Source organism: Podarcis muralis, chromosome Z (assembly GCF_964188315.1).
Source record: "Podarcis muralis chromosome Z, rPodMur119.hap1.1, whole genome shotgun sequence".
NCBI classification, from domain to species: Eukaryota; Metazoa; Chordata; class Lepidosauria; order Squamata; family Lacertidae; genus Podarcis; species Podarcis muralis.
The window spans coordinates 20,626,973-20,915,330 of NC_135673.1; the positions used below are offsets into that span (position 1 = coordinate 20,626,973).

A 288,358-nucleotide genomic window follows, 5' to 3' on the forward strand; every position below is an offset into this window, starting at 1 on the left:
GGGCTGGTCCACTGTCCCTCAGACCTTGTGGTGGGCAGGACTATATTTTGAAAAAAATATATGAACTAATTCCTATGCCCCACAAATAACCCAGAGATGCATTTTAAATAAAAAGAAACATTCTACTCATGTAAAAACACACTGATTCCTGGACTGGTCGTGGGCCGGATTTAGAAGGCGATTGGGCTGGATCCTGCCCCTGGGCCTTAGTTTGCCTACCCATGGTATATACCATCTTTTTCTCCAGGGAGCTCAAGGTGTCACACTTGGTTCTCCCATTTTATCCTCACCACAACCCTGAGAGGTAGGTTAGGCTGATAGAGGCAGTGACTGGCCCAGGGCTACAACCAGTGAGTTTCATGGCTGAGTGGGGATTTGAACCCTGGTCTCTCCCAGGTCCTAGTTCCAGCATGCTCAGCACTGCACACTGCACACGAGCTCTACATACAAACATTGTTAACAATCCAGCTCTGCACCTACTATAAACCAGATAGTCTGTACATGAATGTGGTGGCAAAAAACATAGACAGGGCTGCGGGGGGTGAAGGGAAGGGGGGGTCCCCCCACCTTTGGCATGAGCCAGGTCCATCTCTACAAGGATTTGTCTTCATCTGTTTTAAGTGCAAGGAATGACAGTCAAAGCCTGTTATCCCAGCTCTCAAGAGGCAGGTTTATGGCTGTGGAAGGAAGAAACACTTGGAGCTCTCTTTTTTAAAAAAATAAAAAAAAAATATTGACAGGTGCCATGTGTTAAACAGCCCAAGAGGGGAAGGCTTGTTTCAAAACGCTGCAAATCATGACCCAAGTTAGCTCCAACTCTCCTGAAGTACATAAGAAGAGCTCTGCTGGATCAGAGGCCAATGGCCCATCAAGTCCAGCATCCTGTTCTCCCAGTGGCTGACCTGATGCCCCAAAGGAAAGCCCAAACGCAGGATTCAAACACAAGAACAACTCTCTCCTTCTGTGATTTCCAGCAGCTAGTATTCAGAAGCATTCCTGTCTCAGCAATGAGGCAGAACAGAGCAGCCATCAGTAAGCTTACTCTCCTCCATGAATTTGTTGCACAGACTACATCACATTATTCCACATCTATCCAGTCACAGTGCCCATACTGAATTAGAATTTCAACTACCTCCTTAGAATATGATAGAAAGGAAGGATGAAGTTGTGTATCAGTTTTGTATTGATAACTTTGCTCTCCAAAGCATTGGATGACCAGGAGGAGGCAGAGTTGTAACTGACTGAGTTTGATGAGCCAGCATCACTGAATAACGTTCATCCCTTTTATTTTATCCAATTTGACAAACTCCCCCAGGATATTCTTGCAGAGAAACTGGTAAAATGAGGGCTGGATGAAGTACAGTTATTGTTAGGCAAACTGTTTGTCTAGGAAATATATTATTGCTCTCCTGTTAACAGCTGCTGAATTTATTATAGCCAGCTACTGGAGAACACATAATACAAACCTTTTTGAAGCATGGATGCAATAGATATGGGACATAATTCTTATGGATAAGTTAACAAGTGTCCTAAAGAGAACACTGTACTGGAAAAAGAAACACAGCACTGCACAAAGGTGTGGGTGGGTTGGAAATAATGTTATTGAACATGGGTAGGCAAACTAAGGCCCAGGGGCTGGATCCAGCCCAATCGCCTACTCAATCCAGCCCACAGATGGTCCGGGAATCAGCGTGTTTTTACATGAGTAGAATGTGTCCTTTTATTTAAAATGAATCTCTGGGTTATTTGTGGGGCATAGGAATTAATTCATTTCCAGCCCACAAAATATAGTCCGGAGCTCCACAAGGTCTGAGGGACAGTGGACTAGCCCCCCGCTGAAAGTTTGCTGACCCGTTATTGAACATCATCACTATCACCATCATCGTTGTATTAAGAAAGTCTTTCCTTGAAGCGTGACCCAGTCATTTCATTTGGAATTTTACTGCATAATGGTGGGAAAGCTTTTGTTGTTTTTTGTTTATTGGGAATATATCTTTGTATTTTATCTTACTGCGTACACTGCTTTGCCTCTGGTTGTGAAACAGTTTATAGATCTGAAAAATAATTAGACATGTACCAGCTGTGAATTGTAATCTCCCATGTCAAAGCCATGGTTTTATTCAACTGTATACCAATTTAATTAACTCTTGATTCTTCAGCTGTGATTCCTGCATTGTGGGGATTTGGACTGGATGACCCCCAACTCCACAATTCTGAGATAGATAAATTAAAACTCATGTGATCAACCAACTAAAGTGCTGCTGCTGTTGTTTTGACCATGTGATAGCCAAAGACAAAATATTTGCGCCCCCCCCCCCATATCTCAAGAGACATTTAAGGGGAGAAAGAACACATGAACAGGTTTAAGCAAATAGGAACAGCAATTATTTGCTTGAGAATGTGCACCACAACTTCGAGCTGGATCTCAAGGCTCTGGAATCATCACTGCTGATGGCCAGGAAACATGTGGATGGTACTGATCAGAGACAGTCATGCCAGGTAGAGATTTGAGGAGGCAATGCAAAACATACTCTCAGGGGTGAAGGAAAAGTTACTGGCATAAAGGTTGTTTTTCAGTAGAGAATGGATGAGGAATCGGTGGCTCGCCAGATGTGGTTAGTATCCATCAGCCCCAGCTAGCATGGCCAGCAGTCAAGGGTCATGGGAGTCAAGGTTGAGGAAGGCCATTTCGCTCAATGAACATATAAAATTCTGACAACAAAAAATGATTGCAACTTAACAGAACACACAGACAAGGATTTTCCTTCTTTATTAACTTTATTAACATCACTAAAATCATTGCAACTAATCACTTTACAAGACCAAAACAAAAACAAAAAAACAACCCCACACAACAGGTGGAAGATACCTTAAGTGCCTTAAATTTCACAAAAATAGTGTGTGGAATTGCTGGACATCTTTTAGCTTATGATGAACGGAGGCCTGGTGAAAAATGTACCAATTTCACATCACATGATGGTGCTCAACCCCCACCCCACCCCGCGGACCTTTTGCGGAGAAAATGACCACAAGAGCTAGAATACAATAAAGCACATGTTGCATGTCAACTGCTGCTATCTGGTGCATCTTCCACATTTCCCCCTAGCTGCCACGGGATCAGGACATGGGACACCTGCACAATCCATTGATTGTTTGGAATCATGGACTCAGAATACTGAAATTGGCTTGATAACGCCATGCTTTCTTCTTTGGTCACTACAACCTCGAGGACTTAACACTTCTCCAGGAGAAGGGGGGCATGCAGATTGCGTGCCCAGGCGCAGTCCCCCTGCTCTTCGGGAGCCAGGTCTCAGATAAAGGAAAACGCATGACAACGTACTTGGGATTAAAATGGCCACAACTTTCCGGGAACCTAGAAAGCTCTGTGGTGACCAAGGGGGTGGGCAGAACAATGGCCAGCGGAGCGGCATGCCGGGCCACAAACCTCACCCACCACTGGACCCGGTGAGTGGATATTTTCTACCTTCACTAGATCTGTCTACAATTATATTAACAGACTTGCTGTTACTTGGACAGAAACTTCTGAGCGTCTTGAGTAGGAGGATGGCATGAACATCAGAATGACCATGCATCACCATGTTTAGATTTGACCACTGACTAAACATGTGTGTGTATGGACAAGGAACAAACTCAAAAATTCTTTATGCCTCTGAGCTTAGCATTCTGCTTACAAAGCAGGATTGTAGACGTCAGTGCTGCTTGGAGCCTGGAGGGCCATACCCTGTATTAAGTGTTGGCCCTGCAGGGCAGATATAGGCTCCCTCCCACCCTAAACCTCCGGACATCCTTGGATCCTGTTTCCACTTCTACAGCAGCTCTGCTTACATTCTCTTGAAAAACGAAAAACCCAGTTTCATGCATACCGTAAGCATATTCTCTCATGTTCCCGGTGTTCCTTGACTAGCTGGCAGCATGGGCTACTGGTGGGTTTGTCAGGGTTCCTTGAGAATTCAAAACGGGGTTCCTGCTGTGGTGTTGGCCCTTCCCATTTAGGACGGCGCGTTTGTAAAAGGTTCTGCCTATCTATCTTGAATACAAAGTGTTCCTGCTGCTTAGAAGGCCCCTCCCTGCTTCCTACTAGTTTAAGGCTTTGGTAAAGCTGATGAAGGAGAAGTAGCTGAATTGTACCCATGCAGAGATTGTGTGCAGCAACCGGATTGGGATGGAAACCTTTCTACTTTGCATGTTAATTTCTTCTGCCCGCAGTTAGTTATTTACAGCAGTTAGCTAGTTAATATACTGCCCTAAGTCTCAGGGCAATTCACAGAACAAAATCAAAATATAAAACCACAATATATATAATCAAAGTAAAAACAACCCAATAACAGCCCCCCCCAAAAAAGAACCACATTTTAAAAGGGCATAGGATGTCAATCAAATCAACCAAAAGCCTGGTTAAAAAGGAACGTTTTTGCCTGGCGCCGAAAGCTGTATAATGAAGGCGCCAGGCAAACTTCCCTGGGGAGAGCATTCCACAAATGGGGAGCCACTGCAGAGAAGGCCCGTTCTTATGTTGCCACCCTCCGGACAGCTTTCTTGCTGTTGTGACCTTCAACCACATTTTGAAGATCCTTCCAGCCCTACAAAAGTCTGTGTTTGGGAAAAAAGGCAGAATTGTCGGCAATATTTGAATGCCCAGGGTGTTTTTATTTTGTTTTCAGGAAGAAAGCGAAGCCAAAGAGTGGTTTTTATATATTTTTTACAGGAGACATGTGAATCGGTAAAGATTCTAACATTCAATATAAACTGAGTTTGGATTATTATTTAAACAAACAAACAAAAAAGGTGTTGCTTGGGTCTGCCTTGATGCTTTGTGCTTTGGTCCTCAGAAACCTGTGTGTGTTGTGATGGGAAGCCAGTTCTTCAAAGCCACAGAATCCGAAGGAGTGCTTTTGACCACACTCCTGAGAAACACAAGACATGGGATGGAGAACCATCGTGCATTCCAAGAACTAGGAAAATGAACATCTCTGCTGAAATGTTGAAAGTACCTCTACCTCCTCCCCAGTTGACCAGAGTTAGAGAGGCACGTTGATGATGAAGTCACCATGTGTATAAGTGCCTCAGGCAGGAGGTGAAGGGGTCCCCCCCCCAAAAAAAACATAGGCTCTTTCGTCTGCTCCAGGATGGAATGAAAACCATACAGGATGGTCCTGTCTCCTTCCAGTGCACAATGGCAGAGGGCTGCTTTCCACCTGGAGAGGCCAAGCAGAGGATGCAGAGGCAGCATATCCGCCAAAATTGCTCTCTGATCCACTGCAGAAAATCAAAAGGTTCATTCTTCAGTGCTTTGCTGTGGGGGAGAACCCCCACTTGGAAATGTCTTCGCATTCTTCAAAAGGATTTAGAAAGGAGTGTCCATCTCCCCACACCCCGTCCCCCATAATGCACAGAGTGATTTGTCTTAAGACAGCCAGTGCGCTAAAAGCTGGTGCTCCCCCAAAGCCCTGCACATAAATCTTGGTGTGGGTCCACCATGCCACATTAAAGGGATGTGGAACAGGGTAGATAAAACTGTTTGCGTGCACCCCCCCACCAACTCTCTTCCTTGGCCAGCCATGGCATTCCAACTTCTCCCAAACATCCCAAAGGGAAACAAACAAGTGTTCTTGGATATAGGCAACAGTAGAAACATGGAGGAAGCAGGAAAGAAGGAGCTACTTTCGGAAACCGATGGCAAGATGGATTTGTTCTCTTAGGAAACTATTCAGAACGGTATGCTTCAACGATGAGATCTTGGAATAAGAGCTGACTCACGAACCAGGAGAGGGAGAACTGGAGGAGGGGCTGTGGCAAATCTCTCTGGAACCAGCCAGGATCAGACATACGAGTCTAGAGGGGGGCAGGGAGAGAACACAAACTGCATCAATCAAAGCATAACAATATAACTGATTTCTGCACTGCAGGGGATTGGAATCCCTTCCACCTCTACAATTTGAGGAATCTATGAACACCACCAAGAATGTCATGCAATGCAGCAAGGGGCTTGCCAGTGTGCTGGCTGTGGGAGTACCTGCCTCAAAGAGGTCTTCCATGGTCGTCGTCCCCCCCCCCCCCCCGCAAAAAAACCCACACACTGCCCCTCTCTCCACTGAAATTAGGCCAGAAGAAAGCATTTTTCATATTATTAAATTTATTCACCACTCTTTTTTTTTAAGCCACTGTCAACTCAAAGCAGCTGATAAAAAAGGTCAAATATAAACATATATTAAAACCAGGAGAGAAATATTTCTCTCCCATTTGGATGAAGGCATTATTGCAAGATTCTGTCACTTGGATCAGAACCTAACCAGGAAAGGATGGGAAATAGCGTTTAAGTTTATAATCGATGGTAAGATCATAATAGATAAAAAATTGGGGCGGGGGGAGCATATCTCCTACTATGTCTGAATGGACTGAGAAAAATCGAAAAATCAAACCCACTCTTAAAAGGCCCTAGACCAATAAAAGCCAGAGACCTGGTTAAAAAGGAATGTTTTCACCTGGCATCTGAAGGTGGCACTGCAGTAATGGTGCCGGGAGAGTCTCCCTGGATGCCTGTGGTGCACATGGACTCAAAAGGATTGCTGCACCCCACCCCCCGATGTGGGCATGCTGGGACTGTACCACTTCAGGGCGCAGCTGAGAGGGAATCACCATACCTACAAACACCCCTAGAACTCAGGATTCCACAGAACAATTGCTGGCTTTTTCTAACACCCCCCCCCCCCAGCTTACCATTAATCCTTCAGGTCTCATCACTGGGGAGTCTGCCTTGTGGTGATGAAGAGCTGCAAAGGGAAGCATGGAAGTGAGTGAGTGAGTAAGCAAGCAAGCAAGCAATCATTATTTGCCTTTGTATCCCACCTTTTCTACACGAGGTGCTCCAGATGGCATGCATAGTTCTCCTTTTCCCCAATTTATCCACAGAACAACCCTGTGAGGTAGGTTAGGCTAAGAGATATATAGTGACCAGCCCCCAAGGTCACCCAGTGAGCTTCACGACTGAGCAGGAATTCGAACCCTTGTCTCCCAGGTCCCAGTCCGACACTCTAACCCCTACACAACCGCTGACTCTCAAGCAAATAAATAAACTAAAACTTGTTCACTCACAATGTAACCCTAAACCTTGGGTAAGGCCAGCTAGGAGGCAGGGCAAGTGAAGGAGACAGAACTAAATCCCATCAGCTGGTGCAAAAGAAAGTTAGAACAGCACAGTGAAGATAGGATAGCAGAGTGGCACCGTTGCACCATTGGTGACTTTAAGGCTGCATCCACACAGTGGTTTATTTTGTAGTTTTCATTACTACATCGCTAAGTGTTAATTTCTGCATTATACTGGAGCTTTCGCAGGACATAAAATATAGCAGAATATAGCAAAAGTTTAATGCTCATTTCCACATTATTTGCTTCCAGGAAAAATAAGTGTGCAAATAACATGGGAATGATCACTAACACTTGCTAATTCTGCTATATTTTCAGAAGTCCAGGGTATGCCCTCACAGAGTGCCTGAACCGTTATAATATCCCAGCTCAGTCACTGAGACTGTCTGCAGCAGCATGACTGCTTATTTCCTGAATTGGTGAGGCCCATTTCACGACTATGAGAAACCGAGCCTTTAGTATCATCGGCCAAGTCCTCTGGAACTCTCTGCTACTGGAAATTCAGTGGGCACCTTCTGTGCCAACGTTTAAACAGCTGCCAAAAACGTTTATGTTCTGTGGGCCAGCAAGAATGTATCCTTCCACTGTGATTAACTGTTCTCTGTTTCTAACTTAAAAAAAAAAAAACTTATGTTTTTATTGCTGTATACTGCTTATTTATGACAAAGCAGCATTCCAATGTTTGTTATAAATAAGTGGCCTTTGTGCTGTGCAAAAGCTCAAGCACAGCACAGTAATGTGGAAATTAACAGTTAGCGAAGAGTCGTGAAAATGGAATAAACTGCTGTGTGGATGCCGCCTAAATCAGAGTATGTGCTACCTCATCGTGGCAGCTGCTCCGTCTGGCAAGGCAGAACATGGAACCCTGAAGCAACCCCAACATCTGCTGTGCTTGGCACCAACAGACTCTCGGGCTCTTGAGGTGTCTATTACTAGGACCCACTTTAATTCTGTGATTCTAACTTGCCTTAAGCTGTTTCTTGCATAATTTATTCTTATTTATTACAATTATATCCCATCTTTCCTGAAGGAGTGCAAGGTGATGTACATAGGGTCTCACTTACCCATTTGTTCTTCACAGCAACCCTGAAAGTGAATGATTGGCTCAGAGTCACCCAAATGAGTTTCATGGCCAAGTGGGGGATTCAAACTCTGGTGTCTCCCAAGCCCTATTCTGACACACTAATCTTTACGCTTCTTCTTTAGCAATCACTCGTAGCTGAGTAAGATTGTCTTCCATGAACACAGTCTTAGCAGTGAGTCTGTAAGTGACTGTGGAGGCAAATACTGGATCCACACGTCCTTTCACAGTGGGGACATAGGCTTCAGGGCAGGAGTTGATCACGGTGAGAGGATTTGCCAAACAGGTCTTCCTCTTAGCTTGTTTCTCCCTTTCAATCACTTTCCCTACCTGGGCAGTTGTCTTTCCACAAGGGCCGACATCAATGCCAAAATCTTGATCAAAGTGCAGAGTGTTAGAGGACCGGGACATTTGCAGGGAAACCAAAATGCTTGTTTACAAAGCTATTGTACTACCAACTTTACTATATGCTTGTGAAACATGGAGCACTTACAAACGCCATCTCCAACTCCTCAAAAGATTCTGTCAACTGTGACTGCGGAAATTTTTATGTATCACTTGGGAAGACAGGCAGACTAATGCCAGTGTACTGGAAGAAGCAAAGACCACCAGTGTTGAAGCAATGATTCTTCAACACCAACTTCATTGGACTGGTCATGTTGTGCGGATGCCTGATTACCCTCTTCTAAAGCAACTACTCTATTCCCAACTTTAAGAATAGAAAACTTTACACCACACTTGCTCTCAAAATACTATACAAGTTCCATTTATTTATTTATTTATTTATTTATTTCACTTAGATCCCACCTGTACTCCAAGGAACTCAAGGTGGCATACGTGGTTCTCCCCCTCCCCATTTAAAGGTAGGTTAGTCTGAGAGAGGCAACAGCTGGTCCAAGGTCATCCAAGTGAGATTCATGACGCAGTAGGGATTCTGAGCTCTGGTCTCCCAGGTCCCTAGTCCGACACTATAACCACTCTGCCACACTGCCTCTGCACCACTCTGTGATGGGATGTTACCTATTGCAAGTCTGAATGAACTGCCTTACCTCCCTCTCCTGAAGGAAGCTGTCTCAAAAAACTTTGTCCTGGAGGCCACCCTGCAAAAGGAACCAGCACAGAACATTCATTTTCATTTCATTTCATTTTGCATGATGAAGCAACAGATCTTTAGGCAAACAAACCCAAGTTAAGTTGTTAGGTAAATGGGAAAGGTCAGGGAAGAACCATGGTTGGACAATACAGTCTTCACTAATACTACTGAGCTTGAGTGGCCTCTCCACATGGAAGACAATGGGGCCACTAATAGAATCATAGAATTGTAGAATTGGAATGGAACACAAGTGCCATCTAGTCCAACCCCCTGCAATGCAGGAATCTCAACTAAGGCATCCATGACTGATGGCCATCCAAATTCTGCTTTAAAACTTCCAAAAGCTACCATTTCCTGAAGGAGTTCCTTCTACTATCAAATAGCTTTCAATATCCCTCCCATATCCTTAAAGAAAAAATGCTTCTTTCATCTAATCCTGGGAGAGGAAGGCTATTATTTCAAGGACTCACCTGAAAACTAGCAAAAAATTACCTTTGAGTGAAGAGAGGCGGATTTAGATGCACTCTCATAGTCCATAGGAGCACACAAAGTGGAGAGGAGTGTGCAGGTCAGCTTGTTGTAAGCCTGTTTTTCTGATATTATTTTTGAATAAGGGCAGGCTTCTAGCCTGATGACTGCAAAGATCTACTTGAAAAGTGGGTGGGTGATACTTGCCGAAGTGTGGGAAGCTTGTTGGGTAGTCAAATAAGATTAAAGGCCCTTGGGGATGACGTTAGTAGAAGCCCCTGCAAAGTCACACTCCACAGAACTAGCAAAAAAATTATGCTCTATTGATACACATGTTTATGGTGAATTGTTTTCCTTGGTGCAGAATCTGGAATGCCAAGGCACAGATCTAGGGTTGCCATATTTTGAAGAGCAAAAAAGAGGACATGTTTGCAGACTTCAACTTTTAACTATGGATTGCTAAGGCAACCCATGAAAAAGAGGAAATGTCCTGGAAAAAGAGGACATATGGCAACCCTAATAGATGTGTGTGCATGCTCCCTGAGTGTAGGGCAGGAAGAATGTGCTGCCTAGCTTTATAGCTATGTGACATATGTGCAAAGGACACATGCAGAATGCACACACCAAGGACCCTCAGGGCATTCGCAAGTCTACCACTGACACGCAGAGAGACTGAAACGGAACAACAGGTATCAGTTTGCAAACCATCTTTGCCTTGATTTGCAGTTTGCAAAGCATGTCACTTGTGTTACAGTCAGAGAGGCAGCGTAAATGCAGAAGCAGAAGGCGATGTGCTAGTCAGACAGCTGTCAACATCATTCCTCAACCTCCCACAAGGAATGGCAGATTATTCACTCTTTGGAACATCTCCCCCCGGGACACGTTACAGCAAGGTTAACTGCCAAACCCACTGCACCTTTCTTGAGTGGCAACTGTATACGTATGTACTTATAATGTCTATATATAATTTTCTTTCAGAGCTATTTCTGAGAAAGGTTTTAGTTTGCTTTTCTTACTAAACTAAGAATAGGGTGATCCAAGAACCAAGAGCCCAGTATAATTTATGTTGCATTTACGGGTAACTTAGGAAATGCTCAGGGGAATGTAAGTTCAGTGGTTAATATACATAACTAACCACCATGCACATTCACTAGGCCTCATGAAGAACATGGAAATAATTCTTCCAGGAAGAGGGAATTTTGCACATTTCCTGCTCTGTAGACCCACTCTCCAAAAGGCCTTAGGGAATGTATCAACTGAATTTTGTATGTTCTCCAACCACTACGCATAATCCCCAACATCTAAATCAGTGTGTGCATTTCTACACTCTCTGATCAACATGCCTGTTGGGAGTTTATGCATAGCAACTGGAGGATGTACAAAATCCAGTCAATATATGTACATTTTTCTCCAAATGCAAAGATTATGCATATTGACTGGAAAATGTGCATAACTCCCTCTTCCATGAGGTCAGGTGAATTTGCACAGTGGCCAGTTGCTATGCACATTAACTGCTCGACTTGCAGTACAATTTATGTGGGGGTTCAGTTCCAAGGGTTCCATGTGCACAGGAAAATCGTGTATACCCAAACCCTTGGAGCTACCCCACATCTAGCAAAGTGAGGGGGGAGAGATTTAAAGCCCTTTATGCTCCAGGTAACCCCAAGAAGACCCAACTTGCACAATTTCAAAAAGCCGGCCCTCAACCATATGTGGTTGAAATTGCAAATATGATGCAACTGTACCAGTAAGGAGGAAAGGAAGCCTGAGGTTTATACCAGGAAGGTTTCTGAGGATATCTTGATACTTTTGCTTTGTTATTCCTAAAAATTAATAAAAAATAAATCCCTGTTCACCCTCCACAGATCAGCCCATCTTTCGGGCCAAACTCTTTGGGTCTCCCCCTATGCCTTCTGGAGCATCCTGCCAGGCCATTTATCTCCTTCAATGTGTCTTGCTTTGATACTCACACAGAGGCAGCCTCTGCCTTATGAGCTGCCGGGGCTTTGCATGGAGGGTCCGGGGGTCTCACTGGAGGACGTGTTATCACCGGCTTCTCTCCAGGTGATCGTGCTTTAGCAAAGCCTTCGTATTCACCTGAGTGAGAAAGTAACAAAGCACTGTTAATAATGAAAGGGAATAATGATGCTCAATCCACATTTGTAAGAAATCAATCTTTTAGTGTGGAGGCACCCACACTTCAGAACTCCCTGCCTACTGATATCAGACAAGAGCCTTCAATGTACTCTTTTTTGGCATCTGCTAAAAGCATTCTTGTTCAGACAAGCCTATCCACTTATTTAGAAGATGGATGTGTTTTTAGTTTATTACTGGTTTAATTTTTTAAAATGTTTTGCTTTTACTAATAACCTCACTGCTTCTTTCTTTCTTTCTTTCTTTCTTTCTTTCTTTCTTTCTGGTTTTCTACAATCAAGCGGTATATAAATTTCATGAAGTCAATCAATCAATTAATTAATTAACAAATGAAGTTACTGTAGAGTTTAGCTGAATCATCCAAGTTTCCAAGCTGGGATGTGGCAATAGTCCTAGGAATGGAAATGCAAAACACAGTACAGATTCAAAGTATGGACTGGTTCATTTAAGCCTCTACACCAGAGCTTTCCAAACTGTGTGTCACAACACTGTAGTGTGGCGGCTGCAGTGTGTAGGTGTGTCATGCAAACGCTCCCCACGCTTTTCCCAGGGCTGGAAAGGGGCTAGCTTAACCTCCGGTTTGCTAGGAAAACTGAATGATTGTGTCACAAATGATGCAAAACTGAACTACAGTGTTGCAAAATGATGCATGCCTAAAAAGTGTGTCACCAACATGAAAAAATTGGAAAGCTCTGCTCTACATAATGGACAAGTTTGCATTCATTTCAATAACCTGAGCAAGTTTCTAATTAGGAAACAAAATAGCATAACACCATTACAGAATCCTGTTATAAACTATTGTGTTGTTTTGTACAAATTGTCCCACTCATAGATGGCCAAGACCCATAATGAAGTCTGCAACATTTGGCATGCAATATCTTTCTTTGTAATTACTGGCTACATGCCATCACAATCCTGTTGAAAATGCTTCCCCTTCTCCATCCTCCTTATGAGAAAAACTCTGGCACAAAGTACAGTCGTACCTTGGAAGTCGGAAACCATTCCGGAAGTCCATTCGACTTCCAAAACATTCAGAAACCAAAGTGTGGCTTCTGATTGGCTGTCAAAAGCTCCTGCAGCCAATCAGAAGCCGTGGAAGCCCCGTTGGACGTTCGGCTTCCAAAAATAGTTCACAAACTGGAACAGTCACTTCTGGGTTTGTGGCGCTCAAGAGCCAAAACGTTCAAGAACTAAGCTGTTCGAAAACCAAGGTAAAACTGTACATCTTGATTAAAAAGCCAAGATCAATGGAAGTGTTGCATTGCTCTATTCTGCCTTGGTCAGACTCCACGTGGGGTCTGTTCTGGGCATCACAATTTAAGAAAGATTTTGACAAGCTGGAAGGTGTACAGAGGAGGATGACCAAGATGATCAAGGGTCTGGAATCCAAGCCTGATGAGGGACAGTTGAAGGATTTGGGTATGTTTAGCCTGGAGAAGAGGAGACTTGAGAGGAGATACGAGAACCACTTTCAAATATCTGAAGGGTTGTCCCATGGAGCCAGCTTGTTTTCTGCTGCTCCAGAGGGGAGGATCAGTACCAATGAATTCATACTACAATAATGAATGTCATCAGAAAGTATTTTGTTATGGTAAGAGCTGTTCAGCTGTGGAACAAACTCCCTCAGAAGGTGGTAGACTCCCCACTGGGGGTTTTTAAGCAGAGGTTGGATGCTCTTCTGTTGAAGATTCTTTAGCTGTGATTCCTGCATTGTTTGGACTAAATGACTCTTAGCATCCCTCCCAACTCTACAATTCTATGAAAAACTAGTTTGTTTCATTATCAACGTCTACTGACCATCCCTTGTTCCAACTGGCAGATCTAAAGTTAAAGTAGGTTAATAAATCATTGTCTTCACTAAGCACAGCAGCATTTTGAAAAACAACAACTGGGCTTTTCTAATATCTATGAAGCTGTTGCACATTTAATGGAAGTTCAATTGGATTAATCGGATGTCAAACTTCACAAGGCAGTTCATCAGCTGACAAGGGAACTCAACTCAACAAACAAGGGAAGACTTCAAAAGGGGACATCTTAAACGGACACTTGAAGTGGTTTATCCTCAAGCTTTAAAAGAGACGAGATCCCATGTCTAGTTTATGATGCAGTGTGAACTGGTATTCGTTTACGAACAAAACATCATTTCTTACACAAAAGGATGACATAAAACGGTCCCAAAGCACACAGAGAATCACAGAACTGTAGCGCTGGAAGGGACTCAAAGGCTTGTCTAGTTCAAACTCTTGCAATGCAGGAATCTCATGAACGTTTACAGAAATGGAAATTAAACATTTATTTGGCTTGAGTTACAGCTCACCCCATCATGAGGGCCCGATGTTATTAGCTGGCGCATTATCCTAATGCCATTATACAACATCTATGGTGTGGCCGCATTTGGAGTACTCTACATTGTTCGGGTCACCTCACCTCAAAAAGGAAATTGTAGAGTTGGAAAAGCTTCGGAAAAGGTGCAACCAGAACGATCAAGGGGGTGGAGAGACTCCCCTAGGAAGAAAGGATGCATCATTTGGGGCTTTTTAGTTTGGAGAAAAGGCAAGGGAGAGGTGAGATGATATAGAAGTTTATGAAGTTATGCATGGGCTGGAGAAAGTGGAGAGAGGAAAGTTTATTTCCCTCCCTCATAAGACTAGAACTCATAGACACCCAATGAAGCTGAAGTTTGGAGGATGCAGGACACATAAAAGAAATGACATGCAGTGCATGCAGGGCAAGTTAAACTATGGAACTCGCTTCCACGGGAGGCCGTGATGGGCAACAACTTAGATGGCTTTAAAAGAGGATTAGGCAAATTCATGGAGGAGGAGAGGGCTAGCAATGGCCAGGATGGCTATCCTCTGCCTCCACAACTGGAGGGGACAGTGTTGCTCTTGCTTTTGGGTCCTGCTTGCTGGTTTCCCCACAGGCAACTAACTGTTTAGCCACTGTGAAAATGGGATCCTGGGCTAAATGGGCTGCTGGCCTGATCCAGCAGACTCTTCTGATGTGCTTTTGTAAGCAAAACAAATGAAAGATGGAAAAAAACTGATTATGATTTCATCTAAATCCATGTGTGACCTGGAGAGAGCAATACAGCAAGATAATGCTAAATACGATTGGTTTGACTAGCAAGAGGAATGGCCCCAAACTTTTAAGTCATCCTTCAGTCTGTCTGGATTGAGAATAGGTACAACCTCAATCTTCAAGGTTTAAAGATGACATCAGTTTATAACAGTGACCTTCGCCAGGCTGCTACGTCTCAAAGGAGATTGCACAGAAGCAATCTTTGCATCTGTCTTCTGTGTGGAAGATGTAGGGGCCATTCCTGCACCTGAACAAAATTTCACAGGAAGGGAGTCTGAGGAACTGATGCCAACAGTGATGACAAGAGACGGAATTTTTAAACCTTGTTGACAGATTAAAAACTGACAAATCTCTGGGGACAAATGGCATCAACCTGAGAGTTCTGTGAAACTGGTGATCTTCTAACAAAAACATATGACTTGTTCATAAGATCATACCTGAGGACTGGAAAGTGGCAAGTGTATTTTTTAATTATTATTTTTTTAATGTAGGGCTACAGGTTCTTTACCTTTTCACTAAACACTGGATTAGCACTGTGCGCAAATGCAGCCCAAAAGTGGTGGTTTTTGTTTGTGTGTTGTTTAAAAACACGTAGTTCTACACCTTAAGCATATTAGAAAAATCAGTACATGCAGATTGCCTAAAATATCTTCCCCACTCTCCCTTCTGCCACCAACAGCTCAGAGGCAGTGTGTGCTGAGGATTTTAAATATCTCACTGCCTCTTTTATGCCCCAGCAGAGTCAGGGGAGCTGGCGTTATCCAAGAACTTCCACATTGCCAAAACAAATTTAAAAACCCCTAGCTGCTCCTGACCATCATTCTGAAGGGTGAGGGCATGAGACCTGCACTAGAAGAGAAATTAAAAATTTATCCAATGCAAGAAGAACATTTTGAAATTTTAAACAGGTATATAATCTAAGGTGTTGTCCCTAGCACAAGAACTGAAAAGGCAGATGTTGAATAATTCACTTCCGGATTTGGAAGTTGCAAGACTTTTTGAAGCTGAGATTTGTAAACAAACAAACAAACAAACAAAAAAAGATTTCAGTTAAATGAACCCCAGATTTTCCAGCACCATATTCATCACATCCTGCTTTGCAAGTTCAGGAGGTCTGGATGCTGTAAATTGGTAGAAAAATCATTAAGCAGATGAATAAGCAAAACTAACTGAAACTTTATTTGCTTGGTCAATTTTTAAGTGAGGGCAAAGATCAGGAAAGCTTAACTATGATCACACTTGTTTACTTTTGAGACTGCTTTACTTCTATGCTATAATAATACTTTGAAGCAAAGAATGGCAGCTGCTTCTTATTCATTGATGCATTTACATCCTGTATATCTAAAACAACCTTCTCAGTTACTTGGTCTCCATTTGTTAAATATGTTTTGGACAACAGGGATCAGCCCCACTTACTTTCTAGAATTATACCTAATCGATTTTTGAACCCTAACTTAAAATGGACGTACTATCTTTGTTGGCTTTCCATATTGCTGTTAATATACTTCCTTCATGATTGTTTGGATTTCCTCTTTTTTTCCCTATGAACTAAATTCATAGTTAAGTCCTGTCCTATGCATCTTGCTTGTTACCGTGTAATTTTTGTTTACTTGGAAAAAAACAACTCATTTTAGAAATAAAAGGATGAAATGCAAACCAGTGTGCTGAATTTCCAGCACAGGTTTGAGAAATACTGAGTAAACTTAAGAAGACTGTGTGTGAGGCTTCGTATGTCAAAGGGAGTCCCAGCTCAAAATGTCACCTGGGAACTTTTGAGAGAGAAAGTTCATAGTGGAACAGTGGTTTGGCTCCTCTTCAGTTCTTAACAAGCAAGAACAACATGTAATATACAGGCCACAATCCTGCTTCTTAACCTTCCATCAAAAGAAAAATCACACTGTATCATAGAATAATAGGAATGTAGAGTTGAAATGGACCTCCCAGGGTCATCCACTGCAACCCCCTGCAATGCAGAAATCACAGCTGAAGAACCCCTGGCAGGTGTCTTTTAAACCCTGCAAGGAAGGAGCTATCAGGATTCAGTATACCACCCAGGAAGACATACCAATAAAATATATGGTGCAAGTTATTAAGCACTGTTCCACTTGAAAGCAAAAATGCTAATAATCATGTCTCCATTGAGAACTCTTTCTTTTACCAGAAAAAAACACACTTGCACAAAAAGTCAACAATCCCCCACCATGTAAGGCAACACAAAAGTGATGTGGGCTCTAACCAGTTTTTTTTTTAAAAAAACCATACTGTGTCATTAACATAACATAATTATAACAGTGCAATTATGTTGAGTCGTGAATTACCTGTAACACCAAATCTCACAGACCTTGCAGCTAAGGAGATCATTTCATTTCGCCTGTATTTTTAATCTAATTTGCACCTCTTGGACTAATATGCAGAACAGAACACAATTGCACTTCTCCTATTTTCAAATAAATATTAGCTTAATGCGGAAACTGGATGGAAGGGACTTCGATTCCATGTGAATTCAGTAAGAGATGATAAACAGCATGACCTGTCAAGCCCTGATTGCAACTGCAGAACATGCTCCTCTAGTAACTTGCTACAACAGTTTAATTCCATTTGATGTTGGGGGTGTGACAGCTGGCATTATGCCCTGAGTTCCTTATAATCCTTGGGTTCCTGTATCTGTGAAGGGTATGAGAGCAAGCTCACCAAACCAGCACCTTTGTCTGGTCAACAGTTGTAGCCAGCTAGTTAAGCACTATGTTCAGCATCCCAAAAGGATGAGCTGGGCTGCAAGAGCTATGGCTAATGGATGGTGCCCTTTAGGCTAATGGGCGAGCCTTTCCTACACACACACACACACACACACACACACACACACACACACACACACCAGCTGTCAGGTAGGAGAGAACAAAAGCCAGCATAGTTTATGTGAGCTAAGCTGGAGAAACATAGACCTGCTTGTTCCGTGCTGGATCCAAAGCTGCCACTAATGGAGAGGAAAGATCTGTTGGGGTGCTAATGCTGAGAGCCGTTCCATCTTAGGCTCAGGTGGCAGATATGTGTAAATAAAACTGCATATCCATCACTGTTTCCGCTAACTCACATTCCAAGGAAACTCTGAGAAAGCGCCTGGGACTCCTGGAATCTCTCATCACTCAGAGAGTAGGGTGGCATGTAACCCATTTTTATTAATTTTAAGACAATAAAATATGCAAAAGCCAGCAACAAGAGGTAAAGAGGAAACACAGCAAAAGTTCCTTTGCTGTGTACAGATTGCAGTAGTCAGAAAAAGCAGGAATAAATAATAAAAGTTACTTAGAAAGAGGAACATATTTCAGTGCCACTCATCTCTCACTCTGGTAGCCTGGTGTGCAAGCCAAGCAACAAACTGGGGGCTTTTTTTTTTCTTTTTAAAAATGCCACTGGCATTGTGCCCTCAACACTTTCTGCAATTCTGCTCCAGGGAGGAAAAAGGTCCTGTAAAGCTCCATAACAGGAGATTGCCATTAAGTCTAGCCACCTCCGGGTTGCTTACAAACATCTGCAGCTGCAACTTGGGTCACAGTAACCCCAAAAGCCTGGTTAGCAAGTTCTGCACAATGTTATTATTATTATTTATTGAATTTATATACCACCCTATACCCAGAGGTCTCAGGACGGTTCACAGAATAAAACAAAAATATAAAGCCACAAAACACATAATCAAAATAAAACAACCCAATAACCCCCCTCCCCAAAACCCCCCACATTTTAAAAGGGCATAGGATGTCAATCAAAGCAACCAAAGGCCTGGTTAAAAAGGAGTGTTTTTGCCTGGCGCCTAAAGGTGTATAATGAAGGCAGAAGGCAGCTCTCCTGGGGGGGGGGAGCATTCCACAGACGGGGAGCCACTGCAGAGAAGCCCTGTTCTTGTGTTGTTACCCTCCGGACCTCTCAAGGAGGAGGCACATGAAGAAGGGCCTCAGAAGATGATCTCAGGGTCCAGGTAGGTTCATATGGAAAGAGGCGGTCCTTGAGGTATTGCAGTCCTGAGAATAAGTTTCTTCCAAAAGTGCCTGGATCTGGTCTGCGACCACTCGCTCCAGAAACGTGCTCAGGAAAGGGAAATTAGCAACTGGCCGGTAGTTAGGTTTTCCAAATCCAAGGAAGGTTTTCTTAAGGAGTGGTTTTGCCTCCTTCAAACAGGCAGGGACCACTCCTTCTCGTAAAGAGCCACTGATCACCTCCCTGGCCCAAACAGCTGTCCCCTCCCTGCTGGTTTTTATCAGCCAAGAGGGTCAAGGGTCTAGAGCGCAAGTGGTCGCCCTGACTGATCCAAGCACCTTTTCCACATCCTCGAGCCTTACTAACTGAGATTCATCCAACACAACAGGACTAGACTGTGCTCTAGACACCCCATGAGAGTCATCTGCTATAACAGCAGAGTCAAGGTCTTGGTGGATACAAGCAATTCGCAAACAAATCACAGCAAGCTACCATTGGTTCTATCACCTCCTTTGGGGCTGCCTGTAAAGGGCCCCGTACAACCCAGAAAAGCTCTGCCAGATGACATGATGAGGATGCAATGGAGGCAGCAAAGGATGCCTTCTTCGCTATCTTCACTGCCACTAGGTAGGCTTGATAATGAGCCCTTACCAGTGTTCGGTTGCATTCATTCAGATCTTTCCTCCACTTGCGTTCAAGCCATCCCCCAGCTTGTTTCATAGCCCTAAGCTCTGGAGTATACCACTGGAACAAAAGCGCTTTGCCCTTACGCCTGATCCAGAAGCTGCAGTTAGTGCAAAATGCTGCAGCACAATTGTTGGCCTGAGTGAGACCCTATCAGCCTATAGCACCTCTGCTCAGAGACCTACACTGGTTGCCCATTTGCAACCATGCCAAGTTTAAGGTGTTACTATTAGGATACAAAGCAACGTGGGACCAGTCTACCTGCCAGGTTGCCTTACCTCATGCATGCCCACTTGAGCACTTCAACTGGAGGCATTGACACTGCTATAGGTGCCGCATAATACCTGTTCCAAATTTGTAAGAAATAATTGTGTGTGTGTGTGTGTGTGTGTGTGTGTGTGTGTGTGTGTGTGTGTAAGCATCTACACTCTGGAACTGCCTTCCTATTGACATCAGGCAGGTACATTCACTTCTGCAGTGGAAGAAGACGACAGGTGACAAAGAACACGTGGACTCACCTTCCTTGCAGCCTGGCCCTAGTCTGGGAGCAGGCCTCTTAGCATGCAGTGTGGAGGCCTTCAGGGACTCTGTCACAGGCATGACGCCATTCGCCGCTTTGCTGGGGAGCTTCTGCCCGCTGTCCTGGAGCCTGGAGACCAGTCTCCCCACATCCACATCTGCACACTGCTCCGACCTGCTTTCTGCGCTGGGCCTCCTGGTATCAGTCTCCCCTGGCCTCTGCAACGGCAGTCTGCTGCGCTGGAGTGGCCTGGGGGCCTCTGTGCAGCCAGGAAGCATTGTGCCGTTGGGGGTGTGGAAGCAGCCATCCTCTGCTAAAGGGGACCCAGACAATAACCACATTTATTCAACTTGTTTAAAGGATTTGTTTCGACAGATGAAAGCAATGTATCGGCATGTGATCTCTTGAGGAAACGGTCATAGCTGAGTGGAAGAGCATCCGTCTTGCAAGCAGAAGCTCCCAGGTTTCAACCCCAATGGCACTGCCAGGTAGGGCATAAATCCTGGATAGCTGCTGCTAGTCAGTGTAGACAATGCTAAGCTGGATGGGCCCATTGGTCTGACTATGCAAATCAGCCCTTGACTCAGAACCATGAAGACTGGACTATTACTTTATTTTTAGTGGATGAGCTGTAGTCCAGTGGCAGAGCACCTACTTCAAATGCAAAAGGCCACAGGTTGCGTCCCAAGTGGCATCTCCAAGGTAGGCTGGGAGAGACACATCCCACCACCAACTGAAACCCAAAGGTGGTGCTGCCAGTCAGTGTAGACAACACTGACTGAGGTGCACCCAATGACCTGACTCAGTATAGGGTAGCTTCCTATGTTGAGTGTCACTGTGCTCTATTCACATTGTGTGTCTGTTGTTTTTCAGGATTACAATACAAGAGCAATAAATTCCACAACAGGCGAAAGACAAATATATATTATGTATCTTAATTAGAATGCTAAACTCATTTAATTGATTCCACCAGAAATTCATACGGGCAAGAACAAAGTGTAACAGAGAACATTGTCTTGGAACTTTGTGTTCCCATGATGTGTAAACAAGCTTCGGCCTTCAAGAAATCCATTTGGGTCCCTTTACTGCATTATTTATTTTATCACACGTTATGTTTTGCTAGGAATGCTGTGACCCAGAAGAAGTATGCATGCAATCTGAAGAAGTGTGCATGCACATGAAAGCTTATACCCACAACAAACTTAGTTGGTCTCTAAGGTGCTACTGAGCAATTTTTTAATTTTTTTCAATAGGCACTGAAAGCTTAGAATTGGAAGTGTCTGTTTTTATTGCCTATATTGCTAGTTCTGTTGTGAGATGGGCTTGGGATAGTGAAAGGGTATTATTTCTTGGCTTTCCCCTTTCAAAAAATCTTTAAAATCTTTTTTTTTTTAAATCACCAAGGAGACAGAGCTCTAGAATACTGCTGACAGAATCCTTAAAAAATGATTTTAAAAAAAAGAAGATTTCCTTTAATTTTACATAGATGAACATAGCACAATGTATTTCACACACTTCCAATATCTGATGGGCTGAAATTCTCGGAGGAATAGCTGTACCATTTACATAGTGCTAGAAGTGTGAAGGAACACTGTCTATGTCTGAGTAAGACTAGGGCTGATGTATGGAATACCCAATGTTTATGTGACCTGGCATCTGTAAGATGGAAAAAGTGGTTGAGACTACTGTCGAGGTAATGGAAAAGTGTCTCCTTAAGTGGTAAGTTAAGAAGGTAATCTCTGATAAATGTATAGGTAAAGGTACCCCTGCCCGTACGGGCCAGTCGTGTCCGACTCTAGGGTTGTGCGCCCATCTCACTCAAGAGGCCGTGGGCCAGCGCTGTCTGGAGACACTTCCGGGTCACGTGGCCAGCGTGACATTGCTGCTCTGGCGAGCCAGAGTCACACACGGAAACGCCGTTTACCTTCCCGCTAGTAAGCGGTCCCTATTTATCTACTTGCACCCGGGGGTGCTTTCGAACTGCTAGGTGGGCAGGAGCTGGGACCGAAAGATAGGAGCTCACCCCACCGCGGGGATTCGAACCGCCGACCATGTGATCGGCAAGCCCTAGGCACTGAGGTTTTACCCACAGCGCTACCCGCGTCCCCGATAAATGTATAGGCATAATGTAATAATAATAATTTTATTATTTATACCCCACACATCTGGCTAAGTTTCCCCAGCCACTCTGGGCGGTTTATGATGTATAATAACTGTGCAGGCTCTTAATAAAGCAAAATACAAAGTTATTTGTCTTAAGAGTGTTCAGGAAAATTATATATGATCTTGATACAGTCCATGTACATCTCTTGTCCCGTCCCCCCGCACAAATACCTTGGGAGGATTAGGAGGAAATAAAATATCATTCTCCTGGGACATTTTGCTTTATAGATTTTGGTCTCTGTTTATTTGCAAAGTCCTACCTGGAGAAATGACTTGGTGGCATGGGAGATTTCCCACAGCAAAAGGAAGCCACACAATTTATCAAATCTGTCTCTCTTTCATTTTGCCTTCTACAGTGTGCTTGTGCCGCATCCAACGGATAGACAACGCTACGTCCCACATTTTTCTATGTCACCCATCTTTTGTAGGAGGAGAGACCCCTTTTCAGTGATCCTCAAGTTCTGCAGCCAAAATCAAGGGTGGCAGCTGTTTACACTGGATACTTATTATCCCTTCTGATGAAGAGCACAGCTAAGGCAGGGTTCATATGAGTTGGTGACTGGTAATGACCCCTACCTCGAGGAAGACCACTTCCCCAAATGGTTGCATGACAGGGCAGCTCCAACACTGTTATCCTAAAGCATCACAGCCCCTCCACCACAAGAGTGAGCTTTCTTTTGTTACATAGGATAGTCTAAGTGTCCTGAAGGCCTCTCTATTGACCACATGGCACAGACAGTGAGGTATCATCAACTGAGCACTGGGACCAAAGGCAGACACCAAGGGGGAAGGGGGTCTCTGACATAATGTAGTCCCTGAGTGGTTTAGGGCTTTATAAACCAAAATAAAGGCCCAGCAGCACATGGGTCTCGAGTGCATCACATGATGAAGAAAAGTTGCCCTACCTACCAACAAGCTTAAGAGATAGACACAAGCCATTTCAGAAAACATCTGGCGGGAATCAGGGCCGTGCGTTCTCAACTGAGTCCAGAAAGTCAAGCTCACAGTGACAAGGGGGGGAGTGAACAAGGGGATGGAGCAACCCTCTAAGAGGAAATGTTACAGCACCGAGGAATTTTTCTTTTAGAGAAAAGATGACTAAGAAGAGACATGACAAAAGTTTATACAATAATGCATGGGGTGGGGAAAGTGGTTAAGGAAAAGCCCCTCTCCCCACCATAACACAAGATCTCGTGGAGATCTCATAAAGCTGAATGTTGGAAGGCTCAGGAAGAATAATGCATGGTGATACTATGGAACTGGCTCCCACAGAGAAGCAGTGATGGCCACCAACCTAGATGGCTTTAAAAAGTGGACTGGGCAAATTGTGGAGAAGGAGAAAGTTATTAATTGCTATTAGCCGTAATGACTATGCTCTGCCTCTGTAGTCAGAGGCAGTAATTCTTCTGAATCCCAGTTGCTGGAAATTGCAGGAGGGGAGTTTGTCATGTGCTTGAATGATATTTGCAGGTTTCCCACAGGCACTTGGTTGGCCCCTGTGAGAACAGGATGTTGGACTAGATGGGACACTGGACTGACTCAGCAGGCTGTTCTTATAACATTCCACGTAGAAGCTCCTAGCACTATTGCTAGCCTTCAATGTGATTCTTCTCCTTAATTCACAGGTGGCGTTAAGTTTCAGCCTGGTCGGGCCTGATTTTCTCCAATGTGGAGATCATGTCTCAGTTACGCAGCTGACAATCTTCAGTTATTTATGAAGTGTGCTCCATGGGAATAAAACTTGGTGCCTTCACCATGGCTCAGAGATTGCATTTCAGGAGGAATTAATGGCTGTCACCAAGTTCTGTCCTGCTACATACAGTGTGTCCCTGGTAATGCTTAGCAAAAATGCAACCAGCAGTCTATGAAATGGGAGCAGCGAGTTTGGGAACTGGAGTGCCAAGACATCATATAACACATAATCTTTAGCTAAATGTTACTAGGGAAACACTGGAGGAGATGCAAGTTAAGTGACAGCTGCACAATTCTATGTAGTTTGGGCCATGGTTATATCACACTGGAACTCGTGGGCATCCAACAAAGCAGAGAAGGGGCAGAGAAGAAAGAAGTACGTCTGCATGCAGAGCATAGTTATAGTATGGAACTCACTCCCACAGAAGTATGGAAAACTCACTCCGACAAGAGGCAGCAATGGCAACCAAGCTAAATGGCTTTAAAAGGGGACTGGATAAATTCACAGAGGAAAGGGCTATCGATGGCTACTAGCCATGATGGGGGCTATGCTCTGCCTCCATGGTTGGAGGTAGCAATGCTTCTGAACAGCAGTTGCTGGAAGCAGCAGCAGCAGCAGCAGCAGGAGGAGGAGGAGGAGAGAGGGCTCTTGTGCTCACGTCTTGCTTGTGGGTTTCTCTTGGTTGGCCACCGGGTTATTGGTCTGATCCAGCAGGCCTTTCTTATGTGCTTATCACAGCTTTGGCTTTTCTTAGGAAAAGAAAACATATAAATATACATATGCTCGGTCATTACTACATGGAGATAGGATAGGAAGCTGGACAATGAAGGAATAGATGTACTCCTTCAGCAAAACTGCACGGGACAGTCCATCCTGGACTAAATAACTTCAAACTGCTTGCAAAAATTCCTACGTGCGGAAAGCCAGTGTTATTGTAAAAGAGTGTTCAACCAGAAAGCTTCTCCATGAAGCTAGGTTTCTATGTGCAAGATTTTATTCCTCCACCTGAAGTCCATGAGAATTTTGTTGACTGTGTGGCTAATAAGAGCCTTTTGTTAATACACATTCAAATAGCGAGTAACTGCAATAATGAATTCTCCAAGTGCTTCATCAACCTTTCCAATAACGTAATTTTTGCCTACTCGTTTTAGTTCTTGGCCTTCAGCTATGTGGTGCAACACTGCCATTGTACCATCAAATTTTTATTTTATTTTTTGAGATAGATGATGTTTCCACAAACATCCACATTGGTCCTTCTGCTGGGCCCCTCTTAACATATGGCAAAACTCAAATGGAGTTTTGTTGCCACATTCACAGGACTCTGTGATTGAAGGCTAAGATGTCATGCTTGAGTAGCCATCACCACCCAAGGCCTGCCACCACTCAATGGAAGAGCATCTGATTTGCAAGTGGAATGTTCTAGGGTTCAATCCCCACTGGCATTCCCAGGTAGGGCTGGGGAAGTCTCCTGCCTGAAGTCATGGAGAGCCATTGCTGCAGATCATCGTAAAAAAATACTGAACAACATGAGCCAATGTCCTGACCCAGTATAATGCAGTTTTGGGACCAAGTATAACAACCAACATTTCATGTTCACTGGTGTTTCAGTTAACCAAATTTATGAGTGTTAACCCACACTTTGTAACCATGGTTTGGTTTGCAAACCATGGTTGGGTTCGGGGCTGACTTCTGATTAGTGAAAACGACAGTGCACATGAATCACACTTGGCTATGAAATGATAAGAGAAAGCAGAAAGGTCCATGCAAAAACTGTGGAGGGTGGAGGATAGTTAATGTGGCTAGTAGCCATCAATAGCCCTCTCCTCCTCTATGAATTTGCCCAATCCTCTTTTAAAGCCATCCAAGTTGGTGGCCATCACTACCTCCTGTGGCAGCGAGTTCCATAGTTCCAACTCCATGCTGCTTGAGGGAGGACTTTCTTTTACCTCTCCTGGATCCTACACAAAGCAGTCCATAATATATCAGAGGGCAAGGTCCCTGTCCTGAGAGAATTCCAGCCTGGGGAAAAAAAGATAGGAAAAAGGGAACAGAGGAGGCGGGGACCATAAAAGGGAGGTAGGGCCAAAGAAGGGTAAGAATATGCAGTCATTTCATGTGCATGTACTTGGGCTTGGTGACAGCAGGTTATGGGGACTCCTTGTTCTAAAAGGGATCAGCCGATGACATTTTGTGGGACAGAGGTCAGCAGGCTGCACCAGTGTCCTGGCAAACCCTGGAGCTGCTTGCTGGCTTGATGGAACGTGATTGTTTTTTGGAATGCCTGCAACTGTTTTTAAAATGCACTTATTGCTGCTGTTGATGTTTTGCTGGACTGTGCTCCCCTTCTGGGAGGAAGGGTGGGGTGATCAACTGAATACATAACAAGGAGAAGAATTAACCAGTGCTCCCTTAACAGGCACGATGGTGCACCAAATTTAAAAAGAAAATTCAGAAAAGGGAGAAGAAAAGATGAGCTCGCCTTATCCGTCCCCACCAATACACTTTGCAAAATTGGCAGATAATAGGAGTACTCTGGTGGGGAGATAAGGCCTTGCCAAGATCCTCCAAAACCTTTCATATGATGTAAAAAAGTGGGAGGGGGACCCAAAGTGCACATCCATCTGTGACAAGAGGGCGGCCACTGGTGCTTTTTCAGGATATGACTCATTCTATTGCTCTGAATCTCCCTGGGTTGCCGACCAATTAGGCTCTCACAGTGGTTTGCCCTCCGGGTGGCAAACTGATCAGTGATTTAGCAGAAGCACCAGCCATCGTTTCTGCATGACGCACTCTGTGGCACGAAGTCGCAGTGCTTTTTAACAAGCCATCATGGCACTTTGGACCCATTTACTGAATGGAATCACTTTGCACCTCTGGATCTGCTAAGCCACTGATTCTTAGACAAAGCACACTTAACTGAGAGCTCGGAATCAGCAAGATGCAAGGGAGAGGCACCTCCCAGTGTTTTCCCAGCCAGGATCCAAAGCGTTGCTGGGATTGACTTAAGGGGATCAAGGCTGATGTTGATTTAGAAAAGGGCAGCTGAAATGATCAATGGGATGAAGCGACTCCCCTATGAATAAAAAGTTTGCAGCACTTGGGGCTTTTCATTTTAGAGAAAAGGCACATAAGAGGTGGCATGATGGAAGTTTGTAGAGAGAAGTTCCCCTCTTCTCATAACGCAAACTCATGGACATCCGGAGAAACTGAATGCTGGAAGATTCAGGACAGCTAAAATAAAGCCCTTCTTCATGGAGCACAGTTAAACTATGTTACTGTCAGGAGCAAGCCAGCAGTAAATCACACCAACCAAGTTGGAGCTAACTCTTTATGAGCAAAAACAGGATCAGCACAGCAATTATTCTTCAGTAGGTCTTGCTCCCATGAAGCAGAGACTGTGCCTCTGCTATCTTCATGCCTCTCTTGGTTCTGGGAGACCAGTGGGGAGGGGAGCTTGTTGCAGTAAGAAGAGGAGACGCCCATGCTTCTTCAGCAGCCAGACTCATCTCTGACTCTTGACTTCCCTCCTCTCCTACTTCTGCCACAGACTCTCCCGGCTCACTAAGCCCCGCTACCTCTTCAGCTAAGGACTCCTCCCAGTCTTCTCGCTCTTCTCCACCTGACCACTCATCATCGTCCCACCACCAATCCCCCAACTCTGAGCCTTCTTCCCTTGGAGGTTCCCCAGCTGCTTCTCTCCCCAATCCTCTCTGCGTTCAACCAGTCTGTAACAGTTATTCACTCCCAAAGGAGCCAGTGATGGCCACCAACTTGGATGGCTATAAAAGAGGATTATAGAAATCCAGGGAGGAAAAGAAAGATCTATCAATGGCTACTAACCATGATGTCTATGATCTGCCTCCACAGCCGGAAGCAGCAACACATCTGAATCCCAGCTGCTGGAAATGTCAGGAGGGGAGTGTGCTTTTGTGCCAAAATCCTTTTCCCAGTGGGCATCTGATTGGCCACTGCGAGAACAGGATGCTAGACTACACGGGCCAATGGTCTGATGCAGCAGCCTTCTTTTTAGGTTCTTATGTTTCAGAGCAGGAATTTCTTACAGTTAATAGACTAATAGGCTAAACCCATTGGAGATTGTTTGGGTTTTTTTTTTTTTAAAAAAAAGAAAACCACTAGCAAGTTAAAACAAAACCACAAAAGATATTTGCAGGTATTTGAGGCCTTGGTGGGTCCCCAAAGAGATTTTTAAGGGCACTCCATCAAAGGTATATATGGGGGGGGCAGCTATAGTTTGTGTGGGGATAATGCTTCCTGATTCAGAGCATTATGGGATGTGTACTCGTCATGCATGCAATTTTTTTTACAGCAAATAGTTTGGGGGTTTTTTTTACCCTTGTGAAGCAGCAGCTGCTGTTGCTCCCTGAACAAAATGAACAAGTGAGCTGGGTGCACACACAGAGCTCCAGTGCGGCTGGATGAAAGGATGGAGACTGAGGAAGCAGTTACCAGGATCAGCCCCACTCACCTTCACTGTCTTCCACGGAGCCTCCAAAGAAGACAGGCCTCTCCCGCAGAGGGCGCTTGGAGATGGTGATGGGTTTGTGCCGTCGAGTGGCTACCCGGGGAGGAGGCACTGGGGGTGCAGCATTGTCCTCAGGTGGGCCGGAATATATCTGAGGGGGGAGGCAGGAATATAGCAGATATTAATATTATGCAGCTTTAAGCAACTGGATGCATAAGCAACTGACTCCTTTTGGAATAAAACATTGCCAGGGCCCATGAGCATTGTTCAGAACTTTACTTGAGGAACGTTCTTCAAAACAGAACAGAAAATATATAGTGATACATCCAAATATTTCTATACAGTATCATGAGCATGACCAGCACAGGCTCAGCATCTTATAAGAGATTCCTTCTTCCAGAAATTGAAACTGTCTCTCTCTCCTATTCCAGCCTGCATTACTCCGTGTCCTGCATCTACCACCACCACTTTTGGACATGAACCTGCTGTAGGACACAGCTGTACTCTATTTAGGAAGCCAGAAGCTCAATGAAGTCCTGCAGCAAAGGTCTCCCTATATCCTTTCCTCTTGTGGGCAGTGGGTTCAAGCCACCCAGTGACTATAGCTGGACCCCTGAGCACAGTCATGGGATACTGAGGAAGAAACACAGTGTGGTGTCAGGCTTAGACTAGGACCTGGGAGACCGGAGTTTGAATCTCCACTCAGCCAGGAAGCCCACTGGGCCAGTCACTGCCACTGAGGACAGGGAGAAAGATGCAAGACACCTTGAGCTCCTTGGAGAAACAAGGTAAGATATAAATGTGATGCGATAAAAAAAAAAAAAGCAAAACAAAACACAAAACAGAAGGACCAATAATCTGCATTCTGCTAAAGCTAGCAATAACTAATTCTTAACATCTGCCAGTTAATGGGGAGCCTCTTGAAAACATGTTGGCCAGTCACAGACATGAATCTTCCTTGTCTCCACACACAGTAATTTACAGTCTATCTGATTGTGCCAACAGGAGGCAAAGGATCAACAAAAGTGACCACAGATGCAGCAGGAGGCTGGTGAAAAAATTGCTCAATTCTGCAGTAGTTTAGTTGTAGTTCATCTTAATTTGGCCTACTCCAATTTTCGCATGTAGTAGCTAATTTGCATTTTCCTCCTCCAAGATTCATTCAGCGTGTGTAACGCGCCGTTGATTTCCCGTTCTGAGATTATTCAGCTCGTACCTTCCATAACCCAAAATACATTCCCTATTGCATTTCTCGAAATGCATTCCTTTTCAGTTCCATAAACTCAACCGCAGGGCCCCCTACCCTATGACAAGCAATATTCTGAATAGGAGTTTGCCCAACCCAATAAGTAAGATAGCAGGCCATTTACACCCCCAGAGTGAGTCTGCCTCCGCCACCTCCTTGCCTCTTAGCATCCCACTAGGCAATCCCACCTTGATAGCCACTGGTTAGGACCCTCTCAGGCCTCGTTTGGTCACTACCCTCTCATTCATTTGGGGGCGAATTAAAAAGCTCACTTTCAATTGCCACCTGTCCTGTTTCCAGAGATGCTTTAGATATACCAAATCATGGGGGGGGGGGGGGGGAATTACAGTGAAGCAATTACTCCCAACCCAACCTTGGTTTGCCTTATTTGTTTTAATGTGATTGCCACACTACCACAGGAAGAGGTGCCAAAGTAATATAACACCATCCCTTGATACCCCTCCTGCCTCAACCCCATGGAGCACAAAGGTCTGCCAAAGTATTTAGTAGTGACAACAGACCATAAGCATTGGGGCTTTGTTGTAAAGACCAGCATCTGAGCCATAAAGAAATTGGGGGCCCCCATTCTATAGCACTAAGGGGACCTCGTTTTTTATAGTTTTCCAGGCTGCAATGGGTACACACAAGCTGCTGACATAGAACTAGCTGCTCTGCAGCTTCCATCCAATTTGTCTCTTCCAGCTAACATAAAATATGTTCTATGGCTGGTGGCAGCTGGGCATCATCCCCAGGCATCTGCTTTCAGAATACCTGGGGAAAGGCAGCATTCTGAGAATGTGGTCCAAGTTTCTTGAGATCAGTCTTGCTCAACCTGGTGCCCCCAGGAGATTTGGGGCCACAACTTCCAACATCAGGATGGGAGTTGTAGTCCAAAACATCCAAAGGGTATCAGGTTAAGATCTTCTGTCCTTTCCCCCACAGAATAAAGCAGCTGTTAATCTCTAGTGAAGCCCGTTGGCTGCATGGCAACAGCATTTTCTACAGCTTAGTAAACAGGAATAGCCAAATGTTCTCCCGGCCTGGATGCCAAACAAATTTGGGGATTTGTGGCAAACCCCTCCTGCCGCTCAAGAGAAAATGGCTGAAAAGCAGTTGCAATTAACAGAAATTAAGATAGCAGAGCAGGGCTTTCACTATGTCTTATCCTTGGTTCTTACACACCAAGAGGTCTGCCAGCAAGGCTGTGCATGTTGACTGCAAAATGACCTGCAACATTACAAACACTGTTGTATGAAGTGCCCCCCCAGCATATTTATTTCTCATTTGCACCCCATTCTTCAGCCAAAAAGTCTCCCAGGGTGTTTTAAGTGCAATTGGTTAAAACAAGACTAAACTCTCCCCACAGGCTTAGAATATAAAACAAAAACCACAACTTACAAGGGAAAAGGGAGGGAAGAGGAAAATAATCCAGTCCTTGAACAGTTGTTTCTAGAATGCCCAGCTAGCACAGCTGAGGGCCAGGGGATGCCAGGCAGAGCTGGTCTCTCAGTAAACCTGACAAGAGTGAGCCTCCTGTTTCCCGTTTCTGCCACTGAGGCAGCCTGAGGGAATGGCTGCCCCCCCCCCCCAGGTGCCAGTTGAGGCGAGAGGAGGCCCGATGAGGCTGGCCTCATGAAGTCAATGGAGGGGAGTATTGCTTAATAGCTCTCTCTCACTGCTTTGCCTTTCTGATGAGAAATGCCTCCTACAATGCAATTAGTTACTTCTTTATTATGCCGCATTACCAGAAGATTGGCAGCAACGGACAAAAGGTTGGTTCAAATGCAACGACTTAATAAATCATGGCTAGTTCTTTGGGTGTTCATTCTGCACGCCTCTCCTTCCTTTCCCTCAACAGCACTTTCATCTTGCTCTCTTTCAACCACACTTTCCCGTTATGGCTGAAACAAGGTACCCTGGTTTACTGCACAGTGTCAAAGCCTCTGTTACAAGCAGAGAGCGTGCAGGCCCTGCACTTCTGTCCTGATCCTCTGGCTTGACAAGTAATAATAGGCTTGGTGCTTCAGCCCCGGCCTTTTTTAAGGTACATCTTAAGCAGGGGACTGTGGCTTTAACACAAGCACAGTTCGAAAACTACTGGCTTAGTGTTTTCAAACTCTTCTGCGAAAAAGAGCACCTCTCTTTACATTGCATGATCAAGAAAAAGAAACTTTTTGTCGGACTGGAACACTTCCTCAACTCGCTGGAGGATTAGGGGAGCTCATTTGGGATCACCATTCCGCCTGCCTCCTTCTCCCCACCCCCCACCCCCATGAAAAAAAGGCTGCAGCTTTGTGACTATTTAGTTGAGAGAAAAGACAAGTTTGAGGAGACATGGCCGAAGTTTATAGAATTATGCAGTTCTCAATTCTTGCTTGTACCCGGGACTGTATATTCTCTGCAGTGAGCACACCATATTTCGGAGCACTATAGCTCTCGATTTAAAAGCCACAATCACAAACCTCTCCAAGAAGCTGTTCCTACCCCCAGCTAGGTTCACACTATGTAATGAGGCAGTAAAAAGCACATTAATTTTTTTCATATGCGCAGGTGGTATTGACCTAATCTTTCAAGTTTGCAGAGCAGGGTTTGTATAATGCCAAGACTTGTTTCCAGGGGGATCAAGTTTTTAATTTAGCTGTAGCACTCAAGTTTAAAGCTGTCAAAGCAGTAATTACAACACACCAACCCAGTGAACAATTCCGCTGTCCTTTGAGACTTCACAATTCACCACATAAATAATATATCATGCCTGCTGGAAAACTCATTTGAAGTGTTTGCCTATGTGCGTACGGAAACATTTCCACTCCACACCCACCCAACCAACCCATTTTAAGACTCAAACCTAATAAAACATTACTAGCTTAACCTTATCGCTGCAGAAATTAAAGGCCAGGAAAGAAGACATCTTACTTTTAATTAAAAGACACCATTCCAGAGATTAGAAAAAGGGCTCGTTTTATATGGTTCCACTCACCCCCCACTGCTGGCCAGAATCTCTTAAGAGAAGGTTTGGGGAGGAGGCTTGAAATAGTGGTTAAAACTTTGAGGGCTGAGAAATTTATTCATTTATGATATTTATATCTCACCTTTTAGTCTAAGGAGTTCAAGGTGGCATGCATGGTTCACCCCCTCCTCAGTTAATCCCTACAATGACCCTGTGAGGTAGGTTAAACTAAGAGGTTGTGCCTGGCCCAAGGTCACACCCTGTGAGCTTCATGTCCGAGTGGGTATTTGAACCCTGGTCTCTCCCAGGTCCTGGTCTGACACTCTAACCACTACACAGCACAGGGTCAGGTAGACTTTGCATATACTGAATCCAGACTGGGGAAGAAGACTTGGAGTGGCTTCAAGATGCTTTCTAGTTTATGATTCAACACCCAGCATTTTGAAATCAAGGATTTGGAACTCTCTAAATTTTTAAATAAAATTCAAAATGCACCAGAAGTCTCTCCAAACCACAGTTTTGTTTCCAATCTCCCCTATTTGCCTCCAGTCTCCTTTGCTCCAGTTTCTTTCAAGGAGGACTCCCAGCACCAGAAAGGGAAATGGAGCAGCGACCAGCTGTTGGCCTCCTGGCTTGTGATATGTTTCCGGAGAGCTTAAGTGCAGGTCTAAGATGTCTGCGTGAAGGTTCAATTTTAAACAGGGCTTTTAAAAAATGTTTATCCTTTTTTGGCGGGTGGAGGGAGGGAGTTGGATTGTTTAAACTGGATTTTTAATTAAAGGCCACTTTTCCAGGTCAATAAAAAAAGCTGTGGTGCTGGTAGTAATCTCCTGAAGCATTATAGAGAAGGCTCCATCGGTCAGATATTACACTGCTTTATTGCTTTGCTAATGTGGGGTCAGGTAATGGAATCCCATGAGAACATAAGAAGAGCCAGCTGGATCAGGCGCAATGGCCCATCTAGTCCAACGTCCTGTGCTCAGTGCCCCAGTGGGAAACCAGTAAGCAGGATTCGAGCACAAAATCGCTCTCCTCCGCCTGTGGTTTACAGCAACTGGAACCCTCTTTATCTCCGATAATCCCCATCCTTAGAATTGCCAGGCAGAACATCCAAGTGTGGCCCACCTGGGAAATCTTCCACTGCAGTATTTCACCACCAGATCTCTGCTGTTTACTCAGTTCTCAAATGATGAATATGCATCTTCCACAAACGAGAAATGATGCTTTCTTTAGGAAGCATGAAAATTAAAATTTCTCTACCCAATCGACCACAAACCCTTCCTTCTGGAAAGTTCAGGACTTTGTGTTTGGCTTTTATTTACTTTCTCACACACAAATACACCCACACGCCTTCCACGAATAAACATTCATTGTGTAACGTGAAGCACATTAAAAGCTCTATTTTGCTGGTTTCTTCCTATGCATAATTGTTTAGAAAATATATGGCAGCAGAACAGACTTAAATTGCCACTCTTCCCCTCCCACCACCACCATGGGTATGTAGCGCAATCTCCATGCCTGTCTACTCAGAAGCAAGTCCGGTGAAATCCACAGGGCAGGGCTGCAGCCTTAATCATCCTTGATGAAAAGCAACCTAGCCCTTGTAAAATCCCTTTGCAAGGGATAAGCACCTCAATCCTAACTCAAGTGAGGCTCTTTGCTGGGGGTGGGGCAGGGGAGAGTAAGAAGTTGGTGTACTTTTGGCTCTGCCATACCTTGTGGAAATGCTCAATGAGGATCTCCACCACAATGTTCTGAAACTTGATGTTCATCATCGCAGCGACGGTGTCCTCCTGGGCTCGCATGAGTGTGGGGCCAAATATGACCCCCATGTTAGATGGAGACATCAGGTTCTCACGGCTGTGTTCGCACACGCTGTCAGGAGAGGAAAAAGAAAGCAAGAAAATTAGGGTGGAAATCAGAGCAGCATCTGATTGGGGATTCTGGAGCTGAAATTCCATGAACCGCAAGGCTTGGTTCCCCAACTACAGTCATACCTCAAGTTGAATGTGCTTCTGGTTGAGCACGTTCGAGTTGCGCTCTGCAGCAACCCAGAAGTAACAGAGCGCATTACTTCCGGGTTTTGCCACTCGCACATGCGCAGACACTCAAAATGATGTCACGCGTATGCATGGAAGCGGCGAAACGCGACCCGTGCACGCGCAGATGCGCCATCGCGTCTTACATTCCGTTCGGGATGCAAACGGGGCTCTGGAACAGATCCCGTTCGCATCCCAAAGTACCACAGTACAGCTGTTCGTGGACAGGGAGAGCCTGACCACTATATGTCGTGCATTAGTAACCTCAAAGCTGGACTGCTGCGATGTGCTCTATGTGGGGCTGCCCTTGGGCCTGGTTCAGAAGATGCAACTGGGGCAGGGTACTGCAGCCAGATCAGTGGCATGGCTAGGGCTTTTGCCACCTGGGGCGGATACCGAGTTTGCCATCCCTCTTGCTGTTCCTCATCTGGGAACCCTGCTGGCTTGCCACAGCCCTCCCCTCTGCTACAAGTGTATTTCCCTTCTGTCCCCGTCCCCCGCTAACGAAGGGGCAGGAAGGAACTTGATTCCCAGACTCCACCTCTTTGCTTTACTTGTATTGCCATACCAGGCTGGAATAGGAGAGCTCAAATACTTTTAAAACATTATGAATGGCAGCAGCATCTGACATGCTGACTTGTAGTGCAGGGGGCAGGATCTCATACAACTCACTGAATACAAGAATATATGTGCTATCATACTGTATATTTTAGAAAACTATGACAAACCCATAAAAACACACTAATAGTTCCCCTTCTTAGTTTATGACAATATGCAGCACCCCCAGGTTTTGTAGAATTTCAGCCAGGGCTGAGACTCCTTGAGGGGATTGCTGGAGATGGAAGGATAAACACTCATAGCCTCAAGTTCCAGAACACTTGCTGTGCACACGAAGGCAGACTCCCTTCGAGCAAACTCAGACTTCTACAAATCCACCAGAATAATCATGGCAACAGGTACCCCCTACCCATGCTATGGTTGTGATTATTATTACTTATATATTACTTTTCCATCTGCCTTCTCTCTGGGGCGAAGGTTGCTACCGTAATCTACCAAACCCTTGGCACGTGTTTAGAGAGGAGTGGCAGAACCAGGGTCTGGGAGAAAGACTGTGACCTCCTCCTCCCCCCACCCCCAAATGTGATGGGCTGTTCCACTGCCTCCTCAGATCCCCAGAACAGCATTAAGGCCGTAATGAACTAAATAGCAGACAACAAAGCACAAAAGGTCATGGGCTGCTCAGGCACGACTTCCTCAGGGAGAGTCTTTCTGCCTCCTCACTCTCCCTTCCCGCCAGCCTACATGGCACCCCCCCTCCTGGCCCTTTAACCAAGCAATAAAACAACCACGGAGCCCTCCTCATGCTTGAAATCTTAGCTGCTCCCTGCTTTCCTCCTCCATTCAGCCAGTGATGACCCCATCGCCCCCTGCTTCCCCCGCCACCCAGTTTGTTATGCCCTCTGCACCCCACTTCCCCTGCCAGTGAGCCAGACTGTTTATGGGAGCTTCTGGCCAAGGATGTGCTGGCTGCCCAACTACTACCGAGCCAGGCTCAAAATCCTTGCATTAATTCACAAGCTCTGAACGGCCTTAGGGACCTTGCCTGAGTACTTACAACCAAAAGCTGAGATAACCTGCAAGAATGTTGCTGGTCATTCCCTGAGTTGGCAAGGTTCATTTGACCACAAAAGGAAACCAAGCCTTTATTGTCAGCTGCCCAGTCCTGTCAACTCTCTGCCGCTGGAGATTTAGCAGGCCCCTTTGCGCTAACTTTTAAAACATCCGCTGAAACCTTTTCTGTTCTGCACGCAATTAAAAGGACAATAGCCCACAATGGGCTATTGATGCCTGTTTTTAATTTATTTTTGTTTTAAACTTGTTTTTATTCTTTCGTGACATTTTTGTTTGGTCTTTATCTTTTTAATGCTCTAAACTATATGGTGATTTAGCAGTATATAGATATTCAAGCACGCAAGCAAACAACCCCACCCCTATGGTGAAGCATCATGGGACTCTTCTGCATTAATATTCATTAATAGAAATATATTAAAGCAGTTTACAGTAATAAAAACATAAAAGCATACAGTAAAAGCAAAAAGTTAAAAACAAACACCAGTAAACCATTGCGGAAGGATGTCTTCTTAATTGCCTGTAAACACCTGGCAGAATATAACTTTTCAGCAGGCTTTTAAAAGTTGGCACAGAAGGTGCCCACTGAATCTCTAGTCACAGTGTTCCACTGCACTGGCCCAATGATGCCCAGTGTTATCAAATGAGCCTCTCCAGCTTATTTTGTGTGATGGGGTATCAACGGAGGGAGGTTAAATTACTGCATTAAAACGTAAGAAGAGCCTGCTGGATTAGGCCAATGGCCCACTCAGTCTAGCATCCTGTTCCCACATTGGGAACATCCAACCTGATGTCCCAATGGGAAGCCTGCAAGCTGGATATGAGCACAGCAGCACTCTGCCCACCAGCAATTCCCAGTTACTGGTATTCAGAGGCATACTGGCTCTGACAGTGGAGGCAGAACATACTCTTGCAAACTCTAAAAATGAAACTTACAGACATTTCAGGTGCACCTTCAGAAAGGTGGCAAAAAAAGTAGATTTGACATCCTTCAGATGTATACGTGGGTGTCTACTGCTGTGCTCCCGCCTGTTATTAATTCTCTTTTCTTTACACAAGCACTTTTGCTTGAGCAGTTTTGATACTTTTGTGTAATGTTGGAAATTTTGATTGCTTCTTTAAAGTTCAAGCCAATGCTTTAAGCAAATGTTAATGGGTTTGGTCATAAACCAGCTTGAGGCTGTGGTTTAATAAATTTGCAAAAAGCAAAGGGAGAGGCAAAAAAATAATGCCAGCAATGTCAAACCCATGCGGGGAACATGTCCCAGGTAAATCACAATTCAGTGGCTCCCAAACTCATTTGAGGGCCCTGGGACCCTGTGTTCCAGAAACTCATCCCCAGTGCACCCTACTCAATGAAAAACATCATAGCAGAATTGCCTGCCCAATAAAATTCAAAACATTAGCGATTAATTGCAAAACCCAATTAAGATGATTTAGCTTAATTAATTCAACAAAACTGATAGACTTGATCCACTGATGCCAGGTTTTCGAAGTACACCTGCAGTGCCCACCCCTGCCACTTCCTTGTGTCTTAGAGCTCCCCTAGGTAATCCCCCCAACCCACAAGGCAGATCCCTCCGCTATGAGATCCACCCCCCTAGTTGAACATGCCTCTTTTGCACCACAAAGGGGGACAAGGAGACACACTGAGAGAACCCAATGTGCGAAGGGGAGCACGTGCTCCCCATGAGGCAGGTGGTGAGCGGGAGACCCGGAGGGGCAGTTACTGAGCTGCGAGGGACCCCGGCGGTGGTGCTGCCTGATGCCTGTGCGCAACGCCTCCTGGCCGCGTCACTTCTCGCTCCACCTCGGACCCCCGCAGCGCTTCGCTCGCTGCCTGCCTTGTGGGGAGCGCTCTCTCCCCTGCGCGTAGCGGGTTCTCTTAGCGTGTCTCCTTGCCCCCCTTTTCAGCGCCATGAGCTGGCTGTGTCTTTAGTGCTCACCACGTGCACTAGCTTGTTGCTGGTAGTGGCGGCAGTGGAGGAGGTAGTGGCGGTGAGCCAGAAGCCAGAGAGCCAGCAGCAGGAGGGCAGGCTGGATTTAGGACCCTGGCGGGCCAGATCCAGTCAAGGGGCCGTGGTTTGCCGACCCCTGAGCTAAGTGCATCATCTTTCCACCTGGCGCTCTTGAACCTGTTTGCAGAAACAGAATGGGACTTGAAAATAGCAGCCCAGGGCTCTATTCCCCAATGCTGAAAGACCTTCTGTCTTAGTCATTTGGATTGCTGGTACTCTGGGGTTTGGCAAATTGCCCTCCTTGAAACGTATCTTGTAAACTTAAAATAACTAAAGGGCAGAGCTTGAAAGATAGGCTTTTTTGGCTCTATGGAAGTATATGCAAATGCCTGGTTGTTCTAAGGCTTTGTAGAACCATAATAATAATAATAATAATAATAATAATAATAATAATAATAATAATAATAATTAATACCCCACCCATCTGGCTGGGTTTCCCCAGCCACTCTGGATGTCTTCCAACACAATATTAAAATACAATAGTCTATTAAACATTAAAAGCTTCCCTAAACAGGGCTGCCCAGATGTCTTTTAAAAGTCTGGTAGTTTTTCTCTTTGACCTCTAATGGGAGGGTGTTCCACACGGCGGGTGCCACTACTGAGAAGGCCCTCTGCCTGGTTCCCTATAACTTGGCTTCTCACAGCAAGGAAACCACCAGAAGGCTCTCAGCGTGGACCTCAGTGTCCTGGCAGAACGATGGGGGTAGAGACGCTCCTTCAGGTATATATACAGGACCGAGGCTGTTTAGGGCTTTAAAGGTCAGCACCAACACTTTGAATTGTGCTCAGAAACGTACTGGGGGCCAATGTAGGTCTTTCAAGACCGGTGTTATGTGGTCTCGGTGGCCGCTACCAGTCACCAGTCTAGCTGCCGCAGTCTGGATTAGTTGTGGTTTCTAGTCACCTGTCAGGTCACATAGAGCGCACTGCAGTAGTCCAAGCGAGAGATAACTAGAGCATGCGCCACTCTGGCAAGACAGTCTGCGGGCAGGTAGGGTCTCAGCCTGTGTACCAGATGGAGCAGGTAGACAGCTGTCTTGGAAACAGAATTGACCAGCACCTCCATGGACAGCTGTGAGTCCAAAATGACTCCCAAGCTGCGCACCTGGTCCTTCAGGAGCACAATTACCCCATTCAGGACCAGGGAGTCCTCCACACCTGCCCGCCCCCTATCCCCCAAAAACAGTACTTCTGTCTTGTCAGGATTCAACCTCAATCCATTAGCTGCCATCCATCCTCCAACCGCCTCCAGGCACTCGCACAGGACCTTCACCACCTTCACTGGTTCTGATTTGAAAGAGAGGTAGAGCTGGGCATCATCTGTATATTGATGGACACCCAGTCCAAACCCCCTGCAGCTTCATGTAGACATTAAAAAGCATGGGGGAGAGGATGGAACCCTGAGGCACCCCAAAAGTGAGGGTCCAGGGGTCTGAACACTAATCCCACCACCACCACTTTCTGGACACAGCCCAGGACGGAGGAGCGGAACCTCTGTATAACAGTGTCACCAGCTCCCAGCTCCTCTAGACGGTCCAGAAGGATGTTATGGTTGATGGTGTCAAACGCCGCTGAGAGATCCAGTAGTGGGAAACAGCTCTCACCTTTGTCCCTAGCCTGCTGGAGATAGTCAACCAGCACAACCAAGGCAGTTTCAGCCCCATGATGAGGCCTGAATCCCGATTGGAAGGGATCCAAATGGTACGCATCCTCCAGGGGTGCCTGGAGTTGTTCAGCAACCACCCGCTCAATCACCTTGCACAAGAATGGAAGAATGGAATGGCAATATTTGGCCATACTGGCCGGGTCTAAAGATGTTTTTTTAAGAAGCGGTTTAATGACCGCCTCTTTCATCATTCACCACCCCGCAGAGCCCATTGCCCAGCCCAGAGTGAAGCATTCACCACCCTGCAGAGCCCATCGCCCAGCCCTTCCCAGCCTGCTTTTATTAGCCTGGATGGGCAAGGATCAAGAAGACAGGTGGTTGGTTTCACGCGTCCAAGCAGCCTGTCCACATCCTAGGGGTAATGGATTGAAATTGATTCCATGCAACTTGACCTGACAGGGCTCTAGCACTCTCCCGCCCCAGCCCTGCTCCCACGGTGGTGTCTAGCTCCTTCCAAACATGAGCAACTTTATCTGTCAAAAACTTTGCAAAATCCTAACAAAACCAATAAAATATGGGAGGAGGAGGAGGATTTCAACAAATCTTTGGAGCCAATGAAGCAACGAAATCTATGCCAGAAGACTGAAACCAGAAAGAGGAAAAGGCTGGAAATTATAATCTACATCACACCCAGCAATTGCACAATGAAATTTCAAATTGTCAAAACCAGGCATATTTTCCTCTGACAAGCACTTAAGAGTGGTGCTTTGTTGGAGGAGAAGAAGAAAAAAAATCACATTTCTAAAACTGATTTTCCTGAGGTCTGGAAACCATCAAACCCTCCTGCTCTGAAAGCCAAGGCTTGTTGTCACACATCCTCCTTGCCGCATCAGAATTGCAACAGCCTCCCTTTTCTAGATTATTATAATTTATTAAATTTATTGTTTTTTTATTTTATATAAGTAACTCAAAATGGCTTACAACAATAAATAAATACTGCACTCATGAAAAACAAAATCTAAAACATCTTCACATTTTTAAAAACTGGATTGAAATGCAAACACACCTGCACAAAAAGCCAGAGGCCTGACAAAAGTCTGCTGCCACCGGCAGTCTTCCTGGGGAGAGAATACCACAAGTGGGGTGCCACCACTGAAAAGGCCTCGTTCTCATGTTACCACCCTCCAGAACCCTTGCAGAGGAGGAACATGAAGGAGGGCCTCAGATGATGACTGCAGGGTTTGGGTCAGTTCATATGGAGAGAGGCAGTCCTTGGGGTATTTGGGTCCTGAGCTGTTTAAGGCTTTATAAGTCACACCCAGCACTCTGAACTGGAAACTAATTGGTAACCAGGGCAGTCGGGGCAAGCTGGCGTTATGTAACCATCATGGGCAACCCCGAAGCAGAGAGAGGATGTGTTAGGCCATCACCAACAGCCAAGACTCTGAAGGGTCTATAGTTCAATCCACACTGCACCACACATACACAACATGAAGGCAAAATCCTGGCAAGCAACCCTTCTGTGGAAGGCGACTCTGACGGAAGTCACATGTCAACTGTGGATGGAGCCTAACGCTGGCAGTGGGTGTGCCCAGAGACAAAAAAAAAAAAAGCACTGTGTCCAACCCCTTCCTTCTCTCTCCCCACCCCCTTGTATAGATCACTCTTGCTGGAGTCCTGATCACTTGCAGGGAGCTTCTGGAATCAGGCCCAGGGCACAGTTGAGCAGAGGTCCGCCAGCTGCCAACCCCCCTGCTTTACAGTAGGAATCTTGCATAGAAACGCCAACTTACTGGACCAGGTGCCTGATGATCATTTCTAGCATCTCTCGGTTTTTGTCAGGGAGTTTATAGACAAGGGAATGGATCGCCCCCAGCCTATAATCCAGGTTGTCAGACTCTAGGAAGGAAAAAATAATCAGATTTTCAGTTTGAGGTAAATACACAGAGGCTTCGCTTCTGGTGCAAACAGCAGCTGCTGTGTGTGTGTTTAAGCAGGACACGTCAATTGGTGGAGTTACATTGTCTCTCCTCACTTCGAGATTGTGATTCAGGATCCCCCAGGGTTGCTGCTTTCAAAACAAAAAGCGTGAGAACTAACTCAATCTTTTAGCGTAGCAGCATCTACTGACATCAGGCAGGCGCCACCTGTTAAAACATTTTTATTTTGGCAACTCTACCTAGATGTTTACAAAGCTGGGGTGAGTTCTAATCTGTTTTTCGTCTTTTCACATTTTGGGAAGTCTTAAAATTATTGTTGTTGAATTTATTATTTTTTTACTTCTACCCGTTGAAATTTTCTTATTGGTAATTTTACTATTTTATCTTTTTTGTAAACTGTTTTGAGGTGTGTTTAGGGGGGAGGAACCCAAGTAGTGTATAAATTGTATTAAATAATAATAAATATTAACTGTAACAAGCAACAGCTGCCCTTGGCTGCGATGAAAATCAGTGGCACAATACGATTTTGCTAAAATGTTGCTGAGGGCAGGGAGGATTTCGTGCAGAAATAAGTGGAACTCAAAATACAAGCAGTTTCTTATTTAGACACAGCTCATAGCATTTGAAAAAGAACTGGGAAGAACAGAGAAGTCAGAGACAGCTAAAAGAGGGAATTGTTGATGGTCCGGGTTAAGTTTTCAATATAGTTTCCCCCTCCTTGTCTGTTTAGCCTGGAAGAGACTGAGGGGTGAGAAGAGAACCATCTTCAAATATCTGAAGGGCTGTCCCATGGAAGATGGAACAAGCTTGGATTGATGGAGCTAGCTTGAATCCAAGGCTGGATTCAAACCAATGGATTCAAATGGAAATTTTGACTAAACATCAGGAAGAACTTTCTGACTGCAAGAGTCATTTCAACGGTGGAACGGTCTCCCTTGGAAGGTGGTGGACTCTCTTTCCTTGGATGTTTTTAAGCAGAGGTTAAGTGGCCACCTGTCAGAGTTTCTTTAGCTATGATTCCAGCAACTCCAGGGGCTGGACTGGATGAGCGTTGTGATACCTTTCCAAAGCCCCATTTCTACCACCTCACCATTTAAACTAGAAGAATCCTTCACTCTTATGCATGCATTTTCCCATGCAGCTCTGAGTCTCCACATAAACACCATGCTCTCCAGCTGTTTTGGACTACAACTCCTATCAGGCACAGCCACATAACGCTAGGTTGATGGGCGTTGTAGTCTAAAACTGGTGGTTAGAAGGATTGATTGATTGACTGAAACTGTCCTCTCCCAGGGTCCTGGCTCTGTCCCAAAGCACCTTCGCAGCCAAGGTGCAGAGGTCGGAGCCTCCTTGCTGAGTGATGAAAGGCCTCCAAGATGCCTCTGCGATTGGCCACTGTTGAGCCAAGGAGAATTTTCTGACAGTAAGAGCTGTTTTGCAATGGAACAGACTCCCGTGAGAGGTAGTGGAGGTTTTTAAGCTGTATGATCTAGCCGAGATTCTTGCATTGCAGGGGGTTGGACTAGATGACTCTTTGGGTCCCTTCCAACTCTACAATTCTATGATTCCATGCTATTTTGTCTGTATGGCAGCATGGGGCTCACGTTACATGTCAACTGGGGGGGGGGGGGAGTGCAGATTCTCCTTGGCTAGACATCTCTCTGTCCTTCAATCAAGCCCAGAGCTCCAAGCCATTGATCTCCACTTGCCCCAGCTCAGCACAGAATGCAACCTTTCACCACCTGTGGCAAGTCTGTGCTGCATCACACCTCTGCTCCAGATCAGCTGGGCTCTTGTGAGCCCAATGATAGAGATTGACCCTAAGATAGTACAGTGCGAAGCTTAATTTTTGCAAATTTCTTCAGTGAGGGGTTTTTTAAAATATGTTCTTGGGTGTGAGGGATTACAACCTGCTATTAATTGGATAACATTTAGCTTGTTAAGTTTACGTTTAATGAAGAAGCACATAAACCGCTTTCAGAAAACCAAGGAATTTGAATTTTACCTTCTGCAAATGTCAGGCGATGATAATTAATTAATTAATTAACAAATATTAATATTACTTTGCAAGTACTTGGCAATCATTTTTAATGATCGCTATGTGATTTTACACACATTTTACTGGCCAAGCAAAGATAAATTGTATTAATTCAACCCGTGGGACAGGATGCGAGAGGATAAGTTGTGGATGCTCTCTTGCACTTTCTTTAAGGAAGCCTGTGCTTCAAGCTAGCTTGCAAACCCGCGAAAGCACTCACAGAGAAACAGGGAGAGGAGGTTGGATGTTGAAAACGGGAAGCACCAGGGAGCTCATTACAGCCAGCAGGAGTTCAATCAAGATGACCAGATTCTTGATTTATCCACTCATTTAATTAAATTGTTGTCCGGGCCTAGTAATACAATACTGTGCAAATTTGGACTGTCGACCTAATTGAAAGGTTTCAGAGTTAATTAACCATGCTGCTTTGATTGTCCATGGAACAATCAATTAAAAGGGGGGGGGGGGACATTGGCCATGACGTCCTCAAGTGAGATTTGCTGTTCTTGCCCTAGATCAGTGGTTCTCAAAGTGGGTAGTACTGCAAGGGGCAAGGGGGCAGCAGGGGAAGCACCGGAGGTCTATTGACTATTAGACGTTGAAAAGCAGGTAACACGGGATCAAGTCCATCAATTTTGATGAATTAAACTCAATAGTTTTAATTCGATTTTGGATACACGTGCAATGAACTGTTACTGTTTCAAATTTTATTGCATTATTATCTTCCTTAGTAGGCATACACAATACTAAAAAGAAATTGGGGGGGCAGTTGGGAGGAGGAGGAAATAATCCATTTTTGGAGGTAAGTAGTAGGACCTGCCTTGGTTTGTATGAGAGGAGAGAAGGCACATGTCCCTGTTTTCTATGTGCTATCACCTCCTTTACAGAACATGAGAAAGTGGTTCTTCCTAGGCGCTTAGCACAGATCTAACATTCCAGAGAATAGAACCTTGTCCTCATCAGGCAAAGAAGCTCACACCCTCCAGAAAACTACTCTTAATAGCAGCTCACCACCACCCTGCTCCCAGGCACTTACTGGCAGCTAAGATCAATTCTTTGTGAAGCTTATACGTCATGACAGGTTCAGAGAGATTCCTGTGGTGGGGGGAAGAAAGAGAGAGTGCAATGCATAAGTTCCATAGGAAACAGGGAGGCACAGCTGTGCTCTGCTCAATCTGGAACAATTTGTATGTTGCTGTTGTTTTAAAAAAACTCAATAAATTCCATCAAGACCACTCTATGTCCAAGGTCCTGGTGATATGAGTTGAAGTTTCCTTGTTTCATGGACAGGGACACAGCTCAGTGGAAGAGCTCCTGTTCTGAATGCAGAAGGACCTTGGTCACTTCCTCAGCTTCAGGTGAGCATAGCTGCAGTGGTGTAGCATGGGGGGTGCAGGGGGGGCCCGGCCGCACCGGGCGCAACATCTGGGGGGGGGCGCTCGCCGCCTCCGGAGTCGCCGAAGAGCCTCGGGCGCAGGCTGTAGCAGAGCCCCATGTCTCGCGGAACCGACGAGCTGGCAGCGGCTCTCAGCGCTCGCCGCGGTCCCCGCGCATCAGGGCCGCGGAGGGCGCGCCAGGCAGCCCCTCCTCACAGCCCCGCCGCCGCCACCGCTGCTGCAGCTGCTGGGCCATGTTGCATTTTCCTCACCTCTCTGCCCTCCTCCTCCTCCGGGCAAGCGGCGTCGTTTGGGCGGCAGCGCCAGCGGCAACTCGCCTCAGATCACCTGACACGGACCCGCCGCCGCCGCCGTGGCTACCTTACCGTAAATACCCCAGCCCAGGCAGCAGCAAGAAGAAGCTGGCAGCGGCGGCAGGTTAGGGGTTAGGGGGCGCAAATTACTTGCCTTGCCCCGGGTTAGGGGGCGCATATTACTTGCCTTGCCCCGGGTGCTGACAACCCACGCTACGCTGCTGCATAGCTGGGAAAGATTTCCACAGACACCTTGAGTGGAGAGAATTGGGCAAATGGAGCAGCCATCTAAGGCAGTACTCACAGGATAAGACAAGTGCAGTGAAACACAGGAAAGCTGTTTTTAACCAGCTCCATGCCCTCTGTCCACCCACTCTGTGCAGATCAGCTAGATAAAGGTCAGATATTTAGAAAGCAGAAACTGAGAAAGAAGAACCTACCTGAGGTAGAACTTCAATGAGCTTGTAATTGTCTTGATGTCCCAGTCACTATTTTGGAAGTCCACATCCCCTGGGCACTTTGGGTCTGGAGAGAGGAAAAGAGAAGAGGCAAAAAAAATATAAAAGGTTTAGAAAACAGACCAGGAAACCACCGATTGTAACTTCTTGTTCTGTGAAGGGAAGCAATTAAAACATTTCAGCCTCAACAGTCTGAGAAAACCACAGTGTTACACCACCTTCCCCTGGCGTTCCACTTGAAATTTGCTCTCCTTGTTATTTTCATTTTATTGTTCCCAATGACAACCCCAAATGGAATCCTTTTTGGTATTGAAAGAAGGCCAAGGGGGAAGCACAGAGAATATCCAGCGCATGGTCCCCGTGATGAGATTCATCCAAGCGACCACAACATTTTTGTGGAAGGGCAAAATACTATATTTAATGGAGAAAGTGGCACCCCCAAATTTCCACTGGGGATGGGGGGAAGAATGGCTCAAAAGTGTGAGCAGCGGAGCTACCTGGGGCTCTCCAAAGGACAGGTGCATCTCTCCACTTCCACCACCCTGGGTTATTTAGTTACTTACTTATTTATAAATATTTAGATCCCACCATATCACAATAATATATCAGGGCAGTTTACAAGAGTAAAAATAAGATAGAAACATACAACGGAAGCATCAGAAGTTAAAAGGAAAGAAGTTAAAAACAAATGCTGGTAACCCAATGTGAAAGGATGTATACTTCATTGCCTTCATTGTTGTTGGCTTCAGTCTCTCCTCCAAGACGAGGGAAGAGTTTTCTTGATTGTTGGTCCAAAGGCTTTGTTCAAGCCTTCATATATTTGGTGAGTACTGCCGCTGTCAGCAGTGAGTTGAACGCTCCAAGGCAGCTTTAGTAAGTAGTCGTTGGCACATTGTCTGGCAACCCACTGGGTATCACTTTCTCAGTGTAGAAAGCGTCTTTCAACAGGGTAGTCCACTGTGTTTTGCAGCAATAATAAGGCTCCGTGTCTTTTATGCCGGCCTCAAACCAGTCGTGGATCTGTTGTTCTCTTTGATTGCCTATGTCGTAGGTTGCCTCTTTGATGCAGCTCCACCTAGCTTTGATGCTGTCAGCTCAGTAGAGCTTGTTCAATGGAATCAGAGAAACATTCACAAAGTTCAGGTATGACTGTTCTGACAGTGTTGATTTGAGGCCACACTTTCTGCTTGTATCTTATGCCAATCAGGTTGAGCTTATAACTCGTAACTGCTGCCTCCTGTATTGCTTTTGCTGCATTTGCAGCACCAAAGTCACCTCTCTGGGGTGCAAGCCTGTGCAGTGTGTATGGAGGTCCTGGGCTGCCCAGACAACAAGACCCCCTGATGTGGTCCAAAGGAAAGGAAAGCAATACATTTGGCACCAGGAGTTCAGTCACCTAAGAGACTCCACTCTGGATACTGCACACAGCTGGTGGAATAGAAGTTTTCAGCAGGTGGTTAAAAAGTTGAAGCAGAAGGTACCTGCTGAATCTCCAGTGGCAGAGAGTTCCACAGGACTGGGCCCATGACGCTAAAAGCTTGGCTTCTCACTGTCATCAAATGAGCCTCGCCAACTTGGTGACCAACCAACGATGTTCCTCCAGATGATCTCAGTGATCAAACTGGGATACTATAAGGTTCAGGTGAAGTTTACCCTGGACCTAGGTTGTTCAGGGCTTTGTAAATCAATGCAACCTGGTTCGGTAGTAGATGGGCAGTGCAGTGCAGTGCAGCTGTTTTAACAATGGTGTCGCATGCCCTCAGCCAGAAGCTCCCATCAGCAATCTGGTTGCAGTGCTCTGCACCAGCTGGAGCTTCTGAAGCAGGCCCAAGAGAAGCAGGCCCAAGAGCAGTCCTACACAAAGTGCATTGCAGTAATCCAGTCTGGGGGTTCCCAGTGGCCACACTAGAATTTGCACCTAGAATTTCTAATCCATTGCAGCTCTATGTTTTGTTAGTGTCAAGTGGGATTGATGGTGCCAGAAGCAGCAGCAGTAGCAAACTGGACAACCAAACCAAAGCACATTTAACAAACCCCAGCAGGGTCTCTTGATAGAAAGCACACGGAGCTATTTGCCCAGAGGAAAGGCAGGAGGACTATTAACAGCCATCAAACACACTTTGTCCCATGTAATTAATCATCGGAGAGTGTGACCCTGCCTTGTACAACTCAAGACTCTACAGGAATCCAATATAACAACGGCAAGGGAGAGCACAGCCAAGTGTTTTGAAACACACACAAAAAGGGCAGCCAAGGAAGTAGGGCTCTTACAGGAATCAGCAGGCACTTTGCTGATTGGCAATAAAAAGGACCTGCTCAGAAAGTGACGGGGAGCCAGGAGATTTATTTCTTAGAAAGTGTCGATATTAACACCATCATAGCAGCCAGCTGGCCCTGACTCCAAACAACCACCTGGCTTCCACAATGATGTAGTGGGAAAGAGTTGGCAGACCAAGTCCCCTCCAGCCTTCATGCAAAGCCACCCACTAAGATCTTGAAAGAGTGGTGCCATGATTTACTTTTTCTAAGCCCAAGCCCTCCTCACAGTGTAAGAGCCTGCTGGATCAGGCCAACAACCCATCCGGGCTAGGTTCCTGTGCTCACTGTGGCCAAATGGTCCCTATTGACCCAAGAATCCAGATAGACTGCCTCTGGGCCTGGAGGTTCCATAAGAGCATCAGAAGAGCCCAGCTACTGGACCAGGCCAATGGCCTATCTAGTCTAGCCTCCTGTTCTCACAGTGACCAATCGGGGACCCCAATCGGAGACCCACAACCAGGGTATGAGCACAAGAGCACTCTGCCATCCTATGGTTTCCACCAATTAATATTCAGACACTTTACTCAGTCTGGCTTTGGAGAAAGAGCATTGCCTCCTTTTCCTCTACAAATTGGTCAAATCCTCTTTTAAAGCCGTCCAAGTTGGTAGCCATCACTGCTTCACGTGGGAGCAAGTTCCACTGTTTACCTATGTGCTACATCAAGAAGTACATAATTGTATCTGACCTGAATCCTACAATGTTCAGGTTCATTGGATGTCAAATTGGGCAATGATATCCAGGAAAGGTGTCTGAACACAACAAAGACCTGGCAGACAGACGAGACACTTTCCAAAATCTCCAGCAGATTATTTGCTGGGCGTGTAAATCAAAATAACCTGCATCAATCTCTGTAAATGTATCCACCTCTGCTTCTTAACCTCTGTTGTTTTCCTGCTGTTGATTCTACCATTATTACAGTTGTGATATGTGCATCTTCATTATATCAATTCCCACTCTAACGTACATTTATCTATTGTTATGTATGCTTTCATTCTTACTGACATTTTTCAAAACATTTTATCCTCTTAGAAATATTCACATTTCCACAAACTCCCTCCTCCTGCTGTCCTGCCCCTAGTTGCTGGCATCTGTCTGTCTTGGGAGACCATGCAGGAATGTGCCTTTGGGGATGAAGTTAAACTGTTGGAAGGTTGCAGCGTCTGCTGTGGCTCTAGAGACTGATACAGGAGAGACATGTTTTGTTGCAGCTGAGGCAGATGAAGGTGTCCAGTTGTGCTGCTGCAGAGGCAACATGGCATTTTTCTCTCTGTGCTCCTCCCAGTGGTCATTCCTCCTCTGGTCACTGCTGTAGTTATACCACCTGACAGTCTGTCTCCAGGCACTGCGGTTGTCTGCAAGGGACTCCCACACAGCAGGGTTGATGTTGCCCGCCTTCATTTGCAAACATCTTTGTAACGCAGAGTTGGTCTGCTTAAGGGCCTGGTGCCTGAAGCCAGCTCCCCATGGAGCACGTCCTTGGGGGTCCTGCCATCTTCCATTCTGTGGACATGACCAAGCCAGCACAGATATTGCTGAGACAAGAGTGCGAACCTGCTGGGAATGTGGGTTTGGGAGAACGCATCTTTGTTTGAGACTCTATCCTGCCATGTGATGCCCAAAATCTTCCTGACGTAGCACATGTGGAAGGTGTTGAGGCATCGCGCTTGGCGGTTGTAAGTTGCCCATGATTCACTTCCATAAAGCAGCGTGCTCAACGCGCAAGCCTGGTAGACCTTCATCTAGGTATTGGTCATTAGCATCACATTCTCCAATACCCTTTTGGAGAGATGAGCCATTGTCAGAGCTGCCTTGCCAATACGCTTGTCCAGCTCAGCATCGATGGAGAGGCTGCTGGTTATGGTAGAACCCAGGTAGACAATGAGGGAGGAGTTGAGGTGAAATTTCAGCACTCTTGTTGGAATTCTGTCCCATCCTGAGAATTTACCACATGCCTGATAGTTCACAGAATCATAGAGTTGGAAGGGACTCAGAGGGTCATCTAATCCAACCCCCTGCAATGCAGGAATCTCAACTCAAGCATCCATGACAGATGGCCATCCAACCTCTGCTTAAAAACCTCCAATAAGAGAGAGTCCATGGCGTTCCTCAGCTTGTCAAGGGAGGGAGGGACATCTAGGTCTTCCAAGGCAGGCAGAGTCTGGATGCTGTCAACTGCTGTGTCAGCGACCATGTTTTCCTGTGAGCTGAGGTCTGTGACAATTTCTCTTGACAAGGTGACGGTTTCCTGACAGCTAGCCTAAAGGCTTTCTTCATGCCCCACTTAAGATTAATTTACCGTATTTTTCGCTCCATGAGACACACTTTTTTCCTCCTAAAAAGTAAGGGGAAATGTATGTACGTTTTATGGAGCAATTGCAGGCTGCGCAGCTATCGCTGAAGGGGCTCCGTTTCTCCTCCCGCTTTGCTGGAGAGGCGCTGTGCAGAGAGGGAGAGCTGCGCAGCGCCCCTTGTCTAATCCCCTTTTGAAGTCACCCAAGCTAATAGCTGTCGCTCAGTCTTGTAGCAAGTTCTGTCTTTTAACCATACATTGTCTGTCCTGATCTCCTACCTAGCAACTTCCTTGGATGTGTGTGGGGTGGGGTGGGGGTGATATAAATATCTTCAAGGTTCAGGATACCCTGATGAAACCCTTTGGTTGTTTATTAAATAGTTTAGTACAACATTTGATTCAGAATATTTTTTTTCTTGTTTTCCTCCTCTAAAAACTAGGTGTGTCTTATGGTCGGGTACGTCTTGTAGAGCGAAAAATACAGTAAGTTGAGCAGCAATTGAAACTTTAATAACCTGACTCTTAACTCATTCCACATAGCTCTAATTCTGATAACTGGTTGTCCCTTTTTTCCTGGGGTGAAGGGAGTGTGCAAACTGCAAATAGTTTTTGTGTTTTTGCTTTTTTACATGCTACTGGTTTTCTACCATTAAAAAAAAAGAATACCTTGAAACATTAGCCTATTATCTGCAAGCCATACCTGCTCTGAAATATAGTAATGTAAGAGCATAAGAAGAGCCAGCTGGATCAGGCCAATGGCCTATCTAACCCAGCATCCTGTTCTTACAGTGGCCGAATGGGAAACCACCAAGCAAGCTTCGAGCACAAGAGCAGTCTCCTCTCCTGATGTTTCCAACAGCTGGGATTCAGAAGCATTGCTGCCCCCAAATGCAGAGTAAACATCAACAGCCACTCTCCTCCATGGGTTAGTCTAATCCTCCTTTAAAGCCATCCAAATTGGTAGACATCATTGTTTCCTTGCAGAACTCTCAGGTTTGAGCTTGCATCCAGAACCTTCAGATTTCCTTATTTAAAGCCCCTCTGTCTTATTTTCTGACTTCTGAAAGCTTGCTGCTCTCTGAATTCCAACAGTTTCAACTACAGTTTCTCTAAAAGCCCCACCAGCCATTTATTTTTTCACCCTCTTCCAAAATGTCAGTATCTTGCTCTCTGTGTGCACATGCCTTTATCAGGTTTGATGGCCTGCTTTCTTCCTAACAGCCTTGTGGGAAGCCTTGTGTCGTTCTGCAAGCTTTATTTCTCCCCTTGGTCTCAAGAAAATCAACTCTCTTGCTCAATCTACAGCTGCCCTTTCTCCCAAAACCTACAGCAGTTGTAAACCATTAGCTGCATCCCCACCCCAACTCCCCATTTGTACTTTTCAAGTATTCTGAACTTGACCAAACTCCCCCTTTTGCATTTCTCCATTTTTTTTGGTGCTCCACGAAGCACCTCCTACCCCTGAACTGTGCCAGATGGGCTATAGGAACAACTGTTCAAAATGGATGCCTGAGTTTGGATTTGTGTGTGTGTGTGTGTGTGTGTGTGTGTGTGTGTGTGTGTGTGTGTTTAATATAGAGATCATAAGCTTTGGGCAGTCTTGCTTTGAGTGTTTCTAAGCCACTCTGGAAGCCTTTTTGACTGAAGTGGAGGGTACCAAATGCATCCTTTCTCTCTTTCAGTCTCTCTCTGTTCCAAAGATTGTAGGCTGAACATTTATCCCTCTGCACATTCAGACCAAACATGAATACAGGCATAATTCAAAGCAATCTCTCTTCTTCCCTTTCCAAATTTGGTCAGGTTATGATTGAGCCACCTTACAGCTGAAGAGGTCTGTAGTGTCTTGGGGAATGCCAATGAAACACAAGATCCGAAAGAGTCCTCTGACTAGCAGATCAACAGGGAGAAGAGATAAGACTGCATGGGAAAGACTCTGGAGAGGAGAAGTCCTAGTGGGCACTGGGCAGGCAGGGACCTTCAGCCCTTGCAAATGCTTCATCGGGGCAAGACCTCCTAGAAAGAGTTGCTGAGACCACCGGGCTGGAGCTGTGGATTGTTTCATTGAATAAAGAGTTAACTTCACTGGCCTCGGATGATTTATTGTTCCATTGCTGAACTACTCTTGGGAGCAGCCACTGAGAAGGCCCTCTCCTGTTCCCCCACAAAGCAGGCCTGTGAGGGTGGCCAGACTGACAGAAGGGCCTTCCTTGAAGATCTCAAAACCCAGGCAGGTTCATATGGGATGCTACAAGATTCAAGACGACTGTAACAGATTGGAGAACTGGGCCCAGAATAACACAGTGAATTTCCAAAAGAACAAAGGTAAGCTTCTGCACTTAGGTAGAAATAACCTGCTGCACAAATGTAAGATGTGAATACCTGTCTTGGCAGTAGGGCATGTGAAAGAATCTAGGGGTTTTAGTAGACCACAAGCTTAATGTGAGTCAACAGTGTGATGCAGCAACAAAAAAGAGCTAATGCTATTCTAGGCTGCATCAACAGAAGTCTGGTTGACATCTGAAGACATCTGAAGGCAGCCCTGTTTGGGGAAGTTTTTAATGACTGATGTGTTAATGTATTTTTAATCTTTTGTTGGAAGCCGCCCAGAGTGGCTGGGGAAACCCAACCAGATGGGCGGGTATAAATAATAAATTTATTTTATTGTTGTTGTTATTTAATTATTATTAATAATAATGATGATGTCCAGATCAAGGGAAGTCATAGTATTGCTCTATTCTACCTTGGTCAGACCACACCTGGAGTATGATATTGACAAGTTGGATCGGAACTTGGCATGACTGCAATGAGGGCTAGAGCTGATTACCCCTGCCTAAACTATTTGAAAAGACTGAGCTCCTACCAGATGAGAGACTGTGTTAAAAGAACTGGAAGATACTAACTGCTTGGAAGGTGGTATCCAGCACTGCCTAGCCCACTGCCACTTACAGGAGCTGCAAGCGTCTTTGAGCAGGGACAAGAGACATATATGGAACTGGCTCTATAGGAACGAAGTGGGGAGAGACTCGCAGTCAATTATTTCCTCCAAATGTTTGCCACAGTATCCACTTATTAAAACGGCACAATTCTGTCCGCCTCGCTAAGAGTGGCCTTCACAGAGCTGCGCTTCCAGGCAATGCTTAGAGTGGCCCTGGATGGACAATATAATAAGGTCCCTTATGAAGCAAGACTCTGATTTTGCAGGCAACTGTATGTGGAATATATATCTCATTATCTACAACACAATGCTGGCTTTGTGCAGAACCAACAAATCGATTTATGAAACCCTTGTTTGCGCAGGAAATCAACCTAACTATGGCAGAGAGAAAGAAGTGGCTACAGAATGTTGCTGATGATTTGCTCTCTATACTCTGGCAGCTAGGGAGATTAGGGTGATGAATTTGGATGTATTAGCCATTAATTGTAAAGGGGACTCAGGGATCTAACTTATACAATACACAGGCAACTCCGCTCTCTTTTAACTGTCCCTGTAACAAGGTTTTTGCCAGTTTCGGTTGTGGTTTTACAGTATATTTAGTGTCTGCTGATGTTAAGGATGGTGTCATGGCCTTTAGCTAGCACAATAAAAGTATGATAAAAAAATAATGACACTTGACAGGCTGGAACATGTGCAGAGGATGGTGACCAAGATGATTAGGGGGCCTGGAAACCAAGCTTTACGAAGAACAATTGAGGGAGTTGTGTATGTTTAGCCGGGAAGAAAAGAGACTGAGAGGAGATATGATAGCCATCTTCAAATATCCAAAGGGCTGTCCCCTGGAAGATGGACCAAGCTTGCTTTCTCCTGCTCCGGAAGGCTAGGATCCGAACCAATGGCTTCAAGTTACAAGAAAGGAGATTCCAACTAAACATCAGGAAGAACTTTCTAAGGGTAAGAGCTGTTTGACAGTGGAATAGACTTCCTTGGAAGGTGGTGGACTCTTCTTCACTGGAGATTTTTAAGCAGAGGTTGGATGGCAACCTGCCATGGATGCTTTAGTTTAGATTCCCGCATTGGACTAGATGTGCCTCAAGGTCTGTTCTAACTCTACAATTCTATGATTCTGTGGCACAGCCTGTCCAATACAGGAGATGTAGACTCAATTAAAGTTAGATATTATAAATTTTAATATACAGGTTAGGGAGATGTGGATCAAATAAAGCAGGTTACATATACATCTTTTGGAACTGTACTCAAATAGAAATATTCTGGAAATCCGTTCAAGCTGATATCTCTGATATGTCAGGATATCGTATTCCCTTGAAAGCTAAAATAATTCTGCTCGGTTATCTAAAAGATGATATTCCAGAATATGATTGGCAAATAGTGTTTAACCATATAGCTTCTGCTAGGATCATAAGAGCCAAGAATTGGGGAAGGAGAACATATCTCCTACCATACCTGAACAGATTGAGAAAATTAGGTCCATTGCAAAAGAACACATATAAACCAACCTAATGGTTTTATGGGGAAACTTGGTTTGATTTAGTAAATTGCAAATCAGAATCCCCATGATTCCACAGAAATAAAACCCAGTTGGCAACGAACCGTTGTTTCTTACCAAAGAAGGCATTCAGGAGCTTCTGCACCTGGATGTTGCTCCCAACGGTTCGATAGACGCCTTCGACTGTAATACCTGAACAGCGGGGGGGGGGGGGGGGAGAAAACACCATTACTCCTGAAGCCCTGGCAGATCAGACTTAGGAAGCACTCAATGGCACTCAAAGCTCAATGGCGCCATCTCGTGCACTCACTGAAAATTCAGCAATTGTTTTTCAGGTGGTCGAGGCAGCTGTAACAGAGGGAATCCTTGCCCTGAGCCTGGAAAAGCAGGAACCAGGACGGAACCAAGGCCAGAGTCTTCTTTAAAGATTATTTCAGTCCACCACACTTTCCCCAAGGAGGCTCCATAAATAATATTGCTCTGCAGGCATTTCCTGCGAGCTTTGAGTGTAGTCCAGGAACCAGTATGTGGTATAATTCGTATATGGTGAATGAACTGTTTAAAAATAAAATTTTAAATCCTCTGTGTCAGTTGTTCAGAATCAGCTAAGTACTGTGGACTCCGTTTTTCAAAAGGCAAGCTATGGACTCCCTACTTTTGAAAATTTTGATATTTCTGTTGTAGTTTTTGCTATGCAAGTCGTGCCACGGACCCTCTTCAGGCATAGGCAAACTCGGCCCTCCAGATGTTTTGGGACTACAATTCCTCATCCCTGACCACTGGTCCTGTTAGCTAGGGATCATGGGAGTTGTAGTCCCAAAACATCTGGAGGGCCGAGTTTGCCTATGCCTGCTCTAGGTAGGTTATGTGGACTCCCTGGAGTCTGCAGACCACCAGCTGAGAGCCACTGCTCTATGCAGTTGGTTTGGGAACAATGTGGAAAATTTGTTTCCTGGCTACCCAGTAAACAAACTGAAAACTGTCACAAATTAATTTAAGAGCCTGGTATGGTATAGAAGCTCATTGGGTGACCTTTACCAGTCACCTATTCTCAGCCTAACCTACCCTCACAGGGTTGTTGTGGGGATTAAATGAGGACTAGGAACTTGAAGAGACCAGTGTTTGAATCCTCACTTGGCCATATTCTTGGGATAGGCAGGAAGACAAATCACATCCTTCAGGGTTGCCTCTCAAGGAAGAGGAGGCAGGGCCAACTTTCTAACTCCTCCTCCAACAAGGGGGTCTTTCACTCTTCACCCAGACCAAGCTGTGAGAGTAGAAGACAAGTACCAGCGACATCAGCCAAGTCCACCCCTGCTGCAGGTTACTAAGTGTCTCCCCAAGGACCTCACACATTTGCATTTGGTTATACATTCTACTTATTTATTACATTTATATTCCACTTTTCCTCCAAGTAGCTCAAGGTGGCATGTTCTCCTTCTCTTCTTATCCTCACAACAACCCTATGAGGTAGGTTAGGCTGAGAGGCAGTGACTGGCCCCCAAGGTCATATGCAGTGAACTTCATGGCCAAGTGGGGATTCAACCCCTCATATCTTCTAAGTCCAAGTCTGACACTCTAAACCAGCGACCACTCTGGCTCTCTTAGTCTACAAAGCTAGTCCGATACTCATGAGCACCGAGAACACTTCTTCATTTCCTAAGAACAAGAATTTGTGCTAAGAAATCCACTTTTCTTCTTCAGATGCAGAAAAGCAGAAATCTGTAGGGTGGTTTCCTTGGTGTAGGGGGAGCATGATGCCCCTTAAGGGGAGATTCCTGGAAACAACAGAGCCCACCTTCGCCAGGTACGCTTGGAAACTTGCTTTCTCCAGGATGCAGCATGAAAGGAAATATTCCAGACAGAACCCACTAAGATGTTTAAAGAAAGAATGGCAACATTTGAAGCAGGCCAGTATTTCAGGAAAGCTCCCATTAAATTTGCTCAGCTGTTGCCTGCCAGCCCTTCAAAAGAGTCTGATTGTCTAAGATTTCATCTCGAGCACTGAGCGAAACAGACACCATTTATTTTAATGGCACTTTTATGATAAAGATCTCTAAAACTAAAATAATACCGGGCCCAACTTTTTATTGTGTCACTTTGGGTCATTAAGCTGCCTTGAATTTTCTCCAAGCGATTAAGAAGCGTGTCTATTTCCCACCCCTCCAAAAACAAATTCTAAGATTGCATATTAGGTCACTTTTGCTAGTTAAAAAAACACACACACCAGCCTCTGCTATTCACATTGCAAGCATGTCTGCAAGTTGGACTTCACCACTCTCTTTCTTCAAGTGCTTTTAGACCGCCAGCTGTGCAATCCTGTACATATCTACTTAGAAATAAGTGTCATTGAGTTCAATGGCGCCTACTTCCAAATAAGTGGATTTAGGATTGCAGCCTGCATAAATTACAGAAACTGGAGTTACTGTCTGCAGAAATTGCAGTAGAGTGTGATCGCATCTTGTGTGCATTTATCTTGCACGGGTTTCTTGCAGACTGGTTGTGCATGATAAATCCAGGCAAGGCAGAGAACTTAAAAGCTTGTTTTGTACCAGGTCTACTTTGGGTTTCCAGGCATGAAAATAGCTTTTAAGTTCTGCAGCTAGCAGGGCGCAGAGAGGCAAGGCCCACTCACTGCACCAGCACTGGGATGCTCTCATGAGATCTCACAGGGCCATCAGAGTTCCCACGAGATCTTGCATAAACATCTCTAGTTTTTTTATTTATTTATAGAAATATTTATATGCCACTGTATTATATCACACTATGAAAACATACAGTAAAATCATAATACTTTTAAGAAGCAAGTTAAAAGCAAAATAATTAAAAACACAAACATTGTGGGGGGTGTACTCTTAATTGCCTGCATAGGCCTGGTGGAATAGAGAAGTTTTCAGTCAGTGTTTAAAAGTTGGCACAGAATGCGCCTGCTGAATCTCGAGTGGCAGAGAGTTCCACAGGACTTCCAGAGTTGGCACACTGTGGGCCTTGCCCTCACAAGCAAGGCAGAGAACTTAAAGTCATTTTGTGCCCAATCGACTGACCTGGCGAGAGAAGAGCTTCTTCTTTTCATAATGTTTTTATTTATTTTTCGTGGAACAGAAGATACCTTTTCGGAAAACAACTGTTGCAACAGTAAACAACGAACAACTTGTCCTGATATAATTACAGACTTTTTTCATGCTTTGCAACAAGATTTTGTTTGGTTACTCTAAAAGCTTGCAACACGTTTTCCCATGAGTGTTGGGTGGATTCCTGCCACAGTCTGAACAATTTATGCATTCAGAAACATTTGCCTGATGTTACAAAAGGAGTAGGGGCTGTGTTTGCCCTTTGCCACTCTGACCTGACATGTTAATATCTCAGCCAATGCTACTGACCAGACTCTGGTATACCAAGAATTGATGTCAAACCCAACACCAGTTTTGCAATGTCTGGCTATTTTCATATGGGCAGCTGTATGGAGAAAAGCCACCATGGGGTCATCATAACCTTGTATGGGTTGGATCACAAGCTCAAGTAGTAGGGGAGAGATTTCAATTGTTCTGTTGTTTATCAAACAAAAGAGCTTTCAAACTCTCTGCCTTGCTTGCTGGGCTATGCCTGCTGGGCATGTGGGCTACGGAAATATGGGAGATTCTCTCTTTCCCACCCCCTCACTTGCTAGCCATGGGGTTGCCTCCAAGGATATGGCTATGCATGATTTTCATGTGTATGCAGAACCCCTGAATCCACACACACACCCCTTGAAAAATGCAATCATACTATATAAGAGGGAAGCATCCAGATGCAATGTCTGCAGCACTCACCTTTTGTCTCTACGGCGTTGATGCATCTCCTGACAAATCTGAAGCCAACCTCGTTCAGCTCCACTGTAAAATACAAAAGGCAACAGGAGATTATCTGTCTGTAGCAGGCAGGGACAAGTCAAAGTTCATTCTGTTACAGGAACAAGCGTAGTCTTTCTTTTATTTATTTATTTGTTTATTCCATAAAATTTATACTATACCGCATGGTTGTAAAGGAAAGCCTCAAAGCATTTTCCACATAAAAAAGAAAACAATAGAATTATCAGGGGATGAATTATCTTGATTTTAATATATGTATGTGTTTCCTCTTTTTCTGTAAGTCGTTTTGAGGTGCCTGTGGCAAAAAAAGTGACTAATAACTTTAATTATAATAATCCCCAAGTAATCTCCAAATCTTGGAGAGCTGCTGCCAGTGATAAGAGTGGCAAATTCATCCATTCAAAAATATCAGCAGTGGCAAACCAAGAAGGAGAGGGGGGGAATGGCCTGGGGAGAGGAGAGGTAGCGATCTGAGGACAGTCCCTAGGGGCAGAGACATCTGGAGGGCCACATTTGGCCCCCAAGTCTGAGGTTCTACATCCCCAAGAGTCAATAGAGGCCCCAAATTTAAGAAACTGGTTAGAAAGTCTGGAATATATTGACTCATTTGATTATATTTCGGCTGCAATCCTGTGCACATTTTCCTGGCAGCGAGTCCTACTGGGCTCAGCAGGGCTTACTTCTGAGAATTGCCAGTGACTGGACTTCAGCTCCCTTCCAGCTCTACAATTCTATGATTCTATTTATGGGATTCCAATGTTAGGGAAGGACATGAGCAGATGTTTAGTATTAGTAATTATGATATATTGTTATATAAAATGGAATGGCCATTTTAATCAGAGTATTCCTATGGAGTTATTACTAGCACTAAGTGGGTTTCCTCCCACTACCACCCCATCCCCACCCTGCAAATTATGGCTATAAACTATTTAGTCAGGCTTTTGATGCTGGGGTCTTTTTACGGAAGCTAAAAATAAGATTATTTAATTATGTTGCTATGGTAGCAGATCCATCTAATGTATTATTCCTGCTCGGTTTCTTCTTGTAATCGGGTGTATAATGAATAGGCCCAAACGCATTTAAAAATATCCTATGGGAGCTCTTTAGGGCCTTAATGAGGGCGCATTCAGACACGGGGAATGTTGTATTACCTCCTTTCCTGGTTATAGTATTAGTGCGTCTGTCCCTCTGATGTTCCTCTCACACTGCAATGCCTGTTGCATTGTGGAACTGCAACTTTTTGTGGTTTTTTGACTCATATACTAGCACCTTGCAAAAAATTTCATGTTCGCACCAGTGGGTGTTGTGGGAGACAACAAGGGACATCACTGGACAACGCTACTATTCCCCCACACCCTTTCTACACTTGCCTACAGTTGTCCCCTCATGATTCACCCATAAAAAAACCAGAAAGTACTGTGTGCTGGTGTGTGTTTTTGCACACACCCACCCCCCAAAAATAATCAGTTTACTCCCGTGATTTTCTAGGTTGACTGCAAATGGATTTTTTTCTCCTTGAATCAAACAGCATGGAAATGAGCAGTATATCTCATTTCTTTCCCAGCAGTGGCTTTTACATGTGAAAGCTCAGATATAATGTAGAAATTAACAGCTAGGGAAACATGGAGGGAAACAGGACTCTTCTTCATGAACTTTGGCTTCCAGATGTTACAATGAAGGATTCAATTCATTTCTCTTTCCTCAGATGTCCTGCACAAGGAAATCTTGCCTTTACTACCTTTGAAGCTAAAATAATATATACTTCATTATGTTACTATTGTAGCAGATCCCTAACATACTTAACTCTTCTCCTATTTCTTTTTTGTAATCTGCTGTGTGATGATATTACCGAGTGTCTTATGTCACACCACACCCATTGGAGTGAACATGAGGTTTTGTTCAAGGTGCTAGTATATCCGTCAGAAAGACACAGTGAGAGGGACGGAAGGAGTAGAATTATAAGCAGGGGAACAAACACTACGTTCCCCATGTCTGAATGTACCCTAATCAAGGTATGCCTGGTAATATTAAAGAATTCCTACAGCATCTTTTTAAATGCATTCGATTCTACAAAGTCAGTAGCTGCAATATGCAGCACGCCCAGTAGAGAGCAGCAATGGGCATCTATTTGAAACTGCACACAGTGCAGGTTCATTAGGTGATACAAGTCTTATCTGGTGAGACGCGCTTGTTAGAGCTCCCTTAAATTATGTGTTAGGGGGGCTCCTATTTCTTTTAGTTTCTTTCTAATTCTTCCTTTTATCAAAGGTAGTGCATGTTTCTGTGTGTGGCAGCCAGAGATTCTTACATTAGAGAAATTGAAGCCAGAGTCGTAGAGTGGCAAAACCAATGCCTCTGGGAAACTCTCAAGCATGATTCGAGAGCACAATAACACTCTCCCTCCCTGTGGTTTCTGGCAACTGGTATTCAGAAGTAGAGCCATCATGGATAGCACCCATGAATTTGTCCAATCCTCTTTGCTGTGCTGTGTGCTGTGTGAAGAAGGGTTTTCTTTTATGTGGCCCTAATATGGATGGAAAACTTTTCTATGTCCGCTTTCTCCAGGCCATGCATAATTTCATAACCTTCCATCATGGCGCCTCTTGGTCGCCTTTCCTGGAAACTTAAAGTTTCCAAACGATGCAACCTTTCTTCATAAGGGAGTCGCTCCATCCCCTTGAACATGTGGGTTGCCCTTTTCTGAACCTTCTCCCCAACTCTGAAATATCCTATCTGAGGTGGGTGGGTGGCCACTTACAGCCCATACTCTCCTCAGCCTCCCTCTGCCTGGCTGCAGTATAAACATCACATAGTGCTGTTTCATGGGCCCTCTAGGAATCATAACTGAAGGGAGGTGGACACTGTTACGAGTTGTGATTCCTTCACTGTTGGGGGTTAGACTGGATGGCCCTTTGGGTTCCTTCCAACTCTACCATTCCATGATTCTACACCAAGGATTTTTAAGACTATGAGGAAGATACATCAGCCACCATGGAAAGGGTCAAGCAAGCTAAGTGCCAAGATACCTGCATCCAGAACATTTTGCCTGCTCTTCCAAAGCAGCTCGCGCGCGCGCACACACACACACCCCTTATGCATGCTTTTGAAAAGCACAAATGGCTGGCAAAAGTGTGTGCACTTATATAGGGGTTATCTGGGATCTACCTGAGTCATAGACCAAAATGGGAGCTACTTACTTTCTTCCTGCTTTGTGATGGGACTGTGGTAGATCTAAATAAAAGCAAAAGTACATTAAAAAGATGGCAAACACGTTGACCCTTGAAGAATCAAATTGACTGAAAGACAGGATATAAGACAGTATAATCACCTCTTGCACAGGGGACATGTTCCAGAGATGGTGCACATAAGCAAAAAAACATATGCTTGAACTGCCCCCTTGGAACAGCCCCTGCATGAGCATCCTTACCTTTCCGGAGTCAGGCATTAGGCAAGTCTTGGCCCCACTAAGCAAACAAGGCAAGAGCTCAAAAGCTCTCTGTCTTTCTTACTAGCTTCTGGGAGGCTCCCGTAAGATTTCACAGTGCCATCCGAGTTCTTGCAACAACATCCCAGAGCCCAGAAAGAAAGGCACAGAACTTAAAAGGGGAAACCTGGTGCAAAAGGAGCTTTAAAGCTCTCTATCTTATGCACAATTTATTTGTGAGGTTTCAAATGGCTGGCTTTCAACTGTGTAAGGTTGAAATTGCACAAGTCAATCATGTGCAACGTACTGCAATATAAAAAAATCACACACTGTTTGCAAAGTTCTCCCAAGAGTTGCTGATGTGGACATTGCATGAAAGCCATGGGGAATCACCTCTACCTTCCAGCTGGTGTCGTTTCCTACAGCCGCCTTCCCATATCCATGACGGCAGAGGTTTTAATAGCTTAGGGTTCAGGGTTTGGTATCTGGTCACATGCAGGCTATTCCAGGGAAGCTAAACAAACCCAGGAACAATCCCCACAGGGAGTGGACTTTTTCCAGATTGCAGGGAAAGAAAATGCTCACATGGTTAGGGCAGGGGTGGCTATCCTGTGGCGTGGCCCTCCCAATACTGCTGGACTGCAGCTCCCATAATCTCTTGCCAGTGGTGACCATGCTATGTGCAGCTGATGGGGGGGGGGGTCAAAGGTTATCCACCCCTGGAGGTGAAATTGCAAGGAACTGAGACTATCAAAAAGTCACAACACTTTTACTTTTAAAAAATCCTCTAACATTATAAAATAAAATCCTTTTTTAAAAAATAAACATACTGCAAATCATTCAGACTGCAGCTTTATTAATGCCAAGTTTATGGAAGTGCACATTTATCATAAGAATATAAGGAGAGTCCTGCTGCCCACTGGCCCATCTAGTCCAGCATCCTGTTCTCACAGGAGCCAACAAAATGCTCCAATAGGAAACCCACAAGCAGGACCTGGGTGCAAGAGCACACTCCTCCCCCCCTCCTTTGGCTTCCAAAAACTGGTATTCAGAAATGGAGGGAGAGAATAGCCACCACAGTTAGTAGCCATCAATATCCATCTCCTACATGCATTTGTCTAATGCCGACACTTTTAAAGCCATCCAGATTGGTGGCCATCACTATCTCCCACAGGAAGGAGTTCCAGTTTAACTATGTGCTGCACGGCTAAGGACCCTTTTCTATACCGTGGATCTTTCAACATTCACCTTCACTGGATGTCCATGAGTTCTATAAGAGATGGAGAAATATTTTTTTTTATTCCCTTTCTCCATCCCAGGCCTATCTTTATTAACTCCAATCATGTCGCCACACTCAGCCTCTTCCTCCTGCAATGTCAAATGTAATGGAGAAATGAACAATTCAAGAGGCTATCCCTAAAAACTTTGCCAAATTCGAGTTTGAACGTTTTCAAAGGCTGCCCCTGGGAACGGTCAAGCAAATGTTTGAAAGTTTTGAAAAAGGAGAGTCATTATTTCACTTTTCGAAACCAGCTAAAACGCTTCTCACTGAAACATCATTACTTAAAAAACACCATGCAAGTTAACTTAAAAAGGGGAGGTGGGGAATAGCTAAGCTGTGGCCCTCCAGAGTTTGTTGCAGTCCGCCTCCCAGCAGTCAGCACAACCAGTTGTCAGAGGTGGTCCAACATCTGGATTACATCCCCACCCCTGTGGCAGTGGAAACTCCATCAAAACACACAACTGGGGGCAGCATTTTTAATACTTACTGGCTCTTTCCCATCCATGGCCTCCATCCAGAGCCGACGATTTGCTTCTGAAGGGGCTTGCAAGGTGATGGGCCCAGGTCTGCAAGAGATTGAACAAGGGTAAAAACAAAGAAAGTTTTTCTCTCCATGAAGCAACAAGACTGAATCAAAAATTACAGTGCTTAATCTTTCTCCAGGCAACTCGCACCAAGGACTTTGCACATGCTTTTAATACAAGTGTTTGCTCTGCACTTCAATGAAAAATTTGGAGATGGAACATAAATGCATACAAAAAACTGGTTGTGCAGGATGCAAAGAGCAGGAAGCAGCTTCTTTTTTCTAGTAGCTGGAAAAGCTTGAGTGGCAGCATAATTAACTTATGCAATCACAGAACTGTGGAGTTGGAAGGTACCTCCAAGGGTCATCTAGGCCCGCCCCTTGCAATGAAGAACCACAGCTAAATACAATATTGTCAGAACTGGAATTTGTCAGCAAGTTTGACCCTATTCGTCTAGCTTTTCTAACTTGCAGCTGGTGTCAAGTGAGTGTAGCTGGTGGTCTTCTTGGCACTGTTGGCAACCACCTGGAGTTTTATTAGTTATTGTTTTGAATTCTTGCAATAAGCCTGGCTGAGTTTGTTTACTTGTTTTGAATAGATTTGCAGTATTATTTTTTCCATTTGTATTTTTTCAGGTGCCTTGGGTTGTTGTTTTGGCAAGATTAAGCAGGATATTCATTTAAATACACAAGCACCACCAACTCTGTGCTGTTACTAGTGATTGCTGACATAGTCACTATGCTTATTCAGCTTTGCACAGATTGAACCAATCACATTTCGTGGACTTTTGGGGCAATACATATTTATACTGCAAATATTTCACCAACTTCATGCAACTGAGGAAGTGGGTTACTGTTCCTTAATAAACTGGACAGCTTTGAATACTAGCAAAATGCTTTTCTTCTTTCCCTGGTGGGATATGGAATGGGGGGAAATACTCTCTGCACTAAGGGAAATCCAACATTCTGGGAATCTGTAGAAATGTTTGCCAATAGAAGTAAAGTTACAGGGAACCAGGCAGAGGGCCTTCTTGTTGGCCGTACCCTGTGGAACGCCCTCCCATCAGATGTCAAATAAATAAACATCTATCTGACTTTTATAAGACATCTGAAAGCAGCCCTGTATAGGGAAGTTTTTAATGTTTGATGTCTTATTGTGTTTTAATTTGTTGGAAGCTGCCCAGAGTGGCTGGAGCAACTCAAGTCAGATTTCAATTTCAATTTCAGCCTGTTCTGTTCATGTCTGTTCTGTTCTGTTCTTGTAATGAGGGAACCGCCAGAAGGCCCTCAGCCCTGGATCTCAGTGTCTGGGCTGAACGATGGGGGTGGAGAAGCTCTTTCAGGTATACAGGACCAAGGCCGTTTAGGGCTTTAAAGGTCAGCACCAACACTTTGAATTGTGCTCGGAAACGTACTGGGAGCCAATGCAGATCTCTCAGGACCGGTGTTATGTGGTCCCGGTGGCCACTCCCAGTCACCAGTCTAGCTGCCACATTCTGGATTAATTGCAGTTTCCGGGTCACCTTCATAGGTAGCCCCACGTAGAGCGCATTGCAGTAGTCCAAGTGGGAGATAACTAGAGCATGCACCACTCTGGCAAGACAGTCCGTGGGCAAGTAGGGTCACAGCCTGCGTACCAGGTGGCCCAGGAGGAAGAAGCAGAAACACTGTATAACAATGCCCCCAGCTCCCAGCCCCTCTAGACGTTCCAGAAGGATCCCTTCCAATCGGGATTCAGGCCTCATCATGGGACTGAAATTGCCTTGGTCGCACTGGTTGATGATCTCTGGCAAGCTAGGGACAAAGGTGAGAGTTGTTTCCTAGTTCTGCTGGATCTCTCAGCGGCCTTTGATACAATCGACCATAACATCCTTCTGGACCGTCTAGAGGAGCTGGGGGCACTGTTATACAGTGGTTTCGCTCCTTCCTCCTGGGCCATGTTCAGAAAGTGGGGGGGGGGGGGAATGAGTGTTCAGACCCTTGGGCCCTCACTTGTGGGGTGCCTCAGGGTTCCGTCCTCTCCCCCATGCTTTTTAACATCTATATGAAGCCGCTGGGAGAGATCATCAGGGGGTTTGGACTGGGTGTCCATCAATATGCAGATGATATCCAGCTCTACCTCTCTTTCAAATCAGAGCCAGTGAAGGCGGTGAAAGTCCTGTGTGAGTGCCTGGAGGAAGTTGGAGGATGGATGGCGGCTAATGGATTGAAGCTGAATCCTGACAAGACAGAAGTACTGTTTTTGGGGGACAGGGGGCGGGCTGGTGTGGAGGACTCCCTGGTCCTGAATAGGGTAACTGTGCCCCTGAAGGACCAGGTGCGCAGCCTGGGAGTCATTTTGGACTCACAGCTGTCCATGGAAGTGCAGGTCAATTCTGCATCCAGGGCAGCTGTCTACCAACTCCACCTGGTACGCAGGCTGAGACCCTACCTGCCCACCGACTGTCTTGCCAGAGTGGTGCATGCTCTAGTTATCTCCCACTTGGACTACTGCAATGCGCTCTACGTGGGGCTACCTTTGAAGGTGACTCGGAAACTACAACTAATCCAGAATGCGGCAGCTAGACTGGTGACTGGGGGCGGCCGCCAAGACCACATAACACCGGTCTTAAAAGACCTACATTGGCTCCCAGTATGTTTCCGAGCACAATTCAAAGTGCTGGTGCTGATCTTTAAAGCCCTAAATGGCCTTGGCCCAGTATACCTGAAGGAGCGTCTCCGCCCCCATCGTTCTGCCCGGACGCTGAGGTCCAGCACCGAGGGCCTTCTGGCGGTTCCCTCATTGCGAGAAGCAAAGCTACAGGGAACCAGGCAGAGGGCCTTCTCGGTAGTGGCGCCCGCCCTGTGGAACGCCCTCCCATCAGATGTCAAAGCGATAAACAACTACCTGACATTCAGAAGACATCTTAAGGTAGCCGCCCAGAGTGGCTGGGGAAACCGAGCCAGATGGGCGGGGTACAAATAATAAATTGTTGTTGTTGTTGTTGTCGTCGTCATTGGTGTCAAAAGCCGCTGAGAGATCCAGCAGAACTAGGAAACAGCTCTCACCTTTGTCCCTTGCCTGCCGGATATCATCGACCAGTGCGACCAAGGCAGTTTCAGTCCCATGGTGAGGCCTGAATCCCGATTGGAAGGGATCCAGATGGTCCGCATCCTCCAGGCATGCTTGGAGTTGTTCAGCAACCACCCGCTTAATCACCTTGCCCAAGAATGGTAGATTTGAGACTGGGCGATAGTTGGCCATATTGGCAGGGTCCAAAGATGTTTTTTAAGAAGCGGTTTAATGACCGCCTCTTTCAGCGGGTCTGGGAAGGCTCCCTCACAGAGGGAAGCATTCACCACCCCGCAGAGCCCATCGCCCAACCCTTCCCAGCTTGCTTTTATTAGCCAGGATGGGCAAGGATCAAGGAGACAGGTGGTCGGTTTCACTCGTCCAAGCAGCCTGTCCACATTCTCGGAGGTAACAGATTAGAACTGATCACACGCAACTTGACTAGACAGAACACTAGCACTCTCCTGCCCTGGCTCTGCTCCCACGGTGGAGTCTATCTCTTCTGAGTGACTTTTATCTGCAAAAAACTTTGCAAAAGCATTGCAGGAGATCTTGGGGTCCCTACCAGGCCTCGGTAATGAAGCTGGTTCCGATAGATTGCGAACCACCTGAAAGAGTCTCCTGCTGCTGTTTTCTGCAGATGCAATAGAGGCGGTGAAGAAGGTCCTCTTCGCCGTCGCCATTGCCACTTGGTAAGCTCAACATTGAGCTCTAGCCCGTGTCTGATCTGATTCAGAATGAGTTTTCCACCACCGGCACTCTAGCCATCTCAATGATTGTTTCATCACCCTCAGCTCCGGGGAAAACCACAGGGCTGTCCGGGCTCCATGCAATCTGAGAGGGCGCTTCAGAGCCAGACAGTCAATAGCCACCAGGGAATCAGCTGAAAGACCATCAACTTGGGATAAAGCATCCCCTACCACTCTCTGGAAGCCAATTGGATCCATTAAGTGGCAGGTGCGGACCATCCAAATCGGTCCCACCTCCCTGCAGAGGGGAAGGGTAATAGAGAAGTCCAGTTGCACCAGGAAGTGATCTGACTATGGCACTTCTTTTGTTTTGCTTTTACTTAGTGTCAGATCACCAACATCCGTAGAGGTAAACACCAGGTCTAAGGCATGTCCGCGGCTATGAGTTGCGCCAAACTTATTCAGGGACAACCCCATGGAGGCCATGCTTTCCATCAAGTCCCGAGCGGCCCCTTGTAAGGTCGTGTCAGCATGGCTGTTAAAATCCCCCAGGACAACCAAACTAGGTTTCTCCAGGAGCACATCTGCCACGACCTGAAGGAGCTTGGGCAGGGAATCCTTGGTCAGCAGGGAGGTCGGTACACCAAAAGGAATCCTGTACTGCCCCTATTGCCCAACTTCCAGAACATGCACTCAGAAAACTGGGTCTTCCCAATAGGATGCCTGGTGCAAACTTATGCCTTCCTAAAAATCTCTGCAGACCCCCCTTCCCACCCACATGGCCTGGGTTGCTGTGCGTAAGAGAAACCTGGTGAACAAGCAGCGGCAAGGACAGGCCCATCTGCTTCATCCAAGCAAGTCTCTGTCACACATGCCAGGTCAAATCCTCCATCCACAATCAGGTCGTGGATGGCAGTGGTTTTATTCATCATTGACCTGGCATTGCACAGCAACACTTTCAGGTCATGTGGGTTTCCCTTGCTGATTCCAGTATCCTTCCGGTCAGGACCAGACCCGGAGGTAGGCAGGGATAGTCTTCCAACAACGACTAAGCCTGCCTTCTCGGTAATGACATGGTCTGGTCTTAGTGCACGTCCTCCTCCTGCCCATGATCACTGAGATCGGGTGTCACAATACACCCCCCCTGCGTCTCAATGTCAATTCTGTTGGCTGAGGCCCACTCCCAGGCAGCCCTGACCATTTCCCCTTAAAAAGCAAAATACAAACTATACAATAACTTAACAAAATAATGAAACTATTATGCAATAACGAAACAAAGCAAGAAACAATTATGCTAAAATTAAACTACTCCCCACCCCAACTAAACATTTATCCCACCCAAAACAGAAATAAAATAACAAAATAGTATTATATTATAAAAAACCACCATTTGAGGTGCAGCAGATTAAGAACACTTAAAACATTTAAATCCATTTTTGCCACTTGCTGCTCAGAGTATGTGTGGGTGCAGGCCCCGCCCCCTAGGCTCGATGAAATTGGCTGGGAGCGGTCTTCCCAAACACTCAACAGAAGCAACAACAGCAGCAACAACTCAATCCCACTGGCAGGAACCATTGGAGGTCTGGCTCTCCGCTCACACTACCACTGTCTTTGCTCAGGCTCGTAAAACTTCACCCAAGAGCTGCCCATGCATTTCTAACTTATCTTAACTATCTGGAATACACATTTAATAAATAAGAACATAAGAAGCCGCCTTATACCGAATCAGGTCACTGATCTTTCTAGTCAGCATTGGATGTGGAACTTTCTGCATGTAAAGCAGAAAGATGCTCCACCACTGAGCAACAGCCTTTCGCTAAATGGTAAGTTTCTAGTCCCCATGGACCTGTGATTTATTGTTGTCTTACTTTTTTGTTTTGTTTTTAAATTCTTCCGGTACTTTACTATGTATTAATTTTAAAGCTGTAATTTCTATGTCCTGTAAACTCACTTTATAACAGGTGGTAAAGAAAGATTTTTAATAAGTCCCCCCCCCCCCGCCTGTGCAATTTTTGAAGGAAATGCAAACTTAAAGAGTTGAAAACCTGCCAGGAGTTTGGATTACCTTTCCAGCGTCTCAATGTCAAAACAAAATCTTTTGTCTATGGAGTCTGTCTTCCTCCTCACACAGGACTTCAGCATCAGGTGTAAGGTGCCCTGAGAAGAGAATTTACAGAAAGCAAAAGAGGGAGAGGGAGAATAGTTGATCTCACTTTTAAGATCCCAGGCTTAGAGGGAAAAGCAAATCAATCCATGCAAATGGGAAGAACTCTAGCAAGGCTGGCATTGAAATGAAGCTGGGTCAGAAGGCAAGGAGAACAGGTGGTCATCTGTAAGTGTTTATAGGGAAGCAACAAAAAGCAGCACCCCAAATCACCACCACTTTGCATGCTGAGCTTCTAAATGTCTACATTGGTCGCCAGTTTGCTTCTGGGCCCAAATCCAGGTGCTCTTGTTGGTGTTTAAGGTCTTAAATGACTCAGTCGTGAAAAACCTGAAAGGCAACCTCCTTCCCTACAGACCTTTTTGTGTGCCGAGATTGACAGAGGGAACCCTTTTGGTAGTTCCCCCACCCTCAGAGGGGGTGATAGCTCAGGGGAAGAGGGCCTTCTCTGTGGCAGCCCCTAAGAGAGCTGCACCAGGCTCCTTCACTAAACAGCTCTTGGAGAATGCTGGAGATGCGCCACTTCGCCCTGAGCTATTGGCACTTGAGAAGTGTATTTTTAGTACTCACTCGTTTTTATAAATTGTTTTAAACTGTTTTAATACAGTCGTGTTTAATACACCCTGTGTCCCAAATGCATCATTGCGCCTAGAGGCTAATCTTCCTTCGGTAGAATTATGGATCTGGCGCAGGACACTTAACTATTGGCTTCGCCTAAACTCAAATCCCCCTGGTCTAATATTCTTAGTGCTGTAAGATTGTCACAAGAGCACCTGGACTAAAATTGTCTATCAAAAGCTTCATTCTTGTGGTCTATCACCACAACAGCTAGTCACTTTGGGTTTTAGTAAAGCAAACAGTCTAATTTGTCAGCACCTAAATGATATTGAGCGTCAGAACAACTTGGCCACAATAAGGAAATTTCACCCATGGTATGACAATTTTCCACTTTCCCATTTCGACTCTCTGGCACCCTTTCTGCATAACCTAGCAATTCTAAAATATAGACGCACTTTTACTCTTACAAGATTGATTGTATTGCCCTCGGCTGTACTTGAGAGACAATTCCAACAGGTTCCACACAAAAATGCTTATGTCCCTGTGGAGATGGCAGTTCCGAATCGGTGGCGCATGTCCTTCTGGCTTGCACTCTTTATAAAGACTTGAGGAATGAGATTATCACCCTCTTTTATTGTCCATTCCAGGTCGCCCAGCCACTGCCACAGTGTCCTTTCTCTTGGCAGATCAAGATGAGCAGGTGACAGCAAACGTTATAATTGCCGCAGCTAAGGTTTTTAGCTGGGGCAATTAGAATAATATCCATTATTTGACTATTGATTCAAAACCCTTAACTGTATTTTATATAATTGACTTTTTATTTCTATTCTTTCTATCTCGTATTGTTGTTTTATTGCTATGACCAATGGCTGATGCAAATAAAGATTCATTCATTCATTCAATACAGTCGTGCCTTAGTTTTCAAACAGCTTAGTTCTCAAACATTTTGGCTCCCAAACACCACAAACTCAGAAGTGAGTATTCCGGTTTGCGAACTATTTTTGGAAGCCAAACGTCCAACAGGGCCTCCATAGCTTCCAAATGGCTGCAGGAGCTTCCTGCAGCCAATTAGAAGCTGTGCTTTGGTTTCTGAATATTTTGGAAGTCGAACGGACTTCTGGAATGGATTCCATTCGACTTCCAAGGTATGACTGTACTGTGTTTTAATGTTGTAATCCACCCGGGACCTTAAGGTGAAAGTTGGCTAATAACAATACATACAACATGTCAAAAGGTCAGATGCAGAAATTTGCAGTGTTGTCCAAAAACCACAAGCTGCAATTGCCACCAGAGAGTTAGTTTTAAATGCTTCCCAAAGCATTAAGTAGGATTTCACTTACTTGCTTTGACCCTGGCTTCTGCTCCATGTGTGTCATCCTGAACACCTTTGCCTCTTTCTCATACTGGCAGTAGTATTTGACCCATGAGATGCCCAGGGCCCCTGCATCAAAGTCCAGAATTGAACAAATTTAACAGAAGCTGCCCAAGGTACATCTCTTACTTGCATGCAATATCTGGTGTAAAAAAAAGAGAGAGCTTTTAAATAGGGCTTGTTCCAGCAGGACAACCTGGGAATGGACACAAGGAAATAGTGCATGGGATAGGAGACCCTGCACTTAAGAGCGTAAGAAGAGCCTACCAATGACCCACCTACTCCAAAATCTTGTCGTCACAGGTAGACTGCCCCTGGGCTTGGAGGTTCCAGAACAGCACCAGAAGAGCCCTGCTGGAGCAGGCCAACAGCCCCATCTAGTCTAGCATCCATCATTTTGTTTGTCCTTTTCTGAACCTAGCACCATTCAAAGGGACATGCTATCCAAGAGCACACAGAGCAGCCATCCCACTGTTCAACCTCAATGAGGTTAATCCTTGGCCATCCCCTTGACAGTAAGCAAACCACCTGGCATTCTTCTTCCCTGCTTTTGTTAGCAGGCAAAGACACCTGTAAAGAATTGAGGGAAGGGAACTAATATTCCAAGCTGTTAAAACAGATGCATTCCCTCCACACAGCAAAGTCGTAGCAGATTCTGCCAGTTCCGTCCCATAATTGTTCTGAGCCCTTTAGCTCCATTCTGAGAAGAAAGTCTGATTAGAGATCTGGAAGTCCAAATCTTGGTGGAAGAACAAGGTTCTGTGCAGAAAACTTTTTTAAAAGCTTCCAGTATGACTGCATCTCATGCAGTATTTGGCTCCAGAGGTTCTGTTTATACATAAAAGTTATGTATTGCCAAACCTCTGGAGAAACAAAGAGAATCCCCTATACTTCCAGCAGACCTTGCCACCCAAGCAAAGTAGAGAGCTTGAAAGCTCTTTTCACACTATGTAACCCAAAGGGACCCAGCACAAAAGGGCTTCTAAGCTAGCTCTCTCTCTTGCTTGAGGGGCAAGGCCTGTTCAGTGCATTGGCTCTGGAAGGCCAAGGATGCTCACGTGAGATCTCAAGGGAACTCAAGCAGCCCTACAAGATCTCATGAGAGTATCCAAGATCTCATGAGAGTATCCCACCACCTGCAGAAAGGCAGAGAACTTAAAAGCTCTTTCCAGACCAGGTAACCCCAAGCAAGCTTGGCATATAAAGAACTTTTATGCTCTCTACCTTGCTTAGGATTTAACTTGAACAATTTCAACTAGCCTACCTTCAATTTTATTTTTAAAAAAAACATACGAGTTTTTTCTCCACTGTAAGAACTAGTTGAAATCCATGTTAAGAGGTCTAGTAGAGTCCCTCCTGACTTCTGACTCTCCCCTCTTTTCCTTCAAGCCTGTGATGTGCTACCAATCCATCACTGGCTGGAAGGGAGATGAGTGATGAGCAGAAGCTATTTCTGAAATTTTGCGGGCTGGCAGTGAAGAGGAAATATGGCCTGGAAAAATGTGGAGAACATTTCTGGCATAGTGGAATCTCAAATGTCCAGAGCTAAGTCCGGCAGAAGTTGATTCTGGACGCCTCCCTTATAGAATGAAAGAGTTGGAAGGGCCCAAAGGGTATCTTCTAGTCCAACCCCCTGAAATGAATCATTGCTAAAAAGATACCTGGACAGATGGTCAGCCAACCTCTGCTTAAAAACCTCCAATGAAGCAGTCTGCCCACCTTCCAATGTCACCAAATCATAGAATTGGAAGGTGCTCCCAAGGGTTAACTAGTCCAGTCCCCTGAAATGCAGGAACCACAGCAAATCCCTCAAGGGATCCCCTTGGCAGACACTTACATTTTTCTTGCGAATACAGGTAGCCTTCTATGGTCGGTTTCCCAGGGAGCTTGCAAGTGAGAGGAGCTTCCTTCATCCTCTTCTTGAGGTCTTCCAACTCTTCCCGTGTGCTGCTGAAGTGATTTCTGGTCTGTAAAAGCAATGGGGGAAGAAGAAGACTACTTAGTTTGGACATAACAGCATGAAAGCAAAAGCTTAAGAATCTGACATTCAGCTAAAGTGCCTGTGCCAGTCGTTGGCAACTTGCTGTCTTCTGGATGGATTGGATTACAATGCATGCTGCCTGGGGCTGAAGGGAGTTGTAGCTCAAACCATCTCTTCAAAAATAATAGACTGAGGGCTGCCTTGCAAGATGAGAACAAAAAGTCCCTCAAGTGCAGCCCTCTGCATCAAAAAAACAGCTGACAGAAAGTGGACGGCAGCAGTACGTAGGGGCAAACAGCACAGTTGCAACTTATGAGCATTTAACTTTCACAATTTCAACCTTGCGCTACTAGGTTGAAATTGCGCAAATTAAATGCCCACAAACTGTACGCTCTCTGCCTTGCTTACCAGATGAGGCCTGGTCGGGGCACCAGCACCAGAAAGGTAAAGATGTTTGTGCCTGGGCAGTTCTAAAGGGATGGTTTTTCCATATATGCAAAACCCTTGGAACGGAACACCTGAGCACAATGCAGTCAATGCAGTCACTGAATGGGGGAAAGGCTGTGAACATTCTCCCTGCTTTCATCTACCAAAGCATAGCCACAGGTTTTCCCTGGAGTTCCTGGACTGCAAGCACTGGGCCAGATGATCCTTGAGGGCCTCTTCCACCTCTATTCAGTTTCTCAAAGGCACCAGATTGCTGGTGCCCAAGTCATTCCAGCAGTCACTAAACAGCAAGAACACACAGGTCTCTTGGTTGCCAGAAATAAGTGTGGACAAACAACTCTCTGCTGAAAAGAGATAGGTGGGAAGGCAACTACTCAGATGATGGCCTCTGTTAGCAACAAAGCAGCCACATGGGGAATCAAGTCGCCTTGCAAAAAGAATGGAAGAACAAACACAATTTGCAATGCAGCAGATTCCTGGTCAAAGTGGAGCCTGGGAAAGACTGCAAGTCCGTAGTCCAGAAACTGGTGGGAAGTTCATAAAATTATGCATGGCCTTGAAGAGGTGGATAGAGAACCCCCCTTCTCTGCCCCAATAACATTAGAACCTGTGGACATCCAATGAAACTGAATGTAGGAAGATTCAAGAAATACTTATGCATGTAGTTAAACTATGGAACTATCTCCCACAGGAGACAGTGATGGCCACCAAACTACATGACTTTAGAGGACTAGAGAAATTCATGGAAGAGGAGGAAGCTATCAAAGGCTACTAGCCACAATGGCTATGCTCTGCCTTTGCAGTTGGATGCAGCAATGCTTCTGAATGCTGGTTTCCAGAAACCTAGGGAGGGGAGAAGGCTCTTGTGCTCGGGTCCTGTTTCCAGATTTTGCACAAGCAACAGTTCAGCCACTATGTGAAGAGGATGCTGGACTAGACAGGCCATTGGCCTGATCCAGCAGGCTCTTCATATGTTCTTACAAGACATATGGTACTGCACACCGAATAAGCATTTCCGCAGTAGGAGCAAAGGAGGAAGAAAGACAGGATGGCGGGAAGCAAACTCACATTCTGCAGACTGAGCTGAAGTTGTTGCTTATATGGCAGGAAATCCTGCGTCAATTCCACAGTCAGGTTGTTGTAGGTGAAGAGGCTATGGAGGAAAGCCAAGACCTGTGAACAAAAGAGGCAACATTTTCTAAGTTAAAGAGCAGATCTGTGCATCTAGAATCACAGTGCGTAAAAATCCTCCCGGCCTGCTGAATCTATTCTGACAGTTGGACAAGAAAGGCTTAAACAATGGACACATCTCCTTTTCTGGAGAAGCATCTGCTACATATTCTGGAAAAGAGGTTGTCTGTCCTCTATCGGTCTGGACACCTCTCAAGGTAAGTTATGGGGCAGATGGCAGACACCTTTGGAATCAAGATAGCAGACTGATACATGACCTTGGCAAGACTTTGCCTGTTTTCTGGCACAGGTTCAGCCTATCGTAACCAAACTCAGCAAGAGGATTCTCAATGTAGGGACAGCCATTTTTGTCAACATTTGGACAACAGGTGCCATTTTGAAACAATATGGTGGACCAAAAGGTAACTTTAGAATGACTTCACCCCGTTTTCAGCACGATGGGGCCAAACTCACAAATTACACTATCCATTTGAAAGTCAAATATTTTTCGTTTCTATTCTGCTTTTGGAATTCCCCCCTAGTGCCTGCTATAAAAGATTCCAGAATGGCTTTGGGCATGATGCAGAATCAGGAACAACAAATGCTTCTCCTAGCTATGCTCCCATACCTGCATTTGAGAGTCTCTTGCCCTGGCCTCTGGTAAACACGGAATTTCTCCAGGTGTTGGGTGAAATGAGGGAGTTAATGAAGGGAAGGGTGACCAAGAGGTGAGGGTCACGCAACATCTATTCTCAATGTACCTGTGGTTACTCTGCGCTAAAACGGAGCCACGGAGCACTGGGTTCTGCAGCCTTTATATATAAAAGCTGAGCATGTGCAAGTCTTATTTTATTTACTTATTTATTCATTTATTTATATGTCCATTCATTCATTTCATGAAATTTATACACAGCACGACTAAAAAGAAACCTCAAAGCTCTTTGCAAGGAAAATAAAATTCAGTAACTCAAACACTCAGAAAATAAACTCAGCAACACAGTAAAAACAGATTAAAACAGACATCCACATTCTACATCTCTGGACAGGCTTGCCTAAAGAAAACAAAATTTTCTAGCAGGCACCGGAAAAAATGCAGTGAAGGCACCTGCCTGGTGTCAATAGGCAGGGAGTTCCAGAGTGTAGGGGCTGTCCCATTAAAATATTTGAGTTCTTACAAATGCATAATGGGGATTATCTGTCACCTGAAACAGTGCAAGTTCTGCAGATCAAGGAGGTGCATATGGAGAAAGGCAATATTGCAGGTAAGCTGGTCCCAAGTTGTTACGGGTGTTTTATACTAATACTAACACATTGAGCCTGATCCAGTAGCAAACTGGCAACCAGTGCATCATTTTTTATTGTTTATTATGGTTTTGCAAGCCACAGGCAACATCAAGAGAGGCAGTAAGACATTATATGCCACCCCTGTTCAATGGAGATTAAGTTTCTGTAACAAGTGACACAGGCTTCAGTGCCAAATGCAATCTGGAGGGAAACAAAGGTTGCAAGGGTGTTCACTTACAGGCTCCACAATACTAAACTTCTTGCTCTCCTGCACTTCTTGGATCTGATAGACGTATTCCAGGGAAGATTCAAAGAAAACGTGCCGCTCTTTATCCACCTGCATGTCAGCCTATGTGAGAAACAGAATGGGGACGTTAATACAACAGCAGCACGGCTACCTTTACATGTCCTTACAAAGTGTGGTTCTCAAGTGCTGAAAACCTCTTCACCTACCTCTTGCAAATGGGATTCTTTTTTCTTTGAAGATAAATTCAAATGGCGATCCAACATGGAGTAAAACCGCTCCCCATCCTTCTCAAATTTCTTTTTCCGTTCCTAGAAATGGAGGAGATGCAAAATCATTGTGTTGTGAACAACTGTTAAGTACTATTTTTAAGGAACAGATGTCAGGGGTTTCCAGCCTGACCCTAAAAGGCACTCTCCACTGGCTCTGCAAAATTTTAGTAGTGAAGGAAAGGTGCTCTGCATTTGCACAGAGGAATCATTCTTATTAAGGACATGATTACAAGCTTGATTTTTTTAAAAAAGTCTCAGAAGCAAGCACTGGTTACTATATTCCTAACATCTGTACACTTAACGTTCATCCAGACAGCTCAGAATGGCCATGTTTTAACTTCACAACCACCCTGTAGGGAAGTAAGAAAGACTGGAAGATTGTGACTTGGCTCACCCCAAAGAATTCTGGGAGTTGTGGTTTGTTATGGGTGCTGAAAGTTGTCAGGAGACCTCCTTTTCCTTCCCCACAGAACTACAGTTCCCAGAGTTCCTGTGAAGAGGGATTGACTGCTAAACCACTCTGGGAATTGTAGTCCTGTGGGGAAGGAATAGAGGGCCTCCTCAGAACTCTTAGCACCACCATTGCCCCCTGACCATGTACAGAGATATACTGATACTGAGAATGCATGAGCTGAGAATCACCCCTGCAACTATTATGCGGGGAATGCCCTGGGAGCAATTTTGGGGTCCATAAAAGGGACAATTATGTGGTGGTGCCCAGTATGTGGTGAAATACACTAAGTGGTTTGTATGCAGGGAGCTGGACTGTAGAATTCCAATTCTACATTTCTATGATTCCATGAGACTTCTATTCTCCTCCCAGTGCTACAAACTCTAATTTCCTCTGAAGAGGAACCAATCATTAAACTACTCAATAATTGTTGTAGACACCTATTTTTCCTCCAACGCTACAATTCCCAGTACTTCCTGTGACTGTTAAACCACTCTGGGAATTGTAGCTCTGTGAGAGGATTGGCTGGGGCTCCCAACAATTTCCAGCCCCCTTAACAAGGCTGTAGCTCCCAGAATTCGTTGGTGGGAGCCACAACTGTTCGAAGTGGTGTCCTAGCATTTTAAATGTATGGTGTGGCCTTGGTGTTCATAAGGAAGAACTTTCTGGATAGGGGAAGGTGAGATGGAGGACTACAAGACTGAAAGCTACCTGCCTCTATAAGCAGCTACATAGCATCACGATGAGGCGTTCTCCGCCACACCGTTCACCCAGAGATGCTAGCTTTCTACATGGAGAGGTTTCCCTTCTTCCCTGAGGAAGCATTCAGCTATCTTATCATCTCCCAACTGCACTCTTGAAGGGGTATCATCCTGGAGAAGTTACTCCTCTTTGTGCAAATGGAGCCTTATCTAGGCACACACAAGAGCCAGCTGCGCTAGCGACAAACGGCTTTTAGTAAACTTCAGTGCAAAAAAAAATTAAAAAATGGGGAGATATAAAGGAGTCTAGGAGGCCATCTGCTCCATTGCATTTTCAGGCAGCCGGCCTCTTTCTAAGAAATAGAAAACAGCTTTTCTATTAAAGAGAAAGTTCATCGCCCATTCTAGATCCAATATGGCTTTTGGAACAGCTGCAATATGCTGGCAGCTTGGGACGTGCTGCCAGATGGATTTCATCTTATACACAAACTAGCCCTTGGACTTACGCCACCCGAGACCCACTGAAAATCACTGGGACTAGGCTGCCTTAAGGATACTTTAAGCGGTTGGTGGATATTCCTGCACTGCTGGAGGTTGGAGCAGATGATCCTTTCCAACTCTGCAGTTCTATGATTCTAGGGTTGTGTGTAGGGTTGTATGTGCAGAACTGATACCTTCCTCCAACCATTTTTAGAGAGTGTATTTTCTCCCATTGGGAAACTTGCCAGTGGTTATATAAGCATTACTGAATGCCCGGAGTTGGTGTTAACACACCCAGAGACACCTGGAATTTGTTATATATTTTTTGTATGGTTGGGATAAGACCATGCGGGCTTGAGCTGCTGGGAGCTGGGGGTCCAACAATATCTGGAGAGCATCATGTTGGCCAATGGTGCTCCACCTCAACCAATGCACACACAAAGGGTTTATTGAAGGGTTTATCTGCAACAGTGCTTCCCCAAGTGGGAGGTAGCACACCCTGGGAGACAATGGGATTACATATGAGGTGCTGAGGCAAGGGGGTTGCAGGGGACAATGGAGATGTAAATGACTATCAGACTTTGAAAAGTCGGCATCAGTTTTGTTGAATCAATTAAGCTAAGCAATTGATTGGATTTTGAATAAATATGCAGCTAATTGTTACAGTTCCGAATTTTATTGTGTTACTGTCTTCCTTGGAGGGTCGTGCAAACCGCTATTCCGAACAATGGTTGTATAAGGGTAGGGTAGAGGGGGTATCATGGAACCACGGCAGGGGGGGGCATGAAAAAGTTTGGGAACCACCACTGCAATTTTTAGAAGCTCTTTCTGATCTGTAGCCCAGCCACAAGGAGGAGCACTTTACAAGTAGTTCGAGACAGAAAGGGCCAATGGAGAAACATCTGCGCACAGCAGGAGGCAGTTTGTGTCTGTGAAGGGGTCAGGGAACAGCCTCAGAACCTCCTATGAGAAACAGATGCTCAAAAACATGCAGCAATTCACCTATAGTGGGAGCACCCATGGGTCTCATAATTTTGGAATGCAGTGTATCAAGAAATCTCTAAAATAATTAAATGCACTATTGTGGCTTCCCCACAACTCTCTTTATTGAACATTGGAGAAGTGGGAAATGTGTGCTCTAAGGAACCTCTGATTTGGATGTTGACTGGGGCCAGAATTTCAATAGCCCAGCTATGGAAAAACTCTAGGAGACTTTAACTTTTATTTGTGGTACGAAAGAACATGGACCTCAGTTCCAGCAGAGAAGATAATGCCCGAGGTGCAGATTCCCTGGTGGAAAACTAAGAACGTTTATTTGCAGTCTGTTGGGACTTCATTAAGCAGTGCCACGTTGGGCAAAATGATTCCTGCATTGCAGGGGGTTGACTAGACTCAAGGAGGATAACTGAGCCTTCCCGTGAGTGGGGCTGGGCATTCTGTTCTCTGTATGGAGGCGTGGGCTTGAATCCCACTGCTGACACATCTGTTTTAGCACAGTGGTAGAGCACCTGCCTTGCATGCAGAAGGTCCCAGGTTCAATCCCCACCATCTCCTGCGAGATACACCCTGTCTGAAATCCTGGAGAGCAGTTGCTGCCCTCAGCATAGATGAACCAGTGGTCTGACTCAGTATAGCTTCCTATGTTCCAATTAAGATAAACTAAATTTGTTCCCGCCCATGTGCTATGGAATTTGGTTATGCTTTTTTAAAAACGATGCAATGAATGCTCTGCAAGAAGTTGGTGCTGTTAATTTGCACCACTGCTGCAATATTCACTACATTCTTTTTTAACATGACTCCCACATGAGGAACAGTTGCTGCGTTTGAGAGGTTTCAGCTCAGAGAAAAAGTGAAGAAGAGGCGACATGATAGAAGTTTATAAAATTATGCATGGCACACAGAAAGTGAGTAGAGGAAAGTTTTCTCCCTCTCCCAAAACACTATAATTCACGGACATCCAGGGAAGATTCAGGACACAGAAAAGGAAGTCCTTCTTCATGCAGCACATAGATTTAACTATGGAACTCTCTGCCACAGGAGGCAGTGATGGCCACCAAACTAGATGGCTTTAAAGGAGGAATAGGCAAATTAATGGAGGAGGAGAGGGCTATGAACGGCTACTAGCCAGGATGGATATGCTCTGCCTCCACAGTTGGAGGCAGTAATGTTTCTTGATATCAGCTGCTGGAAACCACAGATGGGGAGGGGGATTGTGCTTGGATCCTGCTTGCATTGGGGCATCTGACTGGCAACTGTGACAGTAGGATGCTGCACTAGATGGGCCACTGGCCTGATCCGGCGGGGCTCTCCTTACGTTTTTAGAGGCAAATGAGTGTGGTCACACTCACTTCCCTGTTTATGAACACCCAAAGAGAAACTACAACAGCCTTAGCATTATTTCCACTATGGCAGTTTGTTTTAAACTTTTGAAGTCTGGAAACAGAGACAAGGAAGGAGGCGAAGTGTCAAGCGTTATTGTCTGCAACTTAAAATGTCAATGACTCCAGATGGACTGGGCTGAATCCAAGCTTGTGTGCTCGCCAAGAAGTCTCCATTTCAAGCACTGGTCCACAGCCAATTACTTTAGCCTGCTGACTAATGGGGAACTTTGACTTTTTGGTACTGGACAAAGCGAACTTTTACACTCTATGAGAGACTTCTTTACGGAGGGGACAGGGAAGAGAGTGTTTTGACCCTGCTTGCATTTTCTGTAATAAAGTTTTAATGATGAATTTAGAATGGTTTTCCATCTTCGTTACACCAGCAGACGACTGCATTTGAACAATGGCTCTTGGCCCATGGTTTGCAAAACAGGTGGTAATGCCCCTTCAGGAGGGTCAGGGGAGGTCACTTAGCCGGGTGCTAAGAGGCAAAAGGGTGGGGGAAGGGATGCTGGATATGTAAAAAACTAGATTTTGAAGCAAGGTACAATTAATTTCCATTGTTTTATTATCTTCCTTAGTGGGTTATGCAAATGTTTTTATAAGGTAGGGTAGCACTGGGGGCATGTTTATGGAACTGGGGGGGCAGGGGGGCTTGAATTTTTTTTGGGAACCACTGCCTAGTCTTTGGCACCTGGAACATAGGAATCTGCCTTATGCTGAGTCAGACCATGAGTCCATTTGGCCCAGCACTGTCTGCACTGACTGGCAGAAGCTCTCCAGGGTTCCAGACAGGAAGTGCCTCTCAGCACTTCCTGGAGATGCCTTTTGGGTCACTTCCAGGTTTGGCGCCATGCACGCATGATCACCTGTCAATTAGACATGTGTAAATCAGGAGTTGGCTGTATACCTGTTGTTGTTTTTTTAATTCTGCTGGTTTTATCTGTATTCAGCAGATAAACATATTACACTATTCTATGTAAATATCCCACGTAATATTTTTATGTAAATGTTTTTACATAAATACTTTATGCTACAAGTTTCTATTTTATTTTCCCTTTTTTCTTTAGTGCTATATAAACTGCTAAATATATAAATATACAAATAAGTTCCTAAGTACAAAGTGAAGGGGGCAGGGGGAATTAACTTACTTTGGTGAATCCAATTTGCTCCTTGCGGAAGTTTTCCAGCGGTTTGATCAGTAAATCACTAGCATTTTGAACCTGTAGATAAAAGTAAGAAAGTAAGGTAACATATAATTAATGAACTTTTATTTATTGCATTTCAATCCCCATTTTTTCTCTCTCCAAAGAGCTCAAGGTGGTGTACATGGTTCTCCCCCTCCTCATTCACAACAACCCAGTGGGGTAGATTAGGTGAGAGGTGGTGACTGGCCCCCAGTCACACCCAGTGAGCTTCAAGGCCGAGTGAGAATTTGGATTCAATCTGAATGCACTCACTTTGACTACAGCCCTTAAGTGTAATTATGCCAATGGAGGAACAAAGGGTGGCCTATACTCACCATCATTGATCTTTCAAGTTCCACCTCTTGAAGCAGCTCTGAAAACTCCTTAAAGGATTCGGCTACGAGGGAGCGGAAAGAAGGAAAATGAGTTACTTGGGACTGACTCTCAGGGGTTGCAAATTATGTACTGCAACGGCACACAGATCATTTTTATTTATTTTAGTTGTATACGCCACACACCCACACACCCCAAATAACACTAGAACTCACAGACATCCAATGAAGCTGAATGATGGGAGATTCAGGACGGATGAAAGAAAATGACTCCTTCATGCGGGGCATAGTTAGACAGGAGGCAGTGATGGCCACAATCAGGATGGCTTTAAGAGGGTTGAACAAATTTAGGGAGGGGGATGCTGTGGATGGCTGGGCTTTGCCTCTGCGGTTGGTGGCAACAATACTTCTGAATACCAGTTGCTAGAAGCCACAGGAGGGGAGAGGGCTCTTGTGCTCAGGTTCTGCTCCTGTAATTCCCAGTGGAGCATTTATTCATCCACTGTGGGAACAGGATGCTGAACTAAATGGCCTATTGGCCTGATCCAGCAGGCTCTTGCTATGTTCTTATGCCAAGGATTTCTTAACTGAACTATGATAGTGGCCTGACCAGAAATGACAGACCCTTCAATCTCTCTTGCATGCTGCAACAATAAGCCAAAAGGTTTGATCAGTTGGAACAAACATCCTGCAGCAACAAGAATGCCTTGAAGGAGATGGGGAAGGAAGTCTACCACCTCAAGTACAGAGGCAAGTAAGTGGCCTTTGCCATTATTTATGTCCCCATGCCTGTCATACATCACAAGGCTGAAACAAAGATAAGACAGTGGAATCTTCATGGCTTTTCAGGATCGTCCCTGTGTTCCTGCTCTTCCTCTGACTCATCTTAGCATGACACTATCTGCCTGTTTCCTATCATTTCCAGAGTTTTCCAAGAGTGCTAAGACTTTCCAGCTCGTTTGATCAGAGCCCTCAGCTTCTCATATCACCATAGCAGCAGTTTCAAGTCTCCAAAACCGCTGGTGGAACAGCAGCCGTTAGAGGCAGATAATTCCCCCAATGCCTTTTAAAGGACGCAGTGCAGGGGTGCCCTCCCCCACAAGAAAAATCAGCTTGGTTTTCATTAACCCAGCTTTTTTGCCAATTGCACGAATTCTTGGTTGTCTTTAAAAGAGGACTGGATAAATTCATGGAGAAGGAGTGGGCTATTGAGAGCTACTAGCCATGAAGGCTATGCTCTGCCTCTGCAGTTGGAGGCAGCGATGCTTCTAAATACCACTTGCTGGAAACCACCCAAGGATGTGATGAAGTGTCCTAAATCCAGGAATGTTATCAGTAAGGGACTTCCCAGGAACTTCATGATTAGTGTGTCAGCATTTTCAAGCAGCAACACACACACACACACACACACACACACACACACACACGAGGAAGCACTTACCAATGTTAATCTCATCATCTGTCAGGGTGTCCCCAATAAAGTCAAACTGAAAGGACTGGAGAGTCTGGGAGAATTTCTGTACAGCCAAGGAGTAATCTAGGAAAGATGGAAAGGTTGCACAGATAAGTATGCAAAACTGGCAATTAAAATTTGTAGAAGCTTCATTCCTGCAGACCGGGCACAGCACCTTTTGGATTCCACACTTTCCTCCGAAATAATAAGTGCAGCACACAAAGGAGAAATGCTTATTAAGATTTAACATTAAGGTTAGGGGGGAAAGAGGTCCCTAGTCCACTGCTTCATGGTTGCTCACACTGCTGCTTTTCTAGTGAGAGGAAAAGACCTTTGTGTGAAAGTTATTGTTATTTATAGGATTTCTATCCTACCTTTTTCTTAAAGGAGCTGGAGGCAGCAGACATGGCTTTCCCCTTCCTCATTTAGTCTCCACAACAACCTTGCAAGGTAGGTTAGGCTGAGAGGCAGTGATCGGTCCAAGGTGACTTCATGAGTTTCATGGCTGAATGGGGGGAACCGAACCCAGGTCTCCCAGGTCCTAGTCCAACACACCAGCTACTACACCACATAGGCTCTCAAAAATCAGGCAGAGGGTGGGGGAAGCAGTCAAAAGAGGCATGCTTACATGAAACATGTTGGGAGGTCATCATTGTTCTAGCCTCAATAATATCCCCCCCCCAATTCAATTACTTGACCAACCCCTGAAACCCCTTCCACAAAGCTGTGCCAGCAGTAAAATAAAACTGCATTCAGCTTTGTGACCATCTTGTGCTACAGACTGCCAGTGAGGTGTAGTGGTTAGAGTGACTTAGACTGTGACTTGGGAGTGCCAGTTTCAAATCCCTACTTGGCCATGATGTCCACTGGGTGAGACCTTGGGTGGCAGTCACTGCCTCTCAGTCTAACCAGGGTTAGAAACTCAAGATATATAAGCTAGGCGCCAAGTGGCGACTTAAAGCTAGGTTACGGTTGCCACAACGGAATACCTATTCACCGATGGGTTGGACTAGATGACCCCGGGGTCCCTTTGCAACACTACAATCCTTTGATTCTATGATCTCAACTACATTGCTTGACGGTAGCTTGCTCTTACAAAAAAATCACTTGTCCCGGTATGCAAGAAGGAGAAACACACACAGAAGAAATGGTATTGGCTATGGACTAAGGCGGAGGTTTTTAATCTTTAGTCGCCAGCCTGGTGCCCAGAAATCTCCACATAGACAAAAATGGACCCATGCTAGTGGCAAAATGTGCCTGGCACCTTGGAAGTTTTGAACTCTGAGTCGAACAGACCTCACAGAGTTGTTGTGGGAATCAAAACATTTCCAGAAGGAAAGTCACATAATGCTCATAAGCATAAGGACATAAGACCCCTGCTGGATTAGGCCAATGGGCCATCTCATCCAGCATCCTGTCCCCACAGTGGCCAACCAGATGCCTCTGTGGGAAGGAAGAAAGCAGGAGTCAAGTACCAGAACAGCTTCCCAGCCCTCCATTCTGTGGTTTCCAACGACTGGTGTTGAGGCGTATGGTTGCCTCAGCTCGCAGCCCTGAGAAGCAAAACCTCCATGATTTATTTGCTTGCCGAGTCGATTTTTACAAAGTGTAGGCCTGGGAAGAGCAGCTTGTGTCCTTTGGTCTCTCATTAAAACAACAGAAAGATGAAAAGAGAAAGGGTTGTAATGAGCCAGTCCAGCTAAACTGGGCCCTTCATCACAGAATACGCCCATTTTCATTTGGTTCCCCCTCCTTGTGAGCTTGGAGGAAGATCAAAGTATTATTCTTCACCCTGGCTCCAGAGCAAAGAGAGATGCACAAATAAAACAAACAGATTTTGGATCCCAGAAACTGAGACAGAGTAAAAGCTTGGACTGAAAGATATAATTCCAGACAACTTGGGGATTATTCCTGAAATAAAGAAAAAAATGGGTACATGGAACCAATAATGATAAAGATAAGCCTGGTGCAGACTTTGGAACAGTGGATTCCAAAGTAGGGGGGCGGGTTGCACCCCCTGGGAGCAATGGGATTACCTCAAATCATGAGAGGCAAGGGGGCGGCAAGGAGGACTATCAGACTGAAAACCTGGTATCGCTGCATCAGTTTTGTTAAATGAAATCACTTTGATCGGATTTTGAATAGATGTTCGTGTTTTGAATTTTATTGTGTTGATATCTTCTGAATAATTTTTTTTAAGACGTTTTATTTAGGCGTACTTACAAACAAACCAATGAATCAATAAGATTCCACAAAATAAACCGAAAAAGGACAAAAGGAACATAAAATACCACACCTATGTGACTTCCCTCCACTTCTGAATAATGTTTTTTATAGGGTGTGGTAAAGTAGTGTGGTGGCATTGGGGATGAGTTTATAGAACCAGGGGGGAAAGACCCCCCCACACACAAAAGTTTGGCAGCTGCAGCTTTAAGCCCAGGTCCTTTGGACAAGACCAAAGGCCTGAAAACCAGGATGTGAGGGCAGCAGAATTCTCTCTACAGTTGCTCTCTCATGACAGTGAGAAGCGAGACATGGCCATGGCTGTTGTCTTCAGGGCCTGAGCTGCTAACTCAGCCTCCGCCTCATAACATCTGCTGCTGCCTAACCCATGCTGTGATGTCACAGCATGCATCACAACACGGCCTGAAGGTGACACAAATGAGAGTCAGTGTGGTGTTGTGGTTAGAGTGTCAGAATAAGTTCTGGGAGACCAGGGTTCAAATCCCACACTTGGCAATGAAGCTCACTTGAGTTGCAGGGGGCCAGTCACTGTCTCTTAGCCTATCCTTGGAGCAAAAAATGGTATATAAATGCATCAATCAAGCAAAGAAAACACAGGGTACCTTGGCGTCGCAACACAGGTTACGTTTACTGGGAAAGAAACACACCGTGCTATCTCCCAACGATATGTTAAAGCTTGAAATCTTTCCCTCATTAAATTTGGTAAGGAGAATGAGGCATGGAAGGCTTTTCTGAGAGGAAGTTGGAGGACATATTTATGTCACAGCACTAACCTTGTACACAACTATTACCTTCCTAGATTAGCTGTGCTGCAATGTTTTTATTGTTGCTATTACCTATATCTTTAACAGGACTTATTTAGCTTTAATTCTCTTAAATAATAGATGATAGATAGATAGATAAAAATGAAATAATAATACTACATAACAAAGCTTCTTGTCTGGCCAAAAGACTGCCACAGAATTCCCATCATCTGTTTTTGTGTTCAACTTCACACACACATCTGCTCATGCTAACTTTTCCCTTCTGACCCTCCTCTCTTTATATTTTACTTTCCCTTCTGCTTTCCTAAAGCATCTTGCCTTTTTATTCTTAAGGCTCCAATTTCGTTTTTGCACAGTGTTCTGAAATTCCAGACACTTTGGTTAATCCTGAGTTGTGTAATCCTTTTCTAAAGTCATCTGACAGGCTGCACATCCCCCACACCTTGTGCTTCCATAAAATTATACAGGGCATGGAAGAATCAATTCTTCCCCCATTGACTGCTGATCCGTGTCAACTGGCTGTGCTCTGCCTCCACAGTTGGAGGCAGCAATGCTTCCGAATACCAGTTGTTGGAAACCACAGGAGGGCAGAGGGCACTGGTGCCTGAATCCTGCATACAGGTTTCCCATAATCGGCATCTGATTAGTCACTGTGGGAAGAGGATGATGGACTAGATTAGCCATTGGTTCGATCCAAAGTATAACCTTACAATAATGGGCTCAGGTGAACCGTGGGATCACATCTTCCCCCTTCTTTCATTTTAGGATTGGCCTCAGCGCGTCACATCAAACTATGGTTTACTGGAACACATAAATAGGAAGCTGCAGGTAACCTAACACAGATGCTTCTGATCTCCTTCCTGCTGCTGTGGCACTGGAAGCATGCATGAGCCCAAGGCTCATTCATTTACTACCATGGATTCGTGTCCAAGAAGAGCCACAGCCTGGCTTGAATGACAGAGGAAGCTCAAACCTCAGTTTTTGTAGTTCAACTGCTACATCACACTGCACCAAGGTTTGGCTTTATGCATAATCTAACCTAGGCTTGTGGTTAAGCAGTCCTCCTTCACCTCAAGCTTTAAAGTCGCATTTGAGGAACAAAGCACTTGAGCTCCAGATTCAGACCACACACTATTAGCCCAGTCATGTGTGGCAGCTGATCTCTGCTAGATTGGGCCAATGGCCCATCCAGTTCAGCATCCTCTTCTTCTCACAGTGGTCAACAAGATGTCTGTGGGAAACCCACAAGCAGGATTCAAGCACGAAAGCATACTCACCTATGGTTTCCAGCAACTAGTATTCAAAAGCACATCAACTCCATTGTGGCTAGTAGCCTTCCACAGCCCTATCCATGAATTTGTCTAATCCTTTTTGAAAGTTATCTAGTTTGATAGCAATCACTACCTCCTGGGGGAGCAAGTTCCACAGCTGAACTCTGTGCTGTGTGAAGAATTACTTCCTTTTATCTGTTCTGAATCTTCCAACATTCAGCATCACTGGGCACCAGCAATCTCTAGTTTTATGAGAGGGCGGGGGACGACGACACTTTTCTCTATCCACTTCCTCTATGCCATGCATGATTTTATAAACTTCTATAAGGTTACCTAGTGGCTGTCATCTTTTCCCTGAGCATCCACACACTGACACTACAAACTATGCTTTGGCTTAACACCCAGCCACTCCCTGAGAGCAAAGTGGGGAATTCTCTCCAACCACCCACAATTTAAAGTTCAGCCTTATCACCATCGTTGTGTTTTGGGTTTTCGTTCTGGCAAACTAAGAAGCATAGAACTGCACAGTTGGAAGGGATCCCCAAGGGTCATCCAATCAAACCCCTTGCAATGCAGGAATCACAGCTAACGAACCCCTGACAGATGGCCATCCAACACCTGCTTACAAACCACCATGGAAAGAGAGTCCACCAGCTTACAATGGAGTCCATCCCACAGTCGAACAGTTTTTATTGTCAGAAAGTTCTTGCTAATGTTTAGTTGGGACATTGAAAGAGTAAAAGCCCCGGTCCACTGTCGTTCTTTCCTCTGGTGGCTTTTATCATTCCAGTTGTCCTTTAGTGCCTTTTGCAGCTCTTTGGGGAATCTCCCCAGGGTTTGTGAAAACAAACATAGGAGCACTCAGAACTGCAACAAATTTAAAATACTAATACTGTGCCACAGATGTATATTCCACGTTCTACTTTTTGCCACTGAGAGAAAGAGATATGAAGGAAGAAAGGCATGCTGAAACTGATCTAGAGCTGCACTTCCTGTTCCTATATTATGCAAGTTAAGCAAAAAGACTATATTGGGACTGAAATTCTCTTTCTCTTCCCACTGCTGGAAAGGGGGGGGGGGGGGGGGAGAATGACCAAACAGTGGAAGATGTGGTATATTAGTGCATTTGAAAAAGCACTCTTAAATCTCTAACTTTTTCTCGTTAAAATATTTACAATGGTTTCCTATTTATTGAACTTGTGCTGCAATTGTAAAAATGCACCCTAAGTCCACTTAAATTTGCCGAACCTGGACGTGAGCTAAGCAACTGTTTCTGATCCTTCTTCAGCTCCTTTGGTTCTCCAGTCTTAGATTTGTTCAGTCACTTCTGTGCAGATTTTTTGAAAGAATGCACAAAAGGTGGACAAAAAAACCAAAACATGAATTTTGTATGCGCATTTTTAACAGAGTACACGGTCCTGAACATATCCATCTATTAAAAGGTTATTTTTGTGCATCTTTTAGGTATGTTTTTAAAAAAGATGCTCCCTCCATGAATTTGTCTAATCCTCTTTTCATGCCCATCCAAATTGGTGGCTATCACTGCCTCCTCTGGGAGCAAGTTCCAAAGTCTGACTCTGGATCGTGTGGAAAAAGTCCAGCAGGGACTCAAGTATAAAGGCTGCAAAAAATCAGTGAACCAGTATGGCAGAGGTTACATTTGCACTGGGATTATACTCTTAATAGACACATACTTAGCCAAGTCAGATTTGTCTTGGCATGAGCTGGGACTTTAAAATGAGGGGGGAGAGGTCCTTGAAAAACACACAGGAAAGGGGGATGTAGAACAACAAGGTAATTCAGCCCCCCTTTATCAGAGAGAGATCTTACAAACTTGTGCTTTAATGCGACATGACATAATGGATATGGAAAAGCTTTTCACACACCAGGTTGCAAAGGGGGCGGGGGGGGGGGAGACACAATCCCACCACATGTTGTTCCCACTTTGTTTCCACGCGGTTGGACTGTTCCAGCCACATATGTATAAATATGGTGTTTTTGGCAATTTCTACTTGCACAAGCCCTGCCTGCTCTTCATCTGCACTCAAACAGCTATGGGGGTTTGAAGAGGAGGAGGAGGCAAGGAGAGGAGGAGTGAGTGGGATTCCTGGCAACAACCTGTGGAAAAAATATACAGTATATGAAAAGCTGTCTAGCATCCCAGTTGCCTAGGCCTTTTGGAGTTTATGAGCAGGCTGTTAATCTGATTAAGACAATGGCAGTGGGGAAACAGTCCAGACTTCAGCAGATGCCCTCCCATTGCACCCCGGAACATTTTTTAAACCAAACACACTCATTCTACAAGGAACAGGGGAAGATGCAGTAATTAAAGCACATTTTTTCTCCTTTCTCCCCTACTGAGCCTTTTTCCAGTTAGCTCCCTTATCATGTAGACTTTATTTTATTTATTTAGTTATAATAAATATTCACAGTACTATTTTTCTGGAAAAAGAGGTGTCGGAACTCACCATGAACGCCTCCCTTGTTCTCTTATAATGGTAAGAGCGCCCACCTGAAAGGGGCTAGAACTGAGTTCCAGTGAGTTCCAGCTGAAAAAAGGCCCAGAATATTTATATGCTACAGTGGTACCTCGGGTTACATACGCCTCAGGTTACACACTCCGCTAACCCAGAAACAGTGCTTCAGGTTAAGAACTTTGCTTCAGGATAAGAACAGAAATCATGCTCTGGCGGCGCAGCAGCAGGAGGAGGCCCCATTAGCTAAAGTGGTGCTTCAGATTAAGAACAATTTCAGGTTAAGAACGGATCTCCGGAACAAATTAAGTACCATATTTTTCGCTCTATAGGACGCACCGGACCACAAGACGCACCTAGTTTTTAGAGGGGGAAATCAAGGGGGGGAAATTACTGACTGGCCGTGTCAGTCCCTTCTCCCTCCTGGGGAAAAGCCTGCAAGAGCCGCGCAAAGCTTGTGTGCGGCTCTTGGGGGCTTTTCCTGCCTGCCTCCCCCCTGCATTCGCTCCATAGGACACACAGACTTTCCCCCTTAGTTTTTAAGAGGGGAAAAGTGCGTCCTATGGAGCGAAAAATACGGTACTTAATCTGAGGTACCACTGTACTATATCACGAAAACACATCAGTCACTGCCTCTCAGCCTAACCCAACCTTACAGGGTTGTTGTGGGGATTAAATGAGGAGGGGGAGAATCAAGTAGGTCACCTTGATCTCCTTGGAGAAAAAGGTGGGATATAAATGCAAAAAATAAATCTGTAGCCACAAACCTCTTGGGTAATTGTGTGTGTGTTTCAAAAACACACACACTTGCAGTCATGCTTATAAATGAGGCCCTTAAGCCTACAGAAAGCCTGAGCAGATGAACATTCTTTTTTTTTTTTAAAGCGTTTAGTATTTAGAGATAAATTGCAGTTGCCTAGTGAGCAGGGAGAGAAGACATTTTTGTTTTAAAACAACCAGCCAGCTAAAGTTGGCCAGCTGCAGGAACTGAGAGAACGAAAACCGATAAAATTTGTAGACCTGTTGCCAGAACCTCAAGCAAAGGCATAATTTACTGAATATGTCTGGAGCATGACTTTTTGTGCTTGGAACTGTGTACTTCATATACACAAATGCACATTCAGGCTCCAGGATGCCGAGCTCAACCCCAGGACATCCTTTCATGTGCTGTTGTATGCATGCAAGAGAAAACTGCATAGCTATTTTTTCCTGCAGAGTATTTATTCATGCAGCAGAGTTTCCAGAGTAGCAAACAAGATAAAATACTAGGGGGGGGGGGGAAATCAAGATTTAATATGCTACAGCTTGTTAAAAATAATAAGCCTAGGAGAATAAACACAGCTTTGACTGGCATTGAAAACGGCTCTCTTTGGTGTACCTGGGTCCTAAACTGTAAAATCTTTTAAACATTTTGAACCATGCTCAGGAATGGACTAGACAGCAAGGAGGTTTTTTCCAATAATTGAAGAGATAGTGGAACAATCTTCAAAGGAAGCCCCACAGACAACCTATTAAAGTCATGAATTCTTGATGTTGGTGGCACATGAATAACTGGGGAGCTGAAGAGCAGCAGCCAAAAACCAGAAGGTGGCAGCTGTAGAGACCACTCCAGCATGGTGTTGTGATTAAGAATGCTGGACTGGGAGAGACCATGGTTTGAATCCCCACTCGGGCCAATCATTAACTCAGAGCTTAACCTACCCCACAGGGTTGTTGTGGGTATAAAATGGGGACCACCTTGAGCTCCTTGGAGGAAAAGGGTGGTACATATAAAGGCTCTTATGTTCTTATACTTAATCCTCTTTCAAAGCCTTCCAAGTCAGTGACCGTCACTGCCTCCTGTGGGAGGGAGTTCCATAGTTTAATGCCAGTTGCAAAGCCCAACACCCACATTTTCTCTGCAATATCTCTTTTCTGCTTGGTGAAGCAGACAATTTGCTTTTAAAGCATGTAAGCAGCCTGTGGATATTTTTTTTTAGCAGTCAGTCCACTGCCACCAGCAAAACATATCCTAACTCAGACAGCACATGTAACAGACTGTGTTTGGGGTAGAACTCCTCTGTAACAAATACAGTAAGATATTTTGTGAGATTAAACAGCCTATTAAACCTTCCGAAAAGCCCGTCATGGCCAGAAGCCACTGCAGGACAGACAATTATAGATTAATCAAGCAAAGGAACGAGGAAATGGCCCTGTGGGATTAGATTGCTTCCTTGATGAAAGAAACAAAACTGATTATATCTGCATTCCAGAGAGCAAATGCACTATTTGTGTTCAACGTACACAGCAGACAGGTGCAGGGTGCTTAGTTTTATATATTTATTTTCTTGAATCTATACTCTGCCTTTTTTCCAATCACTGAACCCAAGGTGTGCACACCAGAACTTCTTAGCTCTCAGCAAGAGGGTATTCTCCTATGCTTTAGATTTCACAAGACTCAGTCTCTGTCAATTGTAAGAAGAATAAGACCTAAGATGATCAGGCAAATGGCCCATCTAGTCTAACTTGTGTTTACAATGGGAAACCCTTGATATGACGGCCCATCCTCAGACGCCTTCTCTATAAAGAGCAGTGTGAAACAGGGCTGTGTTCTCGCCCCAACCCTCTCTGGCATATTCTTCTCCCTGTTGTTCTCATTCTGAAAATGATGTGTGAGAGGCAGGCATGGAAGCCGGTCAACGGTGCCTCCACCAGGCAAGGTCAAAGTCCTCCTGGAAGGGAACAGCTGCTGCCCCTTCTGCAGCCCATGTGGCCCATCTCCTCAGAGGCCAACAAGCGCTGGGCGAAAAGTAGGGCAGTCTCCCATCCTCAGCACCATCTGTGACTCAATCCTACTCACAATGAAGCTCCTTGTGACACTTCCAGAGTGCAGCCCACCAATAAAAGGCCCATTGTCCTTTCCTTCAATGCTCATATGGGATAGAATCTGTACTTCCCATGCTCTGTCATATGATATTTTTCCCTCCAGAAGAGACTATAGCACAGTGATTTGAAAGCCGAAGTATTTAGTATGTGCCTGTTACCTGTGATGGCATTATGGAGCGGAGAACTGGACCACGACAGAGCAACAGGAACAGGACATACCATGGAAAGTACAATGTTAATGAATATCATTAAAAGATAATAACTGGATATGACAAAGATCAAAAGTTACGGATGCAGTGGGAAAGGATGCGAAGTTAAAGTGGGCATGTGGCCTGAGACGACGCAGGCCGATGGAGTAAAGCAGTGCTAGTGTGGAGACCCTACAATTTCAAAAGGCCAAGGGGATGACCACGTATGTGATGGGTGGACCATATAAACTATAGATTCTAAAGCATGGGTAGGCAAACTAAGGCCCTATCGCCTTCTAAATCCGCCCCATGGATTTAGAATCAGTGTGTTTTTACATGAGTAGAATGTGTCCTTTTATTTAAAATGCACCTCTGGGTTATTTGTGGGGCCTGCCTGGTGTTTTTTACATGAGTAGAATGTATGCTTTTATTTAAAATGGATCTCTGGGTTATTTGTGGGGCATAAGAATTCATTCATTATTACTATTTTTCAAAATATAATCCGCCCCGCCCCCACAAGGTCTGAGGGACAGTGGACTGGCCCCCTGCTGAAAAAGTTTGCTGACTCCTGATCTAAAGCTAGCAGAGGGACTTGTGCGGATTCAGGAAGCAACAGAAAGCAATGGAGAGAAATTGAAGAGACGTTTATCCAAACATGGATGCAAGGTGCTACAGAAGCAGAATAAGGAAGTCAAGCCACATTCAGCACCAACTCTGTCACTCTGCTGCAAGTTTCAAAAATATGAGATGGCCTATCCCTGGCCAAATCCAACAACGTGCCTGACAATGCTTATGTCCCAATTTCATTTGTTATTTCTACTTTTTATTGCATTTATATCCCACTTTTGCTCCATGAAGCTCAAAGGTGGCATTTCATAGTTCTCATCATTTTATCCACACAGCAACCCTGTGAAGTATGTTAGGCTGAGCGGCAGTGACAAGCACAAAGGTCACATCCAGTGAGATTTATGGCTAAGTGGGGATTTGAACCCTGGTCTGTCAGATCCGTATTCCAACATGCTAAAAAGTGCCACAGGGTTCACTTTTAAAATCATAATTGCATCAAAGAACTGTACAGACAAGGTTATTTTTGGAAAAAGTTTTGGCCTCAGGTATATTTAGCCTTAATATTCTGGCCACCAAACCACCAAGAGTTTCTGAGAAGATTTGAGGCAAGAAAGTAACATCACACCGGCATGTTTAGCCCTTTCCCCTAAAAAAATAAAATAAAATGATATTGACCAAAATACAGCTTTAGCTGTCTCATCCTTAGAAGGATATGTAAGCCACTGATCTGAAGAAAAAAAATCCCCAACGTTCAAATACAGTACGATCTCTTCTTAATCGGGGACATTGGTTCCAAGGGCTTCACATATGCAACAAAATTGCTATAATCAAACCATTGGAACCGCCCCACAGCTAGGTATGAAGGGGGAGAGAGCACCCCCAGGAATTCCAGAACCGGCCCAGCAAGCAAGGTGGAAAGCTTGAAAACTCTTTTTTGCACCAGGTAACCCTGGTCAGACCCAGAGTGAAAAGAGCTTTGATGCTTTCCACCTTGCTTAGGACTTGACTAAATGAAATTTACCTCCCACAGGAGGCAGAAATGACCACTAACTTGGATAGCTTTAAAAGAGGATTGGACAAATTCATGGAGACGGCTATCGATAACGATCAGCCATGGTTGCTATGCTCTGTTGCCACAGTTGTGGGGAGCAGTGCTTCTGAATGCCAGTTGTTGGGAACCACAGAAGGTGAGAGTTGCTCTTGTGACCGGGTCCTGCTTGCAGATTTCCCACTGAGGCATCAGGTTGGCCACTGTGAGGACAAGATGCTGCTCTTGGATGGGCTACTGACTTGATTTAGGAGGGCTCTTCTAACATGGGCCAAAGAAACAAACTTGAACCCCAGGGGCAAAACTGGACACCTTTATCTACCCTACTTGCAATAAAACATGTCTCTCCCGTATTGGTCTCTTCAGCCACAGCAAGAATTGTAACTCCAACGGTTTGACTTCACCCCCAAAAGAACACTCTTCCATTGCCTCCCAAGACAGACGGATGCCAACAATGTTACTTGTACAAAAATCCTTTTTTTTAAAAAAAAGAGTAAAGTGTGCATGGGGGGGAAACAGCAACCCTTAATGATTTAGAAAGGCTCTAGCAGCAAAGAAAGGGCTTTGCACTGTCAGAAGACTGATGAGCTGTCACACAAATTCTCTGTACTCATGAATCAATCGTATATATATATATAAACACACATACAAGAGAGGGGGGGTGGAGAATTGTAACGCTACATTTGACATGCAGATTGAAATGTTAATGCTAAACAAAATACAAGCTACAGAACCTGAGAAAGGGCACTGCACACACACAACTTTTCATGCCAAGGAAGAACAGCAACCGTACCAAAGCAATGGATTGTAAATTCCAGACATATTTCCTGGGGACTTCCTAAGATGGCCCTGTGCCTATTAACACAATAGGCGTCCTTTCTTTCTTTCTTTCTTTCTTTCTTTCTTTCTTTTTGCTGCTGCTGTTGTTGTTAGTTAACCCTTTGGTTAAGATGAACAGCCTTGACTTGGCAGGCTCCCATGAGGCGGGGTGGGGGGGTGGGGGGATCAGCCACACAATAAAGGCCAGGGGTTAGCAACCTTTTAGCTATGGGCCAGTCCACCGTCCCTCAGACCATGTGGTGGGCCTGACCATACCGTATTTTTCGCTCCATAAGGCACACCAGACCATAAGGCGCACCTAGTTTTTAGAGGGGGAAATCAAGCAGCTATGGCAATTCCCCCACCTCCCGCAAAAGCCCACAGGAGCCGCACACCCTTTAAGGAGCGTGCGGCTCCTGCGGGCTTTTCTACGAGGAGGGAGAACGGACTGGCCGCATCAGTCCCTTCTCCCTCCTGGGGAAAAGCCCGCAAGAGCCGCGCGGAGCTTGTGTGCAACTCTTGGGGGCTTTTCCTGCCTGCCTCCCCCCTACATTCGCTCCATAAGACGCACACACATTTCCCCTTACTTTTTAGGAGGGAACAAGTGCATCTTATGGAGCGAAAAATACTGCATTTTGAGGGGGGAAATGAACAAATTCCTATGCCCCACAAATAACCCGGAGATGCATTTTAAATAAAAGCACAAATTCTACTCATGTAAAAACACCAGGGAGGTCCCACAAATAACCCAGAGATGCATTTAAAATAAAATGACACATTCTACTTATGTAAAAACACGCTGATTCCTGGACCGTCCACAGGCCAGATTTAGAAGGCGACTAGGCCGGATCCAGCCCCCGGGCCTTAGGTTGCCTACCCCTGGTTAAGGCCATGCCTGCTCCTAGAAGGCAAGGGTTTCCTGACCTACCAGACCAGATTATTTTAGGAACATTCCTGATTCCTCTTCTTTGCTAAGAAGCATATGCGGACCACAGGTGCAACATTCTTGTGTAAAGAAACATGCTGGGCTTAATTAGAGCCAAAATTAAACACACACACAGAGAGAGGGGGGGGGGAGGGAGGGAGGGAGGGAGGGAAGGGGAGTGGAGAGAGACAGAGAGAGAGAGAGAGAGAGAGAGAGAGAGAGAGAGAGAGAGAGAGAGAGAGAAGATGCAAACGTTGGCCTGGACGCTGTTTTCAGCCACAGCAACCTTTAGTAACACAATTACATGATGCAAAAGTACCTTATGTTGTTACAGTCCAACCCAAAGATCTTCTAGAAGCTGGAACAGGCAAACAAAAGAAAATCAATCACCAGCAGGCTGCCCTTCAGACTGCCCAAAAGCAAAGGGTGTCTGCTAGGGGCTTCTGCATTGTTGGCATCTTTCTTCAAAGGAGCACAGGTGGAAGGGCTGCAGCTGAGTGACAGAACATCTGCTTAGCACGCAGAAGCACCCCTAATGACTTTTCCACGTAGAACTAGGAAAGACTCCTTCCTGAAACCCTGGAGAGTTGGTTAGAACTAAATACCACAGGATCGCAACGTATGTGGGAATTTGGTTCCAAGGCTTCTGCATCTACACAAAAATTGCATATACCCAGTCTATCCTGCCCTTCCCCCCCAAAGGGGTCCAGGGCTGCAACATTCTATTGCCATGTCTCATGTCTTTAAAAACATGATAAACATTACAAACAAACAGAATGTCAAAACAGGTGAGCTGAACCAAAAAAGTTTCACCTTGCTTAGCCAGCAAAGTGGATATTGCTTTGACCTATAAAGTCTTATGTGGCTTGGAACCCCAATACCTCAAAAGCATTGCATTTCCTCACATGAAACTACAATAACCCTGTGAGCATCATCTGAGGCCCTTCTTTGTATGCCCCCTCCTCAGAAGTTTGGAAGGCGGCAGCACGAGAACGGGGCCTTTTCAGTGGTGGCTCCCTACTTACAGAATGCTCTCTCTCCAGTGAGGTTTGCTAAGCTTCACCTTTACATATTGGGGGCGGAGTTATCTCTTTGTGTTTTTCTTTTGTTCTTGTTTTTATTATGTACCGTATTTTTCGCCCTATAGGACGCACCGTCCCATAAGGCGCACCTAGTTTTTTTGGGGGGGGGGAATAAAGGGGGGGAAATTATTTTTTTCGCCCCAGGTGCGGGGCTGGGGAGAGGGAAGCCCGAGCTTCCCCCGACCCCAGCCCCCAGAACAGGCAACTCTCCACAAGCCGTGGGAGCCCGGCGCTGGTCTCCCGCGCCTTGCGGAGAGCCGTGCGAAGTCTGGGCGCGCTGAGCTCAGCACGCCCAGCCTTCGGCATGCCGGCAACTCTCTGCAAGCCGCGGGAGCCCGGCACGGGCTCCCACGGCTTGCGGAGATCTGCGCGAAGCCTGGAGAACGAGAGGGGTCGGTGCGCACCGACCCCTCTCGCTCTCCAGGCCTCAGTGAATGCCTGCATTCGCCCCATAGGACGCACACACATTTCCCCTTCATTTTTGGAGGGGAAAAGGTGTGTCCTATGGGGCGAAAAATACGGTATTTTGTGTTTTTATATTGTATTTGTTGTGAATTCCCTGATACCTATGGATGAAGGGAAGTATACAAAATTAATAATTTTAATAGTGATATTAATAATATCTTCAGGAGAAAGGCAAAAACATTCCCTTTCAACCAGGTCTTTGGCTTTATATATGGCCTTTTAGTGTGGGAGGGACGTTTTAATGTATTCCCCACCACACCCCTAGTTTTAATGTAGGTAGGTAAGTTGCTTTGAGTTACCATGGCAAAAAGGTGACCAATAAAATAAATAATAATAATCTTCCAATGAATGCCTAGAGCAACATGCAAAACTGTAGAGGGGTCCTACAAGACTTATGCTTATTATAGCAAGCAACCACTTCTCCTCAAGACTGCAGAAGGCGGACGATTTCAGAATTTCCTCCTTGAGAGTTCTCCGCAGGACAAACCAAGGCAGGAAGCCAAATGAGTCACCCTGGCCAAGTGGGAAATCTCACAAGCAGTTCAATGAGCTATCCAAGTAAACTCAGCTATGTTCTTCCCAGAGCAAAGTCTCATTATTTTATGGCAAGGAAGGAAAACACATGCACCCTGGACAGAAGCTTGTGTTTTCATTGTTTGCGCAATGCAAAGCCCCACCAGCCTCTTTGCAAAGCTGCCTTGAGAAAGTGTTAGAAGGCACACCCAAGCTGTGTCTTTGAGGTGGGGGGGCCCACTAAAACTTCAGCTCTCTCCTTCCCATGCTCAACGCATTGCTGTTGGAGTGGAAAGCAAAACATACAGAGAAGGAGCAAGTCAGCGAGCATATCAAAAAGTTCCACTGTTAACTCTTAGAACCTAAGAAGAGCCTGCTGAAACAGGCCAATGGTCCATCTCCCTGTTCCAGCACCCTGCTCTTACAATTAGGCAACAAGATGCCCCATTGGGAAACCAAGGAGAAGAACATGGGCACAAAAGCAAATCTCTACTCCTGTGGTTTCCAGCAACTGGTATTCGGAATCATTGCTGCCTCCAGCTGTGGCTAGTAACCATCAACAGCCCTCTCCTCCATGAATTTGTCTCATTCTCTTTTAAAACCATCCAAGTCGGTGGCCATTACTGCCTCCTGAGGGAGGGAGTTCCACAGTTTAACTCTGTGCTGCATGAAAAAGTACCATATTTTTCGCTCTATAATACGCACCAGACCAAAAGACGCACCTAGTTTTTGGAGGAGGAAAACAAGAAAAAAAATATTCTGAATCTCAGAAGCCAGAACAGCAAGATGGATCGCTGCGCAGTGAAAGCAGCAATCCCTCTTGCTGTTCTGGCTTCTGGGATAGCTGCGCAGCCTGCATTCACTCCATAAGACGCGCACACATTTCCCCTTACTTTTTAGGAGGGAAAAAGTGAGTCTTATAGAGCAAAAAATACAGTACTTCCTTTCATGTGTCCTGAATCTTCTAACATTCAATTTCATCAGATGTTCTAGAATTATGAGGGAGAATCCCCCCCCCCATCCACATTCTCCATGGCATGCATACTTTTATAAACTTCTATTGTGTTGTCTCTTGGTTGCTTTTTCTCTAGAATGAGAAGTCCCAAACTCTGCAACCTTTCCTTCGGGGGGGAGGTGTCACTCCACCACATTGATTGATCTGATTGCCCTTTTCTGAACCTTTTCCAAATCTGCAATATCCTTTTTTAACGTGAGGTGACCAGGACTGTGCACAGTGCTTCAAATGTGGTTGCACTGTAGATTTGTATAATGGTATTATGGCTCTGTCTTATCAACAGTTCACACATGACAAAAGTGACTGCTCTGCTCCAAAGCCACAAACAGCTGGAACTCATCAGGCTGGGCTGAAAATCTGCTGGCAGAAATCTTGGTTCTGGAATGCCAAGATGCAGCTCACGAAGGACATGAGGTCACCAAACTGCTCACAAGCACCAGAGAACACGTTGTCCAGTACATCCCACATTAAAAGTAAGATACAAGGCTTAGCAACATCTTCAGAGAACTCCACCATGCATTAGCCCATGGAAGGTCTTCAAATAATAGCAAAGAGACAGAACACTGTGACCTGCTACTAGTCTGTTTATGCGTTTATAAGCAGAAAAGTTGGAATATTGGGAGCTGCCTTATACTGACTCAGGCTTTTGGTCCATCAAGCTCAGTACTGTCAACACTGACTGGCAGCAGCTCTACAGGATATCAGGCCAGATTCTCAAGAATCATTATACCTAGGCCACTGTTTCTATCCTTGGAAAATCTCACATGTGTTGTTCATCAAAAGAGCTGGGGACTTTGCTTTCAAATAAAGAACAATAACATGTGTCTGTCCAGCAATACAGTTCAATCACTCCTTACGCACGTTTAACTTGTGTGATTTCAGCCTTACATGGTTGACGGCTCCCCAGTTGAAATCACACAAGTTAAACACACAGAGGGTGAAGAGCTTGAAAGCTCTTTCTGCACAGGGTTTTCCCAGCAGAGAAAGAGCTTTTAACCTCTCAGGCTTGCTTACTGGGTTCTGAGATGCTCTCAAAGTCCTCTCAGCACACAGCTCTGGAAATGTAAGAATGTTCGCGTGGGGGCGATTCCAAGCAGGCAGTTTGATAATACACTTTTTTTGTGTATACATGCCATTCCCGGATCATAACCCCCACGCAAGACGTGATCATACCGTGCTGGTAAAAGCTGGTTCCTGGTAGATGCAGCAAGCAAATTCTTGCAGGAAATTCTGCAGAAATAGAGACACATCTATGGCTTTTACCAAAACAGTGAATGTAACAGTCCATGGCAGCCCCTAGCCTCTTCCTCCTCCTCCTCCTTTCCCCCTACATGTCTTGGGGGGGGGGCGAGACTCTGGTCATGATGTAACTTCCAGGCCACCACACTTCATCGTCTGCCAATTCTGGAGAGTGGGGGAGTGTCAAGCCTCAAAGCACACTTTTTTTGTTCTACTTGATATGACCAAGGAAGACAGGAGACAGGCAGAAGGAGGAGAGGGAGGATGCTAATTTTGGAAGCAGCCCACCAGCTCCAATAATGATCACCTTCAACCCAAAAGACAACACTTAAGTCAGAAGGGATGTTTTGAAAAGGAGACTAGCAATCTCTCCTCTTCCGGGAAGGCAGTATAAACATTATGTCCTCCCTATGGCAGGCTGATCCACTTGGAAGAGCTAACAGTGACTCATTTTGACTCACGGCAGGCACTGCCATGGCCTATGGGGTAGAGACCTTTAGCGTGGCAAAAGGCCACAAGTAGCTTCTCAAAGCAATGCCTGCCACATGGATCATTACCCCAGGGAAGGGCTTTGGGAACACCATGTGGATAAGAGCTTCAGAAGAGCGCTGCTGGATCAGGCCAATGGCCCATCTAGTCCAGCATCCTCTTCTAACAGTGGCCACCCAGAGACATTTTTAGGAAACCAGGAAGTAGAATACGCACACTAGGGCAACACTTTTCCTATCTTCCAGCAACTGGTATTCAGAAGCATTGCTGCCTCTGACCACGGAAGCAGAGCACAGTCATCCTGACCAGTAGCCATCAACGGAGCTCTCCTCCATGCAGTGTTCAGAACTACCATATTTTTCGCTCTATAAGACACACTTTCCCCCTCCTAAAAAGTAAGGGGAAATGTGTGTGTGTCTTATGGAGCAAATGCAGACGGGAGGCTCTGCTCAGCGCTCCCTTTAAAGAACTGCCCTCCTCCCTCCTCGGGGAAAAGCCCCAAAGAGCCGCACACATACTCCGCACGCTCTTTAAAGGGAGCACGGCTCTTGGGGGAGCCTTAGCCGCGCGCAGCCTCTCCCGGGCAGTGGGAGCCTTCATCCCGCTGCCCAGGAGAGGCTGCATGCGGCTATCCCATAAGCCAGGACAGCAAGCGGATCACTGCGCAGCGATCCCGCTTGCTGTCCTGGCTTCTGGGATTCAGAATATTTTTTTTCTTGGTAGTCAGGCACCAGGTGCATTTTGCACCAAAAAGGGTACAGTGAAGCTGCCTGCCTGATGTCGATAGGCAGGGAGTTCCAGAGTGCAGGGTTCTGCCACACTGAAAGATCAAGCTCCTATAAATGTGACTAGGTAGTATATGTGGCACGTGAGATGGAGTAAATCTCCCCTTTTGTAATTGTGGCATGATGCAACCAGTTTTCCCACATCTATATCTGCATGTGAAAGAAGCAAAACGAAAAAAGGATAATTTTAAAACTCCCACAATGCAAAAAAATAAGTTCAAGCACCTAACTCTTTTCACCCCTAGAGCCTCTAGACTTCAGCTCCCAGGAGCCAAGGTGGTCAGGGATAAGGGGAGATGGAGTCCAGCAACACCTGGGGGGCCACAAGCTTCCCACTCTATAGAATGAGTTAAAAGGCCTTTCCAGCAAGAAAAGAAAACAAAATTGTCTTGGGAGGACCTAGGCTGTTTTGAGCCAGAAGCAATGCAGCAAAGGGATCAGGCTTCAACACAGGAGATTTCCTGGACTTAAGACTCATTTCCTAAAGTTCTGCACCAACAGCCACTGGCTCTGAGAATCCCCTGTTAAAAAAAGAGATGAGCTGCTCCCAACTGGGGCTGTGCCTAACCCAGTCCTTCCCTTTCTCATAAAGATTTCTTCCCGTGCAAAAGTGGCTTCCTGTGGCGTTTCTGAACCATTTTTAAACTTCTTCTGAATTTTGGTGTTTTGTGGGGAGAAGGGCGACTTTACTTCATCATTTCAAAGAGACCATTAGAGGGTCTTTCCAGTAGCATTTTTTTCCAGCCTCCCTGGATGTCCAGACTGGATAGCATTCTGCTCAGACAAGGCCTGGCCCCCTTGGTTGAGTCAACGAACATAGGTAACTGTGTATCTGTGTATCTGAAGAAGTGTGCATGCACACGAAAGCTCATACCAAGAACTAACTTAGTTGGTCTTTAAGGTGCTACTGGAAGGAATTTTTTTTGTTTTGACTATGGCAGACCAACACGGCTACCTATCTGTAACTTGTTTACATCTAGTTCAGCCCCAAATCCTCAGATGAAAGAAGTAAGCTTTTGGCAGCTGAATCCCCTTCTTGAAGAGAATAAACCCTTGTTCCTTTTGAAAAACACTTTGTTCTGGAAGACACACACCTCAACAGGTTAGCTCAACAGCCTCATGGATAAGCTGAAAGGAAACCTCAGCGGCAGCTCAAGCAAATGAGAGGGGCGTTGCTAAAGACAGCCCACCCACCACATGTGGCTGCTTTCAGAGGTGAGCACTGCAATGCCTGTTCTGCAAGCTTTATCCCCTACACACAAACACCCAATAAACCCTTTCTTTGACTTGTTCTTTCAGTAGAGTGGTTTATGGGGCTTTGTGATAAGAGCAGATTTAGACCTAAAAGACAACGCAGTCCCTTTTCTGTCACTAGCATCTACTGTACCCATCACAAACTTCATGGTCCATTTTTGGGTTTATTACTTTTATATCCCACCATACGAAAGTTCTCCTCCTCCTCATTAAATTCCCACAACAACCCTGTAAGGTAGGTTAGGCTAAGAGGCAGTGACTAACCTGAGTGAGGATTTGAACTCTGGTCTCTCCCAGGTCCTACTGCGCCCCTCTGATCACTATGCCACACCGGCTCCACAAGTCAGAAGAAGATCTTCAGTCTAGCAGACGGATAGCCAAAATGGTGCCCTCCAAATGTTGTCCCCATCAGCCCCCAGCCAACAAAGCCAATAGGTCAGGGGTGTGGGAAGTGTAGTCCACACACACCAGGAGGGCGCCATGTTTTTGCTACCCCTGTGCTAGCACATTAAGGGTGCATTTGACTGCTGCAACTAAACATTTCAAAACTGCCTCCCTGAAAGAACTCTAGGAATTATGGCTCTGCCAGATTGCTGGAAATTCTTTTGCTGGAGATTCCCAGGGTTTCTTGGTTGGCAGCTGCTGCGGTAAATCAGGCTTGAAATTGGTCTAGAATTTGAAATGCAGGCGGATCTTTGAGATGTTAAGTCTCTGATGGGTGAGGTGGGGTCAGGTCTCCTGGTAAGGGCAACAAACATGACTATAAAGTGGGAAAGCACTTTGTGAATGTTTGTGTATATGCACCCACACAACCAAACAAGAAATTGGCACATGGAGATCTCTTATATCTTACTTTGACATTTTTGCTCAGGCACTTCTTATATGGGAGAAAAGAGGTCACAAAGACACCAGCCCCCTCACCTCAATGGTGTCCTTCCTGGGATAAGCCAATTGCATGCAACAGCTGACTAATGCTGTCAAGGAAGCATCTCCTGGTCAGCAGGAATATTTTTTAAAAATGTTTACATTCAGCATTAAGAAGAGTTGCAGCTGCACACAAAACCTCTCATTGCTTTACCACAGTATCAAACAATCGTTGAGTTGGAAGCAACCCCAAGGGCAATCTAGTCCAACCCCCGCAATGCAGGAATTACATCCTAAGAAGCACAGAATCAACTATTCCAACCTCCTCCAAGCCCACGGCACCATTTTGGTTGGGTTCTGCATGACAGCTACAAGATCCAGAATGATTCCAAATTCACATCAATGCACTGACACTCTAGCATTTTGTTCTTAAAAGCTGAAGACACTGTGCTTGGACATAAGCAGCTATGCCATTAAAGCCAGCCATGCAAGTAGGGATATTTACTCTAGGCAGCCAGGCACCCTTTTACTGGAAAGTGTAGCTTGTTATTTAAAAATGCAGCCTGGAAGGCCTTTTGTCAGCACAACCGATAGTCACGTTTCTCCAAAGCCACAAAAGTCAGTTCTCTGCAGACGAACACAGCCTGGCAGATTTGTGCAAACTGCAGCCAAGCAACAGGGAGCCCGTGAACAGATGCCACTTCTGCAAAACCTGCAAGCAGGACCAGAACACAAGGCCTCTCTGCCCTCTGCGGTTTCCAGCAACTGGTATTCAGAAGCATTACTGTCTCCAGCTGTGGAGGGTAGAGCACAGCGACCATGGCTTGTAGCCATCAGTAGCCCTCTCTCCCTCCATGAATTTGTTGAATCCTCTATTAAAGCCAGTCAGGTTTCACTGCCTCCTTTGGGAGCAAGTTCCATAGTTTCACTATGCACTGCATGAAGTACTTCCTTTTCTCTGTATTGCATCTTCCTATTAAAAACAGTTAAGGATAAAGAAAGTTTACATTCCCCTTTGGCCAACAACCATCTAAGTTGGCCTGCCTTGAAGTGCTTTGCTGTCAAAAGATGTAGAAGCAAAAGGGAAGAATGGCTCTCTTCACACCCGCCGCTCGACCAAACCAGAGCTGCCCATTTACATCTGCTCCTACTGCCAGCCCAAATGTTTTGGAAAATGCAAAGTTGTTTTAGCAGCTTTCCACAAGACAGAAGGCTTCTTCTGAGCATCCAGCAGGAGGATCCCTCAAACATCATCATCAACGCACCACAGGCTGGCTCTGAACTAATGGTGCTTTTGTAGCACAGGACATTTTTCATGCAGGAAGCCAGGAGAGATCTCTGGTGCAGCCTAGGCTAATATTTGCTGCGGGGGGATCTGTACTCTTTACACAGTGGATGTGTGGAAGTACAGAAGATGACCACCTTATATGCAATATCCTCTGTACTCAAGTTCCAAAAACTTTAATGACCAGTCCTGTGAGGAACCCTACCTAGGCATGGACTATACACTATGATCACATCTTACATGGGGGTTCAGTTCCAAGAGTTCCACGTATACCCAGCCTCTTGGAGCCACCCCTGTAGCTAGCAGGGGAGGGGAGAGAGAAACCCCTGTACTTCCAGAAACCACACAGCTAAGGGGCCTTGCCCAGCAAGTAAGGCAAAGAGCTCCAAGGTTCTTTTTATGCTGGGCAACCCAAGCAGACCTGGCACTAAAAGAGGCTTTAAGCCCTCTGCCTTGCTTGGGTGTGCCAGTTCTGAGAAGCCAAGGATGTTCAAACAAGATCTTGCGCCCGGTGAGATCTTACAACAGCATCCCAGAGCTGGGGCACTGAGGTGCCTTGCCCCTCAAGCAAGGTAGAGAGCTGAAAAGCTCTTTTCATGCCAAACAGACTCAGTGAGAAAAGAGCTTTGCTCGGGATTTGGTCTGCACAATTTCAAGCAGCTCACCTTCAACCACGGATGGTTGAAATCGCGCAACTCAACTGCATGTAAGATGCAATTCTGGTGTATCCTAATCACATAGCAGGAAAGGGAGAGTCCTGGAACTAAATGGAAAGGCAGCTTGGTTGGAAGCAAATTCCGACACCGTGTCCAAGAGGGCAGGAAGGGCCACACTCTGCTGTCAACAAAACAAATGGGGTGAAGTAATGAGAAGCAAATTGGCAAGCTGAATAGGAAGAAGGCACTGAAGGAGCAGAGTCGCTGAGGAAGAAGGGAAGTGGAAACTGCCTCAGAGAAGCAGGGAGAGAGGCTGAAGAGAACAGGAAAGTCACAGGAATGTGAGGTTCAAGAAGAGAGTAAATCCTCATGCATGGCCTAATTTATTTATCCACATTCCCTATTTTTGACAGAAATTTTTTTCAAGGTGGCTTCCACAAATTAAAACAACATAGATCAAATACAAAAAGCTAAAAACATTCATAAAATATCATAGATAAAAAATAATTAAGCCCTAATCAAATTAAAACATTATTTAAAAAACAAGCCTATTAAAATACGAATAAGAGATGCTGTGTTCCTTAGGCCTGACACTCCTGTGTCAATCATGTTTTTGCTAAAACAGTGGTACCTCAGGTTAAGAACTTAATTCATTCTGGAGGTCCGTTCTTAACCTGAAACTGTTCTTAACCTGAGGTACCACTTTAGCTAATGGGGCCTCCCGCTGCCGTCGTGCCGCCGTCATGCGATTTCTGTTCTCATCCTGAAGCAAAGTTCTTAACCTGACGTACTATTTCTGGGTTAGCGGAGTCTGTAACCTGAAGCATATGTAACCCGAGGTACTACTGTAAAGAGTTAACTCCAACCTGCACAGCATGATTTATTGCTGGCTCGCCTCTGACACACTGGCAGTCAGTGCAGACGATACTAAGCTAGATGGACTAATGGTGTTACTCAGTGGGAGACAGCTTCCTATGTTTGCTCTTCCTTTTCTCCCCTGTACTATTTTTGGGGGGAGCTGGGCAGTGCTCTCTACACAAATGTTCCTTTGTTTTAACTGATACCTTCTGCTATCCATAGGAAGTTCTCTGAGACCATTGGTCCATCTAGCTCAGTACTGTCTGCACTGGCCAGCAGTGGCTCTTCAGGGTTTCAGGCAGGGGACACTTCCAGCCCAAGCTGGAGATGCTGCTGGGCTGGGACCTTCTGCATGTGAAGCAGGTGCCCTACCACCAAGCCATGGTGCCTCCCCTTACAACACACATGTACACAGAAAGCTGCCTTCTGTTGATTCACGTAATTGCTGGAAATCACAGGGAAGTGGAGAGGGCTCTCCAACTGAACCCTACTTGTGGGTTTCCCACAGACCCTGCTTATGTTTTTATTGATCCATCAAACTCACAACTGCCTACACTGACCTGCAGGGGCTTTCCAGGGTTCCAGGCGGGGGACTCCAGATAGGGGACATTCCCAGCCCTACCTGGGAGATGCAATTGGGGATTGAACCTGGAATCTTCTGCATGCAAAGCAGTTTTAGCAATACCCAGCGAGAAGAGCTTGCATCAGGGTGACATCACAACCAACACAGATCATTCCTACAGTGCTTGGGCTGGGTTCCAAAACAAACACAAGCTATTATGTATTGCTGGGGGGAGATGGGGGAAAACCTAAACAGCTGCTTTAAAAATTCCCCTAATCTTAGAGTGACTGTATGTGTGTGTGGTTCTTCTCTCTCATAAGCCTTCCTTCATGGCTTTGAACCACACACCACTCATTTCATATCTCCTAGAAGCACACTGCCATTCTACCTCCAGGGGAGACCATTTTCATCTAGACTTGGTGGCAGACTGCTGGCCTGGATAGATAGAGCCTGACCACCGGGGAGGCTTCCTCAATGATTCCCCCACCGCCACAGCAATGCTCAAAGTTGCTGGAAAGATGAAGTTGCTGTCATCCCACAAACCACACATAATATCATAATATCCTATGAAGATCCTGCTGGGTCAGGCCAAAGTCCTAGCCCAACATCATGTTCTTGCAGCATCCAAAAAGATGCCCCAATGGGAAACTGATGAACAGGATTCAAGTACAACAGTACTCTCCCCTACTGTGGTTTCCAGCAATTGCTATTCAGCTGTGGAGTCAGACTTAACATGAGTTTACAGTGTGATGCAGAAGCAGAAGCAGGGGGAAAAAAAACTAATGCTATTCTAGGCTGCATCAACAGAAGCAGTGTCCAGATCAAGTGAACTAATAGTATCCCTCTATTTTGCCTTGGTGAGAATCCTTCTGGAGTACTGTGTCCGGTTCTGGGTGCCACAATTTCAGAAGGATATAGACAAGTTGGATGATTAAGGGTCTGGAAATTAAGCCTTATGAAGAATGAGGGAGTTGGGTATGTTCGGCTTGGATAAGAGGAGACTGAGAAGAGATATGAAAGCCATCTTCAAATATCTAAAGGGCTGTCACATGGAAGAGCAATCTTGTTTTCTCTTGATCCAGAGAGTAGGACCTAAACCAATAGATTCAAGTTACAGTTCTATGGTTCTATGACTCATGTCATATCTACATGAGCCACATCATTAAAGCAGAGGCGCTCCTTTTATCTGTAATTGATTCCCCACCCCCACGAAAGAATCCTCAGAACTCTAGTTTGCAAAGGAGGAGGGGGAGAGTTAGGAGAACCTTAATGAACTAGTTCCCAGGATTCTTTGGAGGAAGCCATGACTGTTAAAGTGGTCTACGAGTGCTTTGAATATATTGTGTTGATGTGAGCTTACACTCCTCCAGGAGTTCACCTCCAGGTCATCTCTGATAACAGATTAAATGTTGCGACTTTCTTTCGCCTACAACAGCCCTTAATTGGAATTTCCCGAAAAGCCTTCTGAGAACGGGCTTTTGCACGGCATGGAAAAATATTATGCTTCCATTTGGCGGAAAACCAGGAGGTGGGTAATTATATATCCAATTAGTAAGTGGGCACTGGAAGTTCAGGAGGACGTTTTTATTTCTTCTCCCAAATTGCACAAAAGGATTTTTGAGCCAGGTGGGGCACTCTCAACAATCTGAGGATGCAGAAGGAAACACCCATGTATTTTATTATTATTTTTGCACATGCTTCTGAGAGAAGCAGAAAGGAATTTATGGGCAGAATCTTCTCGCATGGTATTATGAGCCAAGAAACAGATGTACTGGAAGACGTTTCACACTTGTTTTCTTTAATTACAACTGAAGGCCTCGAAGAATTACAGTGTGGCCGTTCATCAAGGCGTCTAGGATCCTACACACATTAGAAAACTCTCATTATATGAGCTGGGGGGGGGGGAGGTCCACCCCCTTACAAAATGCAGGTAAACAAATGTACGTTTCACTTGTTTTCACACAGGTGTGCTGAGGTTGCACATTGTTACGCTATACTGTACATGTGCATTTTAAACACACAAAATTTATTTCACCCCAAGCTAAAAGAAAGGTCATGCTACATGCCATGAACTTGTCTGCCATCATTCCTCCCAGTTTTTTGGATGAACAACAGTTGTGGGGGGGGGGGTGCTGAAGTAACAAGTGGAGGTGGCACAAGCAGGTGGAGCAGCCACTTAACCCCTTCCCTTCCTGTTTGTTTGCTCAGTCGACTTCCTTAGGGGGGTGGTTGTGGTTCAGTGGCAGAACATCTGCTTTGCATGGTTCCATACCCAGGTAGGGATGGGAATGTTCCCTGCCTGAACCCCTGGAGAGCTGGAGTGAGTCAGAACATGAGCGGAGGTGCTGGATCAGGCTAGTCCAGCATCCTGTTCTCACAGTGGGGAACCAGATCCTTGTGGGGGGTTGTTATTCTTATTTACTAAATTTGCTGGTCACTTCATCTTCCCCAAGATAACCCAAAGCGACTTACAAACAAACGAACAATCCCTTATAGAAACATTAAAACCAAGGAGGGACATACAGTTGTACCGCGGAAGTCGAACGGAATCCGTTCTGGAAGACCATTCAACTTCCAAAAAGTTTGGAAACCAAGGTGTGGCTTCCGATTGGCTGCAGGAAGCTCCTGCAGCCAATCGGAAGCCACATCAGACGTTCGGGTTCTAAAGAACGTTCGCAAACTGAAACACTTACTTCCGGGTTTGTGGCATTTGGGAGCCAAAACCTTCGACTCGCAAGGTGTTCGGGATCCAAGGTATGACTGTACATTAAAAACATGCAGGAATCTTTTTGCCCAATGTGGGACTCAAACCCACAACCTTGAGATTAAGAGTCCCATACTGAACAATCCTTCCCTTCTTGTCTGAAGCCCTAGAGTCACTGCCAGCCAGTGCAGGCAATACAGAGCAAGATGGACCAATGGTCTGACTTGATATAACACAGCTTCTGATATTCCTGTGATGGTGCTATATAAATGAACAACGACTATGGTCAGACCCAAGATAAACAGGCTTCCTAAAATATTCCTGCATTCTGTATGACTGAAATTTGGCCCCAAGCCTGACTGTCATTAATTCAACTGTTTAGCATCCCAGAAAGCTGGGAACACATTTTAAGATGTTTTGGTTTACAGCCCAGATTACACAGGTATTACTTACCGTATTTTTCACTCTATAGGACGCACTTTTCCCCCTTCAAAAATGAAGCGGGAAGAAGCTATGGAGTGAAGAAGCCATAGCCCCGCGACCCTCTCCCGGCTGGAGAGGTGACACGCGGCTATTGCAGCAGCCTCTTTAGCCGCGCGCCACCTCTCCAGCCGGGAGAGCGCGCATGGGGCTAAAGAAGCCCCCCGCGACCCTCTCCCGGCTGGAGAGGTGACGCACGGCTATGGCAGGAGCCTCTCCAGCTGGGAGAGTGCGCGCGGGGCTAAAGAAGCCATAGCCCCGCGACCCTCTCCCAGCTGGAGAGGTAACGTGCGACTATGGCAGCAGCCTCTCCGCTGCGCGCCTTTCCGCTGCTCCCTGACCTGCTCTTTGGGGCTGGTGGTGGGCTTCCCCCCGCCAGCCCCAAAGAGCAGGTCGAAAGGAACCTGAAGCCTGGAGAGTGAGAGGGGTCGGTGCGCACGGATCCCTCTTGCTCTCCAGGCTTCCAAGGTAGCTGCCTGAAGGCGACTGAACGCACCTTAAACGGCACCTTGTTTTAGAGAGGGAAAATTCTCCCCCTCTCTGCGCAGCGCCTCCTGCCGCTTCGCTGAAGGGGCGCTGGGCAGAGAGGGAGAGAATTTTTTTTTTCTTGTTCTCCCCCCTCTAAAACAAGGTGCGTCCTATTGTCCGGTGCGTCCTATAGAGCGAAAAATACGGTATCCTCATTTTTAAGGTTTGCATCTCACCATTCAGAGTTTAAAAACCAGTTGTACTTTTTACATCAAAAAATCTAGCCAAACTATTCATGCATTTTGCTTACTTTTAAAAAATTTGTATTCCACCAATCTCTCCATAGTGATTTGGAGGGGGAAACCCTTTAAGAACTTGGTATATAGTCAAATCAGTAAGTTAACCATATCCATTTAACAAAGTCCAGCAACACAACAAAACAGCACAGAACTGAGCCAGCAAAAAATACACAATTTAAATTATTGCTTGCTGGTTTTCTTGTATAGAACATGCAAGAACTTGCCAATATTTTAAAAATGCAAGCAAATGAGAAAAATGTGCATGTCTGCTAGCTCAGTTCCAACCAATTCTGCAGCCCCTTTGGAAAGAGGAGGCTACTATTCTTAGGAGATATCTTTGTCTCCCAAAGTTATATTTCCCAAAATCATTTGAAGGAAACAGTAGCAGTTGAACTAGTTCAAAATCAGTTTTTACTTGGTAGCTTAAGTGCCATAATGCTTCTCTCTGGCCTCACTGGCTAGTCAAGCATCTATGGCCAAACTTATTCAGATCACTGGGAAAGAATATTACTATCACCAATTGCAATCAAAGGACAAGGGCCACATGCATCTCTATTCAGTGGCTGTTCTGCAAACAGATTTCCCCAACCGAACCCACAAACAGCTTTCAACATTACCCAAATGTAAGGGGAGGCCGCAGAGTGTTTATACCCCACTGGTGCGTGCATGCTAATTTGGTCTAAATTTCCATTTAGGTGCACAAATGGTACATAGACTGCTTATAATTAAACCTACGAGTTTAAGGCTGCAAAACAGATGGAACAGCTCCAACAGCAATACCCTATATCTTGCTCCAAAACATGCACAAAAGAAGATGAGCTCATTGCCAAGCATATCTTTCCAAAAATTCTGCAGCAAGACTATAGGTCAGCTTCGAATTCAACTGTACAGCATGAGAGATGCCTGCTTTAACTCTATATTGGTTGCATGATACATCAATACCAGCTACCTGGAAAATAACCTCAGCAGAAGACTTTCTCCTTCAGGTACTTGGACCCAAACCATACAGGGCTTTAAAAGTAACAGCAGCTTGAATTGGGCCCATGAAATTCTCTGTGAATTGGCATATGTACAAACCTAGTGGCGCTACCGATGCTTGCTAATCAAAGGTCCAGCAGCCTAGTTGACAAGTTGGAAAATACTAACAAACTGCCACCCCTCAGAATTTGCATCGCAAGCCTTGGATTTAATCTGCAGTGACTTTCCAGGATCTCAGTCTATCCTGGAAATGCTGAGGAATGAACCTGGGAATTTCAGCATGCACAGCAAAGCCCCAAAGCCTGAACCAGTCGGCTGCAGCATTGGCATACTTGAAAAGGAACAAGCACACCTACGTATCACGTTGTGAAAGGCCACATGGGAGTCAGCATAATTAATTTCCAACTGAGTGGAGGGACACTGTGTGCAAAGCTAAGAAGCCTGACACCCTTGTCCTCTGCAGAGTTGCTCAAAAACATAAAAAAGCATGCTCAGTGCGCAGTACAGCAGTCTATGCTTCTGAATAACAAGGCTCAATGAATCATCTGCATACAGCTTGATGCTGAATGTCTATCTTACCATAAATATCCCCACATGAAAACTGCTGGAGGTTTTGGAGGACCACTTACATCATTTTTCTGCCTGTTGTATCAACTGTATGATTTTTAATTATACTTTTATTTTTGGTGTTATTGTTTTTCACTTATTCCATAGAAAGAATTCAAACTGCAATACAATAAAAAAATAAAAGACCCAATAAAAATATTATTAAAAATCAATACAGTGGTACCTCGGATTAAGAACTTAATTCGTTCTGGAGGTCCGTCCTTAACCTGAGGTACCACTTTAGCTAATAGGGCCTCCCGCTGCCACACGATTTCTGTTCTCATCCTGAAGCAAAGTTCTTAACCCGAGGTACTATTTCTGGGTTAGCGGAGTCTGTAACCTGAAGCATCTGTAACTTGAGGTACCACTGTATATTTAAAGTGCCATCTTCTGTCTTCAGCCACAAATCCAGGCATGCCACGGACCACCTGGAAAAGGCTTGCATTCTGGAAACCCCGGTCATCAAGTCCCCCAAAAGGTACCTCTTTATAAAGAATTTCAGAAGCCCCATCTGTGCCCAGCTTGCTCCATTATGGAGCCAATGGGGTTCTGCTAAACTGCATATAAATATGTAACATTATTTTGTCTCCAAGGGCAAGGATGGACTATGGAGATGGCGGAGCAGACTGCGGCTGAGGGATGCTATATTCCAAAACATCTGGAGGGCACTGGGTTGAGGAAAGGTGCAGCAATTTTATGTTATCCAAGCTTGGAAAGTTCAACTGGTGAGAGAACCTCTGCAAGTCATAGAATAAATGCTTATTTTCAGGGGGTATGCAAGGGTACATAGTACCAGCATCTCTTTTTTGTTGTTAAAAAGTGTGGCACTTACTGTAACAGCTTCATTGTGAGTATCAGCACCTATTTTTCTAGGGGGGAAAGCACTGCACAGAATCATAGAATCAAAGAATTGTAGAGCTGGAAAGGACTCTGAAGGGCATCCAGTCCAACCCCCTTCAGTGCAGGAACCTCAACTAGCTCATCCATGACAAATGGCCATCCAAGCTTGGCTTAAAAACCTCCAAGGAAGAAGAGTCCATTGCCTCCCACTGTCCACTGTACCACTATTCTGACTGTCAGAAAGTTCTTCCTAAGGTTTAGTTGGAATCTCCATTCTTGTACCTTGAAGCCATTGGTTCGGGTCCTACACTCCAGAGCAGGAGAAAACAAGCTTGCTCCATCTTTCATGTAATATGCCTTCAGATATTTGAGGGTGGCCATCATTTCTCCTCTCTATATTCTCTTTTCTAGGCTAAACATACCCAGCTCCATCCACAATTCCTCATCAGGCTTGGTTTCCAGACCCTCTGTTATCTTGGTCACCTTTCAGCTTGTCAATATCCTCCTGGACATAGTACTCCAGGTGTGGTCTGACCAAGGCAGAATAGAGCACTACGATTACTTCCCTTGTTTGGGACACTATAGACTTCTGCTGATGCAGCCCAGAATAGCAATAGCTTTTCTGGTGCGGCATCACACTGTTGACTCATGTTCAGTTTGTGGTCTACCAGGACCCCTAGATCCTTTTCACATGTACTACTGGCATTCCCCATCTTATCTTTGTGTAGCTGGGGAGTGATGCTTGGGGGTTGCTCCTTGGCCCTGTGGCCAAAGTGTGGGATTCCTCAGAGTTCGAGTTTTTCCACCCATGCTTTTTAACATCTATAGGAAACCACTGAGTAGGAGCATGTTGTCAAATCATTGATATGACAGCCACCTTCAAATATCTGAAGGACCATCCCTCGGAAGATGGAGGAAGCTAGTTTCCTGTTGCTCAGAGGGGAGGATCCAAACCAATGGATTCAAATGGCAACAAAAGGAGATCCTGACTAAGACTGGGGTAAAAAGGAGCATTCCTGACCTGCCCATTGCTTTAAATTGACCACACCTGCTTTATAGGAATTTGGGACCACCTGTGTCCTTACATAAGCTAACATAAGAAGAGCCTCAGGGAGAAGGGGACCAGTATCCTGTTCTCACAGTGGCCAGCCAGCTGCCCCAATGGGAAACCCACAAGTAGGATTTGAGCCCAACAGCCCTTTCCCATCCTGTGGTTTCCAGCTACAGGGATTCAGAAGCATGGCTGCAACCATGGAAGCAGGGCATATCCATCATGGCTAGTAGCCTTCAATAGCCCTCTCCTCCATAAAGATGTCATCAGCAGCACAGGAAACGTTCACCACAGCTCATCTTTCCTGCTGCTTCGAAGGAGTGGATAAGTTTCTTGCTTATTCAACACAACGCACGATGAGCAATTTCTAGATAACATTTTGCACATTTCCCTTTCCATGCATTGAAATATACATGCATCTTCCTACACAATGGGGGGGGGGAGTGCTGGGGGGGGGGTTCTGTGGAATGCGAACTCTAAGGAACTGCACCTTACAAATCACCAGAAGCAGCCCCACTTAAACCTGGAGCCAGTAGCAATAAGGTCTCCCTTTGGAGCCTGCTTCCTAGGCAGAGACCTCCTGTAACTCGAGAAAAAGCAGAGATGGTGGGTGGCAGCAGGATTTTAAAAGGCAACTTTTACTGTTCAGTGCGTGGAGATGTTCTGCCTAGGACTGAGTCAGCATGCAATGATTTTACTGGGTGTGTTTGGAAAGTGTTTATTCCTGGGTTCATTTAAATCATGTTTTGTGTCATAAACTGCTCTGAGAGCCTCAGTAACCGGATGTCTTTATAGGGAGCATCCACAAGGCCTCTTTCTGCAAGTTTAATATTGCTTGCAAGAGAACATGCAGAGCTCCTCTGGCAATCCAAAGTCTTCTGATTCACAATTCAATATCCTCAGCACTATGCTAGCGACACCTAAACAAACACAAGGAAGTCAACACCAGCCTTAATCTACCTCCTAGTATATTTAAAGACCAATCTGTACTATACATTCAAATCAGTATTATCCCACATTAAACAGTCATGGCATCCCCAAAGAATCCTAGCTCGTGTAGTTTAAGGGTAACGAAGAGTTGTTAGGAGTAACCTCCATATTCCCCTCCCAGAGCTACAATTCTTTGAGTTCCCTGGGAAGAGGGATTGATCATTACACCACACTGGAAACTGTAGCTCTGAGGAGGGGAATAGGGGTCTCGTAACACCTCTCAGCAATGTTCTCTGAAAGAAGCAATGCCTGTTTTAAAGTGGGATGAAAGTGCTCTAAATGTACAGTGCAGACAGGGTCAATGACACACACGCACTCAAGGCACTGATGCATTTAATCCTGATGAAAACAAAAGCAGCTGAAAGCTGGGGAGTACAGTCAATACAAATTACTGGGCTGCCTGGGGCCTAACTATCATGCATACCTTATTTTTTTATCTATAAGACGCACCAGACCATAAGACGCACCTAGTTTTAGAGGAGGAGAACAAGAAAAAAAATATTCTCCCTCTCTGTTCAGTGCTTCTCCAGCAAAGCGGGAGGAGAAACTAAGCCCCTTCCATTTCTCCTCCTGCTTCGCTGAAGGGGTGCTGCGCAGAGAGGGAAAGTTGCGCAGTGCCTCTCCAGCGAAGCGAAGCCAGGCGAGCAAGAGGAATCGGTGTGCACCAATCCCTCTTGCTCTCCTGGCTTCAGCGAAAGCAACGCGAAGTCTCCTGAGCACAGCGAGGCTCCCGCTGCGCTCAGGAGGCTTCGAGCGAAAAATGTGGTATGTTTTATGTAATTCTTAGCAAAATATATTTTTCGTGCTCAATGCATGCACAATTCTGAATAATGAACTATGCATTTCTGACCTTATGTGAAGATTTGCTCCTGTGCTTTGACAATCTGACAGTGCAGTCTCATCTTATGATATGCAGGGCATTTGTTGATTTTCTAAAGAAAACCCTGTGTGAACGCAACAAAATGGTTGTGTGATCCTCAACAAATACTGCTATTACAGTGGTACCTCTGGTTACATACGCTTCAGGTTACATACGCTTCAGGTTACAGACTCCGCTAACCCAGAAATAGTACCTCGGGTTAAGAACTTTGCTCCAGCGGCACAGCGGTAGCGGGAGGCCCCATTAGCGAAAGTGGTGCTTCAGGTTAAGAACAGTTTCAGGTTAAGAACGGACCTTCGGAACGGATTAAGTACACAACCAGAGGTACCACTGCATTATACTTATCATAGGCATAAAAATGAGGTGGTGCGTTATTTTATACCCAGTGCAAATGTTTTTATCTGGGCTGCCCCTGCTGGGAAGCGGGGATCAACTGTGCCTGAATCTGCTCTTGTGGCCTTTTTTCCACACACATACAGGTGAGTTTTCTGGCTCTCCTTACTTTTGATGGCACCGATGAGAGCATTCCCATCTTTGATGACGTCCTTGATGAACTTGTTGGTCCTCTCCAGCTCCTGCTCGTAACATTTGAGCCTTTCTCTGAAGTCAGGGCTGTCCAGGTAACAATCGCTGAACTCCAGCGGAGGGTGCCCCATGGCTCCTTTTTTGACGGAGGGGGGGAGGAGAAGATGATGGAAAGAAGGGCAATAAAGATGAGAGTCATGCTTCTATTTTGCAAAGAGAGAAGAAAGCCCAACCTCCCCCCACCCCACCCCGCAATTCTCCCTTTATAATCACAGCCTTGTTGAGGGAAGACGTCGAAGGGGTGGAAGGGGGGCAGCCCAGCTAGGGCGCTCCTTAAACCACCGTGGGGGAGGAGAGGAGAATACAGGGGCTGAACGGCGGCTGCTCACCACCAACGGCAATAGCGGAGAAAGGGAAGAGAGGGGCGGTACAGCAGGGCGCCCTCCAGCGGGCGGGCCGCGGGGTGCGCCGCGGGTGGTGCGCGGCCTGCAGGTCTCCCCAGCCGCTGCATCCCTCCCGGCCGCGAGCGGGCCCAGCACCGTTGGAAAAACACTGCGGGATGCGCCGCCGGGAGGGCACCTAGAAGGGACACCAGGGAGAAGTGCAGCTGCCGTGCGCCGGCCTGCAGGCTTCCCTCCCGAGTCCCGCGCGCCCCGCATTGTTTTTTCCAGCAGCTCTGGGCTGGCCGGGAGGGATGCATTTGCTCGGGAGTCGCGCCCCGCCCATTTGGATACCCGGTCCCCATGGTTGTGGGGGGGAGTTGCGTGAACACTCACGCACCCCAGGCGCCGGCAGGGGTTGTTACGCCGGTGCCAACGGCCCTCCGCAGGGACGCAAGAAAAAAGATTTGGGAGCAAATGGAAGAAACTACCTGGAGAAATCTGGCGAGACGGCGACTTGACGCCGCATCAGCTGGGAGCCGGCTGGCTCTTCTCTTCCCTTCTCCCACGGCCGCTTGGGCTTCCGCGCCGGCTCTGAATGGACCCAGTTGGAGGTGGAGCAGGCGACCGCAGAAGCACTATCCAGCCCGGCGCGCAGCTGCAAGTCCCCTCCCACTAGCGCCAGAGACGGGCTGGGCTTTGTTCGCCTGCCTCCTTCCGTACCCGCCCAGCGCCTCGCCCTCTTACCGCTCCGCCTGCCCTTCCCTTAAAGGCGCAGCCCGGGGGCTTCGCGGGACTTCTCCACCGTCGCTTCCTGCAATGCAGGGGGGTGGGCTAGATGTCACTTGGGACCCCTTCTGACTTTGCAACTATGCAGTTCATTGGAGGCGGTAGTGGGGGCTGGGTAGTGGTTAGAGAGCCAGACTAGGAACCCAGAAAAGCCGGGGTTCAAGGGGGCTGAGCCAAAGACTTTGCAGGAAAGGCGACATCCCGACACCATTGTAGGCGCACTTGCTCCCCAGAGATCGGCCAGCTTAGGTACCCCGCACCTGCTTGCTTGCCTTTTTCCTGTCCAAATGAATGTGAGCAGGTATTTCTTGCCTATGAAATTGGGAGCAGAAAAGCGAGCCTGCCACCTGAAGGTGAAGACCTGCAGAGATTAATAACCCATTTTTAGAAATTGTTTTAGAAGAATGGTGCCTGAGTTTGGATTTGGGTTTTCCTCTTCCCTCCCCGTCCCTTTTCCTTGCGTGCCCCGCTTTGTTTGGGTTTTAGGTTGTAAGCCTGTGGGCAGGGACTGTCTTGTCCTGATCAGCCGAAGATGCTCCAAATAAACGAACGAATGAATCCCTCTTAAGCCTTTAAACTCACTGGGTCACTGCAGCTCTCAGCCTACCTCACAGGGTTATTGTGAGTATTAAATGAGGAATAGCCCATTGGAGGAAAAAGTTGGATATAAATGCAATAAATAAGTGAATAGGGTGAGATAAGTCTTTTTTTTATGGAGTACATACAGTAACAAGCTTGATGGGTCAGGAGAATGCTGTGGGCATAGTGCAGTGGGTTTGAAGCAGTGTGCCATGGCACCCTGGGGTGCCTTGAATGATGGTCAGGGGTGTCGTGGGCAACGTTAGCCTCTGTTCCTCTTCCCTTGCTTCCCTCCCTCCTCTGATGCTATCTTGCATCTCTGCCTCCCAAAGGCTTGCACAGCTGTTTATTGTAGCAGCCCTGGCTATAAGCTCTGCATGTGAATGGTGCCAGCGGGGGAGGTTGGTGGTTCAGAGACCAGGGGCAGCAGCAGTGGTTGCCCTGGGGACTCCCAAGAAGAGGGGAGAGGAGAGGAAGTTGAGGAAAGACTCCTCAAGGAAGGGTGTTCAAAAAAGGGTAAGAGGCTGCCAACTCTGCAGGCAAGGGGTGACATAATTGGGCTCCTGAGCCCCACGGGGAGCCGCAGAAAGAACGTAGCTGGTCAAGGGAGCTGTGGACTCAAAAAGGTTCAAAATCTCTGACACAGTGTATCTTGATTTCAGTAATGCTTTTGACATGATATTCTTGCAAGGAAGGTGGTAAGAGGTGGGTTGAACGTGGATTTGTAGCTGGTTGGCGGACTGAACCTAGAGTACTCATTAATAGTTCCTTGTTATCCTGGAAAAAGTGACAAGTGGGGTGCCGCAGGGTTCTGTCCTAGGCCCGTTGTTGCTCAATGTCTTTATAAATGACTTGGATGAAGGAATTGAGGGGATGCTCGTCAGATTTACAGATGACACCAAACTCGGAGGGGTAACTAGACTGACAGAATCAGAATTCAAAGATGACCTTAACTGTTTGGAGAACTGGGCTCAAGCTAACAAAATTATTTTCAATAGGGACAAATGTAAGAAAACCTCCTTTTGAGTCTTTAGCAGCAGCATCCTGCAGGGGTTAAGGCAGGGTCTGTTTCCCAATAAGATGCTCCTGCAACAGGAAAGAATCTGGTCCCAATGCTTCCTGACTGCCTTCTTAGGAGCAAAAAGGGTTAAAACTAAGCTCTAGCTGCGAAAGAGGAGGAGTCCCTTTCTAATCCCACCCCCACCACTTTTAAGGCTGCAAAAAAGCTTCGCTGGGCGGGGGAGGGGGGGGCGGGGAGAAGGGGGAACCCCCTGGAGGTGAAAATGCAAACAGCTGGTCGGGACACGGCACGCCCACTCAACCTCTGCATGCAGTACTGCGCGCAAGGGCGAGTGGGAGTTGTAGTTTTTCTCTCCAGTCCTTTGCATTAGTTCAAGTGATGCATTTTGGTAATTTTCAAGCTCCTTGACTTCATGATCTTACTGGGGGGAGGCCTTTAGACGGCCGCGTGCCTCTCCACAAGAACATCTTGGGGTCGTCCCCCCACTTCTTTAGAAAACAGGAAAATAACAAAGCTGCTGAACACACATTCCTCCCGCTTCACGTTCATCTGTTTTGACAATTGCCTCATCGGGAATGAAATTCTCGCCGGTCTCTCCCCAGCCCCGCCTCTCCTACCAGCTGGCGAGCAAAAACGGAGTTCTGCTTGCTCCAGAGTGTGGGCGGAGAGGGTATGGAAGGGTTCGGCTCTGCATCTTTCCTCTCTCGAGTTCACTACTGAATCAGGTTCCACATAGTTTTAGGTAGCCTAAATGATAATCCCGTGGATGCTTCCTCCAGATTAATACCTGCTGTGTTCAGGAGGGGTTATCCCCAGGGGAGGCTGTATAGGGCTGCACGTTTAGAGAGCTTATAAAAGTATGCGTGGCATGGAGACAATGGGAGTGAGAGAAGTTTTCTTACTCTCATAACATTCAAACTCATAGACAGCCAATGAAGCTGAGCATTTCCTCTCACAGGAGGCAGTGGTGACCACCAACCTGAATGGCTCTAAAAGGGATTGGACAAATTCATGAATGGAGGAGCACAACGCTATCAACGGCTACTGGCCATGATGGCTTTGATCTGCCTCCGTAGTTGGAGGCAGTAATGTGTCCACAGAGATTACAGGATGCTGGAGTTTATGGGCAAGCAGGATCTGAGCACAAGGTCACACTCCCCCTCCAACCACTAATAAAAAGGTAAAGGGACCCCTGACCATTAGGTCCAGTCGTGGCCGACTCTGGGGTTGCGGCACTCATCTCGCTTTATTGGCCGAGGGAGCCGGCGTACAGCTTCCGGGTCATGTGGCCAGCATGACTAAGCCGCTTCTGGCGAACCAGAGCAGCGCATGGAAACGCCGTTTACCTTCCCGCTGGAGTGGTGCCTATTTATCTACTTGCACTTTGACGTGCTTTCGAGCTGCTAGGTTGGCAGGAGCAGGGACCGAGCTACGGGAGCTCACCTTCTGATCGGCAAGTCCTAGGCTCTGTGGTTTAACCCACAGCGCCATCCGCATCCCTCCAACCACTAATACTCAGGAGCATTACAGCCTCCAAGTGTGGAGGCAGAGCATAGCCACTTTGGCTCTTTGTTTTTATCATGTGCAGGTCCTGAGCCCCAGCAATGCACTTTCATGTGCTATTTGGGAGCAATTATGAGCTTGAGCTGATGCCTGATAGCTTTTTCTAGAGTTAATCCTCCTCCATTAAAAACTTACCTTGCTTTGCTTTTGAACCAGTTCTCACAAGAATCCTATTCTTAAGCATAAAAAGGTAAAGGTACCCCTGCCCGTATGGGCCAGTTGTGTCCGACTCTAGGGTTGTGCGCCCATCTCATTTAAGAGGCCGGGAGCCAGCGCTGTCCGCAGACACTTCCGGGTCACGTGGCCAGCGTGACAAGCTGCATCTGGTGAGCCAGCGCAGCACACGGAACACCGTTTACCTTCCCACTGGTAAGCGGTCCCTATTTATCTACTTGCACCCGAGGGTGCTTTCGAACTGCTAGGTTGGCAGGCGCTGGGACCGAGCAACAGGAGCGCACCCCGCCATGGGGATTCGAACCGCCGACCATTCGATCGGCAAGCCCTAGGCGCTGAGGCTATTCTTAAGCCTAGCAAGCAACTTTATCTGCAAAAAGACAAAACCCTTCATCAACAGCTGGCCCATTCACCAATTGTTTCAGTTGGGCTTTGGTTGGACGGAAATGTTTTCTCTGTGTGGAGGCTTTTAACTCTGGGCTGCTGCAGATGCATAGGCACCGACTCCATGGGGCTTGAGGGGGCCCGAGCCCCCTCAAAAATTCGTTTGGGGGGGCTCCGCCCCCCCAATAATCTCCGGCGCCCCTCCAGCAGAGCGCCATCGCCGCCCCTCCCCCAGCCCAAAATGCACAGGGAGGGGCGGGCTGCATGCCTCCTGCCCTCCCTCCCGAGCAAAAGCTCCACCCAATTTCCTTTGGAGCTGATTAATAGGCGCAGCACGCTCTCCCCTATTCGCTCACGAGGAGGCGGTGCCACTTTATTTGCATATTCATGAGCTTATTTATTATTCATGAGCTTTCCCGGGCCCCCCCAATATTTTTTATAAGTCCGCGTCCCTGTGCAGATGGCCTCAGATATCTGGCCCATCTTCCTTGCTGTTTCCGTTGGAGACACACTTTGTATGTCCCTGGCATTGGGAACCAGTGTGCATTATAAAATGAGAAGTTTTGGAGATTACAGACTGTTTGCTTCACTCAGGCCCTGCAAAACTCAGCTCTCTTGGTTCTTTCCATCTCAGTTCACTATTCTCTGTAATTATTGCAGCTTCAAAATCAGCTAGAGTCATTTCCCTACCCCACTGTTCTGTGTGGAAATATACACAATGGCAAGTATCCCACCCACTCCACCCCCGGTTTTATTTTAACAACAAAACGACAAAACAACCAAAATAAAATGTTGATAACCTTTCCCTCCCTTTTTGTTATAGGTTACATACAGATTGATCCAACCAAGAAGGTGGGTAATCCAAGAAACTTTTAAGTTAAAATAAAGAACTCCCTTAAGAGGGAGGCCTTTATTGAAGGCCAAAGTGTTGACTGTCAACTCTTTATTGTTTTCATTTGTTTTGTTTTGTTTCATAAAATCTATATACCGATAACTAGTTAACTGTAAAAAAAAGGGGGGGGGGGCTCTCAAAACATTTCACAAAAAAGATAAAACAATAAATTATCAACCAGAAAAATTAACAACGATAATTTAAGACGTCAAACAGTTGCAATAACAACAGACTAAATTCATCAAATACTGTTGAATCCAGGCTGCACAATTCTGCTTGGCAACTTAACTTAATTTTGTACAGCTCCCTGTCAGGACTCCCAACATAGGCCTACACAGGATTTTTCCCAGTCTAAGGGACGAAGGGTGGAGATGAGTCTGGGTGCTGCTAAAGTTAATTCACTATGCCAGAGTACAACACACTAAAAAGAAAAATAGCTGCATGTTCTGGACTGTGCTTGCTATGGCAGAGCCCCTGTTCTGCATTCAGAACATCTTAGGTGACTATCAGATTTTGAAGAGCTGATATCACAGGATCAAGGTCATAAATTTTGTTGCATTACCGTATTTTTCCGTTTATAAGACTGGGGTTTTTTTTACCAAAAAAATAGGTTTAAAATTGGGGCTCGTCTTTTACACCTGTAGTGCTGAGGGGTGTTTTCTTAATTCGGAGTCCCCAAAAATAGGGGGCATCTAATACATGGGGGTGTCATACACGGAAAAATATGGTAATTAAACAACAACAAAAATATTGGATTTTGAATAAATATGCAATGAATTGTTACTGTTTCCAATGTTATTATGTTATTGCCTTCCTTAATAGGTTGTTCAAACTGCCATTCTGAAGAATGCTTTTCATAATCTGGTAATCTGGGGGGGGGGGGGGGTTGGAGGACAGAAACTGGGGATGAATTTATAGAACCAAGGGGGCAGAGGCCCAAAAGAATTTGGGAACCACTGGCTTAGCACTAAGAATTCTCTGGAATAAAATATATGGGTTGTCTTAGTTCAGTAGTCTTCCCATTCATGCTCATTTCCTATTCCTAAAAGCATTGTATGCATGGTTATTGTAACCACAAAATAATTATCCAAAACCTAACAGCTTTTCATGCCAAAGTTTTGACTGTTATGTCTTCCCTGGAATTGCAAGTACTTGGAACCATCTGTCAAGGTAGAACTTCAGACAAAACTCCTTTGTTTACAAATTTATAAGTTTTTTTTTTTTCCCAGCTGAGGAAAGAGGAAGTAAACTGGTTGACATGAATATCCTCTTTCTGAAAGTGAGTTTGAATTTACTGCTTATGGGCCTTGGAGGCTGACAGGGTGGACACAAGCCAAACAGGATACTTTGCAAGAGCTGAGCAAGATCTCAGAGACGCACAATAGCACTGCTGAATTGCAGCAATCCCAACCAGATGTAACTTCTGCTGTCCCGAAAAAAAATCATGTCTAAGGGCACAATTCTATACAGAACAACCACAAAAAGTGCTGAAAGACACATGACTATAACAACAATATATGAATAATACAAGGAAATTTATATCAAATTGACAAATACCAATTACAATGGTACCTCGGGTTAAGAACTTAATTTGTTCTGAAGGTATGTTCTTAACCTGAAACTGTTCTTAACCTGAAGCACCACTTTAGCTAATGGGGCCTCCTGCTGCCACCGCGTGATTTCTGTTCTCATCCTGAATCAAAGTTCTTAACCCGAGATACTATTTCTGGGTTAGTGGAGTCTGTAACCTGAAGCGTATGTAACCCGAGGTACCACAGTACAATTGCAATGCAGTGCAATCACATCTTGTGCGCAATAAACTTGAGTGTGAGGTAGTTTAGGTTGAGAGTGACTGCCCCACAAAGTCACACTCAATGAGCTTCATGGCTTGAGTGGGAGGATTTGAACCTTAGTCTCTCTCAGGACCTAGTCCAACACTCTAACCACAGCACCACACCGGCACAGTCTTGTGCCGTTGTATCATGTCCCAACCACTGCTTGCTTTTTTCTTCTGAGTTGGTGCCTAACAATTATAGTATTCAATAAGAACTTGAATAGAATTTTTTATTTTTATTTTTAACAAAACTGCTATCTGATTAATATGTGCATTCTCTTTTAATTAGCTGACTGATTTTTTTAAAAAGCTGTATCTCTACTACATTGCTCTGCTGTTGCATAGACATCCTTGCAATTGCCTCTGTTCACAAGTATTTTATGTTGCAAACCTTTTAAAAAAACTAACCCCTGTTTAGTTAGAGGTGAACATCTGTCTCTAGATCTATTTCCCAGTCACACAGGCATCTATCCCTCAAAGGCTGTAGTAGTAGGGCACCCTCTGGTGGTTAAAAAGAATAATCTCCCTGGCATAATCTAAATTATCAATTTGCATAAATAAATAAGGAAGGAAGAATGATCAAGCAGAATTTGCAGAGACAACTATTTACGGTATTTATCGGTGTATTGCATTTGCATCCCACCTCCCCCCCCCCCAAGAAGCTAAAGACGGCGTACGTAGTTATCCTTGTCCCTATTTCATCCTCGTAACAGCCCTGTGAGGTAAGATAGGATGAGAGTCCCATGGCTGAGTGGGGGATTCAAACCCTGGTCTTGCAGTCCTGGTCTTAAACTATAGCCACTAGTTCACCACTGGCTAAAACGGATAGAGAAAAACCATTTCATGCATGGGCACGTTGGGCAGGGTGTGGAGAGTGCAGGGCTAACTTTACTTCTCCTGCTTGCCTCCTCCACATATACAGACAATTAAGATTAGCCAGAGTGTCAGATGTTGTGGGGCAGGGAGTCATGATACCAGAGTACAGAGATGAATTTGTCATGTGCCCCGTAAACCCTGTGCCCCGTAAGCGACCCTGCTGCTCTCAGGTGCCAGGGAAGAAGGCAATGATCCCATTACCAGTGTTCAGGCAAGGTTCAGTTGCCTGCCTGGGCAGCATCTGGACCTGGAATGTGTTGGGGACGCAATCATGTCCTTTGCCTCAGATGGAAAACTGTCCTGAGCTGGTCTTTGGTTTGATATTATTGTCACAGTGACCTTGCAGAGGCAATTAAGTTGTGAGGCAATACATGCATGTGGTTTGATTTTGCAACACTTAGTAAATTGAATGAACCCTGACCAGTTCAGCTCAAATCTGTTATATGATTGTACAGTGGTACCTTGGGTTAAAGATGCTTCAGGTTACAGACTCCACTAACCTAGAAATAGTACCTCGTATTAAGAACTTTGCTTCAGGATGAGAACAGAAATTGTGCGGTGGCGGCATGGCGGCAGTGGGAGGCCCCATTAGCTAAAGTGGTGTCTCAGGTTAAGAACAGTTTCAGGTTAAGAACAGACATCCAGAACGAATTAAGTTCTTAACCTGAGGTACCACTGTATCTGTTCTTTAATATGTGAATAGTTGGTTACTGTTGGCATCATTGCATAAGAACATCAGAAGAACCTGTTGGATCAGGCCAGGAGGGACCCACCTAGTCCAGCATCTTGTTCTCACGGGGGCCAACTGGATGCCCCAGAGGGAAACCTGAAGCAGGACCTGAGCCTGAGAGCAACTCGTCTACTCCTGTGGCTTTCAGCAATTGGCATTCAGAAGCATCACTAACTCTGACCACGGACCCAGAGCATGGTCATTATGGCTACCAGCCATTGACAGCCTTCTCATGAAAATTCCTAAATCCTCTTTCAAAGCCTATTCGCATTAGCTAACGTTTCAGATGCTTGTGGAATTTTGAGTAGTATCTAAATATCAGGCCCATGACAATCATATGCAATATTTTCTCGGCATCTGTTAGCTGGAATTTAATTTTCAGCTAAGAGAAGGATCCAAAGGAAGATTAAGATTTGCTTCTTCTTCTTTCAATATACGTACATTAACTTATAGCAGCCAACTCATAGGTGCCAAGGTATCTTCAGCCTGCCCCACCCCAAAGTTGATGGCAATTGTCATTCAAATGATGTGTATGTGCCGTGTCATGTGATCAGTTATGTGGGGGCATTGCTTACCTGGGCCACCCCAATATTTTATTCAAGTTGGCACTCCTGCATCAGCTGACAGGACATATGCCTCTAATCTGAGTTGTAAATGTGCATTTATGTAGTTTACCGTATTTTTCGCTCTATAAGACACACTTTTCCCCTCCTAAAATGTAAAGGGAAATGTGTGTGCATCTTATGGAGCGAATGCGGGCGGGAGGCTGCGCGCAGCTAAGGCTTCCCCAAAAGCCGTGCTCCCTTTAAAGAGCCACGTAGAGCGTGTGTGCAGCTCTTGGAGGCTTTTCCCTGAGGAGGGAGAAGGGCTGCCCTCCTCGGGGAAAAGCCCCCAAGAGCCACACACACTCTCCATGCGCTCTTGGGGGAGCCTTAGCTGCGTGCAGCCTCTCCCGGGCAGGGGATGAAGGGTCTCTGCCCGGTAGAGGCTGCGTGCAGCTAAACAAGAAGCTAGGACAGTGAGCGGGGATCGATCCCACTGGCTGTCTTGGCTCATGGGATAGCTGCGCGCAGCCTCTTCCGGGCTGGGGAGGCTTTGTGCAGCCAAGCGCTGCGATCCCGCTGGCTGTTCTAGCTTCTGGTTTAGCCGCGCGAAGCCTCCGCAGGGCAGCAGGGAGCCTTCATCCCGCTGCCCTGTGGAGGCCTCGTGCGGCTATGCCTGGCTTTTGCGGGAGGTGGGGGAAGGGACAGAGCGTGCGGCTCTGTCCCTTCCCCTACCTCCCAGAAAAGCCCCCAAGAGCTGCGCTCCCTTTAAAGAGCGTGCAGCTCTTGCGGGAGGAAAGCCAGTAGGCTTGCTTTCGCTGAACCCAGGAGGGCAAGAGGGATCGGTGCGCACCGATCCCGCTTGCTCTCCTGGCTTCAGGGATAGCCCAGCAAAGCCTCCTGAGCGAAGATGGAGGAGCGGTCCCTCTTTGCTCAGGATGCTTTGCGTTGCTTTCTTATTTCTTGTTTTCCTCCCCTAAAAACTAGGTGCATCTAATCCTCCGGTGCACCTAATAGAGCGAAAATACGGTATATTATGGTACTGGTTTTTTTCTATTTTTGATTTGCATAAATTTGAATAAACTTTTTTAAAAAAATAAACGAATAATTGAGAAGCAGTGAGCCTCCTAGCTGGGATTTGAACCTGGGATTCCCCACATTCAAGCCTAAGCAGCTAAAGACAAACGAACCCCCTATTCTGCTCCCAGAACTATAATCCTCAGACTGGTTTAGCAATCAATCCCTCTCCGCAGGGAATTGTAACCCTGGGAGGAGAAAATTGGCCTCCTAACAACTCTCAGCATCCTTAGCACACTCCATTTCCCAGGATTCTGTGGGGGAACGCCATGACTGTTTAAAGTGGTATCATGGTGTTTGAAATGTCTGGTGCAGGTGTCTTCTTAGATTCAGGCTTGAAGTCTTAGCATGCAAAGGCCAGTGGTGGACTTGTGGCTGCATCGTTCCTTCCAGGTTTAAACCTTCCACAGAGCACCAGGTGAGAGCCAGTGGTGGCTAGAGTGTTGAACTGGGACCTGCGGCCTGGGAGAGGCCAAAGTTCAAATCCCCACTCAGCCATGAAGTTCACTGGGTAACCCTGGAGGCCAGTCTCTGCCCCTCAGCCTAACTTATTTCGGGGCTGTTGTTGAGATTAAATGAAGAGGGGAATAACTCTGCCTTCAGCTCCTTGGACAAAAAAGGTGGGATAAAAATGCAAGCAAGCAAGCAAGAAATGATCACTTGAAAATGATTTAGTGTCTGTCTTTTGCACCAGGGTGGTGGAACTTGGGATTCAAGTAGAAATGCAAACTAGATTCCTCCTCTGCTCTAGTAAGCCATAGCACAGTGCTGGTAGATGTGCAGCTTGGTGGGTTACGCAAGTTGTGCAGACCTGTTCAGCTACTATCACTCAGGGTCTCCCCCATATTGACAAGCAACTGTAGTGGAAATAAAAGTATTGTTATAAGTTGGAGAGCAAGACTCCCCTAAAATCTCCGGATTCAGTGAAGTGGCTAGATTTTTTTAAGCAGACAGCATTATTCCTGGCCAGGAAATCGCCTGGGAATGTGCCCTTGTGAAAAAAAGGCAGAGTCATCAAACCCTCAAGAAAGCCACCAACAAGTCTGACTCTCTGTTAAATAGTGGGGAAGATGGACGAAGGACACAGCTCTGATAGATTCACAGCTCTTTATTACAGCAGTTAGAACTGCTCCTGGAGTCTGACACACTGCAGCCTAGCTGGCTGCTTTATATAATACTAAGTAACTTATAACAGTAAAGGTAAAGGTAAAGGTACCCCTGCCCGTACGGGCCAGTCTTGACAGACTCTAGGGTTGTGCGCCCATCTCACTCAAGAGGCCGGGGGCCAGCACTGTCCGGAGACACTTCCGGGTCACGTGGCCAGCGTGACAAAGCTGCATCTGGCGAGCCAGCGCAGCACACGGAACGCCGTTTACCTTCCCGCCAGTAAGCGGTCCCTATTTATCTACTTGCACCCAGGGGTGCTTTCGAACTGCTAGGTTGGCAGGCGCTGGAACCGAGCAACGGGAGCGCACCCCGCCGCGGGGATTTGAACCGCCGACCTTTCGATCAGCAAGTCCTAGGCGCTGAGGCTTTTACCCACAGCGCCACCCGCGTCCCTACTTATAACAGTAACAACTCCCAACTAGCTAACCAATCAGTGAGCGACAGTTCTCAATCCTTCATTTGGATACTGGTGGCCCTGAGTGAGAACTGCAGTTAATCTTAATACATAACACCCCTCCCCCACCTAGATGAGGTGTTAGCCCCCCCCCCCAAATCCTTAATTGTTACAACCATATACCATATAAGCTAGCCACAGGTTTGATTAGAAGTACAGGTACATAATACTGCACAATCCTTCAGGTAGGCTGGATGTATATGGGTCCAGAATGCCGAAGTATCACTGGAGAGGTAGCCAAGCTGCCAGGGCCTGATGGAGTGGCTCAGCACCGATCGCTTTGTGTGGCAGGAACATGTTATAGAAGTTCAATAGACCTAAAAAGGCCTACAAGTCCTTGTTTTGTGGTTCGGGAACCTGTTGTATAGCTTTGACCTTTGCTTCCGTGGGGTGAATGCCAGAGCTGTTAACCAGGTATCCCAGGAACTCGACTTGCGGTACAGCAATCTGGCATTTCCCCTCTTTACTTTGAGACCTGCTTCTTGGAACCTGGTCAGGACAGCCTGCAGCTGATCAAAAACCTGTTGTATTGTTCCCACTGAGACAAGCACATCACTGAAGTAGGGTACAACACCAGGCAGACCCTGTAGGAGCCGCTCCATTAAGCTCTGGAAAATTCCTGGTGCTACGCTGACTCCAAACTGCAGCCGACGACAACGGAAGGCCCCATGGTGAGTGACGATTGTCTGTGCCTTGGCAGTGGCGTCATCTACGGGCAGCTGTTGGTATTCCTGAGCAAGGTCGAGTTTCGCAAAAACCTTGCCCTTTCCCAGTGAGTGTAGTAAGTGTTGGATGACAGGGACGGGGTACGCATGGTGTTGGAGCGCCTTGTTTATCGTGCACTTATAGTCAGCACAGATGCTTACTGACCTGTCAGGCTTGAAGGGCGTCATGATGGGAGTCTCCCACTTAGCTTTGTGTACGGGTTCCAGAACCCCCTGTGCAATCAGCTTGTCTAGTTGTTCATCCACCTTAGGCTTAAGTGCAAATGGTATGCATTGAGGCTTGACTCTGATGGGTGTGATTAGCGGATCGAGGTTAAAGGATATGGGCAACCCCACATACTGTCCCAAGGTTCCATTGAATTCTTCCGAAAACTTCGTGACGACAGCATCTATTTCTGATTGCGAAACACTTTGGATGCTTGTGATTTCCAACCCTGGGGACACAAACCAGTCCAGTCCCAGTAGGCTGGGCCGATTCCCATCTACCATGACTAACTTCAGCGGTCCCAAAAAGTCCTTGAAGGTCACTTTGAACTTGCCCACACCTACAGCCGGAATGTTATTTCCCTGATAATCCCTCAAATGCAGGTAGGTAGAGTCCAGTTGTTTCTTAGATAATTTGGGAATCAACCTTTTGATGGTACTCCAAGAGACGATGGACATGGCAGAGCCCGTGTCAACTTCCATGTTGCATGTTTTGCCCTCAATAGTCACGGTGACATAAAATTTTCGGTGTTCAGACCCATCAGCCTGGCCAACTGTCAGCTCGGCTGAGCAACAACAGTTGGTGACGGCATGGCAGTCCTTGTTAGCATACCTTGCCTTTTTGCTTCCTGGTGCCAGTAGCATATCTGCTGGAGTAGACGAGCAACAAACCATTGTAATATGACCCTTATGCAAACAACACCGACAGATGGTGTCCTTGAAACCGCATTTGGACCGAGGGTGGTTGCCACCGCAACCCACAGTCTGACTGGTCCGTCGTTCACCGTTTGACCTTTCCACATTTCTGCTTGATGCAGCAAACATCATCCTCTTCATCTGAGCAGCCCTCGGATTCGCTTATCTCTCCACTGAGGTTGGCTTCTTTGGAATTGTTGGCCTGTTGGCCTTGCGGATCTCTGCTGTTGAATGTTTCGCTGCCTCCGCAGCTTGAGCTTCCTCAATGGCCTGTTTGAGAGTGAGATCAGACTTGGTGAGGAAACGGCGCTGTAGTTTCTCATCCCTCACACCACACACGATTTGATCCAGCAGGGCATCGTCCAAGTCCCGGAATTCACAGTGGTATGCAGCCTTCCTGAGGGCCAATAAGAACTCACTGATTGTCTCCCCCTCAGTTTGGATTCGATGATGGACAGTGTGACGGGCAGCGATTCTGGACACCTTGGGTGAGTAGTGTCCCTTGAATTTCTCAGTAAGTGTGTCCCAAGGTCCCTGCACCACCAGCAGAGCCACAAGAGCCCTAGCTGTCTTGAAAACTTCTGAGCCGCAGACGGTGAGGAAAAGAGCTCTCTTCCGATTGCCCGTCAAATTGGTGAAAGTGTTTGCCTCAAGGCAGCATTTGAAACAAGTGAGATAAGACTGCCAGGACTTGGTTGCTGGCGAATACGGGGGTAGAGGCAGTAGCGACACCATGTTTTCCCGGTGCCGGTTGAATGGTGAGGAATGGACGCTAGCCTCGGCGATATCTCAGCTCTTGAATGTTTAGCTCAGCAGTTCCGCTCTGGCTGTGTCTTGTTTCATCCTATCCCATCCTCATCACCAATGTTAAATAGCGGGAAAGATGGACGAAGGACACAGCTCTGATAGATTCACAGCTCTTTATTACAGCAGTTAGAACTGCTCCTGGAGACACACTCACAACAGCCTAGCTGGCTGTTTTATATAAGTAACTTACAGCACTAACAACTCCCAACTAGCTAACCAATCAGTGAGCGACAGTTCTCAATCCTTCATTTGCATACAGGTGGCCCTGAGTGAGAACTGCAGTTAATCTTAATATATAACACTCTCTGCCAGACACAGAGGGGAGAGACCCAAACCTAAGCTTTGGGTAGTCAGCAAAAGACAATCCCAGAGTCGGGAGGTAGAAGTTTCCAGAATTGGAGTGGACGATACAGTAAGTGAACAGGGGGGAAAGTGTCCCTTTTGCAAGCAGGGAGATGGTGGGACGAACACAGGTGACCAGTCTGTTTTATGCTGCAGAGAGGGTCAGACATGATCTTTGGGGTCTCTTGGAACCTGAGGCTGCAGCAATGGGAGGGACAGGACCCTCTTGGGATATGATTGCTCTGCACTCTCCTGAGAACAGGACGCCAGGTTAGATGCGCCAGTGGCCTGATCCAGCAGGCTCGTCATGCATTCTTACTAAATCCTGCATTCTCTTATCTGTTTTGCCCCTTAAAAATATTTTATGGGTGCAGTAGTTTCTTTTATATTTGATTACCAGGGTGCAGGGCTGAAGTCATCTTACCAGAAACAGAACACAAAATAGGGCCTTTGCAACATATTATTCCCAAGGTGAATCATAACTGACTGGAAAATAAAAAAATATGTGGTGAGGATAGGGGTGTGGGTGGGTGTGGGTGTGTTGTGCTTTAGCAGTGGCCTAAACGAAAACAGCCAGGAAATAAACCAACTCTAAGTCTCCCACCCATATCTTTTTCTCTTCTGTTGCATAAGTTCCTGGCACAAAAGTCTGCCAAGGGCATGCGAACCCTGCATATTTCCAGAGCACTGCTAGCCTTTGAGGATCTAGCAGGAACAATGGGTGGCAGTGCAAAGGGGACAGAATATGCTGTCCAAAGCCCATCTGCTTTGTTGCAATGCTCACCCTTGTGAAATATTCCCTAAAATATGTGAGTTTACTGTTGGGAGAACTAGCCAGAGAGGGAAGGATGGAGGGAGGGTTTCTGTTTTATAGGCTAGCTTTGTTTTCTGGCATCTATGAGCCACAAAGCTTGGATATAAGCCACAGAACATCCTGTTTTCCCCTCTCTCTTGCCTGTCCTCTTGCTGGTTGGTCTTTCTGAGGGTCTGGAAAAAACACTGCCCAGCTAAAGGTAAGAACCAAAAAAACCTTTCCTAAGCAGGTGAAAATGTGTAGATTGGGGGGGGCTGTACAATACCTGTGGCTTCTAGGGCAGAGATGAGAGTTAAATATCTGGCATTTTCTAAGTATAAAGAAATAGTGCAGGGGGAGCAGTCATTGCCGACAGGCATGCAAGACTGGGGTTTGCAAACAGTTGCAGCAACACAGGTATGCATCAGCCCCAGAGGAAAGTGATTGATTGCTTGATTGACTGGTTATTTAATTTCTACACCACTTAATATATTTAAAAAAACTCTAAGAGGTGTACAAAAAACTGAAGCAGCAACAGACAACTTAAAAACAATTTTACAAAAATACAGTTGTAAAAATGTTACATTAATACAAAGTGTGTGTGTGTGTGTGTGTTCAATATTCCTTCTGGCATACCCTTCCTCTCAAGAGATAGCTGCTGTAACTTTGGAGGGGTGTCAGAAAAGGGGGACGTTACAAGTCCCCTTTTTTTGTTTATGCTGGATGGAATAGACTCAGCTTCATTGTTTATGTTATTATATATAGCATACTCTCTCTCAGGTAAGAAATTTGCCATCTAGGATATTGTATCTTTACCTCTTCACAATCCATGTGCTCGGATTTTTTTTATGAACAGGCTGCTTCTAAGATTAGGGTCCACACTGCAAAACTTGTTATTGAATCATAACATCACAGAATTGTATGGTTGGAAGGGTCATCTTGTCCAACCCTCTGCAATGCAATGGTAGTGAACCGTGAATCTATTTTACTTACTCAGTATGTAAACAATAACAACAGAGGCTGTGTTTTAAAATACAAATAGGGTATTCCTGCCCTCTGTTATGTACTGATATATATAACCAGAGGTTTGGGGGGAAAGCTCTCACTCACTGTTTACCGTGAGCTAAAATAAAGAGCATGAAATCAACACTCAACTCCGAGTATATTTCACCCTCCATCCACCTCGTTGCTTGTCATCTGTGTGATCCTTTCAGTACTGTATGTCTTTTTTTAAAAAAATGCTTTTTATTGGTGTTTCATTTAATACAAACAACGAAATACATTAAAATTCAACAATCATTTACCCACATTCTTTCCCCACACTCTGCTGAGCATTGATTTCCTTCTCTCCCTTCAACAGGTTTTCTTATGTCAGTTACTTTTCCACAGTTTCTTATTGTATCCAATCCTATCTACATCGTAAGATTTATTTCAGTCCTGCCAATCCTTTCAGTATGTCAATGGCCTTTGGGCAAAACAATGAATAATGCTCCTGTCACTGGGTCCCTCTATTACAACAGCAGTTTTAACACAGTGTTGCAGTAACCCAAGAAGCTGATGACAACAATTGGGGGGGGGAGGGCTGAGCCTCATGCCCCAAAATATTGAGGAGCGTTCTCTGCCCCATATACTCGGAACCCCTGCATGTAACATACGACTTAACAGAAAAACAAAAACGACGCACCAACGCTGCAAAGTGTAACAAACAGCATTTGCAGTTCTCAAGCAATAAACAAAGCAACACCCATCCACTAATTAGCAGATGAACAAAACCTCAACCAATCCAGCCTAAAAACCATCTACACTGACCCAGCAATGTTTTCCCGCCTTACTCTGCCCACAAAATGCAGAAGCCTGGCACCAGGTCAGCTGCTGCAGATCAGTGGTGGAGTGGGTGCCCAGATCCTTCTCCAGGGATGTTCAAGCATCTCTCCCTTGTGTGGGGCAGGGAGAGCAGCAGAAAAGCAAAGAAGGGAGACAATGGTGGCAAAAGTTTTGCAGTGGTACCTCAGGTTAAGTACTTAATTCGTTCCGGAGGTCCGTTCTTAACCTGAAACTGTTCTTAACCTGAAGCACCACTTTAGCTAATGGGGCCTCCTGCTGCTGCCGTAGCACGATTTCTGTTCTCATCCTGAAGCACTATTTCTGGGTTAGCGGAGTCTGTAACCTGAAGCATATGTAACCTGAGGCACCACTGTACCTGTTTTGCAGATATCCTGGCTACTCTTCTCTTGCTGCTGGTCAGGAGCAGAGTCACCGTGTTGCCCCCAAGATTAGGGGGGCTGGCGCATGTTGCACACATGTAATATTGCATGTGTGGCATATGTCCTATGACGTCACATACATCCCTGCCGTGCACGGTAAACTGGTGAGGACTAGCATAAGGCCACACCAACCTGTGTGGTATCAGGAGATGCCACCCAGGCAGTTGCAGCCTTCCACTAGGCCATGCTGGTCCCCAGAGTGTCAGAAGATGCTGTGTAGGCCACTGGGACCTTGTGCCAGGTCAGTCCCCTCAGCCTCTCTTGACACTGCACAGATCGGTGCAGCCTTCCATTGATGTTGTGCTGTGCTCAGCTTGGCAGTTCGGTCTCCTCTGCCCCCTCAATATTCAGGGAGGATGACCCCCCTGCTAAGCAATATTGAGGGGGCTGATGACACCTTCACCCCCTAGAGTTGGTGCATGTGATTAGGAGCGAAGCCAGGGAGATTCCCAAGGGCAGAAAGGGAGGTTTCATTCCCTGGGTTAGAGGGTTACAATAGGACTGAAGAGACCCAGGTTCACACACACGTCATAGCAGACCCTCCAAGTGTCCTTATTTTCCAGGAACATCCCTGATTTAGAGAAGGCATCCTGGTTTCTGATTTGATCCTGGAATGTTCCATTTTTCCTTACGATGTCCCTATTTTCATTGCAGAAATGTTGGAGGGTATGGAATTGTCAGATTCCCAAGCCATCTGAAGGCAATCCTGTATAGGGAAGGGGTTGTTTTTTTAAGTTTAATGTTTTAATATATGTTGGAAGCTGCCCAGAGTGGGTGGGGCAGCCCAGTAAGATGTGTGGGGTATAAACAGTAAAATTATAATTATGGAATGAAATTATGGAATTTCTCTTTTAATCAGATAAATGTTGGAGGGTATGACATAATCTAGCCACTAGCTATGCTGCTCAAGCTATATCACTACCCTAACCATATCCTCCCATACAAACCCACCACGGCTCTGGAATCTATGGGGAAAGCCCTTCTCTTGGTGGTGGACAGTGGTGGACACCCGCAGGCAACTTTGGAACTCCCTCCCTAGAGAAAGCAGACTGGCCACCTGCTTGTCATTATTCCGCCAGCAGGTGAAGGCTGATGACATGCCTTTGGAAAGGGCTTTTCAGTAATGCTATGCTATTTTTACTATCCATGTTTCAATAATAAAAACAATAAGAATGATTTTATTATTTATATGCCGCCCATCTGCCTGGGTTGCCAAGTAAAATAGATCTGTTTTTATATTGTTTTAATTCTAGTACTTTTTAATAACAATATTTCTAGCTTGTTGCATTTGATCTGTTTTGCTGTGATTTGTGCAAGCTGCCTTGCGTCCTGGTCTGGGGAAAAGCCAGGAGATAGATGATATAGATAGATGATAGATAGATGGATAGATAGATAGATAGATAGATAGATAGATAGATAGATAGATATCCAACCTCTGTTCAAAAGCCTCCAATGAATCATAGAATTGTAGAATTGGAAGGCTGCCCTGAGGGTCAGGGATCATAGCTCAAGAATACCTGGCCAGTGGCTATCTAACCTCTACTTAAATACCTCCAATGCATCTGACTATACTTTGCCACTTGTCCCATCCTGACAGGCGGATACATTGGCAATTACAAGGAGCCAGGATTATGAAATCTACTAGAGAAAAGATCACCCTGAACTTCAGGGGAATCCGATACAAGACTTATGCTAGCACCCTCCAAGCCTTCCCTGGGACCAAACTGAGCCGCCTCACAGGGCCCCAGGAGGCATCCACTGAGTTTGACTATGACCCCAACACTGGAGAGTTCTTCTTCGACAGAGATACCCGTGTTTTTGAAGAGGTGCTGAACTACTGCAGGACCAAGCACCTCCACTGCCCTCAATACATCTGCAAGTCTGTCCTTGAGGAGGAGCTGGCCTTTTGGGAGATCAGTGAGGCCGCCCTGGCTCCCTGTTGCTGGCAGAGGCTGAGCGACATGGAGAGCCAGCAGGAAGACCTCGCCCTCTGGGAAGACAGCAAAGACGAAGATGACCAGGCTCTCCTGGCCCAGGTGGGAAGGGGAAATAATAGTTGCCGGGCCCAGTGGCAGCCCAGAATTTGGACCCTCTTCGAAAAACCGTTTTCCAGTGGTAGTGCAAAGGTAAGTGCAGGAGCATTTCTTTAAAATGGGAATGGGGAGCCTGTGGCCTTCCACAGAGCCTGGTCATTGGGGTTGATGAGCACTGGACTCCAACAACATCTGGAAGTCCAAACATGGCTCCCTTTGCTGCTTTAAAACAAGGAGAGAGAGGGGGGTCCAATTTGTTAAGGTCATCTTGAATCCCAGTTCTGTCTCCAGCAGCATTAACTACCCCTCCCAGTTTGATGTCACCTGTAAAACTGGATAAGCATCCCCTCAATTCCTTCATCCAAGTTGTTTATAAAGATGTTGAACAACAATGAACCCAGGACAGAACCTTGTGTCACCCCACTTCTCCCTTTTTTCCAGGATGATGAGGAACCATTAGTGAACACTCTTTGAGTTCAGTCAGTCAACCAACTAGGAATCCACTTAAGTTACCTTGTCCAGCCCACATTTTACCACCTTCTCCGCAAGAGTATCATGTGGAACTTTGTCAAAAGCCTAACTGAAATCAAGATACAATACCTTCACAGCATTCCCCTGATCCACCAAGCTTGTAACTCTATCAAAAAAAAGAACTGAGTGTCATATGGCATGACTTGTTTTTGAGAAATCCGTGTTGGGTCTTAGTAATCAGAGCATCCTTTTATAAGTGCTCACAGACCAACCATTTAATTAAGTGTTATATGACCTTTCCTGCTGCCTACATCAAGCTGACTGGTCAGTAGTTAACTGAATCTTCTCCCTGCCCCCCCCACCCTTTGAAGATGGGGACAACATTTGCCTGCCTCCAGTATGCAGGAACCTCACCTCTTTTCCAAGAATTCTCAAAAATTATAGGCAAAGGCTTTGGGGTTACATCTGTAAGCTCCTTTTGTACCATTGGGTCAGTGCTATTTTTCTAGGAAAAGAGGTGCTGGAACTCACCATAAACGCCTCCCTTGTTCTCTTATAATGGCAATGGTGCCCACTTAAGAGGTGCCAGATCTGAGTTCCGGTGATTTCCAACTGAAAAAATCCTGCCATGTGGAGTTCACGTGCCTATACATTACACAGGCTTATATAGAGGCATCCCCTCCCCTCAGCTTTAAACACACATAGAAATTATGTTTACAGAGAAAACACATGTCTGCATTATCAAAACCAGATGCCTGCTTCATTGAGAAGAACAGGGTACCTTCTCTCTATCAGGTGAGCTCAAGGCTGAGCTTTTTCTACACAAGCATTCTTGACACATTCTTCACACAGCCTGTGTAAGAAGATTCTCCTGACAATATCCTTTCACACACTCTTTTTATTACATCTCTTCACATGTAGGCTACCTATCAAAGCCATGCATGCACCATTAATTCTGAGAGGGAAATAGTAGCTCTCAGTAAATTAAGGATACAAGGATGGTAGATGGAGCAGTTCCTTCTTTGTGGGAATCTGGGGAAGTCTCCTCCAACATAGTGCTCTCCAAATATTTTGCACCAACTCCCATCAGACGTAGCCAGCATGACTGACTGAATGAAGTTTGAGCTGATGGGAAAACAGTCACATGGACTGGGGGCTGATGGGATTTATAGTAACGCAAGATATCTAGAGGGCACCAGGCTGAGGAAGGCTGATCCACTTTGCAAATAGGGGCTAAATGGGGTTCTGCCACAATGCCACAATTTAGAGGGAAGAGCTCAGTGGTGGAACATCTGCCTTGCCAACGGAAGGTTCCAGGTTCAATCACCAGTGGCACCACAAGGTAGGGCGGGAGGGGAGAACCTTTCTAGAATACTGGAGATTCACTCCCCAGTCAGTGTAGATCAAGGATGGAACAGTGCTCCTATGAAGAAATGTTGCAGTGTCTGGATATTTTTAGTTTAGAAGAAAGTCAAGTAAGAGGTGACATGACAGACGTTTATTATGCATGGGACAGAGAAAGTGCCCCAAAACATTAGAACTCCTGGACATCCAAGGAAGCTGAATGAATGAAGATTCAGGACAGATTTAAAAAGTACTTCTTTTCGCAGCACATAGAGCAGGAAACTCACTCCCACAGGAAGCAGTGATAGCCACCAACCTAGACAGCTTTGAAAGAGGATTAGACAAATTCATGGAGGATGGTAAGGCTACCAATGGCTGCTAGCCATGGTGAGGCAGCAATGCTTCTGAATATCAGTTGCTGGGAACCATAGGAGGAGAGAAGGCTCTTGTGCTCAGATCCTGCTAGCTGGCTTCCCTTTGGGGCATCTGGTGGCCACTGTGAGGACAGGATGCTGGGTTAGATGCTTCATTGGCCTGATCCAGCAGGTGCTTCTTATGTTCCTGTATTCTAACACAAAGCTCACAAACTAACTTCGTGACACAGCTGAACTTTCTTTCCACAGGTTCTGGCCGCTATCTCCCTGGTCTTCAACATTGGGATTTGCATCCTTTTCATAAAGAAGGCTGATGTAGAAATTGAGTTCTTTGTCTATGGACATGAATACAACAGCACTGACACCGTCCTCAATGAGATTCACAAATACTTCCCTTACCTCATCCCTCTGGAGTTTTTCTGCGTCCTCTGGTTCTTGTTTGAGTTTTCCGTGCGGCTTACATTTTGCCCAAATAAAAAGAAGTTCCTGACCAGCCCCCTGAACATCGCTGACTTCATCTCCCTCTTTCCAATTTTCATTGAGCTCTGCACACATGGACAAGCCTGGCTGGGTTTTGTCCGTGCACTGTACACCCTCAAGCTCTTGAAGATCCTTAAGCTCATAGAAATCCCTCTAATGTTCCAGGTCCTTTCATACACGTCCAGGTCTGTCTTCAGAGAGATCTTCATCTTCATAATCATCTTTATCTTCGAAAGTCTGTTCTTCGGCATCCTCATGTTCTACACAGAGGTCCTTTACCCGGTACCTGAATCATATTTTGAGAGCATTTCATCCTGCATTTGGTGGGCAGTCATCACTTTGACCACTGTTGGTTATGGAGACTCGTACCCTATCACCGAATTCTCCCAAGTGATAGCAGCCTGTGCGGCACTCTGTGGCGTGCTGACCATAGTCATCCCAATCCCTATCTTTCTGATCAAGTTCAAGGGCTATTATGATGCTGCCGTGATCAAGGAGAGGAGGAAGAGGAAGATGGAACAAGCAGCAATGCTGTCATCCTAAGGACTCCAGAGCACCATGTTGCCAATTATTCCTGGGAAGAGATAACTGGCTTCTAGATAGCTTCCTGCCACACCGCAGATGCTTCAGCTGATTTGATGCAATTCTTAGCTTCTACCTGAGCATCATATTCCTCTGTGCTGCCAACTGAATTAAGTCACACTCTACCTGTGCGCCCACATTTCCAAAGAGAGAGAGGGCTACCAATGCCCGCTAGCCATGGTGGCTATGCTCTGCATCCATGGCTGAAGGCAACAATACTTCTGAGTATCAGCTGCTGGAATCCACAGGAAGGGAGAGAGCCCTTGTGCTCATGTCCTGCTTGCTGGTGTCCCAGAGGCATCTGATTGGCCACTGTGAGTACAGGATGCTGGACTAGAATTGGCCAGATCCAGCAGGCTCTGCTTATGGTCTTATGTTCTTAAAAGAGGTCTTCCTCCTCATGCTTCTTGCCTTCAAGCCTTTTTGCCTGGAACATACCTTTGGACTGTGATCATGGCTCTTGCTTGCCCACAATGAACATGGATAGATGCAAGTTGATCTCTGTTGGTATTCTGGGCTCCATTATTCTTATGAAGTGAAAGGAGATTAATGCTGCCACAACCAACCAAAGGGGAAATGGGTTAGAGTCACCAATAATGTTTTGTCTTTATATATTTTTAGATTGTATAAGCCACTATCATTTTCCAGAAAAAACCTACAGCAGCTAACATTGCAACCTAAACACAACTGGTATAATAATATAAGGGGAAAATGATGCAGGGATTTGACAGTATATAAAAGCAACAATAGCAATACTACTGCTGCTGCTACTCCTCACAGTGTAATCTTTTACATGGCTACCTAGATGTTAATCTCATTGATTCAGGGAAGTTTCCTCCCAATGTGTTTAGGATTGGACCCTGAGACTCATGAAATAAGTCAACACATTCATATACCAGGCATACAGCAAATTATATTACTTACTGGGAACCCAAATGCTGTTCTTGGCAATGCACAGAGAAGAGAGAGCAAAACCCACCATTTCATGGTTAGTGGCCCTCATCACAACTCGCTCAGTCTCTGAGAATAAAGCCTCTCATTTCCAAACTGGAAATGAGAAAGGAGCAAATGTAAGACCTACTTCTGGAAAGGACTAGATCCCACTTCAGTTTGGGGGTCAACTGATATTAAAGGGGTGGCCCTCCCTCACCCATCCCCAAAAGGCACAACTCATAAAAATGACTTGCATTAGATTCTCAGCATTCCTTCTGTTCATAGAAAATAGTAGAAGTATTTGGAAAGCTAAATTCCAGTTTATTTTAAATTTTCCTATTAATCAAAAGTTATTACATGCATACATGCATATTCATACATACATGATCAAAAGGTATTACATACTTACATGCATTTACATTCATGCGTATTACACACACACACACACACACACATGCATACATACATACATGAATACATATATATATATATATATATATGTATATATATATATACACACACACACACATGCATTCATATAAGATTAGAAAGACAACAGAATCCAGGATCCAGAATGCCTCATATTTCTCTCTCACTTGTTTGCTTGGCTCTCCTCTTGAATTGGGTGCTTTATGCTGAATGATGGCCTTCAGGGAGCCACCATTGAACCCAATGGCCCTGCAGGCATGTTATAGTACTCCATGAACCATAGCTTGTTGTCAATGGGCACATGCACCAGCCACTCTCCTCTCTGCTCCAAAGCAAATTGGAGCATCAGATGAGTTTCAAAGAAGGCATCAGCATAGATCAGGTACATTTCAACCATGGGTCTCAAAAGGGGGGTGGGGCAATGTGGGATACCAGCCAGTGAAATGCAAATAATTGCAAATGTTTTACTGGCAGATAGGAACGGACACAGTCTACACTTGAAAAAGGAACCACAGTCATAGAAATGTGGAGTTGGAAGCGACTTGCAAGGGTCCTCTAGTCCAACTCACTGAAATACAGGAATCACAGCTAAAGGATCCCTGACAAACAGCCAATCTCCACTTTAAAACCTCCAAGAAATGAGAGTCCATCACTTTCTGAAGGAATCCATTCCAATGTTGAATTATTCTTACTCTCAGAAAGGTCTACCTAATGTTGTTGGAATCTCCCTTTTTCGTAATGGATGCAGCATTAAGCAAGTCCCACCCCCCTCCATAAGTGTGCTTAATATAATGTGCACTTTGGCCTTAAGACTTCAAAAAGTGTAGACCCCAAGCCCCCTGGGTTTCTGCTAGGTATTGGCACCTCAGTTTCATAACTACATTGCACTTAAGAGAAGCCTACTAGCGTGAAAAGGAGATTTTTGTATTATTAAATCATATAATGTATGCTGCATTGTGCTTTCACGCTACAGTTTATTAAAGGTAATTATATTTCTCCATTACAACTAATTTGTGCTTCATGTTTCTCAGGGGCAATATAGGCATAGTTGTTAATTGAATAAACACAGAGAACATGAAGGATTCTTCTGTTTAGTAAAGAACTGCTAAGGGGAGGCATAAGCCGCTTCAGCACCATGATGGATTGGGAGGGAGGATTCAGCTCTTCCTCCCCCTGCCATAGACATCTCCTAAACCTGTCTCTATTTGTATTTCAAGGGACACCTCCATTGGTACCAGGAAATCTAGTGTTTTACAGAGGAACAAACCCAGAGCTTTAGCTACAGAGTTTTTTGCCCTGGGTGAAGCCTCCAGAGGAGCACCATTGAGGCTCCAAGCCTGTATGTGTGTGTACACAAATGTGTGAGTGTGGGTGGGTGTGGGTGCTAAACTGGATCTTTTACCCGGGTGAACTAAAGTCTAGTTTCACTCCTGACAAACCTGACAGCGTCAGCTCCCTGCCCCAACAAACCTACACTCTAAGGGGAAATCTAGAAGCTAACATGACCCCAGCATCCAGGAAGACACTAGCTATGTACACACCAGACACTTACAGCACTATGATACCCAGTGCTTTTTTTCTTTTAAAAATGTTTAGGGGTACTCTCATTTTGACTCAAGAAAATCACAATTTTATAGTTCAAATCGGGGGAAATAAATACAGTAAATGGACAAAAGTACAAAGATTCACAAAATGTTTAGGGGTGTGCGTACCCCCAGAAAAAAACACTGATGATACCACTTAAAGCACTCCTGTCCCCTCCCCACAGCGCCAAATCCTGGGAACTATAGTTTGTGAAGGGTGCTGAGAGTTGTTAGGAGACCCCCTCTTCCCCTCACGAAGCTACAATTCCAAGAGTTCCCTGGGAAGGGACTGACTGTTATACTCTGAGGATTCTTATGTGGCTATTTATTCATTTATTTAAAATATCTGTATGTTGCTGTGTCATTCTAAAACAACAATCAGAGTGATTTACAACAAGAAAAACATAAAACACTACAATGAAAACCATAAAAACGTTAAAAACAGACAAGCATTAACCATTGTGGAAGGATGCCTTATTACTTGCCTGTAAAGGCCTGGCAGAATAGAGATGTTTTCAGCAGACATTTAATAGCTGAAACAGAAGGCACTTGCTCAATCTCCAGTAGCAGAGAGTTCCACAGGACTGGTCCAATGACATTATTTCTTGCTGTTGTCAAATGAACCTTGCCGACTTGGGGAATGACCAATGGCGTTCCTGCAATCTCAGCGATCAAGCTGGAATATTATAAGGATTCAGGTGGTCCCTGAGATTCCTTGGACCTAAGTTGTTCAGTTGTGTAAATGAATGCAAGGACCTTGAACCTGGATTGGTAGGAGACGGGCAGCCAGTGCAGCTGTTTCAAAGATGGCGTCAATTATCCTCAGCCTGAAGCTCCCATCAGCAATCTGGCTGCAGCATTCTGCCCCAGCTGGAGCTTCTAAACGGGCCCAAGGGCAGCCCCACATAGAACTCGTTGCAGTAATCCAGCTTTGAGGTTACCAATGCATGTCCTAAAGTGGTCGGGCTGTCCCTGTCCACAAACAGCTGTAGTTGGCAAACCAGACAAAGCTGGCAAAAGGCTCTCCTAGCCTCAGAGGACACCGGGGCCTCTAGTGACAGAGATATATGCAGGACAGGGGCACTAGCTTGGGGGGTGAGGAGGCTGAATGCAGAGATGCGGTTTCTGTGGTCATTGACCAAACCTTTAACGGAATACCCTTCACATAGGGATGGCGAGTGTGTTCTCCCATCCCTATCACCTGAACCAGAGCCTATCCACCACACGAGCACCCACGCTTGCCGCCAACCACTCACACCTGTAACCAATCCCTTAACCCCGCTGACACGGAGGTCAGCCAAAAATTCATTCCCAATCACAGACAGATGAACCCTGTCAAGCCTGTAAAGGGATGCAACACGGAAGGTAATGTCTGAGTGACGGATCACCGTCCCTGCCCAAGGCCAGAACCTTTTTTGGCCACCATGCTCTGGACGCTCATCTGGGCCCTCTCGGTGGCAGCTGGGCATTGGCTACCTTGCCACACATCACTGCCATCAGTGACCAAATTTTGAGTCCAATAAGAGCCACCTTCAACTCTTCAAGTAATGAAATCCCCTCTATACAAGATTGGATCCAAAAGCTGACACAATATGCCGAATTAGATGGTTTATCAGAAAAAATAAAGAATAAATCAAAACTGGAATTTGTTTCAAAATGGGAGGTTTTCAAAGAATGTTTGAAAAATAAATATAGTAGTTTAAATTCTGTTGCAGCATTTGAGGAACTTCAGTAATAGTTGCAAGGTAGATATAAGAAATTAGATATATTAAGAAAAAGTTTAATTATGATAAAAGCGTGTATTGGCAATAAGTAATATGAAATTGGTGAAACCTGCCAATGTGGGGGAAATTCCTTCACGGTTCTGAATACAGCAACCATCTTATGACCGCAACAATGCCCGCTGACCTGGAGCACAAAATATTAGCCTGGAAAGAAAAGAATAATTAACTTGAAGACTGCTGACCTAGGATGAAATTATGGAGGCAATAAATTATTAATTTGAGGGAGGGTGGGTGGGTGGGTGATCCTGGAAGGAAGAACACCAAAAGAGGCTTGGACAACAAGGTCAGCCTCTTTTCTTTCGCCTTAGCCCCACCCTCGGCCGGCCATCCATTGTCCTCCCTGGCCTAGGGTAGGTCAAAGGCCGGCCCAAGCAGGTGGGTGGCACCCACCCAGGTGAGCCCCGCTTGGTGACGCAAACCCTGCCCACCCATGGGGGAGGGCGGAAATTGCAGACACATGTGCTAAACCCTGTCTGTGGGGCCTAGCCCTTTGCCCCAAATGATGAGACAAGACACCAGAATATGGGTTCAAATTGGCCCCAACTTTATTGAGCTTCAGAAGTGGGAAACTTGGCACAGGCCTTGGCAGGTAACCCTCTCAGCCTGCCTGGCTGAAGATATACGGGCAGATGAGGCCCAGTGAGAGGGGATTGCAAGCACAAACTTACACAGCATGCCCTTCCACCGACCTCGTCCTGCGAGTTTGACCTACATGCTGCCGCTCTAGGGCCAGGGACTCCTGGTTTTTGCCCTTTAACTGCAAGCGCCGCTGCATGGGGAGGGAGCATGAATGCATCCCCCCCGACCTGATGTTAGACTAAAGGATACCTTGCCAAGGCCTAAAACTGCCACCCGTGGCCCTAAGGGCCTTACCGCCAAATCCCACAACTGAGGACCAATCAAACCCCGTAGTCTGCCCAGTCCCCAAGGACTTGTCACAAGTCGTGCTGTAGCACCCTGCTTGTGGTTAACGCTTAGCTGGAATGAAATATTCAACGCAGCAATAGAGAAATTAAAATAATTATTTATTTGTCAGACAAATAAATGAGAGGCACAGTGGTATATGGTTACCAAGCTCTGGCCTGGCCTCCTGCCATTATGGCCAGCACTTATATTCCCTTAATCCAGCCCCCTTTGCTCCTCCTTGGCTGCATCTGTCCAATCAGCCTGGTTGGATTTCCTATTGGCTGCCTGCTATATCCAATCACAAAAGATACACCCACATCCTCCTGTCCTTATATGGAGCACAAAGAGCTATATATTGTTACATCTATAAATGACAAATAAGTAGTAATATATCTTACATGTGTCTCAACAAGGAATATTAATTACCAGCTCACCTCTTGCCCTCTTCGCCCTATTGCCTTCTAAAACAAATGGTTAATCTTAAATTTTTATCTTAAACATATGTCAAGGATCTTGAGTTTCACATCAACATTGAAAGATCTCCTTCATTTGAGAGTTTCTAAACAAATGTCTGACAGCCATATATCAGGACTGCTTGGATGGCTGCTTGGATGGCGTCTTCTTGTCTGACAGGGGGCTGGGCTCAATGGCCCCTGTGGTCTATTCCAACTCTAGGACTCTATGAAATAAGAATCTAACATCTAAATTTGTTACTTTCTAAATCCTTTGCATAGTTACATTTAAGCCAATATATTTAAGCTAATATATTTCATACATTATCATAGGTAACCTTTTAAAAGAATAAAGCTTCTCAAAGTAGAAGTAGAAAAGGGAACTCAGTAAAAAAACAGCTTTTAAAAGGAACCCCTTCAGTTTACCCCCCCCCTTCAGCCATCTGCTCTCCTCTTTAGCTGTTCCCAATATTTATTGCTCTTTTAACTCTCTCAGTTTAAGAAAGAAACAGTTTTAAAAGACTTCCCAAAATTGCTTTAAGAAGACTTCCCAAAAAGCCTCTCTTTCTGCCAGCTAGATGCTTCTCCATTTGGTCTTGGCCTTTTAACCTTAGAAAGAAGATCTGGCTCATTTTACTGGGAGGCACATTGGCATTATTTTACTATTTACCAACTATTAATTATGTTTATCTCTGCCTTTTTTATCTTTTATAACATGTAGGGTCAGTGTCCTTACTCAGTCTGTAATTTCAGCTTTTACGACTTTGAGAATTGTTTTCTGCTATCAATCAAGGGGCCCCTTGTCTAGGAAGAAAACACTCTCAGTGTTTTCTTAAGCAGCTAGCCTTCTTGCCTGGCGTGAAACTTTTAAAAATCTAAGCCCTCTTTAATATACAAGCCCTGATCAAACATTAATAAAATGCAGGCTTATGCCTGATGCCTCAGTGCAGCCAGAGGTCATTACCTAGTGGGGTCAGGTGCACTCCATCCTCCCAGAATAGTTCAGCCTTATCTGTCTTGATGGTGGGATGTGGGACAGAGAACCCGCCAATTTGCCGCATGGTATTGCGCATGGCTGTTGATTTTTTCCACAGCATAATTGATGTGAGAGGGATTGGAAACCCCCTCCAGTGCAGACAGGGTAGGAGATTGGACCAGCCAATAGTTATTGTCAGCAGGTACAAGGTATGCAGGCTTTTTATATCTGCCCTTGCAGCAAGGGCCAGGGCAATGCCTTTTTGTTCCACTAGATTGTTCTCTCCCGCATGAATAATCAAGACCCTTGGAGGGCCATGCACCGCCGTGGCACTACGCAGCATGGGCATCAAGCTCCGCCAACGCATGCCGCACTGGGCAATCCAATAAATGCGTACCTTGGGGTGGATGTTAAGGTTACGGCCCCCATTGTGTGACCGTGCATAATCTGCCACCCAATGCACAATGCTGTGCCCTACAACCCAGATCTTCATGGTGGGCAAACCTGTAAGAAAATTCAGTTGCAAGTGATAAGGTGGAGGAGCCAGAACGAATGTAGCTTTTGTAGGCTGCCAAGCACCAGCGCCCCAGTATCTTGATGCAGGCGGGGTCCCAACCCTGGACTGCCGCTGAAGTGGCAGCCCCGATACGGAAGGAGTGCCCGGAATATTCCCGGGGACTAATGCCACAGGCCGCTATAATTCTGCATAAGACTGCTGTGAATTGAGATCGCGTCAAAGGGCGCGTGTTTGCATGAATGAAGAAAGGGCCCTTGCACTTGGGCCGGGCCCTGAAGAAGCAGGGGCCTGATATGGGCAGGGGCCCTCCTGTTCCGTCGGGGACAGTGCCAGCATGACCCCTTTCCACAATTGGTCAGTTTTTGAGGACCGAATCCTGACATTCAATGTATCCCTGGAGAACTTAATGTCGGTGTCTGCCAGCCCTGATTGAGGGGACCCAGCCAAACACTCCCCAATGTGCATGACACCAAAGAAGGCTAGGGAGAATGCTGCCTGAAAGAGACACGTTTCGAAATTTGACCAGCAGATCTCTGGTAGTTTTTTTCCAAATTAGATTGTGTCGATAGTGATAGGCTTCCTGCCATGTTGACGTGGGGGAATGACTCGCCGCCACCCAGCTAGCAGCTTCTTGACGTGGAAGCTCTCACAGGGGTCTGGCCAACGAAGGAATTTACAAAAGAATCAGATAGCTGCCCTGTAAAGCATTAAAGTTTTATGGCAAGGCCCTTGCGCTTTAGGAGCACCATGAATTGAAGCACCTCCTCCTCCTTGGCGCAATGTGTTTTGGTGCCACGAAAATGCCCGAATGCATTCCAGGCCCTGGAATAAGAATCTAGTTGAGGGTGCTATTGCTGACAATACTCCCTGGTTTACTTCTCGCTTCCAATCTCCCACAGATTGTCTGGGAAGGCGTCCGAGGTCTGGGCTGCCTCTGGTGCCAGTTTGCGGAAACTCTCCATCTAGAAACGAGACAGTGCATCAGCAATGTTATTGTTAAGGCCAGGTATGAAGCGGGCAGTGAAATAAATATTGTGCCACAGGCACTCCAGCACAAACAGACGCAGCACCCTTATGACCCTCTGGGACTTTGATGACTCTTACCACCGCTTGATTGTCAGACCAGAAACAGACCCTGGAATTCGAGATGCGAATGGCAACTAAAATAGGAAAAAACTCCAGAAAGGTTAAATCCCGAGTGATGCCTGCTGCATGGCAAGAAGATGGCCACGGCTGGGCACACCAATGGCCCCTGAAGAACACGCTAAAGCCAAAACGGCCAGAAGCATCAGAATGGACCTGTAACTCCACCCAGGTTTAAGGCTCTTTTGCCAAAATGGGACCCCATTATAATCCTGCAAAAATGCATGCAAGCCAAATCTTCAGAGCATCCTTTATCTGCTTTGTCACCCTAATGCGATGGTGAGGGGCTACCTCTCTGGCCATGAGCCATGCCAGGCAGGCACAAAAGGCATGGCCTGGTGCAACTACCCTACATGCAAAAATAGGGATTGCACCTGGCGAAGGGTGGTCTTTTTAACTCCGAGCGATGCCTCCAGCAACGCTTTCAAGGATTCCAGCTTGGTCTGTGGGAGGTGCGATTGAAGCTCAACAACTTTAATCCTAAAAGAAGCTCAACAACTTTGGTCAGCCCCCATGGTCCTTTACTTCATCAAATCTGGCCCTCTTTGAAAAAAGTTTGGACATCACTGTCTCCCCTTGCCCATGTTTTTCCCACAACAACCCTGTGAGGACTGGCCCCTAAATCACCCAGTGAGCTTCATTATGCTCAGATCTAGATGTGGGTTATGTATAAGAGAAAAGACACATTCTGGTGAACATTCTGCTATATATTCCCATCAGAAACCCAAGGCACCCCAGATGGCCAGTTTCAAAACCTTGGCTGTGAAAATACCCTCATTTGCCCATCATCTTCTTCACCAGGAGGAAGAAGTTAACCAGAGAGAGGCGGCCAAGTTGAGCAGAAAAGGCAAGAACAAAACAATTTGTTCTTGCTTCATTTCCTCACCATCCCTCCAGCCCCCTGCCGCCTTGTTGCACAACAAATCTGCTTTGAATTGAGCCAAGAGAGTTTGAACTCTGCCCATTTCCAAGAGGCCAGAGCTCTTTCAGGAACTGTGGGTGGCAAGGGAGTTACTGGCTTATTTATAAATGGTCCACTAAATAATAGCTGGTTGTTGCTGATAGGAAGGTATGTTAGGGGAGCAGAGCGGAGGGTGTGCATTACACACACTCAAATAGTTTTTCTGTTGGATTGGCTGGCTTTGCTTCTTGGCATCTGACATCTCTAGGCTTGGAACTGGGCCCCTAGAGGCATCGTGTTTTGCAGACAGCTCACTCAGTCCTTTTGCTGCCTGCTTATTCTTCCCCATTCTCTCTCTCTCTCCACCCACCACTGCATCGGGACTGTGGAGGTAAGAACTGGCGCTGTAGCTTTTTCTCTGGGATTCTTCACGTTATGTGTGTGTGTGTGTGTGTGTAGTATGGTGCAATGGGGGCTTTTAGCAGACAACAGAAGGGGTTGGTGATGAGACTCAAGTTGTGGGTTTGGAGGGCATGAAGAGACAGGCAGGCAGAAATGACAGTCACGATTTGCAGTGGTGGCACCTCCTGAGGGCTGCTATCTAGCTTTGCCATTGCACGTACTTCTTTTCATGCACCAGGGGATGTGCTCGGATATACTGTGTCTTCCCTGCTCAGGAAGGAGGAATATATTGTTACATGCTACCCCAAACTCAGAGCCTCCAGGAGTTCCTGTGATTATGCAGGTCTGGTTTCCTTAGAATGAAAGTCAGCAGAGACTGTGGTGTCTTTTGGATCTATTGTATTATTTAGTCAGATATACAACCTGAGCATTTGATAGAAGGGGTCACAGCATTAGCACCCTTCTCTATTAGCTGCAGCTTTGGATCCAGCACGGAGCAAGCATATCTCTGTGTCTCCAGCTTCCAGCTCAGCTCTCACACACTACCCTGGCCCTTGTTCTCTTACCTAGCAGATAAGTGAGGGGGTGGAGGAGGACACCATCACCTGGTTGTAGTTCTTGCAACCCAGCTCATTCTTTTGGGAAGCTGATGAGGACATACTTAGTGGCCAGCTAAGGTCCATCTTTTGGTGTGCAATTCTGCATAACGTAGACCAGAATACTTTTGAATAAATATGAATGGAACTAGATGGATTTTTGAGGTGCATTTAACAGCTGAGCAGCTGTTCTTGGAAAAGGCGGGTCAAACATATTCTGCTTAAATCAGTGGCTCCCAAATTTGATGATACTGCCCCCTGGGGGGGATTAGTTAGAGAGGTGCTAAGAGGCAAGGGGGTGGCAGGAGGTCGAAGGCAAGCCTTTCTGAGCATATTAATCACTTATTTATGATTGACACGCTAGAGTCTGAAACAAAGCACCTTTCTCATTTTATATTTAAAGTTTAACTGCTCTTATCCCTCTCAAGGGGACACAGGTGGGGCTGTGGGTTAAACCACAGAGCCTAGAACTTACTGATCAGTAGGTCGGCGGTTCAAATCCCCTTGACGGGTTGAGCTCCCGTTGCTTGGTCCCTGCTCCTGTCCACCTAGCAGTTCAAAAGCACGTCAAAGTGCAAGTAGATAAATAGGTACCGCTCCAGTAGGAAGGTAAATAGCGTTTCTGTGCACTGCTCTGGTTTCACCAGAAGTGGCTTGGTCATGCTGGCCACATGACGCGGAAAAACTGTCTGTGGACAAATGTTGGCTCCCTCAGCCAGTAAAGCGAGATGAGCGCTGCAACCCCAGAGTCATTCGTGACTGGACTTAACTGTCAGGGGTCCTTTACCTTTATCCCTCTCAAAGCTATGTATTTTGGTCCTGTTTGTATTTTTTTTAATTCTAAGTTTTCACAACTGTTGGTAATGCTTATTGATTTTCTTATACATTAATTAGGAGAAGGTTTGTGCATGTTTGGTAAGTGTGGGTAGGTATATTTTCCTGAGAAATATTTTTCATGCAATATTTTTTGAAGTATATTCCTTTTTTTAAGCTGAAATATTAGATCAGAACATTATTTGTTTGCATCAGTGACACGCACTCATACCTACAAATTAGTTTTTTGGGGGGAACATAGCTATAGATTGAATTTTGATTAAAAGTGTGATTAAATATGAATTTTATTGCACTATTATCCTCTTCAGTAGATCATGCAAACTGTTCTTCTGAAAAGTTCTTTTTATGAGTTTATGGAGGCATGGGGCAGTGGCCCAAAAAAGTTTGGCAACTACTAGCCTAAGTAGTTTTTGTTAAATTGTGCCAGGCTGGTCTCTGATGGTGCATTGCTACACAATATTAGTGGAAACATTTTGGTTTTTCTCTAACCTGTACAGGAGCAGCCCCTAGACCACCAGCAACAACTAGCAGAACTCTGTGTGTGTGTGTTTGCAAAGTTCTCTCAGGGCCACCAAGAGGCGTGGAAGCCAATATAAATTGCCAGGGCCCTACAGTCTGGAAGTGAACTCAACTATCTTGCATATGTTTTTGTCTTCCTTGATAGTATCATTGTTGTTGTTTTTTTAATATCCATTGTAAAACTAGTGAATTTCAAAGAAAATAATAATGATATACAGCATTTTGCCAGTTATTGGCCAATAGAGACTTTAACGGACTACTGAATTTCCTTGTGCAAAACCAGCTTTCAGACTCTCTGCCTTGCTCAGGAAGAAGGTCCTCTCTGCACGCCAGGTCTGCGATGCTCCCAGGAGATATTGTGAGATCTCAAGGATCCATCCAAGTTCCCATGAGATCTCATAGGCCTTGGTTCCCATTTAACTTTTATTGTTCTTGTTGTTACTGTTTTCAAGCATGAAGTTACAGTGGTGCCCCGCAAGACGAATGCCTCGCAAGACGAAAAACTCGCTAGACGAAAGGGTTTTCCATTTTTTGAGTCATTCCGCAAGACAAATTTCCCCATGAGCTTGCTTCGCAAGGCGAAATGTCTTGCGAGTTCTTGCGAGTTTGTTTCCTTCTTCTTAAAGCCGCTAAGCCGTTAATAGCCGCTAATAGCCGTGCTTCGCAAGACGAAAAAACCGCAAGATGAAGAGACTCGCGGAACGGATTAATTTCGTCTTGCGAGGCACCACTGTATAAGAAAAAAACTGCTCCTTTTCCCTCATGGGGTACCCAAGAGCCATATAGAGTCCTTATGTAGGTTCTCTATCAGTAGGAGAAAATAACAGAGGGGCCAACCAGAGAATATTGAGAAGCAAAGCAGCTAGCAAGCCTGATCTTTATTAAACTGTTGCAGCAGGGTGCTCACACACACACCCCACGCAGGAGGGAGGAGGAACCCAGAACAATGGTGAGCAAGCCCTTATACAGTGGTACCTCGGGTTACAAACGCTTCAGGTTACAAACACTTCAGGTTACAAACTCTGCTAACCCAGAAGTAGTATCTCAGGTTGAGAACTTTGTCCCTGGATGAGAACGGAAATCATACACCAGCAGCAGGTTAGAAGCGGGAGGCTCCATTAGTGAAAACACACCTCAGGTTAAGAACAGTTTCAGTTAAGAACGGACCTCTGGAATGAATGAAGTTCGTAACGTGAGGTACCACTGTAGACGTTTGAAAATGCCACCCTTTCCTGGCTGGCAGGAACCCTGTTAATGGGTTTCCCTGGACAGCCTGGCCATTCTTTTGTGATGATACTTACCATATTTTTCGTCCCATAGGACGCTCCGTCCCATAGGACGCACCTAGTTTTTTGGGGGGGAAATAAAGGAAAAAATTTTTTCCTTTATTCCCCCCCCCCCCCCAAAAGCAGGTCGGGGAAACCGAACCAGGTCGAGGAACAGCGGGATGGCAGCGCTGCGCCTCCCTGCTGTCCCCCGAGCTTGTGGGGCTGGCAGATGTATGCCCGGCAAGAGGGGCGCTCTGCTTCAGGGTGCCCCGCCCGCCGGGCGGCAGGCTGCTATCCGCAGTGTGGGGAGCCCTGCGGGGAACTCCTGCAGGGCTCCCCACACTGCGGATGTATGCCCGGCGCGAGGGGCGCTCTGCTTGAGGGTGCCCTGTGCGCCGGGCGGCAGGCTGCTATCCACAGTGTGGGGAGCCTTGCGGGGAACTCCTGCAGGGCTCCCCACGCTGTGGAAGTATGCCCGGCGCGAGGGGCGCTCTGCTTCAGGGCGCCCCGCCCGCCGGGCGGCAGGCTGCTATCCACAGCATGGGGAGCCCTGCGGGGAACTCCTGCAGGGCTCCCCACGCTGCGGATGTCTGTCCGGCGGGCGGGGCGCTCTGCTTGAGGGCACCCCGCCTGCCGGGCGGCAGGCTGCTATCCACAGCGTGGGGAGCCCTGCAGGGAACTCCTGCAGGGCTCCCCACGCTGCGGATGTCTGTCCAGCGGGCGGGGCACTCTGCTTCAGGGCGCCCCGCCCGCTGGGTGGCAGGCTGCTATCTGCGGCGTGGGGAGCCCTGCGGGGAAGTCCTGCAGGGCTCCCCATGCTGCGGAAGTATGCCCGGCATGAGGGGCGCTCAGCTTCAGGGTGCCCCGCCCGCCGGGTGGCAGGCTGCTATCCGCAGCCTAGACAGCCCTGCGGGATCTCCCGCAGGGCTGCCTAGGCTGCGGATGTGTTCCCGAAGCGCCGGGCGCTCTGCTTTCAGGGCGCCCGACGCTCCAGGAAGCAGGCTGCTATCAGCAGCCTAGGCAGCCCTGCGGGACCTCCCGCAGGGCTGCCTAGGCTGCGGATGTCTTCCTGAAGCCTGGAGAGCGAGAGGGGTCGGTGCGCACCGACCCCTCTCGCTCTCCAAGCTTCAGCGAAAGCCTGCATTTGCCCCATAGGACGCACCCAGATTTCCCCTTCATTTTTGGAGGGGAAAAAGTCCGTCCTATAGGGCAAAAAATACAGTAATTCCTGATTTCAGGTCACAGGCTCTCCCTATTCATACCCAAATGTGCCCTTAAGGCAGGATTTGTGGGCACATGCGCTAAACCCTGTCTGTGGTGCCTACCCCTTTACTCCAAATGATGAGATAAGAGACCAGAGTATGGGTTCAAATTGGCCACAACTTTATTGAGCTTCAGAAGTGGGAAACTTGGCACAGGCCTTGGCAGGTAACCCTCTCAGCCTGCCTGGCTGAAGATATACGGGCAGATGAGGCCCAGTGAGAGGGGATTGCAAAGCGCAAACTTACACAGCATGCCCTTCCACCGACCTCGTCCTAGGAGTTTGACCTACATCCCGCTGCTCTAGGGCCAGGGACTCCTGGTTTTTGCCCTTTAACGGGCCCTGCAAGCGCTGCCGCATGGGGAGGGAGCATGAATACACCCCCCACCCGACTTGATGTTAGACTAAAAGATACCCTTCCAAGGCCTGAAACCGCCAAAGTTGTGACGAAATGCCACGGAGAAGGCAAAACCTGCCAATGCATGGAAAATTCCTTCCCGGTTCTGAATACAGCAACCTTCTTACGACTGCAGAAGCGCCCACTGACCTGGAATGCATAATATTAGCCTGTAAGGAAAAGAATCATTAACTTGAAGACCGCTGATCTAGGATGAATATCGAAGCAAGAAATTATTAATTTGAGGGAAAGTGAGTGGGTGATCCTAGAAGGAAGAACAGCAAAAGCGGCTTGGACAACGGGGTCAGCCTCTTTTCTTTGGCCAAGGGTGGGTCAAAGGCCAGCAGCTGGTGGCGGGGGAGCAATGCCCCCCCCCCGCGCTGCTACAAAGAACAGCAGGCCACCCCTGCGGCCTAGCTGGGGCCCGTGCCACCCGCTCGGGCCAGTGGATGGCGGCAGCTGAGAGCCATGCCCCCCCCACTGCAAAAAACCAAGCAGGCTACCCCTGCGGCCCAGCCGGATGGCAGCAGCAGGGGAGCCTTGTGCCCCCTCCCCAGCGCCGCCACAAAATAAAGGCCGCCACACGGGTTAAAACAAACTGGGATGCCCACCCCCCCTGGGGCTGCTGGAGCGCCCCCTCCTGCGGTGAGCGGCGGCAGATGGGCCCAAGCGCCAACCTACACCACCACCGGACAAAAAGCTGAAAACCGAGAACGCAGAAAGAAAGAAGGCTGCAAAATGTGGCCTAGCCTGGCGGAGGGGCCAAGCCCCCCCCCCCCCCAATCCAGGCAAAACGCAAAGAAGCCGGTTACTTACCTCAATCCAGCCATCTTGACACACTCCTGATGATCTTGATCCTGGAAGGAAGAACAGCGAAAGAGGCTTGGACAACGGGGTCAGCTTCTTTTCTTTGGCCTTAGGCCCACCCCCAGCCGGCTGGCCATTGTCCTCCCTGGGTGAGGGTGGGTCAAGGGCTGGCCCAGGTGAGCCCTGCCCGGTGAGCTTTTCCCATTTCTATCCAAATATTTGAGGTCACCGAAAGAGTCAAAATGGCTTTAGGATGTTTTCCTGTACTGTTTCAGACATGTGATTTATATATTTATGTATGCGTTTTCCTGGTACATTTATGAACATTTATTTTATATCTTAGACCTTATAATTCTCATAACAATGACAAATACAACATGCATTTAACTTGCATTCAGCTTGCAGGATTTCAGCTTGTCTCGCTTCACCTTCGTGTAGCTGGAACCGTGCAAATTAAACATCCGTAAGATGCATTCGTCCTGTAAATATATTTAGCTGGTCCACCCTTTGCTGAGGAGCCACCTCAAAAACTCCCCCCCACCCCAAGGGCAAGAACCCTGAGTTCTCTGGTAAGTTATTGCATTGTTATGAGTTTGCACAGTACGAGATATTCTAAATTCCTGGGTCCAATAAGTTAGAATTAATCAGTTTGGGGAGTTAAACTATGCCAAGCACTGAACACCTGGGTTCAATGCATACATTAAAAATGCAAGCCAGGCCAGCCTGGTAACCTCTTGCTGAGTGTGGGTAGTAGGGGAACAAAGCCTGAGAAAGGGGCAGGGAGATGGGTGATTAACAACACAGTTACGGTACTTTGTGCTGGACAGCAGAGGGGTATGAGACCCTCCTCCCTCAAAATAAGTAAGTAGAAGGAGTCACTAGGCCAGAGTTTTTAGAGTGGCAGTGATGTGCAAGCAAAACTGTGACAGGCTATAAAAGGAGACCGAGAGCATGGCTGATTTCTGTTTTGGATCCAAGGCTGGTGTGCCTAGGGAGATGTAGCAGATCCCACCACCATATACCAATTGTGGCAGATCCAAATTACGTACACACCCTATAATACAGTGGTGCCTCGCAAGACGAAATTAATCCGTTCCGCGAGTCTCTTCGTCTTGTGGTTTTTTCGTCTTGCGAAGCACGGCTATTAGCGGCTTAGCGGCTATTAGCGGCTTAGCGGCTATTAACGGCTTAGCGGTTTTAAGAAAAAGGAAACAAACTCGCAAGAACTCGCAAGACGTTTCGTCTTGCAAAGCAAGCCCATAGGGAAATTCGTCTTGCGGAACAACTCAAAAAACGGAAAACTCTTTCATCTAGCGAGTTTTTCGTCTTGCGAGGCATTCATCTTGCGGGGCACCACTGTAATGGTTTATCTTTTGGGTTTTGTGTAAGGGAAATCTTAGCTACTTAGAGACTCAGGCAAAAGTTGAACAAATACTGTAAGAAACATTTATTTTACAGAATGAAGTGGATAAAACAAAGGATAGCTTTGTATGGTTTTATGATTTTACTATTTCAACTTATGCCAATAAAGGTTGGTAGAAACTAGAAACAAAGGATATATCAGGAGATAATGGTCATTCAGGAAACAGCAAACCTATTAACAATTATACTAAATCTAATGGATGTTTCAGGCTTCTAATCAAGCACAGATTCTGTTAAAACTTCAGATGTTTATGTTCAGTTATTACACTTCAGGTAGATGTTACAGGTTCCTAGACTAGATGGTAAATGCTCCGCTTATTTCATGTTATTTCACTTCAGTTCTTAACTCAGTGGTTGCATAGGTGTTGCCGCTTAATACTTTGGTTCTTCAACAAGATGGTGCTTTCTGTCAGTTACCCAGCCATTTGCCCATCCCACTCCTGAGGTACTCGAAATGGTACAGCAGCTCAGGGGATCACCATGCCCCTTTTAAACTGTTTTGGGAGTCTTCTCTTTTTAGATCTCTCCACTCCTGACTGGAATGAGACCCAAGTACACTGTATCCACACAGCTTCTACTTCTCCTGGCTCAAACTCGGCCTTCCCAGTTAACTTCTGGCCTGATACTCTCACAGGACACACTACACGCTGCCCTTCACGCCGAGCTCAGAGACTCCTTTCTCTAGCTTTAGATATTTTCCTCAGAGTGGATGTTTCTACTCAGGACAAACTCTCTCTCCCCTAGACCAACACCCTTTCTTCCTCTCAAACTAAACGCGGTATCTGAAAACTCCCTCAGAAATGGCTCCTTTTATTTTCCCTCGCAAAGTGTTGGCTCCACCCTCCACCCCACCCCAGCCAACTGTCTTGGTAGCCAATCAGAGAGAGGCTCCAGCACTCTGGTGGAATTCTGAGGAACTGCATCACCAGACTCTGGTCTGGCTCTGCTGTCCATCACAAGGGAAGCAAGAGAACCTCTTGGGAGTGTATTGCTGGGAGTCTCTCCATCGTAGATTCTGATTGCAAATATGTGTAAATAAACCATATATCATAAAGACACCACCGTCTCCACTGTGCCTTGTTATTATTTATTATATTTATACCCTACCCATCTTGCATGGGTTTTCCCAGCCACTCTGGGTGGCTTCCAACACATATAAAAATAAAATAAACACATATAAAAATAAAAACACCAAACATTACCCTGGGTAAGGGCCTGGAACCTCTGGAATCTTGCACTGCTGCAGAGACTGGGGTGGCTTGTAGCAGTATTCAAAACTGTAATTTTGTTGACTAAGCCCCTTTCTGAATCTTCCCAGGTTGTTGCAAGAAGCCAGTTGGACCACCATCAGACAGATGGAGGTCTCCGCCGGAAATGTCATTCTGAACGTTGGAGGCATACGCTATGAAACGTACCTTAGCACCCTGCAGGCTTTCCCAGGGACCAAACTGTGGAGCCTCACAGAGCCCCAGGCCAACACAAAACATGACCATGACCCTAGCACCCAGGAGTTCTTCTTTGATCGGAGTGGCCGGCTGTTTGGGCAGGTGCTGAACTACTACAGCACAAAGCAACTCCATTGCCCTGCAGGTGTCTGTGAATCTGCCTTTGAGGAAGAGCTGGATTTCTGGGGGCTCACAGGCACCCAGCTGGCCCCCTGTTGCTGGAGAGGGTCCCAAGAGGAGGTGCACGACATTGGGATTGTCGATGAGCAAGACAATGACCAGGGTCTCCTGATCCAGGAAGAAAGAAGGAGTGGCTGTCAGTATGCCCGGTGGCGGGCCAAATTGTGGGATCTCTTTGAAAAGCCCCATTCCTCTAAACGTTCAATGGTAAGGAATGTGCTTGATAAGTGCCAGACTTGGCTCTGTGACTTGCCAGGGGAAGGTGGAGAGAGGGGCTAAGGGGACTGGTCAAGTATTGGGAATGTAAAACCCAACTCTGCAAATTAACTTGGTGCTGTATATACCAAACTTCCTCTAAGGCAGCAATTTCTCCCACCACCACCTGGACTCCACAAACTCCATAAACTCTAGCACCTGCCACCCTATAACAAGCATTATTCAGAATAGCATTTTATAATAAATTGTGCAGAATACGTTACACTACCAGATGCCTCTGAGAAACTTGCTATCAGGATCTGAGCACAAGTGCCCTCCCCAGAAACTAGTATTCAGAAGCATATCTGCTGCCAACTGTGGAGGCAGAGCTTAGCTATCATGGCTGCTAGCCATTGACAACCTTGTTCTCCATGATTTTGTCCAGTCCTCTTCTAAAGCCATCTGTGTTGGCCTCCTAAAGTACCGAGTTCCATATTTACTGCTTCAAAAAGAACTTTCTTTTATTGGTGTTCATGTGGGCTCTTCTATAGCCAAAGGGGCAGAATCTGATACGTGAATGTAGGAAAAGTTAACAAACACGTGAGAGTAGGTGGCACCTTTGTTATATGTCTTCCCGTGCCTAGCAAAACCCTTCCTCTTTAACCAGACTTTTGGCCTCTGAATATCTGTGGCCTCTTAGGTGGGATGTTCCATTGTATTACTTTAATGTATTCTTTTAACGTGTTGTGTTTTTTTTAAATGCATCTATGTAGGTTTTAATTAGTTAGTTAGTTTGTGAGTTGCCTTTGGCAACAAAAAGTTACCAATAAATGTAATAAATACAGTGTGTGCATATATATAATATTTAGTTATAGTTAGTTATATAAATATAAACCAGTGGGCCCATTTTCCTATGTTCACCCTTCCTTTATCTTTGCAGGGTTTGGCAGTTGTTTCTCTGTTGTTCACCATCGCCATCATCATCATCCTCTGTGAGGAGTCCAAGGGGTTCATAAAAAACATCACCCCAGACCATACTATAGAGAGCCACCACCACCATTACTACCATCACTTCTTTCCCTCTGCCTATTCCTACGAAGTGCCCCCCTACCTCCTCCACCTTGAGCTTTTCTTCATCCTCTGCTTCACGGCTGAGTTCTTCGTACGGATCATGTGCTGCCCAGATTTGAAGAAATTCCTGAAGAACCCTCTGAACATCGCTGATCTCCTCTCCCTGTTCCCAGTTTACATTGAGCTGTCCTTGGCCAGACCTTCACAGGAGCCACACCCTCAGGAGTCACATCCTTTGGTCCAGTGGCTGGGTCTGTGCCGCATTATTTACATCGTCAAACTCCTGAAGGTATTGAGGCTCGTGGAGACACCTCTGATGCTGAGGGTGCTGCCTTGCATGTTCAAATCCATCCTGAGAGAGATACTCATTTTCTTGTTGATTTTTGCTTCTGAGGTCCTTTTCTTTGGCACCCTCTGCTTTTATGGGGAGCTGCTGAGTACCAACTTTAAAATAGGGTTCCATGACATTGGCCAGGCCTTCTGGTGGGCGGTCATCACTCTGACCACTGTAGGGTATGGAGAACTTGTCCCTGTCAGTGTCACCGGCCAAGTGATAGCAGCTTGCACTGCACTCTGTGGTGTGCTGACTATCGTTGTCCCAGTCCCGATCTTTCTATTCAGTTTCAAGGGGTGTTATGATGCTGCTGTGATCAAGGAGAGGAGGAAGAGGAAAGCAATGGAAGCAGTGACGCTGTTGTCCTGAGGACTCCTGAGCATCACATCCCCTGTTTTCTGTAGGAAGAGAAAAAAAGGCTTCCAAATAGCTCCCTGGCACATCACAGAAGCTTTTCAAGAAAGCATTTTATTGAAGTTAAAAAATAAATAAATAAACCAATGCAACAAAAATAATAGAAGTACAAAAAAGCAGCACAGTATATTCAGGAGAGACTTAATTTTAGGTTGGTGGGGTATTTAAGACCACCACCAGTTTCATGTTGCCCTGAAGAGAGGCAGTCCTGTGTGTCTGTATTTTTTGTACATAAGATAAAATCCCACCCAACAGCCCATGATTTTTCTGGGTCCTCCAAGCCTTTGGCAACACGTGATTTATCAGTTTTTGCAGCTAGTGATAAATTCCACATATTTTTATACCAAAGTGAAAGTCTCAAGCCTTGCAACTTTTTCCATTTGGAGGCAATTGAGGTTCTGGCAGCTGCCAGCACCCATGTCAAAAGTCCACAAGAGCTGATTTTTTTTTCTGCTGATCATCCCATAGTTGTAGGTTTTTTATACCACTAAACATATGAAAAATATCTCTACGTGGCGTACAAAAACCAAAAGAGCAATAGACAACTTAAACAAAATATTACAAAAATACACAGTTACATATAAAAATGCTAATTAACTAATACAAAGTTACTACTATATATAAAAATCATATATAAATCCATATCAATTTATTTTCCTTCTGACACGCCTGATATCTGGAATTTGGTTAAGATTAAAATATAAAGCAATGTACTTTTTTTAAAGCTTCATTTTTTTCAGGAAAAGGTAATTATATGATTTATCTCAATATGTTTTGTAGGACTTAAAAGTTACATCAAAATGGCATTTGATCAAGCTTAGAAAGTTTTACATTAATTGGCAATTAATTTCAGAACATGAGAGAGGTGCTTAACCTATGTAATGAAATAGAACATATTTACATGGTTAGGTGTGTTTCAAAACTTTATAAAAAGGTAAGCTGCTGTTACTGGAATTTGGAGTTTTCTTGTGGAAAATTCACCACTTTGCCTGCTTATAGAGCTCTGGTAAGGCAAAATTGTGTATGTTATACATTTTGCTCATTCTCTATGTTTTTGTATCAACTCCATGATTAATCTTACATTCTGCAACAGGATTAAGATTTTGCTAGTAAAGAAAAATACTTTTAAACTGTCTGGTCTCAGAAGGATATATATCTGTTTCTCTAATTATTTTTATCTGGACACAGGTGCACCATGTGACCATTTGCACTCAGTTTCCTGTGAGATCCAGAGCTTGCTAACCACACAGGTGTATTTAGGCCCTGATTTAGGGTCTGATCTGCCAATCTGGGCATAGAACATGTGATCTGTACTGTGGGCAGGTTCCCACATGCATCCAGTGGCATCTGTTTTTTACAGTCAGATGCCAGTCTCCTGGCATATGTGTCCGTTCCCTGATTACTGTAACACTCTGCATGTGTGTATGGACCATGATAGATATTCTTAACACTCATATGCTGATAGAACTCTCATATTGCCACACAAGATGGCATTACTGACATCCGTTCACAATATCCATCTGCCGACGATCAGAGCTCCTAGCATCAATCCCCGCTCTGCATAGAGCAAACATGTATTAGAGAGGAATGTGGTTGCGTGATCCTGCTCACCTTCCCATGTGCTTAACTCTAAATGTGGCTGCACCCTGGAAACAAATTGCATGTAAAACAGTAAAGCGTAGAGGAGTCCTGAGATGCTCTGCATTCGTGAAGCTGTCAGGAGCAGTCATGACTCAAACTGGGAAGCTTTGCGATTGTGTGTGGCTGCCCTCGTGTGATGATGTGCAGCATTGCAAGTTGCAGCATCCAGTAGTCCAGTACAGTACTCAAATGTTTTGTTCCACGGAACACTTGAAAACTGCTGAGGTCTTGGTGGACCACTTAATTATTTTTCTGCCTCTTGCAGGAGTTGCAATGTGCTGTGCTAGATGCTGTAAGATTTGTGCCTGTATTTTTATTGTTTCTTTTATTTCTTATGTGGTTCTTTATTGTATTACAAATGGCATTCTGCAGAGTTCAAATTGTAACAGAGTAGCATACCCAAGCCGGAATTAAGATCGCCGGAAGAAATATCAACAACCTCAGATATGCAGATGACACAACCTTGATGGCAGAAAGTGAGGAGAAATTAAAGAACCTTTTAATGAGGGTGAAAGAGGAGAGCGCAAAATATGGTCTGAAGCTCAACATCAAAAAAACGAAGATCATGGCCACTGGTCCCATCACCTCCTGGCAAATAGAAGGGGAAGAAATGGAGGCAGTGAGAGATTTTATTTTCTTGGGCTCCATGATCACTGCAGATGGTGACAGCAGTCACGAAATTAAAAGACGCCTGCTCCTTGGGAGAAAGGCGATGGCAAATCTAGACAACATCTTAAAAAGTAGAGACATCACCTTACCAACAAAGGTCCGTATAGTTAAAGCCATGGTTTTCCCAGTAGTGATGTATGGAAGTGAGAGCTGGACCATAAAGAAGGCTGATCGCCGAAGAATTGATGCTTTTGAATTATGGTGCTGGAGGAGACTCTTGAGAGTCCCATGGACTGCAAGAAGATCAAACGCATCCATTCTTAAGGAAATCAGACCTGAGTGCTCACTGGAAGGACAGATCGTGAAGTTGAGGCTCCAATACTTTGGCCACCTCATGAGAAGAGAAGACTCCCTGGAAAAGACCCTGATGTTGGGAAAGATGGAGGGCACAAGGAGAAGGGGACGACAGAGGATGAGATGGTTGGATAGTGTTCTCGAAGCTACAAACATGAGCCTGACCAAACTGCGGGAGGCGGTGGAAGACAGGAGTGCCTGGCGTGCTCTGGTCCATGGGGTCACGAAGAGTTGGACACGACTAAATGACTAAACAACAACAACAAGCATACAATATCAGATGTCCTTGAGTTATTGTGTTAGGAGAGAGGGAGGAAAGCTCTTCTCTCATCTACTTTCTCCATGCCAGGTATAATTTCATGTCCGATACAAAATTCCTCTGTATGAACTGAGATTGCTCATCCAGACTTCATTTTGTGTCATGTTACTAGGCACAGGTCCACACTTTAAAGCTCTGTCCAAGCACCTCTCTTTCCCTGGCGCTTACTCCATGAAAACCCACTCTTTACCACCAGAAACAATTTTATGGAAAATTCAGGTTGCAGTTTGTTCCAATTCTGTGTTAAAGAGCAGGTTTTCCTGGGGAAAGCAGTGGGGAGGGGAGAAGAAGAAGCACTCAGACATGGACCAAGAAAGTGCAGACCTGTTCGTAGAAAGCAAAAGGCAAAAGGTAAATGTAGGTGAATCCCTAGAATGATGAATGCTTGCTTCTGTTCATGGACACATGACATCATAACAGCACCAGATTTAGGACTGTCCAGGCATTTCCCCTGTGTTGGGTGCCAAGCTGAAGGGGTGCAAAATACTACACTCTGTTGTAAAATGAATTATTGTGAAAATAATAAATATTTAGGGGAGAGCACCAAATTTTGTGCTCACTCAGGGTGCCATATTACTAAAGTCCGCCTCTGGAAACAAGCAGGCAAACTCCTTGTCCCAGAAGATGGGGGGGGGGGGGGTGTCAGGGACCTTCAGACCTTTGCCCAGACCACCCAAGGAGGTCAGAGGCAACTTGAGAGAATTTGTACCCCTTCCATTTTTCCATGCACAAGCCCCATATTCTGGAGCCAGGACTGAGCAAAGCATCCTTGCAAGTGGGGGGTGTGCATATGTGCGCGTGTGCGTGTTTGCTAGGGGCAAAGCAGCAGCAGGTTATGTGTTAGCTCAAGAAGAAAACCTAATCATTCTAAACACAAAAAACACTAAGCACTATATTAACAACTTTTTAAAATACTTGTAGTCTAAACTTCTCATCCATTTTTTACAATATTAAAATACTGTATTAGCAAATATTAATGAGTGTTACAGCATTCTGCTACAGAGTGATGTAACAATGTAACACTAATTTTATTAAAAAGAAATTTTCTGCTCACCATTTTAGCAACATTTTAGAGTTTTTTCTCATTAAATGCTTACGATACTCACTTCTGATGCAAAAGAAAAATCAAATACTTTTTGTCTTATGCTATGGGTTGCAATTAGCAATGACACTTAAATAATGAATAAGTGCTGGATACATAATTGATATTTTAAAAAATTGGAAAGACGATACCATGGCCCTCTTTCAACAGTGGAAAGAAAATATGACTACTTTTGCAAAATACAAACGGACCACTTTCAGTTGTAGATTGTGTATGGACAAAAATAATGATATTTGGAATGCATTTATAAAAAGCATAATAACTTGTTAAAAATTGTATACTCAGAATAACCATACTACTTATATACCTATATATTGTTTTGTACCACAGTCTCAAGCACTTTTTCACTTTATTTCTCTATTGTAAATTTTCAATAAAATATAAATATTTTTTTATTTAAAAAAGTTCACGGCCACTCTTGTGAATTAGATCTTGCACTTTGCCACCCACTGCAGATTTTCTCCTGGCCATTTGTGTACAGTGGTACCTCTGGTTACGTACTTAATTCATTCCGGAGGTCCGTTCTTAACCTGAAACTGTTCTTAACCTGAAGCACCACTTTAGCTAATGGGGCCTCCTGCTGTTGCCGTGCCGCCGGATCACAATTTCTGTTCTCATCCTGAAGCAAAGTTCTTAACCTGAAGCACTATTTCTGGGTTAGCGGAGTCTGTAACCTGAAGTGTATGTAACCTGAAGCGTATGTAACCCGAGGTACCACTGTAGAGTAGACAGAACATAGCACGAAATGTACACAGAAAAGCAGCGATTCCCCCCAAAATGTGGCAAGTCATTTGCAATGGGGCTGGGCATTACAACAGATGGGCAATGTTTTATTAGTGCTAAGAACCTTGCCTTGCCTTCTGAAAGCAGCATCCTTCTGTTTGAATCCCCCACCCCACTTGTTCAATACAGTGGTGCCCCGCAAGACGAATGCCTCGCAAGACGGAAAACCCGCTAGACGAAAGGGTTTTCCGTCACGGAGGCGCTTCGCAAGACGAAGTTCCCTATGGGCTTGCTTCGCAAGATGAAAACGTCTTGCGAGTCTCGCCATTTTCCCCCCGCTCCCCCCCCCCTTTTCAAAGTGGCTAAGCTGTTAATAGCCTTTTAACCGCTAGAAGAAAAGAATCGCGGAACGGATTCTTTTCGTCTTGCGAGGCACTACTGTAAATATTGTTACATGGCTGCTCTTCCTCAGCAGAGATCACACACCAACCGCACAGAAAAAACTCCAGCATTTTAAAACATGTAAACCACATCTGGTTCGCAGCCATTTCTCTACTTCTTCTTCCAAGTTCTGATGAATATCACATTGCAAATGCTAGACAGGTCAGCAAACTTTTTCAGCAGGGGGCCAGTCCACTGTCCCTCAGACCATGTGGTGGGCTGGACTATTATTTTGAAAGAATTAAAAACAACGAGTTCCTATGCTCCACAAATAACCCAGAGGTGCATTTTAAATAAAAGCACACATTCTACTCATGTAAAAATATGCTGATTCCCGGACCGTCCGAGGGCCGGATTGAGAAGGTGATTGCGCTTGATCCGGCACGCAGGCCTTAGTTTGCCTACCCATGTGCTAGAGGGAGGCTCTCAGTTAGTGAAAAGACTGCATCCTGCCATTAGCTCCTACAGGTGAATCTGTCTGCTGCTAGCACCTGTCTGTCTTGGGAGACGTTGGAGGAGTGCACATTTGGGGGGCAGGGTTTCTGTGGCTGTAGAGACCAGTGTGGGAGAGACATGTCTTGTTGCAGCTGGGGCTGCATGCCTTTGTGTGCATGGGAATCCACCGCCCCCCCCATGTGAAGGAGCCATGGAGCATTTTGAACTGCAGGTGGTGATAGCATATTGTAAATGTAAAATGCTACCCACACATTTATCAGAGAGGGAGATTTCAACATAGCCTTCCTGCTATCATGCTAGTTAACATAGCTGTGCAGGGAGATTTATATATCTCACATAAAGGAGCAAATACGTGAATATAGTGGTACCTCAGGTTAAAGACGCTTCAGGTTATAGATGATTCACGTTACAGACTCCGCTAACCCAGAAATTGTACCTCGGGTTAAGAACTTTGCTTCAGGGTGAGAACAGAAATCGTGTGGTGGTGGCACAGCAGCAGCGGGAGGCCCCATTAGCTAAAGTGGTACCTCAGGTTAAGAACAGTTTCAGGTTAAGAACGGACCTCCAGAACGAATTAAGTTCTTAACCCGAGGTACCACTGTATCATCATTTGAAATGGTACTGCTCCATAGGAACATAGGAAGCTGCCTACTGAGTCAGACTGCTAGTCCATCTAGTTTAGTATTGTTTACACTGACTGGCAGCAGCGGTCTCCTTACTTCGTATCTTAAATTTTACCGATTGCTTTCAAAGCGATTTCTTTTGGTCACCTTTGTTTATACTGATGATTCTTGAGTTGTCACAAGTCACTATGTAGCCAGGTATTGGCAATAGTGGTTGATTTTCTTATAAGTTAGTTACCATACAGATGTGCCAGGCGAAGGTTTGTGGATATTTGTTAACGAGTTATATATAAACATTTCATGCTAAAGATTTCCTCCACCCTTACGCTTTCATAAAAATGCATTTAAAAAAAATCATGCAATGTTCTTTGCTGAATTTTATTGTGTTATTATCTTCCTTAGTGGGTGGTGCACTAGGGATGAGTGGGTGGGCCGCCCAAAAAACTTTTGGGACTGCTCGGCTACACATACTTTCCAAACACTTGAAGCAAGTACAATGGTACCTTGGGTTACATACGCTTCAGCTTACATACCCTTCAGGTTACACACTCCACTAACCTAGAAATGGTGCTTCAGGTTAAGAATTTTGCTTCAGGATAAGAACAGAAATCGGGCTCCGGCGGCGCGGCGGCAGCAGGAGGCCCCATTAGCTAAAGTGGTGCTTCAGGTTAAGAACAGTTTCAGGTTAAGAACAGACCTCCAGAACGGATTAAGTACTTAACCCAAGGTACAACTGTAATGGTTTCACATCTGGAGGCAAGAGGCAAAAGCTGCTCTGTCCCCAGGGCCTTCTTAACCATAGGCAGCCAGGCTCTGGGCTCTCAGGGGAGCCAGGCCGAGAGTCCGGGGCCTGAGAGTTGGAGTCTGGGGAAGAGCCCGCCTGCCCGTTGGAGAGCCGTGGCAGGTTCTTCTGCACCACAAGTTCGGGGGCAAGCAAGCCAGCGAGGCGCTGAGGCAGCCGGCCGGCACTGCCCTCCTGCGTGCCAGGAATTGGCATAGGGCCGTGGAGAGGCCCGCCCAACGCACGCTGCTTACACCACGAGGTGCCCAGCTTCACTCAGTCGCTGATGGTGACGCCCTGGACTGGTCTGTTGTGCTGGGCTCCTTATGTTTCCTGTTTTCTTTTCCTGAGCAGAGATTAAAAAAAAAAAAGGTTGACAACTCTGGGCAACCTGGGGGGGGGGGGAGTGCAGATCTTTGCACCCCAGCGCCGCATAGGCTTAAGACAGTCCTCTCTGTCCCCTCCCTTGCCATCCTCCCTCCAAGATTTCTCTTTCAGGTCCAGCTGCTCCTCTAGCTGCCAAAATTCTCCTGCGGCTGCAGTCCATGTTCCTATAGGGAAAGTAAAAGAGGCTTTTCCTGTTTGCAAAATCACTGCTCTCTCCCCCCCAACGGCCGCGATTTGCTGAACTCCACTGCCATATAGGGTCGAAAACCCCCACAATCCAACAGGAGGGGCGGGCTGGAAGGGGTGGCCCTTGCCTTAGGAGGCCCAAAAATGACATCACACTAGGCTTTGGGCTACAACAACAGGAAACTGTTTACACTGACAAATGTGGGAGGGGGAATTGCTGCCCTGTGGCCCTGCCCTCACTCGCTCCTCACTTCCTTGGTATATCTGCTTCCTCTGATTAAACTATACTACAAGGGGGGCTATGAAAAGAAGGAAAGGGGGATGGAAGGCAGATGTGCCATTGATTAGAGTCCCCAGCACCCACCTCCACACATCGTAGATTTGCATCCTGGCTGGTCCTCCTGAGGAAACGAAGCTGGCAAGGAAGTCTAGTAACCCACAGAATTGGTGGCAATATTAGCATTACAATGCAAAAGAGCTTTATAAGAATAAGAATAATAAATTTTTATTTATACCCCACCCTTCCTGGTTCAGAAAACCAGGCTCAGCGCGGCTAACAACAAATTTAAAGCACTTAATTGATGCAACAAAAAACAGCATAAAATACCGTATAAAACGTGAATAACAATAAATTCAGAAATAAAAAAATCAATTTAGGGGGGAAATCCATCCAATAAACATTAGATGATCACCAGGGCTAGCTGGCTAAGTTAGCCCTATTTGGGCCAGCGAGGAGACCAGGGGAGAATCACCGTAATTTTCGCTCTATAGGACGCACCCAACCATAGGACACACCTTGTTTTAGAGGAGGAGAACAGGAAAAAAAATCTCCCCCTCTCTGCTCAGCGCCCCTTCAGCGAAGCGGCAGGAGAAACGGAGCCCCTTCTATTTCTCCTGCCGCTTCACTGAAGGGGCGCTGAGCAGAGAGGGGGAGTAATTCTTTTTCTTGTTCTCCCCTTCTAAAACAAGGTGTGTTCTGTGCGTTCAAGGTGCGTTCACCCGAAGCCTCCGGAGTGCAGTGGGAGTTCCTGCTGCACTCTGGAGGCTTCAGGCGGCTACCTTGGAAGCCTGGAGAGCGAGAGGGGTCACTGCGCACTGACCCCTCTCGCTCTCCAGGCTTCAGTGAAGGCAACCTGAAGCATCAGGAGTGTGGCTGCGCTCCGAAGGCTTCAGGTGGCTATCCCTGAAGCCTGGAGAGTGAGAGGGGTCGGTGTGCAGCGACCCCTCTCGCTCTCCAGGCTTCAGGGAAAGCAACGTGAAGCCTCCGGAGCACGGAGGGAGCACTCCCTCTGCGCTTCGGAGGCTTCGCGTTGCTATCGCTGAAGCCAAGGAGCCTGCATTCGCTCCATAGGGCGCACACACATTTCTCCTTAATTTTGGAGGGGGAAAAGTGCGTGCTATAGAGCGAAAACTACGGTATAACCAAAACCCATGTAAGGGAGAGAAAAACATAAATTTTACAGTGTGTGACCTATTAAGGGAGAACTACAGAAAAATTCATCATAGATGGTACTTAACTCCTGACAGATTGTCAAAAATGAATAAAATAAGCAACAATAAATGCTGGAAATGTAATAGGACAAAAGGCACGTTATACCACATGTGGTGGACTTGCTCAAAGATTAAAACCTTTTGGGACATGATCCACAACGAGATAAAAAAATTGATAAGGGCATCACACAATAAAAAGGCAGAGGCATATCTACTAGGAATTCTTAATAAATATATCCCAAAGGATAAAACTAACATATTCTTATATGTGACAACAGCGGCAAGAGTTTCGATTGCTAGCTATTGGAAAAAGGATAGCATTCCAACAAAAAAGAGAATGGCTGGGGAAACTTTGCGAGTACCTGGAGCTAGCAAAATTGACAGATTTAATAAGGAGAAAACCTAAAACTATCGTCATGAAGCAATGGGAGTGTTTAAATGATTACTTACAAAACCAGGGCTCAGCTACTAAAATCTGGTTGTGTTTAAAATAATCTTGTGAGTAATATAAAAAATACGAAGCGAGACATTAAGGAGACCCAAAGGAAAAATATGAAGAACAGAGGTTTTGACAAATGGACTACCAAAAACGTGTGAGGCAAACGGTGGAAGTCTTTTAAAATATTTTCATTAAGATAGATAAGGATATGATGAAAATACATAATTGAACATAAATATAGATTGGAAATGGCTGTGTATAATGAATACTTATCTACTTTTAAAATTCTCATTCTTGATCTTATTTCTTCCTTTTCTTTATCTTCTTCTTGTTCTTTTCTTTTATATTTTACCTTTCATTTCTTTTCTTTATTGTGAATATTGTTTTGCAGAGGTCAAATAATTGTAAATATGAGAAGAGGTAAAATGTTTTCTAATTTTCTATTGGTTACATGTATTTTCCTTTTTTGTATATTTGTATTTTTTTCTAATTTGTACTCAATAAAATTAAAAATAAATAAATAAAGCTCATCACGTGTCTATCTCCTCATCCCACTTGGCGGCGTCAGGCAACTTCATGTTTTGTCACATGAAATCAAGGAACATGGAGGCCTGCAGTAACCGGCCCAGCCTCTGGAAATGCCGCATATGGTAGGAGAGACTCCACCGCTGCTTTGATCCCTTCGTATGGCAAGAGGCTCTCTGGCGTCTCATGCTTGAGGAGGGTTTCCACCACTGCCTGCGAGTTTGTGTTCCACGTGATGGAAAACTTCAACACAGACTCTGGAAGAAGGGGTTTGGGGAAGACACGTCAGGAAGGAGTGCAAGTTGCAGGCAGTGTGGCCACCTTGAACCAACACACCTCTCTTGCGAAGCATGGCCAGGTCTGGGCACACATCTGACCTGTGCCTTTCTTCAAGGCAGGGAAGCAGATACAACACCCCTCCCCACCTAGTAGAAACAATTAATGATGACTGAGTTGATTCCAGACTACATGGCTTGCAGGAATGGGTTTTATAATATTTATAAAAGTACAACAACAACAATATGCATTATAATCTTTGCTCTAGTATTACAGAGCTGGTGGAGCTAATTTGAGGCTGTGTACACACCATACATTAAAAGCATTATCACTTCTCCCCTGTAAGAATCCTGGGAACTATAGATTACCCTTCTACCACATACCGTATTTTTCGCTCGATAACACGCACCCGACCACAACATGCATGTAGTTTTTAGAGGAAAACAAGAAAAAAAATATTCTAAACGAAACAGTGGATGTATGATTTTTGTCGTTCATGCTGCGGCCACAGACATGTGATCTGACTGTGAGTTTGGGGTAGCCCAATGCAAAAATCCTGAGGATCCATGTGGATCCATGTTTGTAACCACGTTTTTGCACCACTGCGGCCCCAGGCAACAGTGGGTGCGTGATTTTTTTGGTGCAAACTGTAGCCATGGACATGCTATGTGATCTGATGGTGAATTTGGGGTGACCCAGTGCAAAAATCCTGAGGATCCATGTGCATCTGTGCTTTGTAACCACGTTTTAAGTGGGGAGGGAAGGAAAAGCACTCAAGGGACAAGGAGCACGTGTGGAGGAGAAGGCTCCTATCCTCTCCCGCTTTGCTCCTTTAAAGCAAGCAGACTCTGCTTCTCTCCCTCCCCCCCCCCCTTAGCGAGCTGAATATCTTTCCTGCTATTTCCAGCAAAGCGAGAGAAGAGCCGCTGAGTGGGGAGGAGAGAGATACAGAGATCCTGCTTGCTTTAAAGGAGCCAACCGGACAGGAGCCGCTTACACTCGTGTAAGCGGCTCCTCTTCTCTCCTGCTTTGCTCCTTTAAAGAAGCAGGCACTCTATCCCTCTCTCCTCCCCATTCAGCGGCTCTTCTCCCGCTGGAAACCACAGAGGAGGGAAGCATTCGCTCCGTAATACGCACAGACATTTCCCCTTACTTTCTAGGAGGAAAAAAATGTGTGTTATGGAGCGAAAACTACGGTAGGTACAATTTGTAGCACCCTTTACAAACTGCAATTCCCAGGATTCTTTGGGAGAAATGTGCTTTTAATGCCTGCTTTTCCTGCAGCAGGCATGCTCAGCTACCCCTCTGGAAGCTCAGTCCCACAGAAAGCTGTGACAGCCACCAACTTGGATGGTTTTATGCAGGAAAGGCTATCAATGGCCATTAGGCACGATGGCTATGCTCTACCTCCACAGTTAGTGGCAGTAATGTTTGTGAATAGTAGTTGCTGGAAGATGCAGGAAGGGAATACAGAATGCTCGTTTCCACAGGCCTCTGTGAGAACAGGATGCTGGACTAGACAGTCCAATGTGGCCTCATCCAGCAGGCACTTCTTATGTCCTTACGTGGTTCAAGGGTAGAGATTGTGAGAAGGTATCTTCCAAAGCAATCCCACCCCGCAAATAGCTTTGGAGCCTTCTTGCCTCTAGCCTAGCCCTCACTCCTTTTCCTGTTCCCGCTGGAGTCTTCTTTTGCTTGCCACGCCTGCGGGCTCTCTTCCGGCCAACGCTGCCAATGACAGATCTTAAAAACTTGGGGTCGGTGAGATTCGGCAATGACAGCACCTTGCGCCTGCTGGACCTCCTGAGCGGAGCGGGTTGTGTCTTGCTCCTCATGAAGTAGGGCGAAATGTGAGGAGTGTTGCAAGCCGGTGCAGAGGCAGAAGGTCTGGCCGAGATAGTAGAGCACGGCTTCTCTATCAGGGGCTTCTTCCTAACCAGTGGAACACCAGTATCATATGCCTCTTAGATGGGTTGGACATGCTGAAGAAGGTGCTGGAGGCCCAAAGACCAGGGTGACTTCAAAGCGGAGGACGCAGAAGGCAGTTCCCTTTCAATGGTGCCAAATCCAAGCAAATGTTAGCTCCAGTCCTGTTAAATCGATCCAACAATTATGAACGTTAAATAAGGGATTCATTCCTCAGGCAGTATGAAAAGACTTTCTGTGGCTTTTTAATAGATGGGAGCCCTCAACTACTGCCACTGTTGACAGCCTGTTGCCCCTTCACTCTGCTTGTTTTTTTTAAAAAAAGATATTTATTAGAATTTTACAAAATGAAAAAAGAAAAAAGAAAAATACAAAGTAAAAATAGGTAAAAAACAATTCCATCTTTCCATCACTTTCTTTCATTTGCTTATTTCCCGGACCTCCTCACACCTCCCTTTTTGTATTCCAGTTCAATTTGTTAGTTCAGCAAATCCTTCCCCTCTTTGTTTATCCTACTCTTTAATCTTAAAATAGTATGTAACATTGAATTTTTGACTGTTTATAGCCCATTTTTTTCATACTCCTTATAGCGTTATAGCTAAAAACCACATAACTTTCCATCCAACATCATTTTAACATTCATTAATTTTACAATATTTCTGTAGATAGTCTTTAAATTTCTTCCAATCTTCTTCCACCGACTCTTCTCCCTGGTCTCGGATTCTGCCGGTCATTTCTGCCAGTTCCATGTAGTCCATCACCTTCATCTGCCATTCTTCCAGAGTGGGTAGATCTTGTGTCTTCCAATACTTTGCAATAAGTATTCTTGCTGCTGTCGTAGCATACATAAAGAAAGTTCTATCCTTCTTTAGCACCAATTGGCCGACAATGCCCAGGAGAAAGGCCTCTGGTTTCTTCAGGAAGGTATATTTAAATACCTTTTTCATTTCATTATATATCATCTCCCAGAAAGCCTTAATCCTTGGGCACGTCCACCAAAGGTGAAAGAATGTACCTTCAGTTTCTTTACATTTCCAACATTTATTATCGGGCAAATGATAGATTTTTGCAAGCTTGACTGGAGTCATGTACCACCTGTATATCATTTTCATAATATTCTCTCTTAAGGCATTGCATGCCGTAAACTTCATACCTGTGGTCCATAACTGTTCGCAGTCAGCAAACATAATGTTATGTCCAACATCTTGTACCCATTTAATCATAGCAGATTTCACCGTTTCATCCTGAGTGTTCCATTTCAACAGCAAGTTATACATCCTTGACAAAGTCTTAGTTTTGGGATCTAACAGTTCTGTTTCCAATTTTGATTTTTCCACCTGGAATCCAATTTTTTTATCCAAATTGTATGCCTCCATTATTTGATAATAATGAAGCCAATCTCGCACTTTATCTTTTAGTTTTTCATAACTCTGCAATTTCAGTTTGTCTCCCACTTGTTCCAAAATTTCCCAATATTTCGGCCATTTGGCCTCCATATTGAGTTTTTTCTGAGCCTTCGCTTCCATCGGTGACAGCCACCTTGGGGTTTTGTTTTCAAGCAAATCCTTATATCTTATCCAGACATTAAACAATGCTTTCCTGACAATATGATTTTTAAATGCCTTATGTGCTTTGACCTTATCATACCACAGATATGCATGCCAACCAAATACATTATTAAAACCTTCCAGATCCAAAATCTCTGTGTTTTCAAGGAGTAGCCATTCTTTCAACCAGCAGAAAGCTGCTGATTCATAATAAAGTTTAAGGTCTGGCAGGGCAAATCCACCTCTTTCCTTTGCATCCGTTAATATTTTAAATTTTATTCTAGGCTTCTTGCCCTGCCAGACAAATCTAGAAATATCTCTCTGCCACTTCTTGAAACAATCCATTTTGTCCAAAATTTGCAATGTTTGAAATAAAAATAACATTCTTGGCAATACATTCATCTTTATCACAGCAATACGGCCTAGCAGTGAAAGCTTCAGGTTTGACCAAATTTCTTCACTCTGCTTGAATGGGTTATGTCACAATGGTTCCTTCATCAGGTGTTTGTGAGCATGAAAATGCTGTTGGGAGTTTCAGCAATGAAGGCTCAGGCATAACATACTGTTTGAAAGTCTGAACATTTCCTCTTTTTTTATTTAACAAAATTTATATACCACTTTTATAATTTATATACAAATTATTAGGAGAGTAAGTTAAAAATATACTGTAGTTTATTCACTTATAGGCTGGTTTACATACTTTATTCCTTCTTATACTTCTATCCCACCTTTCCTCCACAGAGCATACACACTTCAGCCTCCACCTTCTCCATTTTATCCTGACAGCAATATTGTGAGCTAGGGCCATAGCTCAGTGGTAGAACAACTGCTTAGTATGTAGAAGTCACCAGGTTCAGTCCCCAGCATCTCTTGGTGGGACTGGGAGCACTCCCTCTGTGCTTTGGAGGCTTCGCGCTGCTATCGCTGAAGCCAAGGAGCCTGCATTCGCTCCATAGGATGCACAAACATTTCCCCTAAATTTTTGGAGGGGAAAAAGTGCGTCCTATAGAGCGAAAAAATGGTAGCTGTGGGATTCCAGAGCGGGTAATCTTCATAAAAAGGGGAGGGGGAGGGAATGAAGGTAAATAAAAGATCAGGCTAAGTTCAAATTGAAAGCCGGGCGGAATAGCTCTGTCTTACAGGCCCTGCGGAAGGAAGTTAAATCCTGCAGGGCCCTGGTGTCATGGGAAAAAGCATTCCACCAGGTCGGAGCCATCACTGAGAAGGCCTTGGCCATGGTGGAGGATAATCTGACTTCCTTAGGGCCCAGGACCTCTAAACTATGATTATTCATGGACCTTAAGGTCCTCTGCTGGGCATACGAGGAGAGGCAGTCCCGTAAATACGAGGGCCCTAAGCCACAAAGGGCTTTAAAGGTCAAAACCAGCACCTTAAACCTGACCAGATACTTCACCGGGAGGCAGTGCAACTGGTAAAGCACTGGGTGAATATGCTCCCATGGCAGGGACCCCGTGAGGAGCCCCGCTGCAGCATTCTGCACCCGCTGGAGTTTCTGGGACAGTTTCTTTCTTCTTCTTTTTTAAAGCATTTATTAATTTTCCAATATAAAAACATCCAATTAACATATCAAATCAGATCCAATAAAAATAAAAAACTAAAATAAAAAAGGTCCAATTGTCTTCCAAATTGTAATAATTTTGTTTGACTTCCCACAGTCTGAATTTTGAAGCGCATTCAACATCATAGTCCTGCCTCTCACCATCCTCAATGTTATTCATAATTCCATGTCCGATTTTCCCCTTTCACATTTTGACTCTGGTTCTACGATCCTCATTCATGTCAGAAAACCGATACTTTTTTTCCCCTATGGAGTGCAGATTTGTCCGTATATTGTAATCCTTCAGCTGTTTTTTCATCGCACCGCTTCATTTAATTCCATCCAATTTCAAAGTTCTGTCCAGCTCTTTGAGAGTTGTTATTTTGGCAGCTCCCAGATCGTTAATCTTTCCCGTCCAGGTGTTATCAAAGAAACAGAGAAATTTCCTTCTGTACCCTCCTTGTTGATTTATCTTAAACAGACTGTTTGCAATGTAGCCATATATCAGAAAGTTAGCAACTGGCCTTTGGAATCTTCCCAGTCCCCCCTCCGGGCCCTAGAGGGGGGCTGCCAGACATCCATTTAGCCCTCTCTCTCTCTCTCGCTCGTAATCAAAAAAACATATTTTTGCAAACAGTTGTATATGTAATATTGTTTCCAGTCTTTATAACCAACCAACCATCTGTTAGCTTCTGTTTCTCTTAATCAGGGAAGTATTTCAGATATTCAATAATGACGTGGTGGGAGACGCCATTTTGTCCTTTGTTTTCGTCTTTAACAGACATTTCCGGTCTTAGAAGAGAAGTGGCTGTGAGTAGATCCCAATTATATATGAAAGTCCATCTGAACTCACTTTTTGAAGAGCAATTTAAGTTCTTAATGAGACTTGGCATGCATTACGGATTGTTGATGTTAAGGATAAAAGAATGTTTTTTTTACATACCAAGCCCCTCCACATTCCAAACGTCATGATGAGGATCTCTTTGAAGTTCGATCTTTTGCACCAGAGACTATACATACTGCAGGTTTTTTCCAGCTTCTTCAATTCAGAGCGTGTTTTCCAAATCGTTATATTTTCCCAAACAGATGCGTCCGGCTATGGGGTGGCGTCGCAGGAGTGTCAGCCGTCCCTAGCTCCGTGACCCAGTGCCCCTGCAGTCTGCCACATCGGCAATCTGGGGCAGGCCGTGGGTCGTTGAGACAGTCCTCCCCTGCCCTGGGGAGGCTGCCAGGGCTAATTACCCCCATATCAGCCCTGAATTATCGGAACGGCTGAAGTCCGATTGTGTGGGATCAGCCATTTTCCACCGCCAGAAACAGGAAGTCACTGGGACAGTTTCAAGGGCAGCCCCGAGTAGAGCGAATTACAGTAGTCAAGCCTGGAGGTGACTGTCGCATGGATCACTGTGGCCAGGTCAGGGCGGGAAAGGTAAGGGACCAACTACTTGATGCGGCGAAGGTGGAAAAATGTTGCCTTGGCTGTTGCTGTAACCTGCGCCTCCATGGAAAGGGAGGCATCAAGGATTACACTCAAATTCTTAGCGGAAGGCACTGGCATTAATTGGGGCCCCGAAAGAGAAAGGAGTTGGTCCCTCATCCCCATGCCATCCCAACCCAGCCAGAGGACCTCTGTCTTCGAAGTTTCAATTGGCTCCCATCAAACCATCCAGCCACAGCTTCCAAGCATCTGGTCAGTGTGTCCGAGATCGAGTCGGTAAGGCCATCCATCAGGAGATAGAGCTGAGTGTCATCAGCATATTGGAGACAGCCCAGCCCAAAGCTCTGGACAATCTGGTCAAGGGGGTGTATTAAGATGTTAAAAAGCAATGGGGAGAGGATTGTGCCTTGCGGCACACCACAATGGCGCGGCAACATCTCCCTCCCAAGCTCCACCCTCTGTTCCCGACCAGAGACAAAGGAGCACAGCCATTTTCGGGCTATGCCCTGTATCCCCACGTCGGCGAGGCGGTGGTCCAGAAGATCATGATTGACCATGTCAAAGGCTGCTGGCAAATCTAAGAGAATCAGCAGTTCCGACCCACCTCGATCCAGTTGTCTACGGAGATCATCTGTTAGAGTGACCAGAGCTGTCTAAAGCCGATGTTTCCTCCAGAAACCTACCAAGCTGTTCAGCAACCGCTCTCTCAATTACCTTACCCAGATACGGAAGATTTGAAACTGGGCGGTAATTGGATAGAGCTAAAGGATCTAGTGAAGTTTTCTTTAAGAGTGGACACACCACTGCTTCCTTCAGCTCCCCTGGGAATGTCCCTGTGCCAAGGGACAAATTGATAATTTCAACCAGGGGGATCCACGTGACATCTGGGCACGCCATAATCAGCCAAGACAGGCACGGATTGAGGAGGCAAGTGGTGGGCCTGCCAGCTCAGAGAAATCTATTCACATCAGCAGGGAGTATCCGATTGAAATGGTCCAACACTGGACCTGAAGACAGTTGAGGGGCCTCCAGTTCTGTTATTGTATCTAAATTGGCAGGGAGGTCACGGCGGAGCAACAGGACTTTCTCCTCAAAAAAGCTCGCAAATGCCTCACTGCTTTGAGTTGAATTTGTGCTTAAATTTGGTTGTCCTCCTAAGGATGCTGTCAACCTAATTATTCTAAAAAGTTGTGGCGGGCGAGAGCTAGCGGATGCAATGTAAGCTGAGAAGTAAGATTTCTTATCAGCTTTCATGGCCATCTCATAGGCTTTCATAATCGTCCTATAAGATGTTCTTGAAGCTCTGTCACGAGTCCATCACCATACTCGCTGTAGCCATCTGAGATCCCAATTTATTTTCCGGAGCTCCTTGGCGTAGCAGAGGGTGCTTAGGTGCAATCTCATTGATGGCCGCCAAGAACCGATTATTCCAGTCCTCGACAAGGTCATCTAATGAGTCGCCAGGGAGAGCAGGGTCCCGCAAGGCCTGACGGAATCTATCAGGATCCATCAAACTCCGCAGGCGAGCCCAAATAGGCTTTGAGATGAAACGAGGTGACCCTTGGGATCCCTCCCAACTCTGCAGTTCTGTGATGATTCTAGGAGGGCTACTTGATGAAAAGCAGAAAATCCCACCCTGCCTCTTCCTCTGCTGCCCTCAGAGGCTGGATCTACCACCTGAGGCAACTGCCTCACTGCACCTCATCGGTAGCACCAGCTGGAAACAGTAGCAGCAGTTCTGAGGTGGCAGTGGGGCAAATGAAATGAAATGAAATATTGAATGCAGCTTGAAATCTTACCAGGAGGGTGCAGAAGAATATCAAACAAGGACAGCAACTGCACAGAGGACTAGAATCTGAACTCTAAAAACATGCTTACAAGCATTCTAAAAACATGTGAAAAAGCACTCCCCCCAAAATACATATCAAAAATCATTCTGTCACATAGTGACTTCAAGGTTGCCAGGAACAGCATCTTCCAACATTCATCTTTCACTGGGTGGCCCCTTTGAAAGCTCTAGTATTTTGAGAGAGGGTCCTGATGTTGGGTTTCGCACCTTAATCCACCCTTGAATCAAAAATGCTGAGGTGAAAAGAGGCAGCCCTTTTCAGGGAGGGAGGATTGAGCCAGTGCATATTTATTGCTCCTCCTTTTCCTCCTCTGCTGCCCCGGGCGCTGATTCATGACTATCCTTGCTGCTTGCTTTCCCTTCAGGGGGAAGGCTCAGCCCCCCCCCCCCATTGCTACACAGGGTCCTGCCTTATGTCCAAGACTCCTTCACACTCATAGCGACCCTTCAGGGCTCTCTTTCACTACTTTGTTAAACAAGATCCAGAGAGCCCAGCTTGGCCTCTTGGCCTCTTGGGATCCCAAGAGGCTAATTGACCCCAAGGGAGTAAATCAAAGGTCTAGGGCATGGGTAGGCAAACTAAGGCCCAGGGGTTGGATCCGGCCCAATCGCCTTCTCAATCCAGCCCGCAGACGGTCCGGGAATCAGCGTGTTTTTACATGAGTAGAATGTGTGCTTTTATTTAAAATGCATCTCTGGGTTATTTGTGGGGCATAGGAATTCATTCTTTTTTCTTTTTCTTTTTCTTAATATAGTCCGGGCCCCCACAAGGTCTGGGGGACAGTGGACCGGCCCCCTGCTGAAAAAGTTTGCTGACCCTTGGTCTAGGGATAAAGAGACAGTCTGTGCAGCCCTTGTTCCAGCCATGCAAGTGAAGCTGAGCAGTCCAACGAGCCTGGCAGGGTGTGCAGAATTCTTCTAGCAATGCCGCCAGTGCTGCCAGGTGATGCTTTCTGCAGGAAATTATGTCAGGGTCATCAGGCATGGGTGTTAGTGCAGCGCACACATACCAGTGTGTAAATGATTCAGTTTGTGCAAACGTCGCTAAGGTTAGGTAGGTAAGAACCACAACTGTTTTCAAAGCCAATAAGAAAGAGCCAGCAGGGCCTACTGGTCTGAGTGTTGAGCTAGGAACTGGGAGAGACCATATTTCGAATCCCCACTCACTGCCTGCACTCCATGTCTGGATCCAACACGCACAGACAAGAAAAAGCTGCCTGTCAACCAGGGGTGGATGTGGGAAGCACTACAGATGGCTGAGAAGAGACCTATAGAAGTTACAGCTAAGAGAAGCAACCCATTATCTTTTTTCATATATCATTTTTATTATATTTTTATTATACTTTTTATTATTTTATTTTATTATTTTATTTTTATTAAAAGTATTCTAAAACATTTAATGTCATATACAAAAAAGCAACATAAATTTCTTTTTGACTTCCCAGCCCTACTTTCCTGATGTTTGTTTTTTACTTCTTTTTATTAGCTGTTTTACAGTACATGTGTTCTTATTACATTAACTTCACTATCATGAATTATTTCAGTAATCCATTGCTTATATTTCAGCCTGTTATTGATGGCAGTGCTTTGGACACCAAGCATTGCTAGAATATTATTATTATTATTATTATTATTATTATTAATATCGTCATCATCATCATTATATATTTATGTATAATCCACTTTTCCCCCTGACTGGACTCTAGGCAACTCACAGATAAAAAACAAGAAGCACTAAAAACATAGGAAAAACAACCATTAAGAAACAATTAAACATAGAACTAAAACTATACTTATATAAACTCACTTTAAAACTTACATATAATTACAATAAAACAGCAGGAGACCAGCCCTTTATTCTAAAGCAGTCAATTCACCAAAGCCTGTCTGCACAAGAAAATCTTCTCCTGCCAGTGGAAGGACAGCAAGGAGGGAGCCAGCCTGGCTTCTCTAGGGAGTTCCAAAGTCTGGGAGCAGCCACTAACAAGCTCCTCTAACGCAGCCCCACCAAGCATGTCTGTGAGGGAGGCGTAGTGTATGGTAGAGTTCTGCCAGGCTTTCTGTCTCCCCCTTGTCTGCACTTGGGAGAAGCCTTCCCATCAGACTGACTCCAAAAGAGAAGTGGGCAGAAGGGCTCCATGCATCAGCACTGCAGAAAGACCAGCACCACCCAGCAGAAGGGCTCCATGCATCAGCACTGCAGAAAGACCAGCTCCACCCAGCATCGCCTACCCCTCCACTGGGCCAGCTGCTCATGCGATCTTTTCTTCCTCTGTTTTTCTCTTTCCCGTTCTAACTATAGTAAACTTAAGTTAATATTCATTATTTAGAAATTTAAGTTAACCTTTAAAAAACCTTTAAAAAAAAAAAAGAAATTTAAGTTAACCCTCTCCTGGATTCACATATATATACAGCATAAAGAATGCCCTGTTTAAAATAATATTCAACCAACTACAATGTAAAGACCAAGATTTCCTTTACAGCATTCGTTCTTCCCTTCCATAAACTTGCCCAAAGCTCAACACTTTCTTTGACCTCTGATAGCTCTTTGCCAAACTTGGTGATATCACTATTCAATGTTCCAGTTGAGTCTACTTGAAATGCCAACGTTCCCTTACCTCCATGAGTCTTTCAGATGCCATATTCTAATCCAAGGAAGCAAGGGTCACTAAAGCAAACCTCTGCAAAGGTCTATACGCTGAGGATGCAAGAACCTCAGTTCAAACGGTCGCAGGCTCTGTTGCTGAGTAAAAGCCCTTGGTGACGTGGAATGCACCATGCCAAGATTCAGGTTTGGAAACTAAAAAATACAAGATACCCAAATGGAAGGGAGGTGGAGGAACAAGGCAGAGGAAGAACACAAGTCACAAGGCCTTGCTGACCTTCCCTCACCCAAAGCTAAGTTTGGACAGAACTGCAGCAAGTGAACCAGTAGCTCTTCACCCCCAACTTCAAGAGGGCTATGGGGCTCAAGCCACCCTCAGATTCCCCAAAGGGGCTTATCTGGGACCTACAGGGAGCAGGAACTGGCAAGCAGACAGACAGGCTCACCTGTGTCACGGCCATCCAATGGCTTGATGTGGACTCCCATACTCCAAGGCAGAGATTCTTATCTCCTACACTTACAGCACTTTACCTCCACTGCTGTGCTGCTGAACTGCTTGATGAACTATTGCAGCAAGTGGGAGATGTCCAAGGGGTTAAAGGTGCTCTGAACAGCAAGGTCACTGGCTATAAAGTACATGGCCTTAAAGAGCTGATCCACAGGAAGGAAGCCACCTGAAAAAAAGAGGAAGGTAGAAGGTGCCCACAGGGCAGGGCTGGGGAGCAGAATGCCCAGGTGCCTTTTGTGCAGAATTCAGAACATGTGGGTTGACACCAACTTACTCTGTGAAGAGCAATTGTTGATGAACAATGTAGGAACCGGTGCTCCAGCTGCATTTAAGACACACTGAGTTCTTATTATCAGTGTTCAGTCCCAGCATCTCTGCAAAGGAAAGACTAAGCATTAGTTAGGGTTCTACCATCATGGAAGAGATAGGAACAGCACTTCTAGACATTGGGGCCTGGTTTTAGAGTTTCCTTTTCCTTCGCCCTCCTTGCCTCCTTTTCATTGTGTGCTGTATTTCTGCTTGTTGGTTTGTTTATAAGAATGTAAGTCTGCTACTCTCGAATATAGTTTCTTTGAACCTCTTGTAGGGTGGACTAAACTCGGCTCCAATTTTATGAAATATCCTATTATCCTGGAGACTATTAAAGCACCTATAAAAATTTAGATGAAGAAGTATCTGAAGAAGTGTGCATGCACATGAAAGCTCATACTAATAACAAACTTAGTTGGTCTCTAAGGTGCTACTGGAAGGAATTTTTTGATTTTGTTTCGACTACGGCAGACCAACACGGCTACCTACCTGTAACTATAAATACAAATAATAAGGATGACCCCTATCAGCATGAGAAATTAACAATATGGGCCAACCCAAAATTAAAAATTGAAAATCAAGTGATAATTTGGCAAAATTGGATGAAAAAGGGTATTTTGAAATTGAATCAATTAATTTGATGAAAATTATAAATTTGTGGAATATAAGACTTTGTAAGTAAAGTACAGATTAACCAGTGAAACACAATGGCAATACATCCAATTGAAACATATGTTGGAAAGGCAGTTCGGCCCTGATGCTATAGCAGTATCGGAAACACCCATGCTGCTACAAGATTTAATCTCTGCAACAAAAACAAAAAACTCTACACTTGCACTCTATAAAACCCTACTCAACAGGAAGAAATATGATTTAGAATATGATAGACAAAAATAGAGTGAAGAGTTAGGGGTACAGATAACAAATGATACATGGGAGTCAAGTATAAATCAACAGACATAGCCTCTATGGATCTAAGACTAAGACTTATTCAACAGAAAATAATATTCAGAGTCCACTGGACTCCAGCAAAACTATACCAGAAGAAAATAACAAGTCCAGACAACTGTTGGAGATGTGGGAGTAAAAATGCGAACTTAGTACATATGTTGATTAACTGCCCGATGAAAAGATCATTTTGGTGCAAGGTGAGGATATTTATAGCAAGAGTAATAAAAAGAAATTGTAATTTAGGGTAACTGAATTTAATTCTGAATTATATTCCGGAAATGTGGGAGATTTCAAGGGGTCAAAAAAAATATGGATGTACCGTTGTATATTAGAAGCAAAAAAACTTGTTTTGATAATTGGGAGAGCCGCAAAAAGATTCCATTGAGCACATGGGTTGACATGGATGTGGACAGATTAGCTACATACGAACGAATTGCATGTCGACGCAAAATAAGAATGGATAAATATGAAGAAATTTGGAATTTAAGCGATAAGGTGGATAGTGGTGGGAAGTAGGGGGAGGAGACAGAGGTGGGAAAATAGTTTTAAAAGGTGTAGTCGTAGGTATATCAGTGTATTCAAATCTGATTTGTCAAATTGTTCTTCTGGTTTTTGTTGTATGTGTCTTTTGCGGTTGATGTTTGTATCAAAAAATGATTAAACAATTTTTTTTTCAAAAGTCTGCAAGTAGGCAGTGTCTTGTTTTTGATTTCACTCACGCTCACAGGCCAGTGTTTCCCAACTGTCAGTGTTTATACTACATTTTTTTAGATTGGCCTTGAGAGAGTCTTTAAACCATTATACAGGGCTTTTTTCAGCTGGCAGGTGATGCTGTGGTCTAAACCACTGAGCCTAGGACTTGCTGATCGGAAGGTTGGTGGTTCGAATCCCCGCAACGGGGTGAGTTCCCATTGCTCTGTGCCAGCTCCTGCCAACCTAGCAGTTCGAAAGCACGTCAAGTAGATAAATAGGTACTGCTCCGGTGGGAAGGTAAAAGATGTTCTGTGTGCTGCTCTGGTTTTGCCAGAAGCGGTTTACTCATGCAGCCACATGACCCAGAAAAACTGTCGGTGGACAAACGTTGGCTCCCTCAGACAGTAAAGCGAGATGAGCACCGCAACCCCAGAGTCGTTCGCAACTGGGCTTAACTGTCAGGGGTTCTTTACCTTCTTTTTTACAGAGCTTTCAAATGCCATATTCTAATCCAAGTGTTATAAGAATTCGATGGTCCCAAATAAAATAAACGTTCATAAATATACAAGGCAAAAACATATACAAGTATATAAACCACGTGTCTGAAATAGTACAGGAGAGCAATCCTGAAGACATTTTGACTCTCCCAAACTATTTTGACTCTCCCAAGCAGATCTCAAATATTTCTCTGCAAGAAGGAAGGAAATGGGAAAACCTCTCCATTGTCTTTTGCTTACCTGTCTTAAGGACGTATTTCTGTATGAACAGGGTTAGCCTGTGACCTGGATTCAGGAACTAAAAGAATTTACTATCACAAAAGAGTGGCCAGGCTGCCCAGGTAAAGCAATCAGTGACTGTTAACAGATATCTTGGCAAACAGGATTTCTGCTGTAAACCACCTCCTGTGATGTATTTCTGCTGTAGACCCGCCTCCTTCTGTGATGTATGTATGATGTTTTGGAGGGTGGTCTTGAGCAACAGGGTGGGCAATTTCAAAAGTCTATATAAGGGCTTGCACACCATTGTTTGGGGTTCCTCCTCCCTCCTGCATGTGGTGAGTGAGGACCCTGTTGCAACAGTTTAATAAAGATCAGGCTTACTACCTGCTTTGCATCTCAATATTCTTTGGTTGGTCTCTATTATTTTCTCCTACCAGTAGGGGACCCTTGGATACCCCATAAAGGAAAAGGAGCAGGTTTTTTCATATAACACAAGGAAGCGAGGGTCACTAAAGCAAACCTCTGCAAAGGTCTACACGGTGAGGATGCAAGAACCTCAGTTCAAACGGTTACAGGCTCTGTTACTGGGCAACAGCCCTTGGTGATGTGGAATGCACCATGCCAAGATTCTAGGAGGGTCAGCGTGGCACAGTGGTTAGAACAAATTTAGTTGCTGCACTCTAAAGGTGGTATATACAGTATTCTTTTAAACGTACAATAGTAATAATAGTAGCAATAATAAGTTTTTAAAAAACAGACAAACTTATTTTCCGGCTTTTCAGACAGATGTTGTCTCCTAAAGCAGTTGACACTGATTTTTAAAAAAGGTGAGACAAATCCTGTCCTCAGGTTTGGAAACTAAAAAAATGCAAGACACCCAAATAGAAGGGATGTGGAGGAACAAGGCGCAGAGGAAGAACACAAGTCACAAGGCCCAAGGAAAGGCTTGAGATATCTGCAGGCAAGTCAGAACCTTCTAAGGCCAAGCTGACCTTCCCTCACCCATAGCTGTATTTTGGATAGAACTGCAGCAACTGAACCAGTAGCTCTTCACCCCCAACTTCAAGGGGGCTGTGGGGCTCAAGCCCCCCTCAGATTCCCCAGAGGGGCTTACCTGGGGCCCACAGGAAGCAGGAACAGCAAACAGACAGGCTCACCTGAGGGGCTTGATTCCCACACAATTATATTACAGGTTCCGGGATTGTGTGTTTATTGAGACTTTATATCCTGCCTCAAAAGGGCCTGTTGCCCTCACAAGGTGACTCCCTCCTGAACCCTGACACCACCCACTTTCCCTGGAGCAACAGGCAGCAAGGCTTCTGCATTGCCCCACAGACCCCAGATGTCTGAAGAAGACTGAACTGGGGAGTCAAGAGCCTCCCTAGTAGTAAATACAACCTTCTGTGGTGAATCCTCCAGGATAAAAAAGAGCCCCCTCAGCTCCACCAGAAGTTGAGCCCGCCCTGTCCTTTAATGCTGGGTGATTGACGCTCCAGGCCAGCCAATAGTGGAGCAGCAGCCTTGAGAAAGGGAAGAGGTTCAGCAAGGAGTCCATTTAACACTGTGGCCAGGCATTTTGGGGAAGGGGGGGTATTATTATTTTTTGATCCACCACCTTTTTATCATTAGTGTTTTGTCCCAGAAGCAGCAACTCTGGTGTGTGTGAATACAACTGATCCCTGATTAGGTGTCCTTTGTTAATCCTGCCAACTCCTGACTATAAAAGCTAACCATTAAACTGAAACTGACACAGGGACAAATAGAAGAGGACGCCTTCACCCCAGTATGGCTCTCCTTCGTCGCTTACCCAATAAGACAAGAATCCCCCAACAGCATACGATTCAATATGGCTGACCTGATCCAACAATTCCCCCCCCCCCCCACAAATGCAAACAAATCCCACTGTAGCCAACTAAAGACAACCAACTAGGCCCTGCCCCCCCATACCTCTCACTACCAAGGAAATGTAATAAGCAAATAGAAAGAGAACCTACCCAGTTGACATGGACAAGTGTACACTATATAAAATAATATAAGTTTCACCACACCACACCACTCTTCCTCTCCCCCCTCTTTTCTTCTCTGACCTTACACTGTAGTCAACACTAATGTCTCACATCAAATGTAACCGATCTGTAGAAAAGTGTTTACAACCTGAAGAGACAATGCACGTATTTTTGTAAACCAAGAAAATCTTTTGAGAAAAATTATTTAAAAGCTTCCATAATAATAATTGTTATGTACTGGGTTTAACACATTTTAAGTTACAAGGCGCGTTCTAACCAATCATATAAGCGTTGGTAAACGAACATTCTAATGGCAAGTAAGCGCATGCACTTTCAACTGTCAATGGCCAACGGTCAATTCATTGCTTGGGTTCATTATTGTGTTGTCCAGTCAGTTTGGTTCTTGTGTTCCCATGAATGAGCTGTTGTCACTGACAAATGTTGAATAAACTTAGCTGAGGAACTTATACTGCCTTGGGCTTCTGATTTTTCTGAATATTTAACATTGGCGATGAAGGTGGGATCGATGAGCTCCCGCCAGCTTCCAGAGGCCCAAGACCGCACTGCTGCACCGCCGCCTGCCACCTCGCAGTAAGCGCGACCTCACCGCCACACTGGACTCAGCAAATAGTCCTGGAAACAAGACTGCGCCTGCTGTGTCTTCGCAACCACCCACAATTGCACAAGCGACTGCCCCAGGTCTGAGGACGGCTACCAGTCAGTTGGCCGCCACCGAACTTCAATATGAGCCATCCTACAGAATGGCCGCAGTGGCTCCGCTGAATAAGGAGCTACGTCCGACTACAAGGCTTCACTAGGGAGGCAGACAAGGCGGATGTGCTACTGATGGTGCTGGGAAGGTCTGCCATCACTCTACTGGAAGGTCTGATGGCACCCAGGGACATAGAGGCATTCACTTTTGATGAGCTGACACAGGCTATGACAAGACACCTCGCGCCTCAGCCAACTACGAACCACCGCCACTACGACTTTTCACGCAGAGAGCAACAAGCGCAAGAGTCAGCGAGTGACTACATCACAGCGCTCCGGGCAATTGCGATGTATTGCCAATTCGCTGACATTGAGGAATGACTTCTCGAAAGGTTCATCAGTGGCGTGCGAGACAGCTGTCTCCACCGCAAGCTGCTGGCAAAAGACGACTTCACGATGATGGAAGCAATGAATATGGCCATGGCCTTTGAGAGGCGGCCCACAGCCCACGTACCAAAAGGAGAACTCACCGCATCCAGCAAGACAGTTCTGTAGATTCCCACAATGAGGATGTCCACTGAGCTTTGGACCGATCCGACCGACACCACCGCTCCCAAGCTACGAGCATATAGTTGAACCAGCGGTCATCTGACGCACCTCAAGGGACCTGCGCCAACTGCGGAGAAAACCACAAGCATCTGACATGCAGGTTTCGGGACGGCACATGTCGCTGCTGTGGGAAGACTGGGCACATTGGTCGAGTCTGCCGCTCCAAGACCTCCGGAGCACAGCCCAAGCAATGTGTCTATGAGGCCTACATAGAGGAGGACTTACAGTCCACCTCTCCAGCCAGGGTACTCCAACTTCCTACTCCGGGGTCCAATAAGCTTAGGGTACAACTCAAGATAGAGACTCACTACCCTCCTTGATCGTATGCACCCCAACCGGACTCTTGAGCAACGGCCATCCACTGTGGTGCGGGGGTCTCCAAGAGGGTTCTCCCCAGGGGACAATGTATACGTCCGAAACTATGGGCCCGGACAAGGTTGGGTCCCTGGTATCATTGCCCGCTGTACAGGTCCGGTTTCCTACGAGGTAGAGTTGGAGGGGGGACTGGTTTGGAAGAAACACCTTGACCAGATCAGAGCCAGGGCACCTCCGAACACAGAACTTCAAGCAGAACCAGAGGATAGAGAAATGGGTACTTTGGGAGATTCTGTGCCCAGGCCAGGGAGGGAACCAGACGGGTTGCTGGTGACTGAGTTACCCCAGCAGGGCGACTTCAGGCCAGAATCCTCAGTGGCTCCATCAGCAGTGACCCCTTCGGAGCCGGCCTCGCTGACCGCCCCACTCAGACCGTGGGTACCGGAGGAACCTCCTGGGCCACTCACTCAGGCACAGGAACAGGCACAGTCCCAGCAGGAGCAGAAAAGGCCAGCACACCTTGATGACTATTTTGTTCCTTTTGTTAGGAAGTTGAGGGGAGGAGTGTTATGTATTGGGTTTAACACATTTTATGTTACAAGGCGCGTTCTAACCAATCGTATAAGTGTTGGTAGACGAACATTCTAATGGCAAGTAAGCGCATGCACTTTCAACTGTCAACAGCCAACGGTCAATTCATTGCTTGGGTTCATTATTGCGTTGTCCAGTCAGTTTGGTTCTTGTGTTCCTATGAGTGAGCTGTTGTCACTGACAAATGTTGAAGAAACTTAGCTGAGGAACTTATACTGCCTTGGGCTTCTGACTTTTTCCGAACATTTAACAGTAGTAGTAGTAGTAGTAGTAGTAGTAGTAGTCCTGACAATTAATTGTTTTTGAAATATGCTCCCCCGCCCCCGTTCTCTCACACAGAACTAAATGCCTATTTTATGATGGCACCTACAATTGTTAGAATTGGTTGTGGGGGGCTTCCCCCCCACAAAATCAGCATTTTTATGACTTCAAAAACAGGACAAATTGGGGACCAAATGGACAGGAAACTCTGTGCCCCCCAATAGGACTGTCATGTATTTTAAGGGATGTGTGGCAACCCTATATCATGTGTATCATCTTTGCAATCCTTACAACAGCCTTCTAACTTAGGCCAGTGTTGTTTCCTTCCTATCACACATGTGAGAGCTGAGGCAGTGAGAGACAGAGTGAGAGTATGTGAAGCTGCCTAGCAAGTACAGAGCAGGGGACAGCCTGAAGCAGGAACTCCCAGGCACTGAGCTCATGCTCACAGTCACTATAGCGCACCCACTATGATTGACAGCCATGGGTGGCAGTGCCTGTTTTGACCCCTAACATGAACCGGGAAGGTGTCCTGCCTTACTGAAGCCTTGTGTACCAGGATCGTGCGGCTGCAGGGTAGTTTCTGGGGTCTGGTGAGATCTTAACATGAGCTCTCACTAGAAGGTGGAAGCTGCCATCGCCGCCACTTCTCATTTCTCCAACAGCGGCAATGGGATGGTTGCGTATCCCCCCTGCCATGGAAGTGTTGTGTGGGCAACCCCAGTGCCTGGCCTTCCATCCAAGACTCCTTCACAAATGTGAGGGAAAGTGGCAGCTTCCAGCGAGATCTCACAAGAGCCCCACAAAATATTCCCCACAAAATATTGCAGCCACTTCTCCTTACTTCCTTGGTGGTAAGGTGGTGGGACACCCACAGTGGCACTGGGGAAGTGAGGAGAAGTGGCCGTGGCTTCTGGTGAGATGTCGCGAGAGCCCTGCAAGATCTCACTGTAACCTAGAACCCATCGCCGCTTTTCCTCGCATCTATGGCGGAGGTGGGAGGGGCGGTCACAGGGCGCCCACGGGATTCTGCCTACTGAGGTGACTGCCCTCAATCCACCTCAAGGGTGGTCAGCCCTGCAGACAGCAGTCATCAAAGGACATGCCTTTGTAGTCAGCCAACACCATATAAGGAGTCAAGCCCATCTCTGGAATGTCCCACTTCACAGACTGAAGGTGGTGACTCACACGACCTACAAACAGAACACAACGTACCTACAAACAGAAATTTCCTCTGCACAGAAAACTGGCGTGTCTGGGAAAGCAATTCCCATTTTCCAACATACTAGTTTTTAATATGCATACAGTGGTACCTCAGGTTAAGTACTTAATCCGTTCCGGAGGTCCGTTCTTAACCTGAAACTGTTCTTAACCGGAAGCACCACGTTAGCTAATGGGGCCTCCTGATGCCACGCTGCCGGAGCACAATTTCTGTTCTCATCCTGAAGCAAAGTTCTTAACCTGATGCATTATTTCTGGGTTAGCGGAGTCTATAACCCGAAGCGTATGTAACCCGAGGTACCACTGTATTTAATGTGTGTGTCTGTGTAAAAGCAAGTAAAACAACTTAAAGAGTTAACAAAACACACACAATTAAAGTAGAAGGCTGGGTATGATTTTAAACATAGAATAAAATAAAAGCCTTTACTGTCATGGATGTGATGAATCTTAAAATGGAGTAATATACTAAATTACTGAATCAAATACATTGATAAGCAGAGGGAGGAAACAGATTGCATTCTTCCATATTGACATACATTGTAGGATCAAACCAGATCTCTGCAAATCTATCCTTTTTACATTGTCCCCTGGAAACGCGTAGTTTGTTTTTCAGATTTTCTAATAAAGCACATTCCCAATATCTTCCTTTCTTTTGTAAAGGGAGAATTCCCTCACCCCAAAAAGCTTCACCTGCCATCTGATGCATTGTCATTCAGAAAGAGGGTTGCCACTTGGTCTGCTTGAACCAGTCAGAGTGCCTATCACTTCAAATCACTCCATACATCAAAACAAAAGGAAGACCCTCCCTCCCATGTTATCATCCAGGGCTGTTGATATCATTTTCTGTGTGGGGAATTTGCACATTCTGAAAACAAGGTGTAAATCACATGCACCAGGGAATCCCCAGCCCATGTTAAGAGAAAGAAGCAGTGGTGTATGCAGGAGAAATACCGGAAAGAGCTTCCCTTTCACTAGATCACGTGGAACAGTCCTTGTGCTGGTTTTGCATTTCCTGTCTGCTTTGCACATAATTATGCCACAGAAGCAGACACTACTTAACTGGGCTTGAACGCACTCGTTTAAATGCCACCAAACACCCCCTTTTCATGTGCAGATTGGTCACGCCTCCACAAGGTGAGTTTGGGCACTGCATTTTCTGGCGAAAGAACCGCCTTCATTGCTTCCCTGCTTTTACACTGCAGTGCCCAAACTTTCCATGCTCACACCCAGAAGCAAATGTAGATACACGACAACCAGCAAAGAGGTAACTTCTGAACTCTGGATGGGAGAAAGGCAGATTTGGCATCACTGAGTCCTGTGTGGAAGATGTTGTTTCAAGAGCCTGAACCTGTTTTTTGTGGGATAACTAAACTTATATAAGGAATGTGATTATGGCTAATTAATGCATGACGGGGTTAAAACCATAGAGTAAGCTGTCCTGCCAGGCTTTGTTCACCTTGAGGGGAAGGAGCTCAGCTAGGTAATCAAGCCTTTGTCCACTCCCCAGTCTACCAGATGAACTCAGCATGTGAAGAGTAGCCACATGGCTCACACAAGCCTAATTGTGTTCCTATACCAATAATTTAGGAACTTTCACCACCTTGTGGCTAAGCCAAGTTTATGTTCTGTGTAACTTTTCTGGTTACATAAACTGGTTACGTAACCCTCTGGTTACGTAAACTTTGGGATGCGCGTGTGGCAAACTTCGAAGTATTTTACCAGGTTTCGCCGCGCTTGCATGCGCAGAAGTGGTCTGCACATGCGCAGAAGCAGTCCTCAGGTTGCGGAAACCTCAGGATCCAACTGGAACTCCAGATCAGATTCTGTCCGCAACCAGAGGTACCACTGTATTTGCCCCAAACTTGGATCTTGGCATCCAGGAATTCTCCGTTTATAGCTATTTTTCATTGCACCAACACTTTTTCCTTCTCACTGTAAGCAAGCACTTAGAGGGAAAAGTGTACCTTTGGGTGCTTTGTATTCCACCCCCTCTTCCCCGTCCTCTGTTTGGCTGCGGTCAGGGAACATCAACAGAGTAGAGTACAGTAATCACAGCCGATTATCCTCTGTTTGTTGACTCTCATTCAGTTCCAGCACCCTTCTGTTTGTTCTAGATTATGGCATAATCAAGAATGAATGATAATGTGGTAAAAGGACAATGCCCTGCCCTGCAGCACTCAGAAAAGCAGTAAGAAACCCAGACATCTGCCAAGAATCCCAAAGGAGCCTGTTTGAGCTGCATATAGCACTGTGACACTTATTCATTTCATACCTTCATACAAAGTATTTTGCCAGCTTCATCAGGTTCGCTAACTATGGCTGTTCCTTTTCTAAGTGCTTAAAGATTTATAGACAGAAGCTCTGAGATTTACCACAGCAATCTCCTTTCATACCCTTTGGTACAGCTCATCAGGCCCTGGAGAGTTGAATTCATTTAAAGTAGCTAGGTGTTCCCTTACCATCTCTTTTCCTATCTTGGGCTGCAGCTCCCTCCTGGCATTGTTATGACAAGGTTGCACAGTGCTTTCCTTTTGGGTGAAGACGGGGTGAAGTATTATGCTCGTCTACAACAGTAATAAAGTGTTGTTGTTGGGGTAAAGTAGGTGTGGAGTAGTTCTGCCTTCTTTCTGTCATGCAGTGCTATTTTTCTAGAAAAAGAGGTGCCGGAACTCACCATGAACACCTCAGTTGCCGAAACTGAATTCCAGCAAGTTCCAGCTGAAAAAAAGCCCTGTTGCCACCCAATAGCATTTCTCCGTCTTCTCCACACAGAGGATATTGTTATGTAATGAAGTTCTCACCCTGGGCCAGCAGGGGGATACTGTAGATAGTTTTCACGCAGGTCCACAAATGCAAATAAGGGTTTGAAAGTGACATTCAGTGATTGGATAGTTACAGAAAGTGGTTACTGTTGCATTGTAGTGGAGCTCTATATAAGCAGGCTGGCTGAACCCTTCAGTTCAGTTCTGTTCTGGCCTGTGAATAAACAAGTGCTGTTTGAAGAATCACTGTGTCGTCTGATATGTTCACCCACAATGTAACAGATATACTACTTGCTTGTTCTTCCTTTTGCTTTGAATGTAGCCAAAGAAACCGTTATTGTTGTTTTTAACTGCCCCTGTAAGCCTGAGCTCCTTCTGAGCTTTGGCCCTGCAACTGTTGGCAACTCACATATATTCTTCCTTCTTGATTTCCCCTTTCTTCCGTTTCTTATACATGCCCTTCTTAAATCTCAGCTCATCTGTAAGCTTCTTATGACTTATGCAGCCACACTAGTTTCTTTAGATGCCTCCCATCTAACGCGGGCAGACTTGGGTAAGTTGCTGCCCTCGCCTGTAAAATGGGAACAAATACTTATTGGGGACGGGGCGCTTGACTGGTTTGAAACATACTCCAGGCTTACACCTATAGGACTGCTCTGCTTTACCACTTCTTCTATTCACCCTGCACTCTTGGGTCTATTTTGAAGAGGAATGAAATAAAGATGACAAAAGCACTCTGCACCATTAAAGGTTTCTTAGAAATGAAAGATCGTAATAAAAGGCGAAACTTGGTATCCCCCCTTTAGTTCACCCTGGATTATTTCCAATCCTCTTTCTTGACTAAAGCAAATTAGTGCTAGAAGTAATCCATTTATCAAATATTTCATAATGGAAATGATTGAAATCTGCCAGTTAGTTCCATTATGCAATTGGAACTGATTGGTGCTGAGCCACTGGCAGGATGGCATCTTAATCAGTAACTTTAGCTTGGCTGAATGAACATGGAAATAACTGTTGAGATTTGCAGATGCTTGAGGTTTGGACTTCATTTAAAAAAAAAAAGTTATCCAAAAGTCTTTCTGCCTATGGCTGAAAGTAGCTGGCCACTCCCAAGTTATTTTTAACTGTTCTAAAAATAGAAGCTGAAGTCTCCATTGAAATGAACAAATTTTCGGATTGTAAGAAGCAGGAAATGATGATGTGTGTCTGTAGGTAACAGTTAGGGACAGCAATATCAAGTCACTGCAAATCTAATCACTTTGGGACAAAGTCTACTTTTATTTTAATTTTATTTTATTGTCTTTGGACCTTAAAATCCTGAGTGGTTCAATAGCTGTGCTGAATCTCAGTGCAATCTTCTACCACATTTGTGCTACAGCTAGCCTGTTCTTATTGTTAGAAAAGTTTCCCTAATGATTGACCTAAACCTGGAAACAGAAAATAAACATACTTAAAAATAACATAAAGGACTTAGGTAGTGTCGATAGAGTGTTTGAAATGGATAGAGAAGATCCAAATACCTGCCAAGACATAAAGCTCACTGGGTGATCTTGGGACAGATATTATCTTATTCTGCCCAACTTACATCACAGTGGTTGGTGTGAGGATAATTTGGCAGGGCAGAGAACCATTGCATGCCTTCCTGAATTCCTTGGAGTGAAGGTGGGGTAGGAATGGAATGAAGGGTCCATGTGAACATTGGTTGTAACATTGCCTTAGGGTTGTTCTCTCGTTCCAGTGCCATAGCTACTGGGGGAGGGGGCTAGCTGGTTTTTTGCCCCAGGTAAAACTTCTAGAGGTGCCATTGAGGCTCCCAGCCTGTGTGTGTGTGTATGCAAATGTATGGGGGGTGGGGTGGTGCCAAACTGGGTCTTTGACCCAGGTGAAATAAAGCTCAGTTTCACCCCTGTCCCTTTCTTTTCCAACCCAGCTACTGTGCCTTTTAGTAGTTGAATGCCAGCCAGAAGGACATCAGGTGATGCTTCTTTCCCCAACAGGAGAAAATTAATTCCTGCCTGTTCAAGGAGCAGGAGTCAAGGGAGGTTCCATTCTCCCCACTCCTGTACTCAAGTGTTTGTTGTTTGTTTGGTAAGCTTCAGCTGCAACACGAGAAAGCATTTCCAACGCTTACAAGTTCTGCAATTAAGCTACCGAACTTTTTATGGTTAAAGGTGAATTGGTGTCACCCAGTCATCTCTGGAGGGGCCCCAATGGAATATAAATTAATCTATTTTCAAAGACCTATGCCTTTAAAGGCCAATTGTTTGGGTTCCCGGGCAGCGTTATTTAATCTATATTGCTTGCTTCAGAGATGTCACTCAAAGGGGGCCTCAGCAGGCCAAGAAGCATTCCCGGTAAAAAGAAGCCCAGTTTTTTATTTTGCAGTTTGCAGGTAACTTGGTAGGACCTAGCTGACAGGTTCCTTTGGAACCCGCCCAAATAAATGCTTGATATCACAGGGGGCTGTGCAGAAAGAGGAGCTCCCCACCCAGCAGAGCTGGCCTCATGGGAGTTCCTTCTTTGTTCATCAAGAGCTGGAGAGGGTGGAGCAGAACTGGGAAGTTTTGCTGCTAGAAATGCCTATGTTTTCAGCTGTGACCCAAAGGGCACAAGCACAAGCAGAGAATAGGATGTAAGATACTGGTTCAAACACGAAGTTATTATGATATAAATTTTAAACTGGTGCATGAAATATTATCCCCAGTTAGTGAATGGGTGCAGAGGCAGGGGGGAATGCAGAGGGCAGAGGGAAGTGGAATACAACAAACAGAAGCCATGGCAATTCTGCTTAAGCTGTATATGAGGTTGAACATACATAAATGGGAATAAATATAAATACATTCAGGAATGTCAAGAAGATTTCCTGGGACCAATACACTGTAAGTGAATTGGGTCTCCTGCATTCCCGGTTCATGCAATCTATTGGCACGAGCTGCTGCTTATCTCTATACTATATTTGCACTAGTCTGTCATCACACTGTTTTCCTTGGCTATTTCCCAAGGCTCTAAAGGCAGAGGTGGGGGAAGAATGAGGACCGGTGAGCTAGAAAAAGAAGGGAACTAATGCCTGTGGTAAATGACTTGAGGGGGTTAATGGGAATGTTGGGGAGACAACTGGGTGCCTGAGGCAAGCAGTTAGACAAACATGAGTTTTGTAGGCTTGGCAACAGAGTGAGCACATCAGGGCTGTCAAACTCCTCTCCCCATGTTATCATAACCCAAATTTCCAAGCTGAGCAAGGCAAACAAACCAATGGAGATAGAAAGTCAATAGGGTGGTGGTAACTTGTTACCTCAAGAGACAGTGGAGTGCACCTCCGGGGGTGAAGTCAAACCACTGGAGAATCACAGCACCTGCTGTGGCTGCAGATAACTTATAACTGAAGCCGCCCACATTGTTATTGCTGAGTTAGCAGCACCAAAGTGACCTCTCTGGGGTGTAAGCCTGGACAGTGTGTTTGTAGGTCCTGGGCATGGATGTAGCCAGGGGGTGGGGCAAAGGGGACAGCTGTCGTCATACCCAATCAAGTAAAACAATAGAAATACTTAACTTATCAATCACATTGGTTCTGCACCCCTAACAAAAGTCCTGCCCCCCAAAAAAATCCTGGCTACGCCCGTGGTCCTGGACTGTCCAGATGACAAGACCCCCCTCTCGGCCTCACTGATGTGGTCCAAAGGAAATGAAAGTAACACTCTTGGCACCAGCTTGGCTGCAGGAGTTGTCAGAAAGAGATGTACAAGCCTCCACTCTGGATTTGTTTAGGGCTTACTCCTTAGCTTTTTTTCCTCCTGAAGATAACCTGCAAGGCAGTAGGTATGGATATTTCCTAATGGTTTATTCCTGAAGTCATTATCATGAATGAGTGTAGCTAGAAGATAGTGGAGGTTTAAGATCAGAGATTTCCTTCTCCTAGATGGGCTACCTCACCAGGCTGACTAGCCCAATCTGCCCTTCAGTTCCCTCTACAGCATGTGCAGCAACCACCATCTTGATCACTGGACCCACTCTTGGTCTTGTCCGCTCGATCCGTTAGAGCCTGTCTTTGCATACAAGGGAAGTCCTTAATGCATCAAGGGTTTGAGACTTACCCATTGGCTTACCCATCACCTGGTTTAGCCAGCCAGTCAACACCATTTTCTGGGGTGTGACCGCTGTCGCATGCTGAAAGCTTCTAGGAGCCATAGGTGAGCTGAGTGAAGAGTGGGGACCAAAAGTGGACAAACTACTCCTGAAGGAGCACAACATTTCACCCACCAGAGGTACTACCCTTCCCCTAACACCCCATACACCTCTGTTGGGTGATGACCTGGGTGGTGAATACCCAGTATATACTACAGTATATCTGCTGAACAGAAGTCATGGATATGAAATGAGATCCTGACTCATTGGCCTCCTGTGTGTGAGTTGCAACATTTTCTTCTCTTTGTATTGATCAATGCATTCCAAACATTATAGTTCAATAAGAAAATAATAATAATGACTATAGTAACCAGTTCACGCATCCAACTTTAAACAATGACATTGTTAATCAGAAGATTTAAGCAGCAAACACATATTTCTCCTCCTTTTTCCTGTTCTTTCTAAGAATGTGCTTAAACATCTCCTTGGGGTTCTGGATCCCAAGAAGGCATCTAAGTGCATTCAATGGAATTTGTAAAAATATCCCCCTTCAGATCTCTGCTCATGGTGCAACCACATTTGAAACACTGTGTATAGTTCTGGTCACCTCACCTCAAAAAATGCTTTTGTAGAGTTGGAAAAGGTTGAGAAAAGGGCAGCCAAAGTGATCAAGGGGGTGGAACAACTCTCCTAGGAAGAAATATTGTAGCATTTTGGATTAAAGGAGAGTAAGAGGCGACATGATAGGAGTTTATAGAATGATGCATCTCATGGAGAAAAGTTTTTCTACTCCTCTCATAACACTAGAACTTGTGAACATTGCTTGAAGCTGAATGTTGGGAGATTCAGGACAGATAAATGAAAGGACTTCTTCACACAGCACATAGTTAAGCTATGGAACTCGCTCCCACAGGAGGCAACGATGGCCAGCAATCCAGATGGTTTTAAAAGAGGATTAGATAAATTCTAATGATGATGCTATCCATGGCTACTAGCCATGATGGCTATGCTCTAGCCTCAATAGTTGGAGGCATCAATGCTTCTGGATGCCAGTTGCTGGAAACCACAGGAAGAGAGAGAGGGCTCTTTTGCTCAGGTGCTGCTTGCAGGTCTCCCCAAATGGGCACCTGGCTGGCTGCTGTGAGAACAGGATGCTGGAATGGATGGACCCCCTTTGGGCTGAGCCAACAGGCTCCTTTTATGTTTTCAACATGGGAGTGTAAGGAGCGCAGCATGTGCATGCAAGGACGTTAGAAGTGGGGCTAGAACATTATCTGAATAGGACTTGATTCTCTGTGTGGCCAGACTTCCTATACAGTATGTTTTTGTAACACACATACACAAAATAAACTCGTTAACAGAATGTCACTTCGAAACCAAAGAAGACTCTGGTGCATTGGGATTATGAAATAAAAACTCAAGTATATAAAGTCATGCCAAGAATGCAGCTACCTTGGTGATTGATGCTGGGCAAACTCTGCCTCAGGAATTCTAGCACTCTCAATAGAGAGCTGGCCTAGTCGGGGAGTTGCTGAGTTAATGAGGCAATCCTAAACATAATGTTGCAGTTTGGGGGCAGGTCAGTTTGCAGGATGTGTTCTGAGTTACTTCCGATTCTTGGGGTCCTATACCCAGCAAGGGTTAAAATCTGATGGAAGATTTTATTTTTTAAAAAAAATATTTTATTAAGGATTTTCTTGTTTTACAGAAGTGTAGCTATTGCTGAACTAGGCAATTGTAAGATAATGGCCTCAGCTTGCCTCTTAAGTACTTTCATTCCTATAACCAAATAAGTTGCTCTTGACAAATTCACGGAGGAGAGGGCTATTGATGGCTGCTAGCCAGGTTGACTGTGCTCTGCCCCCACAGTTGGAGGCAGCAATGCTTCTGAATGCCAGTTGCTAGAAACCACAGAGTGGGAGACTGCTCTTGAAAGGTCCTGCTTTTGGGCTGTTCTCACAGTGGCCGAGCAGATGCCCCTTTTGGGAAACCTGCAAGCAGGACCCCAATAAGAAGCACATTTTCCCCCTCCTTTGGCTTTCAGCAACAAGTATTCAGAAACATGTCTGCCTCCAACCATGTATTGCACATTGCGTAATATGCAATGCCATTATCTGCAATGCAATCATGGTGGCGGGGGAACGGGGGACAGACTGTTAGATTGGCTATTGCACACAAGTAGTTCAGCCAGTAATCAGCCTGGATAGGGCTGATGAGAAGCTGCATGCTTCCAGGTTCCTTGCAGCGACTTAGAAGCCTGAAAAGAGAGTCGTGGAAAACAGGAAGCAGAGGCAGGTATAAGACTGTTTCCTCTGCTTAAAGGAGGATAAGGAAACTGAAAGGGAGTGGTGGGTTGCCTCACCTCCTGCCCACATCTGATAGGAAGACAGGGAAGGGAACAGTTAGAATAATAGAATCACAGAACTGCAGAGTTGGAAGGGACAACGCCCCCCACATCATCTAGTCCAGTTCCCTGCAATTCAGGAACCACAAGTTGCCCTAAACCTCTGTGACACAGGGTATTGTTGCATTGGATACAATGTGGAACATAGTCCCCTGGTTTTAGCAAAGAGGATACAGTTAGGAGTTTGGGCAGGAAAACTGGGAGTTAGTTCCCACAGCTTTGTCCAGGAAGGCTACAAGTCTGCTTTGAATGAACCTTGCATTTTGCATACAGGAACGAATAAAGCTGCTCCAGAGATACTTGATTGTCGCCAAGGGATAGCGCACTTGGTAGAGTATGAGACTCTTAATATCAGGGTTGTGCCCCACAAAGAGCAAAAGATTCCTGCATTGCATTTCAATGATTCTATAAAAGTGGTTCTTGTCTAAAGTGAGCTTAAGTGAAGTGGCCCCCAAGGGCCAAAATGGGTTTGGGAGCATTCGTTTTCTTTCCTGCCCTGTGTGTGAGTTTGCTTTCCAGAAAGCCAAGGTGACTTGCTTGAAAATGTAGAATTTCTGAAGGTGTTCAAGCCATGGGGAAAACACCGGGAGGTTGTCATTTTTTCCAAAAAAATAAACAAATGGAAATATTGTGGGGGGAAAGAAATACATGCAATATCTTGATTTTCTTATCAATTTTAAACTTCACTACTTTAAGAACATGAAATGCATAAGCTATATCTTAGCATGTGACACTGTACTGTTCACAATATTTATTAAGTTTGAAATTAGGAATCATTGGCAGCACAGTCCTATAATAGGCAGTGTGGTACAGTGGTTAGAGTGTCAAACTAGAAGGCGAACAATAACTTCAAATATTCATTCGCAGCACCATAAGGTACCAAATATACCTTGGTTTTTGCTACTTGGGAAAATGGGGGTGGCAGTGGAACTGAGCTTTTTATTACTGTTTCTACTATTGCTATTATTATTTGAGAAAGGACACACATTTCAATAATATACAAGAAGAAATACAATACAATACAAATGAATAAACATTGAACATCAATACATTTTGGGGGGGCTTGTTATGTTCACAACCCCAAAAAAGAATTACGGTACGTACTGTTATTGGTATTGGGGGTAGTAAACCCTCTCCCCAATTTAATTATTTTGTTAAATATAACAGTACAAATGTCTGAGAGATTTCAGCAAGCAAGCAAGAAGAAAAGAATGATGCTGAGTAGACAGAGATACAAATACTACTAAGAATAATAATAAGATAATGATTCCATGAAATAGCAATGGAGCAGTCAATAATAAGTCCTAGTGTACAGTCATATCCAAATAAAAGGATACTTTGCAGGAACTTTCCAGCCACAAGTGAGCTCCCCCCACTGTCCCTTTTTAATAGGTCTTCTCCATCAGCCTAGTCAGTTTGCACACTGCTTTTCCATAGGAAACCATGTTCTCCAAAGAGATAAATATCTAGGAAGAAGAGAGGAAGCAACACACACACATGCGCGCACACACAAAAAGCCCTTCCCAGCAACTCCATAAAGCAACAGTGATATATGATAAACGGGAGGCATAACATTTAGTTGTTTGGGGTGGAAATAATATATTCGTTAGTGTTTAGTTTTCGTATTTTCTAGTTGTTTGTTTCTCTCTCCATCCCACAACCTCCATCCAGGGTGCACATGGAGAACACACTGACTGTCCCACCAATACCATGGGAGTCTGTCTCCCTCCCTCCCTGCCCTGGATAATGTGCATGTGCTCTGTGCTTCCCAATGGCATCTGGCTGCCTGCTGTGGGTAAAGAATAACTGGGGGGAAATGGGCCCTTGATCTGATCCAACAGCCTGGCAATTATATATATAATTATATAATAAAACACTTTTCTATTTATGAGTCATTGTGTGCATATTATATATAACTGAAAAACTAAAAAGAAAACCCACAAGAAATATAATAGTAAAAAGTATGCTAATTGTATAGATATATCATCCCCAGTACATCACTGCGCATGAGAAACCCACGCCTCAGGAAAAGAAGAAGAATGAAATAGTGCTATAAACGATCCATTTGTGTGTGGTTGATTGTGCCAGTAGATTACAGTGGTCCCCAAACTTTTTTTTCAGGCCCCTTGATTTCATAAACACAGCCCTCCCCACCCTCTGCCCCTACAATACCCGATAAAAAGCATTATTCAGAATAGTAGTTAGGATTACCCTCTAAGGAAGATAATAACGCAATAAAAATTAAAAACAGTAACAATTCATTAAACATTTATTCACAATCCAATCAAAAGTATTTAATTAATTCAGCAAAACTGGTTAGCTTAATCCAGTGATACTTACTCTTCTAAGTCTGATGGTCATTTTCACCTCCAATATCCTCCCCCTGAGTAATCCCACTGCCCCCCAGGTGGTGGTACCAATCATTTTGGGAACAATAGCTCTAAAGTGTCAGGGGGAGACTGCAGGAAGACAAGGGGAGCCCCCATTTCAAATCCCCACTCAGCCGCGAAGCACACTGCGCCACCCTAACTTACCCCTCAGTGGTGTTGGGAAGACAAATGGGAAGGGGTGGGGGAATCTTTATGTCACTTTGAGCTTCTGGGAGGAAAGGGGGGATATAAACTTAATACACGCTGTTCCGTTCTTTGCAAAAGGAAGAGCAAGGCATTTTCTTCCGCTTGAAAAAAAAGATGGAAGAAATATAAGGTGGATTTCACAGAATGCTGTAAAAGTGAGAAACACAGAATCATAAATTGTAGAGTTTGAGGGAACCCCAAGGGTCATCTAGTCCAACCCCATGTAATGCAGGAATAGCGAAATAATTTGGGTGTATTGATGCATGATATAGCAACAGGGAACTGTCTGATCCCCTTTCGACGCCATCTAGGCCGGTGGCTATTAGCTCATCTTGTGGCAGGGAGTTCCAGAAGGGAACGAGTTCTTTCCCGAAAGCGCTTAAGCGCTCGAGCGATAGCAAAGTGGGACAGAAAAATTCCCTCTCCGCCCTCCCGCTCCCCATCGCCCTTCCTGCTCCCGGGGGTGGGGTGGGGGTTGTTCTGCGGAAGGGGTGGGCGAGGAAGCCCCTGAGGGGACCCAATCCTCGCCTGCCAGCTTGCGGCCGGAGTCAGGACGCCAGGCTCGGGAGGGGCGGGGGCTCGGGAGCGACTGCCCCAAAGAAAGGCGGCGCACGCTCCGCGGGCCCACAGAGGTTGGCGGGCGGGGAGAACTGCCCAGTCAGTCGAGCCCGTTAGCAGAAGGAGGCGCCCCGCAGCAGCAGCAGCAGCAGCGACAGCCGCCCTGCCCAGAGACTGAAGCCCGCCGAGCCAGCCCGAAGGCACCATGCCCAAAACGGTACGGAGAGCCTGCCGGGAGTAAATGGAGTAAATGGGAGGCCCCGCGCATTGCACTTCTCCCTCTACCCCGCTCTCGAACTGGGAGTCGACCCCGTTTGCTTCCCGCCTGGGGAGGAGGAGGGCTTTCCCTTGCGCGCGTAAAGCCCCCTCTCCGCCTCACTCAGAAACGCTTTGCTTGACCCTACGCGCCACGGAGGCTTCTCTGCTTCACGTTCTCCGGGCCGGCTCCGGGCCGCGGGGTGGAGGGGTGTGTGGGGAGGCGGGCGACAGTGCGAGCCCGGCTGACGGCGACGGGGCGGGGGATGACGGCGGCTCCCGGCCCTGCCACTTCCCTAGTCTCCCGGTTGGCGGCGGGTCTCTCCCGTCTCCTCCTTTCTCTGGGGCCCGCTGACCCGCCTGAGGCATTTGGGTCCTTCCCTCGCTCTCTCGCCTCTTCCTCGTGAATGGGACACATTCATGGCAGGAAGGAGGAGGAGGAGGGAGGGAGGGTCTTTGTGAAGCGGGAGGGCGAGCGCCCGCTGCCGGGTGCTTGGCTGACTGAGGGGGCGCGCGGGCGGCTCTCCAAAGCCAGTGGGCCTTCTCCAAGGGGCGTCAGTCGGGGCGCGCCTCTAGCCGCACGAGGAAGTCGTGTCCTCCCCCCTCCCTGCCAGCCCAGCCGAGCCTACTCTTCTCGCACCCCCCTCCTTCAGATGCGCCCCGGCCCACGCCCCGCTTCGGGCCTTGAGTTGGCATTTGTTCCTGTGCGCTTCTCAAGAGCCACTGAAAGTTCGGCAGTTGGGTGGGAGTCCTGTTTGTCGCTGCCATCTCCCTCCCCCATGTGGCCGGAGATGTGTGGCCGTTTTTCCTCGGAGAACTCCTCTTAGAAGAAACGATGAGGCAAACATCCCGGGAAAACCTCTTTGAGTAGAGAAGCTGGATGTGAATTCAGCTTTTGAGCAGGTCATGAACTGAACCACTTCACAACTTTCCACTCCTGTTTATTACTGAAACCAATCTAAATTTATTTGCTACCACCTATATATGGCAGTCTGATGGATTCAGAATGCTAGATGCCCCAGTTATGTGTTCTGTGAAACCCAAGGACTCTGACTATACATTGCAACACACTGATGATGCCTTTGGGGTTGTTTCGAACATTTTGTCACCCACTGAGCGTTGCTTCTGCAATGGGAGGGTGGGGGTGTAAATATTTTCTGTAGTTATATATGTAGCTTTGCTTGTTTCATTTGGCGGGTTGGACAGGGCAGCATCTGTGGGCGGAAGGGCAGGTTTGGTCACCCTGCAAAAGTGCAGTGCTACTACTTGCTCTGTAGGGATAGCTGGCGGAGGTAACGATAGCTTGGCGCTTTGTGTTGTGATTAAACACCCCCCCCCCAAAAAAAAAATATTGCAAAAGTCCAAGTGACCAGTCTCTGAGAGGACTAACTTGACCAGGAACTTGAGTTAGGACTGCAAACTTTTAAGCAGCAGAAAGTTTTTTTTGGTTTTTTTTTTAGCAAAGGTACATAATATTACCGGGGGCATGCATCCTTATGAATACATGTTTTTCTGAGGGCTGGATGCAAAAGAAGATGGGCACTCCTTCCCTTTGTGTAAAGGGGGACAGGCATTCATTACAAGATGCTCCTTCCCAGTGTGCCCTCATCTTTACCACCATCAAGGTTACTAGAGCCTCCTGTTCTCTTTTGATTCAGGTATCCAATGCATAATTCCTGCTTTTATTTATCTCCTCACCTTACCTAAGGCTGCAATCTTATGTATGCTTGCAGGGAAATGTCCCCCACTGAACTCAGAGGGTCTTACTTGTGGGTATATGTACATAAGACACCAATCTGCATTTTTCTGTGAAAATTACCCATGCTTAAGTCTCAACTAAATCAATGGAGCTGATGTTGCAATAGGTCTCACTCATTTCAGGGTAACTTAAGCATGCCTCACTTTCAAGGGCTTGCACTACCCACTGATAATTTTGCGTGAGGCTAATTTGCAAGGAGTTGCTCTCTTAGGGGCTATGGAGGGGTGTTGGTATGCACAGCATTGCTGCCAGCTGTGGGTAACTGGCCTGGAAAGACCCTCCTCTGCCTCAGACCCTGAAGAACCACTTCAGACAATACTGAGCTAAATGGACCAATGGCTTGACTCAGTTTGAGGCAGCTTCCTGTGTTCCGTTTTGCACTTACAAAAGTGTGTGTGTGTGTTCAGAAATAATGAAGCTCCTGCTGCTTGCACTCAGTGGAGGCGGCTGGATAAATTAATGCAGTTGTGCAACTTTCCATTGGCAACCGCCAGCAAGCAGTCATGCCCTCTGGTTGCTTTGCATCTTAGAAAGACTTGCATGAGTGTTTTATTCTCTTCCACGAAGCGCAAAAAACCCCACAGGAAGATGCCAAGCCCAGGACGTCTTCTCCCTATATCCTGGTCCTTCAGTGGCACCAGCTCTCCAGGCAGAGGGTTGATCACATCTCACTGCAGGAAGCATAAAGCAATCTCTTTCTGCTTGGGTTTTCCCTGCTATGGTGAAACCCATCTATGGGTAGGACAACCATTTTACTCCTAGAGGGGATTTTGAGCATTGATAAGCATATACTCCTGAATTTGTTTCTTAATGAAGTATCAGAAATTCTGTGACTGAAAACTACATCAGCTGTCTTAGATGCATAACAGTATAACCAGTTTAACATACTTTGTGGCTAAAGTTAGGAACTACAAGAAGCTGCCTCATACTGAGTCGGGCCATTGGTCCATCTTGCTCAGTACTGTCTACACTGACTGGCAGCAAGGGCTTCTAAGGGTTTCAGGAAGCAGATGCCTAGAGGGATTGAACCTGAGACCTTCTGCATGCAGATTCTCCACCACTGATCTCTGTTCTCTATGGGTCTTCCAGCTTTCTTGCAATTCATAATTTGTTTCTCTCTTTGAGTTGCTACAGAGCCTTGTCTCAGCTTGACTCAAAAGTATTTCTTGGCTCCAAGGGAGGGTCTGTTGCCTTAAATGCTGAGCTTCTCAAGCCCATACTTGACTTCCTTTTGAAAAAAGGAGGTTGTCTGCGGGGGAAGGCCCTCTTTATGTAAAAAAGGAGAGAGACTTTTGCAAGAAACACTTTTGCTTGTTGCTATTTAGTTTCCAATTAGAAAACTTCTAGAGCTAACAAAAAGTTAGAAATCCTAAAACAGTTTCTTTAAAAAGAGAGAGAGAGAAAAGCATGCAGCATAGGCGAGTAAGATTTTTTATTTTTTTTAGAAGGAAAATGTTCCATGCATATCTCTTTAAAGTAATGAATGAATTGTGAATCTGGCGCACCTGACTGTTGGGAAAGACCTGTTCGATTCTTTGATCTGCTGTTCTTTTGATTATACAATAGGTTCTTTAAAGGGGCTGATATTTGATACTTTCCATTTCTTTGATGGCATATAACCTTTGAAATGAGATTGGTTATACAGCTATTCCTTCCCCTTCCTTAAGTTAAAACATTTTGGCATGTGAAAACCCACCCCAAAAAGAGAGAGAAAGAAAGCGTCTTCATTCTTTCAACCCTTTTTCTACATGCTTTCTGAGCAATGAGTAATTTTTAGAACTTGCATCAGTCAGTAACTAGGAACACACACTGTAGGAATCATTGCTAAGACATCCAGTGGTTCAGATGAATGTTGTAAGGAGGTGTCACTTCCTGCCTCTCCACACCCTGTTGCAACCCTTCTTCTTCCTTAGCCTTGGTGCTCCAGCTTAGGGGCAGCTTTGCAGATCAGTTTTGTGTACAGTGGTAACCTCGGGTTACAAACACTTTGGGTTACAGATTCCGCTAACCCGGAAGTAGTACCTCGGGTTAAGAACTTTACCTCAGGATGAGAACAGAAATCGCACAGCAGCGGGAGGCCCCATTAGCTAAAGTGGTACCCCAGGTTAAGAACAGTTTTAGGTTAAGAACGGATCTCCGGAACAAATTAAGTTTGTAACCAGAGGTTTTTGCAGATAAGGAGTGTTAAGTAGCTGCATATGGAAGTCCGAGGTGGATTCAGAAGCTAAATGCTCATGAATGTGGACATGCAGATTTGATTAAATATTTAGCCTTCTGGAATGAGTTAAAGACCTGCTAGCCAGATTCCTCCTTTGGTGGGGATGTCTTAAGACTATACTTGAGATCATGTTTAGATAACAAATATGTGAGGTTACCTACTATGTATCTGGTAAATATCTATATGCTATAATTGTTAAAGTGGGGTGCTGGATATGTTCTGGGAAAAGTCCTGGAAGCCTAGACTTAAGAATTGATGCTGGAACCTGGGACACAGAGATGCTTTTCTAGGCTTGCTGTTACATGTAATGACTAAGTGGTTATTGCATGGACCTTGGCTGGGGTGTTTGCAGCCTGCTGTTTCACTAGAATAACTATTATTTAGATCTATTACAGTCGTACCTTGGATTCCGAATGCCTTGGTACTTGGACATTTTGGCTCCTGAATGCTGCAAACCCAGAAGTGAGGGTTCTGGTTTGCGAACATTCTTTGGAACCCGAACATCTGACGGGGCTTCCATGGCTTCCGATAGGCTGCAGGAGCTTCCTGCAGGCAATCAGAAGCTGTGCTTTGGTTTCTGAATGTTTGGAAGTCAAACAGTCTTCCGGAACGGATTCCGTTCGACTTCTAAGGTACGACTGTATATGTACGGCAGTGCTTAGGGTGCAATTTTGCTTAAGAATGAAATAACACATTGCAAATTCACCTACTCTAACATTATTTACAAATATCCTAGCAACTAACAGGCACTTTGGCTATCAGTTGCTATCGGTTATGATGGCTGTAATCTGCCTCTACAGTCAAAGGCAGTGATGCTTCTGAATACAAATTGCCACAACCTCCAGGAGGGGAAAGTTCTTGGGTCCTGTTTGCCAGTTTCCCCTCTGGGTTAGCCACTGAGAGAACAAGATACTGAACTAGATGGGCCATTGGTTTGATCCAGCAGGCTCTCCTTATGTTCTTATGTGCTCCACCAAATACTATTTTGTCCACCCATTGTTTACATTGTTGATTTAAGCTGAACATGTTTGCTGTGCAAGATGCCTTGGGTATCTGTGTGCATTACTTGGTATAATAATAATAATAATAATAATAATAATAATAATAATAATAATAATTTATTACTTATACCCCGCCCATTTGGCTGGGTTTCCCCAGCCACTCTGGGTGGCTACCAACAGGAGATTAAAAATACATTAAAACACCAGTCATTAAAACACATCCCTAAACAGGGCTGCCTTCAGATGTCTTCTAAATGTCAAATAGTTGTTTATTCCTTTGACATCTGATGGGAGGGCGTTCCACAGGGCAGGATCCACTACCGAGAAGGCCCTCTGTCTGGTTCCCTATAATCTCATTTCTCGCAGCGAGGGAACTGCCAGAAGACCCTTGGCTCTGGACCTCAGTGTCCGGGCCAAACAATGGGGGTGGAGACGCTCCTTCAGGTATACTGGGCCGAGGCTGTTTTGGGCTTTAAAGGTCAGCACCAACACTTTGAATTGTGCTCGGAATCACTTGAGCCTGCTTCAGACTCATTTGGGGCAAAATGTGTGAGCAGCCCGCCCCAATCCAGTGCATTCAGTTTGTCTGACATGAATGGCTGATGAGGGTTTCGGCTGAGTGTGTGTGGCTTACTCAATGAAAGCATCACAATTGTGCAGATATGAAATCAGCTTCTGTGATGTTGATTCCCGGATGGCCCACTCAAATACAAAGTTGCATATTCTAATGAATTGTGATGTGCACCAGCCCTCCTAATTTCTAGAACAGCATTTCTCAAATTTGCTTTCAAGCAGGCCTCCACGCCCCAGCCGCCCCAGTGCTTCCCTACTCTCTAGCCATGCTATAGCCTTCTGGTTGGAGCGATACCAGCAGTGCCCCATATAGCAGGTCACCTGGCATTCCTGGAAAAGTTGACCAGTTTTGCCTTTAAGAACAAAAGAACATAAGAGTCTTCTGGATCAGGCCAATGCCCACCTGATCGAGTGCCCTGCTCTCATAGTGGCCAACCAGATGCTGTAATGGAAAGGCCACAAGCATGATCCAAGCAAAAAAGGCTCTCCCCTCCTATGCTTTCCAGCAACTGGTATTCAGAAATGTTAGTGGCTCTCAGCTGTGGAGGGAAGAGTTTAGTCATCACAGCTGGTAGCCGTGATAGCCCTCTCCTCCTCTTAAAACCTATTTTAAAGCCATCTAGCTTGGTGGCCATGGCACTGTGGTCTAAAGCACTGAGCCTCTTGGGCTTGCCAATCGGACAGCGGCTTGAATCCGCATGACAAGGTGAGCTCCCATTGCTCTGTCCCAGCTTCTGCCAACCTAGCAGTTCAGAAGCACACCAGTGCAAGTAGATAAATAAGTACCGCTCTGGCGGGAAGGTAAACTGTCTCCGTGAGCTCTGGCACTTGTCACAGCATCCCATTTTGCCAGAAGCGGTTTAGTCATGCTGGCCACAGAAAGTTGTCTGTGGACAAATGCCGGCTCCCTTGGCCTGAAAAGCGAGATGAGCGCTACAACTCCATAGTTGCCTTTGACTGGACTTAACTGTCATGGAGTCCTTTACCTTTTACCCTTTTTTTTAACCTGTTTGAGTGAGTTTCCTAGTTTAATTATGTGGTGTGTGAGTAAGTCCTTCAGAGCTGCAATTTTAAGGAGAAAGGTTTGTGTGGGTTATACCGGTAAATTAAATTATTCAGTGGAAAAACATTCTTATTTGATAGAATGCCTAGTTTTAGTAATTACTTTAACTATGTCATGTATTATTTTGTTTTTATGTATCTTCTTTTGTAATGGCTTCAGCTAAACAAATAAGCAATAAAGTGGGTTTTTTGTTTTTGCTTGGTAAAGGTGGCTGGAAGACAAGACACGTGGGCGGAAAGGAAGTTCTTTTCCCTCTAAGGATTAGAGCAGTGTTTAATGAACCAAAGGGGGATAAAAGGTTGATTTTTAGAATAATGGAATGGGAGATAAAGAGACTAAAAGCTATTATAGGAGGAAGAAGTAGAACCTGCAGCAAAGAAGAATGAAAGGGAATGTGGATATATGTTTTAATCTGTTTATTGTTGATTTTGTGTTTTAAATTGTTTAGAGAGGTGTTTTATGGTTGTCTTTAACTGATACTTTTATTGTTTTATTCTCTTTGTAAACACTTTGAGCAGTGTATAAACTATGAAATAGAATAGATGCTTAGTGGGGGAGTGGGGTAAAATATAAATGTGAAAGGAGGGGGGGAAACGAGGGTACTGTCAGTGGCGCGTGTGTGTGTGTGAAAAAATATAAATTAAAGTGTCTTTTCTGCTCTCTCTTAAAAAGCCTACAAGTACAGGAATCGGGCCAAGGGTCGCTTTACTGCTCCTTCCACCCAGTGGTAGCAAGTCAGGAGCTTCTGGGAAGCTGGCAGGCAGGGGTACGTGGCAGTGGCTCATGGTGGGCAGACAGGAACAGTGGTGTCCTCCCAGGGATGAAGGCTGGGGGAGCTCCATGTTGGTGGCATTGGCCCTGAAGGTACATGTGCAGCCCCAGCACCAGACCTCATCACCGCTTCCTTCATGAGCCACCACTGAAGGTGGGGAAGGAATATCCTTCCATGAATGAGAAGTCTCAGGCCTGCTTCCCCCTGTCTGTCTGTAGTATGCATGATGTGGACCGAAAGAAAGATTAAAGCTATGGTGTGACACAGGTGTACTGAAGCCCACTGAAATAAAAGTATTAAGGCATGTCCATCTGTGCTGGATTGTGGCCTTCCTCAACTTGATCCTCTTCAGAGGTTTGGGACTACATCTTCCATCAATCCCAGCCAGCATGGCTTCAAGAAAGCCTGCTGCACAATGGGCTTTTAGGGTCTCATTACGTTCCTCTGTAAAATTGCCATGTACTTAAATTTGTGCATAACTTTTTACGAAATCTCACAATGCTGAGCAGTACTTCCCAGAAAGGAACTGCACCTTTAATGGTGACTTTCTAGTAATATGATTACGGATAATGTTGTTCTACTGCTGTAAAACACCCAGAAGTGTCTGTTTTTTTAAAAATAATCAAGCAGCATTTAAATTTTATTAAATTAATAAGTGACTGGTTATAGGTGACTTGGTGACTGTCCTCTGTGGAGACGCTGATCATTTGTCTGATACAAGAGATCAAGGCTTGTCTGCAGCTGTGGGGGGCTGGGGCTGCTTCCTGTACTTGGGATTTTCATCTTCCTGAGCTCTCTCTCTCCCTCAGACACAAGACAAGTTAAACTACTGTATTGGCCGGAATATAAGACACACCTGAATATAAGCTGCACCTTTAAAATTCAGGGGGGGGGGGGAGAGAATACCCAAATATAAGCTTCTCCCTTAAAATTCCGTAGGCACTCACACCCATCCCGTTTTACTGTATGTTTGTTTCAGCAGTGATATCGTAAAAGCCAGTTTTAGTAAGGTTGCGAATATAAGCTGCACTTTAACTTTTCACGGTTGGAATTTGGAAAAAAATGTGAGGCTTATATTCAGGCCAATACGGTATATATCATGTCAGCAACATCTATGAACTTGTGGTTGGGATTCTTTTTTAAAAAGTAGCACTCGTGGGGTGGGGTGGGTAGGGGCTGATTAAGATTAAGACTGCAGAATGGGGGAGGTGAGTTTTTCAGCAGGAAAAATGTGCATGTAAGGCTTTTCTTTAGGGACATCACCACCACTACCACCACTGACTGCATTCCGTGGTCTGAATCCTTCCTTCTCTGCCTCCCCTCTACCAAAAAACATACCTGCTGGTTCTGGTTTTTGTTTTAAAGAGAAAGAAAGGAGGGAAGGGAAAAAGAAAGGAGGATTTTCTCAAACATAGGATTCAGAGACACGTGAGATTTACTGGTAGCTGGACCTTTCTACTGGGGTGGTGGCATTGTAGTGTTATGGAATTAATGCAGTTCCAGCTAGCACACCTCCAAGCTTTCAAACCACCTGAGGGAGGCTTTCTTCATGAACCAGGTGACGCAACCAAGACCTGCTAAGGTCAGTGGGACTAACTGTGAGTTCTTCATAGTTCCATCTCCTGCCAAAATGACACCTCAAAGCATAAGATTTCATCAAGCATCTCTCTCCAAAACAAATGGAACAACTTTGTTGCCCACGGTAGTGAGATCCCATCACTGATGGCATTGTTTTCACAGGGACATTGCAAATGGTTCCTTTCATACGCAAGCACAGCTAGCGTCACCCGCACGTCTTCAGGAAGGTAAAGGGGAGAAATTGTTCTTCCAGGGGCAGGTTCTGCTGCTGTTGATTTGGATGTGGCTAAATCCGAAAGGGAAACCTAGTTTTCCCTTCCATAGTTTCTGCTGGTCCAAATACATATATTTTATTGAATTTATGTCCCACCTTTTTCTCCAAGTAGCTCAAGTGGTGTACATGGTTCTCATCTCCCTCCTCAATTAATTCCCACAACAACCCTGTGAGGTTGGTTAGGCTGAGAGGCAGTGACTAGTCTAAGGTCACACTTGCTGAGCTTCATGGCTGAGTGGGGATTCGAACCCTGGACTCACCCACGTCCTACTCCAACACACTAACCATTGCAGCATACTGCCTCTGTGCTGTGACTTCGTGTTGCTTACACACACACACACACACACACCATGTACGTGTGGATAAACTTACATAGTTATGAGTTTGAGGCTGTGTGAGAGAGTGCAGACTTCATATGCCTGCATCTCAGCACCTGCAGTGTGTACATCCGGTGGCAGGAAATGCATGCTTTTCTGTCTCGAGTGAAATCTAAACCCTGAGATTAAATCTTAGTCAATTGGTTTAACTGGGCATATAAGTGAACACAATAGTTCTCAAGTGAGCAGCCTCCTGCCTTTGTCCTTAGGCCATGCATGCTTGTAGGAAGTGGCATTGCCTCCTGTGTGTGCAAGGGAGGCATAGTCAAAATCCTTTAAAGGGACGCTTGCCACCTGCTCTTTCTTTCGTAAGTTCTTGCAATAAAAAGTTAATTTTAAAAAGTGACATACTTATCCGATTGCTCTGTTAAACACTGTGACTCCAGTAGCTCCTCAGATATGTTTGTGCAACCCTCCGTCTGAACTGCTTGTTGGAAGGGTCCCTTGCCAACATTCCTAAGGGGCCCCTTGCTGGCTGTCCCTTCCCTGTAGCTATCCAGGGACTTTGCTTCTGCACAGTGGCAGGCATGCATTTTGGGGGGCCTTTGAGCTTGAACTGTTATGTGGGCCCCTTTGCAACCAGCAGCAAGGTCTGGGTAACCCCTATTATCTTCTTGTGGGGTTGTTCCATGACATATCACCACATATTTTTTTAACTACTACACCTCAGATTTCAATTAAAAATGCCAGTCACTGGTGTGAATATTTTTTTCCATGCCTTAGAGTTTTTGAGTTATGGGGTGTGGTGAAAATTAGAGAAATGTTATATAGGTGCATGGTGCATTATAGAATGATGAAATAAAACAAAGAAAAGACCACAGTCAATAAAGCTGTTTATTTTAGACACCTATGAGAATACATAGCACATGAAGCACATTTTACAAAATACATTTCCTCCCTGGTTTTTCTAGCAACATACTCATGTACAGTTTTGTCATATGAGAGCTTCCTTGCAATGTCATTTTCTAGAGACAATATACATAAAGAATTCAAGTGTTCTTCCATCATGGTAGAATGAAATGTGTTCTCTATAAAATACAGCATTGCAAAATTCCTTTCTGCTTCACAGCTTGTGGTAGGCATTGTCAAGTACAGCTTAGGCACAGTAGTAAAACTGGGGAACATTTCAATTAGGTGTGGCTCACAAAAAGTCTGAAGAACCTCTGCACATTGCATTTTTGGTGGCCTGTTCTGGGATTTCCTGTGGTGCAGATATTCTTTGAACTGATAACTCTTGTTTACTAATTTGTGATCAATATAACCTTTGCAATATGATATCATAAGTTTAATACTGTCCTCATCAATTTCAGAATTGTTCACCAATCTGCTCATCAGGTTAATCCTTTTGAGTAACTGGCTTATCAAGCCATCATAGAATTGATATAAAACTTCTATCCTAAAATTGTCAGCTCCTCTGAAAGAAGCAATACAACTTGTTCTATTTGAAAATTTCCTTGTAACAATGTGTTTGGGAAGCATCAGAACTTGAAGTGATAGCTTCACACAAACCGTTTGCTTCTGATTCATAATGTGCAATCCTATCGACTGAATTTTCTCTGAGTTCTTTAACAAATGAAAGTAAATAGGATAGCAGACGGTAACCTTCAAATGCACCAAATCCAGGGTTTTGTAATTTCTTACTTGTTTGGTGAAATGCTCCAGCACTTCTTCTCAAATGACTGTTAAAATAGCATTTTCCAACTTTGTCAACTTATGGTATAAATTCTCTGCATCTTGTTTACATTCAGGCTTCTCATCTGAGTCTTAAAAAATATGTTTGAGATTTTGTAAAATGCCTGTCTATCCATTTTTAATTGCTTCATAGTATGCAGACCATCTAGTTACAATTAGGCTCTTTACAGAAAAATGTAGATTGCCCCATGTGTTTAAAATCCCCCATCTTCATGTAGATCCAGAAAAGAAATCAAACAGCTCCTGCAAAATGCCAAAATAGCCATCAACTTTAGGTACAGTAGACACTGCCTACTCTTCAACAACGTTAAGTGAATGGGCCATTGAACCAAGATATGAACAAGCCTTTTGCCCTGTGGGTGCAGATCCTTTGCCCTTCTTTTTTCACGAGCCAGTCAACAAGACAGCATGTTCCCATTAACTCTGGTTTTCCTGTGTTGTCCAAACTGAGAAACTGTGGTCAATAGCTTGAGAAGGAAGGGTGGGTTGTGAGAACAACCCAAAAAAACAAGTAAGTAAGTAAAGCTATAGTTCCATGGTTTGGCTGAAATGGGGACGTATAATAAATGGAAGACTTCTTGGTTTGTTGGCTGGCTAACAAAAGGGTGGGGCAATAGGCTAGTTCTCTTGCCATTGCCCACTTTGCCATTGGCAGGAAGTCTTACACTTTGAAGGGAGGACCATCTGAGTGGGCTAGACAGCTCCCTCCCAGCTTGCTTCCTGCCATCTCCACTGTAGGATGTTGGTGCTATGTGTGGTGAGACATGTGGGCGGGAATAACTTTTTTTAAAAAAGGAAACACTGTATCTACCTCTTTTTGTTTAGTTACCACCTTGGCTTCGCCAAGAGATGCTCACCCAAGTGCTCCACTTCTGCCTCTCAACGCTGACCATCTAACTACATGGCCATTTACTGGTGTGATTGCTTTATGAGGATTGCAAGTGTCTAGTCTAGTGGTAGGAGGCTGAGCTGTGAGCAAGAGATTTCTCAGTTCAAATTTATCTCTTGTATTCTCTGCCATTAGTGATGCTGGCTGGAAAATAGTTCAGTTTGTAAAAGTGATTTTTTTGTTGTTGTAGGAAAATGTGTATTTGCAGCATTAGTGAATGCTGTTGAGCATGGGTAGGCAAACTAAGGCTCGGGGGCCAGATCTGGCCCAATCACCTTCTAAATCCGGCCCACAGATGGTCTGGGAATCAGCATGTTTTTACATGAGTAGATTGTGTCCTTTTATTTAAAATGCATCTCTGGGTTATTCGTGGGACCTGCCTGGTGTTTTTATATGAGTGGTTTTTATTTAAATGCATATCTGGATTATTTGTGGGGTGTAGGAATTTGTTCATTTCCCCCCCAAAATATAGTCCAGCCCCCCACAAGGTCTGAGGGACAGTGGATCGGCCCCCTGCTGAAAAAGTTTGCTGACTGCTGCTGTTGAGTTCTCATGTTTCAAAATACTTAAATAGCTCAGTAAAAGTTGGTTTGTTTTTCAAAGCAAACAATAAATAACAAAAAGAAATGGTGACACACCATTTCATTTTTATTGTTTTGAGATTTCGCTCAACAACTTTTTCTGTCCTGATTTTCACTTTTTTGAAATATGGCAACCCTACTTAAAGTGTACATGCTTTCATCTTTACCTCTCCCATCCTTTTATAAATGCTCCATTTCATCTCCCTTTTGTGTTTGTGTCGGGGGCAGGGGGTGTTCTTCGGGGGTTTTTGTGTGGAAATATAGGGCACTGGAGGGACGCGGGTGGCGCTGTGGGTAAAACCTCAGCGCCTAGGACTTGCCGATCACATGGTCGGCGGTTTGAATCCCCGCGGTGGGGTGAGCTCCCGTCGTACGGTCCCAGCTCCTGCCCACCTAGCAGTTCGAAAGCACCCATAAGTGCAAGTAGATAAATAGGTACCTCTTTATAGCGGGAAGGTAAACAGCGTTTCCATGTGCTGCGCTGGTGCAGGCTCGCCAGAGCAGCTTCGTCACGCTGGCCACGTGACCCAGAAGTGTCTCCGGACAGCGCTGGCCCCCGGCCTCTTAAGCGAGATGGGCGCGCAACCCCAGAGTCGGACACGACTGGCCCGTATGGGCAGGGGTACCTTTACCTTTACCTTTTTAGGGCACTGGAAGCTTCTGATTCAGAAATTCATGGAAAAACCACATTACGGCCCTAAAGTGAACTCCCTCTTAAAGGCAAGTTGCTTTATCTCTGCCCCCTTAGCCTCCTATCTGGTATATTGGGGGTAATGCTGTCCAACCTGACCAGGGTAGTGTTGGGTGTGGGAAACAAGACACCCTCCGCAAGTGATCTGCAAGTAGCTTTTCGATACTGCTACCATGGGAAACTGTCTGGGGCCGGTGATGCATCTTCTTCCCATGCACAGAGTCACCTACAAAGAGAAAAGGGCTGACTTCATGTGCTAAGTTGAGCATGTGTGGGTGAACATGTAGCTTCTATTTCCAAAATGTTTATTTATTAATCTTTAACCCACTCTCCAGCTGGAAAGGCTCCTATAACAGCTTAGATACAATCAAATTAATAACAAGAGAGTCCCTGTTTGCGGGTTTGCAAGTTGTGCCACCACATGAAAGGAAAAAGGAACTGGGTGGGAAGAGGGGGGGAAACGTAACTCAGACACAAAATATTAAAAGTTAAATGGTATTTCTTAGGCATCAGTTATTGAAACAGTTTCAGGAGTAAGTGGAGCTCACTGGAGCAGAACCGATGGAATGGGTCTGCTTCCCATCTCTGTTATACTAGCAAGGCCAATCCTCTCTCAAAGGCAATATTTATTATACTCATCTATTTGTTGCATTTATATCCCACTTTTACTCTGTGGAGCTCAATGTGGCATGCATGATTCTCCCTCTCCCCATTTACTCCCCACAACACCCCTATGAGGTAGGTTGGACTGAGAGGCAGTGATGGGCCCAGGGTCACCCAGAGAGCTTCATGGTCAGGTGGGGATTTGAAAACTGATCTCTCCCAGATCCTAGTCTGACACTCTAACCACTACACCACACTGACTCCCATACTGTTACCAACTCATCATCTTCTCCAAGTTGAGCACTCCCACATATTAAGTGAGGGAACCTGCCCCACCCCAATATAAACACAGCTGTTGCTCTCCCTATTGGTTAATGTGGGACCAGGATACTGCACAAGTGATAGTAATAGACTAGCGCTAGTGTGACTCTTTGGGCTGTGACAATACAGTATATTGTTGCTTAAGAATCCATGATTGGATGGCAGAGCATAGCCATTGAGAGCCCTCTCCTCCATGAATTTGTCTAATCCTCTTTTAAAGCTATCTAGGTTGGTGGTCGTCCCTGCTTCCTGTGGGAGTGAGTTCCATAGTTTAACTATGCACTGCTGTCGCAGCAACCTTATCTCTACCCCGCTTCTTATGGCAGTTTTAGAAACCTAGGTAGGCAGTCCCTCTCCTGCCCAGTCATGCTTGATTGCTGCTCCCTTTTATTTGAATCTTGTCAGGTCCCATCTGGAAACATAACTCTCTCACACAGAGCAATGCAATGAGGCCTGGGAAGGAGGGAAGCTGTGCAGGAGCCCCCGCCATAGCTGTCCCGGCCCCACCCTCTGGGCAGGAAATGAGGCAGCAGCTTTGAGGGGAAGTCCTGAGCTTGAGACGTGTCCCGTGAAACTGCACTGCTGTGTAGCTTGCAGTGGGCCTTTCTTTCCCCGTCTGTCTGCCTGGCAGGAAGGAGCAGCTCTTTAGCCAAAATTGTGTGTGCACTTCCAAGTGCTCTGTCAGTTGGTTTGGACCTCAAGGTTTTTCTTCTCCTTTATTTTTATTTTTTGAACCCAACCCATTTGTGGCCTGAGCATCCCTTCTCCATGCTGCGAATACATGGGCAGCGAGGAGACTCCCTCTGGCCAGTTTCCAGAACTCAGAGGAAACTGGTGACTAAATGCTTCCTCTGAATGACGTCGTCTCCTGGACCTTTCCCTGACTTTGTGCAAAAAAGGCCTTATTTGGCTGATTTGCTCTTTGCACAAGCCCTCCCTGCATATGCACAATAAAGTTCCTGTTATCGGGCATTGAATCATCACCCTTAAGGTCAGGGCACCAAGGCCTGCTTAGGAGAAGAAACTCTTTGAGATTCTCAAGACTTTGCTGCCCACTGCCAAGAACAGCAGGACTTCTAAATGCATAAAAGAGCTCTGCTGTATCAGACTGAAGGCCCATCTAGCTGAGCATCCTGCTTCAGTCAGTGGCTGGCCAGGTATATGCAGAAAAGCAGAGAGTCCCGCATAGTATCCTTACAGAGAAGCTGGTGTTAATGTGGGCTGGATGAGAGGTAACGGTTAGGTGGATTTGTAGCTGGTTGACTGACCGAACCCAAAGGATGCTCACTAATGGTTCCTCATCATATTGGGGGGGGGGGGAGGGGAAGGACAAGTGGAATGCTGCAGGGTTATGCCCTGGACCCATTGTTCAATGTCTTTATAAATGACTTGGAATAAGAAATTGAGGGGATGCCCACCCAATTTTCAGGCGACACCAAACCAGGAGGGGTATCCGCAGAAGACAGAATCACGATTCAATATGACCTCGACAGATTTGAGAATTGGGCCCAAACTAACAAAATTAATTTCAATAGGGACAAATGTAAAGTTCTGCACTTAGGTTGGAAGAACCAGCAGCACAAATATAAGATGGGGGACACATGGCTTGCCATCAACACATGTGAAAAGGATCTAGGGGTCTTAGTAGCTCATAAGCCAATGCGAGTCAGCCATGTAATGCAGCAGCAAAAAAGGCTAATGCTGTTCTAGACTGCATCAACAGAAGTCTAGTGTCCTGATCAAAGAAAGTCGTAGTTCTGCCATGGTCAGACCACATCTGGAGTCTTGTGCCCAGTTCTGAGCACTTCAATTTAAGAGGGATATTGACAAGCTGGAACATGTGTAGAGGAGGGTGACCAAGATGATCAGGGGTCTGGAAACCAAGCCTTATGAAGAATGGTTGAGGCAGTTGGGTATGTTTAACCTGCAAAAGAGGAAACAGAGAGGAGATGTTCCTGTATTGCAGTGGAGTTGGCTGGATGACCCTTAGGGTCTCTTTCAACTCCACAATTCTATGAGTCTGTGGTTTTATACTATTCTGAGCCACTGCTTGTCCTTGGAGAGGATATGAATTAGATGAGTCATTTATCATTATACCTATATATTCTACTGTTCTTTTGTTTCTGTCCTGTTAAGGTATTGTCTGTTAAGTTATTCTGTTTACCTTACGTAATTGGTAGTTGAAAGAACATAATCATAGTGAGAAATGACTAATCTGGGTATCTTTGCTTGTTTCCTGAGCTTGGCAGATTCTTTTGTGTGTATGGAACCCCTTCTTTTTACAGGAGTTGTAAATTAAATTTTGCCAGTGGCCAGATTACTTGTGCTGCTCTTTGCATAAGGTATTAACATTGGGAAGCCTTCCAAGGGCACTGGAAATAAGGACTTGTACCAGGGTCAAAAAAAGTTCTCAATGGGGAATCTCAAATTATGCCAACTTTTACTCGTGCCATAATCTATAGAAATAAACCATGTGAAGAGTTCACATTGGCACACACACCTTTGCAGTTAGATCAGGAAGGCATACCTTCTTAATTTGAGTTTCAAACAAAATATTCTAACCTGAAATCTAAACTCTCTTAAAATAGCAGTATTTCTGTTTTCATGAAGCAAAAGATTTTGAAAATAACCCTTCTGAAGATAACAGATGCATAATGTCAGGGAGCTAGCAAGTTCTCTGACCTGTGAACTGCTTTTAGTTTCCTCAAGGCAGTTATTCCCCCAATAAAGAGCCATGCATTACAGCAAAGGTGGAAAAACTTGCCTCAGTCAGGTGGTAGAAGACCTCTTAAATTCCGTAAATATAATGCACCAGTCTCTGCAAATGGTTTAATATAAGCCTAGGACTTGCCGATCAGAAGGTCGGCGGTTCGAATCCCCGCAACTGGGTGAGCTCCCATTGTTCGGTCCCTGCTCCTGCCAACCTAGCAGTTCGAAAGCATGTCAAAGTGCAAGTAGATAAATAGGTACTACTCCGGCGGGAAGGTAAACGGTGTTTCCGTGCACTGTTCTGGTTTGCCAGAAGCACCTTAGTCGTGCTGGCCACATGACCCGGAAGCAGTACAACGGCTCCCTCGGCCAGTAAAGTGAGATGAGCGCCGCAACCCCAGAGTCGGTCACGACTGGACCTAATAGTCAGGGGGCCCTTTACCTTTACCTGACTTGTAAAGTAGCATCCTTGATGACTGCAGTCTCTGTATTGAATGAGGTTTAGCATTGCTGCTATCCTTTACAGCGTGTGTGTGTGTGTGTGTGTGTGTTTCAAATGCCACAAACTGCCTTATTGTGGAATAGATACAGGTACTTAAAACCCTGTGGAAAAGCCTTCGCTGTTGGAGCACCCAGATCCACAATTCTCCCAGACTGGCCAGTGGCTCTCGAGGGTTTCGGGCAGGCACCTCTCCCTGCTGTACCTGGAGATGCCATTGGGGATTGAACCTGGGACTTTCTGCATGCAAGGCAGGTGATCTACCAATGAGCCACAGCCTTCCTGCAATACCATGGCTCCATGGGAAGCTGAAATGGAAGCACAGCATAGAAGAGGTGTTTTCTAGCACAAGGGGTTGGCTGGCTGTAGTCTTATGTGCTGATGCTCTGCGCCAGCTCCTGCTTGCCACAATTGAAATGTGACTTGCAAGTGTACCATGTTCAGCATCAATCACTTGGGCAAATCATTGCAAAGGTAACCACTGCAGTTCTTTACTGGAGGAAAGAGTGGAGATTGATGTGTCCATGTGGTAGTTGCAGTAGCAGCAGATATTTTGGGGTAGGGGGCAGGTACTGCAAACTCTCTATTAATGGTGGGTGGGAATTGTAGATGGGGGGGAAGACTCCAGTCTTCTTAGGTGGAAAGCCAGAGCGACATGACTCAGAAGACAGACTTCTCTTCTGGAGGTGCTGTACCCTGAACTTGTTGGGCAGTTAACTGCAACTACTGTGGATTTTCTATTCTCTGCCTCCAAGGAATGCTGATTCCTCTTGCATTGCATAGGAAGGTATACAGACTCCTTTGGAGAAGCCTGTCCTCTACTGTAGTTCTACTCTCACTGGGGAGCACCATATAAACTTCCAGAGTTACCCAGAGCATTGTTCAGAGAGACAGACAGACTACTGAACTCTTAAACACATGAGCTAGAGGAATAGAACACTTGTTGGGCAGACACACTCTCACTCAAGGCATTTGTTACAACCGATAGTCTGAAAGCGGGTACAGTAGCATTAGATGTAGCGAAATGCATATAACAATGTAAGCAAAAGCACCACAAATGTAACACTGGCAACACCCAAGCAGGGAAATGCCACCCCCCAAAAGTTGGGTTGAATAAATTAATGGCGAGACAAATTCCTGGAGGCGAGGGCTGTTGAGGTCTGCTAGCCAGGCTGGCTACGCTCTGCCTCCACAGTCAGAGGCAGCAATGCTTCTGAATACCAGTTGCAGGGGACCACAGGAGGGGAGAGGGCTCTTCTGCCCAGGTCCTACTTTGCAGGTTTCCCACTGTGACCGCTGATTCGTTACTGTGAGCAAGAGAATGCCGGACTAGACGGGCCATTGGCTTCATCCAGCAAAGCTCTTCTTACGTTCTTACAAATAAACCAGTGGTTAAGATACTGTAGGAGATGGCTGAAATACGAGGGGCTGACATGAAAACTATGTCTGCAGCACTTGGGAACCACCTGGGGATGGTACAGTAAGGCCTGTGCTGCTGTTTTCTCCCATGCTCCATAGACCAGGGGCAGAAGCAGCAGCCTTCCCTCCCCCCACCAGTGCTTTGGATTACAAGCATTCCTGACCTTTGCTCACACTTGCTTGGGCGCCAGGGATTCTTTAGCTGTGATCCCGGCATTGCAGGGGGTTGGACTAGATGACCCTTCGGGGGGTTCCAACTCTACAATTCTATGATAGGAGCTGGGGACAAATACACATCTGGAGGGCAGCACATTGGCTACTCCTGGAGTGAAGCAACACATCCTCAAAATGAGGTATTTCTCCAATGGTGCTGTAGATCTTTTGTGTCCATCCTTTGGTTTCTGGCTCCCATTCAGCTCCCATTCAGCAGTTGACCCAGTTCTAATACTGACTGTAATTACCCTTGGGGATGCTCTGAGCCTCATGCACAAGTTAACGCAGAATGCTGATGGTCAGATAAAATAATGTGTGCATGGGAGCAGCGTCTGGTGCATGGTACTTACTGCTCCCCCCCCCCAAACCAGCTCCTTAAGTGGTGTGCTGCAGGTACTTCCCCAACCCGGTGCCCTCCAGTCATTTCTTTATTTTGACTACAATTCCCATCAGCCTCGTTGGGCTGGCCTGGGAGGAGTTTCTCAGTTGGGGAGGAGCAAAGCACCCACAATCAACATCTAAACCATAGTTTTGTTTAACTATTGTTTAAAGTTATGTGCAAACCTTAAAAGTTCCTATCATTTTTGTGGGAGAGTGAACTCTGTGCTTTCCTCAGTAAGAAACTCTGCCTTAAAAGTGCTTTCACTTAACTCTATAGCAGGCTCATTTTGTATACAGTCTAGATATGCTGTAGAGATGCATCACCATCCAGTCTCAGCTCCACTTACTCAAACTGCAGCCCATTTGCCTTTCTTGGTGTAACAGTGGGGCATGAAGACTCAGCTGCTCCCTACCTGCATCTTTCCTCTATCTACCCTGGGAGAGAACCCCTGTGAGCTGACTATTATCCCCAACGAGCATGCAGAATCTATAGGCATGTGAGCCTCTGCTCCAGCCCAGCAAGCTTATTTCAGTGCAGGCCAAGAAACATCATGGCAAGAGATTGGACTAGATGACCCTTGGGGTCCCTTCTAATTCTACGATCCTATGATTCTGTGATCAGGCTTTTTGCTGCTATTCTTTTCTCACACAGAAGCAGCACCACTTCTGCTTCCGCTTCCTCTGGCATTGCCGTGCCCTCCTTCCCTCTCTTTCTGCTGTTTGCAGAGAGGATGCCATCTGCTGGCAGCTGACTTTTAAGGGCAGGTGGATTGGATGAAAGAGAATCTGGGGCCACCCATTGCCCACAGGGAAGAGGGAGTGGAGTTGCTTGGCAAGTGGACCTATTGAACCCCAAAGCTGGCCCTGTTTCAATGCAGAATTAAAAAAAAAAGAAGCACAGAGAAGGTGCAACTCTCAGACATTTATGGTGTAGGGGGCGGGGCTGTGAAGGTGTTAATATTATTTATTAATTAATTAAAATGGACATACCATTTGATTGTGTAAAGAAAAGAAAACCCCCCGCAAAAATCTAAGAGTGGTTTACTGAAAGAATAAAGCAATGCAATTATCAGTAAAAGCAGTTAAAAACAACAGTATAAAACAGAAAACAACAACAACGAAAACCCCTAAGATCAACGATAAGCTAGAAGCCAGATGTCAACATTCTGTATATTTTGACTGGCTTGCCTAAACATAAATAATTTTAGCAGATATTGAAAAGAGTACAGTGAAGGCACTTGTCTGATATCAATAGGCAGGGAGTTCCGAAGTTTGGGTGCTGCCACACTGAAAGATCTAGTTCGTAAGAAGGTGAAAGATCAGGCATGAAACTTCAGGAGTTTCTGCCTGCAAGGTAGCAGAGAACTGCAGAGACCCAGCAAAAAAGATGAATCCAGATGTTCTCTTAATAAAATAAAAAAAACCATTGGAGACTGCAGAACAGATTTAAGAGCCAGATTAAGTGGGTGACATCCTGCATAAGACTTGCAAGTGCTCATGAAAACTGGTGTGCGACACCCTCTGCATTTTTTTTTACCAAGTGTGTGTGTGGTCTCAGTGGAAGTGGTTTCTAACAAAGCTGAACTTTGCTGGAAATCTAAACAGTAATCTGCCCCTTCAAGCGGTCCTGATCTCTACAGCTTCTGTTGGTGCAAGTGACATTCTCTCCCTCTCTTGTGAGCACTTAGAAAACCAGGTTTAAGTTTCCTAGTCTTCCTTTTCACCTGTGACCAGATGACGGGTTGAAGCAGAGCCCTGTAAATCATGTGTAAGCTTTTGTTTGCTGTGGACTTTACAAAAATACTGAGCTAATAAATCTCTCAAAGCCTCTGCTCTGCAGGATTAAGTTTCTAGAATTGGGTAAGGCTGCAACTGTGCAGTTATGTGACTTTTTGTTTTGTAAATGCAGCTGAGAGGGGAAAGTGCCTCTCCTCCAAACTTCCTATTTCTAAAAAGAACACTGAATAATATTATCCATTTCAGGTTGATAAATTAATCCAACCCCAACCCCCTTACCCTGCACCTGATGGAAATATTTATTTGCACTTTCCCCTGCAATCCAGTTTGGTGTCTTCATGTCCCACGAGCGGCTGCTTTTCTGGATCCATACTATGGGTGATCACAAACAGCTCGGGCTTTGCTGCGCAGTCCACAGGAACTGGGTGGTGTTTTTTAACACTTGTTTATTTCACAAAATGTGATACACTACTTGATTGTAAAAAACAACAACAACAACCACACACACCCTCAAAGCAGTTTACAAAAAAGATAAAACAATAATATTATCAAAAAGCAGAATGAGAAATAATAATTTAAGGCTTCCAAAAAGTTAAGGTAGTAATAAACTAAAAACAGACTAAAACTTTCATCAGCTTTCTAAATGTCTGGGTAAGGTAAAGGCAAAGGGACCCCTGACCTTTAGGTCCAGTCACAGACGACTCTGGGGTTGCGGTGCTCATATCACTTTACTGGCCGAGGGAGTCGGCATACAACTTCCGGGTCATGTGGCCAGCATGACTAAGCCGCTTCTGGTGACCCAGAGCAGCTCACAGAAACACCATTTCCCTTTCCGCCAGAGCGGTACCTATTTATCTACTTGCACTTCGTGCTTTCGAACTGCTAGGTTGGCAGGAGCAGGGACTGAGCAACGGGAGCTCACCTCGTTGTGGGGATTTGAACTGCCGACCTTCTGATCGGCAAGCCCTAGGCTCTGTGGTTTAACCCACAGCGCCACCCGCATCCCTAAATATTTGGGTAGACTTGTCTAAACAAAAATGTTTTTAGCAGGTGCCGAAAAGTGTGCAGTGAATGTGCCCGCCCATCTTCAATAGACAGGCAGTTCCCAAGTGTAGTTGCTGTCTTTTGTTGTGAAACAGTAAATTACCCCTTGACTCAAGTCTGTTAGGGTTTTGGGTTTTTGTTGTTGTTGACAGCACTTTTAAACATTCTTCAGCTGAAACAAGGCTGTCAGAGTGGTTCAAAGATAACTTAGAAAGCATAGCAATCTGTGCCCTCCTCAGGCTTTCAGTCTAAAAGATAGGATGCAAAAGGGAAATGGGATTGGTGGGGAGAAGGTGGAAAAAGCAAACAGGCACCAGTTCTCTGACCACCACTTTTTGTACTTCTTTTGGAGGTGGGGCACATAGAAGGGCCTCCCCCACATCCATTGCCTTTCATGGCTTCTAATTAAAATCCAGGGTGAAAAGTGCTCAATCTACTGGTGCCCAAACTTTTTTCAAAAAAAAAAGTTTTTTCATCATCACTTTTTGATGAAGTGAACATGCGTGAGGGCCAACCAAAGTTGTTGAGCTCTTTTTAGGATTTGACCCCAATAAATAAACTGCCACAGGGGCTGGATTAGGCCCCCAAAGTGGACTTTGGACATGCCTGCCTTAGTAGGACCAATCAATATGTCACAAAATAGTGAGCCACCTTCTGAGTCCCCAGAAGACTTCGTGAGATTGACTCTTAAGCAAATCAGCAGAAAGAGGGTAAAATCACAGGGAGATCATTGGCTTGATCTTCAAGATTAAGATCAGCATTTGGACTTGCCTTGAAAATGGAGATTTTTATTGGATTTGCCTCTGCTAGGTGCTGCAAGCCTCAGGGTACACTGATGATTCTTGGGGAGCAGTTGGCCCTCATACTGGAAACAAAGACCAGCAGTTACCCAGAGACAGATATACAGTGGTACCTCGGGTTACAGATGCTTCAGGTTACAGACTCTTCAGGTTACAGACTCCGCTAACCCAGAAATAGTACCTTGGGTTAAGAACTTTGCTTCAGGATGAGAACAGAAATCGCTCGGCAATGGCAGCAGGAGGCCCCATAAGCTAAAGTAGTGCTTCAGGTTAAGAACAGTTTGAGGGTAAGAATGGACCTCCACAACAAATTAAGTTCTTAACCCGAGGTACCACTGTATCCATATTGTGTGCATGGGGGGGGGGGGGGCATGGAGCCAAAATCTGCAGTCTCCCAAAGCCTTTACTTATTAAGTTCCTCCATTGGCCACCCACCTAGGTTGGTAGAAAACAAATCCATTTGACACAACCACCATATTTTACCACACTCTCCCTCCCACCAGCTGAATCCCTTCCAGGCTAATGTTGATACCATATTTGTATGGAAATGCTCAAATAGCAAGCAGGCAACAGAGCTGACTTTGACTTGATAAGCACTTGACTTTATTTTTAACTTTCCCTTTTTGGTCGGACTTCTGTGATGCAAGTCTGGAAAACAGGCATGTAGAATTTGGCACAAGGACCCCTTTTTTAAAGGAATCTTTGGCCACTGCCAGTAGGAGAACAGCCCACTCTTCCAGCTGGATTCATTGTCTTTTTGTTTTCATAGTGATTACTTAGGCAGCCTGCTTAGTATTTGGCTGGAGTTTTCCAACATATAACGTGGCTCTAGTCTTCCTCAAGAAAGCTCTCTTTGCAATGGGGCCTAGAACACTAGGTCATTAGAGTGGAACGGACTCTCTCAGAAGGTGAAGGACTCTTTTTCGTTGGAGGTTTTTAAGCAGATGTTGGATGACCATCTGTCAGGGATTATTTAGCAGTGATTCCTACATTCCTGGGGGGTGGCTTAGATGACCCTCTGGCGACCCTTCCAACTCTACATTTCTGTGATTCTATGATATGTTTCACTTTGTCTTTATGTCTCTACACTCAATATGTTGAGGGAGAAATTTACTTTTCTCTCAGATATGAACTGCACCATTTATAATTTCTCCTCACTCGTGTTAAAAATGGCATCAGAGTTGGGGTTTGTTTGGGGCGGGGGTAATCACTCTTTTGCTTAATTTTTATCCTGTCCTCAAGAAGGCCTTTCACTGCTTTCACTGCGCAGCAATCCCTCTTTCTCTTCTGGCTTATGAGATTCAGAATATTTTTTTTCTTGTTTTCCTCCTCCAAAAACTAGGTGCGTCTTGTGGTCTGGTACGTCTTATATAGTGAAAAATACGGTAATTCATGGACTTAAGTTTTCAAGCGCATCCAGCTGTATGTTGCTAGGAATTATCTGATCCAGAAAGCTGATGTTTAACAGTTATTGTACAACATATAGCTGGTCTTGTTCAGAGAAAAAGCAACATAGGTGTGTCTTTTAACACCTAAGCATTTTAAAGTAGTTCTTGGCCCTCTGCCTGAGGCTTTCAAATAGCTTTCTGTGACCTGAAACCCTCAGACTTCTGAGAATCTCTGAACTGTGAATGTGTGGAGCTTTGCTGCCAGCTCAGTTTCCTCTCTTTGCTCTGAAATTAGATTCACGGCAGGTACACCACTAGGTGATTTGCACATGAAGGGTGTGAACTGACACGAGGCCAGTCTTTTTTCTCATGGTGTTACCATCACTTGATTGCTGCACATGTGAACCTGGACTACAGTAGCTTGCAACGTAACCTCACTGGTTCTGGGCCTGGATGCATATGGTGGCGGATCAACTTTTGAGAGCCAGTGGTTCTAGAGTGTCGGACTGTGACTTGGGAGACCAGGGTTCATATCCCCACATGGCCATGATGAAGGTTACTGGGAGACCTTGGGCCAAAACTACCTCACACTTATCTTGGGCTGCCAGCCTAAACCACCTCACAGGGTTGTTATGAGGATTACAGGAGGAAGGGGGGAACCATGTATTCCATTTTGAGCTCCTTGAAGAAGGTAGGATATACAAATAATATTTATATAAGGTTGCATACGGTGGTTTCAGTGTCAGGATTAGGACTTGGGAGATCAGGGTTCAAATTCCCATCTGGCCATAAAGCTAACTGGGTGCCCTTGGGCCAATCACTGCCTCTCAGACTATCCTACCTCACTGGGAAGTTGTGGGGAGTAAATGAGGAGAGAGAAGAGAACTGTGCAAGCCAACTTGAGCTCCTTGGAGGAAAACATGGGATATTAATGCCCCCCCCCCAAAAAAAAGAGGGGGAAAGAGAGAGAGAGAGAACCACAGCTTGAAATCCTGCTTTGAGTGGAGTTAAAATGAAGAAGTAATAAGCATGTCTTGCTCTGAAATTGGCCCCACCCCTAAACTTGCCTTTTATTTTTCCAAGTCAGAGTAACATAGCTTACTCTGTCCCTTTTCCAGCGTTGCGTATAGGAAACATTTAGGGCGTGTTCAGTAATGGAAGTGGAATCGCAGCAGGCAAAAGATGACTTCACTAAACTCCTGAAAGGCTAGATTTCTTAGACATCCAGAATAGGCTGATGTGCAGACATCTGCATGAGACCATTATAGGACAGGAAGGCTGTATTATAAAACCAACTGTACACTCAACAGAGAGCTCTGCTTCTCCTGAATGCCCCAAGGACCTGTGAGCCACAGGTTTGCACACGGCAATCACCTCTGACTGCCTCTGCATGGCTAATGCAAGAAGTGCTGGGTAGTGCATGTCTAAAGGAGCCAAGGCTATAGGTGCAGGTAATTCCAGCGCAGGATTGAACCCTGTGCCACAGCATACCACTCTTTTCCAGGATGTACTTCCCATGTATTAACCGTCCCAAAATACAACATGGGGAATGTAGGAAGTACAGCGTTACCTTGGGTTACATACGCTTCAGGTTACAGACGCTTCAGGTTACAGATTCCGCTAACCCAGAAATAGTACCTTGGGTTAAGAACTTTGCTTCAGGATGAGAACAGAAATCGTGCTCTGGCGGTGCAGCGGCAGCGGGAGGCCCCATTAGCTAAAGTGGTGCTTCAGGTTAAGAACAGTTTCAGGTGAAGAAGGGACCTCCAGAACGAATTAAGTTCTTAACCTGAAACTGTTCTTAACCTGAAGCACCACTTTAGCTAATGGGGCCTCCTGCTGCCGCTGTGCTGCCACCACCCGAGGTACCACTGTATGTGATTTCAGGAGTGGTGTGGCAGAGCACTTTCTCTTTCCAGAAAACACAGCATTCTTCCCAGAGGAAAAGGGCAGCAGTTCCTTGTCTGCAGAGCTGTGGAGCTATACGCTCGCACACGAGTCCCTCTTGCTGCTTTTTTTTTTTTTTTAAACATGAGGATTTGGAGCTTAAACATTAGAATGCTCTTGGAAACAGATTTCCCTGATCTAACCATTTCTGGCTACAGATATATTTGGAATAGATAGACCTCATAGTCTGGGCAGGCCTAGTGAGTAACGGTTCGTTGTTTCCGAGCAGTTTGCCTGCTGGGCAGTTACTCAACAAGAAGCAATGAGCAAGTCCAAGTTTTTGGCATGCCCCACCCAGGTCTCTGCCTTTAAAAAAATATGTGGTATTTTAAGCCTTACCCTATGGGCGATTTCACGACTGCATCTGTCCATCTAAAAACCCTTCTGTTAGGACAGATGACTTAAAGTCAGCTTCTTTTTTTATTTCCAGTTCATTTGCTTATTACATTTATATTCCAGCTTTCTTCAAGGAACTCAAGGCGGTGTACATAGTTCTGCCTCCCCCCTGCATTTTATATACGCAACAACCCTGTGAGGTAAGCCTTCAGGCACTGACTGGTGCAAGCTCACCCAGCAAGCTTCATGGCTGATCGGGGGTTTGAACCCTGGTCTGTCAGGTCCCAGTCCAACATTTTAACCACAACACTACAGTGAAAGTGACCTGTTTGGTTGTTTATTCATTTTTCAAAAAAGAAAACTACAGTTACATGCTTCAACCTTCATCCCAGGGCAGTTTGGGAACATAAGCACATAGGAAGGTCCCTTAAAGTGAATCAGATCCCATTGGTTCAGCTACCTCAGCATTGTCCAGCAGTGTCTATCTGGGGTTTCGGACAAGGACTCTCTTCCAGCCCAATCTGGAGATGCTGTTGGGAATTGAACCTGGGACATTCTGCATGCAAGGAAGATGCTCTACCTCTGAGATATGGCCCTTCCTTTATGGCAAAGTTCAGTTCCCCGTAAGATAGGGACTTAACAGTTCTGTAGATTACTTGTAGCAGCTTTTCCCAACCAGGTGTTCTTGAACTACAGTTGCAGCTGTGTTCTGTTATATTATGTTGGAAGTCACAATCAAACGCAATACAGTGGTACCTCGGGTTACAGACGCTTCAGGTTACAGATGCTTCAGGTTACAGACTCTGCTAACCCAGAAATAGTACCTTGGGTTAAAAACTTTGCTTCAGGATGAGAACAGAAATCGTGCAGTGGCAGCACGGCAGCAGCAGCGGGAGGCCCCATTAGCTAAAGTGGTACCTCAGGTTAAGAACAGTTTCAGGTTAAGAATGGACCTCCAGAACGAATTAAGTTCTTAACCCGAGGTACCACTGTACAATTAAAACATGCCCTTTGTTTTGCTTTCAGTCTTTTAATGACCTCCTCCTCTTCAGCCAGAAATTAGCTCACACTCCAGATGTAAATTTTAACCGGCAGACATATAACCCCTTCAGTTGTTATTTTTAGCAATCTTGAAGGTAATTGGAGAAAGGGAAGCTCTGCCGACCTTTGCCCTAAGGGCTAGCCTAGATGGCTGTTATGTGGTTTGAGGGCAAGATGAAAATTCCTCCTCTCCAAGTCACTCACCCCTGTCAGGGTTCCACAAAACCTCTTGTCTCCCAGCATGAAAAACAGCTTGTTCAGAGCAACAGAGGTTAATTCCTTGTTCACTCTATTTATCAAGAGTGAATTCAATAACCCAAGATTTACTGCTTGGCTATCATTAATCCTCACGTAATTATCTCGGTCAATGAGCTGTTGACAGAAGATGTTCAGTCCATCTTCTCCCCCAGAAATCCCTCAAGCGGCCTTCACCAATTGGACACCTTCCAGATTGATTGTACTGCAATCAGCTCCAACCAGTATGGTTTCCCAGAGTGGCTGGGGCAACACAGTCAGGTGGGCAGCATATAAGTAATAAAATTACTATTATTATTATTATTTGGAGGGTGGGCAAGAGTGTTGCTCTTGTGCTCGGGTCTTGCTTGCTCATTTCCCACAGGCATCTGGTTGGCCACTATGATAACAGGATGCTGAACTACATGGGCCATTGGCCTGGTCCTGTAGGCTCATCTTATGTTTTTTATGTTCAACCATTTCTATTTATTCTTGCACTTTATTTAAAACAAAAACAATGGGACTGTGAAAGCTTCTCTTTTATACAAAGGCAAAGAGTAGTAATTTTAAAAATTCGTAAGACTTGTGCTGGTGGCCAAGGAAATGGAGATAGAATCATAGAATCATAGAGTTGGAATAGACCACAAGGGCCATCGAGTCCAACCCCCTGCCAAGCAGGAAACACCATCAGAGCACTCCTGACATATGGTTGTCAAGCCTCTGCTTAAAGACCTCCAAAGAAGGAGACTCCACCACACTCCTTGGCAGCAAATTCCACTGCCGAACAGCTCTTACTGTCAGGAAGTTCTTCCTAATGTTTAGGTGGAATCTTCTTTCCTGTAGTTTGGATCCATTGCTCCGTGTCCGCTTCTCTGGAGCAGCAGAAAACAACCTTTCTCCCTCCTCTATATGACATCCTTTTATATATTTGAACATGGCTATCATATCTCCCCTTAACCTCCTCTTCTCCAGGCTAAACATGCCCAGCTCCCTTAGCCGTTCCTCATAAGGCATCGTTTCCAGACCTTTGACCATTTTGGTTGCCCTCCTCTGGACACGTTCCAGTTTGTCAGTGTCCTTCTTGAACTGTGGTGCCCAGAACTGGACACAGTACTCCAGGTGAGGTCTGACCAGAGCAGAATACAGTGGCACTATTACTTCCCTTGATCTAGATGCTATACTCTAGATGATAGTGGTCGTATTGAGTTCCTTACTATTGCATCTTCTATAGATACCATTTTCACAGTTCGGATTCAGCTCTGCTAGGGAACCACACATATAAACTGAATGTAGTGGAGGTGGTTTGGAACCAAGACCAGCCATGTCCTGTCTTTACTCTTTAAATTCGGAATTTGTGCCAGTTCGGGGCCAAGAACTGAGTATCCCAAGGGGGAGTTGCTTGTCAGTCTAAACTGCTGTTTTGTTTTGTTTTTCTCTGAGCTAACCAAAATGTCACCATGACCAAATTGGCTTTTTGCAAACCATTCTTCTAAATGCCTGCCTTAAAAAAAATAAAATAAATAAATCCAAGCCCAAAGCATCTGTTATCTCTTGAAACAGCGACAGGAAAGCGAGGGGAGGGTGCTTGAAGATTCTATTTGCGAGAAAGGAAATGGCAAAAATAGAGGAATTGGATCCTTGCACAAGTTCATGAATAAGTGTTTCAAAAAGCAGTGCCATAAATATATGAACTTGAGTGTCACAAGAGCACGCCCTTCGCTGGAACAGCTTTGCTGTGACTTCCTAGCACTGATCACTAGAGCCTGCTTCCTAATACAAAGCAAAAACAATTATGATGGATGTTTCCATGATCCACACAAGTAAACTTGACCCCAGTACTCAAATGTGCATCTTGAGAGGCTTAGTGAACCTGGCTTGAGGTGTGCGTCCGCGTGTGTAAAGAGGGTATTTAGCTTTGGCTGGTGGGGGCCAATCTTACTTTGCAAGAGGGCCACTGTGGGGCATCTTCCTGTACACATGGTTGTCTCTTGTGAGTCACAGAGAATAATAGCCTTCCAGCCGACTGAAACAGGAAACAGAGAAAACAGCATAGGCAGCAAGTCAGGCCTGCGCCGCAGGAGGGAGACCCTCTTCTGCTGCTTCATATTGCTTGCTCATATCTTAAGTGTTACTTGGGAAGCTTCTAGCCACAGTAGAAGCAGAGGACTGTGGGATGCTAAATTCTGGTGCCATGTGCAAATCTAATACCTGTGTGGTACCAGTGGTGGAGTTGTCTGGGGTCACAAGAGGGCAAAGAGCCATTAACTATTTCTGCAGCTGGGTCCCCTGTCTCCAGTGTCCTAGAGCCACCCAATCAGCAGGGATGGAGAGCTTTTTAGTCACTCAGAAGCCTTCTCACGCTTTGTGCTGACCAGAGCCAATCAATGGGAAAGGAGGTGAGTCAAACACAGAGGATGGGCTTCTAGGATACCTCTGGAGAAGGTGTGTGGAAGGACACAGAGGAGGGGATGTTCTGTATGTTCCAAAGCTAAGCACCGAGGAACACTGAAAATGCAAGGCACTTCCATTTCAAGAGAATGGTGTGTGTTCTATTGCATATAGTGGAACTTCAAGAAAAACACAGCCCTGAAAGAAGGAACTGGAGAACTCTGACAAATCATTTCCCATGTACATGCGCAGAAAAGAGTAGACCTAGCTGAAAAGCTACACATGGATATCTGCAATGAGTATTGCAGTGCATCCCAAATTATTATCAATATCTAATCATAAGATCTCCAGTAGTTTTTGGACTACAATTCCCATCATCCCTGACTACTGGTCCTGCTAGCTAGGAATAAAGGGAGTTGTAGTCCAAAAACAGCTGGAGACTCAAGATTAGGAAGAGGAAGGTTTTCAGTTGGTTCCAGAAAATGGACAATGTTGGAAAGCCACACAGAAAGGGTGCTTTGTCTCTGTTAGTGGATCAGACAACCAAGAGAGTTTTCAAGGAGCTCTTTACAGCTTCTAAGGAAAAGTCTGAAAGCATCTCTGGCATGAACACCCTTGAAAGCTCTCTACATCCTGAAGTGGCCTCTTATGTCCTTACCCTGGCATGTTCTGTTCTACTATAAAATCCTTTTTTTGCAATATTGGAATTATTTCCTTTTTTCAGGGCAAAGAGTCAGTCCTGTGGAGGAATTCTGGGACCGCCAAATAGAGTGGTCAGCTTCCACACTTTAGAATAATGGAACCATAGATTTGGAAGAGGCCAAAGAGGGTCATCTAGTCCAACTCTTTTATTCCAAACCTGCCTTATTCAGTGTCTTAATGGAAAGTCCAGACACTTTGCTTGTGAAGCATTTAAAATATACTCATAAGTTTAGTCCTACACATGTCTACTTGGAAGTAAATCCCTACTTGGTTCAGTAGGATTCACTGCCAGGTAAATATATATAGGCTTACAAATGAAATGTGGTTTGCAGCTGCTTAAGGATAGTCAAGCCAAATTATTGGCAGCAATAGGCAGGAATGACTGAAAGAGGCTTGTGGGAAGGACATTTTAGATAGCCATGTAGGCAGCTGTGAAGCGCACCATTTAACATTTCTCTTCTTCTTCCATCACCATTTCATGCTTTGCAACTGCTTCTATGTTCCCGATGTTGGAGTGTAAAAACAAGCAAACAAGCTCACCAATCTTGGCCTTTTTCTGAGTGAGGAGAGCCTGCTGAATAAGGCCAGGAGGAGCCCACCTAGTCCAGCATCCTGTTCTCACAGGGGCCAACCAGATGCCTCAGAGGGAAACCCGCAACCAGGAGCTGAGCACGAGAACCAGCTTCCCCTCCTGAGGCTTCAAGAAACTGGCATTCAGAAGCATTACTGCCTCTGGCAGTGGCAGCAGCGCATGGCCTTCACCGTGGCTGATAGCCCTCTCTGCCACTTCTACTGTAGGAACAGAGCTGGGGACGGACGGACCATGGGTGTCATATCATGAGCTCAACTTCTTGGGATCCTTCCCAAGGCAGCCAAGTGGAGGGTTAAGCCTGTTCTCTGCTGGTTGCAACAGGGTTCTGCTCCGAACCTTGGGAGCACCTTCCAGCTGGTGTTTTGTTTCCTGATTAGCTTAGGGATCTGAAAAGCCCCCCTTTACAGGAGGTTTGATTTAATTAAACTGTAATCCCTTCAGCAATTGCAAGCACTTTCATATGACCCAGGGTGCCCCCGCCCTCTCTCTGCTGGCACATAAAATACCAAAGGAGAGTTGTGGAGAAGGGCTGGCGATAGGAAACGTGGGCAAATGCCTGTAAGTATTCCTGGAGCTCCCATTCTGGATGGGGAGGGCATACCTCTCCTGATCCTTGGAAGCCTCTGGGAGATCAGGCTGAAAGGTCTTGGGGAGCTGGGGGTGAAATCATGTTGTTGCTGCATATATCGGAAGGTGTGCAAGAAAATAATCCTGAGGCTGCACCAGGTCACTGAGGGACTCTCCAAAGTTCTGCTGGCTTGATGGATAAATGAGACTTTTTCCCATGGAGGGGAGGCTCCTACTAGCCGAATTTTGGTGTCCCTATAGCTTGTGCTCTATAGCAGGTGATCACACACTCCTGTAGTTATTTGAAATTGCTCTCTGAGTGTTGGATGTTAAGTTTTCCTGTAGTAGACAGCACTACTTTACATACATGCATGCATGCATGTATACATACATACATACATAGTGGGTATTCCCATACAACGGCCTGAATCAGTGGCGGGGTGGTGTTGATACAACCATTGGGCCTAGTTTTTTATTTCCAGTGACAGCCAGTTAAAAGTTCTCTTCTGAGAAGCCAGTGAGCAAAGCAACAGCATAGACTCCTTCTCTCAGGTATCTACAGCTAGAAGCATACTTTCTCTGAGCTTGGAGGTCCTATCATGGCTAAATAGTTATTTGCAGACTGAGTAGTCATCCAGAATTCCTTTTGTACTGGTGGCTTCCCAGGCATAGGTACATGATTTAAAGTGTCAGAGTGGGTTGTTGTTGTTGTTGGTTTTTTTGTCCTGGTGCTTTCCTTGAGAAAACCTGTGTTTTACCACTGAAGTGGAGCAACAACAATCCATGGAAAATACAATTGCCATTTACTCTCATTCAGCGGTAAAATGCGGGGGGTTTTCCCCGAGAAAGTGCTGGGACCAAAAAAGAAAAAAGAAAAAGCTCACTCTGGAATGGAGGTTTTTAAAGCTTGGACCTGTGCCTAGAAATGTGGCACAAAACGAAGTCTGGATGACCCCCTCGGTCTTTGTTGCTTGAAGCCCCAGGAGGGAAGAGGGCTCTTTGCTGGTTTCCTACAGGCATTTGTTTGGCCCCTGTGAGAAGAGAAGGCTAGAGTCATGGGCCCTTGGCCTGATCCAGCAGGGCTTTTCTTACATTCACATGGTTATTTATTAATCTAAGCCAGAGACCATAACCAGCTTGTGTGGCAGAAAACTCCACAAGGCTGCATGCCGCATTGAGCTCCTTGGAGGAAAAGGTGGAACATAAACGCAATAAACAATAAACCATGGTGTTGTCCTTGGCCATACACAGATCTGAACAGTCCATTGCAGAAGCATTTCTAGAACTATACCCCTCACCCTCTCCCACCCCCACCGTGCCCCACAGGAGGCATGAATGGTGGGGCAGCTGCTCACCAGTGGGCAACAAGAAGAATCTAGACTCCTTGCTCTTTTTTGTAACTGATGTCATAAGCCAGCTAGACAGTGTTCTTTGTTCCCACTCCTCAGGGTGTGTGTTCAGAGTTGTTTTGGCAGGCAAATAGTTGTTTGTTCCTCTCTCTGCCTCCGAAGTTGACAGCACTTTGAAAGAGGGATCGTTCCCCCCGCCCGCTTCTGGTCAACAGATTTCTGCACACTTTGCATTGTTAGAAAAACCTGCTGGCTCCAACAACAGTAGGGCCAACGAGGTGCTGTTTACACCATGGGAGCAAAGAAATGCCTCTTGAAAATATTTTGTCGCCAACCTTAGAGAACCAGTGCCGCTACCTTCCAATTTTCGTGGCTGGAACAGCTTAAAACATATACTACATCCTCTGCAGAATGACTCTGCACAGCAGTTTCAGTGCTTAGCTGTGCATTGTTGGTGTAGTAGTTAGAATGTCAGAATAGGGCCTGGGAGAGACCAGTGTTCATATCCCCATTTGGTCATGAAGCTCATTGGGTGACTTGGGGCCAGTCACTCTTGGCCTATCCTACTTCATAGGGTTGCTGTGGGGATTGAATGAGGATGGGGAGAACCATGTATGCCACCTTGAGTTCCTTGGAGAAAAAGGGTGGGATGAAAATAAATGGCATCAGGTAACAATATTCCTCCATAGCCATCTTTCTGTGTTGAAGTAAACTACAAAAGTGTTAAAACTACCAAAAGAAAATGCCTGTTCCTTCCCTGTGAATATGTGTTGGTTCAGGCTCTTTTAGGCTTGCTTGTAACTTTTTTTAAAAAATTGCTTCTATTTTGAGGATATTTCAGAAAATGGGAGACAAATGTTTGCCTTTAAAAATTCAAATGTTAAAACTTCTAGCCAGAGGCTTCCTTTCCTATGTGCGACCATATGAAATAGTTAATGAACAATCAAACACTTATACCAGGGGTGCCCAAACTTTTTTCACAGAGGGCCAGATTTGATGAAGTTTTTTAGGATTGAAGTTGTTGAGCTTTTTTCACCAGGACATGCCACGGACTTTGGACATGCCTGACTTATACTGTGGGTATCCATGCAGAAATCTCTGGCCTTCCAGTTTATGAAGCCTTGACTGAATGCAGGGAGCATATCTTGAAACTTTCAAAGGGACAGAGGCTCTGGATGCAGAGGATGCAGCAGCAAGCTGCAATCTTGCAGATGTCATGGTCCATTGTGGTGCTTCTTGACTGCACTGTGGATGGCCCAGCAGAACTCCTTAAATGGGGGTGGGGGGAATTATGGAGAGGTAGCACAAATGTTTGTGGGAAGTTTGACAGTCCCACTCATTTGCAATCTCTAAACGGGGTGTGGCTAAGATGTGCCCCCCACCCAATGTCGGCCACTAGCTCCCATCAGTCCCAGCCAGCATAGCCAGTGCTCAGGGATGATGGAACTTGCTGTTTTCAAAGTGTGTTCTGGGATTTGCAGCAGGCATTAACATACTTTGAAGGCTGTCATGATAACTTGCTAAGGTAGGTCCATATTGTGAAGGTCTATATTGCTCAAAGCCACTTGATGAGTTTCTAGGAAAGTCTGTGATGCTCCTTAAGACATGTTGCAAATTCCTGAGGCAGGCTTGCAAAGTATCCTTTGCCAAAACAGTTGTGTCTTGCAATACTTTGAGCTGATTCTTAAATATTCTAAACCCCGGAATGCTTCTGCAGTGACACTATTTTTTTATCTTAATATCTGCAAACACACATCAAGTATAAGCACATGAAACAATGGTTTGTTTTAACCATGTTTTGTTCAGTAAACCATGAGCCACCTAGCAGATGAGCATACAATCCATGTCTTGTTTCTTAAAAGCTTACCTGTTTTATCTCTTTTCAATCTCCTCCTTTCCAGGCTAAACATACCAAATCTACATGTCCATGTAATCACTGGCAAATAGGCTCCTACCTAATTCAGAAAGGAAGCATCTCCAATTCAGCTTTTTTGGCACATCTCCTAACCTTTGCTATGTAGTGATTGATCGCTGGCATAGCAGCCCATGACTGCTCCATCATTACTCTAACAAGATTTTTGCTGCTTCTGGTGGGGCTATAAGGTCTCTTTTACTGCCAAAGTCTTGCAATGAGTGGAGAGTGAGCTCAACTGCAGAGGGACAAGGCCTGTTTCTGCAAAGATGTTGGTGTGTCAAAGGCACCCAGGTGGTAAAGGAGTCTGGCTTTTGTTAAAAGTGCATGGATGTCTGTGCAGAGGAGCCTGGGCAGGTGCCAAAGGCTGCTGAAGCTCCTTTTCTCAGGCTATGTCGAGACTCAGCCAAGAACTGAATGCCAACACAATCTTTTGTGTTGCTTGCCAGTGTGGGTGAAGAGTGGATAACCAATCAATCTCCTTCTGCTGAAAGCTCTTTGCTTCAACTCCTTCCAAGTATGTTGTGAGCTCATGTAACAGAGTTTGCTCAACTTGAATGACACAGGGCACTCTTCAAACAGAGTTCTCTCGGTGTTGATCTAAGGGAGGCATTTATATATTTCATGTGTTACTGTGGGTGTCCCAAAATAGTCAGTGTTGAGAACCTCTTGGCTTTGACATTCTCATGGGTTCTTCAAGTAGCCTAGTTTAAGACAATGCTGCAGGAAGGAGGATAACACTGACCTTGCCAGTTGGTCGATAAAAATGATAAAAACACCAAATCTATCAGTAAGAGCTGGTTTGCAGAGAAACTCAGGTTTGAAAGCCCTTTCTAAGTTATATAGTTTATAGAAGACTTCTAGAAATGAGTGGGCATGTCTCCTGTCAAACTTGTATTGGCAAGGCGTCCCACAGGGTGAGAACTGTCTATGTTAGTGTAGTCCACTGGTCTACAATTGGAGGGTTGGGACCCTCTAGTGGGTCATGGCCTGGTCCAAGATGGGTCACAACAGGAGAACTACCACCATGCACCTCTATGGGAAAAGCTTAAGAAAAGGGCCTCCACATGCATGTTTGGTGTAAAAGTGCACCCTGATTCTGAAAAGGTTAGGGACTGCTGGTGTTACTGAAAAACAACTTTGATTTCATTCCCTTTAGAAAGAATAATGTTTATGTCTTTCGGCACAAAGCACATTGTGCGTGGAGGCTCCACAAATGTAGGTTGCAAATAGTATTAACTTTGGTGTAGCCCTCTGTATTAATGTAACACTCCTACTGCTGACCTCTTTACAAATCCAACCATAGCTGCCAAGCCAACTTATTAATTGAGTGCCAGTGAAGAAACCGGCTAGTATAAAACAAACTTGCATGGGCAGGTGAAACTGAAAAGTCACTCCAGTATCTCACTGGACAGTAACGTAAAAGGTAAAAAAACCCAACAACCCTAGACGGTTAAAGGTGACTATGGGGTGCGGCACTCATCTCACTTTCAGGCTGAGGGAGCTGACGTTTGTCCACAGACAGCTTTCCTGGTCATGTGGCCAGCATGACTAAACCACTTCTTGCAAAATGGCACGCTGTGACGAGTGCCAGATTGCATGGAGACAGTTTACCTTCCCGCCAGAGTGGTACTTATTTATCTACTTGCACTGGTATGCTTTTGAACTGCTAGGTTGGCAGAAGCTAGGACAGACCAATGGGAGCTCACCCCATCACATGGATTCAAACTGCCGACCTTCTGATCAGCAAGCCCAAGAGGCTCAGTGGTTTAGAGCACAGCACCACCCGCGTCCCTCAGTATCTCCCCCTCCAAGAACATCCTGTGGAGAAGAATGCTCCAAGAGGGGGTATTTGAAGGGAAATGGGTATGGCCACCCTGGAACTTCGGAAAGCCACCTTCTAGTTTCATCTCTGCCTCTTTGTTCCAGAATGAAAGGCCAGTTGCACCTCCTTTGGCAGCTGCTTAGGGTGACCCACTTTGCAAGAGCCACGAGCCCATGCCACCTGGATCCCCTGGACCCACCAATAGCTGTACAGAATCTTGCTTGATTGCATATTATTGAGCTTGGAAAGAGATTTAAATATATTCTTAATATTTGATAGGAATGTATTGCCTTTCATAGCACAAAACTGCTTCCTACTCTGATATGCAGGTTTGCTTTCTCATTCTCCAAAGTGTGTCCATTTAATTCCCTCCAACCTCTTTGCCCTCCAGCTGTTTTGGATTGCAGTTCACATCAGCCATTGTCCGTGGTGGCTGGAGCTGATGAAAGTTGTCCAAAACATCTGGAGGGCAACAGGTTGGGGAAAGCTGATCCAGTACATTTTTGAGATGATGGTGATGAGTTTCGGTCATTCAATACAGACTGTTTCAACTTTTAAACTGCTGCTGCAGACTTTTCTTTTCTGCCAAGGCCTATGCAGGTAATTGAGACTACGTCTTTTCACAATGGTTAATCAATGTCTGATTTTAATATATATATTTTTTTACTGTATGGCTTCAGTGTTAGAAACTGAGATATGAAAGCTAGGAGCTAAATGGCTCCTTAATCCTAGGTTATGAGCGCAACAACAGAATGTCAAGGCACGCTTTTTTAAAATAACAAGAATACAAAGCTGAAAATGAATGAACTGCAGCTAAAATAATATGTTCATTTTTTACATGGTCTTCTCCTTCCCCTGCCCCCCCCATATATTCTTAAGAGGGTCTCTTTTCCAGTCTTCAGAGAGTAGCTGGAAGTGGGGAGGCAGAAAAAGATCCTCATTTCCTTCCACTCTGCAGTTTTAATCTGAAATCTTAGGCATAGCGCTGTGCCCAGAGCTCAGAAACGGCATGCGCTGATGAAATTCCCTGTCGCAAAATGCGCCTAGAACAATGGGAGTTTTGAACATGTACTTTCATTGTAAGCCACTTTGATATGTTTTATGAAATAGCAGCATATAAATATTTTATAGTAAGAAAGAAATTTTGGCTCATGCTGCTGGATGGGTGAATGGATTTTCATGAGGCATCTGGATTCTAATTCTACCCTCCTATTTTATATTCCAGATTACTGTCCGAGTTACCACCATGGATGCTGAGCTGGAGTTTGCCATCCAGCCCAACACCACAGGGAAGCAGCTGTTTGACCAGGTAAGTAGACCAGCCATGTACGGACTGTATCATCTGAAACATTTTTGTCTGTGTTGAATTGGATATTGAATGATGAGGAATGAGCAATAAATAACAATGTGTGGAGCCGCCTTTGTTGTTAAGGCTAGTAGGTGCAGCTAGCCACAGCAACCAAATACACGGGTGAGATGTAAGATGCAAGGTAAATAAAAGATAAAAAGGTAAAGGGACCCCTGACCATTAGGTCCAGTCGTGACCGACTCTGGGGTTGCGGCACTCATCTCGCTTTATTGGCCGAGGGAGCCGGCGTACAGCTTCCGGGTCATGTGGCCAGCATGACTAAGCCGCTTCTGGCGAACCAAAGCAGCGCACGGAAACGCCATTTACCTTCCCACCGGAGTGGTACCTATTTATCTACTTGCACTTTGATGTGCTTTCGAACTGCTAGGTTGGCAGGAGCAGGGACCGAGCAACAGGAGCTCACCTCGTCGCGGGGATTCGAACCGCCAACCTTCTGATCGGCAAGTCCTAGGCTCTGTGGTTTAACCCACAGCACCACCCGTGTCCCTAAATAAAAGATAGTAAAGGATAAAAGAAAGGACTCATTCACACAGCACATAGTCTACCTAGGGAACTTGCTCCCCCAGGAGGCAGTGACGGCCACAAACTTGGATAGCTTTCAATGAGGATTGGACAGGTTCATGGAGGAGGAGAGCACTATGCCATGTTCCCTGTAGATGTTGCTGCGCTATAACTCCCATAATCGCAGGAAATGACTCTCCTGTCTGAGGCTGATGGGAATTATTGTCCTAAACATCTGGAGGGCACCAGTTGGCAAAAGGTTGAGTTAGAGCCAACGAAGCTTTCTACCTTGGTGACAAACTCTCCTATCTGTTCTTAGATGTCTGGCCTGATGGTTTCCTATAGATTGCATTAGAATGGGGTGTGACTCACAATAAAGCCTTGAATCTCCTCAGGGCTTATATTTCCCTCCATTAGACATTCTGGCATTGTGAGGAAATAGATTCATTGTGGTTAACCTACTCATAAAACACTTTTATTATTTGGGGCTTGTAGTGGTTTTAATTCTTGTACCCCATGCCACACTCTGAAATGCTTATCCATTACAGCGCATTAATGCTCTATGTATGGTGTAATATTATTCCACCATGACTGGGTCTGGTTTCTTCATATACTGACTCATGAAGCTGAATGTGCTACCAAATAAAAAGCAGAACAGTGTGTTGTTAGAGTGTGTGCCAGCCTAGATGTGACTGGGGGTGAGGCGTATGTATATTATTTATTTTACGTGCTGCTGCCTGTCATTGCACCCTAGCTTCCATGGGTCATGTAGCGCGAAGGAGGTGCAGCAAAGTCCAATGTCTCTCTTTTGGCCCACCTTTTCCTTTGGATGCTTTGGCTGCTACCAGGTGAAAGTGTTTTCTTCTACTCTGGCTGTCTTTCACCGACTGAAAAACAGTGGATCTCAGGCTTTTGGGGGCCACTCCTTCTTGGTTCTGTAAACTCACCCCCAGTGCCCCCTACCCTATAAAAAGCATTATTCAGAATAGCCGTTTGCATGACCCACTACGGACGATAATAACATAACAAAATTCAAAACAGTAACAATTAATTGCACATTTTGTTCAGAATCCAATTAAAATTTAGTTTATTTAATTCAACGAAGTTGATGAACTTGATCCAGTGATAATCAGCTCTTCAAAACCTGATAGTCTGGCTTGGGCTACCCAGTCAGATGGGCAGCCTATAAATAATAAATTATTTATTTTACACCCCCCACTGCCCCCTTCTGGCTGCCCCCTTGCCTCTTAGTGTCCCTCTATGTCAGGCTTCCCCCACCTCTGCCCTCCAGATGTTTTGAGACTACAATTCCCATCATCCCTGACCACTGGTCCTGCTAGCTAAGGGTCATGGGAGTTGTAAGCCAAAAACATTTGGAGGGCCGAGGTTGAGGAAGCCTGCTCTAGGTAATCCCACTGCCCATGAAAGGTCACCACTGATAATAATAACAACAACAACAACAACAACAACAACAACAACAACAACAAATAAATAAATACTGGGTGGCTCCCAATCAAGTGTTAAAAACAGTACAGCATTAAATATTAAAAACTTCCCTGAACAGGGCTGCCTTCAGATGTCTTTTAAAGATAGGATAGCTGTTTATTTCCTTCACATCTGAAGGGAGGGTGTTCCACAGGGTGGGCGCCACTACCAAGAAGGCCCTCTGTCTGGTTCCCTGTAACCTCACTTCTCACAATGAGGGAACCGCCAGAAGGCCCTCGGCGCTGGATCTCAGTGAACAATGGGGGTGGAGACGCTCCTTCAGGTATACCGGACCAAGGCCGTTTAGGGCTTTAAAGGTCGGCACCAACACTTTGAATTGTGCTTGGAAATGTACTGGGAGCCAATGCAGATCTCTCAGAACCACTTCTCTCTTATCAAAAGGGAGCCTGTATTGAAGGAGGCCCATCCCCTGCTTCCTCACATGCTCGACTTCCTTCCATAAACACACTCTTCCCTCACCCCCCACTCACATGTGTGGGTCATCAAGTGACCAACATTCATGACCACCGCTTTCCCAAGTATATGGTTTGACTTGCCAAGAGTTGGGATATAAATATTCTAAGGTGTCCCAACTGAACAGAATTCACAAGTTCAAAAGAAGTCCACAAAACAATTAACGAAAATTTAAAACAATGCAGAAGTGTTAAACAACACCAAAATTAGAAACAAAACCTCAGATGGAACTCAAAACATGTCAAATGGCCCCTGGCGAAGAGGATTGTTTTGACTCTTGTGCTATGCAGGTTGGGGCTGACAAAGTAGCCATAACTTCCTAGTCATGGGAGGTGAAGGGGAGGGCAAGCCAGTCATCCCGATTTGGGGGCCTCCAGAGGTTTTGATCTAGCCTGCAGAGCTGATGGAGGCATGGCTGTTCTGGGTGGGACTGATGGGAGTTGTATCCCAAAACCTCTAGGTTGGGGAAGGTGGTCCAAAAAGGAAGGATAGCACAGAACTATTGCTTTCCACAACCTTGTGTGTCTGTTCTGGCTCCATCACCTGAACAACATCTTCTTGGGAAAGTAAGTATGGGGTCTTCCTGAAAAAAATGTTTGTCCTTGGTTTCTTTTTTTCCATTCTTTTATGTCCTGTTTACAGACAGCTGTGGCAGTATGGCCTCCTCCCTAATATTTCCTCCTTGCATCTGTCAAAACAGAGTGTTGCTTTCACATAGAGGATTTCTACAATATAACCTCACTGTTCTGTTAGTATCCATTATAACCTGCTGCAGCAAAAAAACCCAAAATCCTTACCGCTTTCCTCCCAAAGCAGGCACAAAAGCCTTTCATGCAAAATGCATGCATTTGTATTATGCTCTAGCCCAGCAGCAACCAAACCCTTTCGGGTCACCGCTCCCATGGTTCAATGCACTCACCACCAGGGTTCCCTGCCCTACCCTACCTCATAAAAAGCATCTTTCAGAATTGTTGTCTGCACAACCCACTAAGGAAGATAGTAACACCATGAAAATTGAAACAGTAAGAATTAAAAATGCAGTTAAAACTAGTTTAATTAATCCAACAAAACTGACAAACTTGATCCACTGATACCAGCTTTTCAAAGTCTGATAGTCATTTACGCCACCAGTGACCCCCTACTGCCCTCTTGCCTCTTAATGCACAGCCCCCTCCCAGTAATCCCACTACCCTCTAGGGGTCAGTACCACCCACTTTCAGAACTGCTGTGCTAGATAGCACTCAGTGAAAGTTAAGTTGCAAACATGTTTTAATAGTTGTTGTATCAACAAATTTAGTATGGCCACTTGTTGAGGAAATAATGGATTGATTTTAACTCAGTTGCTTAAATGGCCCTTTTTATCTTTGGTGATCTAAATCATGATTTAAATTGCATTGGTTTTATATTCATACGCCTTGTCTAATGGGGATGAGATATACTAGTGTTTTGTAAGAAATAAGTTGGTTAACATCTTAAGGCTGACATGAACACAAAGAAACGGCCATGGCATGCTCCACCCATGATGTGACTGTGTGCATATGCGGATGTAGGTGTGGGTGTTTGTAATCTCTTGTCCCATCTTTGCTTCAGATTTCATTGCATCATTCATTAGGAAATGAATTGAAAATAAAATTGCCAGCAGCCCATCTAGTCTAGCATCCTGCTCTCACAGTAGCCAACCATCTAGAGCAGGCTTCCTCAACCTCGGCCCTCCAGATGTTTTGAGAGTACAATTCCCATCAACCCTGACCACTGGTCTTGCTAGCTAGGGATCATGGGAGTTGTAGGCCAAAAACATCTGGAGGGCCGAGGTTGAGGAAGCCTGATCTAGAGCGCCTCCCTCTCCTGTTGTTTCCAGCAACTGGTATTTCAGTAACTGGCATTGCTGCCTCCAACTGTGGAGGCAGAGCATAGCCATTCTGGCTAGTAGCCATCAATAGCCCTCTTCTCCATGAATTTGTCCCATTCTCTGTTAATGGCATCTAGGTTGGTGGTCATCACTGCCTCCTGTGGAAGTGAGTTCCACAGTTGAACTATGTACTGCATGAGGAAGTCTTTTCTTTTATCAGTCCTGAATCATCAAATCTTCAGCTTCACTGGATGTCCATGATTTCTAGTGTCACAAGGCCACATGATTTAGCTGGAAAAGGAAATGACGAGAGAGCTCTACTGGGGCTCTACTGTCCTAGAAATATCAGAGCCCAGGGATGCTCAAAAGTCAGTCTCACTGCTTTCCAGCAACATTCAGCCCTATGTCAGAGATAAACTTCAAGCAGTTACCAGAGTCTTGAGGACGTGAAGCACACATGTCTCTTGATGATAATAACAGATTGTATAATGTGTCCTGGCTGTTCATAGTGCTCCATGCACACTGTCAGCTGCTCATAACTACTATTATGTATAAGTCAATCCCACATTGTGGACGCTGCAGGGTCTGAACTCGGCTTGGCCAAGTTAAGCTTAATTCCATATTACCAGTGATTTGAGCAGTGTATCATGCATAGGGTTACTAGGCTGAAGTCTTTTGTTTTGCCTTGGCCCCTCCTACGGGGCAGGGGGGGGAGGGCTTGGATCTCCACATGAGCAGGATCCATAGAATCACAGAACTGTAGAGTTTGAAGATAACCCAAGGGTCATCTAGTCCAACCCCCTGCAAAGATTAAGAGTCTCATGCTCTACTGGCTGAGCTACCCCCCATCTCCCTAATTTAAGGAGTGCCTTAAATTATTACTAATATTATTGTATTAAGAATATTATGTGTGCATCTTGCAAGCTTCAGCTCAGGAGCAGCTGGCTTCAAATTTTTGCATAGACCCTTGGGGGGGGGGGTCATGCCCTCCTCCGCTCTGTCCTCACCTCTCCCAGTTCTCCATCTTCAGGGCTCAGTTGCAGGAGGAAGCTCAGAGGAAGAATCAATAGGGCCCAACCCTTTTACACCACCAGGGCTCACCCCATGTCTCAGGTTTGGGCCATGAAATCTCAGAGTCTGGGATGCACCTGTCCTGGCAACCCTACTCATGTAGCCACTACTGTCTAGGCCAGTGGTTCCCAAACCATCTTGGGCCACTGCCCCCTTGGCTCCATAAATAATCATAGCGTTGGAAGGGATTCTGAGGCTCATCTAGTCCAACCCCCTACAATGCAGGAATATGCAGCTGTTGAACTTGCAACCTTGGCATTATCAGCACCACACTAATCAGCTTTTTTAAAGCCTTTATTTAACATTCGAACAATAACTAACACAGTTCACTATTCACTACATTCCACCATCCTTAATAATATATAGCATTACAAAACATCACAACGACTAGATCAACATTCCATATATTTTTAAAACCTTATCTATTTTACGTAACAAAGAAGAAAGAAAAAGAAAGAGAGAAAAGAAAAAAGGGAAAAAAGAGAAAAGAGGAAAAGAGAGAAAGAATAAAAAATAAAGAAAAAATGGGGGAGGGAATAAATAAATTTGACTTTCGATTAGACTCACTGTATTGTTGTTCCTATTATTGTTTTACACACAGTTTCAAATTACCATTTACTTTCTTTGTTCTTATCAAAAAAAGGAGTTGTTATCTATACCTTTTATTTGACAAGAATCATTCGAGTTCTGCCAGGAGATTGTTGGTATTACAATAATTTTTCAAATACTCTTTAAATTTTTCCATTCTTTATGTACTTTCTGTATTGGATACCCTCTAACTCTCCCTGTCATCATAGCCAACTGCAAATACTCTATCATTTGGACCGGCCACTCATTTATCGTAGGTGTTTTCTCACTTTTCCAGTTTCCTGCGATTAAGATCCTGGCTGCTACTGTCAAGTACATAAAAAGTGGTCTAGCACCAATTTAACTGTCTATCTTGTAATGCAATAAAATTCAAAATTATAACAATTAATTGTACATTTGTTCAAAAACCAAGTGAAAATATTTAGTTCAGTTAATTCAACAAGATTGATGAGTGTGATCCAGTGATACTAACTTTCCAAAGTCTGATAATCGTTTACACCTCCAGCACTCCCTGTCTCCAACCTTCCTCTTAGTACCAGATTATACCCCACCACCGCTCATTTTGGGAACCACTGGTCTAGGCCTTCAGAGTACTAGAAGTACCCAGGAAAGGTTTTTACCTGGCTTTTGGCAAGCACCGCAACCCCAGAGTCGGTCACGACTGGACCTAATGGTCAGGGGTTCTTTTACCTTTACTGCAGGTCTTGGGCAAAAGGGAGTTCAGAATAGATTCTCCAGGGCAAAGGCCCCAGGAGTCTTGGAGGCATTAGAGTTGGTGGGCTGGCGATGTCTTATTTTTGGCTTCTGAAGTTGCCTTTCTGTAGGAAGACTCATGAATCCAGGAAGTTGCTGCTACGCCAATGCCTTGATAAAAAATCTAATCTGCCTTTAAAAAAAAAAAAAATCATTGCCCTGGAACTCGGCAACTGTCTCTGGACAATTGCAACGGGAGGAAGTTGATTTGCAAAGGAAATAACCCATTCAGCTCTGGCCACAATGGGAAATAAAACCGATTGTTCCATACTTTATTTTTGCTGCCTGACTGAATGTTCTGGCTTGCCCAGCCTGCCCTGTGGTAGAAGAAAAATAAAAACAGCTTGGCTAAGAGACTCTTCTCTCTCTCTCTCTCTCTCTCATTCTCTCTCTCTCTCATTCTCTCTCTCTCTCTCCCCGACAGAGCATTGTTGGAGCCCTGTTTTCAGTTCTGCAACTTTACAAATGACGCAGTTGCATTGGGCTGTTAGCATAATGAAGGACTGAAGTAAGATTACGTGGCTAGTAGCCACAAACTCCCAAAACAAAGGCATGGTGGTTGCCAGGCAATATAACAGACTCTGCCCCCCCGCCCCGGCTTTGTATCAGGCTATTTAAGCCACCACCATGCCAGCCACTTCGTACCCTAAATAATGGGGATGATGAAAGATGATGATCATCATTAAATTTACTGCCCACCCTTCATTAGCAGGGTTTACAACAATTTATTTTTTTTAAAAGTTAAAACTGATTGCAATCACAGGAATAGGTAGGGTGGGCCTTGAAAACAACCACATCCCAGAGTAAAGAGGTGTGTCTTAAGCATTTGCCAGAAGCTATATAGCGAAAGTGTCAGGTGCATCTTTGTGAGGAGGGAGTTCCACAACTTAGGGGCTGCCACAGAGAAGGCCCTTTCCTGGGCTGCTACCATCCCAAAAGGTTGTTAGAACTGCCAACAGGGTTCCCTTCTGCCTTAACACTTGGAGGGTCTGTAGGAAAGGCAGCAGTGCTTCAGATATTTGGGACCTGATTTGGTTAAGGCTTTGGACCCAGAATTGGACTGGCAGCCAATGCACATGCTTTAAAGACCAACTCTAGCTGCCAGTAGTCTAGCTGCTGCTTTTGGGGCCAGCTGATGGCCATTCTGCAAATCAGTAACTATGCTTAAAATTCATTGGCCCTGATTCTCCTGTAAGTGCTTTTAAAATGCCGAATTAGTACCGTAGTTGTAGTTGGCTTGTGATTTTGAAATGCTGATGCATGTGGTGGGTTTGTTTCTGTTCCAGACTGATAAGGCCTTAGGGAAGCGATAAGTTAACAAGAGTGTTTTAAAGCAAACAACTTATTTTGCAGAGTGAAATACAGCGGAACCTTGGGTTACGTACCGTCCTCCTTACGAACACTTCGGGTAACAAGCTCCGCTAACTCGGACGTAGGAGCTCCTGGTAGCAAACTTTGCGCTGGGATGCAAATGGAAGTTGTATGCCGGCGGTGTGGCGGCAGCGGGAGGCCACATTAGCGAAAGCGCGTCTCAGATTAAGAATGGTTTCGGGTTAAGAACGGAGGTCCAGAACATATTAACTTAATTCGTTCTGGAGGTCCGTTCTTAACCTGAAACTGTTCTTAACCTGAGTTACCACTTTATCCAATGGGGCCTCCCGCTGCTGCCATGCCGCCGCCACACAATTTCTGTTCTCATCCTGAAGCAAAGTTCTTAACCCAAGGTACTATTTCTGGGTTCACGGAGTCTGTAACCTGAAGTGTTTGTAACCTGAAGCATCTGTAACCCAAGGTACCACTGTACTCAGTTTATACATCTATGTGCACTGTGTGTGTATGTGAATGAAACCCTAGAATTGCATTAAAAATAAAATAGGCCATGTTATTCTAATGAAGAGAATTTAAGGCAATGTTTTTCACATGGCTTTCGAATTGCAGCTGGTTACAGTGGTACCTCGGGTTTAAGAACAGTCCTGTTTATGAACGATTTGGTTTACGAACTCCGCAAAACCAGAAGTAGTGTTCTGGTTATTGAACTTTACCTTGGTCTAAGAACGGAACCAGAACAGTGGAAGGGCACCAGCGGCAGGAGGCCTCATTAGGGAAAGCACGCCTCGGATTAAGAATGGATTCCGTTTAAGAACAGACTTCCGGAATAGATTAAGTTCGTAAACTGAGGTACCACTGTATACGTCTTCTCTCCTCAAACATAACTCCAGGACGAGTTCCTGAAGGGCTGCAATATTTTCCCAGTGCAGGGACCAGAATCATGTGTTTTAAATGGCTATCTTTATAGAGAAAAGGTAGGCCTCCGATTGTGGGCAGAGCACAGCCACATTGAGAGCCCTCTCCTCCATGAATTTGTCTAATCCTCTTTTAAAGCTATCTAGGTTGGTGGTCGTCCCTGCTTCCTGTGGGAGTGAGTTCCATAGTTTAACTATGCACTGCTGTTGCAGCAGCCTTATCTTTATCCCGCTTCTTAGGGATAAAGGAGGAGGGAAGCTGTGCAGGAGCCCCCGCCATAGCTGTCCCGGCCCCACCCTCTGGGCAGGAAATGAGGCAGCAGCTTTGAGGGGAAGTCCTGAGCTTGAGACGTGTCCCGTGAAACTGCACTGCTGTTTAGCTTGCAGTGGGCCTTTCTCTCCCCGTCTGCCTGGCAGGAAGGAGCAGCTCTTCAGCCAAAATTGTGTGTGCACTTCCAAGTGCTCTGTCAGTTGGTTTGGACCTCAAGGCTTTTCTTCTCCTTTATTATTTTTTGAACCCAACCCATTTGTGGCCTGATCATCCCTTCTCCATGCTGCAAATACATAGGCAGCTAGGAGACTCCCTCTGGCCAGTCTCCAGAACTCAGAGGAAACTGGTGACTAAATGCTTCTTCTGAATGACGTCGTCTCCTGGACCTTTCCAGCTTCCAGCCCCTTCCATAATTTTATCCTGAAATATTTTCTTCTGTGGCTCTTACAGGAGCTTCTGTGAAGTGGACGAATGTTGGTTGTATCTGGTTTGTAGTGTAAAATTGTGGAGATTAGATGTTAATTAGCCAGCTTTGCCCCTCAGATAGTGGTAGGTTTCACCTTAAGGTTTTACCTATCCTTTGGAGGTATGAGAGGAGCAGACTAACAATTCCAGTGTTTGTAATTTCCTAAAAGTTTTTCTAGCACAAGCTGAGCAGTTTTCTGATAACATCTGTGGGAATACGTTCCTGAGAAACAGCAGCAGATGGAAACTGAAATTATGACACAAGGTTTCCCTTGCTTTGAAACAGCTTATGTTTCCTCTTGAGTTTTGCAACGTTGCATGACTGCAGATTGCCTCAAATTCAAGATGGTAGCCCTAGGGTGGATATAAAGGACAGGCCTGTACCTGTGTGTGTTGATATAGGCAAGCATGCGCGCGCACACACACACTCATGTTACAAGTTATTTCTTCATCTTTGCTAAGACTAGGCAATTTTATAGAGATGTTCTGTCCCAGACTGTGCCTGTTACAACTCCTTCTCATCCCTTCCAAGCTCAGGTTAATTCATGGTGACATAACTTTAAAAAACAAAACAAAGCAGTGTAGTTAGGTAAGTGAGTACACTGAGTTCATTCTTCTTTATTTCATGAAACTTATATACTACTTGACCAAAAAACCCCTCAAAACTCAGTGTGGTTTACCAAAAGAATAAAGCAACAGTTAAAAAAAGCTAAAAATAAAATTCAAACCTTCAGAACATAATCAAAATCTATGATAAGCTAAAACCAGGTTAAAAGTACATGTCAACATTCTACGTGTCTGGATAGGCATGCATGAACAGAAATGTTTTCAGCAGGTGTCAAAAAGAATATGGTGAAGAAACGCCTGATGTCAACAGGCAGGGAGTTCCAGAGTGTGGATGTTTCTGCTCTAAAAATATATGCTTTGTAACTGCATGGTGAGTTAAATAGGCCATTGGCCTGATCCAGCAGGCTCTTAGGTTCTCATGGTTCATCTTCATACAAGGCAGTTTCCAGAGTTCCTGATGTATGAGGTAGTAATTCCAAATAAATTGCTTCCACTGGCGACTAGCTTGGGGGTCATTTCCTTGTGCTATGAAGATCCTAATTATAATTAATGGGATTTCAATGGTGCTTATGCAAGATGCCAACATTTAAAGCCCTAAATGGCCCCAGCCCTCTATACTTGAAGAAGCGCTTCTACCCCCGTCATTCAGCCCAGACACTGAGGTCTAGCTCCAATAGTTTTCTGGTGGTTCCCCGACTGCGAGAAGTGAGGTTACAGGGAACCAGGCAGAGGGCCGTCTCAGTAGTCGCAGCTGCCCTGTGGACTGCTCTCCCATCAGATGTCAAGGAGATACAACCTTAGAAGACATCTGAAGGCAGCCTTGTATAGTGAAGTTTTTAATGTTTTATTACATTTCTGTATATGCTGGAAGCCGCCCAAAGGGGCTGGGGTAACTCGGTCAGATGGGTGGGGTACAAATAATAAAATTCTTCTTCTTCTTCTTACCTCTCCATGGGCCAACTCTGTTGATCTCTCTCCTTCTGCTTCTCTTATTGGCACCCACAATCTTCCTGCTGGAGATGGCCTCAGTCACCTTTCCTCCTCTAATGTGAGGCTGCTTCTGGCTTCTAGAAATGCTGAATTTGTATGGCTATATGGAATAAAACTTCCCTATTGTGCTGGGGTGGGGGCTCTTATGGCTTCTCCTGAAGCAACACAGCCTCCTGAACCGCTGTTAGCCTTTCAGCAGGGAAACCGAAACAAAGGCTTGTAGGTGTGCATGTGGCTGCCCCCATCCAGATGGAAAGACTGCCTTGAGAACAGCGTGCCATTTTAGTCCTTTGGATCAGGCCATTTTCCTCCCACCTCACTTAACAGTCACCCTCCAACCATAATGCTGATGCAGTGATGGGCATTTTCTTTCATCCCGAATGCCAGAAGAAGCCTTTTTTCCTTCTGTGTCTGTTTCGAATGACCTCCCCCACAAGTCAGAAATATAGAACGAACCACAGAATGATGCACTGCAGACTTGTGAGGAGTTTCATTAAAGGTCCCAAGTGTGGATTGAGAGAGGAAGGTCATAGAATTATAGCGTTGGGAGGGACACCACAGCTCATCTAGCCCAATCCCTTACAATGCAGGAATCACAGCTAAATAATATCGGACTAAAGATATCCAGATTTAGTTGGGACACTTGCTTAGGGTGAAGTCCTCTTCAGCCCCACCAGATGATCTTCTAAGGAAGCCTGCAAGAGGATCGAGTCTCTACCTGGGGCAGCAGCCTCATAGTGCCAAGCAGGTTAAATCTGAAACAAGGACTGCAGCTGTCATTGAGCCTAAGCTGATGCAGCATACTTGCAGAGCGCCACCCCCCACCTGCCGCCTTACCTGGTCTTTGCCGGCAGTGCTGCTGTTGCCACCAGTGGAACTTTGTTCAACAGGGCAGGGCTGGCAGGTGGCACCAGGTGCCCTATGATGGTTGCTGCTCTGAATTCTACTTTGGTCCAAGAGTAATACCCTAGTCCAGTTACGCATTATTCCTAGTAAGTACGTCATGGAAATAATTCCATTTCCGCCACCACACCAACTTGATTCCTGATTGCCTTCCTGTGCTCTTGAGAAAATGTGCCTTATCATTAGTACTGTGACTGGTTCAATAAAGTACAGTAAAGCTCAAATTGCAGAAATTGTGCTGTTCCTCACCCTGTGGCAGCTGCAATCATTTAAACTGTTCTGTTGGTTTCAAGGGCCAATCTACACAGGAGATTAAAAAGCCATAGTTTGGCATGTTCAGCTATAAGTAGTAGGCTCTAGATCAGTGGTTCCCAAAGTGGGTGGTAAAGGAGCGGTAGGATTAAGCTAATCAGTTTTGTTGAATTAAATAAACTCAATACTTTCAACTGGATTGTGAATGAATGTGCAATTTATTGTTACTTGATTTTGATTTTATTGTGTTGTTATTTTCCTTAGTGGGTGGTGCAAAGCACCATTCTGAATAAGAGCGTCTGAATGCCACTCATTACTAACAACCAACGGATTAGTAAATTTAGATCAAATTGTCTGATACCGGGGCAGTGCAAAAGAAAATGCTGTCTCTCAAACACCATGATGGTTACCACTGCTACAACCTTACTTGACAGGACTATGAGGACAAACCGAAGCAACCCTATGTTACCCTTTTAGAGGAAGGGTTAGATAAAAATGGAGCGGTTTTTGTTATTGCATGTGTGTGAACCTGAAGATAATGGAAATTCCCCAACTGAGGCAGGAGCCCAACTTTTGGATATTGTATGACTAATGTCTATTTTGAGACTTGGCTTACTTAATTAGCACCTCAGAGATAGGCCAAGTTCCAGTCAGTCTCTGCTTTGGAATTCCATTCTTCACTATGAATGAAACAATTACATGGCATTTGAATTTTACTGAAGGCAATGGTCAGGGATGTAAAATGACCTGGAGGGGGAAAGTCCAAGCTAGGTTTTGAGGGATTTTCTTTTCTTTTTAGGAGAGTGGTTTGCTTTCATCTTGGGCAGCTAGGTGCAATGTTTTGTTTAGAGTGATTGCTGTTTGTTCTCTTGAGGGTTGTTTTTGTTTTTTGCAGGGGGGGGGTTAACTATCCCTCTCAAGTGAGAAGATAGCTTTGACCCTGCCAACTTGGTATCACAGAATTCCTGATTTCTCAAGATGGTCCCTATGGTCCTTTCACTCAGGCCTAGCAAAAATTAAGGGAACACACTGATATGGTGAGATGGGAGGGTTTTTTATATTGATGTGTCTTGTGCTAAAATGGGGAGTATGTGAAAGCAATGCTGTAGCAAATAGCTCACACAAATGCACATTCATTCATTCATTCATTCATTTTTATTACCCCGCTTTCTTTTATCTGTCATGGAATCCAGAGTGGCACACATGAAGATGGTCTCCCATCCAGGCACTGACCAGACCCAAAACCTGCTTAGCTTTAGCAAAGTGGTAGCCCCATGTGCCTTGAACATGTGCTGCCAAGAACTATGGTTGGTTGTTTTTTTGTTTTGTTTTGCTGAAAGGGAGCATATCCTATGTTCTTTATTAACTGTGTGGGTGTGTCTGAGTGATTGTATCACCAGCTCCAAGACCAATTAATCTATAACAAAAACTGTGTCTGTGTAAAATGCCTTTTGGTGTGGAAACCGTCGTTCTTCTGGAAATACTCTTTTTGAAATCTGCCCTACCAATAGGTTCTGAAGGTCATACTTGGCAGTATAAGGGTAGTTTAAGAAATGCAGGTCACCCCTGGTCCTCTTTAAAATTGTGGTATGTAGAACATTCTGGGCTACTCAAGGCAATAACCAGTGATATTAATGAGAAGTGATGCTAGATTTTCCATTTTCACTTTGCCAGGTGATCCTGGAAAAAATGGGCCGGCATGCCAAGACGACACTCCTTAGCTTTTCTCCAGCCATAATTTATTTTAATTATTTCTTAGCTGTTGTTCAAAATAAAATCTTCCCACAGTGACTCGCAACACTTAAACAGCAATTTTAAAACTATATAAAATATAATGCTGTGCCCTCACCACAGCAGTGGTTCACTACGAAGCTTCTGTGTAATCATAGCTGGGTGTTCCAAAACAGAACTAGCAAACGGACGCCACTTCACATCACCCAAATAAATGTTTTTAAAGCCTGCCTTGCACTGCCACAGCAAGGGGAGTGGTGAGGGCGCTGCGTGGGTGATGCACCTCAGAAGAGAGAGGGGAGCCTGTACAGTGTAATGGCTAAGAATGCTTGGCTAGGACATGGGAGACCAGGGTTCGAATCCCCACTTCGCCATGAAGCTCACTGGGTAACCTTGGGCCAGTCATTTGCTCTCAGATTAACTCACCTCACAGGGTTTTTGTGAGAATAAAATGGAGGGGGAGAAGTGTGTGTGCACCCCCTTGTGCTCCTTGGACGAAAGGTGGGATATAAATGCAATAGATAATAATAACTAAATAAACTCAAGCATAGCCTATGAGAGTTACAACGGCTACCAGATCTTTGCTGCTACTACTGTGTGTTGCTTTGGGCCGTCCCTTTTCCCTTATAATGGTTTGCCCCTGTGAAGACCCCTTTGCTGACAAATTCATATTGTGAGAAGGATGGTGTCTGGGTGCCCACATCTGGGGAGGAAGAATATTATTATTACTTAATTACATATTATTACATTTATATGTTGGGTGGTTTTTTTACTAAGGTAACTCAAATGGACGTGCACTATATAAGCAAATAAATGTTGACGAGCTGCCCTACTAGCATAGGACAGGGTAAACTGCAAGAACCTGGTTTGCAGCTGAAAACTGTGTTCATACCAATCTGTCAGCGGGTAGGGACTGGCTTTCTTTTTAAATTCCCTTACCCATCTCCTAATTGTTCTAAATGTAAAAAGTACTTACGGTACAGTCCTTAAGTGATTTTAGCGTTGGAAGAATTTACCGCTAATACCTCACAGTCTCGCAGCTTTGTACCATCAAAGGAAACGTTCTATCCGTTGCGTTGCAGCTCCGACCCCCTCACTCTCAGAGCTTGCCGGGGAGGGGGGAGCCCGCTTTTGAGGCCCGCCACTTTTGATGCTACCCCTTATTTCACAGCAGGGAAGATGACTGTCATATCCTGCAGTGCTGTTTGCCAGTCTTTAATTGTAACATATTCATACCCCGCCTTTCCTCCAGAGAGCATCTCCTCCTTCCTATTTTATCTTCACAGCAACCTTGTGAGGTAGACTAGACTGAGAGAGGCAGCAACTGGCTCAAGGTCACAACCAGGAAGCTTCATGACCAAGTGGGGATTTGAACCCTGGTTCCTCCCAGGTCCTAGTCCTCATTTTATCCCTACAACAACCCTGTGAGGTAGGTTAGGCTGAGAGGCAGTGACTTGTGACCACGGGTCGCTTCATGGCTAAGTGGGAATTTGAACCCTAATCATCCACAGGTCATACCAGCAGTCTTAATGACTGCACCACAGTGGCTTAAATAAGCAAGCTTTTTATCAGAGAGGAACCCACAAAATTATCTTAAGCAGAAGGAAGTGTCCAGTTATATGAGCCTGCACAGCTGAGGGAAAGATTCCAGTGTCTCTTTAGCCAAAATGTGACCCAAAATAAACCAGCAAGCTTTTGAGTCCACCAGAACTCTTCCATCAGGTGGGATGCTAATCAAGGGTGTGAGAAAAGAAAACTGCCTTGGTTCTGCAGCTATAATGCATACGTTGGTAAAAAATGCATTTCTCTTTAGTTGTGATTCCTGCACTGCAAGGGGGTTGGACTAGATGACCCATGGGGTCCCTTTAAATTCTGTGGGGGTTGTCATGAAGAACAGTTACACTTCAGAATTCACTACACCATTGTAGTGATCACTATTCATGTGAAAGGTGGTTTTGAGGAACTAGTTTGACAGGTCCATACAAGTTCTGCCTGCTCCTCTCCCACACTCCTATAAATCAGGCCTGCCAATCCCTCAAAAGTATGAGAGGGCTGAATTCCCTATTTTGATTCTGTCCCACCTCTTCCTTCAAGAAGCTCAAGGTGGAATAGATGGTTCTCCCCCCACCCCTTACTCCCCACAACTAAGCTGTGATGTAGGCCCAGAGTCATCCATTTGCCTTGGGGAAAAGGCTGTGTAATCTGTGTGGGCTGTTGAGAGGGGGTGCAGTTAGGGAGGCTTATTTTGTTGCTCTGAGCCAGTGTGTGATACCCGCCCGCCCCCCAAACATGGAGCAGCGGGGCTACCTCACAGGGTTGTTTGTGAGGATAAAATGGGGAGAAAGACAACCAGGTACACCACCTTGAGCTCCTTGGAGGAAATAAGTAGGGCTAGAAATGTAATCAGTAAGTAAAAGTCTTGGTATAAGAACAGCTAAAAAAAACTAGACCATATTGGATAGTGTAAAATATAACAGAAGGTGTCCTCCCCCCCCCCCCCCGAGATTTGCTTCTTACAAGAGGATTTTAGGGCCTCTTAACATCATCAGTTGAAAAACAGGCACTAGACATTCAAGCTGATGAGAGAGTTACATTTTTCTTGGTTTTCTTGGAGGCCTATGAATTCTTGGCCTCAATGCTGTTAGAGCTAATGTGCCTTACCCCTAAGAAGAAAACAGGCTCTTAGCATCTATAAACACACCATAACTTGAATGATTATGTGTGCCTTTCTTAATGCAATTAGAGTTTTGTGCTTTAAGACAGCAACATTTTATAAGGCTTTCTTGTCTTTTCCCTCGTCCCCCCCGATATTTGTCTGTCAGACTTTGAAGAGCTGGCATCACTGGATCATGTTCATAAGTTTTGCTGAATCACTTAAACTAAACAGTTTAAATTGGATTTTAAATAAATGTGCAATTCATTGTTACTATTTTGAATTTTATCGTGTTGTTAATGGTTCGTGCAAGCCGCTATTCTGAATAATGTTTCTTACAGGGTAGGGGGTGCCGGGGATGAGCTTATGGAACAGGAGGGGGAGAATGGGCAATAGTGTTTCTGGAGCGAGGGGGGAAGCAAAAGTTAAAATGTTTGTTTTTGCTTTTAAAATCTTCACCACTGGATCTTAATGTGGGGTTTCACTGGTAAGCACTTTCTTTCCTTTGTTGACCTTTCCCCTGTTTTTATGCCACTGGGTGTTCCTGGAGATATGTAACACCTTTCCTAGGCCACATTTGAGCTCAAATACAACCACCTGTAACTTTTGCTTAAAAAGTACCTTTCTCTTTGGTTTTCCCAAACAGGTTGTGAAAACAATAGGTCTGAGAGAGGTTTGGTTTTTTGGACTCCAGTACCAGGATACCAAGGGCTTCTCTACATGGCTGAAACTCAACAAAAAGGTAATTACTGATGTGGGCATATGTCATCCTTTGTTTTATTGTCTGCATTTTAATAGATTTCCTTTTTTATATTGTTTTAATTATATTAGAGCTTAATGACTTTTTAAACTGTCATTATCTATCTATCTATCATCTATGTAGCTAAGCTTTCTGTATATTATCGGAGTCATTTTAATTCGTGTTAGCTGCCTTGAATCCCAGTCAGAGGAAAGGGAAGATATAAATAAATATAATTATAGACATACCTGTTTGCTTGCTGCCTCACCCACAAAAAGACAGGGTCCCACTTTTTTGAGAAGCAGCAGTTTCTTTATTTTTCTTTTTTTAGTGTTTCTCCAGAGCAGTAGGAGAAACCCCAGCAATTTTTTTTTAAAAAAAATATACCAGGTTGCACCAAGAAATTGCTGCCTTAACTTAACAGGAGTTGCAGTCTCAGGATAAATACTCTTGAACCCTGACTTTATTAGGAAGAAAAGGTCTGGGTATGTTCTATTTGTAAAAAACATGTTTTTGATGATTTTCAGTTACAAGTGAATTAGATATAAAAAATGAGAAAAGAAAAAGTAATATCTACAATAACAATAGCTGTACAGAGCCATCACAAAAGTGGTCGTTCATTGAATGTACAATAGTTGGATGAAAGTGTCATTCTACAAATGTTCTCATAGGGAACAGTATCGCCCCCAGGGGGAGGTGGGATTATCTAGGGGGCACTGGAGTTGATGATCTAAGACTCCTCCTAAGTAACTTTAATTCAGACATTTGGGAAACTGTTATCACCCAATGCATTAAGAATTTGCTGAACAGTTAAGTAGTTACTAAATCTGGTGTCTAAGACTATTGCTAAATTACTACCAGACTCTGAAAATTAGTGTTGCCGGATCAAGTTAATCAATTTTGTTGAATTAATTAAACTAAACAGTTTTGATGGATTCTGATTAATGTGCAGTGAATCATTACTGTTTTGAAACGTGCTACTGTCTTATTTAAACCACTATTCTGAATAACACTTTTTATGGGGTGGGCACTGGGCTTGAGTTTATGGCCCGTGTGTATGAATGTGGCCTGAAAAGGTTTGGGAACCACTGATCTAGACCTTGTTACCAATTTGCTGCAGGTAACAGCGCAGGATGTCCGCAAAGAGAGCCCGCTGCTTTTCAAATTCCGTGCCAAATTCTACCCAGAGGATGTGGCAGAAGAGCTGATCCAGGACATAACCCAGCGCCTGTTCTTCCTCCAAGTGAAGGAGGGCATCCTGAACGATGACATCTACTGTCCCCCAGAAACTGCCGTCCTGCTGGCTTCCTATGCTGTCCAGTCCAAATATGGTGACTTCAACAAGGAGGTGCACAACCCTGGTTACCTTACTGGCGACAAACTGCTTCCTCTAAGGTAGGTCAAATTTGACACATGCTTCTAGCCTTATGGGAAGTGTACTACTTCCTTGTGACTTTCACCATTCATATTCTTCCAGTGGATCTAAATGGCAGTAAAAAAAGGTGCAGTGTGTTAACTTCCATAAGTGACTGGTGATCTCAGTGTAAAGACAATCAGCTGCTAGCCTAAGAGTGACTCAGTCCTGTCTGCTCCCCACAAGATGTTCGTAAGTTGCTCCAGCTGGGGATAGACCTATCTGTCTATCTCTGGTCTATGCCTCATTCATGTTGTTACACATAATTGCCTTCTGTAGTCACATTTCTATTTGTGTGGAAACAGAAAATGCTCATTTAAATGAAGGAGAGGGCTACAGATGGCTGTTAGCCACATTTTTTTATGCTCTTCCTCTAGTTCTAGGCAGCAATGCTTCTGAATACCAGGTGCTAGAAACTACAGGAGGGGAGGGTGTGGTACTTGTGCTTAGGTCCTGCTTTCCCTTGGGGGCATCTGGTTGGCCACTGAACTATAGGTGGGTCTTTGGCCTGATCCAGCAGGCTCCTCTTAAGTTCTTAAATCCAGGGGGGCATAAGAAGAGTCCTGCTGGATCAGTCCAAAGGCCCATTTCAGCCAGTGTACTGTTTACCACCGTCACCAGATGTTGATAGGAAGCACACAAGCAAGACACAACAGCAACTTCTTCTGCTCATGTTCCTTAACAACATATTCAGAGGCACACCACCTCCTACAATGGAGGCAAACATTAGTGTACTAGCTGGGCCTTTCTCAGTCATTGCTAAGAGTTCCCCACTCTCACCTCTCTGCCGTAGAGACCGTGTTTCTCTAATTTGTGCTGCAGTGTGGCAGAGCTAAGGAAAATCAGGGGTCTTGTATTTCCTGCTTGGGTAGAATTCTCTTCCCAAGCCTTGCTGGCAAAAAACAAGAGAGATTGGGAAATATAGAAGCAGCAGAAAAAGATAGCTTAGCACCTTCTCATTCAGACTCCAAAGCTTCCTCCAAGGTTGAACAAGCACTCCCTCTCCATCCAATCATTGAGCAGGCATGGGAGGTTCAAGAGAAGGACTTGCCTTGCTTGCTCACAAAACTGCCTGTCAGCACTGACTTCAGACTCCCATGGAATAACAGCACTGTGGGGTTGCCACATTCAAGCACAACAGCCACACTCTCCTCTCCTGTGGTTTCCAGCAGCCGGGATTCAGAAGCATCACTGCCTCCAACTGTGAAGGCAGAGCATCATGGCCAGTAGCCCTCAATAACCTTATTTCTATCCATTAATTTGCCCAGTCCTCTTTTAAAGCCATCTAGATTGGTGGCCATTACTGCCTCCTGTGGGAGTGTGTTCCATAGTTTCTCTGTACTGCTTGAAGAGAAGCCCTTTCTTTTACCTGTACTGCATCTTCCAACATTCATCTTCTTTGGATGTCTGTGAGTTTCCTCTCTCCACTTTCTCCATGTCATGCATACTTTTATAAACATGTGTCATGTCGCCTCTTACTTGCCTTTTCTCTGAACTGTCTCAGACATTGCAACATTTCTTCAAAGGGGAGTCACTCCATCCCCTTGATCATTTTAGTTGCCCTATTCTGAGCGCTTTCCTACTCTGCATTATCCTTTTTGAGATGAGGAGACCAAAAGTGTACATGTACACAATATTCCAAATGTGGGGCTCTCAGATGATTGACAGATGACCAGGCCCCCACCAACATGTGCAATTTGGCCCTTATCTCCTAAGGGAAATAAGGATCTGGCTGACTGACTGCATCCGGTTCCCCACCTTTGTATTAGGTAGAAGCACCAGAGAACAACTCTCAGACCACTGATTGAGCTTAGGGGACTACATTTTCCTCTGTACAGATAGAGGAAGTTTGAAAAATAAATTCCCCACAAGCTTCCTTTGCCACAGTTTTACATGTATGGAAGCTGCTTATCTCCTGATGTGCTTTGCTGTTCTTTGCTTCCTAGGGTTTTGGAGCAGCACAAACTTAACAAGGATCAATGGGAGGAAAGGATCCAAGTGTGGCATGAAGAACATCGAGGAATGCTCAGGTAAGGCTGAAATTATAGAAATAATTGGTTTGTGTTGTATAAGAGCATCTTTTGTTCATAATATAGCTTCATCTTTAAATATTCAAAGTGCGTCACAGAAGTCAATGCAGTAATGAATGAATTTTATTATTTCAGTCACAGACCAGTTCCAGCCCACATACAATATCAAGGAAGTCATAAAACACAATAGGGATACATTTGAATTTGCAATTAGGGACAATGCAGGGATATTAACAGGGACAATACTGATATAACAGGGACAATACAGATATAGCAACAGTTAAAAAAAATAAAATTAAAACTTAGTCACTGACATACAACCTAAAATTATCATTTAAGGCCTTAATCATTATGATAGCACAGCTTGTTCCCTAAGTTTTATGGCAATCACACAGAATTTGTCTACCCTTAACGTGATCTCAAAGACAGGAGTGCTCTGGTCCATGGGGTCACAAAGAGTTGGACATGACTAAACAACTAAACAACAACAATGTGATCTCAGGATCCTTGTCATCTACCAGTGTCAAAACAAAAAAAATTCCTTCCAGTAGCACCTTAAAGACCAACTAAGTTAGTTCTTGGTATGAGCTTTCGTGTGCATGCACACTTCTACCAGTGATTTTAGACATTGAAGTTCGGATTCATTTGAAGATTTTTGCATAGCAGGGGTAATAAATACCGAGTGTATATCCCTGTAGAAACTGCAGTGTAACAAGGCATGAGAGACAGTTTCTACCTCCATCAAGCCGCAGGGGCAGACTCATTCCGCGTATGGTTTACCCTCGAATCTGCCCTGCAATAAGGCAGATGGCAGCACGTTGAATCTAGCAAGGGTAAATGGCTGTCTGTATTTAGGTATTTGTAATTTTGACAAATTATTGGCTGGGGTAAATCCTCTCCCATTATCTTTTATTGCTGGGTGTTTATTCATCCTGCTCATGTGGCATTGCAGTTCCACTTCCCAAATTCATTGGCGGATTATTGCTCTAGCTTTCTCATAACCTACAACTATCAGGGTGTGTGGGGAAAACCCCAAGCCTCTTAGCTTTTCATGCAGTGTAGCTTTCCATTTGGATTGGTAGGAATCTAGTAGGGTTAAGGGTGCCAACCCAACAGGGAAAAAGATAAGTTTTAACCAATAATGGATCTTCAGAATCCATATCCGAGCACTAACAGGGATTTGCCAGACCTCCAGGCGGACAGCTATGTTTAGACACACAAGAAGGGATCCCTAACAGGCAGTGATAGAACTTAGTTTGGAATGATTCTAAGGGAGCAAGGTTTAAGAAGCTGCAGATCTGAGAGCCATATGTCAGTTGTGTTAATATTTTTGCAGCAAAGACCTGGGAGGCTGCCGGAATATATTGGCCCCCTTTTCCATAGAAAAACCTTATAATAGCTTTGGTAGATCTTTGGGCATTGCAATAGTATTAATGCAGTAATGATTTGACAAAGAATTGCTAACCTATAGCTCTCCTTTCGCCTCCTGATGATGATTACAAAATCCATCACTTGTAACCCTTGAGACTGTGTTGAGTGGGACTGGGTGGGGCGTGACAACCTCTGGAAGGGATGCTGTCGATATAGACAACTTGTTACCTCTTCGTAGTTTAAAAATATGCTTGGAGGCTTGGTTGGAAAAACCCATCATTGTATTTACAGGAGGTCAGAAGTGTTGTGTTTTGAACTACTTTTAAACTCTGCTGAGCTTTGCGAAGATTGTATTAAAAATCCATTCTCTTGTGTACTTTTAGAGAAGATGCCATCTTGGAATATCTGAAAATTGCACAAGATCTGGAGATGTATGGTGTGAACTACTTCAGTATTAAGAACAAGAAGGGCTCAGAACTTTGGTTGGGAGTCGATGCCCTTGGACTCAACATTTATGAGCACAATGACAGGTAACAAGACTGTCCTTCAAACTTGCATGGGGACTGGGAGGGAAGAGGGCCATCTGTTGCATCAGGCATCAGTGCATCTAAGTCCAGCAACCTTCTTCTAGCATTTGCCAGCTGGCTACCTAGATGTTTTCAGGAGGCTCACAGAAAACCATCACAGCAGCAGTTCTTTCATGTCAGTCCCCACCTTGTGCAGTTCATATCCTCTTTATCTATGACAGCTAAAAGCTTTTGCTGGATCCATCATAGGGGACTAAATGCAAAGCCTTAGTCTCCTAGGGAGAGTCTTTATTTAGTGGGAGAGATAATGTGGTGTAATATTTATATCCCAATTTGATGGGTGGGTGTTTATTTCCCAGAAATTTTATTTGGGATTGGAACCTGAGATTGGGTATGGGAAGGCTTGAATCCCAAGCACCATCCATTCTAGATAGCGTGACATGGGGCCAGAGATGATTTATTTATTTATTGTGTTTATTTAGAGCATTTGTACCCTACTCTTCAGCCAAAATGGCTCTGAGAATGGCTTACATGCCACTGATTAAAACAAGGCAGTCATCTCCCACAGACTTACAATCTTTTTCTTTCTTTCTTTTAAATGGCACACAAGGAAAAGGGGATAGGGAGGAAAGGGAGCAGGGTGGAAATCTCCCATACCAGTTCTCAAGCAATTGTTCCTATAATGACCAGCCTACATAGTTCAGTGGTAGGCGGAGGTGCTTGTTGGAACTGGGCTTATCTCCCACTGAAGCAGCCTGAGGGAATGGCTGCGCCATTGAGGGGAGAGGAGGCCTGATGGGGCTCATCTGCGACAACAGAGTTGGTGATGAGAGTTGTAGTCCAGCAACATCTGGACTTTCTTGAGCCTGAGAGATGCTCCATGATTATGTCTTGCTTTCATACTCCCAATTCAATTGATCCTTTGAATTTAAGGAAGTATTTTTATCAGGTTACATAGGGCAAGTGATCCCAGAAAGAAGTGGGAGTTTATTTTCTGTAGTAGTTTACATGCTTGAGTCTTCCTGTGGTGCCCTGTGCATGTGCCCTATATATTTCCTCTAGGCACTGATTTTAATTAACAAAGTATTAACAAAGCAGGTAACTGCAGGGACCTCCAAACCTTGTGGACCAAACTGGTGCAAGCTTCTTTTGGGTGTCCCCTTTCTGCAATGTAACGCAAAATGCACTGTGTAAAAAGGCCAGGTTAGCCAGGTTAGCGGAGTCTGTAACCTGAAGTGTATGTAACCTGAAGCGTATGTAACCCGAGGTACCACTGTATAGGCACCAGTTCCTCAGTAAGTGTCTTCATATAAGATGGAAATCACATGGAATGGGTCTGCACTCACCTAATAGCCTGAGTTGCATTTAAGATTGTGTATATTTTCTCCAGGCTCCAAATCCTGTATCCTTTTGAGGCCTAAGATTTAGTATGTTGCTTTGGGCAATTTGGACAAGCCACTGTCCAAGCCACTTACATTGCATTCTGTGCAAATCTTACATAAATTCAGTGTATCTGGTTTTGTAAATTCTGAACAACATTACCTCTTTTGTCTCAGTGATGGAAAAGCATTTGTGCCACATCAGTGTAGTCAGGTTGTTTAACTGCCAAAGTATTCCAATGGGCTCAGCTTTTGAAACATTAAATCCTTTCTTTCATCTTTTTCAGGTTAACACCAAAAATCGGATTCCCTTGGAGTGAGATTAGAAACATTTCATTCAATGATAAGAAGTTTGTTATCAAGCCCATTGACAAGAAAGCCCCAGTAAGATTTAATTTGTAGTTTAAAATATTTTAGTTAATAATCTATTCAAATATTTAATTGAAAATCAGTAATTTGGGGTTGTTCTATTTTGCTCTATCTACATAACCAAAAAAGCCAGTTGGTTGTGATGGGAAATCCCCTGGTGACAGAATGAACATTTAGATTTTCATAAACAAGTGACTCCCAGTTTGTTTGTTTGTTTGTTTGTTTGTTTGTTTGTTTGTTTGTTTTACTGTGCTCAAACTGGCTGGGACTGGTAGTAGTTGCAGTCTAAAATGTGTGGAGCTCAGCAGATTGCAGAGGGCTGCAATAAACCTCACACAACTGGGTATACAGCTGGTTTGATGGGCACTCTAAGGAACGAAGGGCACTCTAAGGAACGAAGAGCTTTTCAAACAGTCATTTATGTGAAGAGTTTTCCACTTGGTAGTTTAGTGATAGAACATAAAAGCCCATTGTGGTTAGTCAAGTGTCTTCTTCTTCCAAAGATGAGGTAAATTCATCGGGTGTTTGAAACAAAAGCTAGAGAGAAGTTGTACATTTGTTTTCATCTGCTGGGCTGAGTGAGCAGCGAACCCTCAAACTCTGTTCAATTCAACACCATTGAGATCTCTGGATTGCTCTTGTCTTTCTGGTAGCAGAAGTGCTTCAGGACTCTTTAGATTAACTGGTTCCTGGACATCTGCTTTGTTTTTCTGGGTCAGCAATTGTGCCAAAAAAGGTCTTCCCTTCATTTTCATGAGAACAGTTTTCCTGCGGTGAGACAGCTCACTCTGGAAGAGGTGAACCTTGCTGTGTGTAAGTAACAGCAATATCGCTGCAAAGATGAATGGTTCCTGGCACTTAAATGCCTTGTCTGGATGCACGGAATTCTTCCAAAGCCTTTTTTCTTTATGGGGGTGTATGATTTGATTTGATTTGATTTAATGGGATCCCTTGGTTATAGCTTCAGCATATCCAGGGTTTGCATACAGAGCTACCTCCCCCTTTTCTTCAACAAGTAGCTGATTGGTAGAATTTGTTTGTTTTAAATAATTATTTATTACCATTACTAAGAACTCAAAAGTGCAGTTGTAGGATATTATCTCCTACCATATGCAAAGCAAGCAAACAGTAGATAATAAGAGAAAGAAATAGCGAGAGGCACCATTAAAACAAAGACATCCGTATTTCCTAAGCTGGTGTGACTGGTGAGTGTTGCACATATAAGTCCAAAGTATAGGAAATAAAGTCCTACCAGATGACATAAAAGCATTCTGAATTCCCTCCTTTCCTGGGAGCACACGTGTGTGTGTGTGTGTGTGTGTGTGTGTGTGTGTGTGTGTGTGTTTTGTTTTGTTTTGTTTTTGGTAGTAGCCAATGCCAAAATGTTGAGGCTTTGGGACTGAAGTTCTGGGGTCTCTCTGCTGCAGAGTTGAACATGTACTCTCTATCAGATGGGGTGTCTGTTCCTCTTCGGGATTTTGTCTTAGTAAAAAAAAAAATGAGTCGTTCAACACCTCTGGGTTGGGTTGGGGCATGTCTTTTGAAGACAGCTCAGAAGCGGGTTTGTGGCCTGCCTCTTTGACAAGGTGAGTTGCAGCTCAGCTTTCCCATTCTAATTCTGCTGCTGGCTGTTTGCTCCCAAACCCAGTTTAAAGTGCTTACTGGTGACTTTCAGATTCTAAGGCTATGTGTGTGTACAGTCACTGTTCTTTCTACCTGCGGTAGAAGCCCTGCTCTGCATCCCCTCTTTTTCAGAGGCAAGGGTTGTGCCTGGGATTTTCTGCCTGGGGCACCAATAGTGCAGAATGGGGGGGGGGGGTGGCTTGATGGTGGTTTCTGTTGATTAGCGAAAAGTTCACTTACTTCTGCTACTTCAATCTGATAACGTATTAATTGGTTGTGCTTTTCTTTTTCCAGTAATGGGATATTTTATTGTGTTAATGTTTGGTTTTTAGACAACACTCAAAGCTGGTTGTGTGCAACATTTCAACAGAAACACAATGTAGACATGCTCCACTAATATTCGAGTGAGGTTTATTTAAAGGCCATCTTTCAGATTTACCGTATTTTTCGCTCTATAACACGCACCTGACCATAACACGCACATCGTTTTTAGAGGAGGAAAAGAAGGGGAAAAACATTCTGAATGAAACAGTGGATGTATCATTTTTGTGCTTCATGCTGTGGCCACAGACATGTGATCTGATGGTGAATTTGGGGTGACCCAATGCAAAAATCCTGAGAATTCCTGTGGATCCATGCTTTGTAACCACGTTTTTGCACCATTGCAGCCCCAGGCAACAGTGGGTGCGTGATTTTTTGGGTGCGGGCTGTAGCCATGGACATGCTATGTGATCTGATGGTGAATTTGGGGTGACCCAATGCAAAGATCCTGAGGATCCATGTGGATCCGTGCTTTTTAACCACGTTTTTGCACCATTGCAGCCCCAGGCAACAGTGGGTGCGTGATTTTTTTGGTGCAGGCTGTAGCCATGGACATGCTATGTGATCTGATGGTGAATTTGGGGTGACCCAATGCAAAGATCCTGAGGATCCATGTTGATCTATGCTTTGTAACCACATTTTAAGTGGGGAGCGAAGGAAAAACAAAGAAGGGACATGAGAGGGGTGTGCAGAGAAGCAGCTGGCTAAGAATGCTGGAGAGGGATTTAACGGGTGGGAGGAAAGAAAGGCAAAAGTTCCCCCCCAAGCCAGCCATCTCTCTCTCTCTCTCTCTCTCTCTCTCTCTCTCTCTCTCTCCCTCCCTCCCTCCCTCCCTCCCCCTCTCTCTCCCTCCCCCCCCTCTCTCTCCTTCTCCCTCCCCCACTCTCCCTCTCCCTCCCCCACTCTCTCTCCCTCTCCCCCAGCAGCACCGGAGCACAGAGAGGAATTAGAAAGAACGACACTCTGCTTGCCTGGAGGGGAGGGGCTTTCCCTGCTCTTTGTTCCGTTTCAGCAATCACAGCAACGAAACAGAGGAGGGTGGGCAGTAAGACCCTGAGGCAGAATGCAGGAAAGCTGCCACTTCCTCTTTTCAGGTTTCCCTTCTCCGTGACTCGCGATTTGACTTTTGCTTGATTTTTTGGCTCCAGGGACCACACATTCGCTCTATAACACGCACAGACATTTCCCCTTCCTTTTTAGGAGAAAAAATCTGCGTGTTATAGAGGGGAAAATACGGTAAATTCCTATCCAGATTTCCAGCTTCCTGACTCATTGAAGCTAAAGGTTGCTGAACAACCATTTAGCTCTTTTTTGCTCCTTTTGTCTTTTTGCATGGGGGAAATTGCCTAATTAATTGGATGCTATTTTGCATGTACTTGAGGCATTAGCTACTACTGGAGAAGAAAGGGAAGTGACGCAGGTGCATCCATGATTCATTCTTTATTTTTCATCTTTCTTTCAAAGGACTTTGTATTCTATGCCCCACGGCTAAGGATTAACAAGCGTATTCTGGCTCTTTGCATGGGGAACCATGAGCTCTACATGCGTCGGCGTAAGCCAGACACAATTGAGGTGCAGCAGATGAAGGCTCAAGCCCGAGAGGAGAAGCATCAAAAACAGATGGAGAGGTGCGTTCAACTGAATGCAAACGCCTCTGAACAGAGTGCCAAATGCTGACATAACTGGTTCCCGAACGCTGGTGCACAGTGTCTTAGTCATGGCCATCTTCTGTAGGAAAAGTTGTGGCAAGATTGGAGTTTAGTGGTTGGGGTGTGGCATGTGTTCTTTCCATAGGCAAATGCTGCAGCTGGAATATAGTAGAAGAGGCCTACGCCCCCTGGAAACCACAAGGGAGGGTGGAAGCGCTCAGATCCTGCTTGTGGGTTTCCTATTGGGGCTTCTGTGGGAACAGGATGCTGGACTAGATGGGTCCCCTTTGGTCTGATCCAGCAGTCTTTTCTTAGTTTCACATTGGTATGGAGAAACTGTGGCTCTCTGGATTCTGTTGGACTCTGACTCCTACTGCATGCAAAGTGTATGGTTTTTCTGTGTAATGGGTCTATCCCGTAACATATGTGAACAGCATTTCCCTGTAGCTGCAGGGAGAAGGATATAGCAGCGGGAGAAAGCTCCAGCTGATAGGTCAAATAGGCTTAACATGGGTCACAATTCAGCTTAGAAGTCTGTTTTCCTAACACCACACTCGTTTGCCTTATAGGTGTGGGGCAAGTAGAGAAGAAGCTGCAAAGGAACGTTTGGAAGCCTTAAAATGCTGTGGATTGTTCCTTAGCAAGCAGGCCTTGCTGTCTGTGTTCATCAGCTGATTGGCAGTCACAGCAGGCCCTGGTGGGATTGGCTGTGCTTTGGAGTTCCAAGTTGGGGATTCCATTGTGCAGCCAAACGGTGGTGCTTAACTCCTAGGCCTAAATATCTGTTTGCATTGGGTGCAAAGGATGCTGCTCTGTGGGTGCAGCTCAAGCTACCTCCGCAAAGGAAGAATGTGGTGGTGTTGTGATATCGGGTGATTGACAGCTGGGTGGCCCTGCCCACTTGTAAAATAACCTGCAGGGGTGGGGGAAGCTCAGGAACCAGCCCACTGGCTGGATCCTGCCCCACTCCTGTTCTGATGGAGGCTCGTTTGTTTATTTTTAAAAATGTGCATATTGCTGTATCACATATATCAAAGTGGTTTGCAGCAATAAAAATATAAAATTATACAACTAAAACCATTAAAAAGATTTTTTTAAAAACCAAGACACCAATTAACCATTGTGGAAGGATGTATTCTTAATTTCCGGCATAGGCCTGGCAGTACAGAAAAGTTTTTGGCTAGTGTTTAAACGTTGGCACAGAAGGCGCCCGCTTGAGCAAACGAGTGCAGCATCAGCATTAAAAGTTTAGAAAATTACTTTTCTTTTAATTTACGCTAAAAACAAAATATTGATTGCCGATGACTGAAAAACTTTTGATGCAAAACGAGAATGCCTCAACTAAGAGTTTTGTTGCACAAGAGAGAACTGGAAATCTGTCAGCCAGGTGGGGGTTGAACTTTGTGTTATCCTTCACATTTCCTCCCTGCCTAGAGCCCTGCTGGAGAATGAGAAGAAGAAGAGGGAGCTGGCAGAGAAGGAGAAGGAAAAGATTGAACGCGAGAAGGAGGAGCTGATGGAACGGCTCAGGCAGATTGAAGAGCAGACAAAGAAAGCTCAGCTAGGTAGGGGAAGCTTCTGGTGCCCACCTTGCAGGTGGTGGGAAGGGGAGCTTGGTGCTGATTTACAGAGTTGGTGGGCAAGTTGTAGACCTCTCTCTCTCTCTCTCTCTCTCTCTCTCTCTCTCTCTCTCTCTCTCTCTTTAGAACTGGAAGAGCAGACCCGCAAGGCACTAGAGTTGGAGCAAGAAAGGAAGCGAGCTCAGGAAGAAGCAGAGAAGCTGGCGAAGGAGCGTCAGGAAGCTGAAGAGGCAAAAGAAGCCTTGCTGAAGGCCTCCAATGACCAGAAGAAGACCCAGGAGCAGCTGGTAGGCTGGCTCTCCAAAAGCGTCGCCTGCGTTGGCCACTGCGAGAACAGGATGCTGGATGGGGAGGGCTTAGTGGTCTGATCTAGCAGCCAGACCCTTCTGGGTTTCTTAGGAAGTCATTGTGTTTATTGAATTATATAGAATTGTAGAGTTGGAAAGGCACCCAAAGGGGTAATCTAGTTCAACCCCCAGCAATAGCAGCTAAGTTATTTTATTTCATAAAGTTTATATACCACATTGACTGTAAAAAAAAAAAAAGCAAACCCAAAGCGGTTTGCAGAAAGAAAATGATAAAGTTATCAGTGAAACCAATTACTTAAAACATTTTTTTTAAATTAAAATCAGTGATAAACTGAAAACATATAAAAATATGCCCGTGTTTTACCTATCTGGGTAGGTTTGGCCAATCAAAAATGGTTTTAGAGGCACTGAAAAGAGTGCAGTGAATGCCCGTTGTGTCAGTAGGCAGGGAGTTCCTAAGTTGCATGTTGTATGCTGCTGTTTCATTTAAATGACCCCAAAGTGGCTCACAACACACTAGAGAAACATGCATATTGATACAACTGCCCATTATCAGTTCATTTCAATACATAATGTGGTAGTCCAAATTAATAAACAATGTTGATAATGCTGACACATTTTAAATTCCAATGTAGAATAGGCGCTGTTGTTCATCACATCAACAGGAATTATTTATTCTAGAATATAAAAATTAGATCTGCTAAGCCTTTCCAGGGTGGTCAAGTATTAATAAATAATTTAACCAGCAGCTGGGTCCTCATAAAGGCAGGAAATGGCCGCTATTTGTACTGAGTTAGACTTGCCATTAGTCCAAAAGCTGTTGACTCTAACCCTGGAGGCTGGTGGGATTCCGGGGGGGGGGGGGGGGGCATTTAGAGGCAAAGGGGGAAGCATACTGGAGGTGTGAATTACTATTAAACTCTGGAAAGTTGGCACCACTGGATAAGTCCATCAGTTTTGTTGAATCAGTTTAACTAAATAGTTTTAACTGGATTCTATGTGTAATTTTATTACTGCTTTGAATTTTGCTGTGTTATGATCTTTCTTAGTGGGTCATGCAAATCACTATTCTCAATAATGCTTTTTATAGGGAGAGCAGGGGAAGTGGGTGGTGGGCTGAAGAGGTCTAGGAACCACTGATCTAGAGCAGGGGTCTCCAAGTTTTCCTTGCCTCGGGCCGGTGTCTCCAGCAATGATTGCGCGGAGGGTGGGGGAGCGTGTGCAAATGGTGCACATCTGGGTCGGAGGAGGCCCGTGTGCATGCGCACAAGCTGGTAAGACCGGCCGGCGGTGGCAGGGGTAGCTGCAGGCCAGATAAACGAGTCCCTCAGGCCTTATCCGGCCGCTGGGCCGTAGGTTGGTGACCCCTTATCTAGAGGAAACCAGGCTCCACTGCAGGCTTAAACTGGTTTAATAGTTATTCCCTCCCCAAAGGAGACCTTGGAACTGTAATTCTCTTAGGGTGGTATGTGTGTATACCAGGGTTTTTCTCTTGAAGAATCGTGCACACTCACAAATCTGATTTTTGTATTAGTTTTCTTAGCTGCATCCCAAGATCACAGCAGGGGTGTGGAAGGTACACTTTATACCTTATAGCTGAGCAAGGGCCAGATTGGGGAGTAGTGGGGCAATGTAGCATTTTAGGAGCCTGGTCACCTACTTTACTTGTGATCTTCTGCTAATTCCTGCAGTCGTCTGAAATGATGGAGCTCACCAATAGGATCTTGCAGCTGGAACTGGCTCGGCAGAAGAAGGAGAGCGAGGCTGTGCAGTGGCAGCAGAAAGTGAGTGGGGTGTCTTGGTCCTGTCTTGAAACAAGCAATTTCCTTCCTCTCCTGTGCCTAGGAGTGACCATCCCATTTCCCCTTGTTCCAGTGATGGGGAAAAGTAAAGACATCCTATTTGCACAGAGAGGCAGGGGATCCTGCCTACAAGGCGTGTTGTCCACCCTCCACAATGTCAGTGTTGCAGCAAATGTGCATTTAACTTGTGTAAAATAGACATGGCCCTCTCCAGTACATGCATGATAATCTGTGATGTATGACTTTGACTCTTGCTCTAGAACAACAATGAGGGAACCTTTGGCCCATTGGTCTGACCTGATTTTATTTAGATATTTATTGCATTTATATACCATTGTTTCTGCCAAAGAACAAAAGGTGGTGTACGTGGTTCTCCCCTCCTGATTTTATCCTCACAACAACCCTGTGAGGTAGGTTAGACTTGAGGGGCAGTGACTAGCCCAAGGTCACCCAGTAGGTTTCTTGACTGACTGGGGATTCAAACCCTGGTCTCCCAGTTCATAGCCCAGCACTCTAACCACTACACCACACTGGCTTTCTCAGATGCACCAGGATGACACCGAATTAATGCAGAATCTCTTAAGTGGTGCTAGAATTATGATTTGTCAGAATTCGACAAAAATGAGAACAACCTTCTTGAGAGAATGCTAAATTAAAACCTTGGACATAGTGTGCAATGCTAAGCTTACGTATATGATGAGAACTGGAGAGGGCAGACCACAAGATAATGTATTCATTGAGAAATTGAGTCTTTATATATAAGCACGTGGGTGGCTCTGTGGTCTAAAGCACTGAGTGTCTTGGGCTTGCTGATCAGAAGGTCAGCGGTTCAAATCTGCACAACGGGGTGAGTTCCCGTTGCTCTGTCCCAGCTCCTGCCAACCTAGCAGTTCGAAAGCACACCAGTGCAAGTAGATAAATAGGTACCGCTGTGGCTGGAAGGCAAATGGCTTTTCCGTGTGCTCTGGCTTCCATCATGGTGTTCCGTTGTGCCAGAAGCAGCTTAGTTGTGCAGGTCACATGACCTGGAAATCTGTCTGTGGACAAACGCCAGCTCCACTAACCCATTGGTGGGTTGATATTCTCCCTCAGGCCCAGATGGTCCAGGAAGACCTAGAGAAGACTAAAGAGGAGTTGAAGTCAGCCATGGTCACCCAGCATGTTCCAGAACCAATGCAGTCTGAGAACGAACATGATGATGAGCAGGATGAAAATGCTGCTGAGGCCAGCGCAGAGCTGAGGGCACATGCCTCCGCCAAGGACCGGAGCGAGGAGCAGCGGACTACGGAGGCAGAGAAGAACGAGCGGGTCCAGAAGCACTTGAAGGTAATGTGGGGCCAACGCTACTTTGAGGGGGAGTGTGGCTGGTGGGCAGGGTGTGGGGCTGAGACCCGCTTCCCTCAAATGTCTAGCACCACCTATTTATTATTATTATTTACGTCATAAATGTTATGTATTGCTTGATTGTACGGGGGGTAGGGGCGAGGCTCAAAGCCATTTACCAAAAAGACAAACAATATTTTTTTGCGGGGGGGTGGGGGCTGTAAAAACAATTATTTGAAACATTCAAAACATGAAGGACAACAATAAACATAAAAACAAGCTAACTTTCTAGATGCCTGAGTATTTTAGCAGGTGCCAGAAAAAGTACAGCAAAAGTGCCTGGCTGTCATCAATAGGCAGGGGGTTCCAAAGTGCAGGTGCTGCCGCGCTGAAATACTGATTTCTTACAAATTCAGAATGGGTATTATGTGGCAGTTGTAATAGTGCCAGTTGCACAGAATGAAGCAAGTGGTTGAGTGGCCATAAAGAGGGCAATGCCATCTCCCAGGTAACCTGGTCCCAGGTTGTTAAGGGCTTGATCCACCTACAGGTGGTACAAGAGTAGCATAGCTAATACCATGATGTCTTTCCCATAAACCTTGGTAGTAAAAGATGCTTCATCAGCACACTTGGTTCCCCCATCCTGGCAGCCCGGTGGATTGGGGCAGGAAGTTTGATCAACCATAATATCTCATCATAACATGGATTTTTATTTGTTGGCACATTGTGGGAAACAGGAAGAGAAATGTCCCAGGCTTCTGTTTTTGGCAGGAGGCTATGTGTCTCTTGTAACATCCAGTGCTTGCACTTAAGTTCCCACTTTGTTCCCAGCAGTAAATATTTTCAGATGGCTTTCACAATAAAGTTAATAAAAGGGCCAGGTGGAAATGCATCTGTCTCTTTGGCCAGCTGGCCTCTACACCTTCTTCTGGCAAAATGCTATTTTAGGCCCTGTCACAACAGAGCTGAAGGATCCAGTCCCCATTGTACAGACACATCTGCAGTTTATCTTGGCTTCTTTCTAACAAAATATTTTCACCCTGCATTTCAATAAAACATTGAGGGTGACTTCCAGTTTAATAATAATAATAATAATAATAATAATAATAATAATAATACTACAGTAAAATGAATTGACCTGGGAGTTTCAGTATGAGACTGAAACAGTAGCCTTTACAAAATTCTATGTAAACATTGGAGTAGTGGGTGAGAGTTTCAGACGTTTGGAGTATCAGAACTGTCTGAGTGCTATTATTGGCTCTTTACCTGCCTAAGAACATCCGGGGCAGAGCCCACCTGGTCCAGCATCTTTCCATGTTGGGATTTACTGACCCCATATAGATGCTTCTGAATACCAGTTGCTGGGAGCCAGAGGAGAAGAGAGCTATGTATTTTTTATTGGATTTCTATTTCCGACAAGGTGCTCAATGTGTCATACATGGTCCCTGCCCCCATTTTATTCTCACAACAACCCCGTGAGGTGAGTTAGGCTGGAAGACAATTACTGTCCCAAAAATTCAACCTTGGAAAAAGAAGCTCAGTGTTCTTCTGCTTGGGTCATCCCTGCAAATTTTCCACAGGCATCTGGTTGGCTACAATGAGAGTACAATTCTGGACCAGATCGACCATTGCCCCCATCCAGCAGACTCTTGTTATGTTCTTGGATTGGCTCAGGCAATGTCACTTGATTCCTCCACTGTTGGATTTGTGAATGGCTTTCACGGAGAAGCATTCCCCTCTGGGGCTCTCTGCCCTCAGGCAACTGGGATTCCACTTGCACCAAACAGTGCAACACATTTGACTAAAACATATGAATGTTTTGATCTATTTTTTTCATTTATTGCTGATTTTATCTTTCGTATGTTGCTTTTTATGGCTTTTACTATAATTTTATTGTGTACTGCTTGAGGGTTTTACAATCAAGCAGTGTATAAATTCTATGAAATAAAACAAATAACATTTTAAAACTGGTCTTTCCCCCCTTCCCGTTTTGCACCTACAGGCTCTCACGTCCGAGCTGGCCAATGCCCGCGACGAAACAAAGAAGACTGCCAATGATATGATCCATGCCGAGAACATGAGGTTGGGCCGTGACAAATACAAGACCCTCCGCCAGATCCGGCAGGGCAACACCAAGCAACGCATTGATGAGTTTGAGTCCATGTAATCATTTGTGAGCCTTCTGCTGTCTCCCCTGCACTCTTCCTCCCTCCCCCGCCACCTTTTTTCTGTGTTTAACTGCGTTGTGCTGGAACCACTACAGAAGAGTCACCACAGTCTGTCTGAGAGTTGGGTGCAGAGGCTGCCATCCAACATAGGGTGAAACAGGATTAGTCAGCTGTGCCTTAAAAAATAATAATATATATATTTTTATGGCGATGCCCCATTTTCTTTTCTCAACCTGGGTTGAAGAGAGAAATCTGTTCCATGCAGCTTTATGAAACATCTGTGCTGGTCCTGTGACACCCCCCCCAAGGACCCATCCCTGCCACTAGTCTCTCTAGCCAATGTTTGAAGAGACTTGTGTGTTGGGGTATCTTTACTTTTTAAGCCTGTCTAGTTTTGATAATTAAAAAAGAAGAAGTTTGGAAGGAAAAGTTACTGAAGCAGAATTTAATGTTCTTGTGCCACCCACCCACCCACCCACCCACACGCGCGCGAAAGACCAAAGCTTTTTATGATTCCCAGAGGTTTAGCAGACCAAACGGATCACCCTGATCTTTTTATCACTTTGCACATGCCTAAGCAGTTGAAAGAGGCAGGATTCCATAATTGTTGTGATCTGAGTATATTTTGTTTTCCCCTCTTGAAATGTTGCCATATCCAATTACGTGTGTTGTTGGCCTCCAAACTTTGCTGGCCACCGATTCCCACCAGAGATTGCAGATTTCAACAGTATCTGGAGGGCTCCAGGTTCCCCATCCCTGTCCAATAAGGAGACGATGTTTGGGATTGGTAGCAGCAACATACTTTGTCCCATTCATATTGACCAGCACAGTCCAACTTAAGTGTTCAGAAGAGGATGTGCATCAGCCATAAACCCCAGAGAGCAAGACAGATGTGGGGAAACATTGCAGCTGGCCCTTTCAAGGGAGGTCTGTAGAACACACAGCCCACATTATCGGTGCCTTATGACACCCTTTTCCATGGGTGTAAAGTTTTTATAGAGTCCTCATGTTTACTTGTGACCAAATGCAAAAAAGCACCCTGTCTTCTTCACATCACCAGCCACTTGCACAGTCACAAAACCTGCCTTGGTCTCTGCTGCCTTGGTTGTTGGAATGCAGCAGATCTTGTCTCCAAATCTCTTTGGAGAGCCAGTGTGGTGCAGTGGTTAAGAGCGGTGGATTCATAATCTGGTGAACTGGGTTTGATTCCCTGCTCCTCCACATGCAGTTGCTGGGTGACCTTGGGCTAGACACACTTCTCTGAAGTCTCTCAGCCCCACGCACCTCACAGAGTGTTTGTTGTGGGGGAGGAAGGGAAAGGAGACTGTTAGCCTCTTTGAGACTCCTTAGGGTAGTGATAAAGCAGGATATCAAATCCAAACTCTTCCTCCTCCTTCCTTCTTTGCCTTGGAGTGCCTTTTGCTTTTCAGAATTTTTAAATAAGTTTTATGTGACTTTTCTTTTAGGAGGTTGCTCCTATTTGCCTCCTAAGTCCAGACAGAACCTTCTAGTGCTACTTTGGCCACCAGATTTTTGGCAGGGCTTCCCTTTTTTCAAGAGAGTTTGTTACCTCACTTTTACCTGTGCCATGACCGCATCAGGTACAGCTGGGGACTGCCTGTCTCCCCACCCCCAACCCACAGTCTAAGAAGCTTATTTTTCAAAGGAGTTTTGTTTGCAGAGAAGCTGTCCTGCTCGTCTGCACCTCTAAACTCCTGAACTGCATAATCTCTTCTGATCTTCTCCGTCCGCCCCTTTCCTCCCAAAGTGTCTTAATAGCAACAGTGCCACTAGAAACAGGAAAGTTGTGTGGAGAGAGTGGAACAAAGACAGGAGCTGCAGTTCAGGGGTGGGGATCCTGTGGCTCTCCAAGGACAATGGGAGTTGTCATCCAGCAACATCTGAGGGGCACAGGCTCCCCATCCCTGCTCTGATTCACTCCAGTGAGGGCAGCGAAAAACCTCCCATAGCTGTCCCAAAGCCATGTCAGCCTGCTTTGGGCAGCTTGGTGTTGGCAGCCCTAGCTGCAAGGAGGCAAGACTCCCTCAGCTTGCAAAATAGCACAGTCTAAATGTCTTCTGTGAGTTTGTTATGCACCCCTTTTCTCCTCTCTCTCTCTCTTTTTTTTAAAATATATATATATATATATATATATACATAGTGCCTTTAGGAAGTGAGGGTAGGAACTGTCAGCTCCTCCTCCTCCTGAAAATATGCAACCTCATTACTTAGAACACTTTAACACACACACACCACACACACACACACACACACACACACACACACACACACACTGCAGTTGAACTTGTCACAACTCATTTACCCTTAAACTGAAGAATCTGTGATTCCTTATCACTTTTAATCACTTTTTAAAACGTTTTGTGCTCCAAACTTGTAATTTGGCAGTTTTCCTCCACATTACTGGCACACTTTGGTTCAGAGAACTACATCCTCACGAGAGAAATCAGCACAGAGCCTCCCAGGTCTGTGCTGAACTAATGAAGTAGTTAAAGCATCTCTGCATCGCCCCTGGTTGGGTCACAGAGCTCTGTTGACACCTTCCACTGGCACAGTTGCTTTTCCTCCTGCCCTTTCACTTCTAGAAAAGGAGCAAGCCAACCTATGCCAAGAAGCCTTAACTCCTCATGTAGTTGGTTCAGCTCTCCCCTGATCCTACCAGTATTATATTATTCCAGTGGTATCTAATGGTATTGATTTCATTCTCTTTTTTTCTAGCTGTGCACGATTAGAAAATATTAATCTTGGAAATGTGGAGGGGGAGGGGGAAATGCCCCCCTTCTCCATGGACAAATGTATACTGTATTGTAAAGAGATTGATATTTTGCAGGAAATTAATGTAAGAAGCATTCAGTATTACCATGAGATTTTTAGACACTTTTTTAATTATTTGTTGGGATTCATGGAGGTTTCCCTTCCTCCACTCCCCCCCCCCCAACTTGTTTACTTGCTATTACTTTGGATATATCCTATCCTGGGGGAGAGGGGGTTACCCTATTAAGCATTTTTTGTGTGTCTGGCTTTATATTTGTGTTTTGGATTTTTTTTTTTTTGGCTGTAAATTATGTCTACCTTTTTACATGTTTTGTTAAAACACAAGTTTTCCCAGGTGGGGTTGTAAGGTTGATCTGTGTCTCTGTGGGGCAGGCCAGCCATGTTGATCCTTGCCACTCAGATGCCTTGCCTGCAAAGGGGTTTTGTTAAAGTCCACAACCTGTTCTCTTCATTCAGTGCCAATAAAGTTTAGGTCAATTGAACCCTTGGTGTGTTTGTGTGTGTGCATTATTCTGGTGGTGGTTGAATCTGCAGGTCCAGTTAGTGACCTGTACACACCCATGATTCTGAGAGTTTGATCTTTCAGTATAGAATCATAGAACTGCAGAGTTGGAAGTGGGCCCAAAGTGTCATCTAATCCAGCCCCCTGCAACTCAGGAATCCTAGCTAAAGAATCCCTGACAGATGGCCAACCAACCTCTGCTTAAGAAGCTCCAGTGAAGGAGAGCCCACCACCTTCTGAGTCCATTCCACTGTCAAACAGCTCTTACTGCCAGAAAGTTCTTCCTAAGGTTTTAGTCAAAATTTCCCTTCTTGTAACTTGAATCCATTGCAGATGGAAGCTGCCTGTGTACTGGGGTCAACAGAGGGGTAGGGGCAAGATGAGCCTAGAATTGGGATGGGAATACAGCCGGTTGATTAACCAGAGTGCTATTATAGCTTAGGAAAATTTACTAGAACAATGATCTGTGCTACAGCAAAAGGACTACTTACCCTATAGGCCAGCAAGGATTGGGTGTTGTTAGATGAAAGCTGTCACTGGCATGAATCAGGGTTGGAAGAAAGCTCGGACTTTTCTAGTCTTGCCCCATGCTCAGTACAAGGTCTTCATCTCCAGCATCCCTAACTGGTGGCCCAAACTCTACTCAAATATTTCCAAAACAGGAGAGCCCACTCTCTTCATGAGACAGCCTGTTCCACTGTTGAACATCTCGTGCTATTAGTAGGCATAGGCAAACTCTGGCCCTCCAGATGTTTGGGACTACAATTCCCATCATCCTTGACCACTGGTCCTGTTAGCTAGGGATGATGGGAATTGTAGTCCCAAACATCTGGAGGGCTGGAGTTTGCCTGTGCCTGCTATTAGGAAGCTACTCTGAACTTCTGCTGAAATCTCTCCCATTTCCACCATTGGCTAAGGCCACCTGCAGTAATAGACAACTGATTAACTCTGCTCCATCCTCTGCAGAAGTCCTGAAGATGGTTGTCACGCCATCTTAATTCTTCTTCTCCAGGCTAACCATATTCAGCTCTTTTCACTTCCTTGTTTTCAGGCCCTTCGATATCTTGAAACACTCAAGGTGGTTTTTTAAAAAAATAAAATAAAATTGAATGCATTTTAATTTATTAAGCCACTGCAAAACAACCCTCCTAAATTGCCTTGAAATAAGAAGTCATACACATACATTTGTTCCCCTTGAATCTGATGAAATTGAAAACTCTTTGCCATGTGCTCTATTGAACCATTAGGGGGCATTGTAGAACAATATAGATAAGAGAATTTCTGTATAGTGCTGCAGGTTTGGGTTACATCTTATGCAGAAGGACCATACCTCACTGGGAGAACAGGTGCCTCAATGCATGAAAGGCCTCCAGTTCGATCCCTGGTATCTCCAGGTAGGCTTGAGAAAGACTATTTAAGTGAGTAATTATTGTGTGCAGTACAACCATTTTCTGCAACATGTCAAGTAATTAAAGGAGTAGAATCATAGAACTGCAGAGTTGGAAGGTAACCCAAGAGTCCTCTAGTCCAACCCCCAACCCCCTGCAATGCAGGATTCTCAATCATACCTTGCAGATGACCATCCAACCTCTGCTTAAAAACCTCCCAAGGAAGGAGAGTCTACCATCTCTCGTGGGGAGTCCGTTCCACTGTCAAAGAGCTCTTACCGTCCAAAAGTTCTTCCTGATGTTCAGTAGGAATATCTCTTTTCGTAACTTGGTTCAGGTTCAGTTCCTAGCCTTCAGAGCAGGAGAAAGCATTATCTTTTAATTTATAATTTTATAAACTTCTGTCATGTTGCTTTTCACCTTCTATTTATATAATTACTCCCAAGTTTCTGTCCCTTCTGCTTCCTTAATGGGAAAACTCATCTCCACATAATCACTTGCAAAACGATACTGGATTCCTGAAACTGGTCACCTTGTACAGATACAGTGTTGGCCTCTCTCATTTCTGCCTTGGGATGTGATTATAGTAGAGTCAAGGAAAAAGTTTCCAAGGGGCACAGGCAAGCCTTAATGATTTATGGCTGCAAATACTTCTTAGGCAACTCAAGGATTCCACAGGAATGAGGAAAAACATCAGCTGCAGCAACCTTCACTCAGACCTTCTGGCCCCAGTTCAATGTCCTCCAAGCTCCTCTCTGGGTGTCATCTTCTGTCTTCCTAGAAGTGCAACCCTGGCTTGTTGGCCTCAGCACTTCTGGATCTGAAGAGAAGGGAGAGTGGTGGAGAGCTGTAGTTTTCCATGCACCAGTGAGCAGGCCTGGAAAGGCTTTAAAAATAATTGTTGAAATAAATACAAAACATGCACAATATTGGTACTGGCCACCCCAGCCCCCAAGAGATGAGGCACTCTGGGGGTTCCTGTGTTTACTCGGGGTTTTGTTTCCTTGGAAAGAAGGTCAGCAGAGACTATGATGACTTTAGGATATACAGCTTTGTTTACACATACATCCTGAGCCTAAGACGGAGGGGCTCTCAGTGTTAACATTCAACAGATCTTGAAGCTTTGGATCCAGCATGGAGCAAGCAGTTCTCTGTGTCTCCAGCTTCCACCTGGCTTCCAGGTCAGCTCACCCCCACCACCCTGGCACTTGTTCTCCAACCTAACAGCTAGGTGAGCCAGGAAGGCCCACCCATTTGTTCTATGACACAGAGCAACTTGTTGGGTTATGCTAATCAAGGTACCAAAGCCATTGCTTTCCCAAGGGGGCTGGTTTGGAAGCTTGTGCTTCTACATTCTACCTCCACAGACAAAGGACACCAGGTATTGGAAGGTACTCAGGGCATCATCCAGATGGACACCTCCTAAATCAATAACAATATCTTATAAAGAGCATTTGATATAATCTATAATGTACAATACATTAATCCAATAAAATATATAATTTAAATTACTAGAATCATAGAATCATAGAATCATAGAGTTGGAAGAGACCACAAGGGCCATCGAGTCCAACCCCCTGCCAAGCAGGAAACACCATCAGAGCACTCCTGACATATGGTTGTCAAGCCTCTGCTTAAAGACCTCCAAAGAAGGAGACTCCACCACACTCCTTGGCAGCAAATTCCACTGTCGAACAGCTCTTACTGTCAGGAAGTTCTTCCTAATGTTTAGGTGGAATCTTCTTTCTTGTAGTTTGGATCCATTGCTCCGTGTCCGCTTCTCTGGAGCAGCAGAAAACAACCTTTCTCCCTCCTCTATGTGACATCCTTTTATATATTTGAACATGGCTATCATATCACCCCTTAACCTCCTCTTCTCCAGGCTAAACATGCCCAGCTCCCTTAGCCGTTCCTCATAAGGCATCGTTTCCAGGCCTTTGATCATTTTGGTTGCCCTCCTCTGGACACGTTCCAGTTTGTCAGTGTCCTTCTTGAATTGTGGTGCCCAGAACTGGACACAGTACTCCAGGTGAGGTCTGACCAGAGCAGAATACAGTGGCACTATTACTTCCCTTGATCTAGATGCTATACTCCTATTGATGCAGCCCAGAATTGCATTGGCTTTTTTAGCTGCCGCGTCACACTGTTGGCTCATGTCAAGTTTGTGGTCAACCAAGACTCCTAGATCCTTTTCACATGTACTGCTCTCAAGCCAGGTGTCACCCATCTTGTATTTGTGCCTCTCATTTTTTTTGCCCAAGTGCAATACTTTACATTTCTCCCTGTTAAAATTCATCTTGTTTGTTTTTGCCCAGTTCTCTAAACTGTCAAGGTCGTTTTGAAGTGTGATCCTGTCCTCTGGGGTGTTAGCCACCCCTCCCAGTTTGGTGTCATCTGCAAATTTGATCAGGATGCCCTTGAGTCCATCATCCAAGTCGTTGATAAAGATGTTGAATAAGATCGGGCCCAAGACAGAACCCTGTGGCACCCCACTAGTCACTCTTCTCCAGGATGAAGAGGAACCATTGATGAGCACCCTTTGGGTTCTGTCAGTCATCCATCATTCTGCATCCTAAAGTTTTTTTTTTTAATAACCCCCCCCAAACCAGCTATCAACTCTCGTTTTATCTTGATTTCTCCAGTTCTGAGAAAATCTAATTGTTACAGTCCATGTTTCACACCTATGCCTTCTCTGATGTGCATAAGATTAGTGGGTTTCAAATATTTTGGCAAAGACCACCTCTTAAGCTCCCATGATATTATAGTTGGTGTTTCTGCCTTTTCCCAATGGAACCCAAATCTTAGCTGCAATAAATACATTAATCCATTAGCTACAACACAGGGTCCTTTTAGGGAAGAGTTGAATAGCTCTGTGGCACAGCCCTTGCTTTGTATGCAGAAGGTCCCAGGGGCAATCCCAGGGATCTCCTCTACTAGACATTGTTAGACTATGCATCATCCTTGCCATTTGGCTCGGCCCATGGGCGTCACAGAGTCCAACAACGTCAGAGGAGAAACTGGTTCTCCACACCTCATATAGCCAACACTAAACTAAGAAGAGCCTGCTGGATCAGGCCAATGGCCCAACTAGTCCAGCATCCTGCTCTCACAGGGGCCAACCAAATGCCCCAACACAAAACCCTGAAGCAGGAATGGAGCACAAGAGCACTTTCCCCTGCTGTGTGGTTTCTAGCAACTAATAATCAGAAGCATTACTGCCCCAGACTATGGAGGCAGAGCATAGCCATCTTGGCTAGCAGCCAAGGCTGATAGCCTTCTCCAAGTATTTGTCTAGACTGGTGGCCATGACTGCCTCCCGTGGGAGTGAGTTCCACAGTATAACTCTGTGCTGCATAAACTAGGACATCCCTTTATCTGTCCCGAATCTCTCAACATAATTCATTATATATTCCAATATACCTTATTTTTCCGTCTATAAGACGCTCCCATGTATATTTTGGGGGACTCCGATTTAAGAAAATGGGGGGAGATGGCCCCCGTGTATAATTTAGGACATTATTTTTTATGGAAAAAACCTAGTCTTATACACGGAAAAATATGGTAAATCCCAACAATCTTCATTAGATAGCCATGAGTGTTATGAGAGAGGGAGAAGAACTTTCCTCTGCCCACTTTCACCATGCATGATGGATGAATGGTCTGAGTTGGCAC

At 45.3% G+C, this 288,358-nt stretch overlaps 4 protein-coding genes across 10 annotated transcripts; 3 read left to right on the top strand and 1 right to left on the bottom strand.

Moving 5' to 3' along the window:
- Positions 1-4,647: 4,647 nt before the first annotated feature.
- On the bottom strand, positions 4,648-119,647 carry OPHN1 (oligophrenin 1). Of its 4 annotated transcripts, XM_077922732.1 has the most exons (27): positions 119,439-119,647; positions 118,545-118,703; positions 84,503-84,598; positions 83,065-83,126; positions 82,694-82,765; positions 77,467-77,568; positions 77,252-77,362; positions 75,628-75,732; positions 73,969-74,098; positions 72,100-72,200; positions 70,103-70,194; positions 64,261-64,339; positions 63,740-63,859; positions 62,265-62,298; positions 59,029-59,091; positions 55,337-55,411; positions 46,150-46,234; positions 45,056-45,114; positions 41,835-41,940; positions 34,465-34,624; positions 28,560-28,707; positions 20,216-20,530; positions 11,777-11,903; positions 9,295-9,345; positions 8,229-8,250; positions 6,739-6,791; positions 4,648-5,853 (listed from the first exon to the last, which is right to left on the bottom strand). In XM_077922732.1, exons 2-26 carry the CDS (start codon positions 118,696-118,698, stop codon positions 6,759-6,761), a joined length of 2,502 nt encoding a protein of 833 aa, XP_077778858.1. In that variant the 5' UTR covers positions 118,699-118,703; positions 119,439-119,647; the 3' UTR covers positions 4,648-5,853; positions 6,739-6,758. The 4 variants fall into 4 exon arrangements, with proteins under 4 accessions (XP_077778858.1, XP_077778859.1, XP_077778861.1 ...); XM_077922733.1 differs by lacking the exon at positions 8,229-8,250; XM_077922735.1 differs by lacking the exon at positions 63,740-63,859 and having other exon boundaries at positions 119,439-119,646.
- A 14,085-nt stretch (positions 119,648-133,732) lies between these two features.
- On the top strand, positions 133,733-143,578 carry LOC114589360 (voltage-gated potassium channel KCNC1-like). Of its 2 annotated transcripts, none has more exons than XM_028715722.2 (3): positions 133,733-133,873; positions 138,458-138,986; positions 141,332-143,578. In XM_028715722.2, the coding sequence occupies exons 2-3, from the start codon at positions 138,492-138,494 to the stop codon at positions 142,103-142,105; spliced, it is 1,269 nt and encodes a 422-aa protein (XP_028571555.2). In that variant the 5' UTR covers positions 133,733-133,873; positions 138,458-138,491; the 3' UTR covers positions 142,106-143,578. The 2 variants fall into 2 exon arrangements, with proteins under 2 accessions (XP_028571555.2, XP_028571554.2); XM_028715721.2 differs by lacking the exon at positions 133,733-133,873 and adding an exon at positions 134,507-134,816.
- Positions 143,579-151,844: 8,266 nt separating this feature from the next.
- LOC114589230 (voltage-gated potassium channel KCNC1-like) lies at positions 151,845-164,046 on the top strand. Of its 2 annotated transcripts, XM_077922214.1 has the most exons (4): positions 151,845-152,159; positions 158,251-158,421; positions 160,593-161,106; positions 162,035-164,046. In XM_077922214.1, the coding sequence occupies exons 3-4, from the start codon at positions 160,630-160,632 to the stop codon at positions 162,866-162,868; spliced, it is 1,311 nt and encodes a 436-aa protein (XP_077778340.1). In that variant the 5' UTR covers positions 151,845-152,159; positions 158,251-158,421; positions 160,593-160,629; the 3' UTR covers positions 162,869-164,046. The 2 variants fall into 2 exon arrangements, with proteins under 2 accessions (XP_077778340.1, XP_028571266.2); XM_028715433.2 differs by lacking the exon at positions 158,251-158,421.
- Positions 164,047-205,542: 41,496 nt separating this feature from the next.
- MSN (moesin) lies at positions 205,543-283,278 on the top strand. 2 transcript variants are annotated; one of them, XM_028714863.2, is made up of 13 exons: positions 205,549-205,722; positions 244,461-244,544; positions 262,047-262,142; positions 263,260-263,534; positions 265,500-265,583; positions 267,338-267,484; positions 269,148-269,244; positions 272,638-272,801; positions 274,257-274,387; positions 274,529-274,689; positions 276,402-276,494; positions 277,605-277,838; positions 279,838-283,278. In XM_028714863.2, exons 1-13 carry the CDS (start codon positions 205,711-205,713, stop codon positions 280,000-280,002), a joined length of 1,743 nt encoding a protein of 580 aa, XP_028570696.1. In that variant the 5' UTR covers positions 205,549-205,710; the 3' UTR covers positions 280,003-283,278. The 2 variants fall into 2 exon arrangements, with proteins under 2 accessions (XP_077778788.1, XP_028570696.1); XM_077922662.1 differs by having other exon boundaries at positions 205,543-205,722; positions 274,257-274,689.
- The last annotated feature ends 5,080 nt before the right edge of the window (positions 283,279-288,358 follow it).

Bases quoted from the DNA above. Each gene is read 5' to 3' on its own strand.
- OPHN1 (XM_077922732.1), bottom strand. From the start codon at position 118,698: ATGGGGCACCCTCCGCTGGAGTTCAGCGATTGTTACCTGGACAGCCCT. The intron at 77,363-77,466 runs GTAGGTGAAGAG...TTTCTCACATAG, and splicing joins AAGAATCCCATTTGCAAGAG to GCTGACATGCAGGTGGATAA. The intron at 55,412-59,028 runs GTGAGTGCTGCA...CCCGCTGTTCAG, and splicing joins CAACGCCGTAGAGACAAAAG to GTATTACAGTCGAAGGCGTC.
- LOC114589360 (XM_028715722.2), top strand. From the start codon at position 138,492: ATGAAATCTACTAGAGAAAAGATCACCCTGAACTTCAGGGGAATCCGA. The intron at 138,987-141,331 runs GTAAGTGCAGGA...TTCTTTCCACAG, and splicing joins TTTCCAGTGGTAGTGCAAAG to GTTCTGGCCGCTATCTCCCT.
- MSN (XM_077922662.1), top strand. The intron at 262,143-263,259 runs GTAATTACTGAT...AATTTGCTGCAG, and splicing joins GGCTGAAACTCAACAAAAAG to GTAACAGCGCAGGATGTCCG. The intron at 267,485-269,147 runs GTAACAAGACTG...CATCTTTTTCAG, and splicing joins ATTTATGAGCACAATGACAG to GTTAACACCAAAAATCGGAT.
- LOC114589230 (XM_077922214.1), top strand. From the start codon at position 160,630: ATGGAGGTCTCCGCCGGAAATGTCATTCTGAACGTTGGAGGCATACGC. The intron at 161,107-162,034 runs GTAAGGAATGTG...TTATCTTTGCAG, and splicing joins ATTCCTCTAAACGTTCAATG to GGTTTGGCAGTTGTTTCTCT.